Source organism: Acipenser ruthenus, chromosome 11, assembly GCF_902713425.1.
Source record: "Acipenser ruthenus chromosome 11, fAciRut3.2 maternal haplotype, whole genome shotgun sequence".
Lineage (NCBI taxonomy): Eukaryota > Metazoa > Chordata > Actinopteri > Acipenseriformes > Acipenseridae > Acipenser > Acipenser ruthenus.
The window spans coordinates 21,140,032-21,428,389 of record NC_081199.1 but is presented as its reverse complement, the minus strand read 5'-3'; the positions used below and the strand labels follow the sequence as shown (position 1 = coordinate 21,428,389).

At 43.1% G+C, this 288,358-nt stretch overlaps 4 protein-coding genes, 1 long non-coding RNA gene and 1 pseudogene across 13 annotated transcripts; 4 read left to right on the top strand and 2 right to left on the bottom strand.

Annotated features, from left to right (window-relative positions):
- The first annotated feature begins 11,838 nt into the window (after positions 1–11,838).
- LOC117426212 (zinc finger protein 692-like) lies at positions 11,839–26,012 on the top strand. 2 transcript variants are annotated; one of them, XM_059033441.1, is made up of 11 exons: positions 11,839–11,890; positions 13,572–13,681; positions 14,740–14,780; positions 15,132–15,623; positions 18,358–18,406; positions 19,568–19,795; positions 19,888–19,920; positions 21,800–21,869; positions 22,176–22,290; positions 23,629–23,728; positions 24,949–26,012. In XM_059033441.1, the coding sequence occupies exons 1-11, from the start codon at positions 11,843–11,845 to the stop codon at positions 25,130–25,132; spliced, it is 1,470 nt and encodes a 489-aa protein (XP_058889424.1). In that variant the 5' UTR covers positions 11,839–11,842; the 3' UTR covers positions 25,133–26,012. The 2 variants fall into 2 exon arrangements, with proteins under 2 accessions (XP_058889424.1, XP_033899484.1); XM_034043593.3 differs by lacking the exon at positions 11,839–11,890 and adding an exon at positions 12,158–12,763.
- Positions 26,013–49,998: 23,986 nt separating this feature from the next.
- LOC131739451 (uncharacterized) lies at positions 49,999–54,574 on the top strand. Its single transcript, XR_009330535.1, has 4 exons — positions 49,999–50,134; positions 53,423–53,488; positions 53,902–54,015; positions 54,442–54,574. It is a non-coding gene; the product is annotated as an uncharacterized LOC131739451 (long non-coding RNA).
- A 14,880-nt stretch (positions 54,575–69,454) lies between these two features.
- LOC117426838 (disco-interacting protein 2 homolog A-like) lies at positions 69,455–237,290 on the top strand. Of its 6 annotated transcripts, XM_059033434.1 has the most exons (40): positions 69,455–69,918; positions 145,162–145,233; positions 151,365–151,484; positions 153,327–153,446; positions 168,426–168,638; positions 170,468–170,602; positions 171,895–171,939; positions 174,903–175,022; positions 178,422–178,619; positions 179,081–179,172; positions 180,701–180,811; positions 182,318–182,441; positions 182,666–182,775; positions 185,051–185,153; positions 185,912–185,976; positions 186,349–186,442; positions 186,782–186,901; positions 187,338–187,452; positions 188,342–188,481; positions 189,904–190,040; positions 190,627–190,707; positions 191,856–191,983; positions 195,203–195,317; positions 195,589–195,790; positions 198,598–198,707; positions 199,356–199,436; positions 200,010–200,133; positions 204,818–204,939; positions 205,669–205,780; positions 206,088–206,197; positions 206,648–206,778; positions 207,389–207,557; positions 215,405–215,575; positions 220,137–220,166; positions 221,626–221,687; positions 223,754–223,811; positions 224,256–224,330; positions 225,229–225,403; positions 235,405–235,528; positions 235,865–237,290. In XM_059033434.1, the coding sequence occupies exons 1-40, from the start codon at positions 69,801–69,803 to the stop codon at positions 236,115–236,117; spliced, it is 4,785 nt and encodes a 1,594-aa protein (XP_058889417.1). In that variant the 5' UTR covers positions 69,455–69,800; the 3' UTR covers positions 236,118–237,290. The 6 variants fall into 6 exon arrangements, 5 of the variants coding, with proteins under 5 accessions (XP_058889417.1, XP_058889420.1, XP_058889419.1 ...); XM_059033437.1 differs by lacking the exon at positions 171,895–171,939; XM_059033436.1 differs by lacking the exon at positions 220,137–220,166.
- Positions 237,291–254,331: 17,041 nt separating this feature from the next.
- On the top strand, positions 254,332–261,191 carry LOC117426344 (zinc finger protein 239-like). Of its 3 annotated transcripts, XM_034043820.3 has the most exons (3): positions 254,332–254,772; positions 256,314–256,353; positions 256,873–261,191. In XM_034043820.3, exon 3 carries the CDS (start codon positions 257,120–257,122, stop codon positions 258,290–258,292), a length of 1,173 nt encoding a protein of 390 aa, XP_033899711.3. In that variant the 5' UTR covers positions 254,332–254,772; positions 256,314–256,353; positions 256,873–257,119; the 3' UTR covers positions 258,293–261,191. The 3 variants fall into 3 exon arrangements, with proteins under 3 accessions (XP_033899711.3, XP_033899710.3, XP_033899712.3); XM_034043819.3 differs by lacking the exon at positions 256,314–256,353; XM_034043821.3 differs by lacking the exons at positions 254,332–254,772; positions 256,314–256,353 and adding an exon at positions 254,780–255,955.
- A 287-nt stretch (positions 261,192–261,478) lies between these two features.
- On the bottom strand, positions 261,479–275,355 carry LOC117426343 (UDP-glucuronosyltransferase 1-6-like). Its single transcript, XM_034043818.3, has 5 exons — positions 274,318–275,355; positions 269,889–270,020; positions 267,524–267,611; positions 265,366–265,585; positions 261,479–264,733 (listed from the first exon to the last, which is right to left on the bottom strand). Exons 1-5 carry the CDS (start codon positions 275,185–275,187, stop codon positions 264,451–264,453), a joined length of 1,593 nt encoding a protein of 530 aa, XP_033899709.3. The 5' UTR covers positions 275,188–275,355; the 3' UTR covers positions 261,479–264,450.
- On the bottom strand, positions 270,034–273,280 carry LOC117426347 (UDP-glucuronosyltransferase 1-2-like; annotated as a pseudogene).
- Positions 275,356–288,358: the final 13,003 nt, after the last annotated feature.

Here is a 288,358-nt window from a genome sequence, read left to right as displayed (position 1 = left end):
ATGTTTTGTATTTTTATCCTTTTTTCATTAAGTATATGTAAAACTACAAAGCAGTATTTAATTCAATATGTTAACGTAACATTATTCAGCAGGTTTCAAATCGACTTTACGAAGCAAAATGTGTTAATTTTATGCCTCAAAGTATTTTTAAAGGGCACGTATTGATTGTTAACAACTTGCTTTCAAACAACGTAAAAATTATTGTGATGTTGTTTTTTAAGATGTACTGTACTTCCCTTTTCACTTCTCTTTTGTCATTTGTGCTTGGGAGGGGACTCTTTCTTAACGCCACTTTGCATTGGGTCGCTGTGGCAAAGTGGTTGATTGTGTACAGGTGCAGGAGTGATGCAGTGTGTAATTAAACAGACAGAGAGGTTTGTAATCCAGTTGGAAATGGTTTATTTTATATCCAGGTCTGGTGACCAAATAATAATCCCCGGCAATACACAGCAATGTGTAGTGCACGGAAGTAAATAATAATGGGGTTGCAGTCCCAAACAATAAACACAGGTATCCGTCCCACAATATACTAACACGGTCACCAGTCCTGGGTGCATGCAGTAGTGCTCATGGTGGGTGATACAGGTTTATAAGTGACAGTAGTGCAGTGCTGTTCTGGGTTTTGTGCTGGCCCTTAGCGACAGCTCCGGAACGTGTTAGCCATCTAATAATAACAAACAAGACACTCACAATACTTTTTATCACTGGTTCTCTCACAGGTCCTCTCAGGTTCAATCTCACAAACCAAAGTGAAGGAACAGATTGCGTCTCTCCGTCCCCTTTCTAGCTGGCCGACTTCCCTTGAACCCTGGGAAAGAACTGTCGAGCCAGCCCTTCCAAGGTACTTTGTTCTCGCTGCTTAGCGTCCTCACAGGTCGGAATGGAGATTTACTACCAAGAATCATTGTATTTACCAAACAGACATGACTGCAGTGCAAAACAAGAATCCACAGCTGTATGGATTTTAATACAGTAACACATTTACACAACCAACTCAGAGGAGGAGTAACACTAGACCTTTTAAAATGTGTTTAGAAAAATAAATAAATTAGGTCCCAAAGTGTCTCCCTTTGTAAAAGCACGAGGGGAACAAATAATTGGACATTCTAATTTTTTTAAACAAAAAAGAAATAAAGAAATACCACCCACCGTGTGCATGTGGAGAATGCAAGTTTAACAAACAGACCGATGCCTCTACAGCCCACTAGGCTATGAAACATTCAATAACTCATGAGTAAAGAATTTCCTCATCCTGTTTCCCTATTTCACAACTGAATTGGCACATACTGGTGAATGCAAGTGTGTCATTATGACAGGTATCCTCCCTCAGTCTCTGATACTCTCACTAAAGAATGCTCTTGACAAGTATCATCACAACTCAATAAGCTGTTCCATAGATATATGCACAACTCAAATGTGGGGTATAAAAAGGACACGCCATATGAGGATGCAATGCAAAAAACAGCCAAATTAAACAAGACACAACTGGGACTTAAAACCTGCTCACAGTAGTTTTCATGGATCAATTTAGTCATGAGGCAGAATTGTTAAAAAACACACACAGCACACAGACTTAAGACATCACAAAGCAGTCCTAGTCCATTGTTTTTCTATGGCTGGAAATACACAGGCAATTTTTATTGTCAGTATGCTGAGAAGATTTGCCTTATAATTTAAATCCAAACAAATTCAAATAATGAAACTGCACATTGTAACTTTTAAAGTATTTTTTAAAACGCTTACAGTATACATATTAAATGCTGAAGAATGGTAAAAACGTATACACCAATCAGCAACTACACTGACATCTGTTTCATCCAATGGAAGCACCGAAAGTTTTTTTGCTCTTGTTTGATTGGGTGATTCAGACGACTCTGTCCAACCCCTCACTCATAGGGACTGACTCGAGGAGGGGCCGACTTACTCAAGGAGGGGTGAGGATTGACTTGAGGAGAGGTGACGACTGAGGATGTCCTAAAATGGACACCGTACGGCGGACACTCATACGCCTTCAGAATGTCTGTGTTGTGTGGGTGACTAACTGCGGTGAGGAGAAAAAAGCATAATAGGACATTCAAATTGAGGGAAAATAAATACAAAATAATAATTGGTCGTTAATTTTTTTTTTTTTCAGCTATTTTCAATATTTCATATTTCATTTAAAACACACACACACACACACACACACACACACACACACACACACACCTGAAAATCTACGCAGGAAGCAATGAAAGCTGTCAGTACAGGCATTTTTTTTTTTTTTTTAATTTTTTAGTCGTTGCCAATTATTTTTATTATTTTCTCCCACTTTTGGAATGGCCAATTATGATTTGAAGCTCAGCTCACCGCTACCACCCCTGCTCTGACTCGGGAGGGCGAAGATGAACACACACTGTCCTCCGAAGCGTGTGCCATCAGCCGACCGCTTTTTTTTACACTGCGGACTCACCATTCAGCCACCCAAGAGCTACAGCGTCGGAGGACAACGCAGCTCTCGGGCAGCTTACAGGCAAGCCCGCAGGTGCCCGGCCAGACTACAGGGGTCACTGGTGTGCGGTGAGCCGAGGACACCCTTGCCGACCTAACCCTCCCTCCCCCCGGGCGACGCTTGGCCAATTTTGCGCCGCCTCCTAGGAGCTCCCGTCCACGGTCGGCTGTGGAATAGCCTGGACTCGAACTTGCGCCGTCCAGACAATAGAGCGCATCCTGCACTCCACGTGGAGCACCTTTACTGGATACGCCACTCGGGAGCCCCTCAGTACAGGCATTTGATAAGTCCTGCTTTACTGAAACCCAGAAAAAACACATTCAAAGCAGCTAGAAGGTTCTTGTTTTGACTAGTTACCATACAAGTGATTGTAGCTAAGAAAATAATTCCATACAGTTTACACGCCATGCAGGTGTGTTCAAGTGTGTCGTTTTGAAAGAAGTGTTTTAGCAGACGTTTATTTTCAATTTAAAACATGGTACCTGGAACTGATAAAAGGCATGTCGTATGCAGACAGGCTAAAATAATTGTATCTATTCAGTCTTGAACAAAGAAGACTACGCGGTGATCTGATTCAAGCATTCAAAATCCTAAAAGGTATAGACAATGTCGACCCAGGGGACTTTTTTGACCTGAAAAAGAAACAAGGACCAGGGGTCACAAATGGAGATTAGATAAAGGGGCATTCAGAACTGAAAATAGGAGGCTTTTTTTTACACAGAGAATTGTGAGGGTATGGAACCAACTCCCCAGTAATGTTGTTGAAGCTACACCCTGGGATCCTTCAAGAAGCTGCTTGATGAGATTCTGGGATCAATAAGCTACTAACAACCAAACGAGCAAGATGGGCTGAATGGCCTCCTCTCCTTTGTAAACTTTCTTATGTTCTTAAAGCTCATCAGGGACTGTGCCTGGACCCTGATGAAGGTATTACTGTACTTGTTCCCTGTGTCAGGACCCTTTCATCATAGAACTGACACTGACACCGACACTGAAACGCATAACCCACCTAACTATAAATATATTAATCTAAAGCTGCCCTCATTATATAAAAGAAGATCACCAGCTCCAGATGGGCAGACAGGTGCATCCAACTGCCCCTGGATAAGTTTTCCAAATCAGCATCCATCCCAAGTGTCATCCCAACTGGAGAAACTGGATGTGCACGCTTTCTGCAGTGTGACATACGTATGTACGGATGCCTCCACTGGCACGCTGGCTCATTAACCCCTTCCTTCCCGGGTTCAGCCTAACTCTGACATCTTCTGAATCCCTGGGGTCCATCGCTTTGTCTACATCTTCACCGCACTCCTCCTCTCCCTCTCAGGTCTCTTTCCCTTCTTCACAGCCCTCTCTCCTCCCTCACCCTACTCTCGTATAGCCACACTGTAGCGTGGTCCTCCCTACAGAGAGTGCCCAGCCCCGCAGGCTCAGCGAGTCACCTTCAGTGGGCGCTTTGCTGCTTTCTCTGCCCGAGAGGGGTTGTGGTGACTGTGAGTGTGAACCCACGAGAGGAGCTGTTAGAGGGCAGCCAGGGTGGTGCGCAGGAGGAGATCCTGGGGAGAATAGGTTAGGGGAGGGGAGACAGATAGATAGGGGATGAGATCCTGAAATAGTTCAATTTTACACTAAAATATAAAGGACTGCAATCTTAAGCGGTTGTAGCTTACAAAATAATTCCATAAACCCACAGGCCGTATATTTCCATTTGCTACATAGGTCCCAAATGTGCAGTTTTGAAAGAAATGTTGTAGCAAACATGGATTTTAATTTTAAAACAAGATGGGATAGTAAACTTAAAAAGACCCGCTGTATTTATTTATTTATTTAAACAATGCTGTGCTGCCATGCCACTTCACCTGGAGCAGCCGATGGTATTCGCCGTACTGTTTTCTTTTCTTCAGGATGTCATGTACCCACAACGATCTTACAACATACAGTTTTTTTTCTTTCTCCGCTAGCAATTGTTTTTTGTTTGTTTGCTGTGCATTCTTCGAAGTATTGTGTGTGTGTGTGTGTATACATACACACACACACACACACACATATATATATATAATGATTAATTAATTAATTAATTAATTAATTAATTAATTAATTAATTAAGTAAGTAATTAAGTAATTAATTAAGTAAGTAAGTAATTGCAACTAGGGGGGTGGGGTCGGGTCGTTCGGGGTGATTGTGGTGCTACATAACGTAAGCTTTTTTTTTTTTTTTTTTTGGCTAAATTAACTGCAGACAGACTTAAGGGATGGGGTAAAAGCCGGAAGGAGACGGAACGGTACTTTAATTAATTCAATTGCTTTGAAAAACAGCATAAAAAGAATTGTGGAAAATGTCGTTTTAAGACCTTGAAATATACCTTTGCTTCTATGCCTGATCCCACATTTCCCACAATTCTTTTCAACGTTCCGTCCCTGCCTAATTTGCCATGACAGCGGCACATTCAAATTCTAAACTACACAGACAGACACGGAGCATTTCGCTTATTTGTTTTTAAGTTACTAACTGTCTCTGTTGAACTGAATACTGTTTTGTTTTTAGCAGTATTTCTATTTTCATCGGCAGACGCGCTCTGGATGCAAGTACAGTGCTGACATGCCATTTCCTAAAATTATATTAAGCGAGGTTTCGGGTAAAAATATAAAGAAAAAAGGGAGTGTATATTTTAGCACTAGTACAACAAGAACATGTACAGAATTAAAACGAATGGACTATAGAATAGTCGTTTTTTTGGTAACAATTTAATTGGTTTAAAAGCAAACACGATTAACCATAAACTAATGTTAACAGAAAATAAATATAAAAAGATAATTTCGACAAAAGCTGCCGGGAAGCACTGTCGCTGCTGATTGGTTGTTTCTACACGCTTTGAAAAGGGAGTCTCGTCTACCAGAATATCACTTACAATGTGCGCCATCAAAAATAAAAATAAAGTTTCTAAAGAAGATGATTTCAGCAAGCTAAAACACCACACGAACAATTGTCATGTGACACTTTCTATATTAGCTTGCTAGCTTACAATTGGCTGCTGGTCCGCGGCGGTGCAGCACTGAGCGCTGGTTTAACATGTTACAGGTGTTATACACCAGCGCCAGTAGGCACTGAGCGCTTTTCACCTCCAGAAACAGTGTCACTGACGCTGGCATGAGTATCGGGTGCGGTATCAGACCTCGGTATCAGTGTAGATGTTAGGGTTTGTTTTTTTCTGAGCAAAGAAATTACTTCGTACAGCACAGATATACAGCTATCTTACATAATTTCCTTGACCAAATTTGGTCTTATTTCCCTAGCATGGTGTGAGACAAAGTACATTAATAGTTAACATCTGCATTCATTCTTCACTTCACCAATGTCAGCAGAAACCCAGATAACAAGAAGTTACATGTTAAATTCTCACAGGCAGCAAGGCGCTACATCCACGCATCACAAGGTCGAACGACAAGGCTGGTGATTGCAAACTCCTGATGTACACCAGCTATGTACAGCTTGATTTTAAGAGTTGATTAATCCTGTGTTGATTCAGAGCATATATTAAACACAAGAAGATCACACCATGTTTACAGACAGTTTCAATGATTTCTTTACCAATTAAAGGGGCAACATAAGTAAGGGGTTGTATAATGGAAAGGAACAAAGGCTGATGAAAGAATTAGAGCATGTGCAATTTAACTGGAAAAACCTAGTGTTCCATTTGTACAATGTGTTATTAGGCATTTCGTGACACTTTACCTAAAGTTATAGCGTGTCAGTTTTAACAAAAGTAAGTTGTTTTAGAACCAGTTTTAATTGGTTTGATTATCGTTTGTACATAGGCTCAAAACAGCTTTCTAAGCGGAAACTATCTGAAAACAAAGGTGTTATCATCCGCCCCGATGGTCACAACTGCACTCTGAATTATGAAAAGCGAGTCACTCCAACATGGGTGTATTTCAGGCCACGCGCCAAGCTACAGGACAATACATATGTAGGAGTTTCAAAATCCTTACATAATGTACTTTACTTTGTGTGACAATTTCTGTATTATTATTATTTCTCTTTAGAATAGAACAGAAGATCGCTGCTGTTTATAACTACTGCAAAAAAAAAACTAAGAATCAGAGGTCTAATTATTGTTTAGAATGTTAGGACATTTACTGTTTTATATTTTACGTGTTTAACTATTTTGTTTATATCTCTTATTACAGTTAACAGATTTTCAGAGTGAAACCCCAGGACATTTTTAGATAATCTATTATTAGATCACAAATTAGATGAGCTACCATTTAAACAGGTCATACACTGTATATAAAAAATAACAAAGGCTGTTTAAAGACACAATTGAGACTAACCTAAAAAGGTTAACTTGGCTGGTGGCACTAGCAAGATAAAAATGCTTTTAATCTAGACATGGTCCAGGAAGTTAAAGAGTAAGTAGTGGGGTTCCGAAAAATATAGTGTTATACGTCCCCACGTGTTGCTACAATTGTTTAAATAATGTAGCTGTAATTTCTCTTTTCATTGTTAACATCCTAACAACTTTTTACACTTATAACTTGAAAGTGTTTCAAAGCTATTTTCAAAGTGGACGATCTAGTGCACTGGGGTTTGAGATCTGTCCTCAAAATCAGTGGTTCCCAACCCTGGTCCTGGGGACCCCCTGTGTCTGCTGGTTTTCATTCCAACTGAGCTCTCAATTACTTAACTAAACTCTTAATTGAACTGATAATTTGCTTAATTAGACTTTTTTATTTTTTAGCTCTTAAACAGTTACAGATTTCAAGTTAGCTATACCATTTTATAAGTTGGGAACCACTAGTCTAAATCACTGAAGAAAAAAAAACAAGCGCTCTGGCTATTTATTCTTTAAACAAAATATTATTAAACACATCATCAGAATTATTAACCAAATAATCCAGAAGTTTGAATGGTGCTACCACAACTTTATACATTTATACATACAACTTTATGCTGAACCAACAGATACAGTTTTGTACTTTAAAGAAAATATGTGAATACAATAGAAACATCAGGACGATTTAACAATGTTACTGTTTCCGAGTGGGACAAAAAATGAACGCTGAAAACTGGGTCAATCCCAATTGTAAAGTACAAAAGATTCCTTAATTTTCTCTGTTTTGCAGGTTGAATAGTAAATACCACGCAGTCATATAAATACTGCCAGTTACAGCTTTAAACCTGAGTTTGACCTCAGTAGACCTCAGCTCTGGTTAGGACGCTGGTTCCACACTAATATTGCACTATCACAACTTTTTTTTTTTTTCTTGTAGAAAGCAAATTATACTATTACGCACAAGGTGTGAAGCAGGTGGTGGGAAGCCTTGGGATTATTCCACAAATTCCATGACTCTGTAAATGGAGTCCACAGTGGAATAACCAAAACTAGAAATGCTTTAACATTGCTGTTTTACTGGCTAGGAATGTCAAAGGACACTGAAGACTGGGTATGTTACCAACTAGTTTGTATTCTGATAGAAGAATAACAATCATTTATTGTAGCAAAGGCAAAAACATTGAGAAGGGAATGGGTATATAAAGGAGTGGAGGCACAGAGTAACAAGTTTTTAATATAGAAGTACCAGTTTGGCATACACATGTACACACGGGCATCTTCTCTATATGCACTCACTACATACGTTTAAGAAAATGAACATATTTGACATATAGACTGATGAATGGGCAGTCACACCCCCTGATTCTGATACTGCACTAGCAATTGTTACATATTTATGTTGATTTATTTAACTATAACATGTGCTGAACACTTTTTTTCATATTTGGACAAATGTTTCTCAAGATAGATGTTGAAAATATAGGTTGTTACCCTCTAATAAGATGGATTAGTGTCCTCAATGAATATGCACCTCATTATTAAAAAGTGTTCTCACATTTCCCAAATTAGACCAAGTGAGTGTTTTCTTAAATAACAAATACACAGCACTAAAAGTTTGTATGTAGTCATTGTTGAAGTGTCTCTAATGCAGGTTGGAAGGTGCAGTAAATGCCAGGAAGTGAGGAAGTTACTGCACGTTGCTCCCCAGTTGAAGAGCATCAAGGTAATGGGCACACGTGCATTATTACATCCACAAGTACAACTGTGACATATGATCTGATACTAGACATTCAGAATATATAGTCATTTGCATTTTAACTCTGCAGTTCCTACATTGTATGTTTATTGTTGGTAAACATCTTAAATATCTACCATTTTAAATATACAGTACAGTGCCTATAGAAAGTCTACACCCCCTTTCAAAATGTTCACCTTTGTCGCCTTATAGCCTGGAATTAAAATGAATTAAAATATATATATTTTTAAATTTATACACATCCTACCCCACAACTTTCAAGTGAAAAAAATATTCTAGAAATTTGTAGAAAATTAATTAAAAATAAAAACTGAAATAGCTTGGTTGGATAAGTGTCCGCCCCCCTTGTAATAGCAATCCTAAATTAGCTCAGGTGTAACCAATCGCCTTCAAAATCACACACCAAGTTAAGTGACCTCCACCTGGGTTAAATTGTAGTGATTAATATGATTTCAGGATAAATTCAGCCGTTCCTGTAGGTTCCCTCTGCTGGGTAGTGCATTTCAAAGCAAAGACTCAAGCATGAGCACCAAGGCGCTTTCAAAAGAACTCTGGGACAAAGTTGTTGAAAGGCACAGATCAGGGGATGGGTATAAAAAAATATCAAAGGTCTTGAATATCCCTTGGAGCACGGTCAAGATGATTATTAAGAAGTGGAAGGTGTATGGCACCACCAAGACCCTGCCTAGATCAGACCGTCCCTCCAAAGTAGATGACCGAGCAAGAAGGAGACTTTGCAACTTTGCAAGAGCTACAGGCTTTTATGGCCAAGACTGGTCAAAGTGTACATGTGACAACAATATCCCAAGCACTCCACATATCTGGCCTGTATGGTAGGGTGGCAAGAAGGAAGCCATTACTCAAGAAAGCCCACCTTGAATCCCGTTTGAACTATGCAAAACGTGGCAAAAAGTTTTGTGGTCTGACGATACTAAAAAGGAACTTTTTGGCCTAAATGCAAAGCGTTATGTTTGGCGCAAACCCAACACAGCGCATCACCCAAAGAACACCATCCCTACTGTGAAGCATGGTGGTGGCAGCATCATGTTATGGGGATGTTTCTCATCGGCAGGGACTCGGGCACTTGTCAGGATAGAAGGGAAAATGAATGGAGCAAAGTACAGAGAAGTCCTTGAGGAAAACCGGCTGCCCTCTGCAAGAAAGCTGAAACTGGGACAGAAGTTCACCTTTTTGACAACGACCCAAAGCACACAGCCAAAGCTACACTGGAGTGGCTAAGGAACAAAAAGGTAAATGTCCTTGAGTGGCCCAGTCAGAGCCCCAACCTAAATCCAATCGAAAATTTGTGGCATGACTTGAAGATTGCTGTCCATCAACGCTCCCCAAGGAACTTGACAGAGCTTGAACAGTTTTGTAAAGAAGAATGGTCAAATATTGCCAAATCTAGGTGCGCAAAGTTGGCAGAGACCTATCCCAACAGACTCACAGCTGTAATTGCTGCCAAAGGTGCTTCCACCAAGTATTAACTCAGGGAGGTGGAGACTTATCCAATTATGATCTTTCAGTTTTGTATTTTTAATATATAATTTTTTTCTCAATAAAAACTTTTTTCCCCTTAACAGTGTGGAGTATGGTGTGTAGATAAGTGGAAAAAATCCTAATTTTAAATGCATGAAACTCTGAGGCACTGACACAACAAAATGTGAAAAAAGTTTAAGGGGGTGTAGACTTTCTATAGGCACTTATATATGATGACAATTATGCTTACACGTACAACTTGTCAAAATGTACTTCCCACTTTTTCCTATACAATATACAAGGGAGGCATCTTCTAACACCACAATATGACTTGTCAGAATTTACTACCTGCTTTTTTCATATAGAATATACATGGCTGCCTGCTTCTGAACAAGGTAAAATCAGACTGCAGCAGAGGTCTGTGGCTGATCAGCTGGAGATGTGAGAGGACCAATGAAGAGGGGCCAGGAATATGCACAGAAGGTATCTAATTCTGTGCAATAAAAGAAACAAAACTAAAAATCTTACACAGAAACTATCATGCACCACAATCTCTACAAGCATTTTCAATCCCTACTTGCAAGAGGAATTGTGGTAAATTTGCTCCTTTCTTCACTAGGGGTGTAACATTTCACTGTGTATCGATGAATCGTGATACTTTCTCAACATTACAGTATATCCTATTGTCATAGAGGACTGTGTGATACGAGACCAAAAGCACAACATAGCTCATTGTACTGTAGTTCACAAGTGGTTCTTGACTATAGAATAAGAGTGTTTTATAGTTGGTATGAATGCATACACTCCCTATCCTATTTGATTTCTACCTTTTAACAAAGTGGTCCATAATTAAATGACCATTTGATCACATTATGCATCATACAAGCAGCTCATCAGGACCACTGCATGTGACTTGCATATTGTGATACATATAGTATTGTGACGTTAGTGTAGTGTTAAAACCTTATTCTTCACGATGGTCTTGCCCTGCTGCACAGGGATACTGCCTTAGGGTCAGGGAGTGTATTGGTAAAATTACTGGTTTTAAATCAGGCCCTTTGCTTTTTTTGTTTTTCTTTTTGGCAGTTTCAGATAACCAATTATGCAAAATCGACCTCTCACCGGCCACACCCAGGCTGATCAGCTCATTGCATAACTTCAGCTTGTTTTGGCTATATTTGATTCTCTTCCTATCTTGGAAATTGTGTCCCTTTTTCAGAACACTCTGGGGAACATTCTAAAGTATTTCAGAAACCATACACATTTTACACTTTTTTTTTTTAAACACAATATTTTTTTAATGTAACGTATTTATTATGTATTCTGCTTAGAGATACATGGATAAAAACGTGTTATTCTATAACCCGATGGACGTTAATACAATACTTCCTGAAAGTTTTGCTGAAAAATATTGATGTTTGGGCAAATTACATGACATTGTTTAACCTGAATGATTGCAATGACGTAACACACGTTTATTTACAGGGTCTTTATAAGCAATAATGGACACTACTCTCGATTATTTTCTCAAAATAAATATTTATAAATAAAATAATAGTTATTCATTCCATTGTTATCAGTAGTAAGAAACATTTACCTGGTAACTTCAGTTAATGAAATGTTTTCCTCCATGATTCACAAAAACTGTTTGAAAAAGTTGATAAATGTAATTCTCCGCGGGGGTGCGGGCAGGGGTTAAATATTGTCTTTGCACACAGTACAGTAGCTACGTTTTATTTCTATACCGAGATTAGTTTAAATCGTCTGATTTAGCGTCCTCCTATGAAGCTATACAGCCATAAGGTTTGTCGCAAAAACACAAAACAAATGGTAAGTTCATTATGTTTTTTTTTTTTGTTTTTTGGAAACTTGAACTGTAAACAGACAATACAACATGAGAAGTCCACCGCAAAGCTGCATTAGTAAAAAAAAAAAAAAAAAAACATGTAGACCTAATGTATTGCATATGATAAATATTAGCATACTATTTTCTTAATGGTGGAAAATGATAAATTAAATTTTAAAAAGACGAAAAAGACCGAAAACAGCATAACGTACCACATTATAACGGGCACGTCTGTTTTTAAAAGCGGAAATTGTTTGCGCGAGCAAGCGCAATGCGCTGCGTACCACTTAATCTGCCTACCTGAAAATAACACTACACATGCCTTTCCAATACCATAAATTGAGCATACGTTAGATTAATCAGCATACAATATTGCTGCAATAGACGCACGCTATTACTTGGTTGTCAGTACAATAGTAGTAATGTTATCAACGTTTCCTATTGGATGAATATAGGGTTTCTAAAGGTATTTAAACTTTTAACAACCGTCCTCTGTTCGGAGGTCCCGTTTTGTTGTACCGCTGCAGTTATTATTACTGTGCTTGCGCATTTGTTCCACTGTCCGTTCGGCTGAAGATGCCACCATCTGCAGACTTCTTGCTTCCCGACAAAAGAGGGGTCAGTGGACCCAGCCTCTTCCACTGCGTACCTCAGGGGCATGATATTTGAAGGAGACGTTCCTTGTTTGGGACCTGCATTGTTAATTCAATCCTTAATTGTTGGTCATTTTAAAATAAATAAATAAATAAACGTCTGGTGCTCTATTGAGTTAGTTTGTCCTTTTCAATACTCCGTAGTGTTTAAAATACAACCGCAGAGGGAGTTCTGAAGTAAACCACAGGAATCAGAATTTGCAAGTAAGGTGGAAAACAGGTCGGAAACGTGAAGTTAAGAGATATTGATTGTATTACTGTCAGGGTTGTTAATCCGAGCTCAGTGAAATGCGTAGCTGTGATGCGAGGGGGACACGAATTTGAGTTAAGCAAGGTTTAATTTTCTGTCACCTGAGGCACTGATGACAGCAACTCAGTACCGTAGGCCCTAAACATCGTCATTTATATGTGTTAAAGTGTCAGGATACACAGATACCATGTTAATATGTACAGTTATGTTTAAACATTATAAGTAACCATTATAATAATTAGAATATTGTGTAAGCACTGGACACGTCCAGCCTGGGTCTGTTTACATCCTGTCCACTGCTGTGACACCGCCTCTCGAGCTGCGTAGCTATTTATTATTATTACAGCCGCTTATTTGATTACAATAACAACATATCTGATATATATATATATATATATATATATATATATATATATATATATATATATTACTGTTTGTCGCTGAAAATCGCAGTGTTACTGTTTGTGCTCAAATGGAACGGTTTTTCAGGAAAGAGAATCGATGAGTGTAACGTTAGCCACATTCTTATTTTTCCCCAATGGTTTTGTTTGTTACTTGTCCTTTTCGGTAATGTATATCATTAATTTCACATCACTGGTACCGATCTTTCTATTATTTCTATTCTGACTTGTTTTTTTCTGTATGTGAAATGGTCAGATGTACAGTAACTTTCAATAAGTAACTAACCTAATAATTTAAAATGTAACTTGTGTGAAAGACGTGATTAAAATCTACACTTGACTAAATTACGTTGTACTTTAGTGGTTTAGCGGTTTAGTTGCAACCACCAGACAGACGCAACAATCTCACCAGTGTACCAGCCAGCTTCCACAGACAGCGAGGATGTGTGACAGCGACGACAGTTTGTGTGGGTGAGTATTCATCATCTGAGTCATTGTTACTGTAGGTGTACCCGGGTCGGGACAGGTATCTCAATCACTGCATCTCTGTGGTATATTTCAGTCAGATTTTCGTATAGCTCACAGTATTTCTGACACCATTTACACAGTCCCTCTTATCCTGTGTACAAGTATCCTTACATGCATAAAATAAAAAAATAAAAAACTGCAGCAGAATTCTATCACTTTTCCCTGGGTTACGCGGCATTGATGGCATTATTATTATTATTATTCTTAACCTCCTGCTGCTGCAGGTAGAAGCAGATTAAATGACAACGTTTTACACCTGCAGCTGAACCTACCTTTAGGGAATGTAAACAAGCTAGACAGCAATCCGTGTCTGGTTTATAATTACGTACAGTGCTCAGAAGGGTCAATTCCATTTTAAAAATCCATTCCCAGTTCCAATTCCCTTTTAATCAAACATGAATCCCCCAACCTTGCTCATATATATTCCAACAAATATAGCTTGAAGTTAGCGTGTGAGTTTTTATCACGGGTTTCAAACCAAATGTAAATACAGTAAACTACACAGTGCATTGGTTTTCCCCTAAACCCCATAACCCTCGCTGCCACCAGGATTTATCTGTAAAGTATTACCTGAGTATAATAAACACCCCCGGTTTACTGTGCAGAAGAGGGAAGAGTGTGTCTCTCTGTGTGCAGCTATGTCCAAACGTTTTGCATCACCCTATAGAATGAACTCATTTTGCTTCATAGTCGAATAAAACCTGCTGAATAATGTAACTTATGAAAATCTGACAATCATTTTAAAATGTGACATTTTGAAATCTAACAAGATACTTTACTACTGTTATGGTTTCCGGTAGACTTTTGCGATATCATTTTGTAGTTTCTTTCATTACATTATGTTAAATAAAATATCTAAATTATGTTAATTTTTTAATTCTAGGTGATGCAAAACTTTTGGCCATAGCTGTATATTTATTTACACTTCTATCAGATTTCAAAATTAAAATACTTGAATATTCCAGAGCTGTGATGTCACCTGTTTCTCTTTCTCTCTTCAGATACAACACCTCCAGGTTTCAGACTCGCCCTGCAGCTTCAGGTAGGTATTGCTGGTCTGTCTGTCTGTCTGTCTGTGATTAATATTCTGCCTGCTTTTTATGTCGTTAAAAATTGAATAATAGTGCTTGAAATGTGTTCATTTTTTTTTTACTCCTAATGTTTGTTTGTTTTTTATTACTGTAATGCGGTACGAAATATACTTTTTATTTTCAATTCAAAGTTTAATTAAAAAAGAACGAATATTGAAGTTTTGAAAGAATATTCAGACATGAAAAACCCTTGTTCGTCCAGCACTATGAAATACTGTAGCACAAAAATGTCTTAGACAAAAAACTTTAGACAGATTTTACAGTGTTGATTTGATGTTGTTGTGTCTGCCCCGCCCCCCCAGCCTGTTCTCTCCAGGGTCGCCCCCTGCGCACCACTCTGGCTGCCCTCCAGCAGCTCCTCTCGTGGGTTCACACTCACAGTCGCCACTGCCCCCTGCAGCCCTGCCACAACCCCTCCCGGGCAGAGAAAGCAGCAAAGCGACCCCCGAAGGTGACCCGCTGGGCCTGCGGAGCTGGGCACAGCTACTCCTGGGAGCTCAGCCTATTGGTGGATCCCGAGGAGCAGCCGAGGCCAGGGGGGCGCCCCCTGCTGGTCAATGGAGGGAGGGTGAATACCAGGAGGGAGGCACAGGGAGACAGTGAGAGGAGAGAGGCTGGCTCGAGTGTGGAGCAGACACAGCCTCACAGCGCCCCAGGAGCGCGGGGAGAGGAGAGGAGACGAGCTCCTGCTGTAAAGCAGGAGGAGGAAGAGGAAGAAGATGACGGGGAGGTTGTGACTCTGCTGCAGATGGACTGTGAGTCGGACCCAGACGAGCTCAGCCTCTCTGGAGAAGGTAAGATTGAGAACAAAGAGAAAGACTTTCAGCTGAAACGTTTGTTAGGAAACTGAAGTTTCTTTTAATATTTCTAAGATTAAGTCCTGTCACACGTTTTCTAAAGCTCCTTCCCCTCTGTAGGGTGTACAGTAAAGTAAAATTAGCAGCCAGTCCTGTTGACTCATGCTTCCCGAATACATAATAAAGAGGATACACAATGATTCTAAGACATAAACACAGAGGTGTGACGAAGTGCCCGCCCCTGTGTGTATTTTCTGTTATATGTTGCGTGTGGTGTGTTAAATGTTGGTGTATAGTCATTGGTACACGGGACATAAACGCGTCTAACACGAGTGTTTAAAATGTATATTTGTATTTAGGCACGAGGATGGCACAGCACTTCACGTGCAAGTAATATGTGAGCACGGGGAATTGCACTTTATTGATTCACGTGCAGTTGTACCGCGACTCCAATTGAATGATTGATTAGCAGTCGAGTCTCGGTACAACTGCATAAAAGCAGCATGTTTTCATTCACTCGGGGTTGTGTGTTCAGGGCGAAGGAACGGGAGAGAGTGAGGAGATAAAGTAAAAAGTAAGCGAATTGCTACGTGGTACGTGTTTGTTTAGTGTTCGTCCCTGTGTGTCAGTGTCTGTTCGTTTTGTTTATCTGTTTATTTTGGCGTAAGTGCCGTGTCCTGTTTTGTGTTCAAACCTTTTATTTTCTGTTCTGTCAATTATTTATTAAATTTTGAGCACGATCACGCGCTCAGCTTCACCAAAACCCCAAGTCTCTGTCATTTTATTTCCTGGCTCTGGTCTGACGCCACCCACTCCGGCCACCCACTCCGGCCGTCTTTGTGACAAGAGGTTATTTATGTTTGTGTGTTTCAAGTGTTTTCTGTTTATACCATGCATAATTAACCATCTACTCATAATGCTAGATTAAATGAAGTCATTCATTTTTGTTTTCCGGATTAAACATCGCCATTGCTGTGGAGAGCTCTGAAATTCAGCGCTTCACAAAGCTGCTATAGTGATGTCACACTGCTACAAGCTGGCCATTGAAATAGGAGAAATACAGTGCCTTGCATAAGTATTCACCCCCCTTGGACTTTTCCACATTTTGTAGTGTTACAACCTGGAATTAAAATAGATTTAATTAAGATTTTTTGTCACTGATCTACACAAAATAGTCCATAATGTCGAAGTGGGGAAAAAAATCTACGTATTTTTCAAAATTATTTACAAATAAAAAACTGAAAAGTCTTGATTGCATAAGTATTCACCCCCTTTGCTGTGACACCCCTAAATAAGCTCTGGTGCAACCAATTGCCTTCAGAAGTCACATAATTAGTTGAATGGAGTCCACCTGTGTGCAATTAAAGTGTTACATGATCTCAGATTAAATACACCTGTTTCCAGAGTTTGTTAGAGAGCATATCTAAACAAACAGCATCATGAAGACCAAGGAGCTATCAAAACAAGTCCGGGATAAAGTTCTGGAGAATCACCAATCAGGGTTGGGTTATAAAAAAAATATCCCAAACTTTGAACACCCCCCGGAGCACCGTTAAATCCATTATTAAAAAATGGAAAGAATATGGCACAACCGCGACTCTGCTTAGAGAAGGCCGTCCACCAAAACTCAGTGACCAGGTAAGGAGGGCATTAGTCAGAGAAGCAACCAAGAGGCCAATGGTAACTCTGAAGGAGCTGGAGAGATCCACAGCTGAGATGGGAGAAACCGTCCATGGGACAACTATAACCCGGACGCTCCACAAAGCTGGGCTTTATGGAAGAGTGGCGAGAAGAAAGCCATTGCTGAAAAAAACCCATTTCAAATCCCGTTTGGATTTTGCCAAAAGGCATGTGGGAGACACAGCAAACATGTAAAAAGGTTCTCTGGTGTGATAGGACCAAAATTGAACTTTTTGGCCTTAGCGCAAAATGCTATGTGTGGCGCAAAGCCAACACTGCTCATCACCCTGAGAACACCATCCCCACGGTGAAGCATGTTGGTGGCAGCATCATGTTATGGGGATGCTTTTCATCGGCAGGGACTGGGAAATTGGTCAGGATTGAGGGCAAGATGGATGGAGCCAAATACAGGGAAATTCTAGAGGAAAACCTGTTTCAGTCTGCAAGAGACCTGGGACTGGGGCGTAGGTTCACCTTCCAGCAGGACAATGACCCTAAACACACAGCCAAAGCTACACTGGAGTGGTTTAAAAACAAGAACCTGAATGTCTTAGAATGGCCCAGACAAAGCCCAGACCTCAATCCGATTGAGAATCTGTGGCAAGACTTGAAAATTGCTGTTCACCAACGGTCCCCGTCCAACTTGACAGAGCTTGAGCAATTTTGCCAAGAAGAATGGGCAAAAAATTGCAGGATCCAGATGTGCAAAGCTGGTAGAGACTTACCCAAAAAAACTCACAGCTGTAATTGCTGCCAAAGGTGCTTCTACCAAGTATTGACTCAGGGGGGGTGAATACTTATGCAACCAACAAATGTCTTCTTTTGTTTAATTAACTTTTGTGTCACAATAAAAAATATTTTGCACCTTCAAAGTGTTAAGTGTGTTGTGTAAATCAAATGGTAAAAATCCCAATTAAATCCATTTTAATTCCATGTTGTAACACTACAAAATGTGGAAAAGTCCAAGGGGGTGAATACTTATGCAAGGCACTGTAAATGTGTTTTGGAAAACCCACAACATCAGTTCAGTTTATTGTCTCTCTTCTTCCAGAGTTCCTGGATCACACAGAAATGAATGTGGAGCCAGAGGACTTGCAAAGGTAAGGGATGAAAAGAAGGAGACGAATTTCCTACCATTAGTGCAACATTGCTTAAAGGACACCTCGGTGCAAAGGCCACCCTGCAATTAAAGCCATATTTTTACAGTTCAGATTCCATTGATGTCAGTATTAACAGACCTTCAATATTAAGTCAGCCACACTATTAAGACCACATTGTGTTGGTCCCTTGACTTCTTTAATAGAAACATTTTCCTGTAGTCTTTTTCTAACCATTTGCACATAATGTATAGTAACGTTAGTCAGCGCCAATCTTGCTGAGTGATACCAACGAGTCCTAGAAAGATTGTGAATGGCATTTTTTACCTAAGCACATCAGCTCCCAAATAAAAAATTCGATCGCGTATTTGGGTGTCAATCGGGACATCTTACTGTGAGACTGGATATGATGTAAACGAAATGTTGAATTCACAACAAATAAAGCTGCTGTTTTATCTGCAAGTCTGGGAAACTGGCGCCAAACAATGCAGAACATTCCTTTTTTTTCACTGTTATAATGGAGCCAGATGAAGCCTCACTCTAGATGTTCATCTTCATTTTTTTTTTTTTCATAATGACTTTCTTTATGATTTATTGATTTTAGCGCTTTCCTTTTGGCTTATTGGTTGCTTAGTTGTAGAAAACCTGATTTTGTAAAAGATTTGCCATGTCGTGGGAACGAGTACCAACACAGCACTTCGGTACGTAGTCTCAGATTCTGACAGTACAACAAATATGACGTGCGGCGGGAAAATTAGGATTAGTTCGTAGTTATGTTTTTAAAAAATGGTTTGTAAATTAGTTTTCAGCTTTTTGGCACACTTTCCCATTTTCCTGGATTCATGAAACGGAAGCCATGTGCACTATATATATATTATACTAGTTAAATGTACCCGGCCCAGTCGGACCTGTGCTGCTTCATAACTACAGGCCAAACTGCAATCTCTACCGGTCCCGGGCCGCCGGGCCATGGTTAATGTCGAACCCTGGTCCACTGACCCAGAGAAAGGTGAAAAGCAGAAATGAAAAGCTGGTGAATTAGTCTGCTGTCTGTCTGCAACACCTTGTCCCCCAGATTGGAACCCAGGGCTCCAGAAAAATGTGAAAGGCAGGAAGGCTAGTCTGTTTACATCTTAATTTTATTCAATGCTTTGTCTCCCCCAGTGACCATGCCTATACACTGCCACACCACATAGTGAAGAGTGAGGCAGAGGAAGAGGAGGAGGGAGATGTGGGGAGAGAGGGAGAGGAGGAAGGTGTGGGCGGGAGAGGAGAGGAGTCTGGTGAAGATGCAGAGAGTGCGATTGACCCCAGGGATTCGGAGTACCAGCAGTCTTCAGAGGAGGGGGACAGGATGGACCCAAACGACTCTGACTACCGGCCCTCAGACAGGTAACTCAGAGAGATGGTTCAAGAGGATTGTGTCAGGGGTCATCACAGGATTAATGAATTGCATGTCTCTCTTTCTCTCCTTGCTCATGCAGCTCTGGCGAAGGAAAGCGTGTGCGTTCAGTGAGGTAGGTGATAGTGACAAAGCTCCAATCTGTCAGTTGCTGGCTCTCTTTCCATAGGAACCCTCACCCTCACAGACTGGGGGACAGCTGGTTCTCCCTGGATGATGGGCATGTAGTGGAGGCTCCTGTGCATTGCCATGTAGGTATGTAGATTTATGTAAAAGAAGCACTTATTCAATTGTAGCGAAACTTAGAAAATACATTATTTAGCTACATTTATTGAGATTATCAGAATATGGGGCTTTATGGCGACACCACCTTTATGAAAGATTCCCATAGTAAAAGCACAGCAAAGTGTAATAAAGCACAGTGAAAGTGTAATAAAGCACAAACTGCAGAATTACAGTGTTCATGGAAGTATGCCTTGATAAGGACTGTGTGTTTGTATATATGTTGTTACACTAACATTTTGACAATGTCGAGGGAATTGCTTATCAAATTGCCATGAAACTTGGTAAGAACATTCTTCTTTTAGCTGTTGCTTCCTCTGAAACCAGAGTGCAGCAAATACCAAAATCATCCAGATTTCCAGCCAAAAATCTACTAAGATAAATGGGTAAGAATACGCAAGTGGGACGTGAGTCGTGAGTCAGCGGACCCAAACATGACGTCCAAACTTACACATATTTAACTTGAAGTATAAAGCCCTTAATTCTACAAGGAAAGAAAATCAATTCAAATAACACAGCAATCTGAGTTTCAGCAAGTCTGCAATCTGTAGTGACACTGCTAGCAGTACAGGCCAGAAAAAAGACTCATCTATACAGAGAATATGATTAAAAAAGATAAAATATATTTTTAAAAACACATTTGTGTACATACTGTAAAGTGGGACCAAAACAAGCTCTTCCCGTGGTCCATGCACAAGCCTGCTTAGCCCTGTTTCCCAGTTTTACATGTTAAATGCTACTGTTTCCTTTTTAGTTAGCCTTTTAATTGGTGCAATAAATGAAGAGAGTTGCATGAGTCCAGCATTGTGGCTACAGTGCTTATGAGAGGAGGCTATTGTGTGTGCCTTATTGAAATTATAATCGATCATTTAATATACATTGATCCAGAAACAGTGAGCGAGACAATGATAGTAAAACAATTCTGAATCAAACAAACAAACATGTGCCTTTTCGAAAAGCCCATTAATTTCCAGTCCGAAGTTAGCTTTTTATTTGGTCTTAACTACAGAAGCCAGACCTCAGTATAGTCCACACAGTCAAAGTGTGTTTACTTTAAAAAGCACTGTATAAAACACAGAACAAGGGGAAACATGCTTTCAGCTGTATTTTTAAGAGGAATCACTTCAGAAATCTCTGCAGCAAAAAACACAAAGCCTGGTCTGAGGTATGGCTTCATTATTTTATACAATTTTAAGAATCCTTGTCGGTGCGTTTTCACATGGATGAATGCCTTGTTCTCTTGAATTGAAGCTCTGTGTGTAGTTGCACTTTATTATTATTATTATTATTATTATTATTATTATTATTATTATTATTATTATTATTATTATTTATTTCTTAGTATGAAAGGCAGCTTTGTATTTTAATAATACTGAAGATCATGATGGAGATTTGTCTTTCATGTGAATTTTACTCATTTTTGTGAGAGTTGTTTTTCTGATGAAAGGTCAAAGTTTACCACATTATTTTTGCAGTTTTCCCATGGCTATACTATTCATTTACCATAGTTTACCCTGGTTTGCCATGTTTATTAATGTGCTTTACCATCCATTGCTATTCCTTACAATGCTTGCCTATGCCTTATCATGCTGTCACTGTGCTGTTACTGTGGGTCACTTTTATAAGCCACGCCCTTGTACCGGTTGTGCCCGGCTCACAGTGTGTCATGGTCTGAGTTTGGAAAGTGACTCCCCTGTGACCTTTGCTTTCAGGCAAAAGGGGTGTGTCTCCTGCCCCTACAGGGATTGTGGGAAAATGATCATGTCCCAGAACGGTCTCCGGGTGAGTCTTGTTTCCTCTCCCCTTTCATCACAGTGGAATTGTGTTTGTGTGTGTGTGTCTGTGCACAACATTGTTCTGAGTTCATTGATGTTCTATTTTTCTGCAGGCATCTTTTTTTCTCCTCTTTGACTCGTGTGAAGCCCACTCTTCCTGTCTCTGTTAGTTTGAAGTTCTTACTATTTCACTCTCACTCAGAAAACACTAAAAGATCCCTCTTTCTCTCTCTCTCTCTCTCTCTCTCTCTCTCTCTCTCTCTCTCTCTCTCTCTCTCTCTCTCTCTCTCTCTCTCCTCTCCCCTCCTTGTAGCTCCACATCCTCTCCTATCACAAGCGAATCCGGAGGCTGACCTGCACCTTCCCTGGCTGCACGCAGAGATGCCTCAACAAGGCCCACCTGAAAGAGCACCTGACCAGACATAGCAGTGAGTGTGAGGAGGGGAGGGAGGACTGACCAGACACAGCAGTGAGTGTGAGGAGGGGAGGGGAGGGGAGGAGGGACTGACCAGACACAACAGTGAGTGTGAGGAGAGGAGGGAGGACTGAGCAGACACAGCAGTGAGTGTGAGGAGGGGAGGAGAGACTGACCAGACACAGCAGTGAGTGTGAGGAGGGGAGGGACTGACCAGACACAGCAATGAGTATGAGGAGGGGAGGGGAGGGGGGACTGACCAGACACAACAGTGAGTGTGAGGAGGGGAGGGGAGGGGGGACTGACCAGACACAGCAGTGAGTGTGAGGAGGGGAGGGAGGACTGACCAGACACAGCAGTGAGTGTGAGGAGGGGAGGGACTGACCAGACACAGCAATGAGTATGAGGAGGGGGGGAGGACTGACCAGACACAGCAGTGAGTGTGAGGAGGGGAGGGGAGGGGGGACTGACCAGACACAGCAGTGAGTGTGAGGAGGGGAGGGGGGACTGACCAGACACAGCAGTGAGTGTGAGGAGGGGGGGAGGACTGACCAGACACAGCAGTGAGTGTGAGGAGGGGAGGGGGGACTGACCAGACACAGCAATGAGTGTGAGGAGGGGAGGAGAGACTGACCAGACACAGCAGTGAGTGTGAGGAGGGGAGGAGAGACTGACCAGACACAGCAATGAGTGTGAGGAGGGGAGGGACTGACCAGACACAGCAGTGAGTGTGAGGAGGGGAGGGGAGGGGGGACTGACCAGACACAGCAGTGAGTGTGAGGAGGGGAGGAGAGGGGGGACTGACCAGACACAGCAGTGAGTGTGAGGAGGGGAGGAAAGACTGACCAGACACAGCAATGAGTATGAGGAGGGGAGGGGGGACTGACCAGACACAGCAGTGAGTGTGAGGAGGGGAGGGACTGACCAGACACAGCAATGAGTGTGAGGAGGGGAGGGGAGGGGGGACTGACCAGACACAGCAGTGAGTGTGAGGAGGGGAGGGGGGACTGACCAGACACAGCAGTGAGTGTGAGGAGGGGAGGAGAGACTGACCAGACACAGCAGTGAGTGTGAGGAGGGGAGGGGGGACTGACCAGACACAGCAGTGAGTGTGAGGAGGGGAGGGGGGACTGACCAGACACAGCAGTGAGTGTGTGAAGAGGGGAGGGAGGGGCGTGTGTGCACCCCAACACCACTCACACAGTGGTGAGAAGAACACTACATTATATATTATATAAGTTGTTCTTTTTCTTTGAAATCGTATACTATTGTAGAGCCCTGTGGTCTCCTTCAGCATACAGTGTGTCTGATTTGAGCTCCTCTCAGTTATCTGTATCTGCTCTTGTTTCAGATGAGAGGACATTTGTGTGTGAGGTGTGCAACAAGGGCTTCAAAACCAGCAAGAATCTGACTGTACACAAGCGCATTCACACTGGGGAGAAACCTCTGCAGTAAGTATCCACACACACACAGCTGTGCAGTATCCACACACACAGCTGTGCAGTATCCACACACGCAGCTGTGCAGTATCCACACACGCAGCTGTGCAGTATCCACACACACAGCTGTGCAGTGTCCACACACAGCTGTGCAGTGTCCACACACAGCTGTGCAGTGTCCACACACAGCTGTGCAGTGTCCACACACAGCTGTGCAGTATCCACACACGCAGCTGTGCAGTATCCACAGACACACAGAACTCTGCAGTATCCACAGACACACAGAACTCTGCAGTATCCACAGACACACAGAACTCTGCAGTATCCACAGACACACAGAACTCTGCAGTATCCAGACACACAGAGCTCTGCAGTATCCAGACACACACAAGCTCTGCAGTATCCAGACACACACAAGCTCTGCAGTATCCAGACACACAGCTCTGCAGGATCCAGACACACACAGCTCTGCAGTACCACAGACACACACAAGCTCTGCAGTATCCAGACACACACAAGCTCTGCAGTATCCAGACACACACAGCTCTGCAGTATCCAGACACACACAAGCTCTGCAGTATCCAGACACACACAAGCTCTGCAGTATCCATACACACACAAGCTCTGCATTATCCAGACACACACAAGCTCTGCAGTATCCAGACACACAGCTCTGCAGGATCCAGACACACACAGCTCTGCAGGATCCAGACACACACAAGCTCTGCAGTATCCAGACACACAGCTCTGCAGGATCCAGACACACAGCTCTGCAGGATCCAGACACACAGCTCTGCAGGATCCAGACACACACAGCACTGCAGGATCCAGACACACACAAGCTGTGCAGTATCCAGACACACACAAGCTGTGCAGTATCCAGACACACACAAGCTGTGCAGTATCCAGACACACACAAGCTGTGCAGTATCCACACACACACAAGCTGTGCAGTATCCACACACACACAAGCTGTGCAGTATCCACACACACACAAGCTGTGCAGTATCCACACACACAGCTGTGCAGTATCCACACACACAGCTGTGCAGTATCCACACACAGATTTCTAGTATATGCAATGTGGCCACTAATACAGGACATGTATTAAATAATCAGTGATAAAGTTAACTAATAATGTCCTGATGATCAGCTGTCATACCCTAACACAGACATGCTCTTCCGTCCTCCTCTCTCCCTCTCCACCCTGCTCGCTTCCCTCCCCCTTCCAGGTGTGAGTTCTGCGGGTACACCTGTCGACAGAAGGCCTCTCTGAACTGGCACATGAAGAAGCACAATGTGGAGTCGTCCTACAGCTTCTGTTGTGAGCTCTGCGGGAAGAGGTTTGAGAGCAAACTGAACCTGCACTTCCACAAGGGCAAGAGCCACCCTGAGGCCGTCTGCACCCCCGACTGAAGAGTCATCGATGGGACCATCGACAGAGAGACAGACAGACAGAGCGGAAACCCAGAGGCCGTCTCCACCCCGACTTCCACAAGGGCAAGAGCCACCCCGAGGCAGTCTCCACCCCCGACTGAAGACCTATCGATGGGGCCATCGACAGAGAGACAGAGAGAGAGGAAACCCCAAGGCCGTCTCCACCCCCGACTGAAGAGCTATCGAAGGGGCCATCGACAGAGAGACAGACAGGCAGACAGGCAGAGAGTCTGAACTGCGATTCTGTCAGTCCGTGACTCAGCTCTCAGAATCCGGTGGCCTTTCTGATGGAGGAAGTGAACTAACGAAGGTCCAAGGCAAAGGGACAGAAAGGGGGGCTGTCAATATATATATATATATATTATAATAATGTATTGGCCAGAATATAGTAGCACATAATAACTCGACCGGCACAGCCACGGGTACATTACCAGCCCAAATCCATACAGAGATGTATATTATTGTGTGGTAATATATTCTGACTGATGTTATTTACAGGGCCGGCGCAAGGATGTTTGCGTCGCTAGGCAAACGGAATTTTGCCACCCTCCCTTTTCACTCTTTTTTAAAATTATATATATATATATATATATATATATATATATATATATATTGTGATGACGTGACCCCAAGGACTAATAAACCACAGGTAGGAGACTCGAGTTGCCGTTCAACAACACTCTTGGTGTTCTTTATTTATTTATTTTAATTCACTCTTACCAAACAAACAAACAAAACAAAAGCCTAACTCCGGCAAGGAGTGCTAACTTAACCTTTATAAGGAGGCCCTGTCTAACCACGGGACAGCTATCTGTTACCCGTAACAAAAAACAAATATTAAACTTAATTTCTTTAACAACGTGTTTTGTGATCTTTTGTTTTTTCCTCTCCAGATCCACACACATGTGCCCTTCTTCCATCCACCTCTTTTAGACGGGTTGAACCTCTCCCTTTTTAAAGGGCTTGTCATTAAGTCCAGCTGCCAACAATAAATCAGTTAACTGGGCCATCAAGCCAAGACCTCTAGTGGTTGTACAGTGCATTCACAGGGCATAAAGCTCTTTCCATCCTCAAGCTTATATAGTGCCCTTGAATGACTTTATTACAATATATATATATATATATATATATATATATATATATACACAGACGTGCTCACATTTGTTGGTACCCCTCCACAAAAAACGAAGAATGCACAATTTTCTCTGAAATATTATTATTATTATTATTATTATTATTATTATTATTATTTATTTCTTAGCAGACGCCCTTATCCAGGGCGACTTACAATCGTAAGCAAATACATTTCAAGTGTTACAGTACAAGTAATACAATAAGAGCAAGAAATACAATAACTTTTGTTCAAGCAAAGTACAAGTGTGACAAACCACAATTCAATAATACAGCAGATAATAGTCATAGTTACATCAGGATATGATTAAATAGTGATAGTTACATCAGGATATGATTAAATACAAAGTACTACAGGTTAAACACTTGGCAGATTACAGTATTCTGAAGTACAGGATTAAATGCAGTAAAATAGGGGGCAGATGAGAGCAAAATAAAGCACATTTACATGAAGGGTGATAGTGTCCCAGGATACAAACAGAGGAGTTCTACAGATGCTCTTTGAAGAGGTGAGTCTTGAGGAGGCGCCGGAATGTGGTCAGGGACTGGGCAGTCCTGACATCTGTAGGAAGGTCATTCCACCACTGCGGAGCAAGGGTGGAGAAGGAGCGGGCTCTGGAGGCAGGGGAGCGTAGCGGTGGTAGAGCTAGTCTTCTAGTGCAGGCGGAGCGGAGAGGTCGAGTGGGGGTGTAGGGAGAGATGAGGGTCTGGAGGTAGCTGGGTGCAGTCTGGTCAAGGCATCTGTAGGCTAGTACAAGAGTCTTGAACTGGATGCGAGCGGTGATCGGGAGCCAGTGGAGCGAGCGGAGTAGTGGAGTAGCGTGGGCGAAGCGAGGCAGAGAGAACACCAGGCGGGCAGCAGAGTTCTGGATGAACTTGAAACTGACAAAAGTAATTGGCATCCACCATTGTTTATTCCATATTTAATAGAAATCAGACTTTGCTTTTGATTTTTTATTCAACATAATATTGTAAATAATAAAACAAATGAAAATGGCATGGACAAAAATGATGGGACCGCTAACCTAATATTTTGTTGCACAACCTTTAGAGGCAATCACTGCAATCAAACGTTTTCTGTAGCTCTCAATGAGACTTCTGCACCTGTTAACAGGTAGTTTGGCCCACTCTTCCTGAGCAAACTGCTACAGCTGTCTCAGGTTTGATGGGTGCCTTCTCCAGACTGCAAGTTTCAGCTCTTTCCATAGATGTTTGATAGTATTCAGATCAGGACTCATAGACTGCCACTTCAGAATAGTCCAATGTTTTGTTCTTATCCATTCTTGGGTGCTTTTAGCTGTGTGTTTTGGGTCATTATCCTGTTGGAGGACCCATGACCTGTGACTGAGACAGAGCTTTCTGACACTGGGCAGTACGTTTCGCTCCAGAATGCCTTGATAGTCTTGAGATTTCATTGTGCTCTGCACAGATTCAAGGCACCCTGTGCCAGGCGCAGCAAAGCAGCCCCAAAACATAACCGAGCCTCCTCCATGTTTCACTGTACGTATGGTGTTCTTTTCTTTGAAATCTTCATTTTTTCGTCTGTGAAAATAGAGCTGATGTGACTTGCCAAAAAGCTCCAGTTTTGACTCATCTGTCCAAAGGACATTCTCCCAGAAGGATTGTGGCTTGTCAATATGCATTTTAGCAAATTCCAGTCTGGCTTTTTTATGTTTTTCTTTCAAAAGTGGAGTCCTCCTGGGTCTTCTTCCATGGAGCCCACTTTCGCTCAAAAAGCGACAGATGGTGCGATCAGAAACTGACGTACCTTCACCTTGGAGTTCAGCTTGTATCTCTTTGGCAGTTATCCTTGGTTCTTTTTCTACCATTCGTACTATCCTTCTGTTCAATCTGGGGTCGATTTTCCTCTTGCAGCCGCGCCCAGGGAGGTTGGCTACAGTTCAGTGGACTTTACACTTCTTAATATTTGCAACTGTTGTCACAGGAACATCAAGCTGCTTGGAGATGGTCTTGTAGCCTTTACCTTTACCATGCTTGTCTATTTCTTTTTGATCTCCTCAGACAACTCTCTCCTTTGCTTTCTCTGGTCCATGTTCAGTGTGGTGCTCACAATGATACCAAACAGCACAGTGACTACTTTTCTCCATTTAAATAGGCTGAATGACTGATTACAAGATTGGAGACATGTGTGATACTAATTAAAGAAACTAATTAGTTTGAAATATCACTATAATCCAATTATTTATTATCTTTTCTAAGGGGTACCAACAAATGTGTCCAGGCCATTTTAGAATATCTTTGTAGAATAAGCAATAATCTCTTTTCACAGCTTCTTTGCTTTATTCTATGACATACCAAAGGCATGCAAGTATACATGATAAAATAGCTTTTAATTTCATCACTTTTCAGGAGGAATGAAGCATTATTTCAATGAGCTGTAAGGGTACCAACAAATTTGAGCACGTCTGTGTATATATATATATATATATATATATATATATATATATATATATATATATAATATACAGTGCCTTGCAAAAGTATTCAGACCCCTGACCAATTCTCTCATATTACTGAATTACAAATGGTACATTGAAATTTTGTTCTATTTGATATTTTATTTTAAAACACTGAAACTCAAAATCAATTATTGTAAGGTGACTGGTTTTATGTTGGGAAATATTTTTAAGAAAAATAAAAAACTGAAATATTTTGCTTGCATAAGTATTCAACCCCTGTGCTGTGGAAGCTCCCAGTTTACACCGATGAAAGAAATTGCCCTAACGAGGACACAATCACCTTACCATTGGCCTCCACCTGTGAACCATTAAAGTTGCTGTCACATTTTCTGGATAAAACCCCCACTGTTGAAGGATCATTGGACAGGCTGTGAATCTGAAGGAAAATGAAGACCAAAGAGCATTCTACAGAAGTTAGAGATAAAGTAATACAAATGCATAGATTAGGGAAAGGGTACAAAATAATATCCAAGTGTTTGGATACCCCAGTGAGCACAGTTGGATCAATAATCAGGAAGTGGAAGCTGCATCACACCACCCAGGCACTGCCAAGAAAAGGCGGTCCCTCAAAACTCAGCGCTCAAACAAGAAGGAGACTTGTGAGAGAAGCCACAGAGAGGGCAACAATCACTTTGAAGGAGCTACAGAGTTCAGTGGCTGGGAGTGGAGTAATGGTGCACCAGTCAACCATATCAAGAGCTCTGCATAACACTGGCCTATATGGGAGGGTGGCAAGAAAAAAGCTGTTACTCAAAAAGTACCATCTGAAAGCACATCTGGAGTTTGCTAGAAAGCATGAGAGTGACCCAGCTGCGATGTGGGAAAAGGTTTTGTGGTCAGATGAGACCAAGATAGAGCTTTTTGGCCAAAACTCAAAGCGTTATGTGTGGCGCAAACCTAACACTGCCCATGCCTCAAGACACCATCCCTACAGTGAAGTATGGTGGTGGCAGCATCATGCTGTGGGGATGCTTCTCATCAGCAGGGACTGGGCATCTTGTTAAAATTGAAGGAAGAATGGATGGAGCAAAATACAGGGAAATACTGCAAGAGAACCTGCTTCAGTCCGCTAAAAAACTGAAGCTTGGGAGGAAATTCACCTTTCAGCAGGACAATGATCCCAAGCACAAGGCCAAAGCAACATTGGACTGGCTCAAGAACAAACAGGTGAATGTCCTACAGTGGCCCAATCAAAGTCCTGATCCCAATCCAATTGAGAATCTGTGGCACTATTTGAAAATTGCGGTCCACAAGTGTTATCCAACCAACCTGAACAACCTGGAGCAAATCTGCCAAGAAGAATGGGCCAAAATCACTCCGACACTGTGTGCAAAGCTGGTACATACTTACCCCAAAAGACTTAAAGCTGTTATTGCAGCGAAAGGTGGCTCTACCAAATATTAATGTGTGGGGGTTGAATACTTATGCAAGCAAGATATTTCAGTTTTTTATTTTTCTTAAAAATATTTCCCAACATAAAACCAATGTCACTTTACAATAATTGATTTTGAGTTTCACTGTTTTAAAATAAAATATCAAACAGAACGAAATTTCAATGTACCATTTGTAATTCAGTAATATGAGAGAATTGGTCAGGGGTCTGAATACTTTTGCAAGGCACTGTATATATATATATATATATATATATATATATATATATATATATATATATATATATATATAAATTTAAGACTCTTAATTACTGCACTAAATAAAATAACAGTGAATCCGTTTGGGCCGGGGTTCACGCCAAATCAATAAATAAACTCCCTCGCTCTCTCTGCTCTTCCTCTCACTTTCCTTTTCTCTTTTTTCCGCCAATACTCTCACTCGCTCTCATTGTCGTTCTCTGTTCTCCTGACTCACTCTGGGCTCTTTCACCGCTTCACAGATAAGCACTCTCTTTCAGCCTTTAGCTCTGTCCCTCACAGCCTCACTCCAGTCGAATCGACACGCGTTCTCCCACTCGCAAACACAATATCCAGGACAATGCCATCGCCAGGGTTGTTACTATATACACTGAGTGTACAAAATAGTAGGAACCCCTGCTCTTTCCATGAAATAGACTGACGAGGTGAATCCAGGTGAAAGCTATGATCCCTTATTGATGTAACCTGTTAAATCCACTTCAATCAGTGTAGATGAAGGGGAGACAGGTTAAAGAAGGATTTTTAAGTCTTGACACAATTGAGACATGGATTGAGCTCTGTATGTGTGCCATTCAGAGGGTAAATGGGCAAGACAAAAGATTTAAGTGCCTTAAATGGGGCACTTGAATGGGGTATGGTAGTAGGTGCAAGGCGCGCCGTTTTGAGTGTGTCAAGAACTGCAACGCTGCTGGGCTTTTCATGCTCAACAGTTTCCTGTGTGTATCAAGGATGGTCTACCACCCAAAGAACATCCAGCCATGGCAGGCCAGTGGTCAAAAACAGCTCATTGATGAAAGAGGCCAAAGGAGGCTGACACGAATTGTGCAGAGCAACAGACGGGCTACAGTTAGTCAACTGACTGTCCAGTAAAACATTGGTGGCGAAAGATCCATAAAAGAATGCACAACTCGTCGTACCTGGACACGAATGGGGTATGGCAGCCGACGACCTAACAGAGTTCCACTTCTTTCAGCAAAACACAAGAAACTGCGGTTGCAGTGTGCTAAGGAACAAAAACACTGGACACTGGAGGATTGGAAAAACATTGGCTGGTCTGATGAATCCTGGTTCCTGCTGTTTCACGCTGATGGGAGGACTAGGTTATGGAGAAAACCACGAGTACATGCATCCATCATGCCGCGTGTCAACATTGCAGGCTGGTGGTGGTGGTGTGATGGTGTGGGGTGTGTTTTCATGGCACACATTGGGCCCTTTGATAAAAGTGGAGCAACGTTTGAATGCCACAGGATATCTGAACATCATTGCCTATCAGGTGCATCCCTTCATGGCAGCAGTGTATCCATCTGCTAATGGATTTTTTCAGCAGGATAATGCCCCATGCCACAAGGCTAGGATTGTCCAGGAATGGTTCCACGAACATGACAGTGAATTCAGCTTACTGCAGTGGCCTGCCCAGTCACCAGATCTCAATCCAATTGAGCATCTGTGGGATGAGATGGAACAAGCTATTCGGAGAAGAGATGCACTACCAGCCAACTTGACACAACTGTGGGCAGCATTGGAGTCAACATGGGCCAGCATCCCTGTGGAAGGCTTTCGACACCTTAGAGTCCATGCCCCGACGAATTGAGGCTGTTCTGAAGGCAAAAGGGGGTGCATCTCAATATTAGGAAGGTGTTCCTAATGTTTTGTACACTCAGTGTATGTATATACACACAGTGGTTTGCAGAAGTATTCACCACCTACCACTTACCAATAATCTCACATTTTGTTGAACAAATAATGTGTGCAGTTTTTCAAACAATTTTTTTTTTATTCAAAGCTGTAGTGGTTAAAGTGAACACCTTTATATGAGGAAGAGGTTAAATGTCAGCAAAACTTGCAAAGAAAATGTACAAAATGAAATTTACTGGTTGCATAAGTATTCAGCCCCTTAAGTCAGTACTTGGTAGAAGCACCTTTTGCAGCATTTACTTTTTGGATAGGTCTCTACTAGCTTTGCACAGTAGGATGGTGAAAACTTTGCCCATTCTTCACAGGAAAATTGCTCCAGTTCTGATAAGTTTGTTGGGGATCGTCAATGGACTATAATCTTCAAGTCTTGCCATAAATTTTCGATTGGATTCAAGTCAGGACATTGACTGGGCCACTCAAGAACATTAATTCTCTTGTTCAATCACTCCAGTGTGGCTTTGGCTTTGTGCTTCGGGTCATTGTCCTGCTGAAATGTGAATTTCCTCCCCAGTTTCAGACACAAACAGGTTTTCCTCAAGGATTCGTTCCATCCCCCCTTAAGTATTGGGACAAGTCAACTTAAAGTAAATATAAGAAGTATAAAAGCTAGTATTTAGTCGCAAATCCCTTGCATGCAATAACAGCAGTGAGTCTGCTACCCATTGACATCACCAAACTCTTGGTATCGCCCTTTGAGATGCTTTGCCAAGCCTTTGCTGCAGCCATTTTCAGCTGTTGCTTGTTTTGGGGAGTTTCTGACTTCAGTCTCCTCTTCAGCAAGTGAAATGCACGTTCAGTTGGATTTAAATCAGGAGATTGACTTGGCCAGTCTAAAACGTTCCACTTTTTTCACCTGATGAACCCCTTGGTTGCGTTGGCAGTGTGTTTTGGGTCATTGTCCTGTTGCATTGTGAAGCGCCGCCCAATGAGTCTGGTGGCATTTTCTTGTACATTGGTAGCCAAGATACTTCGGTACACTTCTGAAGTCATTCTGCTACTGCCGTCATTCGTTACATCATCAATAAAGATGAGTGAGTCTGTTCCAGAGGCAGCCATGCATGCCCATGCCATGACACTACCTCCACCATGCTTCACAGATGAGGTGGTATGCTTTGGATCATCTGCAGTTCCTTTTCCAGGACAGCCATAGGAGAATTTCAGAGATCTAAAATCATTAAAACATGTCGATTATCCTGTATTAGCAACGTCCTTTTATAAGAATCATTGTCAGGGTAATTAATTGAAATCCAATAATGTCCCGCCCCATTTGAATACGCAAGGAACGGCAATGCGTCCTTTGCTTAGCAACAGGCTCAACAACCTCAAGCCTGTTCCCAGTGGAGACCAGATTTCGTGTGACACCACACCAGCATGATCACCCTCACCCCCCCCCCCCCCCACCCCCAATGTTCCCGTACTTCCAGATTTAGGACTGCACCACTGCTTATGATACGGTTCCGTAACATCAGCAATAAGTTTTGCAGAACAAGACACAGTGATCTAAGATGTTGAACATTTTACAATTAAAGAAATGTGAAGTATAGAATGTAATTATGTACCGTTTTTGCCGCCCCTTTCAATTTGCCGCCCTAGAAAGCCTGTTTTGCCTATATGGTTACGCTGGCCCTGGTTATTTATATAGTATGTTTCTTAAAGCGTACAAAAGTGAATAAAAAGATTTCTATATTGTTTCACAGTTTTTCATGTTTAATTTCATGTTGCACAGGAAAGGTAGAATAAAGTGTTTTTTGTATTATTGCCACTGTTTCTATTGCTAAGCTGCTGAAATAATGTGTATTTTCAGTTTTCTTGCACATACCTACGTATGTACATAAAGATTACAAGGATATATTTTTTTCAGCGTTGTTTCCAAGGTGACACATAAGAATACGGCGCAAGGAAGGTGTCTCCTGTTTTGTTTTTTTAAAGATTGGGCATTCAGTTTGTGGGAAATTCTTCTGTTGGTTACCTGAGTTTTCTGTCAAAATGAAGTTCAGTTTCCAATCCTTTGTGACTCTGAAGTTGCTTTTGTTCCAAGATCTCTGGAGAAGTTCCAGGACGTTGCTGCACACAGAATTACGAGGCCCAGACCAGGCTGACCCGGCAGCGGGTGTCTAGCCCTTGTTTTGAGGATGCAAGGCAGGGTGCTGTACAATACAAGCCGCCCACACCGTGCCTGGGTTTCAGTGTGACTCTGCCTTACGATGGTGGTGCTGCAGTTTGGATTCAGCACTGTCTGCTTCCAGATTGCTAAATTCCAGTGTGTGTGTGCCTGCAATGCCTATTGTATTTTAAATTTAGAAGTTAAAAATAGTTGTTTAACATTGTGTCACATTCTTTTAATCAGTGTTTACATATAGAATATGGTAAAGGAATCTGTACAACACAAGCTGCTTGATATCCACTCCAGAAGAGCTTACTGGCCACTCTGAGCCTGAGTGGGTGAAAATCAGCTTGTATCTTACACATCACCCTGGACTAGATTATAGAATGTATAGTTAAATAACAATATACTTGTAACAACAAAAAGAGGGTGTGTGGCGGAGTGTCCCGCCCCTATTTATTATTATTTGTATTTTTGTTTGCGGCGCGGGTAAAAGCGCCGCGTCTTTTATTATTATTTAAAAACCCCGTGAGGATGCATGGCTGATCAGCTACTGATTACTTAAATAGCTGACAGTCATGCATCCTTACCAAACGCGTGCAGACTCTGGCCGGGGGATAATAAGATAATTACCAACTAGTTAATCCCTCGGCCAGAGTATATAAACCTGCAGCTCTCTGCACTTGATGTTGGGGTGTTGGAGTAGAGAGTACGGGGAGCGGAGAGAAGGAATAATATTTAAAAAACAATTGCTAATACGTGCTGGATAATCCAGCACGGCACTTACTTGTTTGTTTATTTATTCGTTTGGCCCTCGTGCCCTTTTGTTTGTATTTTGTTTAAATATTTTGTTTGTTTATTATTAAATACGCTGAGTGCTTTTGCACTCAGTTTCACCCGCCCATCCACTGTTTTGGAGTCAGTTACTTCCTGGTCCGTGACGTCATCCACCACACCACTGCGAGCCAGACTGTCACATATGGTGGCAGCGGTGGGATAAAACAAACGCCTCCAATAGCCGGACCAGGAAAGAAAAGCTCGTTTTTTTTTGTTCGTTTTTTTTTTCAAAGTGGTTTTGTGTGTTTTTTATGGGGGGAAAAAAAAAAAAAAAAAAATATGGGAAGAAGCGGACGGAGGAAGCAGCAGCTACAGCAGCGTGGGGCCGGTCGCAGGTCCCACTGTAGCTCAACCATGCTGGACGTCTGCCCCACCTGCTTGAAAGGTGAGGAGTGGTGCTTCGCTGTTGGGGAAGTGGGTCACATAGCACCCGACCAACCCCCTCCATGGCAGGAGAAAGAGGAGCCAGAGCGTCCAGTGAGGGAGGACCTGCATCCTCCAAAGAGGACGAATGCACTCTCCTCTGAGGGAGTCTGGGACTGGCTGGTGGAGCCGGGGAGGGATTATGAGGAAGCCCTCCCTGCAGTGATCAACCTCCTGTGGGCAAGAGATGGGGAGCGCTGGGAGGCCTGGGAACAGCAACACCACCCAGCTTCCCTCCCAGACATCGCAGCCATGGTGTTCAACTACCTGGCTGCGGATATGGGAGAGACCCTGCTGCTGCCATCTCCAGCACAAAAGGGAGAGGAGCCATCGCTACCGTCTCCACCAGCAGAGGGAGAGGAGCCATCGCTGCCGTCTCCAGCGCCAGAGGGAGAGGAGCCATCGCTGCCGTCTCCAGCGCCAGAGGGAGAGGAGCCATCGCTGCCGTCTCCAGCGCCAGAGGGAGAGGAGCCATCGCTGCCGTCTCCAGCGCCAGAGGGAGAGGAGCCATCGCTGCCGTCTCCAGCGCCAGAGGGAGAGGAGCCATCGCTGCCGTCTCCAGCGCCAGAGGGAGAGGAGCCATCGCTGCCGTCTCCAGCGCCAGAGGGAGAGGAGCCATCGCTGCCGTCTCCAGCGCCAGAGGGAGAGGAGCCATCGCTGCCGTCTCCAGCGCCAGAGGGAGAGGAGCCATCGCTGCCGTCTCCAGCGCCAGAGGGAGAGGAGCCATCGCTGCCGTCTCCAGCGCCAGAGGGAGAGGAGCCATCGCTGCCGTCTCCAGCGCCAGAGGGAGAGGAGCCATCGCTACCGTCTCCAGCATCAGAGGGAGAGGAGCCATCGCTACCGTCTCCAGCATCAGAGGGAGAGGAGCCATCGCTACCGTCTCCACCAGCAGAGGGAGAATGCCTGCTGGTTTCGCCTCCACAGCCTGGGGAGGAGCCCGAACGTCCTACGCCCGAGTGGGAGGAGCCCGAACGTCCTACGCCCGAGTGGGAGGAGCCCGAACGTCCTACGCCCGAGTGGGAGGAGCCCGAACGTCCTACGCCCGAGTGGGAGGAGCCCGAACGTCCTACGCCCGAGTGGGAGGAGCCCGAACGTCCTACGCCCGAGTGGGAGGAGCCCGAACGTCCTACGCCCGAGTGGGAGGAGCCCGAACGTCCTACGCCCGAGTGGGAGGAGCCCGAACGTCCTACGCCCAAGAGGGGGGAGTCGGTGCGTCCACAGCCCAAGAGGGAGGAGTCGGTGCGTCCACAGCCCAAGAGGGAGGAGTCGGCGCGTCCACAGCCCAAAGAGGGGGGAGTCGGTGCGTCCATAGCCCAAGAGGTGGAAGTCTGCGCTTCCACAGCCTTAGGACCCAAGCTGCAGTCCCAAGAGCCAGAAGGGGAGGAGTTACAGGCTCAACCCCCTGAATTTTTCTGGGGGGGAGAAGGGCAGGATGCTGGTGTTCCCCAGCAGCCTCTATTTATGCTGCTGAAGGGAGCACGGCACACACCAGCCCAGTCGCCACAGCAGAGGGAGCCAGCACCGCCACAGCCTCCCTCTGAGTGGCCAGCATCCGCCCCATCGCCTCTGCCTACACCACCACCAGGAGCAGAGCAGCAGGAGCTGCCTCTGTCTCCACCACCACCAGGAGCAGAGCAGCAGGAGCTGCTTCTGTCTCCACCATCACCAGGAGCAGAGCAGCAAGAGCTGCCTCTGCCTCCGCCACCTCCACCAGCAGAGGGTGAATGCCTGCTGGTTCCACATCCACCGTCGTGGGAGGACTGCTTGCCCCTCCCACCTCCACCAGCAGAGGGTGAATGCCTGCTGGTTCCGCCTCCACCGTCGTGGGAGGACTGCTTGCCCCTCCCACCTCCACCAGCAGAGGGTGAATGCCTGCTGGTTCTGCCTCAACCGTCGTGGGAGGACTGCTTGCCCCTCCCACCTCCACCAGCAGAGGGTGAATACCTGCTGGTTCCGCCTCAGCCGCCGTGGGAGGACTGCTTGCCACTCCCAGCTCCACCAGCAGAGGGTAAATACCTGCTGGTTCCGTCTCAGCCGCTGTGGGAGGACTGCTTTCCCCTCCCACCATCGCCATTGCCTGGGGATGGCTGTTCTGCATCGCCTGGGGCTGCCTTTTGTTCTCCACAGGACACAGGGTACGAGGGAGAAGTGGAGCTCCCGCTGCCGCCTCCATGGCCAGGGGCTCCCCTCCCGAGTTCGCCTTCCGGGGGTCCGCTGCTGCTGCCGTCGCCTTCCGAGGGTCCGCTGCTGCTGCCGTCGCCTTCCGAGGGTCCGCTGCTGCTGCCGTCGCCTTCCGAGGGTCCGCTGCTGCTGCCGTCGCCTTCCGAGGGTCCGCTGCTGCTGCCGTCGCCTGGGGTCGCCAGGGATCCTGCTTCGCCTGGGGTCGTCGAGGGTCCGGCTTCGCCTAGGGTCACCGGGGATCCTGCTTCGCCTGGGGTCGTCGAGGGTCCGGCTTTGCCTGGGGTCGCCAGGGATCCTGCTTCGCCTGGGGTCGTCGAGGGTCCGGCTTCACCTGGGGTCGCCAGGGATCCTGCTTCGCCTGGGGTCGCTACACGATGGCCGGAGCTCCATGAAAGGGAGCTGCCAGAAATGAAGAAAGGGGGGGAGGTCAGGAGACCAGCTCCCCCAGCCGCACTTTCGCGGCTGGAGATCATGTGGTCGGAGCCCCACGGAGGGGAACTGCCGGCCATGAGGAAGGGGGGAGAGGTCAGGAGACCAGCTCCCCCAGCCGCACTTTCGCGGCAGGATAGAGTGTGGCGGGAGCCCCGGAAGAGGGAGCTGCCGGCCACGAAGAATGGGGGGGTGCCAGAGATTCCACCATGGCCACCCCCCAGAAGTAACTTGCTTCCCCCTCTTCCGGGACTTTAAGACTGAGGGGGGAGGTGGCCGTTGGGGCCATGTGTGCTGCGCACAAGGGGGGGCATGTGTGGCGGAGTGTCCCGCCCCTATTTATTATTATTTGTATTTTTGTTTGCGGCGCGGGTAAAAGCGCCGCGTCTTTTATTATTATTTAAAAACCCCGTGAGGATGCATGGCTGATCAGCTACTGATTACTTAAATAGCTGACAGTCATGCATCCTTACCAAACGCGTGCAGACTCTGGCCGGGGGATAATAAGATAATTACCAACTAGTTAATCCCTCGGCCAGAGTATATAAACCTGCAGCTCTCTGCACTTGATGTTGGGGTGTTGGAGTAGAGAGTACGGGGAGCGGAGAGAAGGAATAATATTTAAAAAACAATTGCTAATACGTGCTGGATAATCCAGCACGGCACTTACTTGTTTGTTTATTTATTCGTTTGGCCCTCGTGCCCTTTTGTTTGTATTTTGTTTAAATATTTTGTTTGTTTATTATTAAATACGCTGAGTGCTTTTGCACTCAGTTTCACCCGCCCATCCACTGTTTTGGAGTCAGTTACTTCCTGGTCCGTGACGTCATCCACCACACCACTGCGAGCCAGACTGTCACAGGGTGCTTCCAGACTGCTCCAGATTCCTCTACACTGTAAGACCGAGTGTTTAACTTTAAAACACTTATTTTTCAAACACGTCACTGCGTTTATAATTCTAAATTTGCTTAGGATTTAAACACCTTGTGTTTATTTTGTAAACTCTTGGACGTGTTTATGATTTGTAACACTGTTTAAACATTTGTACGTGTTTATAACAGGGCTTGTGTTTAAAATCTAAACATTAAACTTAGCAAAAATGCATAGAATTTTTATAGTTATCTTCTTTACATTTAATTGAATTACCTGTATTTGGGGTATAAACGTAGTGTTGCTGCTCATATGATTTAGCACCGGATTTAGTCTAAAGAATTGCTGGACTAACTTTATACCTGTCTAGTTCATTGCAATTGGTTCTATCTTGCAGACTATTGTTAGCCCTGTCCTCTGTACTAACACGGAGATGATCTCCAGTTAGTACACAACTGTGAGTACATTGCAATTGACCCACAGAGTTTACCATACTGTGAAAATCGCTGAAGCACACACCAGACCCTGCTGGCTCTCCAGTTTGCATTTCCGCAGGTAGTTTAATCTGCAGACACACGCTTCCTCCATCCTGGGTCTTCTCATCGAAAGGACATGGTACAACGTGCAGCAGCGGGAGGTTATTGATGTCAGCTTACAGAAATAAAAACAAAATATAAACAAAATATAAACAAAAGTACCGTTCTGATATGTTCACCAAGAATTAACTGCATTTGTTAAAAGTATCTGTAATTTAAAACACTATAATTAGTTGGGATCATTTTTGGTTTGTGTTTAGTGTTGTCGCTTCAGACAACGAATTTCGATGTTAAAACACGCAGCCTGTTAATTTGTATTGAGTTTCTGTTCTCCTCTGGACCACAAGACGCCGCTGTTCTTTTTTCCCTGATTGGATGTGTCGGGTGGAGAGAAAGTTTTAGAATCGCTATGAAAGAAAAAAAACATCGTAACAGGGATAGTATAGTTAATTAATAAGTATAAGCATCTGTCGATATGATGAACGTTAATACAAATATAAGACATGCAAGATCAATAAGGAAATCTGTCCCTTTTTTCCGAAAACAATTGTCAAAATGACCCTGTTGACATGAGAAGAGCATGCAGTTTAAAATGAACTATGAAATGGGCATGTTGGTCAGCGCCCGACACTTCTGTTCTCACCATGTGTTACTGCATGAGATCCACAGCTCACACTGACTCCTTCCCAGGAACCCTATCTCCATCACATGAGGGTTCAGAAACGCCAGCTCAGCAGTGGAAACACTGTGTCTGTCCTTCAGGGGGCAGTGTGGTTTTGTACGCTGTTGTTCTGACAGTCCCCTCCCCCTTCCCTCATTTGGATGGAGTCTGGAGATGTGATTGGCTGTAGGGACGAAAAGGAAGAGCTAAGGGCGGAGCTATCGAAGCTGCAGACTTTCAAAGCCACTATGAAGTGAATTGTGCTTTCACCCGGGGCGCTGACAGTCTTACTGCTGGAAACTGACACAATATGCCCCAAATGCCACTGATTGATCACATAAATGTGATCTTTCCTTAGCTCTACCTTAATTGCAAATCACTCTGACTGAATTATCTACCACTGTGCACGCTGGGAGTTGTATTCCGAGCTCCTATCTTAACCAATACTACAATCCCAGAGTTCACTGCAGAGATTACACATTTGTGTGGAAACAAGCAAAGTGGAAATGAGGAAGTGAAATCAAAATTATTTTATATAACAAATAGAAGGAAGGAAAGACAAATAATCTCGGGTTAAGTAGGAATGGTTTTAGTTGGTTATTAGTACTCAATCATTAGGGTTTTTCACAATTGCGTGTTCGCCCACGGGGCCAGACTATAGAGCGCATCCTGCACTCCACGGGGAGCGCCTTTGCTGAATGCGCCACTCGGGAGCCCGGTGTTGACTTTTAATACATCCTGTTAGACTCTGAAAGCACAGTAGGTAATAAAAATTGCAATAAATACAGTTGAGTAAATCTTAATTCCAGATCTACCATCATTACATAGGTCTGAAAGATGCACACATGGTAAGACATAATTGATTTTCTAAGGGATTTTTTTTTTCTTAACCCTCTTGTCTGGGTCTGGCAAGTCTGAGAAATCTTTTTGGGAAGAAGGCTTCTCTTCTATTCTTATACAGTGCCTTGCATAAGTATTCACACCCCTTGGACTTTTCCACATTTTGTAGTGTTACAACCTGGAATTAAAATGGATGGATTTAATTAGGATTTTTTGTCACTGATCTACACAAAATAGTCCATAATGTCGAAGTGGGGAAAAAAATCTATGTATTTTTCAAAATTATTTACAAATAAAAAAACTGAAAAGTCTTGATTGCATAAGTATTCACCCCCTTTGCTGTGACACCCCTAAACAAGCTCTGGTGTAACCAATTGCCTTCAGAAGTCACATAATTAGTTGAATGATTGAGTACTAATAACCAACTAAAACCATTCCTACTTAACCCGAGATTATTTGTCTTTCCTTCCTTCTATTTGTTATATAAAATAATTTTGATTTCACTTCCTCATTTCCACTTTGCTTGTTTCCACACAAATGTGTAATCTCTGTGTGCAATTAAAGTGTCACATGAGCTCAGATTAAATACACCTGTTTCTGGAAGGCCCCAGAGTTTGTTAGAGAGCATATCTCAACAAACAGCATCATGAAGACCAAGGAGCTATCAAAACAAGTCCGGGATAAAGTTCTGGAGAAGCACCAATCAGGGTTGGGTTATAAAAAAATATCCCAAACTTTGAACATCCCCCGGAGCACCGTTAAATCCATGATTAAAAAATGGAAAGAATATGGCACAACCGCGACTCTGCCTAGAGAAGGCTGTCCACAAAATCTCAGTGACCAGGTAAGGATGGCATTAGTCAGAGAAGCAATCAAGAGGCCAATGGTAACTCTGAAGGAGCTGGAGAGATCCACAGCTGAGATGGGAGAAACCGTCCATGGGACAAATATAACCCGGACGCTCCACAAAGCTGGGCTTTATGGAAGAGTGGCGAGAAGAAAGTAATTGCTGAAAAAAACCCATATCAAATCCCGTTTGGATTTTGCCAAAAGGCATGTGGGAGACACAGCAAACGTGGAAAAAGGTTTTCTGGTCTGATGAGACCAAAATTGAACTTTTTGGCCTTAGCGCAAAACGCTATGTGTGGCGCAAAGCCAACACTGCTCATCACCCTGAGAACACCATCCCCACGGTGAAGCATGGTGGTGGCAGCATCATGTTATGGGGATGCTTTTCATCGGCAGGGACTGGGAAACTGGTCAGAATTGAGGGCAAGATGGATGGAGCCAAATACAGGAAAATTCTAGAGGACGGGGGTGGAGGTTCACCTTCCAGCAGGACAATGACCCTAAACACACAGCCAAAGCTACACTGGAGTGGTTTAAAAACAAGAACCTGAATGTCTTAGAATGGCCCAGTCAAAGCCCAGACCTCAATCCAATTGAGAATCTGTGGCAAGACTTGAAAATTGCTGTTCACCAATGGTCCCCATCCAACTTGACAGAGCTTGAGCAATTTTGCCAGAAGAATGGGCAAAAATTGCAGGATCCAGATGTGCAAAGCTGGTAGAGACTTACCCAAAAAGACTCACAGGTGTAATTACTGCCAAAGGTGCTTCTACCAAGTATTGACTCAGGGGGATGAATACTTATGCAACCAACAAATGTCTTTTTTTTTTGTTTAATTAACTTTTGTGTCACAATAAAAAATATTTTGCACCTTCAAAGTGTTAAGTATGTTGTGTAAATCAAATGGTAAAAATCCCAATTAAATCCATTTTAATTCCAGGTTGTAACACTACAAAATGTGGAAAAGTCCAAGGGGGGTGAGCTGACAGTGATCACACAGCCTGTCCTCTTTGGGCAGACATGTCTGCCTGTGTTGGTCGGTCTCAATGGCCAGGCTGTGCTCACTGAGCCTGTGCTTTGTTAAGGTCTGTCTTTGTTTACTGTTTTTCGCTCTGGTCAGGTATTCAGCCAGGGTGTAGTGTCTTTTTAGGGCCTGATAGCATTCCAGTTTGCTTTGTGTTTTAGTGTGTGTGTCCCAATGAATAAGGTATTCTTGTTTGTTTTGTGCTATAATTTGGTTGACTCTGATTGTATGTGTTAGAGTGGAGCTGTCCTGAAGCTGGTTGGTGTTAGTGTGTGTTAGTGCAGTGAGCTTCAGGACCAGCTGGCTGAGGGGACTCTTCTCTGGGCTCTGCTCTTGGTATTGCAGGGCTTTATGGTGGAGTGAGTCTGGGTCACTATTTTTTAGATGAATCCAGTATTTTAATGCTCTTTTTGGGATATTAATCAATAGTGGGTATTGGCCTAATTCAGCCCTGCATGCATTGTTTGGAGTTTTCCTTTGTATTTGCAGGATACATTTGCAAAACTCTGTATGCAGGGCTTCTGTTGGGTGTTTGTCCCATTTTGTAAAGTCCTGTTCTGTGGCAGACCCCATACTTCACTACCATATAGGGCAATGGATTGGATGACACTTTCAAAACTTTGTAGCCAAATTTTAATTGGGATCTTTATATGAATTTTTCTCTTAATAGCATAAAATGCCCTACGTGCTTTTTCTTTTAGTGCATTCACTGCCAGGTTGAATCTCCCTGACATGCTGATTTCTAGGCCTAGATAGGTGTAGTGTGTGCAGTGTTCCAAAGTGTTTTTGCCCAGGGTGAAGTGGTACTTATTTCCCTGAGATCTGGCTTTTTTCTGGAATATCATTAAGAAAACACACACATATATATATTGGTTTTTTTTTAAACGGGCAAATAACCGTGAGTGGTGCGATTCTGCCACCATATGTAATAGAATCGCACCACTCACGGTTCTTTGCCCCTTTAAAAATAGACCCAGGAGCTGTCCTGAAGCTGGTTGGTGTTAGTGTGTGTTAGTGCAGTGAGCTTCAGGACCAGTCTGGCTGAGGGGACTCTTTTCTGGGCTGAGCTCTTGGTATTGCAGGGCTTTATGATGGAGTGAGTTTGGGTCACTATTTTTTAGATGAATCCAGTATTTTAATGCTCTTTTTTGGATATTAATAATCAATGGATAAAGGCCTAATTCAGCCCTGCATGCATTGTTTGGTGTTTTTCTTTGTAATTTCATTATGTTTTTGCAGAACTCTGCATGCAGGGTTTCTGTGGGGTGTTTGTCCCATTTTGTGTAGTCCTGGTTGGTGATTGGACCCCACACTTCACTGCCATAGAGGGCAATTAGCTGAATCACACTTTCAAAAATTTTGAGCCAAATTTTGACGGTGGGGATTTATATTATAGAGCTTCCTCTTTGTGGCATAAAAAGCCCTGCATGCTTTCTTCTTTAGTGCATTCACTGCCAGGTTAAAGCTCCCTGATGCACTGATGGTCAGACCCAGGTATGTGTAGCTGGTGGTGTGCTCTAGGGTGGTGTTGTCCAGAGTGAAGTGGTACTTATTTCCCTGAGATCTGGCTTTCTTCTGGAATATCATGACTCTGGTCTTGTTCATGTTTACTGCCAGGGCCCAGGTCTGACTGTACTGCTCTAGCAGTGACAGGCTCTGCTGAAGACCTTGCTTTGTGGGTGACAGCAGGACCAGATCATCTGCGTAGAGCAGGAATTTTATTTCAGTGTCATGTAGAGTGAGGCCAGGTGCTGCAGACTGCTCCAGCACTGTGGCCAGCTCGTTGATACAGATGTTGAACAGTGTTGGACTCAGACTGCAGCCCTGTCTCACCCCATGCTCGTGTGAAGAATTCTGTTCTTTTGTTGCCAATTTTCACACCACATTTATTTTCTGAGTACATTTTATGATGTCGTATACTTTTCCCGCTACACCTCTTTGAAGAAGTTTAAGAAATAGTCCTTTATGCCAAATTGAATCAAATGCCTTTTTAAAGTCTATAAAGCAGGGGAATATTTTTCCTTTATTAGTTTGATGAACGTGTTTATTTATTAGGGTGTGTAGGGTGTAAACATGGTCAGAAGTGCGGTGTTTTGGTAGAAATCCAATCGGACTCTTACTCAAAACACTGTGTTCGGTAAGGAAGGCCAGTATCCGGGCGTTAATGATACTGCAGAACACCTTCCCCAGATTACTGCTCACACAGATGCCCCGGTAGTTATTGGAGTCGAATTTGTCTCCACTTTTATATATGGGTGTTATAAGCCCATGCTTCCAGGTCTCAGGGAAATACCCAGCTCTCAGTATGAGATTGAGGAGTTTGAGCAGGGCCTCCTGCAGGTTGGGGCTGCTGTGTTTCAGCATCTCAGCATTGATGCTGACGGGCCCATTTGCTTTTCTTGACTTGAGGGCCTTGAGTTTATCATTCAGCTCCTCTGCCGTGACTGTGGTGTCTAGGGGGTTCTGATTGTCCTTAATACAGGATTCTAAATTTTATAATTTTTCGCAAATGGCATTTGTTCTTTATTTTGTATTTCTTTGTAAAGGAATGCCTTGGTGTACCACAGGGATCAGTATTAGGTCCTCTGCTATTCCTAATCTACATTAATGATTTAGATTCTGGTATAGTAAGCAAACTTGTTAAATTTGCAGATGACACATATGTAGGAGGAGTGGCAAACACTGTTGCAGCAGCAAAAGTCATTCAAAATGATCTAGTCAGCATTCAGAACTGTGCAGACACAGGGGAAATGACATTTAATAGAGAAAAGTGTAAGGTACTGCACGCAGGCAATACAAATGTGCATTATAAATATCATATGAGAGATACTGAAATACTGAAAAAGACCTAGGAGTTTATGTTGACTCAGAAATGGAGGCACTTTTTTACACAGAGAATTGTGAGGGTCTGGAACCAACTCCCCAGTAATGTTGTTGAAGCTGACACCCTGGAATCCTTCAAGAAGCTGCTTGATGAGATTCTGGGATCAATAAGCTACTAACAACCAAACGAGCAAGATGGGCCGAATGGCCTCCTCTCGTTTGTAAACTTTCTTATGTTCGTATGTTCTTATAATGAGAAAGCGTCTCCTGACAATATGAAAGCTTCTCTGCGCATTTTGTATAGGCAACATTTTGTATTGCTTATATTAAAGATGATTAAATAGTATTTGTTTCGTAAGTAAAGAAGTGACAACATTTCATTTGATCAGAAAAGGAATACGATTTAATCATATTACACATCAATCTATATCTCAGCCTATACTGTTGACTCAAAAAAATGAACAGCCAAGATCAGCAGAGAAATTAGCCTTCATAAAATGCATAGTTATCTAATTTAGAATGGTCAGAAGACGCTTTCTCATGATCATTGATTAGTACCGAAAAATGGAATAGGCAGGACATTTCATCATGCAATTAACGCATTTTTACAGGTTCCTTTCTGTCGGCTTACAGCATGTTAAAGGGGGAATTTGGAAATACAACTATTGTGAGAAACTTAAAGGGTTTGCCTACGTGGATTACTATTTTCCATACTTAATAACTACTTCAGAAGGAAAATCCTGTTTCTGCAATCAGGGCAGCTTCTAAACAAAACTCCTGATTAGTTGGCTTCATCACCTTTTAATAGTAATAGTTTAATAGTAGAAAATAATTCCTAGAATCTATTAATCACAGCACACTAATGATCCAAGCATAAACTGCAATAGAAAAAAATATATACGGAACAAATACCATGTCATATTAAATGGTAAGAAATTAAAATAAATAAATAAATAATTCTGTGAAGTAACCATTTAATAAATAGAAATATTTAAGATATGTAATGTTTTCATACAGGAAGTTTGCAGATTGGACACTGGAGGAGAGCAAAGAGATAGAGCAAGATGGAAAAGTGGAAATCAATGAGAGAAGATGCAGTTTCTTGGGCAGAAAAAAGGGTTAGAGTAGAATCTCAGAATTTTGTATGCATTTTTTAAAAAAAATAAGGAATCCCATTAGATGTCACTAAATCGCGGTAAACATAATGAATAAGTTCACTTTGCACATTAAGCACGTTTCACATTGAGAAGTTCACATTACCAGGTTATTTTAGGGATTAACGTTATTATGTTAATGAAAGCCACGATTTATTTTAGGATAGTATTGGGAAGTGTTAAGCTTGATATTGGCAGAGTTTGTAAGCATTTGTTGTCCATTTATGCACATTAAGCCACAGTAAGCATTTTAGGATGTCCCCATAAACATGCACATAAATGGCTGGTTTCACAGACCCTGATTAGTACTAGTCCTGGACTACCCAATGTTAATTTAGGTAAGGTAAACCAAGATTAGTGCTAACCTGGGTCTGTGAAACCAGCCAATAAAATATAAATACAAACATGATAAAATCAAATCTAGAAAAAATGGATTTCAGAAACCAAAAAAGAAAAGGCAGCCGAAAAGATGTACGACTTGGGAATATATATAAAGGCATGTTATATTTATTGCACATATGGTGTTTAATTCTAGGTAAATTTTACTATGCGGCCACCACCAATGTCCCACCTGTTAAGTGGCCCTCCTTGAACAAAACTTTGGGAACCCCTGCTGTAGAACTTATGGATAAAACAAAATACATTTCGACAAGGAATTGCATAGTTCCATTACTTAGTTGTGCACAAAGTGGTTTCAATAAATACTTTGTGATTTAAATATAGGCCTACAATGTGATAGTTTGGGATATTCAGGCTATTTAAAACAGTAGGTAGGTGTCTCATGTAGGGACCGACCTGGGTAGAGCATGCCAGTGTGAAAGAAGAAGTAGCAAGGTTCCAAAAAATATAGCGTTATGCATCCCCACTTGTTGCTACAACTGTTTAAATAACGTACCTGTAATTTTTCTTTTCACTGTTAACAACTTTTTACACAGAACTTTAAAGCGTGTTTCAAAATGTCTGCTCTAGTGCACTGGAGTTTGAGATCTGTCCTCTAAATCAATGCAGGAAGAGCGATAAGTGCTCTGGCTTTTCTGTTCCGTGCCACATCATGGCTCGTTATTGCTGTGTTACCTGTTTGACAGTGTAGGAAATAATCCTTAAGCTATCAGTGCACTAGAGCAGTGTGACGGATGCGAGTGGTGTAATGAATAAATAAACGGTCCCGAAACAGTATTTCTCCCAAACGACTGTGTTTATTAAAATAAACCTCCCCTTTACCAGTGATGGTATCGGGGGAAACACAGCTGGCTGACAAGCCAAACAAAAACACAAAAAACAAACAAAAAGTGTCCACAATGAAATCCCGAGTGTCCTGTGCCTGAAAGTGCTCTGTAATCCACAAGGGGTGTGCTGATGTTGGTGAAGGTAAGGTAGTGCTCTGTGGTCTGGAACTGGCTCCGTGGCTGCAGTCCCTTGCTCCTACTCCGCATCTGAAAAAACACAATAAACAACACGTAATCCAAAAACACATAGAGCTCCGGCTGGTGGCTCAGTTTCTCAGCGCAAGAGTAGGTTTTGACGTAGCTGCTTCCCCTTTGTACCTACCAAACTCCTCCCTGCAATCAACGCGTCGCCATGGTTTCTCCAATGGAGGGCTGCCCCGTGGCTGATTGCAATGGATTTGTCCTCCTACGCGCCCCTCCTAATCTGGTTACCTTCCGGTTTCCACCTACCTCAAGGTGGTTCATCTAGGAGGCAGCATACCACCATCCTTGCACAGCGCCCTTTCTGGTTGGGAGGGAGATTTACAGAATTGATTCTTTCTCTATCACAAGCAGACATTTTCAAAAGAGCTTTGAAACAGACTTTTTAAAGTTTTATAAGTGTAAAAAGTTGTCGGGATGTTAACACATTTTTTGTTTTTTTAATTACGTACGTTATTTAAACAGTTGTAGCAACATGTGGGGACATGTAATGCTATATTTTGTTCGTAACCCTGCTACTTAGTCTTTCATACGCAGTGTTTTAACCTCTTCAGATGTAAAAACAAATGTGCACTCCAGGTACCAGATTTTGAAATTATTGTAATTAGTATTTTTACCCCTGAAATTGGTATAAAATAATAATATTTGGAAAAAAGGCAATATATTTATAACATTTTTATTAACCCTTTAGGCTGCTGTGTACTAGATAGTCATATTCAATAAAGCAAAACAGACAAGTTGTATTTTTTTTTACATTTTATGTTTGTATGAACAAAAACAAACTATATATATATATATATATATATATATATATATATATATATATATATATATATATATATATATATATATATATGTCAGCAAAATGTATACACAGTAAAATAACCGTTTTAAATGCATAACAGAAATATTCTTTTTTTTAATGTAAAGTATGTACAAAATTACTCACACAATATATAAAAGGAATAAAAAAAAGCTTTTTTTGGTAACATAAAATGAAATACTATGTATATACTTTAGATAGCTGATTGTTTCCTGCGGTATCTCCAAGTCTTCTCAATGTCTTCACAGATAGATAAGGATTTTTGCATGGAACACAATTAGATAATAAAGTCACATGATGATTTTGATCTCTCCTTCCCGAACATATATCACATTACAAACACTGCCTTAGGGCATGTATACAATCAGATAGATGAGAAAATAAAATAAAATAAATAATCTATAGAATAGATGGCAAACCTCAACGTACGCAGGTACTTCATGGCACTGCAAGTGCTCTTTCATTTGCGGTACATGCATACGTACTGGAGCTGAAATGGTTAAATTTACTCTCCCAAGATGGGTAACATTACTTCTGTATTAAGTGTAGCTGCCACTTGTCTTCTTCCTTCAGGGTACTATTTTTTATTGATACGGTTTGCTTTCTAAATAGTTAGATATATGTTTCAGTTATATAACATTTTACTATTTATTTGTAATATGTCATTTTTAATACTGGCCACATGACTAGCTTCAGTTCACCTCCTCTCCTGCTGTCTGACGCTCTCTCTCTCTCTTGCAGGGTTTTCTGAAGCTGCCAGTCTGGCTCTTTGTGTCTCTGAGAAACGGAGTTCACTCAGAGACAGGGAGAGACGGGGAGAGAAAGACAGAGAGAGAGCTGAACAACATCTATGAGCAGATCTGTGAGCACAGCATCTCCACTGTAGGTGAGACGGGGAGAGAGGGAGACAGGAAAGAGAGGGAGACAAGGGGGAGAGAGTGAGACTGAAACCGAGACAAAGCTGAACAACATCACTGAGCGGAGCATCTCCACTGCAGGTCAGACAAGGAGAGAGAGGGAGACAGAGGAATGCCAGGCTCAACAGGTACAGATGAAACTCTCTACAGTGTTAGCACTTTCTGTTTAAGTAATAAAATCTCACAAAGGAATCGTGACTTTAAAAAAAAGTGTGTGGCAGTGCAGAGTTCTGTTCCTCATCAATGATCTTTGTGTTTCTCTGCTGATTGAGGGAGCCCCTGTGTGTGTGGCAGTACGGAGTCCTGTTCCTCATCATTGCTCTTTGTGTTTCTCTGCTGATTGAGGGAGCCCCTGTGTGTGTGGCAGTGCGGAGTCCTGTTCCTCATCATTGCTCTTTGTGTTTCTCTGCTGATTGAGGGAGCCCCTGTGTGTGTGGCAATGCAGATTTCTGTTCCTCATTGCTGCTCTGTGTGTTTCTCTGCTGATTTAGGGAGCCCCAGTGTGTGTGTGTGGCAGTGCGTTCTGTTCCTCATCATTGCTCTGTGTGTTTCTCTGCTGATTGCGGGAGCTCCTGTGTGTGTGGCAGTGCGGAGTTCTGTTCCTCATCATTGCTCTGTGTGTTTCTCTGCTGATTGAGGGAGCCCCTGTGTGTGTCAGTGCGGAGTTCTGTTCCTCATTGCTGCTCTGTGTGTCTCTCTGCTGTTTGACTGCATGCTGATTGAGAGAGCCCGTGTGTGTGGCAGTGCGGAGTTCTGTTCCTCATCGCTGCTCTGTGTATGGAGACTGAACTGCTCCCTCCCTCACCACCTGAGAGAAAAGGGGCTCCCTCCAGTCTAGAGCAGGTTTTATGCATGGAGACTGAACTGCTCCATCCCTCACCACCTGAGAGAAAAGGGGCTCCCTCCAGTCTAGAGCAGGTTTTATGCATGGAGACTGAACTGCTCCCTCCCTCACCACCTGAGAGAAATGGGGCTCCCTCCAGTCTAGAGCAGGTTTGAGTCTGGTGATCAAGCTGCATGCTGTGGATTAAGAATAGCCCCTGGTGTCAGCAATTCTTGTTCACTGCCCCTCTCTCTCTGTGTCTGGGTGCTGGAGAGCAAGTGCCCCTGCAGGTATCCTGAGAGGAAACTAGCAGCCAGTTCTGCCTGCAGCACCTCAACAACACCTCTATTTGAATAGCTGGAACACTTAGGGCTTCATATAACAATAATTGGGCAGTTTACATACCAGGACCATCGGATATTTTTTGATCTACATTAAATTAAATAATAATATCAGTTAAGTACAGTCAACACTTGGATGTCCGTTACTCAGATAAACGTCAGTCGTGTTTTACCACCCTTGTATTAAGAATAAAATCAATCCCATTAACAAATTAAAACCCATCACATGCAATTTCCGACTCCGTCACCATTTTTCTGATACAAAGCATCATCTCTTCAGTGTTACAATGTACTTCTTTATCCATCACAGCACGTGTTTTTTTTTTTTTTTGCTCACATGCCAAATCAGTCTGTCTTTATTGTGCCGTTACACAGGCTTCCTCCAATTTCACATGATGAAAATGCAGCAAAAACAAAGCGAACGAGACAACACTATGTTTATTTAGCAGATGCCTTTATCCAAGGCGACTTACAGAGACTAGGGTGTGTGAACTATGCATCAGCTGCAGAGTCACTTACAATTACGTCTCACCCGAAAGACGGAGCACAAGGAGGTTAAGTGACTTGCTCAGGGTCACACAATGAGTTAGTGGTTGAGGTGGGATTTGAACCGGGGACCTCTTGGTTACAAGCCCTTTTCTTAAACCACTGGACCACACAGCCTCCTATGACAAGCTAGGTAATGTAAAAAGGTTAATCATTAAACAGTTTTAGATACTGTGGTGTATTTTTTTTGTTGCTTTTGTGCTTTTTCATTTGCAAGTAAACTGTGACATTAGGGCTTTATCGAGCACTATATTCTGCAATTTTGAATACTGACTTTGGATACTGTTTTAATTCTGGAAACTGCTGTTTTTTTAATCTTTTGCTAAATTGCATTGGCTTTTACGTTTTACACAGTTCTGGGTAACATTTTGATTTCATTTTGCTGTTGGGTTGTTAATGGGGAATTTTACATACTGCTACAATACGTACTGGATTTAAAGGTATTGTCGCATTGAGCTGCGGGGTTTCCAGGATATAATGAGACAGACAACAGTTCAAAGCAGTAGGAAACCGCTGTATTATATTTGTTAGCTTTTAGTGAACAATGGCTCTCTTTCCTCTCCTCTCACTCGCACACTCAACCTCTTCTCTCAACTCTCTCTCAATTCTCGCGCCATCAGGTCCCGCTTCTCTCGTTCAGACTGTCATCTCCACAACCCCCCCCCACCCCCACCCCCCCCCCAAGTCCCTCCCCCGTTCCTCACTCATTGGTCCCTGACTGGCCGTGTCAGACGGGCTCCCACCCCGCTCAGTGACACACAGGCAGTCTCAGCTCTGTCACACAAGCACCAAAACACACAGGGAATGCTAACAGATCTGAACAAGAATATCACAGTTTACAAACACATTATTTACAGAGTACTCCCATCCCCTTCCCCAGTCTATGATCAGTTCCATTCCCACATTGTCTTGCAATCAGCTGCCCCCTGCTACAGTATGTACTGTATTGCAGTCCACGTGTCGTCTCTTTTGGCAAGTGATATTTTCAGAATCATCGTTCTGAAATCAAATCCTACTTCTGTTGAAAATATAGTGATGTACCAACAAAACCAACTACAGTACATCTAAATGGAAACCTACTTATTTTAAAACACAGTCCTTTCAGCTTTGTATTTTTGATATTTTATCTTTTTTGTTTTCCCCGGAAAAACGGACAAGGGTTGGAACGGGCCAAAATGAAATAATCAGATATGCGTCACAGTCGTTTATCCGTCGCTGAAGTCAAAATGTTATAGGGTCAGATATGTGACTACTGACTAATAATAATTAAAATATTAATGTTCTTTTAGTGTGGCAGGAGTTTTTTTTTTTTTTTTCAGTCATGATCCATGTTCTAAAGTCTGCACTTGTTTGAATCCCTGCTTTCACCTCACTGCATGGTGGCCCAATACATAATAACCTGCTTAAGACACTAGTGATTTATTTTTTCAATGCCTGTGCATTCTGTTTCATTTTCATATGTTGTGGAATGAAGCCGTGTCCATGCCAACGGAGCGGCGCTGTCTCTAATGTTCACACGTGTGGAGATCTTCAATAGAGTCCTCTTCTGGGAGCCAAACTGCTTTTTAAAGTGTGCAACCCTTACTGTCTGCTGAGGCTCTAATCAGAATTACAAACATGATCTGGGATTTAAACTGCAGCTTTGTCTTCTTTCTCCCTCTATGCCTCTCTTCTCCTTTTCTCTCCTTCCCTTTCTCACTCTGCAGCAGTTTAAAGCTGGGCAGCGGGACTGAGATTGCCATCCAGCCCCTGGTGAAGGAGGAGAACTTGGGGTGAGTCTTTAACATTTAGCTGCTTAGCTGCTTTCACTGGTGTGTGCTAACTGAAAAGTTTCCTATAGCTTTAACTTAAAAGACTCACGCACTGTTAGATGTTGGTGTTTACACAATGCCCCCTTTTAACCATTTTTATAGTTGTGAACATTTGAATAGATCCCACTATCTCTTTTAAAGTTTGTTTTTGTAGTGAGCTCTTGTAAAGGTGTGTATGCACTGCTCTCTGCATGATCTCTGTAGACAGTTATACAAATAAGACTTGCATTGCAGAGCAGTTTGATCCATTCCTGGCTTTTCTAATAAGACACACTGAGCTTGCTACCTACATACTGTGGCTAATCAAGCTTGTAATAAAACCTGGGATGGGTGAAAATGCTATGCAATAGGAGTCCGATTTTCATCCCTAATAGAGATGTATTGCCCTGCGCCAGGCCGTCACCAGCCACTACTCCCTGCCCCCTGACAAGACTCTCATCGCCATGTACTGCCCAGACAAGAGCCATTGGATGCCCATCTCCAGCTGGGTGAGTGTGATAGGAACCAGCCTGTCAGGCTGCAGCCTCTACCCACTCAGATCAGAGACACAGGCTGGTTTTAAAAGCTTTTACCCTTTGGAGTGGAAAAAACAACCTGTTTCAAGTTACAAAATGAGAAATAAACAACCTAACTTACTTATAGAGACTCCTTTTCAAAAAATTGAGTAATTTACTCTAAAAGTAAAAGGCTTTGAAAGTCTGTCCCAATCTGTATTACACACTAGACAGAGTTCAGAATGTGCACATCAATGTTTATGGGTAAAAGTGAACCTTTGGTACCTGTTGGTTACAGAAATGGAAAGTCTTTCATATTTAGCTTCATGCTTTTTAAGCCCAGTAAGTTTTTTTTTTTTTCCTTTTTCATAACTTTGTAAGGGTGTGTTTTTTGACTTTCTGTGTTCATTTTTTCTGTAGAATATTTTGTTTAGAGCCAGCAAGTGTCGAGGAAAAAGAAGCAGCAGCCTGAGAGCCTGCAAGGGGTGCCCTTTCACCTGAGGGACAGAGACCTGATCGGAGCTGCTTGCTCAGTGCTTATCCAACAGGCTTACAGCTGTGGACACCTTACAAGCAGCCAGCAGCCAATTTCTTTTTTCGATTTCCAGCACTCTGAGTGGTTATCGGTTCTGTTGCTCCAGTGAGTTACTATAATTTTTCTTGAAGTTCTTTGAGCTGGTTTGAGCCTGTCTGGAGAATCCTAAGAGCTGGGTACAGAAGAGCCTTCCTCATTCCATTCCGATCCTAAGACAATCTGTCTGTATAAAATGTAGAACATCATTGGACATTTTAAATTGAGGAGAAAAACAGGAATAAAATAATTGGGCACTCAAATTTAAGAAAGAAAAGATGTATCCTGTTCAAACCCTGTTCCACTTTGTTTTATGTTTCTTGCACAAACCTAGAGATGTTAACATTGTCAGCCCTGATTTTCCTTGGTTACACATTGTCAGACCATGCTTGGTATACGGCACTGCAGCCACACCATGTTCAGCTCACACACACTGTCATTGTCAGAACTTGACAAGCAGTCATTGTTACACCAGGAATGGTCTGGTCTGTGTAACCTAGTTTACTGAGTGTGTCCCTTCTTTCTCCAGCAGGGGGCAGGGTGTGCGCTTTCAGAGCAAGGAAGCTGTTGCTGATAAAAAGCTTCCTGCACGTAACAGAAGACCGGAGGTCCTGCTCTCCATCAATGTGGGGGTCTTCAGATAACACCCACTGTAGTGCAACCCCCCTCAATAGAGAGAACTCTAAATAGAGAGATCTCAGATCTGCAGCTAGATTTCAGAAGCTGATCGCAGTATGACCAATCCACTCAGCCCCATACCTTCACAGCGCTTTGTGAGTCTTTGCTGCTGCTGCCTCTGCTGCAGGTATTGTACTTGACGAATATGATCATGTGAACCCGGATTTGAGCAAACGGCAAAACACTGAGCCACTTCACCGCAGCAGGAGCTGATTGGAATGCTACCTCTTCTGCTGTGCCACAGTGTGACAGAATTGACCGATGGTGTGGTGTAAAGAAATGACAACGAGTCAGGTTTTCCTTAAGAAGCCCCCGGTTTTATTGTACTTAAAACCAATGTCAGATGGGCACCAAAAGTCAAGGAGAATAAACAAAATAAAGGGGAGTCAGGGTACACAGCAATGTGTAACCTGACAAAATAACAATAACGAGGGGTTGCAGTCCCAAACGAGGAGAAACACAAAAATAAAGTCAATCCGTCCCTTTAATCCAGGAATGAAAACAACGGGGTAAAAATCCAGCACTTCCGGGTTCGCGCTCCTCCAACGTATTCCCGGAGCGTCCCGTTAGTGCTCTATAAAAATACACAAAAAGACACAGGGGTTAGCAAGTAATCACAACCACCTCCTTCGTTGCTCCCCGTCTCCCTCTTTAATTCCCTGTTTGTATCTCTGTATCTCTGTTTCTCTCTCTCCCTCTCACACACACTGTACCTTGCCAGAAGGACCAGAACCCCGGGCCACGCCCCCTTTTGTACGCCCCGTCCCATCCCCATTGGTCAGCGAGGGCAACCGCCGTCAGCCAATGCGTGATTGCCACTGCGCTTCCCGACCGGGTCTGTGACGTTGCACACCGCGGCTCTGCCTGCTCCTCCTCCCCAGTGCCCTCACCGGTCGGAAGGGATATCTAAAACAAGAATTCACTCTCTCTTTATCACACACAGTCACAACAGCAACTTTATATTGGTCTGTTTAAGATCTTTAAGCAATTCCCAACCACATAACGAAATTACTGATCCAATCCAGGAGAAACACAAGTAACAGCACCTATAAATAAGTACATAACAAAGATGATTTCTCAAATAGGAGTTTTTGTACATTGCTGAGGGTTATACTGCGATCAATGAATTCTGAAGCAGAGTGCTGAAAAAACAGATCAGGCACTGCAGTTCTGCTCCACATCCATACCCTCCTTCCTAACGAGATCGGAATGAGAAGGAGCGGTCGAGTTCTGCTCCACATCCGTACCCTCCTTCCTAACGAGATCGGAATGAGAAGGAGTGGTCGAGTTCTGCTCCACATCCGTACCCTCCTTCCTAACGAGATCGGAATGAGAAGGAGCGGGCGAGTTCTGCTCCACATCCGTACCCTCCATCCTAACGAGATCGGAATGAGAAGGAGCGGGCGAGTTCTGCTCCACATCCGTACCCTCCATCCTAACGAGATCGGAATGAGAAGGAGCGGGCGAGTTCTGCTCCACATCCATACCCTCCTTCCTAACGAGATCGGAATGAGAAGGAGCGGTCGAGTTCTGCTCCACATCCGTACCCTCCTTCCTAACGAGATCGGAATGAGAAGGAGCGGTCGAGTTCTGCTCCACATCCGTACCCTCCTTCCTAACGAGATCGGAATGAGAAGGAGCGGTCGAGTTCTGCTCCACATCCGTACCCTCCTTCCTAACGAGATCGGAATGAGAAGGAGCGGTCGAGTTCTGCTCCACATCCGTACCCTCCTTCTTAACGAGATCGGAATGAGAAGGAGCGGGCGAGTTCTGCTCCACATCCGTACCCTCCTTCCTAACGAGATCGGAATGAGAAGGAGCGGGCGAGTTCTGCTCCACATCCGTACCCTCCTTCCTAACGAGATCGGAATGAGAAGGAGCGGTCGAGTTCTGCTCCACATCCGTACCCTCCTTCCTAACGAGATCGGAATGAGAAGGAGCGGTCGAGTTCTGCTCCACATCCGTACCCTCCTTCCTAACGAGATCGGAATGAGAAGGAGCGGTCGAGTTCTGCTCCACATCCGTACCCTCCTTCCTAACGAGATCGGAATGAGAAGGAGCGGGCGAGTTCTGCTCCACATCCGTACCCTCCTTCCTAACGAGATCGGAATGAGAAGGAGCGGGCAAGTTCTGCTCCACATCCGTACCCTCCTTCCTAACGAGATCGGAATGAGAAGGAGCGGGCGAGTTCTGCTCCACATCCGTACCCTCCTTCCTAACGAGATCGGAATGAGAAGGAGCGGGCGAGTTCTGCTCCACATCCGTACCCTCCTTCCTAACGAGATCGGAATGAGAAGGAGCGGGCGAGTTCTGCTCCACATCCGTACCCTCCTTCCTAACGAGATCGGAATGAGAAGGAGCGGTCGAGTTCTGCTCCACATCCGTACCCTCCTTCCTAACGAGATCGGAATGAGAAGGAGCGGTCGAGTTCTGCTCCACATCCGTACCCTCCATCCTAACGAGATCGGAATGAAAAGGAGCGGGCGAGTTCTGCTCCACATCCGTACCCTCCTTCCTAACGAGATCGGAATGAGAAGGAGCGGTCGAGTTCTGCTCCACATCCGTACCCTCCATCCTAACGAGATCGGAATGAGAAGGAGCGGTCGAGTTCTGCTCCACATCCGTACCCTCCTTCCTAACGAGATCGGAATGAGAAGGAGCGGGCGAGTTCTGCTCCACATCCGTACCCTCCATCCTAACGAGATCGGAATGAGAAGGAGCGGGCGAGTTCTGCTCCACATCCGTACCCTCCTTCCTAACGAGATCGGAATGAGAAGGAGCGGGCGAGTTCTGCTCCACATCCGTACCCTCCTTCCTAACGAGATCGGAATGAGAAGGAGCGGGCGAGTTCTGCTCCACATCCGTACCCTCCTTCCTAAAGAGATCGGAATGAGAAGGAGCGGGCGAGTTCTGCTCCACATCCGTACCCTCCTTCCTAACGAGATCGGAATGAGAAGGAGCGGTTGTTTATTTCTAGGTTACAATGCACTGTTGCAGCCTTTTAACAGTATAAGGAAGCGGAGACCTGTGGTCGGTGAGGCCTGGATGGAACCGTTAAAAAACTAAACCGGCAGACCAGATTACATACTAAATTGATTGATTGATAGATGGCCACAATCTGTAAGGTGTGCCTCTGTGCAAACTGAAACAGGCAGAAACAAGTCAGCAGGGGGAAAGCATGTGCTTATATTTGCTTTAATATGGTACAAGGGAGTTCTTTCGTGAGCTTTCGTGAGCTGCCACTGCTGGTATCTGTGCACTTCCTCTATGAGCCTCACCCCCATGTCTACTGCAGACTAAAGACTCAGTTAGAACTTCAACATGATGGATCAATTAGTTTATGTACTTCAGGATTTGGTAACAGAAGTTAATGAACCAGCCAAAACTTTATCACATATACACACTGAAAGTTAAGTTGCTTGAGATTTTTGCACAACCAAATGGCATTACATATTGATTTAATCTAAATGAACGCACTACAATGAAGACGGTTTCTAGTTTGGCGATAATCGAGATGGAAGCGTAGTGTCTTTCCTTTCAGTTTGCATTAAATCTTCAGTTTCAGAAACAGAGCGTTCAAATCCTGATCACTTATAAATAAGTGTGTGTAACAGGGCGAGCAGCCCTGTACATTGTTTATTTATTTTTAGATCGGGGTCTCCCCCTCCGCCCCTGTGCAGTGTGTTTTTCTTTTGTATTTAGTTTTATTGTATTATATTTATGACGCCGTAGCGCCGTGTTTTGTTTATTTTTTAAAACGTGTCCTGGCAGAGGCGAGATCAGTGCTCGTCCTCTGCCAGGAGTAATTAATTAAAACTCGTGCAGAAGGTGGCCATCTCCCGAATGAATTAAGTGGTTTAATTTGTTGCTAATCGGGAGATGGTCACCTGTTATAAAAAGCCTGCAGCTCTTTAGATCGGGGTGGGTGTTGGAAGGAGAGTGAGCGAGAGGATTAAAACGAAACTAAAAGTAAACTCCAGGAACAGTGAAGGCAAATGCTCAGCCTGACCTGGGTTTTGTTTATTATTTTTGTGTTCGTGATTTTGTTTTGTTTAACTATTTATTTTGCTCTGTGAGCGAGTGTTTTCTGTTTGGATATTTTATTTATTTATTTTTGGTTGCTTTAAATAAAACGGCGCCCGCGCCACTGCACAATACCTTTTTGTTTTTGTTGTCCCTGCTTCTGCCGTGACGTCACCACTCAGCCATTCCTGTCACACGTGGTGTCAGAAGTGGGATTGCAGCGCCTCCAGGACGCAGGCAGAAGAGGGTACTGCATCTTTTTCGTTTTTTTTCCGTTTTTTTTGATTGTGTGGAGAAAAGGAGAGTGAAGAGGAGGATGGGAGGAAGAAAGATGAGAGGAGAGAGGAGGAAGAGCTGCAGAAGGCAGCAAAAGGAGCTGCAACAGCGGCCACCAGGGGTTGTTGTGGTGGAGGAGTGGTGCCCTGGTTGTGGGGAGTTTGGGCACACAGTGGCCATCTGCCCCACCCAATACCAGGGAGAGGAGTGGGCTGCCCAAGCGAGCCAGGACCAGATACCCCGGGGGAGACCCCAGAAGCGGGAGCTACCAGCCGCGGCCACCAAGCGGGAGAGCAGCTGGGATGCCATCCTCCGGGCGGTCATGCATGACTGCTGGTGCCCCATCTGCGGTGAGCAGGGACATTCTCCACTCAACTGCCCTCTCCTGTCAGAGGGGTGCCTGCTATGCCCATTCCCACCAGCAGAGGGAGAGTGCCTGCTGGTCCCACCACCACCTGAGAGAGGAGACCTGGAGAGGGAGACTGAATGTCCTGCGCCTGAGTGGGAGGAGCCCGAGCGTCCTGCGCCTAAAAGGGAGGAGCCCGAACGTCCTGCGCCTAAAAGGGAGGAGCCCGAACGTCCTGCGCCTAAAAGGGAGGAGCCCGAACGTCCTGCGCCCAAGAGGGGGGAGTCGGTGCGTCCACGGCCCAAGAGGGGGGAGTCGGTGCGTCCACGGCCCAAGAGGGGGGAGTCGGTGCGTCCACGGCCCAAGAAGGGGAAGGCCGAAGGTCCTCAGCCCAGGTACCTGCCAGCAGAGGGGGAATACCTGCTGGTGCCGCCTCCATCTCCATGGGAGGACTGTGAGTCGCTCCCACCTCCGCCAGCAGAGGGAGCATACCTGCTGGTTCCACCTCCACCGCCCTGGGAGGACTGTGAGTCGCTCCCACCTCCGCCAGCAGAGGGAGCATTCCTGCTGGTTCCACCTCCACCGTCGTGGGAGGACGACGTGTCGCTCCCACCACCAGCAGAGGGAGAATACCTGCTGGTGCCACCTCCGTCTCCATGGGAGGACGACATGTCGCTCCCACCACCACCGCCAGCAGAGGGAACATGCCTGCTGGTTTCCCTGTTGCAGCCAGAAGGGGAGGCGCCCCTGCCGCCTTCGATGCCAGAAGGGGAGGAGCCGCCTTCGCTGCCAGAAGGGGAGGAGCCGCCTTCGCTGCCAGAAGGGGAGGAAGCCCTGCCGCCTTCGCAGCCTGAAGGGGAGGAAGCCCTGCCGCCTTCGCAGCCTGACGGGGAGGAAGCCCTGCCGCCTTCGCAGCCTGAAGAGGAGGAGCCCCTGCCGCCTTCGCAGCCTGAAGGGGAGGAAGCCCTGCCGCCTTCGCAGCCTGACGGGGAGGAAGCCCTGCCGCCTTCGCCGCCTGAAGGGGAGGAAGCCCTGCCGCCTTCGCCGCCTGAAGGGGAGGAAGCCCTGCCGCCTTCGCCGGCTGAAGGGGAGGAAGCCCTGCCGCCTGAAGGGGAGGAAGCCCTGCCGCCTGAAGGGGAGGAAGCCCTGCCGCCTGAAGGGGAGGAAGCCCTGCCGCCTTGGCCGCCTGAAGGGGAGGAAGCCCTGCCGCCTTGGCCGCCTGAAGGGGAGGAGCCCCTACCACCTCGGCCAGAAGGGGAGAAGCCCCTGCCGCCTTGGCCGCCAGAAGAGGAGGAGCCCCTGCCGCCCTGGCCGCCAGAAGGGGAGAAGCCCCTGCCGCCTTGGCCGCCAGAAGAGGAGGAGCCCCTGCCGCCTTTACTGTCAAGAGGAGAGGAGCAGGAGCTACCTCAACCTCCTCCACCACCACCATTGGGAGAAGTGGAGCTCCTGCTGCCGCCTTCATGGCCAGGGGCTCCCCTCCCGCCGTCGGCATCGCCTAGGGTCGCCTGTATCTCCCTTGCATCTCCTAGGGTTGCTGCCGGTCCTGCGTCGCCTCCCGAGGGTCCGCTGCTGTCGCCTCCCGGGGGTCCGCTGCTGTCGCCTCCCGAGGGTCCGCTGCCGTCGCCTCCCGAGGGTCCGCTGCCGTCGCCTGGGGTCATGTGGTCGGAGCCCCACGGAGGGGAGCTGCCGGCCATCAAGAAAGGGGGGAAGGTCAGGAGACCAGCTCCCCCAGCCGCACTTTCGCGGCAGGAGTTTGGGTGGTCAGAGCCCCACGGAGGGGAACTGCTGGCCATGAAGAGGAGGGGGAAGGTCAGGAAACCAGTTCCCCCAGCCGCACTTTCGCGGCAGGAGAGAGTGTGGAGGGAGCCCCGGAAGAGGGAGCTGCCAGCCACGAAAAATTGGGGGGTGCCGGAGATTCCACCATGGCCACCCCCCGGAAACAACTTGCTTCCCCCTCTTCCGGGACATTGAGACTGAGGGGGGAGGTGGCCGTTGGGGCCATGTGTGCTTCGCACAAGGGGGGGGGGATATGTAACAGGGCGAGCAGCCCTGTACATTGTTTATTTATTTTTAGATCGGGGTCTCCCCCTCCGCCCCTGTGCAGTGTGTTTTTCTTTTGTATTTAGTTTTATTGTATTATATTTATGACGCCGTAGCGCCGTGTTTTGTTTATTTTTTAAAACGTGTCCTGGCAGAGGCGAGATCAGTGCTCGTCCTCTGCCAGGAGTAATTAATTAAAACTCGTGCAGAAGGTGGCCATCTCCCGAATGAATTAAGTGGTTTAATTTGTTGCTAATCGGGAGATGGTCACCTGTTATAAAAAGCCTGCAGCTCTTTAGATCGGGGTGGGTGTTGGAAGGAGAGTGAGCGAGAGGATTAAAACGAAACTAAAAGTAAACTCCAGGAACAGTGAAGGCAAATGCTCAGCCTGACCTGGGTTTTGTTTATTATTTTTGTGTTCGTGATTTTGTTTTGTTTAACTATTTATTTTGCTCTGTGAGCGAGTGTTTTCTGTTTGGATATTTTATTTATTTATTTTTGGTTGCTTTAAATAAAACGGCGCCCGCGCCACTGCACAATACCTTTTTGTTTTTGTTGTCCCTGCTTCTGCCGTGACGTCACCACTCAGCCATTCCTGTCACAGTGTGTAACAAATTATATTGTAAAAAAGATGGTTTATAAATTGTGTTTGCTACATTCTTTAATCACAAGCAACAAATCCCCCCAAGGCATCTCCATCGCTGTATCCACGGCCTCTGCATTTTAAACGTGCCTCCATCAAGCTGCAGAGCCTCTCGTGAGATTCAGCAGCAGGATGAAGACAGGAACTCAGTGACAGACTGGGAAAGCGTTTCTGAAGCTCTGCAGGACTGATCTGCGGTCCGTTTACAAGAAAAACAAAAATAATGAATGTTGGAAACTCCACGAACGTGCAGTCTTAGCAGTCGATTCTCAAGTACAGATTGAGGCATCTCTAAACAATACATTGAAGTAAATCTGCCAGCAGCCGAGTGCAAGTACACTGAGTTTCAGTACCTGCATAGAACTGGATCCTAGATAAGAAGCTGAACACAGCCACAGTGAATTGACCCCAGATCAGCCTTAGAAGAACAATCCATTCAGACCCTTCTGGTAGAGTGCCGTGCTTTATTAATGCAAGTGTGACAGGCACACAAACTCCATACACCCCCAGATTGTGATGCACCCAACAACGCATGCGTCATCACAATTGGAGAAGCCGTTCTCTAGAGAAGTGTTAAAATGTAAATATTACATACAGATAGACAGACGGTATCCAATTTGTAGTGAAGATTTTGTTTTCATGTTTCATCACAACTGGACAAGTGATTCCCTTGCTCTATAAATGAAAAGATAGAAATAAAATATAACATGAAAAAACATTAAATAACTAAAAACAGACATTTTAATATTTTTATCCAAACATGACCTTCTGGGCCAGCAAACCCATAAAGTAGGATCAAAAGTACTGTAGTGTAAAAAAAAAATGCAATACTGCAAAATGAAATTCCTGGAAAACTCCATCTGTATGTCAATTGACAGTTATCAGTATGAAATAATTATTTGACGCTTGTGTGCAACTTCCATGTGTCATCTTGCACTGTGTGACAGGAATCTTTTTTTTTTTTTAATCTATAGCTATTTTTGTTAAAGGTCCTCTCTCTCTCTCTCTCTCTCTCTCTCTCTCTCTCTCTCTCTCCGTCTCTCTCTATCTTGCTTGCAAAGCTGTGAGGGGAAGCTGTCAGTCTCCCTTATCTTTCATAGGAATTGAATTGACAAGCTGCAAAACAACTCTGTAAATTCAATAAATAAACCAAATAAATAAATAAAAAAAACTCTGATACCCCAAGCTAAATTCAAATCCTAATAGACAGTCAACTTACTTCTCCAAAAATAAATTGCCTAGATTTGCTCAGGCCTGTGAACGACGCACCCACTCTCATGTGCTGTGCTGTACAAACTGATCTTCTCCCTTCTCCCTCTGCTAATAGTTTGACCTACATTAGCCCATCCTTTCACTCTTGGGAGTTATTTCAGCAGCAGATTTAACTCTCGTCATACTGTCCCCCCCCCCCCCCCGACCGTCACTGGATAGTTCTAGCATTATCTAAGACGTTGTTGGATAATCTTAGAAGTATGCAGAATTATACAGGGTGGATGAAATGTGGGCGCTACAGCAATGGTGGAGAAAAGGTAAGATGGAGAGTACATATAAATGTGACAGCTAGAATTGCAACAGGATGTGCTCCCAGCAGCCCTTAGAGAGTGCTGTTTCCCATCATTCAGTGGTTTGAATCCATGTGCAGTTCAATAGGGTTTCCATTTGCTTCAATAATCCATTCCTGGCAGGATGTTATAAACAGCTGATCACTGCAAGGGCCTGGTGGAATTCTTGATTCCTGTTGAGAAGCTCTTAAAGCTGCAGCAGCATTGCTCTTGTTGGTACAGTAAAGGTGTATGAGGCTCATTCACTGATCAAAGGCAACTGTGTTAAGCCACAGAGCAGTTTTACGTTGTTATGCATTTATGTTGGCTGTAAGGCTTAAACCCATGGGGAGAGTATGTTGTAAGGGTTATCATCAGCATAGCTAAAACATATATTGGAGTTTTTCTTCCCTGAAATACACAGCAGTATTAAAAAGAAACTGGTGAATAAAGTCAGACAACTGTTTCATGTTTCCCCTAAACTACAGCAGAGTTCACAGATAACTTCCAGAACCTCCCTCTGCTGCAGGCTACAGCAGGAAAAGCTTCACCCTTTGTGTTTCTTCAGCTGCAGTAGATGCATCTGTGTAATACAGATGTCACAGGAAATATTAAAACATTAAAAAAAAACAAAAAAAAACATTTGAACATTCTACCTCTAGATTAGAGGCTTTACTTTTCTGCTCAGGGCAATTTGGAGGTAAGAAAAAGTGCAGAGTTTTTTAAAAAGGTACATTTTTAAGAGGATTTTCTAAAGGGTTTTTTTCTGTCTGAAAACATTTTTTCCCCTAAGATTTATTCACATTGTGCAAGTCCTTCCTTGACTAAGATGGCAGATGTGCTGTGACTGATTTTTGTAGAATTTCTCCAGACTTAAGATTTACTTTAATTACCACAACATTATAAGATAATTTCATGTGCATCTGGTATGAGGGCCCCTAGGCCCACAGAGTCTGTGCTGCATAGAATTTGAGTGAGGAGCACAGGTGGGGGCCCTAATACTTGTTGCAGAGGAAATGTATTTAGTTGTAAGAGCTGTGTTTAAGTGCTGTGCCAGTGAATATATATATATTCTGGAAGATGAAGAACAAACATTTACAGAATTGTAGTTTTACCTAAGTACAGTGTATTCCAATTCATTGCATACATGACAATTGCATCTTCCTGTTAAGGTTAAAAAGGAACATACATTTTCAAAAGAAATGTACTTCACAATTGTATGCAGTTACCAGATATACAATGAAATGTATTACACTGTATATGTTGCTGATAATCGCATACACTGGATAATTGCATGAATCTTTTAGGGACCTGGGCTATGCAATCAACAAGAATCTACTGTAATAGTGACTTAACATGATGCGCTTCGTATTATTTAAAGTTGAGTTTCAGTGCTACCCTCATGAACTGTCTCTTAATAAATTCAGTATGCATTGAACATTTCACCAGCAAGTGTGTTTGTTTCAATTAGATTCAATTAGAAAAACAGGAACTTGAGCCCTCATACTAAAAAATAAATAAATAAATAAATTGCCTCTTTTCGCTGTGAACATTTTTTCCCCCAGAGGTATTAGGGGCAATTCTAATTTCTAAAGGTTTTATTACATTCTCCTAGAGTTTTTTTTTTTTGGGGGGGGGGGGGGGGGGGGGGGGTCTGGGGGGTCTGGGGGGTCTGGCAACACTGACAGAATGGATCTTGGAGTACATAAGTCATGCTGGCTGTGGCCACCAGGTGGTGCTCACGGACTGTGTACTACAGGCTGCAAACCAGCACACCTGGGATTGGGAAATGCTAATTAAATGGAGGCACGGAAATATCTGCTTCACTAAGGGGAGGGAGAGGTGTGTAAACAAGCATAGCTTTGAGCATCTGTTAGATATGAGGCTGGTATGTGCAGACTAAATTAGGGTATTTAAAACAGAAACATGTTTGTGTTTTAGCTGTGATTATGCCAATGTGTAACCAAGGCTTTGCAATTCATTATCTAACCGCTTTTTCTAAACCAGGCTTAGTTTAAAATCTATTTTCTGGTCCCTCATTCCCTCTAGCGACAGTAAGAAATGATTATCAATGATTCAAAATCGAATGGAGGATTTGCATTTCAGATTATGTAAAGGCATGGGCGCTTTTTTTATATGCAGAGCCTGTTAACTCGAGGGATGCGCTATATAAAGCACTGTGATGATTGGGAACGGATGCATCCTACAGTCAGACACGCAGCCACAACATGACGCGCTCCTGTGAGTCTCTGGAGGTGTGCAGACAGAGGAGCCACATGCCTGTATTCCTGCAATGGGGTCTCGCTTGTCAGCTACTTACTATACGTGGCTCCGAGTACCACTGCACATGTGCATCAATGGTGATACACGCACACACACACTCCTCGAGTTACATGGATGAGAATAAACCTCGGCACATACTGAATACAGATGTGATACACGAACACACGTACACCTGTACTGCATATTATTTTTGAAACATTACGAGCACGTGCGGGCGTGCAGAACAAAACGCGTCACCCGGATTATCCAATAAGGGGATACCTGGCCGGATTTGGTGCGTTGTTGAAGCCAATCTGTGTTTTTGAAAGGCGTGTCCAAAGAGTTTCACTGGGCGCGTTCACAAGAAAGGCAAAAATGTCAATGTGATTTTTTTTTTTTTTTTTAACTAATACCTGTATTGGCTTTAGCATTCTATTCTAGTTGTTACCCTACCTAGCTGGTAAGAACATATTAGTTCAGGTGACCGTCAGTGCAGGTTTTATTCCAGCAATGATTTGTTGGTTTTTAGCTGCACGTAACTGTTACTGGTTCATGAGGTAGCTGGTTAAACTCATATACTGTGAACCCACCACGCATTTACTATAAGTTTTCGACTTCAATCGATTGTAGTCTAATCAAATTTCTGTAAACTCGTGCACATTTAAATATATACTAGTTGGTTATTAGAAGCTATTCCTATAGATTTTAAAACAAGACTAGATTACTGTAGATCCCAGATGTTGTTATAGATTTATATAATTTCCTGCAGATCTGCACATTATCATGCACTTTAAAATCGCGTTAAAACGAGGAGGATGTGCTCGATTAAAAGAGTGAGTATTAGACCTCGATTTGTGTCGATCAGAGATTTAACTGCGTGTATTACAAGAACCTTAGATGTAAGTCTACTTGCAATGCAGTCCAATTTGTTTTCACAAAACGATGACAGTATATGATTGTAATTGTATATGTGCGCTTGATTTATTGACAGGGCACACGTTCATAAAGGATTAAGAACATAAGAACATAAGAAAGTTTACAAACGAGAGGAGACCATTCAGCCCATCTTGCTCGTTTGGTTGTTAGTAGCTTATTGATCCCAGAATCTCATCAAGCAGCTTCTTGAAGGATCCCAGGGTGTCAGCTTCAACAACATTACTGGGGAGTTGGTTCCAGACCCTCACAATTCTCTGTGTAAAAAAGTGCCTCCTATTTTCTGTTCTGAATGCCCCTTTATCTAATCTCCATTTGTGACCCCTGGTCCTTGTTTCTTTTTTCAGGTCAAATAAGTCCCCTGGGTCGACATTGTCTATACCTTTTAGGATTCTGAATGTTTGACTCAGATCGCCGCGTAGTCTTCTTTGTTCAAGACTGAATAGATTCAATTCTTTTAGCCTGTCTGCATATGACATGCCTTTTAAACCCAGGATAATTCTGGTTGCTCTTCTTTGCACTCTTTCTAGAGCAGCAATATCCTTTTTGTAACGAGGTGACCAGAACTGAACACAATATTCTAGGTGAGGTCTTACTAATGCATTGTAAAGTTTTAACATTACTACCCTCGATTTAAATTCAACACTCCTCACAATATATCCGAGCATCTTGTTGGCCTTTTTTTTATAGCTTCCCCACATTGTCTCGAGGAAGACATTTCTGAGTCAACATAAACTCCTAGGTCTTTTTCATAGTTCCCTTCTTCAATTTCAGTATCTCCCATATGATATTTATAATGCACATTTTTATTGCCTGCATGCAATACTTTACACTTTTCTCTATTAAATTTCATTTGCCATGTGTCTGCCCAGTTCTGAATGCTGTCTAGATCATTTTGAATGACCTTTGCTGATGCAACAGTGTTTGCCACTCCTCCTATTTTTGTGTCGTCTGCAAATTTAACGAGTTTGCTTACTAGCAGAATCTAAATCATTAATGTAGATTAGGAATAGCAGAGGACCTAATATTGATCCCTGTGGTACACCACTGGTTACCTCGCTCCATTTTGAGGTTTCTCCTCTAATCAGTACTTTCTGTTTTCTACATGTTAACCACTCCCTAATCCATGTGCATGCATTTCCTTGAATCCCTACTGCGTTCAGTTTGAGAATTAATCTTTTATGCGGGACTTTGTCAAAAGCTTTCTGGAAATATTCATGTTATATTCATAAACCCTAAACCCTGCTAGGAGTGTTTGGAGGGTGTGGAATGTATAACCTATTACTCAACAACTAAGGTTCCTACATCAGTAACAATGGGACACCACATTGCATGCTTTTACAATACGAGTTCGCACATCAAGAGGCTATCTAACCCTATGAGGGTGTATGCAATATGTATTTTTAAAGGGTTACATGATTACATTGTTTTGTTGTTATACAAGATACAGTGTACCGGCAGGGCCATAACCAGAGCTGACATTTTACTGAGGTCTAACTCAGGTTTCAAGCTATAGCTGCAGTATTTTTATGACTGCTTGGTATTTACTATTCAACCTCCAAATCTATGTTACACAGCAAACCAACAGAGAAAATTAGGGAGTCTTTTGTACTTTACCAGAATTTTTATATGAGCATCAGCATTAGGGCAGCAGTGTGGAGTGGTGCCGTGGTTAGGGCTCTGGACTCTTGACCGGAGGGTCGTGGGTTCAATCCCAGGTGGTGGACACTGCTGCTGTACCCTTGAGCAAGGTACTTTACCTAGATTGCTCCAGTAAAAAGCCCAACTGTATAAAATGGGTAATTGTATGTGAAAAATAATGTTTTAAAAATAATATAATTGTATGTAAAAATAATGTGATATTTGTAACAATTGTCAGTCTGCTAAGAAATAAATAATAATGCAAATAAAACAACCGAGGACACGACGGTCTCCTCATAGCTAGTTACAGCGATGTGTACCGGTATCCATTTCTGAAAGTATAGGATACCTATAAGGATGTCATACGACTTGCAAAATGCTAAAGACAATGAACCGCATGGGCATTGTGATATTTAACAAAAAAACGTAACTATTCTTAAAACTTTGATGCCGCCGGTAGCATCACTGTACAGCGGGGGCCGGCGAGCTCTGTCTCGTGCACGCGCCGCGTTCTGGGCGCTGCTGCTGCAATGGCGGCGCTGTGACAGGGAAGACGGTGGAAGAAAGCGGCTAGACTTCAATTAGTTTGATTTTCTTTGCAAGAGCGAGTTAACCAAAGGGGAGTGGAAAAAAAGACAAAGCAAGCCGAGCAAGTCAGCAGGAAAAGGCGAGTCTCGGGGCTGAATGGTCGTTTATTTTTAGCAGAAACCCCGATTTGCATTGCATTCTACTAACAGCGGACTGTATCGGTGTGCATAAACCACCGCCACCCTCTGACCAGGATTGTAAAGACAGATACCCTGGAATCTGCCGGACCGGACCGGCATGGCTGAACGCTGTTTCGCCAGTTTCTTGCTGATGGAGCCGACAGTTGCGACGGCGATGACTCTCCCCGCGGAGGTGCGGGAGAAGCTGGCGGAGCTTGAACTGGAGCTGTCGGAAGGTAAGCATGATCTGGCAAACCAAGTATGGGGATGATGCGGTTGTGCCGGTTTATCACTTGGTTATTGTCAGTATATGTGTCTGCTGTTCGATTCCGTTATTCAGATATTGTTATTATCATTATCATTATAATTGCAGTTGTTTCCATAGTATCAAATGCATTGAGAATAAGTAAGCTTTTGCATAGCAAGCAGGTATCTTGTCCAGATTTTGTCTCCTGTGTGACTCGGTCAACGGCATATGCAGTGCATACCAATATGTAACGCATGTAGTACTGTATTCCTATTTTATTACAATATGAATCGCTTAGAACATTTAAATTATTTTGACTTGCATACTGATCTAACTGTATCTCCGATATACAGAATCATTGTAATACATGCCGGATGTATGTGTGGTACTCTAATCACCAGAGTTATAATTGTTGTATTTAGATTAGACCACACACACAGTCAGATTATTACAGTATGTGTCTAGTACCCTTTACTTAATTATTTTAAACAGTGTAGATTTTGATTTCTGGGTTTATAGTAGTGCAAAACCAAAATCTTAGTATTTTATTCGGTGTATTTGTTAAGTAGGAGATATGGTATGCAGGTTACTGTACATCGATATTTGGTTTATAAATTATCAAGCATTCTTTATGGGTTTTCAAAAGAGGAAGTCTGTTTAAAAATGCCAGGTATGTGCATTACCTAGCCTGTGCCGATCTTGTCAAATCAGTAACCCCGTCTTATTAACGACAGTGCGTGCATGTAACCGGTCTTCAAGAGTGTGATTATTATGTGCATAATTACTGTGACCGACCTTTTGACAATAAATAGCAGCCAATGCAATTAGTGTCACACCCTCGACTGGTGGTATACAAGTAGCTAGCGTATACTTATTTATCTACAGATCCCTTTTTACCCGTTACAGTACCGCATTCATTTCACAATGGTCAGATTAACACTTGCGCCGGCGTTTCAAACCTTGAGCGAGCACATTGGTTATTAAAAAAAGCTGTCAGATCGCTGACAAATTATTGACGGGAGCATGAATTAAGTAATTCAGCCAGCTAGGTAGTCTGGGCGAAATATCTTCTCTAATCTTGTTTTTACACCAGTCGCGGATGGTGTGGGCGTGTGAAGTGGAAGAGACGGTCTTTTGACTTCAAAAAAAGGATCTGGAGTCTGAGAGAAGCTATTAAAAGCCAGCTATCATAGACATGCTGTTAATATTGCTTCCCATTGTGTGTTGCACTCCAGTCATTCTGAGCATGTTTGCCTTTCAAGGCAGAGATTCCACTTGTTGTTCATGTGATTGTTTGTGAGAATGCGTGAATGAAGTTGACCGTTGGGGTAGTTCAATTCTAAATGATCGAGCACCATTAGTTTTGAACTTAAGGACTTGAATCATACAGGCAGTGCCACAGCCAGGAATTTTGGGGCCCGGGACAAGTCCCATCAGAAGGGCCCCCCTCTCAATTCAGCTAGCGCACATTGACACAATTTACCTTGGAAGCAACCTTCAAATTTCTTTTATGTATTTTCTTTGTATTTTAACAAAACCTCACTTGTCACCCATGAACAAATACATATATTATTGATTCAAATACAGTAAACCTTTGAATAATTAATTTTTAAACTATTTAGATATACACATTCATATATGTTTTTGTATGTTCTTATTCCCCTGCGATTAATAGCCCATGTCAAAGAAGCAAAAACAGCCCACGCGTTTCTTATACAGATACAGTACAAGTTTTACAGTTACAGACAGTAGCTTAACTGCTTGCTATTATACCCAGTAAAAAATCGAGAACAGTTGAAGTGTTCTTAGATGTGTATCAGTTAAAACACACTGTTTAAAAATAAAACTCGCTGTAATATGTTGTGTGTGCTTTACTTTGAGAAATAATAAAACATTTACTAATTTTAACATTTTGAAAGGCATTCCATTAACATGCGACATCATGCATATTTCAGTTAGGTTATTTGCTTTCTTAAATTCTTCTCTTAGGCTTATTGTAGTGTTTTTTTTTTTTTTTTTCTAGAACACCAATGCGTTGCTTTTAGATAATAAACGCTATAGCCATTAAGGTGTTCCAAAAGTGTTGAAGAAATGTGTTTGTTTTTACAGTGTAGCCAATACCTCATTATTCCAACAGAATACACAAACCTCGATGTCAATAAAAAAATATTTTGTGCATTATAATAATAATAATAATAATAATAATAATAATAATAATAATAATAATAATAAACTATTATGTATGTTTGAGAACATTTCTGATGATCGAAAGCTCTTTCTCCCTCAGTAACTCACAGGCAGTGTGCAAAAGATCCTAATGGCGATTTTCCCCAAAACAGTTTGCAGTTTAATTTTGTAGATTGCATTCAGTAGGTCGATGAAAGGGCGTTGTTTTTCTCTTTAATTTCATCACTTACAAAATACTTTTAAGATACGTGGTTCCTGCTGCTCAGCTCCGATTCGCTTTTCTCTCTCCTTTCTCTCTTTTGCTTTCACGAGCCGGATTTATGATGATATATATATATATATATATATATATATATATATATATATATATATATATATATATATATATATATATTAAAGTCATCAGCCTACAATCACACGTAACTTTTATGCACTGAGCGCGAGCATAATAAGAATCAGACTGTTGCGTACAAATACGGATTTTCAGTGATGTCGGATAAATTTTACATTTGGGGCCGGGCAAAAAACATGCAAGGCTTTATTTGTTTGTTTGACAACCAAATCAATACAAGTATCATATATAATCATCAATACAGGCAATTTTGCTTTACATTTACGTAAACATACTTGTTCATACTGCTTCTGGTGTACAGAGGTCAAGGTTGAACGAGGTACTCTGTCAGTGTCACATTCATGCTGAAACGTAGCTGCAGTTTACTTCAGTATCCAGTGCATTGTTACGACTGAACGAGCTGCTTGAACATGCAGACGATAACAATTACCTATAAGATCGGGTCAAGGAGTTTAGCATTAGCCATGCAGGTAACAAAGAGTAAGATAGATAAACTGGTATGAATACTATTTATGTATTATTATTATTATTATTATTATTATTATTATTATTATTATTATTATTATTACTACTACTACACATAATTATGTGTGATGTTTAAAGTAAAATGGTAGTACTGTTTGTTTATCTTATAATGTGACGATGGGGGCTCAATTTTAGCATTTTATTTTATTTGGAATAGTTTTTTTTTTATCGGAGAATTATTATTTTGCGGAAAACTAGGATCCCTGGTGATTGACGGTATGACGTGTGAGGTCTGTCGCGGGCTCACTAGCAAGCCCTTTCAAGCAAACCATGCTCAGCCAAGGAAAGGGGGTGGGGGAAACATTTAACGCTTATGGTATGTTTTGAATGCAAAAAATATTGGTGTAGAGTAAGAAAATATTTCCATGACTTATAAGGAAATGTGTTTTTGCAATACACTTAAAACAATAAATCCCTTGATCAAGGTATATGCTGCACACTGTGTTATATTGCAATAACGGACGCAAAACAGTGTTTGTAGTCTTAAACACGGTGCTGGTTTATTTTGGCTGTTTACAGTATGCTCTCTACCATCAGTCGCCCGTCACATCCGTTTTCCCAACCACTCTCACTTACCACATCCCTGCAAGCACGACACACATTCACAACATCCGGCAACACGTAACCTAGCAACCACACAGCACTGACTGACTTCCAAAACACAACAAAACAAAGCAGGAAACAGAACATCAAACAAACATAACATTTTCCCCCCTTTCCCACCAAGTTCAGGTGTGGAATGAAGTCTCAAAGTCCCGTAAATGCAGAGGACGTTGGCGGACTCTTGGAGGATGTTGCACTGGTCCTGCTGGTTCAGGACCTGCTATGACAGTATCATCGCTGACCCTGATGGGACAGAAGGAGGCTCCCAGCTGGCTGAATGACTGGGTCTCTGACTGGGTTTCAGGTGACAGTACTTTCCTCATCCTACTGGCGTGCCACCGGGAGCCATCCTGGAGCAGATAGGTTGCTGGTCCCAGCTGTCGGCTAACACAAAGTGGTGGAGACCAGAAGGATTGCAACTTGTTACCTCTGTGAGGCCGCTTAACTCGAACCCAATCACGAGGATGTATTGTAGGTGGCTTTGTCCTGTGCCTTTTGTCGAACCTCTGTTTCATTCGCTGTTGGCTCCGTTGGACGACAGTGCGTGCAGTAGATGAAGTAGGAACAGTCCCCGGGGGTCGTAGCCTGTCCAATGGAAGTTGCAATTCACGTCCTGTCATCAACCGTGCTGGTGAGACCCCTGTGGTTGAGTGCTGAGTGGCCCTGTAGTGCATAAGTGTCTGCAGTAAGGCTGTTTGAAAGGCACAGCCTTGAGCTAGATGTGCCCGGATACCATTTTTGAGTGTTTGATTAAATCGTTCCACCCCCCCATTAGATTGGGGGTGGTAGACTGCTGTACGAATGTGTTTGATGCCGTTGATGCTGAGGAAACTAGAGAATTCATCCGAGATGAACTGTGGACCATTATCTGTAGTGATGACCCGTGGCAAACCCCAGCGTGCAATCAGTGTGTCCAGTATGTGGACTATAGTCTGGGAGGTGACCGTCCCAGTGGGGACGACCTCAGGCCATTTAGAATGCAGGTCATAGACAACCACTAAATAACGCTGATGATGGGGAACACCATGTATTTCACCACAAATGTCCAGCTGCAGATGTTCCCAGGGGTGAGATGGCCAGGTAACTGGCTGCAATGGCGGTGGGGCAGGGAGTCCCGACTTGCCACTGACCACACAGGCCATACAGTCTTTGACCAGAATCTCGATATCATGGTCAATGCCGGGCCACCACACCAGGTCCCGGCAGCGTTGTTTAAACTTGACGATGCCCAGGTGACCCTCATGTGCCATATTCAGCACCCGTGCACGTAGAGCACTTGGCACCACTGTGCGGTGGCCTCGTGCCACACAGAAATCATTCCAGCAGGACAGCTCGTCTTTAATCCTGGAAAATTGTTGCAGTTCGCCAGATACCTGCCGTGGCCATCCGTCTGTAATATAGGAACGTAGAGTGCGGAGGGTATGGTCCTTCTGCGATGCCTGCTGGAGCTCTTGGAGGGACACCATGTCCTGCAGGGGTCCGTGAAGCATCTGAATCAGATCTTGCTCAGTGTCTTCTGATTGGGATCCCTGCTCAAGCGCTACAACTGATCTGGATAAGAGGTCAGCCACTGCATTATCTCGCCCCGGGGTGAACTGGAGCTGAAAATTGTACTGCTGTAGCCGATCTGACCATCTGTACAATCTGAGTGGTCTGCGTCCCGTGCCCGAAGTAGACATCAGAGCTGTGAGTGCTTGGTGATCTGTTCTGAGAGTAAACGCCCGACCATACAGGTACATGTGCCAGCGTTCACATGCCCAGACGCAAGCTAGCGCTTCTCTCTCTCCCACTGAGTATTTTTGTTCTGTGGGGTTCAAAGCACGGGAAGCAAAAGCTATAGGCTTCTCCACACCCTCTTGTATCTGGGATAAAACAGCCCCCACTGCCGTGGCCGATGCGTCACATGTGACCAAAGTGGTGCTAAGGAGATCAAAATGAGCCAGAATAGGGGCTGTGGTGAGCTGGTTTTTAAGCATGCGCACAGCTGCTTGGCAGGCCGGGGTCCAGTCCCAGGGGGCCTCCTTCTTCAGAAGCTGCCGTAGCGGTGAAGTGGTGGCAGAGTACTGTGGCAAGAACCGTAAATAATAAGCTGTCATTCCCAAGAATGAGGCAAGCTGAGAAGCAGATTTAGGCTCAGGAACGCGGTGAATGGCTTCCACATTGGACTGGAGGGGACAAATCCCATGGGCTGAGAGTCTAAAACCCACAAACTCAATCTCGGGCACAGCAAAAAGACATTTGTCACCATTCAGCGTTAGGTTGTTCTGGGTGAGTGTTTGGAACACTTGGAGCAAGCGCTGATCGTGAACTGCAGTGTTGGGACCATGCACCACAATGTCATCTAAGTACAAGGACACACCTGGAATGCCTGCAAAGATAGATGACATAATTTTTTGGAAACAGCTGGGTGCAGAGCTCAGTCCAAACGGCATGCGTGTGTAACGGAAAACCCCAGTGTGTGTGACAAATGCTGTGAGATCCCTGCTGGTTGGAGAAAGGGGAACCTGGAGGTAGCCTTGGCGTAAATCTAATTTACTGAAGACAGTGGAACCGTAGAATTGGGTAGTGAGCTCTTCGGCTGTAGGTAGCGGATATTTGTCAGGGATGATTGCTTTATTTACAGCGCGCAAGTCCACACAAACTCTGATTCCCCCTGATTTTTTTTTCGCTATGACAAGATTGGAGATCCAGGGGGATGCGTTAATTGGCTCTATAATCCCAGCGTCCAGCAGGAGTTGCAGTTCTGTTGAGACCTGGTCCCGCAAGGCAAGTGGGATGCGGCGCAGAGGCTGGATGACCGGTGTCACTGTGGGGTCCACTTTCGGCTGGTGGATGAAGGCAAAGAGAATGCCCAAACCGTCAAAAAGTGCTGGCCATTGTTGCTGCCAGGGAGTGGAGACTTGCAATATTTCTGTGCCACTGTAATCTGTCAGAGAAAATCCAAGGCTGGTAAACAAGTCAAGGCCCATTAAGTTGGCCCCAGTTCTTGTAATGTAGAATGTGAATGTAGGCACATGCCTGGTGCCATAGCGTACCGACAGCTCCAATGTACCCAGAACATCAATTTTGGCATGTCCGTATCCGCTGAGGGCAGTGGAGGAGTGTTGCCGGGGCAGGCTGGAAAAATACTGCCTGTATGTGTCAACATTTAAGAGAGAAACCTTAGCCCCAGTGTCCAAGAGCAGAGGAATGCACTTGTCATTGAGATATATATCACATGTTTTAAAACATGATGGGGTTAAGAGCACAGTATGAATGGTAGCCGGAGCTGAGAACGAGGTCTGGGACTGATCAGATGCTGAAACTGAGGTGGAGCGACACCACCTGGCAAAGTGATTCAATTTGCTGCAATTCCTGCACCGTTGGCCCCGGGCAGGGCAGTCAGTGGCTCTAGACTCGTGCCTGGTGGACCCACAGTTCCCACAACGTGGCCTGGAACGTGCAGGGCGGTGCTGCGCTTGTTGAACTGCGAGGGCTGAAGTGTCTAATGGGTTAAGAGGCTGCAGCATTTTCTGAACTGCACAGTCTGTAGCTGTAGTAGGTGAGGATGTCTCTGTCAGTTTCTGTGCAGTGATAAAAGCTGCTTCTACTTGGGTGGCAATTTTTTGTGCTTGAGTTAATGTTAAATCATCAGCCTCCAATAATAACCTCTCTCTCACTTGTGTACTGGAAGTCTTTTCAATAAGCTGGTCTCTAAGCATCTCATCGTGCAGTGCACCGAATTTACAAGGCAGCGCTAATTCTCTTAGTGCAGATATATACTGAAGTATGGACTCACCAGGCCGTTGGCTCCGTTGTCGGAATTTAAACCGGCGGATGAGGACGCTCTGAGCGGCTCCGAAATGTGCAGCGAGAACCCCGACTGCTTCATCAAAAGTCGAGGCAGGACCCAGTGTCAGGAAAACGCGTTGTCCCTCTGTGCCCAGACAGTGTATCAGTATAGCACGCTTACGCGGGTTGGCCACGTCTTCCAAGCCCATAGCAAGCAGGTATGTATTAAACGAGTCCAACCAGCGAGCCCACGGAACCGGCGGTTCGCCAGGCAGAGCCAAAAAAGGAGGCGGTGGAGTAAACGAAAATTCCGCCATCTTCGTCGCCAATGTTATATTGCAATAACGGACGCAAAACAGTGTTTGTAGTCTTAAACACGGTGCTGGTTTATTTTGGCTGTTTACAGTATGCTCTCTACCATCAGTCGCCCGTCACATCCGTTTTCCCAACCACTCTCACTTACCACATCCCTGCAAGCACGACACACATTCACAACATCCGGCAACACGTAACCTAGCAACCACACAGCACTGACTGACTTCCAAAACACAACAAAACAAAGCAGGAAACAGAACATCAAACAAACATAACACACTGTAACTGGTGTGGGTGAGAGTGCTATGGGGGTGTTTCTTTTGGTCTACTCTATGAATTGGCATCTCAGCCCATTGAATAGAAAGGCAAGGGCTGGACACCAACCAAACCACACTATTCAAAGATGAACGTCTTACCATTCAACACAAGAGCAAGCTCTGTAGTCAAGAGGGAAGTGTGTGTCTTAAGTTTAACAATTCAACCACTGGAAGGAGATTCATTACACTACCTGGGATGTAAGGAGTTGCACTTTTGTTGGTTTCTGTAAACCACTGGAGGGAATCAGACTTGTGGTCCACCATTTATGATCCACCATATCCAGGTCTTATTGATCCAGTGTTCTGGGATCAGCTGGCTACTAGGAACCAGGCGAGCATAACAGCCGGCTCTCATTTATACATTTTCTTATGCTTTTGTGTGAAATTGAATATTTCCATACAGAATGACCCCGCGGGTCCTGGCTAGGGATCAAAGAACTGCAGCCTTTCAGAGATTTCTGCCTGTCTGGTGCATGCCACTGAATATACACTTATACAGTCAAGTGTAAGAAGCAAACATAAGGGGTGTTATTTACTATGTATCAAGGAATTGGGCTGCTTTCCTTACATGGTGTATTCTATCGTACTAGAGGTCTGGATCCTGTGTATGCAAGACCGAAAGCACAACACAGCTCATTGTAGGTTACAAAATGGTTCTTAATGAAGAAGTGTGTTTTATAGCTGGTGTGGATACATTCTCCCCCTAACGCATTACATTTTGTATCTTTTAACAGAAAGGTCCATTATTAAATATTATGCATCATACAAGTAGCCAATCAGGGAAATCACATGTATTGTTATACATATCGTATCGCGACCTGCATATCGTGATATATATTGTATCATATCATGAGATTAGTGTATCATTACACACCTAGAAATGACTGCCACTGGAGATGAGAGTACCCCCCCCATTGTATTCAGCATCAAGTCATTCCCAATTCCTGAATTGTCAGTTTGCTGTAATGGCACAGTAATGGATACATGGAAGTAGTGCATCTATTTTCTAGGTAATTCTGATTATTTCTAAAATGGATTTGGAGTATATGTGGATTTCTCAAATACAACACCATAGGTTTAGAAAGGTGCTGCTTGTTGGTACCTACTCCCTTCCTGTGATGTAGGTCAGGTTCATGCTCTGGTCTCAAACTGGAAATCAATCTGTATATCCCACACCTATCGAGAAAGGGACAAGGGTGAATGTTGCTAATGCTAATTAAAACATAAGCATAAGAAAACTCATGAACAATAGGAGGCCGTTCAGCCCATCTATGCTCGTCCAGTTCCTAGTAGCTGTCATCTCAAAACTTTGTCAAGATGGTCTTAAAGGATCCAAGTGATTTAGCATCAACAGCATGACTAGGTAACTCATTCTATACTCTCACTACCCTGTGTCTCCTTCCTTAGTGTTAACTGTGTCCTCTGGTCCTGGTTTCTGTGCTGTGATGAAGTATTGGTTAGTGTTAACTGTGTCCTCTTCGTGACTCATGCCTCGTACTGACTAGGAGTTAGAGTTAGGGTTAGGGTTAGGGTTAGGTATTGGGTATCGCTTGTTAATGCTACTGATGCTTGTGATGAGCAGCTTTATGCACTAGTCCCTATCAGCACATTATTATTGCACATAGAATGATGACAGTAGAATTTTGCTATAAACATTGCCTGCTTTTAAATCTGAATCGATCCATCCTGTCAGAATTCATGCAAGCTTTAAAGAAGAAGTATTGAGTCTGTTCTGCTCTGTATCCCCCTGCAATGCCCAAGGTCTCTGACTTTGTGGTGCTGTATACAGGGGTTCGACAAAATAATAGAAACACCTTCCATAGCAGTGTCAATAGGATTTCGGGTTACCACAGGCAACCAGGATGGCACTGGTTCAAAAGGAGAGTTGAAATCAGAAGCCATGCCATGTCTGTTAAGCGCTGTACAGAGTGTCATCACTTTGGAGCCCGAACCCCTAGAAACAATGTATGTGTTGTCCTGGGAAACAGAAGCACCTGTCAACCGAACCCCTAATATTGCCACCCTCACCCACCTTCAAAGTCTGCTCCATAGCAATTGCTTCCGGGAGGTGGCGCTTTTATATATGTCAGGGGCTGCATTTGCATGCTATCAGTCATGAGCGCATACATGTAAGTGTGTGCTACATATTAAGTGTTTCTAATTCTGTTTCTTTGTTAATTTCACCCCTATAGTGCATTCAATTTACATTCAAGAGAAGCTGACTGCTAGGGTTTTGAGCCCAGAGGGCTTCATTCTCAACTAGAAAAGGACTTTGTTGAGGTTTTCCCCAAAGAAAGGAAACTGCATGAGAACATCGTTACTGTATAAGGGCAATGTTCAGTGAAGAGAGCGATGCAGCGGTGACAGTGTCTATTCTTAATGCACAGTGTGCAGCTCCCGCGCTAGACCGATTAAGCACTGTGTATGCACCGTGGGAATCTTAGAATAAACTTTTTAAACTCCTGCATGTGTTGCTTTTTATGTGTTGCTTTATAAATGACTTGCAATCCTCATGTTTGAAAGGGTGCAAAGCTCTACTGCCTTTTCAAGTATTTAATCAAAGACAACAAAAATAGTGCGGTTTAGTCTCCATGCCTCCAGCCTGCCCTGGACTGGAGGGAGCACCCTTTCTCTTAGGGGGTGAGGGAGGGAGCAATTCAGTCTCTGTGCCACTAGCCTGCCCTGGACTGGAGGGAGCACCCTTTTCAGTCTTAATTCCCATTATTGTCCCGTCTAAAGGCCTGGTCACACAGGCGACATTTGTCGACGGCAACAAGGAGGCGACAGATGTTGCCGGCTTGTCACCTCGTGTGACCACCCTGGGCAACACATAGGCAAAACCCCGGCGACATGTCTCTCGCTTCGGACGATGTTCTATTTTTCAGGCAGCACGAAGGCAACATTTTCAATACCAGCCAATCAAATTTAATAGTAGTGTCACATGATGATATGGCTAGACCATAATGTCTGACAGTCAGCGTAAGATAAATTCTGATTCCTGCATTTCATCCAATTATAGTCTATAGATCTGCACTACAGTGTGTATGTGGATAATGACTCATTGCGAGACTGCATGGACAAGGTGATCAAGTCCTCGGCCATTTCCCTTATAAGTGATGCAACTGGTTTTGCGCGGATAGGGATGTTTTTTGCAATCTGATGGATTTTGTCTGTTAGCTCGAGTTCTGACATGAATTTTCAATTGTCTCAAGCCTGTTTTTTGTTTCTGGTGACATTGTTTCAGTCGCTCGACTTCCACTTTGCGACTATCATGGCCAATCGGAAATTTATTGGAAAAGTCCCCATGAACATTTTTGAAATTTCTTGCAAATCACAAACTTGTTACACAGTAAGCACATTGATTTCCTCAAAACAAAAATCAATTTCCCAATTAGGTTGAAATGTGCAGTTTTCTGTGGAAATGTTTCTACTAGCCTGGACTTTTTGGGTTGTGGCTCTTCCGTTGATGCATCGTCGCCATTGGCACTAGTACTCGCAGTGACACTCAAATTGCTGTTGCCACTTGTGTCAGCAGTTGAAGTAGTTGATTTTTTTCAAAAGACAAATGTGTCCATTTTATTTAATTTGGCCAACTTCGCCTCTGTCATTCCGGTTACTGCATAAGCATTGATTACATACTTCCACGTGACGTTGATTACATACTTCCACGTGACGTTGATTACATACTTCCACATGACGTTGATTACGTGACGTTGATTACATACTTCCACATGACGTTGATTACGTGACGTTGATTACATACTTCCACGTGACGTTGATTACATACTTCCACATGACGTTGATTACATACTTCCACATGACGTTGATTACGTGACGTTGATTACATACTTCCACATGACGTTGATTACGTGACGTTGATTACATACTTCCACGTGACGTTGATTACATACTTCCACATGACGTTGATTACGTGACGTTGATTACATACTTCCACATGACGTTGATTACGTGACGTTGATTACGTACTTCCACGTGACGTTGGCTGCATGCCTTGGAACTGTTGCCTAGCAACCATTGACAGACTGCGTGCGGTGTGAGAATCACTCCAGCAACAACACAGAAGCTGGCTGCGCAAGTGCCGAGGTGTCATATCTAATACAGTATATATTTTTTTTAAAATGTAATACATTGATAAAGAAACTCAGAGGGGCTGCCATTGGCCCGCGGGCCGCCTCTTGTCGACCCCTGCTTTAGAGTAATAATAAAAACAACAGAGTTAGGAAATAGGTTTTATAATGCTTGACACATGGCCGGAGGGGGAGGGAGTACAGTACAGTACAAAGCTCCAGCACATTGATTCTCACTCCAGACTTGGACCCCTTATTTTCAGAACACCCTTTCTATTTTAGGAGTTGTTTTTACTGCAGTAGAGAGAGTTACTGTAGCTGCAGGGTTCAGTACCTGTTAACGAAAGAACTGCTTATTTGTAATTTTAAAATGTTGTTCCCTAAAGCTATGCTCAGTGTGAACTGTACACTTTGTATAGACTCTGTGCAAGTCTGTTCACCACCCTATGCTCAGATTGCTATTCCTGTGTATTCATGTGTATGTGTGTTCTGCATATACAGTACAGGATTGAGAGAACTGCTTGTGAAACTTGCTAAGGACTTTCTTCAGGAGAAGTTATTGATTGTATCATAGTCTTGGCTTAGATGAAGCTTGTTGGTCTGTCTGACTGTTTGTTAAACTTTTTTAAGTTTTTACATGTAGTGTATTTAGAATGCCGCTTGTCCAATTGAGATGACATTTACTAAGTGTCTTTAGCAAGCTGACTGTATCCTGTTTGCCTGTTTCTCAGTCTGTACGTGACAAAGTCATTGCAGTACATATTATATAAATGTAGAGAACTTTAATTCAGTTATGATAAAACCTGGTCTGTACGATTTGAGTATCAGAATCCAGGAGTACATGAAGTTGAATACAGTCAGTGCACAGGATAGGTTTTAGGTAGAGTTATAGTGCTCTATAATAATGAAAATAAGTCAGATCTATATTTAAGGCCTTTTTATATTTCTACTGATTTTTACCAAAATATTCCTGGCCCCAGAGACTGAGCGCAGCTCTGTTGTTAGCCCAGAGTTCCTGTGTGGTGGCTGGTAGATCTATATCTGTCCCCAGTAATTAGCTCTGGATTAGGGCTTGGGTGCCACAGAGGGGCAGTCCTAATTCAGCAGTCCCGGGTGCATTAAGAATTAAGAAGCAGTGATTGTGTCAGGCCTTGCCCACGTGCATCTCAACAGGTACCATTACAGGAATGGAAATAATACTCCTATTGCATAGCTGTTTAACCCATTCCAAGTTTTAGTATGAGCTTGATTAGCCACAGTGTATAGATAACAAGCTCATAGTAAAATCAGGAACTGCTGTACAATATTTCCATCCCTGCGTTACATACTGAGCCATGCAGTAGCTTTATAATACAACACATGATAAAAAAAGTGTTCATTATAGTTCAGTTACCCCAGTAAGTCCTTTTAACAGTGGTTTAGGCCATGCTGTCCAGTTAAAGCGCGGCCGCTGGGAGTGCAGGATGAGTCATACAGCTTGGACAGCGCCAGTTCACGTGCGGGCTGTGAAAAGAGGCCGGGCTTTGATGAGGACTCTGAAGGGGGCGTCACATTGGCTCTGACGCTCCCGGGGTGTGGGATGGGAAACCGGCAGGGACTAGTTCTCATTGCGCAACAGCGAACCCTACTGGCCAGACACCGAGCACATTCAGAGTGGATAAAAAGCAGGGCTGATCTCTGTTCTCCGAGATCAGTAGCCCGCCCGCCTCTGCTCTAGATTGCTCGGCATAGAAGCGATTCTTGCTTTAGAACGTCTGTGCTGTGTGCGGACCCACTGCTGTGAGGAGAAAAAACATAATTGGACATTTCAAATGGGGGAGGGGGGGGATAAATAATAATAATAATAATTGATCACTCTAAAATAATAATAATAATAATTAAAAGTTTACTTTCTCTAATCCATTTATAAGTTTCTGATACAGACAAAGTATTTTAGGTAATTGGTACAGTAAGTTTTGGTTCTTTCCTGTTTCTTCCCCCCCACACACACAATTGCACTGGGTGTGTGTTGTGTGCAGTAGCTCCTCTCCCCTGTGCTGGGAGCGTTCCAGGTGTCACATTTGAAGAACGATCTGAGGTTTCCAAGGCCCGTCTGCTGGGTGAGATGATGGTAAACGCAGGTATATATCCTTTGAAGTGCACATTCCTCACTTATCATTCCACGTTCAAAGTCCTGATGATTTGTGGAGGTGTGTTTAACAGCTTTGCGCATTGCAGCCTGGACTGAGCTCTGAACACGACTGTTTATGCAAGAAATAAACTCCTGCAACAATCAGCAAACTAGAAAGGTGCGCAAATATCCCCCGTCACCACCTGGTAAAGTTTGTTTTCTGGGAGTTAACCTGTACAATACTACGACGCAGTGAGCCCCACATTTCACTAAACTAATTATTATTTACATAAATGTATCTGTGGGATGTTAAAACATGCTTGACTATAGTTTTATAAAATTGTAGAACTTGAAGTTCGGGTAGAATTGGTTGGATCTGCTCTCTCTAGAACTGACTGGGCGGCTTGCTAACCATTAAAATGACATATTTGACAATAACAATTATTTACAAATAGTAAAAACCCCACAGCGACGCTGCCAGAACCTCAGCAGTGACAGGACTAAGTGTCTACCAGAGTGAACTTAGTGAACACACACTGCACTGCAATGCAACACTTAACCTTTTCAAGATGAAAGGGCATCCCATCCGTTTAACAAGGAAAAACAAATTGCTACAGAGCTTAAGGGCTCAGGAAGGTATGGAGGTTTCTGTGAATCCCCCGCAAAGATGAGAATTCAAAGTAATATTAAAAATGATCTTTTTCATAACTTTGATTCTCAGATTTGAATGATCTTAGCTGACATATTCACAAAGCTCTCACCCTTGAGTTATTTAAAGAATAAAATATAGCTTGGTAATTAATTGTTGTCAAAGAAGCAAGCAACCATCTAGAAATAAAAGCATACTTCAAAATCTGGGGAAAAAATATTGGTTACACTCTTATTGCATACCAGTTTCACCCATTCCGTGTTTTACCATGATTTGAATTGCTCCAGTGTATAGGTACAGTGACAAGTAGAGGTGTTTCTTATTAAACTCCTAGTAAAACCAGGAATAAGAACATAAGAAAGTTTACAAACGAGAGGAGGCCATTCAGCCCATCTTGCTTGTTTGGTTGTTAGTAGCTTATTGTTCCCAGAATCTCATCAAGCAGCTTCTTGAAGGATCCCAGGGTGTCAGCTTCAACAACATTACTGGGGAGTTGGTTCCAGAACCTCACAATTCTCTGTGTAAAAAAGTGCCTCCTATTTCCTGTTCTGAATGCCCCTTTATCTAATCTCCATTTGTGACCCCTGGTCCTTGTTTCTTTTTTCAGGTTGAAAAAGTCCCCTGGATCAACATTGTCAATACCTTTTAGAATTTTGAATGCTTGAATCAGATCACCGCATAGTCTTCTTTGTTCAAGATTCAGTTCTTTTAGCCTGTCTGCATATGACATGCCTTTTAAACCTGGGATAATTCTGGTCGCTCTTCTTTGCACTGTTTCTAGCGCAGCAATATCCTTTTTGTAGCAAGGTGACCAGAACTGAACACAATATTCTAGATGAGGTCTTACTAATGCATTGTAAAGTTTTACAATCAAACTGCTGTGCAATGGGAGTCTTATTTCCATCCCGACATATTAAACACATCTTGTTAATGTGTGAAGGTCCAACGTTGTGCTAAGTGCACATACAGTAGTTTATTAGAACACTTCAAGATTTGTCATTTATATCCTTTTATGTCCTTACCTGCATGAGAATTGCAATCTTCGGTCAGTAACCAGCGATATAGAAGCAATAGGTACATGTGTGAAAATGTAAATTAGACCACTTTGTGCTTTAAGTAGGCATCTTAAACAACTCCTAAAAAGTCTCATGCATTTTATCATTTGTGGCTAATATGTTTAATTTCTCTTACTATTTTAAATGAATTGCATCTGTGGCCTATTAAAGACCATCACTAATTTGCCTACCTTGACAATTTTCCAAGATTTCCAGGAACAGTGGTTTGATTTTATAGGCACAACAAATCAAAACTACAATGGGATGTTCTAGTAAATGTGCACACTACTGTAATAAATATCAGTAAGTGATAACTAATGTACAGTGTAACCAAGTGCAGTTAATGGGCCTGTATTTTAAAGTGTATCCAAAATGTTTCTGCTGTTCCTTATGCTAGTTTATTTTTTGGCTTTATCTGTAAGACACCAGTTTGTGGTTGCAGCACAGTTTGCTCTCTGCTGTAAGCTGGACAGGCAGCTACTGCACAGCACAGTGGAGGAAGGCTGTCTGAAGCACTGGGTTCTATCACTTTCATTTCAGGCAGTGACCCATTTCTACCACGCAGTGTTTCATTTGTTTTTTTCTAAAGATTGAATATATTGTATGTAAAGCACAATTGTTACTTGCTCTGCGGTATTCCTTAAACCGGGCACCAGTAGCAGTTTGTCAATGAGTCTGTTACGTTTCTTTTAGAATTTCTAAATATAAAATCTGGCTAATTGATTTGATTGGGACAGCAAAGGAATCTGTAATAGGATTGTGTATTTATTTGAAATTTAACTTATAGTAAAAGTTTGCTAGTATGTTTTCTTTAGAAATACTAAAATAATCTTACAGAGTAATGACACGTTTTAGACTAAAAGTCTTTCTCAATGTCTTCAGTACAAGCAGAATTTGGGTGTACAGTACCATATGAAGACATTATTTCTTTCTTGGCAGACGCTGTTATCCAAGGTGACTTAAAGTTATTACAAAATATCAATACAAAGTATCACCTTACAAAATATCACAGTAGGGTCATTCCATATGAAATCAATCACCAAAAACCTCTACCTTGATTTGGATAAAAATGTCCATGCATGTTTGCCTTTGGGAGTAGTAGTTCAAGTGTAAACTTTAGGCCTGAGTGACATCCCATTCATGAGATACAGTTCATCAAAGTTGACCGATTTTGGACCCTCCCACCCAACCTTTCCATGGTCATAACTTCTATAATTGACACATAAAGTTTTGGTGTTGTTTTAAAGCTCTCTAATAGCACTATCTTCTCATTCTATTGAAGTTCTGTGAACTGTAAGATAAAAAAGTTGTGTGATTCTGTGACCTTTGACCTCACCCAGGTCAAATCGCCTAACCTTGGATTTTTGTCAGTGTTTGTTAGATTGAAGCCTAGACCCTTATCTACATTTCCTGCAAGTTTCATTTGGTGCCTGCCATTGGTTGAAGCACAGCACAGAGTTGGATGCAGAGTGTCAGGTGAATCTTCTAAGTGAAGCTATTACACACCTAATACACTTAAACAAAAATATTTAGTTAGAATCGAGTATACGCGCCTGTTATATTGAAGCTGCAGTGAACTGGTGCTGCTGTAACAGATTCATGTTAATTAATTAACCAATTTGGCCTATAAACACATGCGACTAAAGTGTAGCATAGGTGAATTAAATATAGATCAATACTGGAATGTGCCCTTTATAAAGTGAAAAACAAGAAAACCCAACTATAACTCATCTAAGGTGTGTCCTTAAACCTGGTACTCTTCCAAAAAACATGTATATATTGTACTTATCAGTTTAACATTCTTGACATTAAATGTTTGTAGCTAAAATTCTTGCAGGTTTTCAGTCTATTTGATATTGAAGACAATTTGTTGCATAAATGGCAAGTACTTCCAATGACTTTCTTGGCGTTAAAGACATCAAAGCATCGTGGGGTGTGCCGCACTAAAGGTCGCACCTTAACAAAGAAGCAGATCAGGGACCACCAGAAGTTGAACTTTGTGTATGGCCAGAAGTTACGTTACCCTTGTATGAAGTTGCTAGCCCATCGTCCTCCTGACCAAGACCAAACATCACCTTCAACACAAAGTGACCCCAAGGAGTCTAGTTCAGAGAATCCAGCCCTCATGATGTTCAAGACAAACAACCTGAAAGCAACAACATTTTCAAAGCTGAAAAGGAACAAGAATCTCCACTGAAGAGAAGGAAATTGTCACAAAAGGTATATGCAGCTCAGAAGGTAAAGAAGGTCGGAGAAGCAATGAAGAGGAAGCTAAGAAAGATTTTCCCATAAACAGAAGCGGAAGACCATGAAACAATCAAGGAGCAGGCTCAGGCATATCAAGAGATGATGGCCCAGCTGAAGGAAAAATATAATTCAAATGTCAGTCAAAGTCAGTAAGTTTTATAGTTTGACAGCTGTCCCAATGTCTTGATCTATATGAAGGTCTGCTGCTGAGTTTAGTGCTACCTGCCACATGTCCAGGACAGCCAAGGCTTTACAGGAAGAGAAGGGATGCCTATCGGATCCAAATCCAAAAATTGTCAGGAGAACGCTAACAGAGGAGATTGCTCAAATGGTAAAATTGTTCTACAAGAGGGAAGATGGTAGTCGGCTCATGACTGAAAAGAAAGATTTTGTTTCCGTTTACAATAAAGAGTCGGGAAGGAGGGAGCACCAACAAAAACTTCTTGTTCTCTGCAATCTTTCAGAGGCCTGTCGTTTCTACAAATTACAGCATCCTGACATTAAGATTGGCTTCTCCAAATTTGCAGAGCTGAAACCAAAGGAGTGTATATTGTCAGGCAGTAGTGGTGCACATGCTGTGTGTGTCTGCACAACACACTGGAATGTAAAGCTGATGTTCATTTGTTCTAAGCTTCCACAACTGAGTGCCAGTACAGAAGTGCCTTTGAATCACTATCGGCATTGCTTATCTTATCTCGTGTTCCCCAGCTAACATCAATTGCCACTTATGAAAGGGTGAAAATTGACGATCATTTGAAGATTTCAAGAGTCATCTACAAATGCTCTTTCAAGATAGCCGGGTGGACAAAGTGGAGTATCGGAAGTGGACTACAACTGACAGGTCCACCCTTCAGACAATCAATGAACCTGTTGATCGGTTCATACAGACTTACACAAGCCATCTCCAACGTCTTCGTCGACATGATTTCATCGCAAAGATGCTGACTGCATATTATCAACAGCTGAGGGATGAACTCCTTCAAGAAAATTAATTCCTAGTTGTTGGTGATTTTGCAGAAAACTTCACTTTTGTCATTCAAGACGAAGAACAATCATACCAGTGGAACAACTCAGGCAACCATACATTCTTTTGTTTGCTATTGGCGAGACAAAGATTGGAATTCTCAGCACATCTCATATGTTGCAATATCAGAATGCGTGACTCATGACACAGTCGCTGTTTATCTCTTTCAAAAGCATCTTTTCAGGTTCTTGGAGAACAGATTTGGGAGGTGCCCGAGAAAAATCTATTACTTCTCTGATGGGTGTGCAGGGCAATATAAGAACTGTAAAAATGTCATCAACATTTGCCAGTACTTGGAAGTTTGTGGCGTGGAAGCAGAGTGGAACTTCTTTGCAACATCTCATGGCAAAGGACTGTGATGGTGTAGGAGGAACCATTAAACGAATAGCAACAAAAGCCAGTTTGCAGCATCCATTCCACGACCAGATCCAGACACCACACCAATTGTACAGGTTTGGAAAAGACAGCATTCCTGCTCTTGAAGTACAATACTTCACGATGGCAAGCTGAGTAAGATTTTCTGGAGCAATGATTCCTCAAGGTAAGAACTGTGTCTGGCACACGGCATCTCCACTTCTTTCAACCAGTTTCCGAAACAAAAGTCCTTGTACGAGAGTTCTCCCAGACAACAAAACAAAGAGAAGAATCAATCACAGTCGAAGAGGATGTCCTACCATTTGACCAAGTGAAAGGATATGTTACTGTTCAGTATGACAGTCACTGGTGGCTCGGGCTGGTGGTGTCTGCTGATGAAGAAACGGGAGACTGAAATTAACTTCCTGCACCCGAATGGACCAGCACGATCATTCTGTTTCCCACGACGGCCAGATCAATTTATTGTAGACATGGGGGATGTGCTGACATCAGTGGAGCCAACAAATGCAACAGGAAGGACATACACCCTGAGAGACAAGGAGATGCCAAAGCATCAAAAGCCTTGACAGAGTGGCTACGAAGGAAAAGGGCAACTTAAGCATAGGTGACTTAAGCATAGGTAAATTGTGTTGCATGCAGAAATATAAAGACAGAGACCTGGAAATGAAATATCTACATTTCCACCACTTCTAACAATAGGTTTTCTTTTCCAGGCTCAGTGATTCAGTGGATTTGAACAGTGGTAATTACAGCTCCTGGAGAAGCATCACTTAATACCAAACATGCGCTGACAGAAGTACCACTGGTGGGGACAAAATTAAGCGTGCACAATTCAGTATTGATTTATATTTAATTCACCTGTATTTGTTTGTTTTAGCCAATTGTGTAAATAGGGCACCTTGGTTAATTCATTAATATATTAATAGCTGTTACAGCTGCACCAGTACCATCACTGCAGCTTCAATTTAACAGGAGAGGTGAGTATACTCGATTCTAACTGAATATTTTTGTTTAAGTGAATTAGGTGTGTAATCGCTTCACTTAGAAGATTCACCTGACACTCTGTATTCAACTCTGTGCTGTGCCTCAACCTATGGCAGACACAAAATGAAACTTGCAGGAAATGTAGATAAGGTTCTAGGCTACAATCTAACAAACACTGACAAAAATCCAAGGTTAGGCGATTTGACCTGGGTGAGGTCAAAGGTCACATCACATCAATTATTATAATTTTTTTATTTTTTTTTTATTTAGTCATCGCCAAGGAGTTTACCCCAGTTTTCTCCCCAATTTGGAATCACCAATTGTATTTTATTAATCCCGGTTCACCGCTGCAACCTGCCATCCCCTGGGAACTCCCGGTCAGCAATGACATAGCCTGGATTTGAATCCACGATCTCCAGGCTATAGGGCGCAGCCTGCACTCCACGCAGATTGCCTTTCCTGGATGAACCACTCAGGAGCCCCGGATTTCACATCAATTTGGATATAAGGAATAGATAGTTCTATTTGAGAGCTTTAAAACGACATCAACAACCGCTTTCTATGTCAATTATGGAGGAAGTTGTGACCATGTAAAGGTAGGGTGGGTGTCCAAATCAGGTCAAGCTTTGATGACGTGTATGTCATGAATGGGAGGTCACTCAGGCCTACAATTTACAGTGTAACTATTTCTTCCAAAGACAATATGTGCAAAAGTTTATCAAAATCAGAGGAGATCAAGTGAAAAATTTTCTTTGATTGATTTCATATGGAATGACCCAGTACAGAAAATCACATTACAGTTAAGAGCAGTCATAAAGTACAATAAAATCAGTAGAAAATAAGGTCAAATTAAAATAAGAGATGCACAGACTGACAGCTGACGGCACTCGTTTCAGGGGACACGAGTGCTCGTCTTCGTCTCTCCCGAGTTAGTTTGGCGGTTGCAGCAGTGAGCCAGGTTGAATAATAATTGGACATGAAGGCATGTATCAGTTTCTCCTCATCAGACATTGACAAAGATGATCTAAGGCGAGCGATATTTTGTAGGTGAAAAAAAAGATTCTCTTCAGATATTTCTAACGTGGGCCTAAAGAGACCCAAAATTCAAATCACCTAGATTTTTAACTTCAGACTAATCTCAAGCCCATCGATGACCAAACTAAAACTACCAACTTTACACAGCTGATGCGGAGAACCCAATAGCATGACCTCTGTCTTGCTAAGACATCTGTTCACCTGTCAGTGTGTTATTTTCACACGCACATACAGTATAGTAGGACCAGATATCTAGGTGTAGGATTATGTACAGTACCTCTTCATAATCCTGAAAGCCCTAATTATTATGAGTACACAGTACTACACTAAAGATATTGAGAACGAATAGTCAAAACAGTAGGCCTGTGACAGGATGGCTGAGTGGTGATGTCAGGCCGGAATGCAGGAAGAAAAACAAACAAGTAAAATATTGCTGTGCAAAGAGGCGCTGCGGTGCAAAGGACACTGCGGTGCAAAGGACACTGCGGTGCAAAGAGGTGGTGCGGTGCAAAGAGGCGCTGCGGTGCAAAGAGGCGCTGCGGTGCAAAGGACACTGCGGTGCAAAGAGGTGCTGCGGTGCAAAGAGGCGCTGCGGTGCAAAGAGGCGCTGCGGTGCAAAGGACACTGCGGCGCAAAGAGGTGCTGCGGTGCAAAGGACACTGCGGTGCAAGGAGGTGCTGCGGTGCAAAGGACACTGCGGCGCAAAGAGGTGCTGCGGTGCAAAGGACACTGCGGTGCAAAGAGGTGCTGCGGTGCAAAGAGGTGCTGCGGTGCAAAGAGGCGCTGCGGTGCAAAGGACACTGCGGTGCAAAGAGGCGCTGCGGTGCAAAGAGGCGCTGCGGTGCAAAGAGGCGCTGCGGTGCAAAGGACACTGCGGTGCAAAGAGGCGCTGCGGTGCAAAGAGGTGCTGCGGTGTAAAGAGGCGCTGCGGTGCAAAGGACACTGCGGTGCAAAGAGGTGCTGCGGTGCAAAGAGGCGCTGCGGTGCAAAGAGGCGCTGCGGTGCAAAGGACACTGCGGTGCAAAGAGGCGCTGCGGTGCAAAGAGGCGCTGCGGTGCAAAGGACACTGCGGTGCAAAGAGGTGCTGCGGTGCAAAGAGGTGCTGCGGTGCAAAGAGGCGGGGCGGTGCGGTGCAAAGAGGCGGGGCGGTGCGGTGCAAAGAGGCGGTGCAGCGCTGTTTATTTTTAACAAACCAATAAATAAAAAGGTTTAACAAAAAAACACACTCACAGAGTGAAAATAAAAGTTCTAAACAAAATCTTGTACACAAAGACAGCCAATACAGGTCTGGCTGGGCAAACGCTGTCGCTGATCCTGTATATTTTTTAATTTTCTTTTCTCCGTTCTCCTCTCGCTCTCCCATACTCTCCTCTGTACACCACCCCCAGAGTACAGAGAGCTGCAGGCTTAGATACAGGTGACCATCTCCCGATTAGCAACAATTAAACAATTAATTAACTCGGGAGATGATCACCTTCTGCACAAGGTTTTTAATGTGGATGGGGCTTCCCATCCACACTGCGAAACAATACAAAACAATAACAAAACACGGCTCCGCCATCATATTTATAAATAAATAAACCATAACAGTAACGACAATAATAATAACAACAACAAAACAAATACAAAATAATAAATTGCACAGGGGCTGGGGGGTACCCCGTTCTAAAAATAAATAATACATTTATGGCAGGGCTTTGCCCCGCCCCCTTTTCATGTACAGGGCTCTGCCCCGCCCCCTTTTCATGTACAGGGCTCCTGGCCCTGTTACAAGGCCTATTTCTAAATGTAGCACTATAATACTGAGTCTGTTTCTTTTTTTCTTTCTTTCTGTTTCATGTTCATATATTGAAAATGACAGACTGGCTGCCCACACACTGGTAGAGACCTAATTGAGAAATGAGGTAAAAGGTAAAGTGCAGAAAAATATTTTCAGCAGCAGGAGTTAGAAAGATGGGTGATCTTGGTCGCAGATATTGAAATGCCATAACAAAACGACATATTGAAATCCCATAACAAAACGACATATTGAAATGCCATAACAAAACCACAGTGTTCACACATCAACAATAAGCCAGTCCCTACACAAAGCTTGCCTGTATGGACGGGTGGCAAGAAAGAAGCCATTACTCAAAAAAACTCATCTTAAAGCATGTATGGAGTTTGCAAAAAAGCATGTAGATGATACTAGAGACACGTGGAAAAAGGTTTTGTGGTCAGACGAGACAAAAATTGAACTTTTGGTCTAAATTCCAAGCGTTAAGTCTGGCGCAAGCCCAACACTGCACATCACCCAGTCAACACCATCCCAACTGTCAAGCATGGTGGTGGCAGCATAATGTTATGGGGATGCTTCTCTTCAGCAGGGACTGTGAAGCTTGTCAGGATAGAGGGGAGAATGGATGGTGCAAAGTACAGGCGAATCCTTGAGGAAAACCTGTTTGTGTCAGCCAAGTCTCTGAAACTGGGGAGGAAATTCACATTTCAGCAGGACAATGACCCAAAGCACAAAGCCAAAGCCAAAGCCACACTGGAGTGGTTGAACAAGAAGAGAATTAATGTTCTTGAGTGGTCCAGTCAAAGTCCTGACTTGAATCCAATCGAAAATTTATGGCGAGACTTGAAGATTGCAGTCCATTGATGATCCCCAACAAACCTATCAGAACTGGAGCAATTTATCACCATTCTACTGTGCAAAGCTAGTAGAGACCTATCCCAAAAGACTCATAGTAGTAATTGCTGCAAAAGGTGCTTCTACCAAGTACTGACTTAAGGGACTGAATACTTATGCAATCAGTAAATTTCATTTTGTACATTTTCTTTGCAAGTTTTGCTGACATTTAACCTCCTGTGCATACATTATTTGTAATTCAACAAAATGTGAAAACTTTGCAGAGGGGTGAATACTTCTGCAAACCCTTCTGCAGCAAGGGTGTGAGTGTCTTTTACTTTTCTAAACATTTGAACTTTAGCATTAACACGCTTAAACTTGAACATGTTGGGAATCTTTGCCATATTTCCTCCATGCTTGATTTTATCTCCTTTCAAAAAGAGTTAAATAATGGTAATGTTAAAGAATGAAGAACAAACACCTTGAGTGTGCTGAGGAGAACTTTGGTTGTGTTATTTAGCTGTTTGGGTCTAATTTTGTAAAGTAGGAGTTCATTAAAGACAGGAGTAAATGCTTTGAAAATCAGACCCTTTGTGTCCAATCAGAAAAGCCATCATTACATCTCTCCATTTTATATATATAATTACTGCAAAGTGTGTTTGTGTTTTAATAGTCATGTTTACAGCATTTAATTTTCTATGGAAAAGACTGAAGGACTACTGAAAATGAAATAAATTGGCTTACACTGTGCACATTTGACCTGCATACTTTTGACAACGGTTAAATGTTGAGGCACGTTAAATGTTTAGACTCTAAACTGTTGATACCCCAGTGGTGCAGTAAATAAAAAAATACATTTGGGCACAGTGTAATAAAGCACAGTGAAAGCATTGTTAATAAACATGGTAAACCAGGGTAAACTATGGTAAATGCATAGTATAACCATGGGGAAAAGCATGGGAAAACTGCAACAATACAGTGCAAAAATACTATGCTAATTTTTTAAAAGGATAGACTTGCTTGTTAAATATCTTTTCCCTGTGTTTTGAAGAGGGGTCGGTTCGCTGTATCTATTCAGGGATACCAAAACATTTCCAAAGAAGCAGTTAATGCAGACCAGCTCTGTCACACTTCCATTTTTGTCACACTGTGAGCATGGATGTAGTGCACAGGAGTGTCGGACACAGGGGTCTCATTCTTCATGATACTGAGATCTCAGATTGTCACAGTCGTGGTGGGGGTGTGAAGCTGAAGCTTCTTAAAGAATGCTGCAGTATTGGAAGGGAGGGCAGGGGAGCAGGGGTTTCAATCATTCATTAGAAGCACACTTTGCTATAATAGGACTTGGTGCAGCGTCTGCTTGTCGGTGGATGTTTGTGAGAGATAAGCAGGACAATATTAGCTTATGGCTACAGAGAGGAGACGTGGCATCTTCAGAGAGGAATGAGATCATCTTGTAGAAACAACTCAGAACAGCTTCACTCTGCTCCCCCATTGCCTGAGGTTTTGTTTCAGTCAGTTTTTGCTGTTGCATTGCAGTCTGGTGATGAACATTTCATTCCAGTTTGAATGGGCCTGGACCTGTGAGGGTTCAGTATTTGAGGAGCTGAACACTAAACATATTGGGTATTTTTGTAACCAATCAAAAAAGCCATCAGAAGAGGACCCACATTTGAGTGCTGTTACTTTTATTAGGTGCCCAACATTTAGATATTTAAAAGACTTTGAATAAATAACCTTACCCTGATATGGTTTTTCTTGTTTTGTTTTTTTTTGTTTGTTTTTTTCCTGTGCTTTTCATTATGGACTCTGGAAATGGTTTGAAATGTGTGCCATCTGCAACATATGCACTGTTGTCATGCAGTTTCAGTGATGGAAATAAGCATAGCAGTTTCCCCCATTCCAGGTTTTACTACGAGCGTGATTAGCCACAGTGTATCAATATATTATCGGTTCATTGCTACAATAAACAAATCACAAATATCAGGCAATGGCTACAGACAAGCTGTGATACCATCATTTTCACACAGGCACACTAAGCTGCCGAGTCATTCTGAATAAACAGGCCCGCTCCTGCTTCAGCCTGCAGCAGGGGGAGGTTATGAATATCAACTGCAAGCTCCACTCTAGCTCAGGCAGGAAAAACAAAAATGGAACAAAAGAAAAGGGATCTCTTTTAGTTCTGTTTTTTTGTTTTTGCCTTTTGGAATGGTATTTTGTTTTTATTACGATTAACATTGCGCAGGAAACAGGAAGTCTGAAGAATCAGTTTCCAGATAGAACTCGTGTTAAATAAACATGTTTCATTGTGTCTTGAGAACAGGTTGAAAATTGAGACATGATTCGTATCACAAGGCCAAACATTGTTTTGCAGATGCGTTTTGAAAGTTTTGGGCATGAAAGGGCTTATTTTTTGGGAGTCATTAGTGATCGATTTATCAGGTTTTAATGAACTATTTTGCAAGCTAGCATTTATTTTGCTCTTGGTTTAATTCAGTCTGTAGAAACAACTACTGTACAGTACAACAAGATAAAACAAAAATGCAGTTTTTGCCAGAAAATGAAGGGTTAATATTTGATTGAGGGCTCTTGTGGCTGAAAGGATTACCTCCAAATATTCCATTCATCAACTTTGTAGGTACTGTGCACAGGTTCTGGAATATTCACAGTGCAACAGTGAGCAAGGAGATTACAAAAACCTGCAGGGCAGTCTAAGAGTTAAATATGGAAAAATAATTTTAGAACCGTGTGCAAGTTCTTTCACAGTTGACTATTAGTTGTTCATGCAGCTACTGTATAAGGAACCCAGACTGGGTGCAGCAGCAGGGCTAGTGTGAGCTTCTAACCCTGTTAACATTTCATTAAAGCAAGAGGGACGAGCTCCAGTATGTGCCAGTGCAGAAGTATAGTATACTGTCCATGATGGGGGTGGAGTGAAGCTGGGATCTGAGCAGTGCACTTTACTGAGATTAATACAAAGTCTAATGGAAATGAAAGACTGAGAGTCATGTCCTGAGCCAGTAAAATACTGTTAAGTCTCTACTGTTTTGTTCAGCATCAGATCCTTAAATTCCTAATTCTGGCTCTGAGAAGAACATCCTCCTCACATGTGCTGTAGAGTTCACTCTGTATCCTCTCCAGCATTGCAGACTGTGTGCTACAAACCAACATGTCTTTTCAAAACAGAACACAATCCAGCATGTCCTTTCAAAACAGAACCAGATACTGTCTACATCTGGGGGGCTCAAAAACAGAAAGGGGAGGGGGGGCAGAAACGTTTTGGAGGGGGACTCAAAACAACCACATCAATAGAACTCTGTTCTTTATGGTTTTTACTGGGAAATTGCAGTGAATCTTTTGTCGAGTTGTGTTATGAAAGTCAGATTAAGAATAATACAGAATGTTGTAAATAATTCTGTGAAATTCCACTGGTAAATGATATCTATAATATATTAGTAATGTTTTTGGAGGGGGGTAGAGGTTGCGATAGACACAAGGCACTTCGAAGGGAGCTTGGCAAGGTTTCAGGACTGTTGCTCTACATAAATAAGTCTTTTATTTTCTTGATACATTGTACACCACTGTACTGAAACACTATGTGAAATTCAGTGGGCTTCCTTGACAGTCACTGTTGCACAAACCCAGGTCAGGGGTAAAACAAAGAACATCTACAGCATGTGTAGAAAAGACTTTGGATTAGTATTGAACAAAGGACCATACTCTTCACACATCCTGTTACAGCCTACCTATACTGTATATCCACGGATGGCAATACAGTAAGGCTTCCATTGCATAGCAGTTTGATCCATTCCTGGTTTCACTGTGAGTTTAATAAGACACACCTCAGCTTATTACCTACTGTATACACTGGGGCTAGTAAAACCTGGCCTGGAATGGGTGAAACTACTATGCAATAGGGGTCTTATTTCCATCCCTGATATTTGACATGCATAATTGACAACTGTTAAACGATGAGGAGAAGTTTAAAGATTGTAACATTCCTGGTGATTTTTATGGTGGCTAGCGTTACACAAGTAGAAGTGTGAGTTAGTTACGGCTAAAAGGGCTTGCAACAGAACCTCTTCATAAAACTCACCCCCCTGAATGTGAAAGAGTCCTGATACAGTTGTGTTTAATCCACACACTGCACAGTTCACTGCCTACAAGTGACTGAATGAGATGAAGGTGGAAACAAACTTAGCCCATGTTGAACAAATTCAATGGCTTTGTGATTAACTGCATCTAAATTTGAACGCATGAAAAGAACACTTGCGCTACAAATATGACCACTGTTTACACTGTCTAAAATAATACTGTATGTCACGCTTTGTGAATATAGCCCCTAGATTTATTTAAAGCATCCCCTTTAACGGAATAGAAACCTGCCGTGCAGCCCAATAGAGTTATTGTTTGTTTCTGATGCAGTCCGGCATCCTTGTATCTTCAGTTAGTTCACCTTTTAAATGTTTAATGTAACTCAGTATTTCATAGACTGCTGCCGCCGCCGCTGTGCGGTGAATAATACAGAATGCTGCACATGGGTCTCTTTTGTAAGGAAGCCTCTGCTAAAGTGCATTGTTAGCCCTTTGTACAGACTGCTTGACAGCAGGAGCAATGTCTTCAGTGTCCTGTTTCCCTTAGAAAAGTTTACCACAGTATTTTTGCATTTTTCTCGTCTTTAATTTCAGTGTTGCTACAGTGTTGCTGGATCCGAGTCATGAGTCAATCTAAAACACCACACGCCAGTCTGACAGCTATTGACAGCATTGGTTTGATTCTTTTGCTATTTCCCTGCAGGGTTGATTTAAAAGGGTTGGTTTGCCAAACGATACAGAATCACTTTGAGTCAATTGGTATATTTATAGCCCAGCAACACAGGAGTGCCCTGTAATCGAGACATTAGTAGTTACTTTACATTATAGGAATGCTAACCAAGAATTTCAAAGAGAATCCCTTACAAGCACAAGCAACATTATCACTGCTCCCCCTTAAAGGAGTGCTAACCAAGACTTTTTAAAATCAATTTTCTAACCTCTTATTAGCACAAGCAACATTAAGCGACTGTGGCAAAGTGGTGAGTGAATACAGGTGAGTGCAGTGCAGAGTGGATACAAAACAGACAGACAATGATTTCCAGGTGCAAGGGTGTCTATTGATTTAATTAACAATGTCCAGAGCCTTATGGCAAACACCTGTAAATAATAATATTGGAGTGATACAGCGGCGTGTATCACTCGGTATTTGTAATTCCCCGGGTTTGACCCATAACCAAAAGTCCAGTTTTACACACCAGGACCAAACACAAAACGCAAACACAGTTCTTAGTGATAGTGAATACGTGCAGTGGTGTAATACAGTTCTCTGTGAAATGCAGGGGTGAAAGTGATGTCCGGGTTTATGCTGGCTTTCGCTACAGCTCCGGATCGTGCAACTGGTAGTCTATTAAAAACAGACGACAGTTTACAAAATACTAACAAACACAAGACAAAACTCACGGTTCATGAAACAGCACACAGTCTCCTTGTAGGTTTTCAACACTAACCATTTACCAAGGAACCGATCACGTCAACTATGACCCTATTTATATCCTTGCTCAAGACCCCTAGGTTAACGAGCGCATCCGCTCCTCCAATCCTCGGATGCCACACCGTTTACCCGACTGGGTCATTGAGTTTGGATACCATAGCTGCGCCCCTTTCCTAAATGACCAACTTCCACCTACCCTACGCAATAAATTGTTGTGCCATTTAGTTAAGGGTACTCTGTTCCCGTTACACAGTGCCCTCACAGGTCGAGAGAGAGATCTAACACCAAGCACCATTCGATCTTTGTCACAACGACTTAAAACCAAGGTTTAATATCCATAATCGCTGCCCCCCACCACCTCTTTTCTTGGCACCTAATAATGTCCTGTGCTATAATCAGAGCATGTGATGTACAGCACAGGGTGTACAGTAATGGGTACCAGGAACTTTATCAATGCCTGGTGCTGTGTTTAAACAGTCTTGCTTTAATCACTCTTGTGTTTATTAGCCTGTGAAAGCTCTGCCTCTTGCAGTGCAAGGGAAGTCCTGCGAGTGTGCCTGGCTGGGACCCCCTGCACTGGGCTACTCTGTCTCATCACACTCGGGGACCCCTAACTGTGTGTATGCTGTGCCTGTGTGTGTGTCACTGTATACTGTGTCTGAATCAGTGTGTACAGTAAGGTTTAGTGCAGTAGGAAATCCACTCTGGATAGCCATGGTCTCGGTAATTTTCCTCCACTGACTTGTTCAAAGCAGAGCTGCAGTAATACTCTTTAGGTTTAGAGGGAATTACTCTGGGTCAAGGTTTACTGCTGAGAACAAGCAGGCTTTTTGTTTGTAAACCTGCCCAGTCCTTGAGAGCAGTCCTGCAGTACTGAGACTGCAGTTCTTGTTATAGCTCAGTGTGAGGATTTCAATGGGGCTTTATCATCTACAGTACAGAAGCACACCAGAGACAAACATGTCTTACAGTTTTCCCCCCATCTTTTCCCCTTGGTTATACTATGCATTTACTATAGTTTACCTTGGTTTGCCATGTTTTTTTAATATGTTTTACCATATAGTAATATACTACTCTGGGCTTTACAATGCTTACCGATGCTCTACCATGCTTGCACTGTGCTTTATATTGCACTTTTTATAATTGTAAACTTTTCTAAGGGCACACACAGCACCCCAGAGCCACAGGGCTGGCAGCAGTGGTATATCCACATGTGTTGTGGCTTGTGTAGCCAATGTAGAGTGCTGAATACTGATACTGGCACAGAACAAACCATGGATCATGATGACGCAATAAAATGGTGGTCTTCCATTTCAACGTGACATTGAACTTACTAAGTTTCTTTTAGTATTTCTAAGCAACAGAACTGAACTACTGTAAGAAAATGTTTTTATGAAAAACAACATACAGTATAACATGACTTTCCAACATGGGGAAAAAAAACAATCGGCAGTTTTCCAGGATTTTCTCGTCCTGTATTTTTGGGAAGTCATTTCCAGGTTTTGTAGCCCCCGGATGACCCCTTTGTCTCTTTGCACTGATTCCCTCATCATTACCTCTGCTTTGTTCTAGCCTGCCTGCACCTCTGGATTCTGTTTCCTTTCCGCAGGTTTGCTTTAAAATGTGACAGGGAGCTGCAGGGAGTTCACAGCTGGCTCTGATCCAGGAGTGAGGGCGGGAATACTGGCTTCTCCCTGAGATCTACCTCCTTCTCCAGTTTCGCTCTCAGGGAAACCTCTCTGAGAGGTGCACAGCCCTGCGCAGCTGCCTGCCTCCTCTTTTACATACCCACCTACTTTAGTATCCACAGCATCCGATGCACTCAGACACATGTCACACTTCAAATGATGTTATTAGATCATGGCTCCCAGCAGATCATAGTGTAAGTCTGTGCCTGTCTGTGTTGTAAAATGGATCTATAAAGTTTTAGGAAACTAAGTCAAGTAGATGATCGTTTTGGCTAATTCCTTCATCATTGTGGAAGACTTAATTTCTGTGTTTCCCATTACGAGTGCAGTTTAGCATTTTTTTAATTGTTATTATAGAAAAATGTAAAAATAGCTTTTTTTCTCAAATTAAGCAATGAGTCCTTACCAAGTTTATCACAGTTAGGTAATGGGTTCTTAAGTATAAAGAAACTTGCACAGGTCCTGAGCTGGATTTTTTTATATAATTTTACAGCACTGAGAAATCAGTGTGGATTGCATCAATCAGTGGTCAATTTTCTGATGGGATAGAGATTAATTAGTTCAGCCCCATAGTAATACATTACACATACATTTTCTTCTTGAGAGTATCTGGGGTTACTATGGATAAAGTTGTCTAACACTCTGTACCTCTGGTGACGCAGTGGCTTGTTAATCAAGTTTATACCATTGGAATCAACTCACAAACCACAAGTGCTCTCTGGACCACTGGTTCACAACCTTAAGTAACACTGAAGAGAATATAACCCCCCTGACCTGTCTCAGCCAATCAGATTCCCAATAGAGTTCTCATTGTCCTGTTTAACAATTCTGAAGCTACAGTACAGTCAGCACTCCTTTACCCAACACCTCCCGTCACAGGTTCCCCTGATGGATAAACGAGAGGGATGGGTTTGAAACGTCCACTAGATTATGATGCTGAACCAGAACAACAAAACCAAAATATCTAACGCCATTATACCAGAAATCATCACTAAAAGCACATACTGTACATTAACATTACTACTGTAAGTGTTAACTTTGTTCAGTTAGTAAACAAAAACAAACAAAAACATTATACCACAAGATACACTCTTAAGTTTTCTTGAGCCAGGGCCGACATCTTTTCAAGGTGATCCCTCATCTTCAGAACATAGGAGGCAATATTCATGCTATTGTCTTGGGGGGGGGGGGGGGGACTCACATTCCTCTCTCAATACGTCCACAGGACCCCTCACCTGCCTGCCAAACAGCAACTCAAAAGGTGAGAAACTGGTGGATGCCTGTGGGACTTCACGTTAAGCAAAAAGTAAGTATGGTAACCATTGATCCCAGTCGGAACCAGTATCCCTCACACATTTTCCTATCATGCTCTTCAATGTTCAGTTAAAACTTTCCACCAGGCCGTCGGTCTGGGGGTGATAAGGGGTGGTCTTAATTGCTTTAATTCCCAGCAGCTGGTAAACTTGTTTTAACAAATTTAGATCTAAAATTAGTGCCGTAATCTGTAAGTACTTCTCAGGGTATACTTCACATTCTTTTAAGGAAAAGCCTCAGGATAATGTGTAGAATCACGTCACTAAAATGAACCTGTTGCCTGACCGACTCCTTTCTAATGGGCCGACCACATCCATAGCCACCCTTTCAAAAGGCACCTCAATTACAGGTAGGGATATGAGAGGAGCTTTACTTGCTTTTCCCCCACCACATGTTACCTGACATTCTGGGCAACACCGTATATGCTCTCCCATCTCATTATACAAGCCTGGCTAAAAGAATCATGTGCAATTTGAGCTAATGTCTTGTTTACCCAAATGTCCTGCCTAGGGAATGGTATGTCCTAATGACAAAATATTGCTTCTCAGCCCCTGAGGTATCATTAACTATACAACAAACCCTCTTCTAGAACATATCGTTCTCCATCCAAACACACTTTTCTGTTCCTCACTGCTCTCCACCCTGTCAAACAGAGTCTGTAATGTATTATCTGCTCTCTGTAACTCTCCCAGATTAGTTTGTACTTCAAAATTATCCACTGCCTATGGCTACTTAGGTAACTCAAACTGCCTGTTTTTATGGTACCTTTTAACTTTTCAGTTCTACGCTGTCTCTTGCTCTTACATGACTGCCCCACTCCAACTCTTCACCAAAGAATGGTATGTTCTGCAATGACTCACTCCCTTGTCCTGGCTGACTGCTTTTAGACTGTGTAACACCTACATTACAGGGCTTGACCTGCTGCAACAACTCCCCAAGAATAGAAATATCCTGGCCTTAAAGGTCTGAATATGGCAGTTCCTTCACTATCCCCACTATGACTTAAAAAGTTTGCCCCGCTACCTAGACATCTGCTGTAGTGTAGCCTCTCACCTCTCCATGCACACACCTAATTCCTAGGGCAGCCCCATCATTGAAACAGTACCTACAAACGAACCCCTCCTTCACCAGTGTCTGGGAGCTTCCTGTATCCACAAGTGCATGTACCTTCCTTCCATTCAGAGCTATCTCCGTTAGCTGTTCCAACCCCTTCTCTTCTCTCCCTCCTTACTAGGTCTGGGCACATGGCTAACATTCGAAGGGTTTGTTTTTCTTAAGGGACAACTCAGCTTAATATGGCCTTTTTGTCCACAGTTATATTACTTTCTTTTCAACTTTACCAGTTTGCATGGAATATGTATTAACTTTACAAAATTGACCTACACCCTTTCCCAGCCCCTCAGACTTACCTGGTCCTGTTGTGCTCGACCCTCGAGTGTATGAGTAGGTCTTGTATCCTCTCTGTGCTTATATGAACACCTCCACCAGCTGTGCTTCCTCCAGAGCTGCTGGTGGATTATATTATTTTATCCAGACCCTCACTTCTGCATTGATCATGTGTAGAAACTGTTCTGATAATTAACTCTCCTATTTCCTCCTTGGTGTGTTTCTCCGGCTGTATCCACTTCTTGTACTGCTCTTCCAATCGCACATAAAGCTCTTTTGTTGTCTCTCCTTGCAATATTTCTGTGGACCGGAACCCCTGTCTGTAAGAGTCAGAGATAATCTCATATTTTTATAAGAGTGCCTCTTTCACTTTGTCATTGTCAGTGGTATCTTCAGTACTTATAGCTACAAAAGCTTTACAAGCCTTTCCAGTGAATAGGGCAACTAGCCATATGGTCCAGTTCCCTTTATCCTACAAGCAAGCTGTAGCTACTCTTTCAAAAGTTGTCAGAAACTGCTCAATGTCATCTATCTTCCAGATGACTATGGCTCTGCTATCTGTTCAGTATCCTTGGAAGTGTTAACTCCACTTCCTGTTTCATCATCACACTCCCTTTGAAGGCCTCTCTTCACCTCCTCTTGCAGCTGCATGGTCTTCCATCTTTGTTCTTGTTTTACTCCTTCACTTTCCAGCCACTCCTCTCTCCTCTCTTGGGTTTGGAGGTATGCCTTAAACATGGCTCTCTGCTGGTAGATGAAGCTTGCATTGGGTCTTCATGCTCTGTGGTCACCTGGGCTGTCGCCATCTCCGCCTCTTCACTCTCCTCACTCTCTTCTGGTGGGCGACGTTTTGCTGGCATGCCGTGTGCAGCAAACAGACAACTCAAGCAAATGTATATGTATATCTATCTATCTATATATATATATATTGTGAAAGATCCGTAGCTCACACGGGTCCGTGCCCCTTTAAAAATACGACACAGCACAACAGAAATGGATTTTTAAGCGCGGTTGCGCTAATTTTTTTAATCAACACACAAATAAACAAAACATAAAACAAAACCTAACTCCGTTTTGGAGCACTTAATACACAGGTTAATCCCTAACTAACTTTCAGGACGGCTAAGCCGTTTACCTGACACCACATACCAAAACAAACCACGCAGGTCTCCAGTACTTACTTTTGTATGACTGCTCGGAAGCAGAGCACCTCTTTTCTGCTTCCTTCTACTCAGCAGCCTTGAGCAGATTGACTGCTCCCCTTAAATACTTTAATTAATAATAAAACAATAAAATTAAACAATAAAACAATTAAACAAAACAAAAGGTGCATTTATTTTTTCATTTTACTCTTCAGGGAGGTTTTAACCCCTTCCCTGCTGTCTCACTCAACCTGCTGCCTTACAATATATACAGACGTGCTCAAGTTTGTTGGTACCCCTCCACAAAAAACGAAGAATGCACAATTTTCTCTGAAATAACTTGAAACTGACAAAAGTAATTGGCATCCCCCATTGTTTATTCCATATTTAATAGAAATCAGACTTTGCTTTTGATTTTTTATTCAAAATAATATTGTAAATAAGAAAACAAATGAAAATGGCATGGACAAAAATGATGGGACCGCTAACCTAATATTTTGTTGCACAACCTTTAGAGGCAATCACTGCAATCAAACGTTTTCTGTAGCTCTCAATGAGACTTCTGCACCTGTTAACAGGTAGTTTGGCCCACTCTTCCTGAGCAAACTGCTACAGCTGTCTCAGGTTTGATGGGTGCCTTTTAAAGACTGCAAGTTTCAGCTCTTTCCATAGATGTTTGATAGGATTCAGATCAGGACTCATAGAAGGCCACTTCAGAATAGTCCAATGTTTTGTTCTAATCCATTCTTGGGTGCTTTTAGCTGTGTGTTTTGGGTCATTATCCTGTTGGAGGACCCATGACCTGCGACTGAGACAGAGCTTTCTGACACTGGGCAGTACGTTTCGCTCCAGAATGCCTTGATAGTCTTGAGATTTCATTGTGCCCTGCACAGATTCAAGGCACCCTGTGCCAGGCGCAGCAAAGCAGCCCCAAAACATAACCGAGCCTCCTCCATGCTTCACTGTAGGTATGGTGTTCTTTTCTTTGAAAGCTTCATTTTTTCGTCTGTGAACATAGAGCTGATGTGACTTGCCAAAAAGCTCCAGTTCTGACTCATCTGTCCAAAGGACATTCTCCCAGGAGGATTGTGGCTTGTCAATATGCATTTTAGCAAATTCCAGTCTGGCTTTTTTATGTTTTTCTTTCAAAAGTGGAGTCTTCTTCCATGGAGCCCACTTTCGCTCAAAAAGCGACGGATGGTGCGATCAGAAACTGACGTACCTTCACCTTGGAGTTCAGCTTGTATCTCTTTGGCAGTTATCCTTGGTTCTTTTTCTACCATTCGCACTATCCTTCTGTTCAATCTGGGGTCGATTTTCCTCTTGCGGACGCGCCCAGGGAGATTGGCTACAGTTCCATGGACCTTAAACTTCTTAATAATATTTGCAGCTGTTGTCACAAGAAAATCAAGCTGCTTGGAGATGTAGCCTTTACCTTTACCATGCTTGTCTATTATTTTCTTTCTGATCCCCTCGGACGACTCTCTCCTTTGCTTTCTCTGGTCCATGTTCAGTGTGGTGCACACAATGATACCAAACAGCACAGTGACTACTTTTCTCCATTTAAATAGGCTGAATGACTGATTACAAGATTGGAGACGTGTGATACTAATTAAAGAAACAAATTAGTTTGAAATATCACTATAATCCAATTATTTATTATCTTTTCTAAGGGCTACCAACAAATGTGTCCAGGCCATTTTAGAATATCTTTGTAGAATAAGCAATAATTCATCTCTTTCCACAGCTTCTTTGCTTTATTCTATGATGTACCAAAGGCATGCAAGTATACATGATAAAATAGCTTTTCATTTCATCACTTTTCAGGAGGAATGAAGCATTATTTCAATGAGCTGTAAGGGTACCAACAAATTTGAGCACGTCTGTGTATATATATATATATATATATATATATATATATATATATATATATATATATATATATATATATTGTGAGACAGCAGGGAGGGGGTTAAAACCTCTCTGCAGTAAAAACATGTGCGGAATGTTTTCTGTTAATTGTTTTATTGTTAATTATCACCTGCACCTGGCTATGATTGTAAATTAGAGCCAGGTGCAGGGTTTATAAGGAGAGCAGTCAGTCTGCTCTAGGCTGTTGTATAGAAGGAGGCAGATAGTGTGCTCTGTCTCCAAGCAGTCAGACAGAAGTAAGTGCTGTGTCAAACCTGTGTGGTTTAATTAAGTTTTGGGGCAGGGAAACAGCTTAGCTGTCCCGTGTTAGGAAGGGTGTTCCTGGAAGTTGAGTTAGTGCTCCAAGAGGAGCTAGGTGTTTATTTTGCTTTTGTATTTTGTGTGTTTTGTTTACTTTTGTGTTTATTAAAAATAGCGCACCAGCGCTTAAAAATCCATTTCATTGTTCTGGGTTGTATTTTTAAAGGGGCAACGAACCCGAGTGAGTTGTGCTTTGTCACATATGGTGGAGAATGCGGGCAGAGTGTGTGGGCATCCCTACGACCCAGAAAATGGATTTTAAAGAATTAATTGCAATGATCAATCGCAACACCGCTGCTCAGAAAGAGCAGACAAAGAAGTGGAGACAGGAGTGGGGGCTACCGGATCCGGAGCCGACAGAGCTAGACCTGCTACTCCAAAAATGGGAGCAAGCAAGAGGTACCCCGCTGACTCCAGCTCCAGAGCCCAGAGGGGAGGAGCCGCCGCTTCCAGAGCCCAGAGGGGAGGAGCCGCCGCTTCCAGAGCCCAGAGGGGAGGAGCCGCCGCTTCCGGAGCCCAGAGGGGAGGAGCCGCCGCTTCCGGAGCCCAGAGGGGAGGAGCCGCCGCTTCCGGAGCCCAGAGGGGAGGAGCCGCCGCTTCCGGAGCCCAGAGGGGAGGAGCCGCCGCTTCCGGAGCCCAGAGGGGAGGAGCCGCCGCTTCCGGAGCCCAGAGGGGAGGAGCCGCCGCTTCCGGAGCCCAGAGGGGTGGAGCCGCCGCTTCCGGAGCCCAGAGGGGAGGAGCCGCCGCTTCCGGAGCCCAGAGGGGAGGAGGTGAAAAGCATACCTCCACCACAGCCCCGACCACCACCCCTACAGTCCAGTTCGGCGCCGCTGCGTCCAGTCCCTCACCCCTTGCTCCTGGACACCCTGCCGGTCTTCCTGGACCTCCCTGTGCTGGACCTGGAGCCCAGGAGTCTGCAGCACTGGCCACAGCTCTGCCCCTGGTTACCTGCTCCACTCTCCCCGAGCACCCAGACGTCGCTGGGCTGCTGCCAGACGTCGCTGTTGCTCCCCCTGTTAGCTGCTTCGCTCCCCCTGGGTGATCGGACATCACTGCGCCAGTTCCCAGGGGAAGACCTGTGTCCACTGCGGCATCCTCCAGTGCCCCGGCCTACGCTTCGGTCGGCCCTGTTAGCCCGGTGGGGTCCCGTGTCGCCGGTTTGCTGTCCCTTCCTGGCAGCGCCGGAAGGACCGACCCATCCTCAAGCCCGCCCGTGGAAGAGGGCGGCAATGGACATTGCTGGACTTGAGGCTGGGTGGTCTTTTAAGGGTGGAGGGAGGTGGCCGTGGTATGGCCGGTGTCTTGAAAAGACATGGGGGGGGGGGATGTGTGAGACAGCAGGGAGGGGGTTAAAACCTCTCTGCAGTAAAAACATGTGCGGAATGTTTTCTGTTAATTGTTTTATTGTTAATTATCACCTGCACCTGGCTATGATTGTAAATTAGAGCCAGGTGCAGGGTTTATAAGGAGAGCAGTCAGTCTGCTCTAGGCTGTTGTATAGAAGGAGGCAGATAGTGTGCTCTGTCTCCAAGCAGTCAGACAGAAGTAAGTGCTGTGTCAAACCTGTGTGGTTTAATTAAGTTTTGGGGCAGGGAAACAGCTTAGCTGTCCCGTGTTAGGAAGGGTGTTCCTGGAAGTTGAGTTAGTGCTCCAAGAGGAGCTAGGTGTTTATTTTGCTTTTGTATTTTGTGTGTTTTGTTTACTTTTGTGTTTATTAAAAATAGCGCACCAGCGCTTAAAAATCCATTTCATTGTTCTGGGTTGTATTTTTAAACACGAACCCGAGTGAGTTGTGCTTTGTCACAATATATATATATATATATATATATATATATATATATATATATATATATATATATATATATATATATATATATACATATATATATATATATATATATATATATATATATATATATATATATATATATATATATATATATATATAATTTTTCTTAACAAAAAAGAAAACCTTCCGTTTTGCAGGATGAAATTTATATTAATACCTCCAGCATTATAAGCTGTACCTGACACCACCTATCCCTCCTCCTCTGTTCCTAGACTGAACCCCTTTATAGAGCCAGCCATTAGGAAAACTCCTCCCCTGGGAATCAACCAACATTATTAAATCCCATTAGTGGTTTATCATACAGAATATACTTTATTTTTCATATCAATAAATAGTACAAACATTAAACATTGAGGTCATATGAAAATTATTGCATCATACCATCACTAGAATTAAAATGTTATTTTATTTAATTTATACCTCCCCTACCACTGTTGGATGCATCCAAGGGTCCCGCTATTTGAAACTGTACCGTAGGTTGAAATTCATCAGTGCTCTCATTTCATCATTTGGGGTAAACCTGAGGTTATGTTAGTCTCCACCCACAAAATGGCACCAACCTTACCCAACACTGTGCCGAATGGGAAGTATTTATAAAGTTATTTATTTATTTTACTTTTACTAATAAACACTCAAGGTGAATTTTACAACCCACAATAATCCCCTAAACAACTAAAGGCAAATTAAGTTGTGCACAATATTCATTTGTTTATTCTTTTAGTGTGCTAATGCTGATCACATATCAAACTGAAAAATGTGCACCTCCTTCAGTTTGCCATGTGATTAACCACATTCAGCTGCACCCTTTTAAAATTAACATTTTTCTTTTTCATTTCCACTCGTTTCAACCACCATTTTAAACACAGTACAGTGCAGCAGTACTGAGACAATGCAGTCCGCGTCTCAACAACTGTGTTTTTTTCCTTGCATTGTTGTTTTTGTTAACAGTCCAGGTGCTTCATTTTTAAAATAGTTATTTCAGAGTCCCAATATGATGTAGTACACAGTTCATATGGGATGGGTTGTGGCACCATCACACCAGGGTTTGCCATTGTTTTTTTAATATACTTTACAATGCTTGCCTATGTTTTACCACACTTTCATTGTGTTTTATTGTACTTTGCTTTAACAAGAGACACACACACACACACATGGCTGGCCTGTGCTGTGAGGGGTATGTCTCTGTGTTTGTAATTCTCAAACCCTTAGGATGAAGCTCCATTCCAACCCCATCGCCCCCCCGCCTCCAGGACTCTCGATCCATTGCCTCATGATCTCATACTGTCTGTGTGTGAGCTTGTGTGCATGTCTGTGTGTCTCTCCCTATGTTAGTGTGTGTCAGGTTTTAAAGGGAAATTTAAGTATCCTTTAAAATCCTCAATGGCTGCTCTCTTTTAGTACCGCAGGCTCCTGTTTCTGCACCTCGTGTTTCACTGTTGTCTCGATTCCAGCCACCGTACCTCTGTCTGGTAGTTCAAAGCAAGTTGCCATTCATTGACAGACTTAGATGAGAATTGGGACTCAGTCAACTCAGTTAATGGTCCCTCCAACTAGCTTCTAAGGGAGGAAGTGACTGAGAGTCATGCATGCGAGAGGTGGCTTGTGCTGAACTGTGTCCAGGACCAGAGGACACAGTTGAAAATGAAGTAGAGATAGACTTAGTACAGAGAGGAGGAGACACTTTTTTACAGAGTGGTGAGGGTATGGAATGGGAATGCCGTCTCTTTACAGTAAGGATACAAGCTGCTATTGCCGGGATTGCCCCCCAGAGGAGAGAGCACGGTTTGCTTTTTGTACTGTAGCCAATATGGAGTCTAAAACATGTGGAAAATAAGAGACAAGTATTCAAATTATATTTAAAAAAAACAAACACAAATTCTATACATTGTACTAAAGAGTATTTCTCTTGCTTTCCATTTCTCCCTCTCTCTGCCTTTTTTCCATTTCCCTTCCTCTCTCTCTCTCTCTCTCTCTCTCTCTCTCTCTCTCTCTCTCTCTCTCTCCCCCTTGCACTCTCTCAAGTTCAAATACTTTATTGGCATGACAAGTTGAACACGTTTTGCCTAAGATACAATGCATTAGAGAACAAAAGAACAGACAAAATCTCTCTCTCTCTCTCTCTCCTCTTCTCTTTATTGGCATGACAAGATAATTACATTCAACACAATTAATCAAGAAAGTGCTTGGCTCATGGTAAACATGGATGTTATGTAGTAGCAGTAATAAGTACAGAACGTCTCTCCAGCTTTGACAGGGTGTGACATATTCAGCAGCAAGTTCTGCTGTTTTTCTTTACAGTACCTCTCAAAAAATATTTGCAATGCTTTTTTATCCCTCCTCTCTTCTTTTCTCTCTTTTTCCCTTTCCCACTGCTTTTCTCCTCCCCCTTGTCTCTCTCCTCCCCCTCCCCCCACTCTGCCCCCCCCCCGCCCCCCTCTCTCAGGACAGGGTGTTGCTGGAATGTGTGTGTGTGTGTGGATAGCTGAGTTTGTGTACTGCGGTATGGAATGGTATTGTTACTGCTGAATATAAGTTGCACCCCCTTAAATACCAAAATAAGACTGCGGATGCAAGTTGCCTTCATCTCTTTATAAAAAAAAAACATTTATCACTCTAAGCATGAAATAGATGTTATAATTACCGGAGAAAAGAACCGTGCTACCAAACTGGAAAAGGTCAACCTAACTACTTTTTATGAGTGGTATGACCGCAGTTGGAGTTGGTTAATCCGACACTTAGTGAAAGTTAAGACCCACATTGCAAATGGCGAAATCAAGGTCACTCCCCTCAAATTGTGCCCAGGTCTGCACCCACAGTAGCAACTTTAAAAACTGTCCGTGTAGAAAAACACATCTCCGGGTTGCCGTTTGTGTAGCTGCAGAAGTTGGTTTTGTTGTATTTTATTTCAGTTTTCAGTGTGAATCTTGTGGATGGAGTGAGTGAGCAAGAAAGTCAAGTGTTTCCATGGTAACCCCTTTGGAATCTTGCCTGTCCCGATGCTCTGTCGGCAGTCTTTGACATTCGCGATTTCAGGAGTGGACCAGCGGGAATATGCAGCATGAGGTGTAACAATTTTACAAACGTGACTGAGAGAGAGGCCTGTACTGGAGGTGTTGAGTTCCAGGATTCAGCAGGAGGGGAAACAAGACAGTCCAGCACCTTTTAAAATAAATAACAAAGTGAAAAAAGGAAAGGTTGCATTCCATTTAAATGTTTACACTTTACATTCTGTGAGCTTAATAATTAGACTCTGTAACAGAGGAGATCTGTACTGACTGTCTGGCGTACAGTGCCTTGCATAAGTATTCACCCCCCTTGGACTTTTCCACATTTTGTAGTGTTACAACCTGGAATTAAAATTGATTTAATTGGGATTTTTACCATTTGATTTACACAACGTACTTAACACTTTGAAAGTGCAAAATATTTTTTATTGTGACAAAAGTTAATTAAACAAAAAGAAAAGACGTTGGTTGCATAAGTATTCACCCCCCTGAGTCAATACTTGGTAGAAGCACCTTTGGCAGCAATTACACCTGTGAGTCTTTTTGGGTAAGTCTCTACCAGCTTTGCACATCTGGATCCTGCAATTTTTTGCCCATTCTTCTTGGCAAAATTGCTCAAGCTCTGTCAAGTTGGGTGGGGACCGTTGGTGAACAGCAATTTTCAAGTCTTGCCACAGATTCTCAATCGGATTGAGGTCTGGGCTTTGACTGGGCCATTCTAAGACATTCAGGTTCTTGTTTTTAAACCACTCCAGTGTAGCTTTGGCTGTGTGTTTAGGGTCATTGTCCTGCTGGAAGGTGAACCTCCGCCCCAGTCCCAGGTCTCTTGCAGACTGAAACAGGTTTTCCTCTAGAATCTCCCTGTATTTAGCTCCATCCATCTTGTCCTCAATCCTGACCAGTTTCCTAGTCCCTGCCAATGAAAAGCATCTCCATAACATGATGCTGCCACCACCATGCTTCACCGTGGGGATGGTGTTCTCAGGGTGATGAGCAGTGTTGGTCTCATCAGACCAGAGAACCTTTTTCCCCATGTTTGCTGTGTCTCTCACATGCCTTTTGGCAAAATCCAAACGGGATTTGATATGGGTTTTTTTCAGCAATGGCTTTCTTCTCGCCACTCTTCCATAAAGCCCAGCTTTGTGGAGCGTCCGGGTTATAGTTGTCCCATGGACTGTTTCTCCCATCTCGGCTGTGGATCTCTCCAGCTCCTTCAGTGTTAACATTGGCCTCTTGGTTGCTTCTCTGACTAATGCGCTCCTTACCTGGTCACTGAGTTTTGGTGGACGGCCTTCTCTAGGCAGAGTCGCGGTTGTGCCATATTCTTTCCATTTTTTAATAATGGATTTAACGGTGCTCCGGGGGATGTTCAAAGTTTGGGATATTTTTTTATAACCCAACCGTGATTGGTGCTTCTCCAGAACTTTATCCCGAACTTGTTTTGATAGCTCCTTGGTCTTCATGATGCTGTTTGTTTAGATATGCTCTCTAACAAACTCTGGGGCCTTCCAGAAACAGGTGTATTTAATCTGAGATCATGTGACACTTTAATTGCACACAGGTGGACTCCATTCAACTAATTATGTGACTTCTGAAGGCAATTGGTTGCACCAGAGCTTATTTAGGGGTGTCACAGCAAAGGGGGTGAATACTTATGCAATCAAGACTTTTCAGTTTTTTATTTTTTTTCCCCACTTCGACATTATGGACTATTTTGTGTAGATCCGTGACAAAAAATCCTAATTTAAATCCATTTTAATTCCACGTTGTAACACTACAAAATGTGGAAAAGTCCAAGGAGGGTGAATACTTATGCAAGGTACTGTATGTATGGTGCTGCAGGAAGAGGGCAGCAGCCTCGTAAGATCCCCCTGTTAGTCATGACAATGACACGGAGAGGTGGGGAGAGGTGTGTTGGATTTCCCTCTCTCTGAGTGGCTGAGAGGTGGACCTTGGGGGATTGCTGAACCTTTAAATAACACTCTGTTCTTCCCTTAGATCTATCCCTCTAAGACGAGATACGAGCCAGCAGAAGCGCTGTTGCTGGACCTAGCACAGCCGGAGAGAACCTAAAAAAATAAAATAAAAAAATATTATTTTTAGTAGCGGGTAAAAGACTTGTGCAGAACCCCGGAGAGTATCCGCCTAGTTACTGAGGGAACCAATGAGCGTAGGACGGAGACCCGGGCCGTGCGGGTAGCGACGGTCGGGGTGAAGCTGCAGAGTGCAGCACCTTTATTTTGTAGTTTTATTACTGTGTTTTATTTTCCCTTTTTCTTTCACCTTTTGTCATTCATTATTATTATTTTCAGAGCACATGTGAGTGCAACAGCATTTGTGAACTGTTTACCTGTGTTGGTATTACCATGGACCTGATTACCGTTGTCGGTATTCAGGCCACGGACAACAGCGCCCTCTGCAGGCTAAAATAAAATAGTGCACCTGAGCGGCGTTACAAATAAAATTCTATCTCCTGTGTACCAGTGAATTGTCCACCACCCTTCCACAGATTCCTATTGCAGAACAGTTTGAGCCAGTCCAGGTTTTGCATTCATTCTGTGAGCTTGATAAGACTCCCATTGCTGGGCAGTTTGATTCATTCTGTGTTAACCATTTGACCTATATTGCAGAAGTTAAATAAATAATTCAATATAATTTGTACATATTAACTAATTGTGATTCCAACCTAATCTAGTGCACAGATGTGTAATGCCAGCAGCACTAACATAAACATGATCCTTAGTACCTGTGCACTAGATGGCACTGTCGCCTCGGTCGAACTAGCCTGGGTCCCGTATAGCCTATCTATGGCAGGCAACTAAAACAGAAGAGCAGCTCCAGGACTCTGCTCAAAACGACTTAACACGATATTTGAGTAATTGCAATGAGAACGACTCGGAATGATTCAAACACCATGAAGTTACTGTGACAGTAAAACCCTTTGTATCGGCTCACTGCTGTGTCTTTCCATCTTCCAGGTGATCAAGCACTGTTGTCTTCGCGTCTTCTCCATCTGTTTCCCCTCTCCGTGGCCGCGCGTTGTACCTCATACCACTTCTTCCTGCACAGCTCTGTGACTGAGTTGCTGCAGAAGGCATTAGGAACACTGCTTGTTTCCTGTCCTCCTGCTCTGCTCTGCTCTACACTGCACTACTCTGTGTGACCGAGTTGCTGCAGAAGGCATTAGGAACACTTTGCTTGTTTCCTGTCCTCCTGCTCTGCTCTGCTCTGTGTGACCGAGTTGCTGCAGAAGGCATTAGGAACGCTTTGCTTGTTTCCCGGTACGGCTCTGGAGCTTTGCTAGTAAGGAGCTGCACAGGCTTGGAATTGCCTTGGTTTGCATTCATTACAATATCTGCCTCTGGGTTTCAGAGAGAAGGCACTATCTCCCTGTACGTGTCTTCAGAACTCTTTTTCCAGTCATTAACAGAGCTCTTAAATGCTCTTAAGCAGTTGGGTTTGCCTGCCGGTGACAGTTAATTCATTTGGCAGGCTAATCTTGCTAATTTGCTTCCCAAGCAAGTTAGTCCATTATATTCCTCTCCACAGCCAGGGCTGTAAATTCAATACCAGAGTCATCAGTGTCATGAAAAAGTAGATTTTCACTGAATGTACCCACCAGATTCTGATCCCTATAACTAAAGAATGTCTAGCAAGTTTCCTCACAATCGGACAAGCGGTTCTCTAGATGTAGCCTAGATATGTGACGTGGCAGGGGGATAGTAAACAGGTGACAGGTCTTCTACTGGGCTGGTTCAGAATCAAAATGATTTTATACAATATTGATTTCCCAATGATACTTAAATAATTATTTAATCAAAATATACTATTCCTTAAAGATTTAAAGATTTTCAGTCTTCAGTCAGACTTATCGTCAGAATTGTACCACATGAAGTAGGGTCACACTGCAGAGTTCTGCATATCTAGGGAACAGCTCGTCACAAAATTGTCACAAAACTTTTAGGAACTTTCTTTAGCACAAGGTATTTAACATTCCAATCTCACAGTATACAGAGTAATGGCTGTTTGTTTGGCTGTCCATCCGACTGTTTTTCTGGAGTTTTGCACATATATAGAGGCGCTTGTCTAATTGTGATGAAGCTTTAGCTCAGATTAGTGAGTGTATGTTTATCTTGGGGTATATGATGGAGGCTGTATGTCTTTCTGACCCACTGTAGCAGTATATGCAGCACTTACGTTTCAACTTATAGCTAGAGAACTGCTTGACCAATTTGGTGAGGCTGTTCTTTAACACGATGGAGTTTGCAGCTGTGACAAGTGGTAATGTCAGTGATAAAGCAGACCACAGGCTTGTTTCATTCCGGGCTATTAAAGAATTGAATTGACCTTGATCCGTCGTGGGATGTACAGTACAGCAGAAGCACAAGATCAGACACAATACTGCCTGACTCCACCAGCTTGAGTTAAACAGCAAGTCAGTTAGTATCATTCTTATTGTAACCCTAAAATAAACTATGCCAATTATTTGACAAACATTTAGACTAGAAGGGTCTCTCATTGTCTTCAATCAGAAAGACTTGTAGTTAAAGACTTATACCACTGTTAGTACCATATATACTGTTCTGTCATTGAATGTTTTTATAGGTATGGATGTACAGTATCGTTCCTAGTCTAAGTTTGTTTGTACCTGTCAGTGTTATGAACAGGACTGCATAGATTTCAATTTTGTAGGGAATTGCATGACTGCCAGAAACCTGATATAATGCACATGGGTATTTCTTCATCAGTATAACTTGCAGATACAATTAAAGTGATCCAGTGCAAGTCTGGGCAGACTCTGCCTGCAGGATGCAGATTGTATTGCTGTGCAGTACAGCAGTGGCAGCAAGGTAGTTTAAATCGAGTTATTAATGGAACAGGCTATTAATTACCAGGGCTGGAGGGAGGCTGCCTGCCGTCCACCCTGTTCTAATGCCAAGAGCAGTTTCCACACCCTCCTGATGCAAACTCCTGCACTGTACCGCAGTATAGCACAGAGGAGGGCTGCCAGGGACAAGCCTGCTGCACAGCTCTGTGTGTGAGCGTCTGTGTGCCTGTCTGTCTGTCTGTGTAACCATGAGCTCATCACCACGCCCACACAATCAGGGATTGTTTTCCATGTCTGTCTGCGCTCTTTGCACTAGCTCGCTCACTGCCTTTCTTTTGCATGTCTACTTTTCTTTATTTCTTGTCTGAATGTGACAGCATGAGAGAGCCAGTCGACGCAGGCAGTAGGTGAAGGACAAACACTTCCTCACCAACTATGCTACCCAGCTCCTGGTCCAGGCCCTGGTACTCTCCCGCCTAGACTACTGCAACTCCCTCCTGGCTGGCCTCCCTGCGTCCGCCACCCGTCCGCTCCAGCTCATCCAGAACTCTGCTGCCCGCCTGGTGTTCTCTCTGCCTCGCTTCGCCCACGCTACTCCACTACTCCGCTCGCTCCACTGGCTCCCGATCACCGCTCGCATCCAGTTCAAGACTCTTGTACTAGCCTACAGATGCCTTGACCAGACTGCACCCAGCTACCTCCAGACCCTCATCTCTCCCTACACCCCCACTCGACCTCTCCGCTCCGCCTGCACTAGAAGACTAGCTCTACCACCGCTACGCTCCCCTGCCTCCAAAGCCCGCTCCTTCTCCACCCTTGCTCCACAGTGGTGGAATGACCTTCCTACAGATGTCAGGACTGTCCAGTCCCTGACCACATTGCGGCGCCTCCTTAAGACTCACCTCTTCAAAGAGCACCTGTAGAACTCCTCTGTTTGTATCCTGGGACACTATCACCCTTCATGTAAATGTGCTTTATTTTGCTCTTATCAGCCCCCTATTTTACTGCATTTAATCCTGTACTTCAGAATACTGTAATCTGCCAAGTTTTTAACCTGTAGTACTTTGTATTTAATCACATCCTGATGTAACTATCACTATTTAATCATATCCTGATGTAACTATCACTATTACCTGCTGTATCATTGAATTGTGTTATGTCACACTTGTACTTTGCTTGAACAAAAGTTATTGTATTTCTTGCTCTTATTGTATTACTTGTATTGTAACGCTTGAAATGTTTTTGCTTACGATTGTAAGTCGCCCTGGATAAGGGCGTCTGCTAAGAAATAAATAATAATAATAATAATAAACACTTGCGGGGTCGGGTTGAGTTGGGTCGGGTCACGGGTAAGAAAACGGTGTTGAAGCGGGTTGCGGGTTCGGATCAGGTTGGGTCCTGTAGTAGTGGGTCCGGGTAGTAAAAATCGGACTGCACAGGACTCTATCGCAGATCACAGTGCTGCCTCACTGACATGCAGTACAGCGCGGACACCGGAAATCATTGAGAACTCATTCAGAAAGCAGCAGGATGATCAAACTGGCATCTGGGGATATATAGTCCAAAGGTGCCTGTCTGTCTTCATGTTTGTATCTCATTCACAAACGGAGACCCTTATGCACTGATCCTGAACGTCGCACTACTTGGTGAACATGGTAACATGGTAAAAAATGATTTTGCACCAATCTTCACCAAACTTATCACACACTCCTCGCCTCCTATAGAAGTTTTGGATCCGATAAACTTGATTTTATGCAAATATAACCTTCCAGGTACTGTGAGATTATCATGCCATGATGAGGACCTTCTGTATGTGTGTGTGTGCACTGATTACAATTGAGACAAGACTTTCATCAGTTATTGAGAGTATACAGTATGTGCACTTTTAGATACTGTTTTATTTTAATATATAATCCATTATAATTTGGTATGTGTGTATCGCAGCAATGGGAAAGGTCACTGACATGTCTCATTTATTTAAAAACAAGACAGTCATATTATCCAGTACTGCAGAATAGGGAAGTCAATAATATATATTTTAACTGTTTAAACATGATCCAAATACTGTAGTTTTGAATTTTATCTAAACATCAGAAATAGGCATCTGAATTATAGCCTTAGCCATACAGTAGTGACAAAATAACTTATAAATAAATAGATAAATTAACCTTGGTGTATCTTTTGATTTATAGAAACCGATGTTTGTTTTAAAAAAATAAAAAATAAATAAAAAATAACTGTGTGTCAAATACAGTTACAGCCAATAGGAGCAGACTCTATAATGCAAGTCAATAAGAGTCCAATCCACTCAATTGTAACAGCAGCCAATAGAGGTGGGATTACATCACTGTGAGAAAGCTCGTCCTGTCTCTCCGATTTTGGCACAGTAAGTGCCCGGTCCATAAATAAATGTGGAATTTATCATGATCATTTCAGTGGAATTCAAAGTGAATGTTTCATTTGATACTATATGTAACTGAGAAAGAATTCCTTGCTGGGTAATACATGTTTGATAGGGAGTCCTTTGTGAGATTGTAGATCACTGATCCACAGTGTGTTGGTTAATGTGAAGAAATGAGTCAGACACATCAGTGCTCGTCCGGTTCCTAGCAGCTGATTGGTCTTAAAGGATCCCAGTGAATTTGCCTCAACAACATGGCTAGGAAACCCATTCCATTCCCTCGCCACGCTCTCCGTGAAAAAGCATCCCCTTCCCTGTGTCTTAAGTCTCCACTTAATTTCCTGCTGTGTCCTCTGGTCCTGGTTAATGTACTGCACTTAAAGTATTCAGAGTTAACTTCCTTTTAAGTTTTTAATCAATATGTCAATCAAGTCACCCACTGCTGTAATTTCTCTTTGTTCTAGGCTAAATCAATTCAGATTTATAAGTCACTGTGGTTGAGTTAAGAGTACACATCCTACCATACTGCAATCTTCAACTTTGAATAAACATGTTTTTATAGCAAGTCTGGCTGAATCGCCATTCAAATAAATACTATCTGGAATAATTTCCCACACTTAGACTTTGTTACTGGAACTGACCATGGTCCAGTGTTCGGAGGGCCAGGGTATTTAAAAAAAAAAACAGAAAAACACAAGAAAAGGCTCTTCGCTCCTACAGCGGCCAAGGCTGTCTCTGAAATGTTTAGTCTGTTTGAAAGCAAGAGATTGAGACAAGGGCCTTGAAATGTGAGCAACACTGTTTCCTGTTCATGGGAAACAAACACAGAGCACTTCCTACTGCTGTCATGGCAACAGAGTGCTGCCCAGGATGAGATTGGAAGGGGAAAGGGATTATGAAGAACTACCCCCTCTGATTGTGTGGCTCATACAGTCTACAAAAAAAATGGCTACGGTTTTACAAGTGGAACAAAAAGTGACACGAGATGCAGAATTTAAATTCTCAAAGTAGTAAGAGAATGTATCTGATTTGTGTTGACAACTTCAGATGATTGGTGTTGCCTTCTTGCTGCCACTGATTGCTTACAAAGCCATGGCGAGCTTCCTGTTCGTTTTGTATGTATAAAATCAATATAAACACTATTCCAGTGGAATTTTTACCTTCAAAACTTCAAGCACTTTGTACTTACTCCAGACTATTGTAGGCTCTTGCTCTCAGTTACAATGTCACAGCCAGAGGTTTGTATTCCTCATGAGGGTGAGAGCACAGTGATCGTTCACACTCAACATTTAACAAACTGCAGTATTCCAAAAACCAGAAATGACATCCAAATACAGATTAATCAAAAAATGTTTCAGAGGTTTTCAAAGTGAATGCTTGTTTTATTTGATACTGTAAGTAATTGAGAGAGAATTCCTTGCTGGGTATTGAATATCTGCTTGGTAACTATGTAGGCTAACTACGGAATATTTCAAAATGTTAAAATAAAATCAAAGTAGAAATGTATCAAATTAATTAAGATCATTTCAGGCACATACTGTAAGAGAGTGATGGCAGTAGTCGGTTGTAACTGTAATAGCTTTAGATATCAGCACATCAGTGTTGCAGTGATCCAGTTTGCAGAGCTCTACGCTAACTTTTAAAAAAAAAATGTAGTTGTCGCCAATTAGTTTTTTATTTTCTCCCCAATTTAGTAGTGTCCAATTATTTGGTTTAGCTCAGCTCACCACTACCACCACTGTGCTCACTCGGGAGGGGCGAAGACGAACACACGCTGTCCTCCGAAGCGTGTGCCATTAGCCGCCCGCTTTTTTTCACACTGCAGACTCACCATGCAGCCACTCAGAGTTACAGCGTCAGAGGACAATACAACTCTGGACACCCTGGCCGACCTAACCCCCGGGCGGCGCTCGGCCAATTGTGCGCCGCCCCCTGGGAGCTCCCATCCACGGTCGGCAGTGGAATAGCCTGGACTCGAACTGGCAACGTCCAGACTATAGGGCGCATCCTGCACTCTACGCAAGTACTTTTACTGGATGCGCCACTCGGGAGCCCTTACGCTAACTTTTTGTTGGTTCTTAACACCCTTATAAATTCCTGTTACTGTATTTTACAGTTGGTACTCTTCCTATCTCATGTATTTTCTTTTAAAACAAAGTAGTTACTCCTCAGTAATCATTTGATGCTATTACACCTCATTGTAATAGCATCGTTACATATTGTATCATTACTGTATCGTTTCACCCTTGCGTACACTGCTGCAAGGAGACAAGAAGCAGGAACTCTTAATGCAGAACTTTGTTTCTTACACACTTGTTTTTTATTATAACATATAAGGGACGTCCACATTGGAACCTATTTACAGCAACTGCAGTTGATATCGCAACATGATATCGCTGAGAGTGTAAATCTGTCACTCAGAATGTCATTGACAAAGAATATGAAATGGTTAAACCACAACTATAAAACCAGATTAAGCGAGTTAATAAACTGTGAAAAATACCATCTGAACACTTAGAAACACCCATTAAAGCTCTTGAGTCCCTGAGTCAGTGCGGTGCTGGAGTGACACACTGAAGACCAGTGTGCTGAAGTCTTGACATTGCAGTGTGATCTGAAGGGGCCATGCTTGACCTCCTGCTCCGAGCCGGCTGTGTGTTCTCACAGGGAGTCCAGGCAGGGCTGGCGGGGGTGCAGAGAAGTGTGTGGGGTGCAGGTTTCTCTGCTTCAGGGATCCAGGGACAGGTTTAGAATAGAGGCTTCAAACCAGAGCGCCAACCTACAGGAAGAGAAAGAGACAGATCTTTCTCTGTTAAAAATATTTCCAATGGGTTCAAAGGCACTCTTACATCACTTGTCTTATTAAACTCCTAGTAAAACCAGGAATGGATCAAACTGCTATGCAACAGGAGCCTTATTTCCATCCCTGCAAAATTATATGAATATACTGAGGGGAGTTCTGAAACACAGCAGGGCTAATGTGAGTTTCTAGCCCTGCTCAAACTCCTGGCTTCTGATCATTTCAATAATAGATTTCATTGAGTTGAGTTCTGAAACCCAGGACTGGGTGCAGCAGGGTTAGTGTGAGTTTGTAACCCTGTGAGCAGCACTGCAGATGCAGGGAGGATTCAGGTGATGGGTTTGGGGGGAGTTCACACTGTGATTTGATTCCCGCTCACACTGGATTGAAGGTTTCGTCTGGGGTCCCCAGAGGGAGCACTGCAATGGTCTGTGTACCCCAGCAGGGTTAGGGATAGTGGGGATAGTTCACCTCATCAGCGACCCCTGCTGGCCAGGCACCCACAAGGGAGTCCAGGAGGAGACCTCCCAAGCTGGCACTCGCCTCCATGGTTCATTATCTTGATGACGGCCATACATGAGTTGCTTTGGCTTCAAAGAGGCAATTGCACTGACAGCGAGAACGAAAGGCCACCCATTGATCCTCAGTCATTCTGATCAATAAGTGAGGTGACGCTTTGGGCTTGTATAAGATAGTGCTAAATTACAAAATTCTAAAAGAAACTACAGGAGAAAGATAAATTCATTGACAAACGTTTTGACTAAGAAGTATTTTTCATTGTCTTTCAGCATTATAGACTTCCTAGTCAAAATGTCTATCACTCAATTTTATGTTTCTTTTAGAATTTCTTATAGTTATAGGGTAGTATTTTGATCTACCTCCATTTACAGCAGCTCATTAAAATTGTCCAGTTCACACCTGACCTGGTTATCATTGAGATCATTGTGTTTGAAGGTGCTGCCGAGCCCTGTGATTCCCACCCTGCCTTTCCTGTGGGCTTCAGTAACTCAGTAACATCAGTTGTTCAGGTAAATAGAGGCGATTGGCTAGACAGCAGGATATGGGGTCACCCATTTGGAGTGCAGGACCCTTTCTGTTATTAAGAGCTGTGTGTTTGTGAGGGCAGATCCCAGGCTTTCTCCCAGCTCCCCCAGCTCTCCTTGGCTTGTGGTCCCACCTGAGAGTCCAGTGTTTGTCTTGCCAGCCGGCTGCAGCTCACACCGGCTTCCTCTGAACCTACAGAGCACTCTGACACTAGGAATCCTTCCAAAATCCCTCTGGAATCCTCTTGCAATCCCTCTGGAATCCTACCAGAATCCCTCTGGAATCCCTGGGCTGCTGGTGTGAAACCCTGTGGTACCAGGATTCGGAGTCCAGGCTGGAGAAACAGCTGTGTGATGGCGCTGACAATCCTATGTGTATTATTTCTTGCCGTTGGTTTTGAAAGCTGGGCAGGGCTGTGTTTGTGTGTTGGAGATGGCACAGATTACTGCATCAGGAATGCGCCTGGGCCCCTGGGAACAGATGATCTGTTTTAAGCAATCGCCTGATTCACACCCAAGACTAATTTTCGGTAAATGAGGCTGCAAACATCTGAGCTCTCTTTCACAGTCTCTTGCTAAGCAGTCAGATGAGAGGACTATTAGCTATCGTATTAAGGGCTGGTGTGAAAATGGTAGAGGACTATTTTTAAAGCTAGTACATTACCTTCATTTTGATCACATGCAGTAAAGCAACAGATTTCAATGAAGCGGTGAGTCAAGTAGACAGTTAACTACTTTCAAAATATACATATGACACGAGCTTTTCTTCTTTTGACATGTCTGTGATTGCTGAGCTTTAGCATGGAGAGAATCAGGGGGTATAAGGTCCTTCCGACCAATTACCTTTAAGCACTGAAGATTTCTAATTGAAACGCTTGTCATTGAATTCATTACGTTTCTTTTAGTGTCCTTCTGACCATAATGTTAAACGCAATGATTATACAGTGCTGACATAAAGTTGCCTGTCCTGTGGTGGGCTATATCTTGGACTTGGCTTAGACAAGCCCCAGGGAACAAAATAAGCAATACAAATAAAAAATCTATTCAAGAAACTCAGTAACACGTAACAATAAAGTGAACATACTTATACCATGTTTCCATGAACCACATAACCCGGGTACATGCTTGAGTTCCCCCCCCACACCTTCGTTTCCATGTTTTTAAATTACTCGAGTTGGCTCCCAATTCGGATGGGAGCCCAAATTCTCTGGTCCAATTTCACTCCTCAGGCTGGCCTGAATTCTAAAGTCTGAATATGGGCTGGGAGGAAATTGCATCACTAAATGTCAATCAAAAATGCTGTAGGTGGCGGGAACATATCGTATAACGGGACATTTTGGCTGGTATTAAATTCGGTAGAAAAATGCAACAAGGTTTTGCATTTATACTTTTAATTCCAAAAAGATTCAAATAAATGTTTACTAATGAAATCTGTCTACTAAAACAGCATCTCATTTACAGTAACTCATTATACTAACATCTACAATGTCACTGCAGCAACTTGGAGAACAACAAAAAGGCCTTCTAATCAGGTAGAGCAGCAAGCACTGGTAAAATAAGCTCCATTATACAGTGCAGAACTAATGTATTTTAATGGTTTGTTTTGTTTATGGACTTTGCAATACCTGCGCAGTGGGTTTAATATCTACAATGTATCGACAATAACAATCAGCCATTTTGTTACAGACTTTCTAACAAGTCTGACACAAACAATTTTGGCTGTTACTGAATTAAACCTTTGTAAAAAGAAAAACACAAAAATGCTTAACATAAAACAGGACAGTCCTACTACAGTAGCAGGTGCAGTTCACACTGCCTCTGGGTTTCTAATCGCATCAGATCAATTCCAGATTTTTTAAATCCTTTGATGGAAATGTCCGGTCTACTTTTAATGTTTTCTTTTTTTTTTTTTTTTTTTTCTTTTAATTTAGTCGTCGCCAATTATTTTTACCCCGGTTTTCACCCCAATTTAGCATGCCCAATTATTATCTGTATCCCCGGCTCACCGCTCGCAACCCCCCCGCCGACTCAGGAAACGGAGGCTGAAACACGCGTCCTCCGAAACGTGCTCCTTCCAAGCCGTAATTTTTCGCACTGCAGATCCACAGCAATGTTACCAGACCTATAGTGCCGGAGGACAACACAGATCTGGCGGCTCCGCTGCAGAGCCACAGGCGCCCTATCGGCCACAGGGGTCGCTGATGCGCGGTGAGCCGTGGATTCCCCTGCCGACCTAAGCCCTCCCTACCCGGGCAGCGCTCAGCCAATTGTGCACCGCCCCCTAGGAACTCTTGGTCACGGTCAGCTGTGACATAGCCTGGATTCGAACCAGCGATCTCCAGGCTATAGGGCACATCCTGCGAGGAGCGCCTTTACTGGATGCGCCACTCGGGAGCCCACTTTTAATGTTTTCAAGCAAATTGGCTTCATCACTGCCATTCTCATATCCACTTTGACACCTGACACATAATTTCCCTTGTCCAGCACTTCTTTAATCTGTTCTGCATACAAGTCTGCCAGAGGTACTGTATATGTAATGCATCAAACAAATGCGAAAGGATATCTAGATGGATTTATCTTTTAAATCATTGACAATTTGCAATACCATCTGCAATGAATGCACGTCTTGACCTTTAACGCGTAAGTATTTCCTGCCTAACTCACGTGATAACCCCAGTAACTCGGAAAAGCATGGAAACGCCACCTTTTTCACCAACTCAAGTTGTCCTTCAGCTCAAGTTCTGGGAGAATTCAGACCAGTTCGAGCGCACTTGAGTCAGCTCGAATTGGCTGTCCATGGAAACGAGGTATTCGACTTTAGTACTGCAGGAACCGATTATTCAGATTGAGCTCTCCACAGAAATCAGGTGCTGACAATCAGATGAGGGCCATTGATGTTGATTGGGCTAATTTACCATTCCTAGTGAAACAGGTGAAGAAACAGCTGCTTGGGCTTGTGATGATTGCTTTTGTCTTGGACTCTGTGGAGAACAGCAAGCCACGCAAATATAAGCAGCTTTTTCTTTGTTTTTTTCACCCTGAATGCTAAGTTAGCCCAATCAACACCAATGACCCTCACCTCTAAAGAGCGTGATCTGAATACTCGGTTTATTCATCTCTGTTAGTCCTCCATCTGCAGTTATATCTTGAAAGCTGCTCTTCATTTGTAATGGAACTTTGGTACTGACATTCCTTGAGTCTAGCTCACGGTTACCAAGCAGTCTGACCTCCCGAAGGCTATATCTTGTAAAGGGGTTCTCTGTACACACTGCAGATGCACAAGAGGTCATGGGGATCTCCTTTTCCTTCACCCTGTCGTCTCACCTCCTGTTCTAGGGTTTACCAGCTGGTAAGGCAAGGTGAATAAATCTCTCAAGTTCTGTTACAGACTGTAAACTCCTAGGCTACAGAAGGAAGCACTGCAACTGTGGGGTTTGGGAGCGAGCCAAGATTTTTCAAGCATGATTGAAAATATACATAATCTTAATTGAAATGATTGAGAACAGTTAAGCTGTCGCTTTGGAAGGTGTTTGTTTTTGGCACGTACAGTACAGTACAGGAGTCCTGCGCGTGTGGTTTGAGCAGAGAAGTGGATTTACTGAGGGGGATCATTAAAGTTTTGAGAGTTGGCTGAAAGCAGATTTACTACCCACAGTTTCTGATTCATGTATTAAGATCTGTAAAGTGAATGGGAGAAACTGCTTGAATTTCAAAGTATGCAGTATTATTATTATTATTATTTATTTATTAGCAGACGCCCTTACCCAGGGCGACTTACAATCGTAAGCAAATACATTTCAAGTATCACAGTACAAGTAATAATACAATTAAGAGCAAGATAAATACAATGACTTTGGTTCAAGCAAGTACAAGTGTGACAAAATACAATTCAATAATACAGCAAATAACAGTGTCAGTGATAGTTACATCAGGATATGATTAAATACAAAATACTACAGATTAAACACTTGGCAGATTACAATACTCTAAAGTACAGGATTAAATGCAGTAAAATAGGGGGCAGATAAAAGCAAGTAAAGCACATTTAAGGAAGGGTGATAAGTGTCCCAGGGGAAAAACAGAGGAGTTCTACAGGTGCTGTCTGAAGAGGTGAGTCTTAAGGAGGCACCGGAATGTGGTCAGGGACTGGGCAGTCCTGACATCTGTAGGAAGGTCATTCCACCACTGCAGAGCGAGGGTGGAGAAGGAGCGGGCTCTGGAGGCAGGGGAGCGTAGAGGAGGTAGAGCCAGTCTTCTAGTGCATGCGGAGCGGAGAGGTCGAGTGGGAGTGTAGGGAGAGATGAGGGTCTGGAGGTAGCTGGGTGCAGTCTGGTCAAGGCATCTGTAAATAAGAACAGTACATCGCCTGGGATGTACTGTTCTGGCTATTACAATTGATAGGAATGTTTCATTTGCAGTAGGCCGCTGATAAAACAATCTAGCTAATAAAGTCTAAGCTAATGTTAACACACATTTTAAAGAGAAACACTGAAAATGTTTATTATTGATTCATAAATCCTTTGAAAACTTAAGTTGTGATGGTTGTGTTTCTGAGCAGTAAGCCTGTGACAGGTTTCGTTTCTTGAATGGGGAGAGTCATGCGTTTGGGCATGACTGCAGAGCATGCTGCCAATCCTGAAAAACCAGCTACATTTTTTATAGAGCTCTGAACCTGCAGGCTTTCAAGATCGTCCAGAAAACGTCATCTGATTGGGGGGCTAGGTGGCACAGACAGACAGACAGCAGGCTAATTCACTAGCCTCTCATTCCTAACTTTGACCTCTAGAGGTCAGGGTTGAGAATGCTCCAATCTAAAACGGAATATGGTCGGTGGTCTTCATGTGACTGTGATTGAGTGTGTGTGATGCCTGTCTGTATTTTCTGGGACACCATTGAAAAATGAGCTGGTTATCAAATTGAAAATAAAAATGTAATGCTGTGAAGGTGTACACCCTACCCTTGTGTGTATATGTATTTTGTATTTGTGTTGTATTATTATTTAAAATGTATTGTTTAGTTTATAAACCACAGTGTTTGTTATTGTTATTTTCCATGGATGTGGTTAAAATTTGTGTAGAATGTGACCGTCTCCAGATTAATTAATTTATTGCTAATTTGGAGACGGTCACATATAAAAACCCGCAGCTGTGACTGAGCGAGGTTGGAGTGTTCAGAAGTGGAGAACGGGAGTAGAGAAAGAAGGTAAAAGACAAAATCTAAAGAAACAAGCACAATGCTTGTTTTAGTTATTTTTTTGTCTATTTGTTTTGGCCAACCTGCCTTTTCGTTTTATAAAGTGTTTCTATTTAATTAAAACATTTTGTTTATTTATTATTAAAATCTGCTTGCCAGCGCATTTGTGTCCCAGTGCTGTCTTTGTCTGTGTCTGTCAACATCCGGGTCTGTGACATCACACCACGAAGCCAACCTGCCACAAACGCACATCGCAAAACTAACACACCATTTAGGAATTGGGAGTACATCTTCTCTTACACATGCTTACTTAAATAGTGCTTAATTTCTCCTGGCCTGAAGATGGGAAGGAGGCGTGGAAATACACAACATCTCTGTGTCTGAGTGAGAGTGTGTGTGTGTGTCTCTGTGTGAGTGATTCAGACCTCGTTCTTGCACATGCAGAGTTGGCTGTGTGCTCCAGTGTCTCTGTCTTTCTCTAGTCCTCCCTGCTGGTGTAGGCTCAATGACAGGCTGCTTCATCCCAGGGTTGCAGCTCGGCACGCGAGACCTCATGGCATTTCGAAGGCTGTTTTGCTGATACAAACAGTGCAGTCTTACAGTAGATCGAGTCTTACATCCCATTGTTGGTTTCCTACAAAGTTGCAGCAGCTGAATATACATGTCGCCTCTTACTATAGCTTCTCGCTACCGTCAGGAGAGAAAGCCTCTGTTTAGTGTGCCTGTCCACCGGAAATGCATCAAACCATGGCTTATTATTTGGAAGTAAAAGTGCTGTATACTAGTGGCACTTATTTGAAGGTGTTTTAGTCTTTTTTATAAGACAGGGATGAAAATAAAGACTCCCATTGCTTAGCAGTTTGATCCATTCCTGGTTTTACTGTGTGTTTAGTCACACACTTGAGCTTGTTATTATTATTATTTATTTCTTAGCAGACGCCCTTATCCAGGGCGACTTACAATTGTTACAAGATATCACATTATACATTATTTCACATTATACAGATATCACATTATTTTTACATACAATTACCCATTTATACAGTTATACGGTTTTTACTGGAGCAATCTAGGTAAAGTTGCTCAAGGGTACAACAGCAGTGTCTCCCACTGGGGATTGAACCCACAACCCTCCGGTCAAGAGTCCAGAGCCCTAACCACTACTCCACTTGAGCTTGTTACCTATAGACTGGGGCTAATCAAGCATGTAGTAGTCTGGAATGTGGGAAAATGACTTCTATAATTAAATATAATTAAATAGTTACAGTATGGAAGTAAGTCAGTGACGGGCATACCCAAGACCTGTATTGGTTAAATGGTTTGCTGTTGAGGTATTTTTCCTATAGAGCTGCAGCAGTGTCTGCCATTCTGAGTGGAGATGTTCTTCCTGTGTCTCGTCACAGCTCTGCAGTGCTGGAGGATTTTGAATGTGGTTCCTGATTCACAGAGTCCTCTAGGGGGCGATGAGAAAACCTAGAGCCCAGGAGACTCTGATACAGACTTTATTTGACATTCCCTTCAAAAGCCAAGGAAACCCTGTATGTTGCAATCAACATGACATAGCAGTTATGAAGACAGCTTGATGAAACGTTTCTTTCCAGTACCACTGACTTAAGAAGAGAGCGCTCCAGTTCCCTGGTTTCTCCCAGTGAAGGCACTGTCGCTCACGGTGCAGAATGTGTCCCACAGGTGCTGGAGCTTTCAATGTGGGTTTGGGGTGCTGTGACCTGGGGCTAGGTCACCTTATCGTTGCTCTTCAGAAATTCTTCCTGGTTAGGTGTGCTACAAGGCTGGGCCCTCACCCCAATAGGGGAATAAAATAAGATTAAGGATTTGTGTCCTCAACTTTTTAGTGCTACTGCATGCTGGTATTGTCTGGCAACTTCTATTTGTGTGTGTATGTCTGTGGGTGGGAGCTGTAGCTTCACTCCTTCCCTGTCACTGTGTGTGTGTGTCTGGGCAGTGCTGTGCTGTATCCTCACTCCCTCCCTGTCACTGTGGGGTGTGTGTCTGGGCAGTGCTGTGCTGTAGCCTCACTCCCTCCCTGTCACTATGGGTTGTTAGTCCCTCTCCTCTGACCTCCTGCCACTCTCTCTATCCCGCAGAGTGCTCTGCCTCCCTGCTCTTTGAGAAGCTCTGTTGCTTTTTTCTGTGGCTGCACTTTCTCATTTCCATGTTTTGAACTGGCAGTTCCACAGTGTACGTGACAGACCAGTCGAGTTAGTAAAGTGTAGCGCACTAGCCCAGACTAGCTCTATTCAAACAACTGCTTCCTTTGGTGCTGGGATCAGGGCAGCTCATTACTGCCAATTAGCTTCCGGAAGACTTCAGTAATGCACTTACAAGAAGTTCGACCAGGATTGTGCTTTTTCTTTCCTGTCCATAGTTACACCCACAACAGATTTGCATTCAACGCCACAGCTTGTAAAACGCGGGCCCAATGGAGCAGAAATATGACATTTGGAGTTAATAAAACAAAAACCCAGATTAAGAGTAATGGATACAGAACCACCTTGGACCCATTAGGCATTTGCCACTGGTAGCAAATTGATAATATTTGCCATACAATTTTTGTGATAGCTTACACATTAGAATCTTTAGTGTGTACATAATATTGTTCTTCATTTTACCAGTATTACTATTCACCATTGCAGTAGGTATCATATTGGCTCATAACCAGCTTGCTTTGTATCTCCTCTCTCTCTCTCTCTTCTCCTCTATCCTCACTCTTTCTCCCCTCCTCTCCTCTCTGCCCTGTCTCTCCTCTATCCTCACCCTTTCCCCTTCTTCTCTCTCCCCTCTATCCTCACTCTTTCCTCCCCTTTATTATTATTATTATTATTATTATTATTATTATTATTATTATTATTATTATTATTATTATTATTTATTTCTTAGCAGACGCCCTTATCCAGGACGACTTTCCTCCCTCTCCTCTCCACTCTCCTCTCTGCCCTCTCTCTTTCCTCTGTCCTCCCCCTTTCCCCCTCTTCCCTCTGTCCTCTCCTCTCTGCCCTCTCTGTAGCCTCACTCTTCCCTCCCCTTTCCCCCCTCTCTCTCTCCTCTGCTTCGGGCTCTTGTTTCTCCTCACTGATATTCAGCACACACTGCAAAGTCACAGCTTTTCATTCAGGTGGATTTGTGAATGGACTGCAGGGGAGGAGGAGAGGAGGAATGCTGCTACCGCACAGGCAGTGTGAGGCTCTACTGCCCCCTGCAGGTGGCCTGCTGTGTTAAGCCTGCAGTGTCACACTGTCCTTCCACCAGTCCTACAGCTTCACACCAAAACAGTTTATTAATGCAGTGTTTAGTCATTTCTGCTTCACTGTGTACTGAATTATAAAGAAAGAGAAAGTGCAGTGAAGGAAGAAAGATGTGGCGGTTTCTATCTCCTAGAGCTTTTTTGAAACCTGTTTGCCTCTAGGTTCACAGCGATCCATACAACATGCTGCTACTCTACTAATGAACTTGCAGCAATAAAAGATAAGTGATGTCCCCTAGTTCAGGAAGCTAAACAGAAATGAGTAGGATCCGAGCACAATCACACACAGGAATATACTGGAGCAGGTGTCCTGTTAGTGTTGCCACCTATCCCTGTTTTCCCTGGATCGTCCCGGTTTTAAGAAAGGTATCCTGGGTTTTCAATATGTGTTCCCGGGACACTAAATGATTACAGTTTTGAATCTTATGCTTATACACCCATGTAGATCACTACAACAACACCACTTTACATTGAGCCCAGGTTACATAAAGATACAAGATTACTGCAATAGAACCATAATTGGGTTGTCAATACTATAGTGGTAACATTATCAGTGTTTTCTGTTCAATGAATATAGGATTTCTAAAAAGAGTTTAAACTTTTAACAACCCTGTGTCCCAAGGGAGAAGATAGAAGTGACGGGCCGTCATTATGTGAAAACAAACAAGTCTGTTTCTTGTGTGTTTTTTTCTCTCTTTTTCCAGCTGTTTGAGCGTTTTTAACCTATAAAATGCATGCTTGTGTGAAGTGACTACACACTTGAATTTGTAGAAGATGAATATTGGGGGCCAGCTGTCAGGAGTGTTGCTTTATGTCAATCTGCGTTTCTTACTCAGCTGAATTAACATAGATACAGAATTCGGAGTATCTGAACCTCGTCTGTGTTTGATGTGCGAGACTCTGCTAGCTTCATTGATGCGGCTCAGAGCATGTTTTCACGCTGCCTCTTGCCTGTGCAGTGTAAAGTTATCCAGGCTCCTGCTACATTACATTATAAGCTAGTATGTCATGTGTAGGGTCTCTTATTGTATGAGAAATGTTATTTCGATAATATTTCCGTACTACCAGGCATGAATTTGTTTGTTAACTGTGGTGTTCTATGCATGGGATGGCATCTGTACACAGGAGAAGGTACTGGGATTTTGGCAAATACTTCACTGTGAGTGTCTGATTTATAATAGAAGTTCATCCATGGTGTGTAGGGTGTCTCGTGTATAAATGTATAAGTGCCATCTTGTGCAGTTTGGGCGAGAGAACCATGAAGCGAAGCTATCTGGCTCTCTGATCTGACCGCATTATTAGTGCCTGCTCTAAAAAATGTAATATTTTAAAAAATGATACCACACAGAATGCTCAATGCTGCATATCAGAATTCCCAGACAATGTACCCTTCACCCCTGAAGAATTCGGTGATCACTTCTCGATTGTCTCCAGGTTCTCCGGTCTTCTCTGGGGATTTCGAAAGGAGTGTCGAATTGGCTCTGGCGCTCCTGCGGGTTAAGGAGACAAAACCGTCAGGGACTGTTTCTCCTTATCGCGGTACAGAGGACACTACTGGCCAGTCGCATGGTGAGCTCAGGCAGACATCTGCCTGAGCAGCTCGCTAACATCTGCTCTTGAGTTCCTAGGAAATTGGTTTGGTCGTAGGATTGGAGGACACCTTCCTTCAGTGTCTAGTTTGCAGGCAAATTATAGCTGTAAATTGAACTGTGAAGCCTGGTGCACGTTGGCTCATCTGCACACTGCAAAAACAAAACCTAGAAGAAACTGTAGGGAAAACATATCTGGTTGTGTTTCTTTAACAATTCTGTGAGCGATGAGCTGCATTATTGAAATGGTTTAATTACATTGATTTAACTCAGCATGGAGCCCAGAGTTGGAAGCAAAATGTTTCCCTAATGGGATTTTCACATAGTGCACTACATGAATAAATCATTGACTGCACTGTGACCAACGAGACTGTTTTGAAAAGCAAACAAATGACCTGCCTTAATTCACACCCTACCCCTTTTCAGTCCATCCATAAGTCTCAGTGTGGCACTCAGCTTGTAATGTCTATACTCTTTCCAGGATATTCATTCATAGGAAGCTGGTCATGGCGGCGCCATCATTTGCAAGGCACAGTTTAGATGCCATAATGATGCTGCCTCTGCAGATCCCAGAATGCAGAATTCTAGTTTTAATTTGACATGTCCAGTCGACTGTGTCTCTATAAGTTTAGATGTATTGGTGACCCCGTCTCTAATGGTGTGAGAGTGTCTACTCGTGAGCAGTTTGGGCGTGCAAGTGGACTGCAAGGCAAGGCTGAATGGATCTATCACCCAGATCTCGTACCAGAAGAGAATGGGTCAGCTGTACATATGAACTCATTATAAATCATGAACATAACACAATAATAGGCCAACATAGTGAATGTCGTGGTCCATGTCTTTTAAATTTTGTCAATGGCAGTCTACCGTGCACAAGATGTAATCTGGCGTTTTAAATTGTCAGAGAATTGCTCAACATACATACATATAAATAGCTCATGGTGATCCTTGTACTGTATCATTGCGATCTGTATCGTGACACCCCTGGCTGTTCCGGCTCTGTTACAGTTCACATGTCTACGTGTCTGCTAACAGGCTGGTGTATTGTCTGGTTCAGCAGGCAGGCAGGTGGGAGAGGGCTGGCAGTCTAGGCAGGCAGGCAGGCAGGCAGACAGGTGGGAGAGGGCTGGCAGGCAGGCAGGCAGACAGACAGACAGACAGGTGGGAGAGGGCTGGCAGTCTAGGCAGGCAGGCAGGCAGGCAGGCAGCAATCAGGCTGATAAGCTCCTGTAAGTGGATCAGCTACCTTTGCTAAAGAGTTTGTTTCATCCGTCACGGCGCTCACAGCCGATGAGTTGAGCAGCCCCAGGTGTGGAGAAGGGAATTGGAAAGCAGTGAGTGAAGAGGAAGCAGACTGGCTCCTTGATTCCACAGTTCAGGATGCACAGAATGGCGGAAGCTGCCTGTTTGTTTCCTGACTGATTTAATGCAGTGCTGTAAGGGTGAGCCTCCCTCTCTGTTGTATTGCATTGCCCACTCATTTTAGTTCCTCCAGGTCCTGTCAAAATTGTTTACTAATTTTATTTCAATATTGCCTGAAAACCAGTTTTTTAAACCACAGTGTATTCAGAAGGTTAACCTGTTTCAGTATCCCGATCTGTAGTTTAAAAAATATAGTTTTCTGTAGTAGTGTGTTGTAAAAGAGGAATTTAACTAAATAATGAACTAGAGTTTACACATTCAAGATGTATTTAACTAACAAGGATTCTGACTTCCCTAAACCGCTTTCATTGCGCTATCACTAATAATAAACTAATGACTGTGAATTGAGTAATCTGTTGCACTGTTTATAAGGCAAGTTGCAGGGCTGCATTCGCAAAGGCCAGCAACTAGAATAATCAGAGCACACACACAGTGAGGCTTCTCTCAATCGCGCTCTTAGAAAGGGAAAACATACATTTGTGTAAAACATAATATGTAGATTGCAAATGATGGGCAAAGCATAATTTCATTTTTTGCAATTATTAGGTTTCTTTCTGTTTTAATTCATACTCGCCTGCTTAAAACAGGTTGAAGGAAATTACATTTTATAAGTTTCTTTAATTACTAAATAAGGGAGAATGTAGTCCAACATGCAGCAATGAATTCTGTTGTATTGTAAAATGGATTGTAGGGAGCTGTCTACAGCCTTAGTGGAAATAAGCAAACTGTGGAAGAATGTTGTAGTAAACAGACCAACAAGGAGTTCTGTTTGAGTGTAAAACACGATTGAGCGGTATTTTATCTAACTGAACATTATTGCAGAACCGGCAGATCTCATTGTGTGTCTGGCACAGTTCAATGTGTGCACTGGCGCTCAAAAGTGGCCCCCATGCTGCACAAACCTGCATGATGGGATTAGCTGAATGGACTGCCAGGTCCTGTGTGTGAGTGTTGAGTGAGTGTGTGTCTGTGAGACCGTGTGAGTGAGAGTCTGTGTCTGTGAGTGAGTGTGTGTCTGTGAGAGCGTGTGAGTGAGAGTGTGTGTCTGTGAGAGCGTGTGAGTGAGAGTCTGTGTCTGTGAGTGAGTGTGTGTCTGTGAGAGCGTGTGAGTGAGAGTCTGTATGAGTGTGTCTGTGAGAGCATGTGAGTGAGACTCTGTGTGTGTGAGAGTCTGTGAGAGCATGTGAGAGTCTGTGTCTTTGAGTGAGTGTGTGTCTGTGAGAGCGTGTGAGTGAGAGTCTGTGTCTGTGAATGAGTGTGTATGTGTGTGATCACTTGGGGGTGGAAGAGGCACTCCCGAGCACTGCAATCAGCATCTCTCCACATTGCAGGTGCACCCCTTTGGTTGGCCTGTAAAAAAGCTGTTTCCCATGTTGGCTCGATATCGGACATGAATCCCCACACTCGAGAAGGAGATGAGTGTTGTTATATTACTGTTTATGCTTTGTTGTGTTTTATTTCTCCCCTCAAGGACTGGCTATCAGAGATCTGCATTCCTCGTAGTTTTGACACATTGCTTTGTTGCAGATCTCTGTGGGGAACGTGGGAGACTCCAGTGCTGGCAAACGCTTTGCTGCCATCTATGTTACAGACTCTCAGGAATGTGCGTTTTCTTGCCCTGTCAACTGCAGATATACAGTTGCATTGATACATGTACAGTACAATAGAGCGTCATTGTGGCAGATAATACTAATAATGATATCTTTATTTTTATATAGTGCCTATCATAGTGGACCACCATCACAAAGCGATTTACAGAGGTAGGCTGTGAACTGTGCATTATATGCAGAGTCACAATAGCACATTTATTTATCATCTCATCCGCAGGATGGAGCACAAAGAGGTTAAGTGACTTGCTCAGGGTCACTCAGTGAGTCAGTCAGCAGCAGAGGTGGGATTTGAACCCGGGACCTTCTGGTTACAAGCCCTAGATTTTAACCACTGGACCACACTGCCTCCTACAAAATTCCAGTGTTTCTTTAGATAGATGAAATGGTAGCAGTATCAGTCCAGAGGTGATAGACAAAGAGAAGGCGATGTGATACCTTTTATAGGACTAACTGTACAATAATTAATCATAAGCCTTCAAGACCTCAAAGGTCTCATCTTCAGGTGAAAAGAATGTAAACATCAATCTCTCTTTCCTACTTTCACCTCCTTCTCTTTGTCTAGTTTTGCTTTTGAAATCTTAACTGTTTATTGTTTTGTTTTTGTAATGAATTCCTGGTCGAGCGTTCATTCTCTGCATTAGAAGCCCTCAAAGGGATACTTTATAACACACGTGTCTTCTGTATGTCTCCATTGCTGCTGCTTAGACCAACAGCACTGTATGTTCTCTCTGTATCTTCCAGCATCCCAGTCAGGGGAGATTATAATGGTATCGTTAAGCCATCACCTCTACTTCAACTGCTAATATCTCGTAAACAAGGGATTCCCAATTTTTTGTACCTGAGGCCCACCTGTTCAGCTGCATTCAGGCCCACCGAGAGGACGGGGAGGATGGGGAAATTGGGGAAATTTTTTTTTTTTTTTTTTTTTTAAATATATATAAAATATTTTAAAACAACTATGCTTCTGTTGTGTAATGATTGTGTATCCAGGCGCTGTCAAACACGTCCTTGCACACAATGATTTGAACTTTCGCATTTCATATTTTACTACACCAAAAAACTGAAAAAAAAGGCATAGCAATTCTGTGTATTTTTTTTTTTAAAGACTTTTAAAAACTTTAAAAGAACCCTAAAGTTCTCAGTCCTTCCCCGGGGCCCATGACAGCTCTCGGCGGCCCTGGCTGCATTGGACATTACGGCCCACTATTAGCACGCACTGTAAATAAACTTTATTTATTCTGAATCATATTTTTTTCTTCATTTTGTATTTTATTGTTGCTTTTCTTTATTATATAAGAACATACATAGAATGCCGTTGCTGCCACGGCCCACAGTTTGGGAACCCCTGTCATAAACCATTTCATATGCCAAAGTCATATTTTCAGTGTTATGGGAACTGTAAGAGAGCCCTTGTATTTGACCCGTGACTTAATTAGGCTGCCTTATCAGGCTCCTGCTTTGTAGATGAAACTATTCTGTGATTCTTTAGGTCAGGTTTGATCGTGGGTATTGTACAAGAAAAAAAAAAAAAAAAACACTTTAAAAAGCTTTCACTTTAAATGGGCAGATGATGAAGGGGACTGTGGATAATGCAATTCTTTTATGCGGTCTGTAGCATTGCAGAACATTGGTTGTATCTAATTAAAAACCAAAGGGAACCCAGTGTGGTTATTTATATGTTCATGTGGTGTTCGGCAGGGTGACATTTCAAAGGAAAATGTCAAAGTGGATACTCCTTTATAGGAAATTATTTGCTTAGCAATATTTGGTTGTTTTTAAATTTATTCTCTATACTCTTAACCAATTCAATTGCTGTTTTATTGTATCAATTTTATCGGATCATGTGCAAGTGCAACCCAAAACATCTGTAAGGTGCGAGGAGTGTGTGATGAGTTTGGTGATGATTGGTGCAAAATCATGGCAGTTATCGTGTTCAGCATCTCGAGTGTGACAGACAGCCAATAGCAGTGCATTAGGGTCCCCATTTTTGAATGATTACTCTAAAAACTAAAAAGCATCTTTTGTACTAATGTTTTGAAAACGTGCTGAATAAATTGCCACTACTTCTTTTCATATAAGTGTTCGGACACTAGCTGTTCCTGTCTTCTGTTTCCGTGTTCAAACAGCCCCAGTCCTCTGATCAGATCATCCCTGTCCTGCATTGACTGCAGAGCCCCATTCAACTTCTCTACAGATTGCAATCCTCTTACACTAACCCTGGAGTTCCTATCCTCATACTGTACATCTGCAACCTGCTGGCACTGTAGTTTGTGAAGTTTTTAGCATTTTCTTTTTCAGGGATGTTTTTAATTCTGTTTCAGCTGGAGCTGTGTAGTTACTTGAGTTTGCTCTGTGTAGCACTTTGGGATGGGGTGGGGGAGGATGAGGGAGGAGGAGGGGGAGGGTTTGCAAGCTTTTATAAAAGGGAACAAAGAAATCTGCGAAGCACCACTGCCTGATTTTTAATTCAGCTCTCCCACACTGACAGACAGACTGAGCTAGAGTAGTCAGCCTGCCAGCCAGCCAGCCAGCCACCCAGCATCCTTCTGGTTCCTTCACAACTCCAAGGATTTCAGCATTTGAGCAAGGGAGAGAAGAAAATGTTCTTTATGTCCTTTTGAACTGTATAGGTGCTGTCAGCATGCCTCTGTGACTGTGCTTCAAGCCCCCTGTTGTGAGTCTCATCTGATCTGGGTAATTACAGCCCGGAGTGATTGTGTCTTCATGCTGGACTAGCAGCTCTGCAATACCAGGCTTGGAGGAACCTGAGAAAGGTCTGGGCAGGAATGTAAGGTAGTGTACGGGGACAAACCTTTCCTTCTTAGACTACGCTGTAGGGAGAGCCCTCAGACTGCACATCATGAGTTAAGATGAGACAGCAACTGGAAAGATAGCTTAAGTACTGCTAATAACCAGAGCTGGAGCAAAAGTGTTACAGTAAATATGTGCTTTTGCATTGTGTCATGTGTCTTGTGCTGAAACTGCCTTGTCAGATACAAATATTTGCGTTTTAAATGGCAATATATTGTATAGTCCAGTTTTTCATCTGCAAATACTGTAAGGCACCAGATCTTGGTAAGATTTTCTTTCTATTGTTTAACAAGGTAGGATATTTTAAGCAAGTCAAATTGAAAAGAACAAGAGTGTTTTGAAAAAAAATGTTAATAATTGGGAATGGGGTTGATATTTTTATTGTGCATTTGTAAAACTATTAAAAAAAAGAATTAGACAACCTCTCATGTTCCCTGCAAATGTTACTCCACAGTAACTTCAAACACTCAATCCTAAACAGATGTTTGAGATATGCTTCGTCAGTCTTTATGATAAATATATAGAATACATTTCCTTGTTTTTAAAATTGAGCATACAGTATGTCACTTTCCTATAAAGAAAGAGAGCTGTGTTTTGAATAAGAATGACTGCATAAAAGATCCAGCTCTCTTCATCTGGAGAGTTGCTGTGAGTTTGTCTTCCCTAATGAGGAATGTGAAATATCTTCTAGTTACAAATGTGCTGGCACTGTACAGTAGCTTTAAGACACGGTCTTCTAGTGATGGAAAGCAGAGAGAAACGCAGGCAGGCCCAGTCTCTTCTGATATGCACAATGTTGAGGATTCAAAATGTTTGATTGCAGAATTCAAGCTAGCCAGACGAAAAAGCATGTATTCAAAACTATATCACATGTATTCATGTCAAGTACTGTACCACTGGTGGATTACAGTACAAGTAGCTACAGTGTTCAGTGCTTAATGTATCATGATGACGCACACACACACACACACACACACACACACACACACTCACCACACAGTCCTTGAACTAGACCCCAATTTTGGGCAGGGTTACAGTTTCTTATTGTTGTCTCTGTTGAGAGCTCTGCCTTCGCCTTGACTGACAGCTGTATCTACTGCAGTGTTGACAGACTGTATTCCAGTCTGAGGCTTGTGTTAAATTATACAGACACCCTGAGGTGCTAGTCTGGCTCTCTGCTTCCCAGTACAGGGCTGTGTTCTCTCCATGAGACGCTGATTAGAACTGTATGAACCATGGCTTTAAAATCCATTTTCTTACTAGCACTTGCAACATTATCACTGGTCCCCTTTATAGGACATTTCCTTAGCTCTTCAAGCAACCACATCACTGCTCTCCCCCTCCCTTTAAAAGAAGCAGTAATCAAGGTTATTTCCTTACCTTTTGTATCAGCATTATCACTGCCCCCCTTTCTTGTGTTGAAAATCTATTTTGTTTATATGCTTTTTTTTAAATACTTTTTATATGTCGAGATTTCAGATACAACACTAGAGATTAAAAGTTGCTGCCATTTCCTGGAACCTAATCATTTCTTGTGCTCTCGTCAATTCCATGTTCTCGCTGCAATCAGGACATTTTCTCACAGCACACAAAGGGATTAGGTACAGTACCACAAAGCAGCAGCTTTTTTTACTAAATCTGTAGTGTTCAAAAATCTCCATCCTTTATTAAAGTAAAAAAACAAAGCACCCCCAGATGAATGTCTGCCCAGCCTTGATAACCATTCCGCCCCAGTGTGAGCTTCATTCCTGTAACTGCTCCAGGCTCCTTTGCATTTGCTGCTGTTTGTGTCCTCGCAGTAACCTGATTTTCTGCTGAAGAATGGAGCAGTGTTTAGCTCTGGAATACAGTAATGCAGACACAGAGACAGAGACAGAGAGAGAGGGGGAGCACGAACTTCCACCCCAGACTCTCTTTTATCTGCTCGGGTCCCTCCTGCCTGCCCTACTCTGCTCTGCACGTGGGAATGCCAGCCACAGTCTCTCAGATATCACAAGAGCAAACGCTGCTCCAGATTGAGGGCTGAGAAAAAGCTACTGAAATACCATCTACTGTAGCAGACACTGGCCTATGTAGAAACTTGGGATATAGGGAGAAACCTGTAGTACTGTATATGTTATTGAAACTGTTATTGAAACTAGAAGACACAGAGTCAAGCAGACACGCGTTTTGGCAAGAGCCTTTACCAGTGTTATTGAGCTGAAACTACAGTCGAAGAAATGAAGAGTTAAGCGGTCAAGTGGCTTTGTACAGTAGAGGCCGGAGAAAGTTCAAGGGGTTCCCAAGTTTAGAAGCACACTGTACCTGTAAGGAGCCAGAATCCTTGTTGTGTAGTCATGCTAATGCCTGAACAGCACAGCCCCCGTGCCTTCCACTTGCACTCCTCTTCAGTCTTGCTTTACAGGAGCCTTACAGTTGCTATTGGACTTTTACCGACTCATAAGTCAGTATCACAGGTAATATCATGTACTGTATTCTGCCAATTAGGATGTTCTCTGTTAAATCTGTTGACTACAGTAACTGCACCACACATCAATATTATGTTAATGTATTTCACATCTGAAAGAAACAGAGAGGCATTCGATTATTAACATTGATGCCCATGATGCCTGACTCATAGCAGACAACCTGAATGTAGATGTTTTTTTTTTTTTTAAGTTGGTTGTTATAATGCATTTGGAAAGGTAAGCATTACAACTGTACTGGTGAAGTGTACTGTATCATTTCAGTAATGCTGGATTCCGTCTCAGTAAGTTGTTGTGATTTGAATTGTATTCTGTTGTCTCATGCATTACTGTGAACACTCAATAGACAAAGAAAGCATCAGACACCCTGACTGGGTCTCATAGGAAATAGGGGTGTAATGATTCATCATGTGTCCAGGAATCAGGATGCTTTCTTTTCATGATCTGTCGTCTCGTAATAGAGGTATTTATCGGATGTGGTGTGATACCACAAGCACAACATAGCTCATTTGGAGCTCACAAAATGGTTCTTGAGTTAATAATAAGTGTGTTTTATAGTTGGTATCCATACTCTCATTTAATTCTTTGCCTTTCAACAAAAATGGTCCATCATTTGATCTTATTATGCATAATCCAAGTAGCCAATTGGGACCATCACATGCATTGTGATACACACAGCTCTCTCTGCGTGGCTTGCCCTGCTCCCCTGAGACTCGCATCCTAACCTGATTGGGTATTGATTGAGAGGGGGTGGGGCCTGCCAACACTTTGACAAATGGATTCCTGGCTGAAGGTTGCTGAACTTGCACCTTTTTTTGCAAAATCATAAGAACCTGCATTCTTGCGTGTAAGGATGCCTGCCAATTCCAGGCTCCTAAATGGTCGAGTCGATTTTTATCAGTCTTGCAGTTTGGAGTCCTGTCCTCTCATCTCTCATCTCTCATCTCCTCTCCTCTCCTGCTTTGTTCCCTGTGGACAGAAGAACTTTAAAATTAATTTATATCACTAAACGATTCTCCAGCTGTTTTCTGCAAGACCATCTATTCTAAACTATAAAATATACTGTTTTCTTTAGAAAACGAACAGATAAAGAGAATACTGAATTAAAAATGTAATGCATTTCAAAGTCTCTTCTCTCTCATTTGCATACATTAGTAGCATTTTCTGTTTTCTGTGCTACTTTTATTTTGACCCCTAACCTAAGCTTGGAGTGCTGCATGTAGGAGTTTACAGTATGTGGTAGTGGTGCAGGCCTATTGTCTCTTACAAAGCACGTTGATGTGAGTACGGTACTTTGTTTATTTAGTAGATGCCTTTATCCAAGACGACTTACAGAGACTAGGGTGTGTGAACTATACATCAGCTGCAGAGTCACTTACAACAACGTCTCACCCGATAGACGGAGCACAAGGAGGTTAAGTGACTTGCTCAAGGTCACACAGTGAGTCAGTGAGTGAGCTGGGATTTGAACCGGGGACCTCCTGGTTACAAGCCCTTTTCTTTAACCACCGGACCACGCAGCCTACTTAGTTTCTTCTCCCCTCTTCACTCCCTTCCTGTGTTACAGGTAAAAAGGACACCACAGTTTCCAATGAGCAGCAATACAACAGTGAGTGTAGGGCAGGTGGGAACCTAATTCCTGTCAAACAGGAAGGAAATTATATTGTGGCAGAAAAAATTAAAAGTGAAAATGAAATCAAAATGTGATGTTTGAAAAAGCTGTTTTTATTTTATTTTTTGAAGGCCTTGGTTGTTCTGCATTACAGAATGTGCATCATTGCTGGGTCATTGGTTCATTTTTGGTGAATGATAAAAATTGAGAAGCTGCTGTGGGGTGCAGTGGCGGGTACAGTACACAGAGACTAAGACTTGTCAGAATCCTCACAAATCAAAACCTTCCTGTGAGTTCAAATCCGCAGTCTGTCTCCTGGTTTTTGTGTGACAAGTTTATTGAACTCTGTGTGAACTTTCACCTCCATTTCCTACTCCCTTAGTATTAGCTGAGTCTAACTTCTAGAGTCCTGAGTTAGTTCTCTTTTAAAGTTACTACTGATGTATAATATCTGTATGTCTATCTGCATGTACTGTACCTATCTCTCTGTCTGTCTTGAATTGAACATTTCCCGTTCGCTCTTCAACATTGGGCAAGGTCCAATCATCAGATTAGCCTGAAGTAGATGTCATGCACGAGACGATGCTGTCTGCTTAATAAACAAACACAAAAACTAAAACCTATCCATCAGCGCTTTGTACTGTATAATTCTCCTGGCAGCAATTACCAGGCGCTGGGAAGTAAATCACTTACACTAATCCATAATTGCTGCCATTGCAATGCACAGTATTAATGAACAGGATTATCATTACAGCTTGGGCAGGTATTGCTGTGTGAGAGGAAGGAGAGGAGTACATGCCTTGGATTTAGATATGCTTTACAGTGGATTTGCAGGAATAATCATTTGTTAATACAGTACAGTATATATATGTTTAAATCTCTGTATAAAAAGAATCTACTGGAAAATGCATTAAAACTCTTTGGATCTGGACTCTGAGTATGTCACCGAATACCACAGGACATGAACCAAATGATTCAGAGCAATATCACACCATGTCTGTATTTGTTGTATTTCATTCATCGCACGATACTATTTAACAGTATTGACAGCTATATTTTGTTTCTTTTTGAAAAAAAATGCTTACATGCATTAAACTAGCAAGAAGCCACTCTTCCAATACATACTTGAACTTCTACTTCCTGCACCCGCAGTTTGTTTCTTGATAAATTGCTTTATTTCTCTCAGAAAAGCTGCCTGCACTACAGCAGCCTCCAAACAGCTCAGGGCTCTCAGACTTGTGGGTAAAATTCTCAGACCTCAGCGTTGTTGGCACATGGTTCTTTATCTGCAAGCCCCTACATTAAATGCCTGAACTGTTCACTTCTCATGTGGTTCTAATACCTGCTGCACTGGAAGTGGACCCTTAGTGTGGTGGCAGTGAAAATAATGAAGGCTGACACACAAATCTCATTTTTATAGGCTGTATAGCAGTTGCTGTTTTTGCTCCTCTTGTGGGTTATGGGAAGAGTTTCCCTGTGACTGTGCAGGTAGGAGCCGCTGCTGCTGTTTTGATGGTAGAGGTCTGGTCACTCTGGGAAGCGAGGAGCAGAGAGGAGCCAGTCAGTCAGTGACAGGGCCACTCTGTCTGCTGTCACCAATGGTCTGATCTCTGTCTCGCTGTGCTAATTGGTTTGTTGTGAACACTGGAGCCCCTGTCTGTGCCGCTGCCTGGAACAGAAGTGCTATGCAGTGCAGTCCTGTGAGCAGACCTCGCACAGCCTGGCCCCCACTGTCTCCTGTCTGCCTGCCTGCCTGCCTGCCTGCACTGCGCACAGTGAATAAGCAGTGTCTCTGCTTCCTTTCAGGGGACATCACACAGAAGGGCTACGAGAAGAAAAGAGCCAAGCTGCTGGCGCCCTACATCCCCCAGATTCAAGGTAAGGCAGCCTTCACGCTGCAGTCTCTCTTGTTGATAGGTTGATTGCTAAAGAACACATTGTTTGTTGCTATATGTATAGCAGGGCACTCCTGGTCTTTGTTCCAATCCTGTTCTAAATTGTTTAATTTAACTAATTAAACCTCGATCCAGACCCTACTGTAAGTACTGTAGTTTATAATATAATTTTACCTGTTGAACCTGGAGTGGAATGGCCATCCAGGACTGTGATTGGACACCCCTTAGATGTAGGAATATGGAATTATAAATGTCGGAAGTGTGATGTTACTGCTACTTCATGGACGCTGGTCCTTACCTGCAAAATCAGTACATGAACCTTATTCTATACCGATAAACATTTCACAGTGCACCTCAGTCAACGTGAATATGAAGGATCAACCCCAAATAAGAGACTTGTGAGTAAGTGTAACTGGTGTAAGACTCATGAGATGCTCATGAACAGGGAGACAAGGAAAGCTTGTGCTGCTTCAACGAGTCTGCAGGGTGTTTTAAATTAGAGCTGGGACAAATATATGAATATTCAAACAAACGGCCCAGCACTAGTTTAAACTGATGGACAAATGACCATTCCTCCATGATTACAGCCTCTGATTCCTCCAGGGAAGAGGTATTGCATTGAGACTTCTTCAAACAGCAGGAATATGATCAGTGGAAACAAAGCAGGTGTCCACTGAGCTAACAGCCCTGTACTGTCACGTCTCACTGAAGCTGCTGTCTGGCAGGGAGATGCAGCCTTCTTTTATATATTCAAACATACAGTAGCACAAAAAACTATTCTGACAAACTAAATCTCAGTATCTGTCATTCCACACAGCACATCCCAATATTGAAGAAGTTAAATATAATAAATACAGAGAATTTGAGAATTATTGCAACTGAAAAAAGATTCTCCTGTCCCTAAATCAGTGACAGATGATGCTAATTATACTAAGCAGTTCTGTCACCCCGTGCATGAAACTAGAAGACAGTCTTATACCATGAGAGACAGGGTCATCTGTACATCTCTGCTTATTATAAATCATGTTTTAATTAAATGAATAGCTAATATCATTATCCAAAATAACATGTGGTGTAATGTTCTGAAACCTGTCATTTTCACTGGCTGCGAGTGAAAATGTACAGTGAATAAAACTCTATAATATTAAAAGTGAAAACTGATTCCATCAGCATTTGTAATAATTATCCATGTTAAGGGACAGCCTGTCTGTAAAGTATGTGCTACATATAGCATGTGCTTCTAGTTTTATGTCCAGCTGTTTTCTGGTGTTGCAGCCAGTCCCTTACTGCTGGTACTGTGTGCTATATTACTCCAGTGCTCCATCTTGAAACAGGCCCCAGGGGACTGCCCGTTTGTTGAGCTTGCTTTAGGAAGTATAAATGTTTCACGTCTTGCGGTGCACACCGTAGCAAGAAAAGAAAAAAAGCAAGGGAAGGCACATTGCTGTGAGAACATTTCCAACAGGACAGCCAAACCACTCCCGGGAGAGCAGTTCAGTTATAGTTGTGAGTTGATTCTTGTGTTTAAAATGGGTTTGTTCCTCTTAGAAAATCTTTCAAATATAGCCCGTAGTGATGGTGAACCTCCTCGAGATTGCTTACAAACTACTTTTACTTTGACACCAGATTGGAGCCCAGGCCTCCACTCAAGACATAAGAGAATCTAGTGAATGTCAGCTATTGCTATGTTTATCAGCCTTTGTATGGCCCTCATTTCTACAGCATTACTAGACCATTCTTGGCACCACAGCCAGACCCTATTCCAGTCACACACAATGTCACTGTCAGACCACCGAGCTCACAAGCAGTCATTGTTACACCAGGGGTGACCAGGAAACAATCAGCAACGGCCCGTGGTTTATTGAATGTCTGGACACAGAGATAAGGAAATGGATTTGCAAGCCTACAGGGTGAACAGTGACTGGACAGTAGCTCCTGTTCATCACGGGGAGCATTAATAATAAAGCCTGCAACACTAATTCGAGGTGTATCAATTCATCGCATATTGATGCATCAGGATACTTTCTTACATGCTATATCATATTGTACTAAAGATATGTGTGGTTTGTTTTGTGATACAAGACCAACAGCACAACATAAGAGTAGCTCATTGCAGTTCATCACATGGTTCTTGAATGATGGGTTTTCACTTCATACTTCACACTGCATCGCCCTCCGCATGCGTTCCTGTGAATCCTGGACCAACGCTTCTCTGTAAATTAAAGGTGTGAATCTTCACCCTCAAAGGGAAGGGAATACAGCTCAGGACATTTTAATTGATGAGACACCTGAGAGCAGCGCGCTCCTTAAACATCAAGAGAAATGAACCAGGAATGTCTCGGGAGATCTTTAATGAGGCTGTATATGGTTATTAGCTGGCTAGGAGTATATCACACGTCAGTGCTGTGGTCCACGGGACTGATGTAGACACTTTAGGAACTGAAGCACTGCAGAAGCTTGAACAATTAAGTCTCATGGTATGCTACTGATCATTCAGCCGTTTCAGCGCCCAGAAGCAGACTCTCAAAATGTACATCACTAGAAACAAAGGATGTAGCTGTGTAAGCAACACAGCACAAACATGAGGTACCAGTACAGGCAGAAGTAGCAATAGCATTGTGTTTTAAGCAGGTGTTTGTTTATTTATTTATTTATTTTTAGCTTTTACTGACTTAAAGGAGTGTTAGCTAAGTTTTTTTTACTGTTTTTATACAATCATTTTAAATAAAACGCTAAAGATGAAAGTTTCTTAATTATATACCACCACTAGCCTGTGCCTTTTCAGAATAGGGATCTGTGTAATACATGTAGGTAACACCATAATTTGACTGGTAATAATCTACAATAATCAATACATTGCGAGCACTTTATTATTCTAAGGCAAGAAGCGATAAAACTATATGGACTCTTCACAAAAGCCTTCAAATAAAACCCAAAACATACACATGCTTATTACACAGTAATATAACACATGCATGGGCTTATTACACAATATAGTAACACATGGATGTGCTTATTACACGATAATATAACACATACATGGAGAAAACAAGAGGCAATAAATGCCTTTGAGAAAATTCAAATATGGCTGAAAACTGCAGCTGCTAGTAATAGACAAATAGGGCACCTGGGTAATTTAATTGATCGATGAGTGTTCAATTGAAGCCATGGCGATCAATAATCAATTTAACAGTTACATGTCTATGCTAACCCTTTCAGTAACCCTGTAAACTGACACCGTGCTCCAGCTCAAATCAAACTGTTTAGGGGATGCTTTCCTCATGAATCTAACAATCAGAAAGAACCCTATCCAGAGCTGCTGAAAGTGCCCTTTACTGGCTCCTAGTGCTGTGAGTTGGTAGACCTGGAGGAGGCTCAGCCTCATACACAGCCTTTCCATTGCACAAACCTGTTTGTCATGGTAAACTGCAGAACAGTCATTCTGCATTGGTAGTAAATGGATAACATTTGGGGAGCCATTGCACTGGTGGGACATGCTTATCAAATCGTTTTGCCTATTTTAGAAGAACGGTTTATTAACTGTTCAGGGATTCCCCTCCCAGTCGTTCTTCAATCCTAGTAAATTGATAGAATTAGGGTACTTTTTCTGTGAGACTCTTTGTTACTAAAAGATTTTGCCTAGTTGTTGTGGGCCAGTTTATTTCATATTCCCTATTTCTTTATGCTGTACACACTCAGTCTAGCACACACATACATGTTGCAGTAATTTATGTAATGGAGGCATCCTTATAAAAGTTTCCCATAATAAAAGCATAGCAAGGTAAAGCCTGGGTAAGCATTGGAAAGAACAGCGAGGTATGGTAAAGTGTATTAATAAACATGACAAACTACGGTAAATGAAAAGCGTGATAAAACTACAAACATACAGCGGTAAGCTTTTATAAGGGGCTTATTTTCTGATTGAAAACCCCTGTTCTCTACAGTATTGATCCTCCTGCATTGGGAAGACGGCTTGCTTATTAAAATCATCTGCGTGTGACTCATTGTACTGTGGATTTGGGTCATGGTGATGCTGTAGCCCTGATTTGCTGATGGCCCGGTTGCTGGGACTTGCTGGTGGTGCCCTGGTCTCCCTACAGAGCAGTGGCTTTGTGAATGCGTGAGTGATTGTGCTGAAGCAGAAGTTTCTCGGCTGCATTAGAAGCATGGCTCTATTCCACAGGGGCTGAGAGCCAACACGTGATGGACCAGGTGTTAATGTTAATTAGAGGGCGGACAGACGGACAGTGTGTTGTATTGATGAATGGTGATGCAGAGGTTCATACCCGACCTTTCTAGTTCAATTTTCTCAAATTGGTCTATTGCCTTGTTACTGTTTACAATGCATTTTAAATAAAAGCTTTGACACAATTTTGTTTTTATCAGCAATGATTCTGTATGGTGATACATATCTATTCAAAGTATGCCATGAGTGCAGGTATCACATTTTAAATCTATTGATTTATTATTGATTTGTTCAGATAAGTTTGTCCTGTAAGTCTGAATGCAGCCTCTAACTGGTAATAAGTCACTCCCTTCAGAATCCAGATCAGGTCTTTCACCGCTAAGGTCCAGAAACTGTGCCTGTTTGCACTGCATTGAGCTGCTGTGGAAGGCAATGCAGGTTAGCGTTGTCTGTGATGTGAGAGGTTATAGTGTATCAAGGTGCTAGATTTGCTATGAGGGCAGCACTGCCTCATTCCCTGCCTCTTGACAGTGTGAGTCTGGGCAGCGGTCTGCCAGGCTCAGCTGACACTGCTGGCCTCACGCAGGGGATAAACCAGGCTGGCGTCTGGATCGGGATCTTTACAGGGTGGAACACTGCAGTAGGTTCAGGGACAGCGTGGCTGTATTGAGGGCTGGATTAGCTCACCCTGCTGTGAAATACTATAGCGGGCTGCCAGTTATCTGGATTTACTGCTAATCCTCTTCAATATTAACTGGTAGTAATTAAAACTGAGACAAGCACTGGTAATTGCAAAACGAGAGTCTGCAGCCTTCCCTACAAATGTGACGATAGTGTTCACAGACAGGGTAGGCGTTGTCGCTATCGAGTTGAGATTCTTTCTCCATACTTGACACTGTGTATCATCTGCTGTACATTTTCTCAATATTGAATTTCATACCTGTTTCATATTCTATTATGTGTGTGTTCTGCATGATTGTCTATTATTGGTTCTGCTCAGATCAATATTTCCTTGGCTTACTAACTATTCCTGCAAAAAATGGCTTCTGAAATGGCTCCTAAAAGCTAAGTGTAGGGGAAGCATATTAGTGTTGCGCTGTACGCTGAAGCCCCCAAGTGATGCACTTTGCGACACTGATATGCCACATATTGTGTTTTTTTTTTACACATACACTTTATTGCTGGTTTAATTTGCTTTTGCCAGAATGTCAGGTGATTGGCATGGCTCAGCAGTGTGGGTGAAACCCTGTGCTATTCGAATTAGCCATGTGTTTCTCTGGGTTGTATCTGAATTAGGTTTTTGTCTCTGCTGGTCTCCAGTGCTAAACAAGCTTGCTTTCACACACAATCTAGTTCATGCGATGTTATGTACTTTAGGTAGGCACAGCGTGAGAATGTGGAGCATGTAGCAACATCGCCAACTAGATTCCAGTGCTCTATCCATCTCTCCCTCCTTCTATCCCTGCCTCCCCCTCTCTCTCTCTCTCTCTCTCTATATATATATATGTGTATGTATCTTTCTCTCTTTCTCTCTTTCTCTCACCCTCTCCCTCTCTCTCTTCTCCACCGTGACTGTTCTGAGAAGTCAGTGAATTCATTACCTCTCAGTATACATGGGAAGGAGTGAAGGAGAGAATCCTCTTATTAAATTTTCATTTATGTGTGTGATTCATTACCTGTCATTCAATCCCTCCTGCCTCACCCCAGCAGCAGTCCGGTCGTGTACAGTAATGTGTTTCACTTTCTCTCCAGTTTGAAGCTGCTGCCGTGGGGATTGTGAAGCGAATTGATACTGTACACTTTGTTTAAAGTGTTTGGCCTAAACTTTATTAAAACATGCAAGTAATAAACACCCTCCTTTCCCTGATGGTGCGTTGGTTCCACTGTGGCGTGTGCTGTCCCGATTGAAGCTGTCTCTGTGTTTACAGGTGTAGACCCCTCTCTGCAGATTGAGAACAGGATCCAAGGCTCATCCCAGCCCGCCCCGGCTGTAAGCAAGCAGCAGAAGTCCCGCTCGTCCAATTCACGGGATGAGCGCTTTCGATCTGGTAAGGAAACAAAAACCCGGCCCTGCGTCGGAGACTCACAGCAGGGGAGCCTTCGGGGTTCTGATTTCTGGGGGTGTCACAATGCACTAATGTCACGAGACGTGTGATTGTCCTGACTGGCTACTTGTATAATGCATAATAAGATCAAATCATCATTTAATGATGGGCCTTTTTGTTAAAAGACAAAAATTTAATTACATAAGGAGAGTATGTTTCCATACCAACTATAAAACACACTTATTCTTCATTCACAACCCCCTTGGTGACCTACAATGAGCAAAGTTGTGCTTTTGGGCTTCACAATGTAAATGATACATACCTCTAGTACAATATGATATATAATCATGTAACGAAGCCATCAGGATTCATGGATACACAGTGAATCGTTACACCCCTATTGATTTCTCGGGATTTACTTGGTTTTTCAGTTAAATAATCAAACTTGTTTAATCAGGCTTAATTCTTGTGTTGGGTCAGATATTCAAATATTGGAACAAACACTGCTTGAAACGCATCACTATAATGACCATGTTGGTATGCGTTGATATAACAAATTTATAAACATGCGTGAATGAGGACTGAAATCAGTGATACACATTCTGCTGTACAGAAGAGGTCCAATCATTTTTTTTCTTTATTTTTTACTCCAGAGAGATTTGTTTTTTTTTACTGTAACAGGGTACGATTATACTCTTGTTTTCCAGCTAATTCACAATTCAAGAATATTTGAATATTCATTTACATATGTTTGTTTGTGTCCAGTTATGCATGGTATGTGTATATCTGTGTATATGTATATATACATATCTATGTGTATCTGTATATTTCTGTGTATGTGTGTACACATATGTTCATTGTTTATAGTTTTTTTTTTTTTTTCTAATAATAATAATAATAATAATAATAATAATAATAATAATAATAATAATATTACTATGAACTCAACTACCTGTGGTAAAGTTACCTGTGGAGCAGGTGGGTTTGTTGTTTTGTTCATCTTGTTTTGTGTTTAATAATGCTAGTAATAAAATTAATTTAAAAAAAATGAATAAAAACATTTGCACATGAAAAGCCCATGATCTTCTCAACACTGTTTTATTCCTTGTTCGTACTGCACACACAGAGTCAGGGTGAAATACGGTTCTACATTTTAATGCAGGGATGGAAATAAGACCTCTATTGCACAGCAGTTTCACCCATTGCAGGTTTTGATACAAGCTTGATTAGCCACAGTGTGTGTAGGTAACAAGCTCAGATGTGTTTTAGTAAATGCCTAGTGAAACCTGGAATGGATTTCCACCTCTGTAATATACTCGTGTTCATACCATATACAGCTGTTCGTTGGGTAGAACAAGGCTTGAACAAGGTTTAGCTCTAAAATCACATCCCTAGATATTATTGTCCAACCGGAGTGTATAGGTGGTATAGAATAGAATAAAGTATCACACTTCCATTCAACATCTAGAGAACTATTCATCTCATAGTGATGAAACCTAATAAGGACATTATGCACAAGCAATTGAGAGTATCGGAGTCTGGGGGTGTCCTGTATGTGGGTGACTGTCTGTCTGTCTGTCCGTCTGTCCATCTGTCAGTCTGTACCAGTGCTGCATGCATCAGTTATTCAGATTGAGCTCTCCACATAAACCAGGCACTGACAATCAGGTGAGGATCACTGGTGCTGACTGGGTGAATTTACCATTCCATGTGAAACATATGAAGATACAGCTGCTTGGATTGCTGTTCTCTGTTTGTTGGCCTCTGGAGAGGGGGCGGGCGTGATGTACTGAAGCTTGCTAAGGCAGCATATGAAATCTTCTGCAAACATGTGTCTCTTCACAGATGTGCACACTGAAGCAGTTCAAGCAGCCCTGGCCAAATACAAAGAGAGGAAAATGCCGATGCCCTCCAAGAGACGCTCTGTTCTAGTGCAGTCCTCTGTGGAAGCATGCACCCCCCCAGGTAAGAAATGCAGGAGAGCCCCAGATTAAAGCACATTCTTACTAGCATCTGTGTGAACCAGCCATGATGGAACTTGGTGAGGACATTCTGTAGTACAGATGTCAGACTCTGGAGGTGTACAGTATGGAGGTGCCAGTCCGCCAGTCCATCCCTGTGTCATACATTTTTTCATATATCTTGAGAGCCACCTATCCACTTGTGGTGACATTTAAGAATATTCTTTACAATCTGCAGATATAAAGAGGACCTTGTCTGTCTGTCTGTCTGTATCTATGTCAAACTTCAGCACAACAGAAGCATCAGTAATACTGTTGCCAATATAAGAGGTAACACAATGGATATTAAACCCTTGCTGTGCACTCCTTTATGAGACAATGTCCCTTTACAAAGGCGTGCTGAATTGTGTGGTGGGGGTGGTTGTGAGGTGGATTACACTGTGAATGACGGTGGGGGTTGTTGTGAGGTGCATTACACTGTGAATGACGATGGGGGTGGTTGTGAGGTGCATTACACTGTGAATGACAGTGGGAGTGGTTGTGAGGTGGATTGCACTGTGAATGACGGTGGGGGTGGTTGTAAGGTGGATTACACTGTGAATGACGGTGGGGATGGTTGTGAAGTGGATTACACTGTGAATGACGATGGGGGTGGTTGTGAGGTGGATTACACTGTGAATGACGGTGGGGGTGGTTGTGAGGTGCATTACACTGTGAATGACGGTGGGGGTGGTTGTGAGGTGGATTACACTGTGAATGACGGTGGGGGTGGTTGTGAGGTGCATTACACTGTGAATGACGGTGGGGGTGGTTGTGAGGTGCATTACACTGTGAATGACGGTGGGGGTGGTTGTGAGGTGCATTACACTGTGAATGACGGTGGGGGTGGTTGTGAGGTGGACTACTCTGTGAATGACGGTGGGGGTGGTTGTGAGGTGCATTACACTGTGAATGACGGTGGGGGTGGTTGTGAGGTGGACTACTCTGTGAATGACGGTGGGGGTGGTTGTGAGGTGCATTACACTGTGAATGACGGTGGGGGTGGTTGTGAGGTGGACTACTCTGTGAATGACGATGGGGGTAGTTGTGAATGACTGTAGTACCGCTGGAAGTGTGGCAGATCATTGTAAAAACATGGTAAAGCACAGGAAACACACAAACTCCAAAAATGCTGTGCAAATGTGCCATGGTAAACTTCTAGGCTAAAAATGGAATGATAGCACTTTAGCCTGTCTCCCAGTAAGATGGCTGCTATATTATTATTATTATTAGTTTATTTAGCAGACGCCTTTATCCACGGCGACTTACAGAGACTAGTGTGTATGAACTATGCACCAGCTGCAGAGTCGCTTACAACTACGTCTCACCCGAAAGACGGAGCACAAGGAGGTTAAGTGACTTGTTCAGGGTCACACAGTGAGTCAGTAGCTGAAGTGGGATTTGAACCGGGGACCTCCTGGTTACAAGCCCTTTTCTTTAACCACCGGACCACACAGCCACACAGCCACCTTATGGTCATGGTTTTGGCTTTGAGATAGTGTCTTCACACTCGGCCCACAGCTGTATTCTGATCTCGGTCTTACAAGAACAATAAACCCTTTTTATGTCAGTAATTTTGCAAAGCTGCTGATGCCACAGTGTCAAAACCCCACATCTCACAGACCATTTGAATTAGCAACTTTGTATTTTCAGCTTTACATTAACACTGCAAGCTGAATTCACTGGTGATCATGACAGTGCCCACAGACCTCATGTGACTTGATCACAAGGTGGCTTGAGCGGTGACGTCAGACCCGGAACAAACACACACAGCACTGCGAGTGAAATGAAAGAAAGCGCTGCTTGCGCTGTTTAATAAATGAACAAATAACAGGTTTGAACAACACAAACACAAAACAAAACGGCGTGGTGGCCAAAACAGACAGACAAACACAGTGGATGAACACTAAACAAGTATGAAAACAATAGCAAATGCTACTCGTCTGAGAGGACTCGCATAAGTAGCATTTCTTATTGTTTTTATCTTATTTTTAATCTTATTTTCTCTCCTCTCCCGTTCTCCACTCACGAACACACAACCCTGAGTGAGTGACTTGTGCAATTATTTATACAGAAGAGATTGTGCAATTCCTGTGCCTAAATACTATATATATATATATATATATATATATATATATATATATATATATATATATATATATATATATATATATATATATATTTTAAATCACTCGTGCTACACATACCCGTTTATATCCCGTGCACCACTATATTCACATATAAGTGACAACATAAAACACAAATTACACACAGGGGCGGGGCACACTGCCACAGACTCTAAGGCCCAGATATTCGAAAGGTTTGCGCATCGCAAATGGCCATTATGCGTGAATGCACAAAATGTACCAAATTATTTTTGTGTGCAACAATATAATGTATGCATAGCGCAATTTGGCGGGAGTGGCTGACAAAAAACTATAAAAACTATTCGCCAAGCACAAAACCAGTTTTGCGAGGCACAAAATAATGCTTTTAAAAAGCAAGCCTTAACTCCACGCACATCACTTCAGCACTCACTCACCCAATCACTGAAGTGAAATGCAGGCGCTTTCCAAGGTACTACAGCAATAGAAAACACCAAACGAAGGTTCCGTCCACATCAATATAATGATTATATTCACAATAACGATTGTGATAGCAGCCTCACTAGTGTTAATACATGTTTAAAAAATAAACGGGCAAGCTGCAATCATGATCGTTCTTTCGGACCGAAAGAAAACTAATCACTTTCCCAAGCACGCTTTCTTGGTGCTGGAAGAATAACTCCCAAAACAGAATGAAGAGTACAGCACGGTATCATAGTACATACCATTGGTATGTAACATAGACCGAGCCGGCAGATACTAAACAACTACCTGTATAATGCAGGAACGCTTTACTTTAATAGACACATACATCAGTATATCGATCCTAGATCGATCAAGCAATAGTTTGCACCTCCTTACCTTGAATTCACATAGATTTCAATATCAAAGACACTGCTTATACAGTAGTAGGCTAGGCTACTGATTACTGTATTGGTAAATTTTGTCAGCATTTTGAATGTAAAATGAACGAAAGGTGCTCCTGTCTTATTCCACTGTCCGTTCAGCCTGTTTTATTTAAGTTGAATTAATTGCCCCCCAGGTTTGTCAAGCAAGTTTTATATAGCAGGATCACGACTAATACTGAGAAAGAAAAGAAAAAAAAGGATGGTACTGTAACAGAAAACAAGAAAGTCCAAAAATGTAAATGAATTAGAATAGGTAACATGTACTCATATTTGTGTGACACCTGTCAAAATTATGACGACAGAAGTAGAGAAATCATAAACTCACTTCCCAGCAAACAGCACAGCATAGATACATCTGTTTGAATTCAGTAGAATGTGATGGCCCTTTAAATATTTAGCTTATTAGCCATGCCAATGCCAGTGATAATGATAAATATTAGATTCAAATGTGTGAAAGTGCGCAAATTTCATATGCTTAAGCACACAAATATTTGAATTGCGCCAAAGGCTTTAGTTACTAATACAATAAACTCTACTGCACATGTACAACACATTGAACTTGATAAACACCACGACGCTGTAATCGCAGACACTGCGGAGTTCTGTACTTTACAGTATGTAGTGTGCAAGGTATATTTGTTTTTGGACTAGTTTGAATTCAAAATCATGTAGGACCAACCTATATTGAAATAATCAGACTGGACACCGCTTCTAGTGAGTATAAAGGAACAGTTTTATTTGAAATAAAACAAAATAATTAAATAATTAAAGGTGCAACAACTAAACTAAAGTAAACAGAAAGGAAGAATTAACTAAACTAAACAATACAGAAAGGAAAATATAAGCAACGACACCCCACTCCCGATAGCTCATTTAGCGATCCAGAGCAATCTATGGCAGATTCCTACGTTACAACCACATTCCTGACAGTTACTTATGACAAATGTTAGTCTTAACAGGGGTATCGTTAGTAAAACAAATATTTACTTTCCTTAATATTTGATAATCAAAGCAGCATTAAATCAGTCTCATATAGATGTTTTGGTTCAGAAGGCAATTCTCACTACACCAGGGGACAAAATAAATGTTTTTGCAAAAACAAGAGTCATTAACTATTTAGGTATTCCACTGACACAGCAAATCCTCCACTAATATGTGCACTCTTCATCCGAGTATGTCTGGGATATTCCATCGCAGACTCCGACACTGCTAGTTTAATAAAAGACAGAATGAATTTCAATCTTTGTCGACTTCAAATTATATGTCCAACTATTCCTCCAGTGATCAACTGGTGCTAAATTAGAGTTTTGATACCAAGTACTTTTACGATTCTAGACGTCTTACAATGCGGACTACCACACCAAGGCAAACACTAGGGTTGTTGTCCCGTGTCAGAGTTTCTGAAACCGGTATCTCTGTTCAAGCCGATCGCAGGCTGCAGGTTTTCAGATTGCCAAAGTTCAGAGCCTTGTTCTGCGTGTCAGGCGCCCCGATTGAAAGTCGCGTTCGTTCTTTTTGAATAGTTTGTTTGTGTCCAAGTCCACGTGGAGTGTTTTCCAATTGGCTGTTCTCGTTTCGAGACTGCCCGGTGTTCTCAATTGGTCCGTTGCTTTGCCCCTGTCATCTGTATTTTATGAGGTGGGCTGTTTTCGATCCGAGGTGTCAAAACCATTCAAAACCGTCTGGTTATACTCTCTTGGAAGAGGATTTATTCAGTGACGGTGAAGGTAAACCACTTGTCCAGTATATTAGTTTACGACTCTTTTTAAAAGTATTCTTTGTCAGTGGGGGAGTTTGTGACAAGAAACCAAGCACAGAGAATGACTTAGGAACCACCCTCTGTATATTTAGGGCTTCTGATTTTCGGTTTTAACCGATAAAACACCCCCGATACAAAAAAAAAATGGTGGATAGCCAATAAACACCAGAAAAACTGTGGAAATAGTTAATCAATTCACATCGACTTTACCCTTTAACCATTAAAAAATAAAACCTACTACAAAAATAATAATAAATACATTTCCCAGTGCTGCTATCGATTCGTTCTGAATACTTTAAACCCGCCCCAACTACTGAGTGACAGCACATTCCTACGTTTCTATTGGAGAAACTCCTCTTGCGAGATTTAAAACGAGATTACAATCGGGAATGGAGGTTTGTTAGCGGAATGGCAAACTGTATTACAGTTAAAATACGGAGGTCTTAAAATAGAATTGTGGCGAAATGTACAAAAATGCCTACACACAAAACCCCCAGAAGAATGTGCCCGTGACCATAGGGATTTCGTTGTGGAAGACAGCAAAGGAAAGAAGGTACAATTTAAGTGTGCAAGTACTGTCGAGTTACTACTATACATATTTTGACAGAAAAAAAAACGCTCAAGCATTTTGAAAATTAAACGAAAACACTAATTTCATAGAGTATATAAAAAATGAAAGCCCCGAAAAAAAACTATTTACATAAAACTCGAAAATAGCTCAAAATAAGCACCGAAAAATACAATTAATAAAACCTGAAAAATAGAAGCCCTATGTATATTCCAGTTCTGTTAATTTCATAAACAGAATGGTATTATGATCCAATCTGACGCTACAAGTATAAATCAGAACAATCCAGTGATGTTCAAGAACTCTAAACAGCAGTGGAACTGCAAAGCTGTCTGTGCTTTTCAATGTGGCTATATGATGCACAGGGAGCATCTTGGTTATCTTAACTACTTAACTAATGCATTCTTTAGATTTGTAGATCATTTTCTGTTTTTCGTCAGAACATCTTGGTGACATTTTTAAAACTCATAAATAGAACTCACCCCAGTGGCTTCAAACAGGCTCTAAAACCTGTCTTCTAAGTTCAGGTGGTACACCAGAGTGTAACCATTAACCTGTCCCCCTACAATACGCTGCCCTTATTGGATGTAAAAAATAGCACATTTGTTCTACGTGGTATTTCTTACTGGTGTTTCAGGGGACAGGTTATTGGTTACACTGTGGTGTACCAGATGTATGTAGAGGTCAGACATGATTCTGAGAGCTCTTTTGGGAATCAGAAAGGTATAGTGCCTGCTAAGCCAATGAGAAAGCTCACAGAATAAATGTAAACCTGATCTGCAATGAGAGTCTTCTTCTTCTTCTTCTTCTTCTTCTTCTTCTTCTTCTTCTTCTTCTTCTTCTTCTTCTTCTTCATAAACTCACAGACGGATGTACTGTAAAACCTGTACTGGCTCATACTGCTCTGCAATGGGAGTTTTATTGAGCTAACAGAATGAATGTAAAACCTAGACTGGCTCCTAGTGCTCTGCAATGGGAGTGTTATCAAGCTCACCTGGAATCTGGAATTTGTTAACTCTGCCACCAGACTCCATGTTCTTCAGCAGATGTTGCACCATATTAACTTTTGAAACTCATGTGCACAATACTGTTAAGGCATCATTTTTCCACCTTAGAAACATCACTAGGGTGCGACCTATGCTTTGTGCTTCTGTAGCTGAAAAGCCAGTTCATGCATTTGTTTTTCCGAGGATTGATTATTGTAACACTCTGCTTGCAGGCGTCTCCAAAAGCACACTGTCCAAATTACAAAATGTTCACAACTCAGCAGCTCGTATCCTGACAAGGTCACATGCAAGGGATCATATCGCTCCTGTTCTAGAGTCCCTGCACTGGTTGCCTGTCAGGTTTTGTGTTGATTTTAAAATTTTACTTCTTACTTTTAAGGCTTTACATGGTTTGGCTCCACAGTATTTATCTGATCTCTTATCAGTCTACACCCCTTCACACACTCTTCGCTCAGCTGATCTTGGATTGTTATGTGTTCCCTCTGTTCACCTACGTTTTTTGTGGGCGACAGGGCTTTTTGTTGTTATGCCCCAAAACTTTAGAACACCATTCCTAAAGAGATCAGGGATTCTGCCACTCTTAATGCTTTTAAATCTAGCTTAAAGACCTACTTTTATAGAAAGGCATTTTTATGACTGTTTTTCTTTTCTTTTTTTTTTGGTTTGTAAAGCGCTTTGAGATGTTGATTTTAAAGGCGCTATATAAAATAAAGTTTATTATTATTATTATTATTATTATTATTATTATTATTATTATTATTATTATTATTATTATTATATGGCTGTTTCCTGCCTCTTCGTGAATGTTTAGATTAAATGCACTGTAACAGTACAAGCAGACACAGAAGTAATGCATCCTGGTATTAGTAGTAGTATTTGTATTATGACATTAGTAACCCTTTCATACTACATGTAAGGTTTACTCACTGTTTTTAACTTTAAAGAAGTGCTAACCAAGGCTTTACAAATCCAGGAAAATATCTTGGGACCCCTGAATAACTAATAATGCCAAAACAGGCAGAAGATTGTATTTCAATAAGCAAGCCCTCTCCCCAATTCAGCAGTGGCACCCCAGATTCCTACCGGTGCAGAATGACTGAGTAGGAAATCTCTTCTTCATTTTACCACACAGGTGACAGGTCCGACATGGAGCTCTGTCACTATACCTCAGTGTGAATGTGTGTGAGATTCCTACCTAGTGTCTAACAGTGCATCTCGTCTGCTGTATCGCTGAATAGGCTGCTTTTAATGTTAATCCAGGCAGTATAGAGATTCCAGACACGGAATGCGGGTACAAGCACAGAGCACATTTATTTCAGTAGTGAAATGCTTCAGACCATACATAGCCTAATTCCACAGTTCCATTGTATAACATACATGTGACAGAGTCGGGTACTTCTGTTCAACCCGCTAGTTAACCCACGTCACTCTGGATACATCCAAGGCACGTCTACATAGCTGTCCACCTTCCTTCCTCACAACTGAGAAACACTCCACAGAGTACAACCAAGTAGGTGGCACTAAAGAACTGTGTAACTTACTTAAAGGTAAAGGAACCAATTAGTAAATTATCCTTCCACTGATTATATTGATTTGAAGAATAAGTGTGATTGAGACTGTATCACACTGCTATTGAGGGTCATTTCAGAGTGCACAGCATATGCAGGATGGATGTCTGTCTGTCTGTCTGATGTGCATGCTCTGCAGCAGAGCCGCTGCCTCCAAACCCACCACTGCGAGGGGTCAGGAAATAGCTGGAGAACTTGACATTCCATAGCTGCGGGAGGCACAGGCAGACTGACAGAGACTGACAGTGTGTGAGAGCTGGGGTTGATTAGGTGATAAACAAGCGCTCCTCTGACAGGCTGCAAGGCTCCTTGCTGCAGTGTACAGTACTCTTCTTGGTTGTTACTAATGCACCCCGGGAATGACAACATTGTACTTTATATAGAGCCTTTCAAGACCAGGTTCTCTCAAAGCACTGAACACATTTTAGCAAATATGATTCAAAACTAATGGTTTAAAATGAATAAAAAACATTTTTAGTGTTTTAAATTGTATTCACAATCTTAAGGCACTGTATCAGGAATGCCTTTTCAAAGAGATTTAAAAACAGGGGCTGCTTGTTTGACCAAAGGTGGTGAGGAATTCCTAAGGCTTGGGGCGTGGTAAGAGAATGTCCTTTCACACCTGGTATGCATTGTGAACAGTGGAAGTCACAGCAAACTGGCATCCTGTGAGCGCAATGTACAGCCAGGGATGTATGGAGATGATAATTCAGTGAGAAAAAACAGAGCAAAAACATGCAGTGCCTAATAGGTAAGTAGTAGGATCTGAAATTCAGCTCTAAATCATACCGGAAGCCAGTGTAACAAGGTCAGAACCAGGGTGATGTGATCATATTTCCTAACACTACTGCCCTCAATAACATTTGACTTATGTAATGCCTTTCACAACCAGGGCCGTCCCAAAGCGATTGACCAGTATTTGTTTTTACTAAATTCTGTAAAAGCAGATACGTGGAGGGGGTAAGGTTTCAAAACAGCCACAGTCTCAGAGCTCCTTATATAATTTACCCAATACAACAGTATGGCTTAGCAGATTATTCACTTAGTTGAATTAGCACAAGGTGTCCATTCACATCAGACACCTAAACTACAGAGATGATTTCTAAATTTAAAACGACTTTCAGTTTCTCCCAGGCCGGCGTTATGGGCGGGCCTTAGTGTGCCTGGCCCGTCCAGTTTAGGTCCAGTGCCCCCCCCCCAGTTTCAGATTTTAAATTGATTCAGTACCGTCAGCTTCCAGTTCTAGTGGTAGATGCCCGATGGAATGTCTCAGCACCAACTGTGAATCAAATTTAAAATCAATCCGCGCAAGTGCCGGCTTTTTCTTATTGACTTGCTGTATTTTTAAGCGTAGTTCACTATTGGACAGTAAATACTAAACAAAGACACAATAGGTCCAAATTAATTTTATTATCCACCAAAACCAGTCAATCAATACTTTGCATCAAATAAAGCAACCAATCCTGTACCTGCAACTTCCGAGAGCCAATCACAGACACAGCATCTTTCAACAACAACAAATCGAGACGCGGACAGTTCAGTTATATTGCTCCATTCATATGTAGATTCAGGAGAGAAAGGTTTTGGCTGAACGTAGAAACATGGTGAGTTAGGAGGCATTTTAGAGTGGTATTTAATGAGAGATTGTATTGGTAGTTCAGGCTCCATCGTACACAAACTGTCCAGTAATTGCTCAATGTCCAGATTATAAATAGGGGTTTTAAACCCTAACAAGTTAATAAAACATTTAAATCGATTTACTAATTTAAAATGCATTGTTTTTCTCTGTATATGTTTGTCATCCTTGTTTTTTATTTTAAAAAATGCTGGGGACTATTTTCTTTGAACGTCTTTACTCAGCGGAAAGGTACCTAAGATTGTAAGGTTTTTATTTTTTTTTTAAAAAGAAAATAATGGTAAAATAATATGATGGCTCTACCGTGTGATAAAGATAGTTGAACTTGACTTTCGTTAGCGAACTCGCTTTCGGCTCGGGACAATAACTCCAGTCACGGTCAACTATCACACGTAGAGCCATCATCGACGGGTACTATCGCTTAAATCAGCGGTTTTCAAACTGGGGTACGCGTACCCCTGGGGGTACTCGAGCGCTCCTCAGAGTACGCGAGAAAATTCCTTTAATGGCGGACAACGGATTTTTTTTTTTTTTTTTACCACATTGTAGTACGTTGCGATTTAGCAAACGAATTAACAATGTTAAATCTCCTTTCAAATAAAACCACAACCGTACTGGTGTAGCCTACGTTCTCTTTCTGTTAGGCGAGGTTAAAACACCCAACCGGCCGCTGACACTAGCGAGTGAGCTTTGAGCGCACATGGCTAAATTACATATTTAAATAGCAGGGCGGTGGTTCTGCAGTCTGTAGGCTAAAAAAAAATCATTGTATGATGTTGCTTCTTTTAAAAATGTGTAGTGTTTACTAGGTACGTTTACTTTCTGGAGTTTACATGTTAGATAGTGAAATCACTGCGCTAGAGCTAGAGCGTACACGACTGTGTTATATCTTGCAACAATTTATGTGTTTTTTCACTGACTAATTCGTTGAAGAACTCCTTTGTCGAGTGATTGCATTAGCCTAGGCATGCATGCCGCTAACTATTAGGCTAATAAAAGCAAAAGCACGGTATTATTAAAAATAAACATAAATAAATAAATAAATCTCTAACTCCTGGGATTGGGAAGTGTCTAGAATTGGATTCCGTCCAGATCTATTGAGCGTGTTGTTGAAGCTGACACCCTGGGATCCTTCAAGAAGCTGCTTGATGAGATTCTGGGATCAATAAGCTACTAACAACCAAACGAGCAAGATGGGCTGAATGGCCTCCTCTCGTTTGTAAACTTTCTTATGTTCTTATGTTCTTATGTTCTTATATCATACAGCGAGTGCCCATCAACAAGCTGTCTGGCAGCAGATTCACATGAACAGACCACTGCACTAAACACTAACATGGAAGCATTTTGCTAAAAGTCATTTTTGACTGCATGATATAAATGTCACCTTTCTACTTTCATCAAATTAGCTTTTAGAAATATTCACTTCAAAACAATGTGCTTATTCTGGCTGGATTCGATACTGCACAAGACACACATAGCATTTGAAATGTCCAGCTCAAAGTGCTAAATGATAACATTCGCGTTAAATAAATAAAAAAAAAACACACATTCAATGTGTTATACAGTTCCGCATGCTATTTTTTTTTAAATGTCTGTATTTGTACATTTTAAATTGTTTTTATGCAAAATGCCCCGTCTGTTTTCTCTTTACGCTTCAGCATTTCTTGGAAGAAATGCGAGACTTTTGTTGAGAATTGCTTTCTGATTTTGTTTTAAATTAGAACCCTAGGTTTTGTTTTTCAAAAGCATAACCTGTTTCTGGACTCGTTTTGGCATACTTATTGGTCTGGATTTTGAAATAGTTTTACATAGCATTTTCAAAATGTAATAATTATATTAAATGTCCATAATTATATTAAATGACATTTAAAATGAAATACGTGATAAAAAAGGGCACATCCATCACATTGGTAGGTAAGCATTTTAAAAAATATATATTTTCAGTTAACATCAACAAGTACTTAAGCCTAGTTATTAGAAAATACCATTTGTTCTTCTGTTTTCATAGGTATATTATGACCCTATCTCAGATGGGGGTACGCGGTAGACTAGATTTTTTGGAAAGGGGTACAGGGCCTAAAGTGTTTGAAAACCACTGGCTTAAATAATAAAAAGAAAAATCTATGAGAAATCATTAATTAAATCAAATTAAAGTAAATCAAAGCACAATAATAATAATAATAATAATAATAATAAAACGTCTAGTTGCTTCTGGTGTTCGTATGTTCAGTATTGAATAGTCAGTTGAAAGTAGCATTATATGTACATTTGTTACTTTACAGTAATTTGGTGGGTGTGAGAATCTGTTTATTGCAATCTCTGTAGAGGGCCTGCTCACTGATTGTATTCGTTTCAAGTATTGTTTCTCTTAAATTATTATTGCGGTAATAATAATAATTTAAAAGAAAAAGAAAAAAAAAAACTTTTCCGGAAAGAGCTGTGGTAATTCGTGCTGTGTGGATAGTTCATAATATTGCGCTATCATATGATTTATTTATTTAATTATGTGTTTATTGTCATCACAGTGAAGTAAAATAGTAGAGAGTAAGAGCTAATTGATTTGTCTTTTCCAAAATGAGCCCACCCTAAATAAGTGGATACCCCCCCACAGCGTTCATGCAGCCGCTGGTCCTGGTTTCTCCAAGCATGGCCTCTATAAACTGTATTTTTTTATTTTTTTTATTTGACCAATGTGTTGTTTTTTTTTTTTTTTTTCTTTTTGTGGCTGAAGTTACTTAATCATTAATGAGCTTTTAGAGAGTGTGGGATAATTGAAATGATCCTGGGAGCCTTCGTAAACACTTGAATTGTCAAAATATCACTAAACCTTGTTTTTTAAGTCTCAGTTTTATTCATACAGAAAACACACTGAAAACAAGAGAGACTGGGATGGTATAATCAAGCAAACATTGTGTCATGCTGGCTGTAGTCATGACCTGCATTAGAACTGCATTGGAACTCCTGTGGCAGTGCTGAAGCTCTGACCAGATCTTTCTAACACTCTGCCAGCACTGGAAAGTAACTGAAGCAAATTAAATCCTATTGAACAGCATGTGGATTGAAACTTCTGAATGAGTTAACAAGTTGTTACCAGCTTATTTCCATTGAGTCCCTGTAGCACAGTAATACAGATACTATAGCTCTCAGGCGTGAACAGAATATACTAAGCAATGTTACACAAGCTGTATGATTGTCGTGTTTTTAGCAAAAGGGGCTTTCAGCCCATTGTCCATGTGCCCACATGAAATACTGTAGAGATTAGGATATCGTACAAAAAGACAAGAAAAATGTCATATCAATAATTAGGAATAGTATTTTTACATGCATACATGCATGCATGCATATACATACATGGAATTGTTCACAAATGCGTACATACACACACTTAGGATTCATACATATATGCATACACAAACACATACATAATGAATCGCAGTGGTGCAAAAGACCTCTCCCCACTGATACCTCTTCTTCACTGAAGCGCTCTGATCTGCACACTTACTGTGAGCAGCTGTCAGTCCTGTATCCCAGTTGATTACTGTATTGCAATGAGTGCCACTCGGGTCCATTACAACATTGCCCTGTACACAACCTCTCTACACTACATCCCCAGCATTGCCTTGTACAGAGCCTCTCTACACTTTGCATCCCCAGCATTACCCTGTACACAGCCTCTACACTCTGCATCCCCAGCATTGCCCTGTACACAGCCTCTACACTCTGCATCCCCAGCATTGCCCTGTACACAGCATCTACACTCTGCATCCCCAGCATTGCCCTGTACACAGCCTCTACACTCTGCATCCCCAGCATTGCCCTGTACACAGCCTCTACACTCTGCATCCCCAGCACTGACTTGTACACAGCGTCTACACTCTGAATCCCCAGCATTGCCCTGTACACAGCCTCTACACTCTGCATCCCCAGCATTGCCCTGTACACAGCCTCTACACTCTGCATTACATTGCAGTTATGGCATACCATTTTGACATTTAATGGACAGTTGCATTTCCGATACTGGGAATTAGCTCTCCAGTTTCTGATATTGGTAATTTAAATGCTGATATCAAGAACTTTTTTATTTTTAATATAAAAAACAAAAATATATGACTTTCCTTTACATCAGGAATTATTTATTATTATTTGTTTATTTTAACAGACGCCTTTATCCAAGGCAACTTATAGAGACTAGGGTGTGTGAACTATGCATCAGCTGCAGAGTCACTTACAACAACATCTCACCTGAAAGACAGAGCACAAGGAGGTTAAGTGACTTGTTCAAGGTCACACAGTGAGTCAGTGAGTGAGCCGGGGACCTCCTGGTTACAATCCCTTTTCTTTAACCACCAGACCACACAGCATATTATTGTATTATTGAAATCGATAAATTAATGTACAGATATTTGAAATATTACAAAATTATACATTTTTTATATAGTCTTTTTTTAAAACAAATTGAAATTGCTATTGATATTAAAGATGACTGATCTCAACCGGGTTTACTCTGTTATCTATTCCTGCACACTGATTTAAAAAATAACCCACTAGTTCTGATTTCAGAAATATGTAGGAAGTCTATATATTCTTGATATCAGGAATCTGAAATATTGATAACATAACTTCTGGCCCCCGATCTCCTGTTATGACCCTGCTTTCCTGACCCTGACCTAGCCTCTGGCCCTCTGCTTTCATTCAAGCAACTATTCTGTCTCCCCACCCTAGCCTAATAAACTTACATTCTTTTCATCCATTTTCCTGATTGTATCGCTTTGTTTAAACTTGTAAAGCGCCTTGGCTAAAGGCACTATAAAAATGTAACTAAATAAAATTAATTAATTAATTTAACTCATTTAAAGTCCGCATTGATGAATCAAAATTGTTATATTTAGAAAACTTCTGGTGTGCGTGTTATGTTTCTTTGACAGCAGTCCAAAAAACAAAACTGCAATTATACAAATCTTTAAAGAGTAAGCAGCTTCAAATGAATTGCAAACATCATAGAGTTTAGGGGACAGTTAAAAAAAAAAAACATGTATATATATATATATATATATATATATATATATATATATATATATATATATACAACAGGGATGGAACTAAGACTGCCATTGCTTAGCAGTTTGGTCCATTCCTGGTTTCACTATAAGTTTAATAAAATACACCTGAGCTTGTTCTTGTACACTGTGGCTAATCAAGCTCGTACTAGAACCTGGAGTGGGTGAAACTGCTATGCAACAGGAGTCCTATTTCCATCCTTGTATAAATGAAGGTTGATGTGGCTTGCTCTTTAGCTGAGTTAAGTCCTGCCAGTAAGACTTGGTGTCCGTGCTGAGGTTCTCGCGCCTGCCTGCCTCCCATCCACTCGCTGTGTTTGTTATTTTGGCACACAGACACTTCGTCGGCCTCGGAGGACGAGGGCTCCCTGCGCCGGCCCGGCCCCCCCAGCGTGGAGCGCTGGTTTAACAGAGTGATCCAGGGCTCCTCCACCTCCTCCTCTGCCTCCTCCACCTCATCACACCCGGGAGGGTGGCCCCTCGGCCCGGCCAGCGCTGCTACTACTGCCGCCACCGTGCTGGCAGACCTCATGGCTCAGTCCCAGATAGGTCAGTACACCACAGCACAGGACACCCAGTACAGGGTACCCAGTACAGCACGCCCAGTACACCACAGCACAGGGTACCCAGTACAGCACGCCCAGTACACCACAGCACAGGACACCCAGTACAGGGTACCCAGTACAGCACGCCCAGTACACCACAGCACAGGACACCCAGCACAGGGTACCCAGTACAGCACGCCCAGTACACCACAGCACAGGACACCCAGTACAGGGTACCCAGTACAGCACGCCCAGTACACCACAGCACAGGACACCCAGCACAGGGTACCCAGTACAGCACACACAGTACACCACAGCACACCCAGTACACCACAGCACAGGACACCCAGTACAGGGTACCCAGTACAGAACAGTACAGCACAGGGTACCCAGTACAGCACGCCCAGTACACCACAGCACAGGACACCCAGCACAGGGTACCCAGTACAGCACGCCCAGTACACCACAGCACAGGACACCCAGTACAGGGTACCCAGTACAGCACGCCCAGTACACCACAGCACAGGACACCCAGTACAGGGTACCCATTAAAGAACAGCACAGCACAGGGTACCCAGTACAGAACAGCACAGCACTGGACACCCAGCACAGGGTACCCAGTACAGAACAGCACAGCACAGGACACCCAGCACAGGGTACCCAGTACAGAACAGTACAGCACAGGGTACCCAGTACAGAACAGCACAGCACAGGACACCCAGCACAGGGTACCCAGTACAGTACGCCCAGTACACCACAGCACAGGGTACCCAGTACAGAACAGTACAGCACAGGGTACCCAGTACAGTACAGAACAGCACAGCACAGGACACCCAGCACAGGGTACCCAGTACAGCACGCCCAGTACACCACAGCACAGGGTACCCAGTACAGCACAGGGTACCCAGTACAGTACAGAACAGCACAGCACAGGACACCCAGCACAGGGTACCCAGTACAGCACGCCCAGTACACCACAGCACAGGGTACCCAGCACAGCACAGCGCACCAAGCACAGCACACCCAGTACAGTACAGCATGACCACTGCATTTCTCAGTCAGTACAGTACATTCTCTGCTATTCTCTGTCACTGCGAATCCAAATCCAGTCAGCCTGTAATAACATCACACTGGTTTCAATCAATAAACGTCATGAAGGCTCCCATTGACAGCATAGTGACAGCACCCTGTCGCTGAGTCGAATTCAGGTGAAGTCAGACCCTAAGCAGCACATATACTAACTTGGTCACAGCTACTTGATACTGCGTGTAGTTATTGCTTAAGCAACAATACAATGACACAATATGTGACTTTTGCTGAAGGCCAGCCACTGTGATGTCATGGTGTGGTGAAAACAGTTCTGGTTACTACGCCAGGAGCAGTTACATGGATTTCAGCTTTTTCTTTAGCTTTTAACTCCTAATTATTATTGGAATAATTGAAAGAAAGAAAAAAAAAATTCAGTTACATTTCTAAAATTAATAAGAAACAACTTCAGTCTAATGACCGGCTCATAAATGTGTGTTTATTTGTGGTTGACATGCCAGTTCAGAGTGAAGAAGTTTGAGAACCACTGAAATGTGTTTCTGCCTCAAAGTTCTTGCTGGTGCCAGGCTCTAAATGAAGAAAATCTACATGGTAGTATATATGGTATACTATTGTAAGATATGGTGCTTGGTCACTTTAATAATAAGAATGATAATAAGTATGTAATAAACTCAGTGAATCCTCTTTTGGTATAAGCTTGCATGGGGTTCTGGGTAATTCTTAGATTGTTGTTGTTGTTGTTGTTGTTGTTGTTGTTTGACAGACCTCTTCCTTCTCCTCCCACAGATAACCACTGTGCCCCCCCAGACGTGACCACCGGCCTGTCCCAGCGCGCCGTGCACACTGAGCGGCCCCAGCTGGCGTCGGTGCGGGGGGTCCCGAGGGGCCTCCATAACACCACCATCCTGGAGACTGCGGATGGTGAGTGACCGACACAGTCGTTTTTCTGATCAATAGGTTTTAATACTAAATTGTTTTAACAAAGAACTCTGTTCATATTGTCATCTCATGAATTTATGAAAAGTTACACAAAAGCTATAAAATGTGTAAAGTCATCATTGTTTAAAACAGCATTATATCCTATTGGTCCTTCTGCAAGCCAGCTGTTTCTGCAGAGGTTTCAATTCTGACAGTTTCATTGCCTGAGATGATCTGCAGTAACAACAAAGCAGCTCATCTGAGCCTGTAATTGAACTAATTTAAAAAAAAAAAAAAAATGACATTGAGATGCTTTAAATAGTGAAGACTTGGATCCTTCCACAGGTCTGGGGGCTGTGGCACAGACTCTCTTCATATATTGAGTCAGCACCAATCTATCTGCTTATTTGCTGCTCACTGATCTAAGGTATTTTGGTACCAGATTGCTTAAATGACATTCAATTAGTGCACCAATTTCTAAAAATCAGATTCCACATCGATAGTTAAGCAGCTTTAAAACAAAAGCTCCTCTTTGCAAGTCATTAGTCAATATGTTCTCTATGGACCTGTACACATTAAACCACCAAGCAAAGAGCCTTAAGCGTCATCAAAAGATATTATTGTTAGAGGGTCATTTTAAAAAGAAGCTTGGCACAGCTCTGGAATATTACAGTTACCCTAATGAATGTATTCTTGTTCTTTTAGAACCACTTTAGAAGTTTAAGCTAAGCAACCCTGTGGCCTCTATAGAGCTCTCAAAAGTCTTCTTTCTAAGTGCATCTGGTACACCAGATTGTAACTATTAACCTGCCCCCCTGCAACACTCTGCCCCTGGTGGATGTAAAAAAAAATACACCAGTAAGAAATATCACAAAGAACAAATGTGGGGCAGAGAGATTGTTTTTAAATATCTGAGTTATATAAAGTCACCAGAATGTGAGCAATGCAAATGATACGAAGTGAATCTAAACAAGAAGAGGAGTACATTAGTTAAGAGAGCTGATATTTTATACCTGCAGCAAGTGAATATGTTAAATTCACTCCGGCATGCCATTTCAAAGACCTTGCCTGAAAGAGTCATTTTTCCCTTGCATCTGCTCTATAAATAATCTTTCTAATGGATCTGTTCCTTTGTGGTAGTTATAGAGCTTTTATTGCAATTCCTATGCTCACCTACCAAGGTCAGTGTGTCTGCTATAGCCTCATAACAGATATGAAATTGGAATAAATCAGTGGTACCCTTGTATTTTATAGTGCCTGGAATGACCAATTCTTTCAATGGTCTTCTTTCATAGGCTTCCCTCCTCCAATACAAGGGACTTCCTCTCTGCTGCAAGACGGTATATATGAACCCATCCTACAGTATGCCTCTGCAGCGCTCACTGTGTGCTATGTTATATACATGTAGAGCATACTGTATCTGATCGTTCTGTATGTGCACCGCAATAATAGTGACCCGACGGGTGCAAACTGTGTGCTGGCTAGTGTTGTGTTTGTATTCTTACAAACTGTTCAGCTCTCACACATACCATTGAAGCAACACCAGTCTAAAAACCCTCTTGTGACAGGATAGTGTCACAGCCCAAGCTGGTTACCGTCAGGAAAGAGACCCACAGACAGAAAGCTGCAGGTTAAGTGCTGGTGCGCATGCTTATTAACAAAAATACACCAATCAAACTGGGCACGAGGGCCAAAATAAAAGGTTTAAACAAGAGAATACCTACATGTAGGCTGGGCATTAGTCTTCACTACAACATTACAAAACAGCACAAAGAATCACAGCACAAACGCTCACCCCAACTCTTCCAACAAACAAAGGATTTTGCTCCTTTTTTATACATGTGGCCACTCCCTAATTACCATCAATTACCTAAATAGAGAATCGCCACACCTGTTATTGGTGGCAGGGACAGATATAATTCCTGCCAACCTTACATTCCCCCACACACACTATTTACAGTAGCAGGGCTTCTGCCCTGCCACGCCTCTGCTTCTGACCTCCTTCAACCAGCTCAATGAAGCGTCTAGTCAATACAAGTTCTCTGTTTACTGCTGCAGTACCCATTTTAAACTGGGTGACAGTGAGATTAATTACTACAGTCTATTGTATTGCCAGGACATCAGGGATAAGAACAACTCTTCTGCTTTGAACAATTAGAACTACAAACCTGGAGCCTGCATGCTAGGGCTTCTATGGAGGCCATCATTTTGAGTGTAGTTTTTCAGTACTCGACAGAATGTGCTAGTCAGAACACCAGGGCTAATACCTCTACATCTAAGAGTGCCATGAGATATGTGCACTACACCATATAATATCTATATTATACCAAACATGAAACTGGAAGTCATTTAAATGTAGACCTAAATCATAAATGGTTTAGTTTTATATAATAGCACAAGTGTGAACCACTTGGTACCATTGCTGGTTACAGTTCAGGTGCACTGTGGGCTGTCCGAGCTGTGTACCTGCAGACTGCATGGAATTGAGAGAGCTTTCATTGAGCGCTCCTTCATCCTGCTACTCAGACTGTGTCCTTCAGATTACCTGCTGCTGTGCCTGGATCTCACAGAGAGGCCTTTTAGAAGCTGCACGGGTGTAATGAGCCGAGGGATTGCTGTCTGTCTGTCTGATCAGCTAGCTCTTAATATTCCAGGCACTGAATCATACAGTGCAAAATCTCTCAAAAAGTCAGAAAGGTTGCAAAGGTAATAATTGTGATGAGAAACGATAGGCGGCACTGAAGACATAGACATCTACAGGGTGGTTTTTAAGCAATGATACAAACACATCCATTAAAGGCTCTCTGCGTGGAGTGCAGGATGCGCCTTATTGCCTGGAGATCACAGGTTCGAATCCACGCTATGTCATTGCTGACCGTGACCTGGGGTTCCTAAGGGACGGCACACAATTGGTCGAGCGCCGCCCGAGTAGGGAGGGCTTAGGTCGGCAGGGCAATCCACGGTTCACCGTGCACCAGCGACCCCTGTGGCTGCAGTGGAGCCATTCAGATCTGTGTTGTCCTCCTCTGTAGGTCTGGTGGCTTCGCTGTGTATCCACAGCGTGAAAAATGATGGATTGGCAGGAACACGTTTCGGAGGACGCGTGTTTCAGCCCCCGTTTCCCGTGTCGCCAGTGGGTTGCAGTGGTGAACCTGGATAAAAAATAATAATTGGGCATTCCAAAGTGGGGAGAAAACTGGGGTAAAAAAACATTGGCGACAACTAAATTAAAAAAAAAAAAAATTGATACAAACAGTTCCAATTGAGCTGCTCCATTGAACAGTATAACAGAATGGGTTCCAATTGAGCTGCTTCATTGGCCTTAAGACTCTAAAGTTTAATGTATTAAACGCTTAAAACTTTCATGTAAACGGTCATTACTGTTTAAACTGTCAGACACATATTAAATGTAAAAGGCGATTGGATTTAGTGGTTATAGTCATCTTCATGTCAAATTGTACATTAATTTCCCGATATAATATTTAATCAATGCATGAAGATACTATATACTAGTGATGAAATGTTTTGACTCTCATTAAATGGGACATTTCCGGTTAAACGTTTAGTAAAATACTACTCATTTAAAGTTTAAACAGGCTTTTCAGCCGTAATTGGCCTTGCACACAGGAATTGGAAACTTGTGTTTTAATGCAAGTCAGCACATTCATCAGCACTCGACCATCCACATGTAAAACCTGAAACAAAGCAATAGCGTTGTTGTAGCTCCAGTACAGTGCGTCTCTGTGGATTACTAGTGCTTCATGTTAGTACTGTGTGCAGTGTTTGCTTCCTTTTAACAGTCAGTGCGTTCCACTGCATGTGTGCGTGAAGATGTGTGTACTGTATATACAGGCTCCTTTACAAGGGCTGCTCCCAGCAATTCAGTATCTGCCCTGGCCATCGCTACGTAGTCTGTAATCTAGAAATATCCACCAAACGCAGTTTGATTTTACAATGAAACACCTAACGCACAATGTGCCGTAACGGTAAGTAAGAAGTTTATTATAGAAGCGCAATGCTGAAATTATAAGCAGTGGAACAGAGGATTAGCTGGAGTCCCACGATGACACAACAAGATTGTTCAAGTTTTGTCACTAAACAACAATACTTCATATCACATCTGTGATAACAGTACAGTAAATAATAATAAAACATTGCATTAAACTGTGTCTCTCAGTCTGTGATTTTGATGTAGTTGAAATGAAATGAATTGAGCTGAAACGAACTGAATTGAAATTGAATTAAATGCTGTTGAGTTGAACTGATTAGTGCTCTTCCTCCTCTTCCTCCTCCTTGTTTGCAGGTGTCCCAGTGAATAGCCGGGTCTCCTCCAAGATCCAGCAGCTGCTCAACACCCTGAAGAGACCCAAGCGACCCCCGCTGAGAGAGTTCTTCCTGGACGACTTCGAGGAGCTGCTGGACGGTAGGGCTCTGTACAATACAACCCAATACAGATCAGTCTGTACTGCATTCACAGGGCTCTGTACAATACACCCCAATACAGATCAGTGTGCATGCACAGGGCTCTGTACAATACACCCCAATGCAGATCAGTGTGCATGCACAGGGCTGTGTACAATACACCCCAATACAGATCAGTGTGCATGCACAAGGCTCTGTACAATACAACCCAATACAGATCAGTGTGCATGCACAGGGCTGTGTACAATACAACCCAATACAGATCAGTGTGCATGCACAGGGCTCTGTACAATACAACCCAATACAGATCAGTGTGCATGCACAGGGCTCTGTACAATACACCCTAAAACAGATCAGTGTTCATGTACAGGGCTCTGTACAATACACCCTAAAACAGATCAGTGTTCATGAACAGGGCTCTGTACAATACACCCTAAAACATATCAGTGTGCATGCACAGGGCTCTTTACAATACACCCCAATACAGAGCACTGTGAATGCAGAGAGCTCTGTACAACACAATCCTATAGAAATCGATCTACATGCAGAGGACTTAGCAAAGTGTAATGAAGCCAAGTGAAAGTATGGCAAAGCGTAGGTAAGTAAAGCACCAAGAAATTAGGGTACTTTTATACTTGACATGGCTTTCAAATCAATTGTAATTACCACAAGGAGCCAGTGCAAACGCTGCTCCCTCACCCCAGTCAAGCACAGTGGAAACCCTACCTCCTCACCCCAGTCAAGCAAACAAACTGTGGAGCATGCCTCAGCTGAAAAGCTGGTTACCTCACCTGGTTTCTATATTTTCATCAAAAACTTCTCAAACTTTCCAAAGATATTATTATTTGTTTATTTAGCTGACGCCTTTATCCAAGGCGACTTACAGAGACTAGGGTGTGTGAACTATGCAACTATGCTGCAGAGTCACTTACAACTACATCTCACCCAAAAGACGGAGCACAAGGAGGTTGAGTGACTTGCTCAGGGTCACACAATGAGTCAGTGGCTGAGGTGGGATTTGAACCGAGGACCTCTTGGTTACAAGCCCATTTCTTTAACCAATGGTGGGGGAGGAGCTATGGTGGTTGTTTATCCCGACTATGTAACCCTTTTCACTGGTATTTTGTAATTTCTTCTATATTGTAAATAAACAGCGAGATGGTAAATAAGAGAGATCCACCACCCTATGTGTTGTCACGGATTGCACATTTCAACAAAATCTTTACAAAGTCATGTATGAGACACTTAGAGGTAAAACTACAAAATCAAACGGCCAAACCTATCAGCTAATGGCTACATCAGTGTCGACTGAGGTTCCAACTTTAACTACCCTGGTTGTCAGGAAGTGGCTGGGTTTTGTAAATAAATAAATTACAAAAATACGTTAATGCTCAAATACATAAATACATAAACACATGCATGAGGCTGACGTCAGGGCTGTGTGGGAAACAAGACCAAATCACCTCTTAAAACATCTGTTTCCTTTTCCTGTCTTCCAGTGCAGTAATCGGCACATGTAGCTATTTTAAAGCAATGATACAATTGCTTTACATACAGTATCATTCGGTACGGTCACTGCAGTCAAGGAAATAACAGATGCAGCCTGATGATAAAACATCCTTTCAGGAAGCCGATCTGTTTTGAGTCTGTATTTAAAGCTTCATGTGTCTTGTTTTGTGATACGCTGCCGTTCCGGATTCTGACCCCTGTCAGAGAGACAAGGTTTAAAGCTCTGTAACCACTAATGCAATTGAACCCGGCTCTTTTGCATTGCAATGTGCAGGGTCGTCTGTTCGCGCCCAGCCCCTCACCCTGTTGTGCTGGGTGGTCTTCTTTATTAAGGGGAGGCAGTTATCATACCATCTGTGACAGGGTGGTTGGGTGGTGACGTCAAGGCAGAAGCAGGAAGAACACACACAGGTAACTGCAGTTGCAGAAGAAAGACGCGGCTGGGCGCCGTTTATTTATATACAAAAATAAATAAAATATTTAAACAAAAACACTGTGCTCACAGAGCAAAATAAAACAGTCAAACAAAACAAAATCACGAACACAAAATAGTAATAAATGATCCAGATCAGGCTGGGCAGTAGCCTTCACTGATCCTGAATTTTCTTTTTCTTTTAGTTTCGTTTTCTCTCGCTCGCTCTCTCCTCTCTAACACTCACTTGGAACATGGAGAGCTGCAGGCTTTTTATACCGTGGCCGAGGGGTTTAACTAGCTGGCAATTATTCTATTACCCCTCGGCCACAATCTGCACGAGTTTAATTTTTTCTGGCAGAGGACGAGCACCAATCTCGCCTCTGCCTGAACACGTTTTAAAATAAAAAACTACAACAAACACATGGCGCTCACCGTCATTTACACAACGATAATATACAAATAAATCATACACCAAAAAGACATGGCTTTCGCCGTCATTTAAATATAATAACTAAATAAATAAATACAAAAACAATACCGATGGCGCTTCGCCATCATATATTTTTAAATAACAAAACCATAATACAAAACAATAAATTGCACAGGGGCGGAGGGGAAGACCCTGTTCTAAAAATAAATAAACAAAACACTGTACAGGGCTCCTCGCCCTGTTACACCATCTAACTAACATTATTCCCTCTTCAGATCTGCTCCATTGAGTATATATTTGCCTGGTCAGCTTACCCTGTTCCCAATAGGTTTTGACCAGTTTAGAGGTGGTGCAGAAACACATGCGCATATCTGATTTGAGGTAGTTGTAGAAGGTTGAATTTCAATCAGCATATTGCTGAAACAATATGTATGGTACAGTACAGAGCATTGAGCCTTGAGCCTTTAGCATTGAGCCCCGCTGTCCATGTCTATGTTATTGCCCTGTGTTGATTTTGATTGGGCTGTAAACAGAAAGGTTTGTGGTCCATTTGTCCAGACTGTCTCCATCTCTGAATCCTGTCAAGCGTCGCTGGACTGAGCTGGAGAAGATGGGGACAAGAAGACAGTCTTCAAGTAATCAACAGTTAAGATAGCTCTGTTGACAAAAGATGTTCCCCAGATATTTGTTGCTGTATATTCAATTGATCTGAACTTTGGTGGATCTAAACCCAGCTGTTGTTTGAATTGTTAATATAAGGGGGGCTTTGCGAACAAAGTCTCTCTAGTGCATCGTCACTGACTTGGTCCTAATTTAATATTTAAATGGTGTTGCTGCTGCATTTAGGTCTGTTTAGTTCAAATAGAGAACAGGTTATCCAATTGCAATGAAACTATGTCTGGAAATCTGGGGCTTTAAGTAGGGCTCTGTAACTAAGCACTGTATCTGGGTTGAAGTGGCCTAATTTATTTTTCATGGTACGGTAATCCTGATATGTGTGTTTCTGGAAAAAGGGTTCACGTTCTGTGTGTCTGTCTGTGTTGCAGTCCAGCAGCCAGACCCTAACCAGCCCAAGCCTGAGGGGCCGGCCATGTCCCCACTGGCAGGAGAGCCCCCCGGGGTCGTGACGAACTGGCCCCCCTCCCTCCTGGCTGCCATGCAGCGTTGGGGAACCACTCAGCCCAAAACCCCCTGTCTCACCGCGCTGGACAACTCCGGGAAACCAGTCTACACCCTCACATATGGTGAGCAGACCACAGCAGAGCTGTCATTGTGTGGTAGAACTGCAGTGAACACAGAGCTGTCACTGTAAACACAGAGGCTTAGAGAAATACAGCAGCACTAATAGAAACTTATCAAGAGAATTTGAGAAATGTCTCCACAAGAAATCTTGATCTTTTATTAATTTAAAAAAAAAAAAAATTGAAGGATTTTTTCTTTATTTTTTTCTGTTTGAACGGAGATGACTTATATAATATGAGCTAAAATGCCTGCAGCGCTTGATTGGCATTTTTGATTTTATAATCAACATTAGAAGCATCCCTTGTAATCCCCTCTCTCTCTCTCTCTCTCTCTCTCTCTCTCTCTCTCTCTCTCTCTCTCTCTCTCTCTCTCTCTCTCTCTCTCTCTCTATGTCTCTGTCCCTGTATCTCACGCTCTCTCTGTGTCTCTCTCTGTCTCTCTCTCTCTCTCTGTCTCTGCACAGGTAAGCTGTGGAGCCGCAGTGTGAAGCTGGCGTACACTCTGTTGAACAAGCTGAGCACCAAGAACGAGCCCCTGCTGAGGCCAGGAGACCGGGTACGTACAGGGCCGCTCTGCCACCTCTCCCAGTATATATAGTATTGAGGTGTGTATCGTGATACAGGACGAGATCGTCTACCTAGAAAATACATTGGGGTCTATTACCCATTGTGGCAAAATGGTTTGCAGTGCGCAGGTGTAGAGGTGATGTGGTTATGAAACAGAAGACAGACAGCAAAGTTCACGTTCCAAACGGTGGTTAATTTTTGTAATCCTAGTCTGCCAATCCGCAGTTGCCACATCACTTTCCTTCTGGGGCGATATCTTGGTGTATCGTAGCTCCGCCCCCTTTCTAGATGGCCGACTTCCACCTTTCCCTGGTATGAATTGTCAGACCATCCAGTCCGGGGCACTCTAATCCCTTTAGATTTATAGCCATGATTCATTCTCTCCGTCACACCCTTATAACAGCATAGCAAAGTGTAATAACGAATAGTAAAAGCATGGTAAAAAAAAAAACAAGGTATGGTAAAACATATTAATAAACTTGGTAAACTGGTAAATGTCTAGAATAATAATGGGAAAATCATGGGAAAACTGCAAAAATACATTAAAAAATACTGCTGTAAACCTTTATAAGGGTAAAACAGTGATTAATCTACAATAACTGTTTCAAAAACAGACATCAAACAGTACACATTAGTCGCTTTATTTCTGTCTGTAAAATGTCAAATAAAAAACTCGGGAAGATTTAGTAATTTGAATGACAGTACTAGTTAGATCCTCCGCACTTTAGATCAATTGAATAGACCACATTAACTCCAATCATCCAAATGATTGCACACTTCATAAACAGGGAGGGAAACAGACAAAATAAAAAGCCTGTTGAAGTATCATTTGAAGCCATTAGCCCAAAATCTGTAATCGGAAAACAGAGCAAATCTGCATTCTCCACTTGACAACTGATTCACACCATCTCACAGGAGGAAGAAGAGGGCAAGCGCAAGCGAGACAGTGATGCAGTTAGGCTATCATTCACAGGCTGCTTGTTTAGGACAAACTTTTAAAAATCAATTTGCTCACCTTGCAGTTCTGTATTTATTTTTAAGATGGGTTTTCAACTCAAACAGTGGTGCAATTCAAAGAAAATCTCATTCAGCTATCTCCCAAAATCTCTTCAAAGGCTAGCAAGTCACACACATGACAAAAATGAATTTGAAAAGCATTTGATTGGAATACAGATATTGGGGCAGTGTATTATTTAGGCTATATTCAAACCGAAGCACAGTATTTGTATTGATGAAAGAATTCAGAGCCACTGTTTTAGAAAAGAGTTGAAGAGAACTGAGAGTGAAAATCTATTAGAAATCCAATTACCAGACTTTGTGTCTTTTATCAGTGTTCCTTTCACTGGCTACCATTCTGGTGTACAGTAATGTAAATTTGCACTCAAGGTTCAACCAGAGGGATGCTTATACTTAAGATGGGTGCACAGGCTTCTATATGAAGAGCAGTAACAGCGAGCACACAAGTGGAGCCCATGGGTCGGTCTGCCTGATTGTACTATATGTGTTTCTCTCTCCAGGTTGCGCTCGTGTTCCCGAATAATGACCCGGTCATGTTCATGGTTGCGTTCTATGGCTGTCTGCTGGTGGAGCTGGTCCCAGTTCCCATTGAAGTGCCGCTGACTCGGAAGGTAATCCGCATTTCTTAACATGTTCTACACTGTTTTGTACACAGTTTGGCAGGGCAGAGAGAGAGTTTGAATTGATTACCTTTTTTTAATTGAATACATTATTAGTAGTCCACAATTTCAATCACAATTTTTCCAAGCTGTAAAAAGCTGTCTGAAAGTGGCAGTAACAGCCCTGGTATGACTTCACCTCCCTTACAACCTAAACATTTTGAGTGAGACTTAGGGAGTTCTATACGACTCCCCAAAAAAACCTTTCATCTCGAAATTCAAAAGTTCTGTAAGTTCACTACCTGTGCTCCACATAGGAGGTGGGATCCTGACCTGCTGCACTGGAAGGAAGTGATCTGACACGTGTGCATCAGTGTTGTGCTCTTGCTCTGTTTCCAGTGTCCTTGTCACAATTCCGCAATGTCCGTGCTCTGTGCTGTACTGCGCTAGTGTGTGTATAGTATTGTGTTACAGCAGAGCTGAGCAGTGCGGAACGTGCTCCAGCTATCGGCCCTGCAGCAGGGAGCGCTCTGAGAAGTCGCAGCAAAAGCCTCTGCAATGTGCTGTCGATGCACACTAGCTGCAGGCTGGCTGCACACCATTAATCAAAGCAGACCTCTCCTTGTCCTCCACTGCAGCTCAGCCCAGATACAGTCACCTTCCAGAATTACTGTCAGGCTGTGTATGTTTGTAGGTTCATAGCAGAAATGCTTCCGTGATGTATCAAGCTTGAGCTGTGCATCTGATTGAAAAATAATTCAGAAGAAACCAAAAAAAGAGTGTTTTGAAGCTCGCACTAACCCTGCTGCACCCAGTCCTGGGTTTCAGAACTCCCCCTTCAATGAAGTACATTATTGAAATGATCAGGAGTCAGGAGTTTGAGAAGGGTTAGAAACTAGCCCTAGCTCTGCTGCATGTTTTACAGGGGTAAATGAAATACAGTACCATGATAAATCAGACACCTTTTAGCTGTCCTTTATTGAAACATCATGAAACCTGTTAACCTGAAAACCTGATAATTGTGAAACAAGTTGTTGCAGGGTCTTTACTCAATATGATAATTTTCAATTCATTCTTTGCTTCTGACCAGCAACTAACAAAGTGTGGCTGGGGTGGAGATACTGTACCCAAGCTAAGGAAAATCCAATCAAATGGGTGTTAATCATACCTGGTGATTTGTTGATTTTGGATATCTCCGCCCCACTCAATCACAGCATGTCCTCTGTCCGGCTGGTCAGAAACAGAAAGTGGCAAAACCTGTTGTATAATTAACAGGTTTCATGGTGCACCAATGAAGACCCCCAGTCAAATACGTACTCTAAAAGGTGAGTGATTTATTACAGTATGTTGTGAGCCCCTGAAAAATAAATGTTGAAAAAGAAGAAAGCCTAATAATAAGTTAGGTAACACGTTTTCATGCCGTTCACAAGTTCCTCTGTGAAAAGGAAGGGTACAGACTGTCGACAGACTCGTTCCTGAGCTGTTTCGCAAGCGTTACCTGCAGTGTTTTGCTTGCAGGACGCAGGGAGCCAGCAGATCGGATTCCTGCTAGGCAGCTGCGGGGTCACCCTGGCTCTCACCACTGACGCCTGCCAGAAGGGCCTGCCCAAAGCACAGACCGGGGAGGTGGTGACATTCAAAGGTGAGAGAATCACTGTGTAAAAGGGAGACTGGAGAGAGGTAAGAGAACCACAGACTAACAGGCAGTGTACAGGTAACAAGCTCAGAGGTGTCTTATTAAACTCCTACTAAAACCAGGAATGGTTCATACAGCTATGGGAGTCTCATTTCCACTCCTGAATTAGGAATGCGAGTGGAGCAGTGAGAGGGGGGTCCCTCACTCTGCTCCTGCTTGTTTGTTTCCAGGTTGGCCTCGTCTGCTGTGGTTCGTGACAGACGGCAAGCACTTAGCGAAGCCCCCGAAAGACTGGCACCCCCTAGTTCGAGACGCCAGCAACGACATTGCTTACATAGAGGTAGGTCTGGGACCAGCATCACTACAGAGAGGTAGAGCTGGGACCAGCATCACTACAGAGAGGTAGAGCTGGGACCGGCATCACTACAGAGAGGTAGAGCTGGGACCGGCATCACTACAGAGAGGTAGAGCTGGGACCGACATCACTACAGAGAGGTAGAGCTGGGACCGACATCACTACAGAGAGGCAGAGCTGGGACCGGCATCACTACAGAGAGGTAGAGCTGGGACCGGCATCACTACAGAGAGGTAGAGCTGGGACCGGCATCACTACAGAGAGGTAGAGCTGGGACCGGCATCACTACAGAGAGGCAGAGCTGGGACCGGCATCACTACAGAGAGGTAGAGCTGGGACCGGCATCACTACAGAGAGGTAGAGCTGGGACCGGCATCACTACAGAGAGGTAGAGCTGGGACCGGCATCACTACAGAGAGGTAGAGCTGGGACCGACATCACTACAGAGAGGTAGAGCTGGGACCGGCATCACTACAGAGAGGTAGAGCTGGGACCGACATCACTACAGAGAGGTAGAGCTGGGACCGGCATCACTACAGAGAGGTAGAGCTGGGACCGACATCACTACAGAGAGGTAGAGCTGGGACCGGCATCACTACAGAGAGGTAGAGCTGGGACTGACATCACTACAGAGAGGTAGAGCTGGGACCGACATCACTACAGAGAGGTAGAGCTGGGACCGGCATCACTACAGAGAGGTAGAGCTGGGACCGACATCACTACAGAGAGGTAGAGCTGGGACCGACATCACTACAGAGAGGTAGAGCTGGGACCGGCATCACTACAGAGAGGTAGAGCTGGGACCGGCATCACTACAGAGAGGTAGAGCTGGGACCGACATCACTACAGAGAGGTAGAGCTGGGACCGGCATCACTACAGAGAGGTAGAGCTGGGACCGACATCACTACAGAGAGGTAGAGCTGGGACCGGCATCACTACAGAGAGGTAGAGCTGGGACCGACATCACTACAGAGAGGTAGAGCTGGGACCGACATCACTACAGAGAGGTAGAGCTGGGACCGACATCACTACAGAGAGGTAGGTCTGGGACCGGCATCACTACAGAGAGGTAGGGCTGGGACCGGCATCACTACAGAGAGGTAGAGCTGGGACCGACATCACTACAGAGAGGTAGAGCTGGGACCGGCATCACTACAGAGAGGTAGAGCTGGGACCAACATCACTACAGAGAGGTAGAGCTGGGACCCGGCTGCTTGGCTCAGTTGAGCGTGCGAGGCGGGGGGTCCGTTTTCCAACATGTCTGTAACCCAGAACAGCTCAGAAGGATTGCAAACACCATCAAATAATAAGTGGAGGAATGTGAAAAAACAGTTAAAATGGTGCTCTTTGATATTACAAAACAGAGACAAGAGTGCCAGCGAGCCCTTGGGATATATCACTTAATTGTTTGGTTTTGCCAAATTACAAAGTGTTTATTTTTATTTTATTTTTTCAAAAGAATAGTTAATTAAAGACTGGGGTGAACGTCCCCTGGGTCAGTGTTTGGGGTTGTGGATAATGATGAACTGCATTGCTCTGGCAGATGTGCTGGGGAGTCTGCAGCAGCAGCTGGGCAGGTGCCGGGTTTGCTGAGGAAGTCTTTATTCAGAGCACACCTTCCGAACAGCAGTAAAACCAACACAGCCTGTTACTAAAGTACAGTGGAGAGAGACGCCTGAATGTCACTCGAACATTGTCACACACAGAGTATCTGCAGAACCAATAAATAATTCAGGAGGGATTTTATAACTGTTACTGACCTATAAAACTGGCAGTGGTTCAGCTCCACTGTATCTGAGTGATCTGTTTTGTTGTAGGTCATTGTGATCTCATGTATGCTTCGAAGTGTTTGGTGGCTGCCTCTAATCAAGTTCAGAGTGTATTTCACACGCATTCTTTGATGTGTCAGGGGTGTGTCATACAAAGATATGCTCTTGATTTGATTAGTGGTAGCCACCGAACACTTAGACACATATTAAGTCATTAAATCGAATTAGAAAACAGACAAAACCCAGATATTAGCGTACCTAATCAGTTTTTATAGAACTGTTGTGGTTTGAACATTTCAAATGCTTTTTCATTTACATTATGAGTGTGAGATCTACTCTTTCAGTGGAATTCGAAGTGTAGTTGTTGCCAGTAGGTTCCGATGGGGACGTGACTCTCAATGAATGCCGGTGGCTGTAGTTGTGGGTTTGGAGGTGGTGTGGAAGAGGGGTGAATGTTCCTAACAGCGTGGTTTTGTTTTTGCTCATTTAGTACAAGACCAGCAAGGAGGACAGTACCATGGGCATCGCCGTGTCTCACACCGCCATGCTGGCACATTGCCATGCCCTGACGCAGGCCTGCGGCTATGCAGAGGGTGAGTCACTCGCAAACGAGACCATGCCATTCACCTGTCACCTGACATGGCCGAGGTCACGTGACTTTAAGTTTGTTCTGCATAGAGACTGTACACTTTGACAAATTAATGTTTGGTACACAAGCCATGCTATCTGATATGATGAAGTACACCTTAGCTGCCAGGGCGGCTTTTGTTTTTGTTTCTAGTTCTCTGTTGCTGTTTAGGATTGGATCCTGTTTACTGGTCTTACTCTATGATGTCCCTTTTCAGGAAGAGGGGAAAAGATGAATTTCTGAGGTTTGATTTGGGGGGAAAAAAATACCAGGGCTGTGAATTTCTGCCCTCTCTGAAACAGTTTTTTTATAAAGAGATTTTCCATTTGCTAACTCAGATTTGCCACAGTTGCACACCCCCTAGTGGTCACTTATAAAACCACCGCCTCACTCGAGAATTTAGCTTTTTAAAAAGGACATTAGTCAGTAAGCCTGGTAAAGAATTATCCTATTAAACAGGTGAGAAATTAAATATTAAGTAAAAATATAGATTGTATACAGCTGCCCTGAATGCTTGAAATAGAACTGCACAAACCGATAATTCGATTATTCAGATGGAGCTCCAAATGAAACAAGTGAAGAAACAGGTGCTTGGGTTTGTGTGAATCCTCACCTGATTTCTGTGGAGAGCTCAATCTGAGGAGTCCAGTAATCGCTTGGTGCAGCACTAATTTGAGCACGCACTGCCTCTGTAACCAGAGTCTCTTGTTTCCCCGATTGCAGCTGAAACCATCACCAACGTGCTGGACTTCAAGAGGGATGCGGGTCTGTGGCACGGGGTTTTGACGGTGAGCAGGGGGGCTTCACTGGGGATACGCAGGGACCCGTAGAACTCCAGCTGTGGGAATGGGTTTGGATTTGATAAGGGTCTGAGCTAATGCAGCGGTTCCATTATTCTTCTATTCACTCTATACTGTTGTTCTCAAACGTGTAGTTTTGAAAGAAGCACATGTTAAAGCATTTTCATTTTCAAAATCTGGCTTGCATATTTCTATTTTTAAATAAATTCTCAAATTTCATTTTAGTTTTTAGGGTCTTTATTCAATAAATGGGGGATTCACCTAAGTTCATTAGAGAGCTCAATCTGAATAATCAGCCTGTGCAGCACTGGTTGATAGTACAAGGTGTCTCAGTCTCTTGTCGTTCTCTCGCTATGACAGAGTGTTATGAACAGGATGCATGTGATCAGTATCCCCTACTCCCTGATGAAGGTCAATCCCTTGTCCTGGATACAGAAAGTGCACTCCTACAAAGGTAAGCCTCCTCACAGGAGATCACATTTAGCCCTCCTCACCTCGGCATCACCAAGCAGGCACTACTTACCTTAGAAAAGTTCACCACAGTCATTTTGCAGTTTTACCATCCTTGTCCCATGGTTATACTATGCATTTACCACAGTTTGCCACAGTTTGCCATGTTTTTTTTAATATGCTTTACCATACCTATCTGTGCAATGGGAAATGTTTATAAGGGTCTCAAATGTGCAGTTTTGAAAGACACACATGCTCTAGCACACATGTATTTTTTAAAAACTGCGAAATGACAGTGTGAGCTGTGAGAGTGTGCCCCTTGCTGACTGTGTTTCTCCCGCAGCGCGAGTGGCAGTTGTGAAGTCACGGGACATGCACTGGTCCCTCCTGTCGCAGAGAGACCAGCGGGACGTCAACCTCAGCTCCCTGCGCATGCTGATCGTAGCCGATGGGGCCAACCCCTGTGAGTGCCACTCCGACTGAGTCTCCACTCGCACTCATTCAGAGACTGCAATGTTGAGATGCTTACTATATAAAACCACACGCATTGGGGTCAGCAGCTCACTATGTACTTTAAAACTTTTCTTCATTTAGAAAAGTTAGCTATCAGCACCAGTAAGGCATGATTGCATGGAACATTGACGACAGTCCTTTAATGGAATGCTGACCAAGGCTGGGTCCCTTCAGGTTAAAAGTGACTTGCTTCTTGGCAATCAGTCACACGATTTTTTTTTTAACTCTATACATTGTGGGTCTTTTATACCCCAAATTCATATTGAAAAAGAACTACATGAAAGGGTTAAACAAGCAGGAGTTTTTGTCCTTTCAGAAGAAAATAAAAGAACTTGTTTCGTGACTCATGTCTAACTCCTCCCTGTCTTGTGCCCTCTTGTCCGCAGGGTCGATCTCATCTTGTGACGCCTTCCTGAACGTGTTCCAGGCGCGCGGGCTGCGCCCCGAGGTCATCTGCCCCTGCGCCAGCTCCTCGGAGGCCCTCACTGTGGCCATCCGCCGGTACGGTGCCGCACTGCAGGCTCCAACGTTACCAGGGCCACACTGGAGATGCAGGCCAGCAGAGACACATTGTAGTTCCACAGGGAGTGGGGCTCTATTCAGTCTAGAGCCATGGTTCCCAACCCTGGTTCTTGGGACCCCCTGTGTCTGCTGGTTTTCATTCCAACTGAGCCCTCAATTACTTAACCAGACCCTTAATTGAACTGATAATTTGCTTAATTAGACCTTTTTAATTGTTTTCAGCTCATAAGCAGTTGCAGAGTTCAAGTTATGTATACCCAGTTATAGCTAACTTGAAATCTGCAACTGTTTAAGAGGTGAAAACAAATAAAAAGGTCTAATTAAGCAAATTATCAGTTCAATTAAGGGTCTGGTTAAGTAATTGAGAGCTCAGTTGGAATGAAAACCAGCAGACACAGGGGGTCCCAAGAACCAGGGTTGGGAACCACTGGTCTAAAGGACCAGGACAGGAAAGGTGCACCTGAGCAGTTTATTACTGTACTTGGGCAGCTTTCCAAGATACATCATTTATGACAACAAAAACAAAATTCTGGATATGCAAATAAATATAATTTCTAAACCATTTCTCATCGTATTTTCGTCCACATGGTTATGTAATTCTTTCTTTTTTTATGTTAAGGGTCGTGCTGCGCAAACCGATTTATTCAGATCAAGCTCTCTACAGGTTAGTCTAATCAACACCACCTGATTGTCAGCACCTGACTTCTGTGGAGAGCTGACCTGAATAATCGGTTTGTGCAGCACTAGTTAAGGGTCAGATTTATCTTTATTCCACAGCGTTTGCGTTTCTGTGAAAGAAAAATAAAGTAAAGATGTGCTTCAGTTGCTGGTTGCTAGTTTTGTAACATTGACTCCCTGTTTCATGCAGACCCCCGGAGATGGGCGTGCCCCCCCCTGGAAAGGCAGTGCTCTCAATGACCGGACTGAGTCACAGCGTGATCCGCGTGGACAGCGAGGAGAAGCTCTCCGTGCTGACGGTGCAGGACGTGGGCCAGGTCATGCCAGGGGGTCAGTGAGCCAATCTTCGCGCAACACTAATCTAACGATACGACACCTGTCACGATAAGATGTGTATCCTGAGACGTATGATTGTCCTTACTGAAACGACATGATGTGTATCACGAGACAGTATTCTCTTTCAGTGCATTCCAAACCAGGACCTTATTCCAAACAGACTGTTTAAACACCTACAGTGGATTTAATTAAAAAGACATGCTAGCAGGAGGGCTCTGGACTGTTTTTAATTGTACAGTGAGCTGAATTGGCTGGATCAGGGTCCTGGAGCCACAAGCGAGGAGTGCTGTTGTAGAATAACACATCGGACAACACTACTGGAACACTGCTGTAGCTGTACTCTATTGATTGGGTACAGCTCATTATGAAGCTATATAAGGCCAGATGGATTTACTTCAGTCTTCAATTAAGATGTAAATGACATCTCACGAGTGTAAGATGACATCTCACGAGTGCTTAATCTTGATTCAATTAATCATGCATTCATGGATTAGTGTACCTGGCCGTGTAAGGAGCTTCACAGAGCTAGCTACACAGTAGCAGGTGTTATCCTTGATAATTGCTAGCAGACCAGGGCTGAATTACAATTACAGGAGAATTGTTTGCTGCAGTAATTACAATTATAATTACAATTACACTAAAAAGTAACAGAAACAACTAGACACATTTAACATGTTTACGCTATTTATTCTGAACAACCCAGCAATAATCACAGGTACAAATACAGAAACCTACTAGAACTTTTATTATTTTCAAATAAATGGGATCACTAAAAACATTTGAAAATACAAGACTAATGATCATACGACAAATACATGCGTATTTCAACTGTAATCGATCAATTATATATTGTAATTTAATTATGAATTGCACAATTACAGTTGTAATTGACCCCAAGTCTAGTTGCAAGATTAAAGCACTACCATTTGTTTTTGTTTTGTGAGGAGAATGACTCTAATGATAAACACATATGTCTTCTTTTAATCCTATAATTGATAGCCATCACAGGTTGTTTTTTGCAGTACATATAGCATTATGTATAATAATGCACAGGAATCCTTTGTTGTATTTGAAGGCTGTTACACAGGTGGAAATAAGACTCCTTGCATAGCAGATTCACCCATAACAAATTTTGCTACGAGCTTGATTAGCCACAGTGTGCAGGTAACAAGCTTGGATGTGTCTTATTAGACATAGTAAAACCAGAAATGGATCAAACTGCTGTGCAATGAGAGTATTATTTCCATCCCTGTTGTTTGTTGTGAGGCGTCCAGATGTTTGTTTGTTTTTGGGCTCCTTGCTTGAATAACAAAAGTGTTGCCAGTGCTCCGTTAGGGGGGTGGTTTCTCACTGTCCCCCTGTGCTCCATTAGGGGAGTGGTTTCTCACTGCCCCCCTGTGCCTCGTTGCCCCCTAGCTCTTGTGTGCGTGGTGAGGGTGGAGGGCACCCCATACCTGTGCAAGACGGACGAGGTGGGAGAGATCTGTGTCGGCTCCAACACCACCGGCATCGCCTACTATGGGCTGCCGGGCATCACCAAGAACGTCTTCGAGGTGAGAGCAGAAACCCCGGGGCGGGGGGAAATGCAGGGATGGAAATAAGACTCCGATTCCATAGTAGTTTCACCCATTTTTACTACGTTACTAGGTTTTACTACGAGCTTGATTTAGTCACAGTGTATTGGTAACAGGCTCGGGTGAGTCTTATTAAACTCCCTTAAAACCAGAAAGGGATCAAACTGCTATGCAATGGGAATCTTATTCCCACCCTGTAAGGATTGGCTTGGTCATGGGATTGTGGGAAGTTTCAGCAATGAGGGAGGGAACGGAATTTGACACTCGAAACTGGGAATTTGACACTATAAATGTGTTAAATAAATAAATAAATAAATAAATAAATAAATAGCAATTGTGCTTAATTAGCACTAATCTTGTTTAATGTTGCCTTAGTTGTCCAAGAGTAGTGAAATCAGCCCCGGACATTCTAGCACTGCGCAGTTAAGCACTTCAGTTCGCAGATTGAAGAGGATAATAAAAAACCCATTGAGCAGGTGCTGCAGTTCACAGATTTGCCCCCCAGCCTCCTTGCATTGTGAATCTGCTGTGCTTTTGGGTGACCTGCTTTTTATTTTCTCCCCAGACCATTCCTCTGACCGCCGCAGGGGTTCCCCTCGCTGACCGGCACTTCACCAGGACTGGCCTGCTAGGCTTCGTGGGACCGGTGAGTGAGTGACCAGAGTGACCACAGAGTCAAGGGACATTAATAAAACGTACCCCAAGTTTAAATGTGTTTTTAATGCAAGAGCTTCTACTGTACGTGGGCCTTAGTTACATCTTGCTATTTCTGTTCTCTTAGCAAAACAATGTAGTAATACTCTGTAAAAGGGTTCTGCTCGTGGGTGCGTGCATTCGCTGCTGAGTGACAGGCAGGAGATCAAGACAGAGGTTGAAGTTGACACGCCCCGCAGGCGCGCAGGATTTATTTACACAGACACACACACAGTGTGAACAGCTCACGTGACACTACCAACCATGATAGCTCAATGAGTACATACGGCCAGCGTACAAAAAAACAAAATAAAACACAATACAAAAAACTATAAAATAAAAGGTGCCGTAAAAACGGCGTGCGCTACTCCCTAATGCATGGAGGTCCCGCTTGCTCACCTTGCTATACTTTATGGGGATCTACAATCCCCGAACTAATCTTTATATATCAACACAAACCCAGACTCTAGCCGTCGGTGGTTTTGGCAGCTTCTTTTGGCTCCGATCCCGGTTCACCATCACGGCGATTGGAGGATTTCAGCAACATATTTCGGTCTCTATGCTCGGGTAGCGTGGACGATCTTCAGCCTGTTGTCCGTGGCTTTGCAGCAGCCCCGAACAGGACCTCTTTATACCTGACGCCGTGCTGGAACACACCTACCTGCTGATTATCTACAGCTGGCAATCACACACAGCAGGCAGGTTTCTCCCAGGAACGTCAGGTACTGCATTAAATTAACCACAACAATTACACACATTTACACAATACTATTTACATCTATACACAAAAACCCACTCCTTCCCTGCTACATACTGAAAGAAAATAAATTAAAAGAAAATTCTTGGACAAATGTATTGACAAATTATTTTTCAGTTCAATTCAAATAAGCTTTGTTGGCATGACAGAGATACTCCTGTCTTAAAATCTGTCTCCCTCCCACTCTTTCTCCCCGCTCCTTCTTTACTCCCCTTTCTTTTTGTCTCTCCCTTTCTTTCTCCCTCCTTCTCTGTCCCTCTCTCCCTCCCCTTCTCTTTCTCTCCCTCCCTTTCTTTCTCTCACTCTTTCTCACTCTTTCTTTCTCTCTCTTTCTCTCTCTGAAGGATAAGCTGGTTTTTGTGGTGGGGAAGATGGATGGTTTGATGGTGGTTAGTGGGAGGAGACACAACGCTGATGACATCGTCGCCACAGCGCTGGCAGTGGAGCCAATGAAATTTGTTTACAGAGGAAGGTGAGCAACGGTTTTATTAATCCAACCTGGTCATCAGTTTTCTTGTTCACTCTGTCTCTCTCTCTCAGGATCGCAGTACTCTTGTTCACAGTCTCTCTTTCTCTCTCAGGATTGCAGTTTTCTTGTTCACACTCTGTCTCTTTCTCTTTCAGAATCGCAGTGCTGCTGTTCACACTCTGTCTCTTTCTCTTTCAGAATCGCAGTGCTGTTCACACTCAGTCTCTCAGGATCACAGGGCTGTTGTTCACACTCTCTCTCAGGATCGCACTGTCTTGTTCACTCTCTTTCTCTCAGGATCGCAGTACTCTTGTTCACAGTCTCTCTCTCTCTCTCTCTCTCTCTCTCTCTCTCTCTCTCTTTCTTTCTCTCAGGATCGCAGTGTTCTTGTTCACTCTCTCTCAGGATCGCAGTACTCTTGTTCACAGTCTCTCTCTCTCTCTCTCTCTCTCTCTCTCTTTCTTTCTCTCAGGATCGCAGTGTTCTTGTTCACTCTCTCTCAGGATCGCAGTACTCTTGTTCACAGTCTCTCTCTCTCTCTCTCTCTCTCTCTCTCTTTCTTTCTCTCAGGATCGCAGTGTTCTTGTTCACTCTCTCTCAGGATCGCAGTACTCTTGTTCACAGTCTCTCTCTCTCTCTCTCTTTCTTTCTCTCAGGATCGCAGTGTTCTTGTTCACTCTCTCTCAGGATCGCAGTACTCTTGTTCACAGTCTCTCTCTCTCTCTCTCTCTCTCTCTCTCTCTCTCTTTCTTTCTCTCAGGATCGCACTGTTCTTGTTCACTCTCTTTCTCTCAGGATCGCAGTACTCTTGTTCACAGTCTCTCTCTCTCTCTCTCTCTCTCTCTCTCTCTTTCTTTCTCTCAGGATCGCAGTGTTCTTGTTCACTCTCTCTCAGGATCGCAGTACTCTTGTTCACAGTCTCTCTCTCTCTCTCTCTCTCTCTCTCTCTCTCTCTCTCTCTTTCTTTCTCTCAGGATCGCAGTGTTCTTGTTCACTCTCTCTCAGGATCGCAGTACTGTTGTTCACAGTCAATTCAATTGAATTGTGCTTTATTGGCATGATTTACAATAGCAGGTGTTGCCAAAGCAATTATACAATACAATACATACATGTATATATACAATGCATCATAAATACATATATATATATATGTATATTTATATATATATATATATATGTATATATATATAAACAAACTGATTTATAAAGTACAGTAAAAAAAAAAGTGAAAATAATACTGTTAATGATTAAATAAATAAATAATAATCAAAGAAAATAATTAAAATAAATAATACAGTGGCTACAAGTAATGCATCTCTCCTCCTCATGCAGAGGAGTGTCACTGCGTGTCCCTTTGGTTGTGGCAGACGGCTACGTATTGGGCAGTCAAGGGGGCTGTATGTCCCTCCCCTAGGAGTACAGACAGTTTTTCTGGGTCTGCCATGTTTGGAAAAAGTGGATGGGCATTTACTATTTTATTAAAGAATCCTTACCTTGTTTGGGAGTATTTCTCACAGTGTAGGAGAAAGTGCATCTCTGTCTCGACCTGTCCTGTCTCACAGTGACCACAGAGCCTGTTCTCTCTGGGCAGCCAGGTCTGCCTGTGTCGGCCTTTTTCAATGGACAGGTTGTGGTCACTGAGCCTGTACTTGGTCAGGATCTGTCTCTGCTTTGTATCTCTGACAGTGGAGAGATACTCTGCTAGGGCATAGTTTCTTTTTAGGGCCCGATAACAATCAAGTTTATTTTGGGATTTTGTTTCTATGTCCCAATGTTTCAGATAGGAGTTTTTGGTTTGTTTTATAATTTGGTTTACTCTGATTGGGGGCTGGTAAGCAGTGTTGACCTGAAGCTGGTTTGTGTTAGCATTAGTGGGGGTCAGTGCAGTGAGCTTCAAGGCCAGCAGACTTAGGGGACTCTTTTCAGGGCTGAGCTCTTGGGTTTGGAGGGCCTTATATTGGAGTGAGTCTGGCTAACTTTTCTTTAGATGCATCCAAAATTTGAGTGCTCTTTTCTTAATATTTAAGTGTGAAGTTGTATCTGTTTCCCTGAGATCTGGCCTTTTTTTGAAAAATCATTATATTGGTCTTTTTAAGGTTTACTGCCAAGGCCCAGGACTGACAGTACTGCTCCAGCAGTGCCAGGCTCTGCTGCAGCCCTTGCTCTGTGGGCGACAGCAGGACAAGATCATCTGCATAGAGCAAGAATTTGACTTCTTTGTCATGCAGAGTGAGGCCAGGGGCTGCAGACTGTTCCAGCATCATTGCTAACTGATGTAAATATTGAACAGTGTTGGACTCAGACTGTAGCCCTGTATCACCCCACGCCCCTGAGTGAAGAATTCTGTTCTTTTGTTGCCAATTTTAACTGTGCACTTGTTTTCTGTGTACATTGATTTTATTATATCATAGACTTTACCCACTACACCACTTTGAAGAATTCTATAATATAAACCCTCATGCCAAATGGAATCAAATGCTTTTTTAAAGTCAAAGATTTTGACTTTACTTTTTTGGGTACATGTTTATCTATTAGGGTGTAAATATGATCAGAGGTGCAGTGATTTGGTAGGAAGCCAATTTGACTCTTACTCAAGACACTGTGTTCGGTAAGGAAGGCTATTATGCAGGCATTGATTATACTACAGAATACCTTCCCCAGATTACTGCTCACACAGATGCCTCGGTAGTTATTGGGGTCGAATTTGTCTCCACTCTTGTGAATTGGGGATATAAGCCCTTGGTTCCAGATGTCAGGGAAGTAACCAGTACTTAGTACCATGTTGAATAATTTAAGCATTACCTCTTGTAACTTAGAGCTGCTGTGTTTGAGCACCTCAGTACTGATGCTGTCAGGGCCGCAGGCTTTTCTGGGTTTAAGTGCCTGGAGCTTCTCAGTTAACTCTTGTAGGGTGATTGGAGCATCAATTGTATTTTGGTTATCTTTAATTGATTGTTCTAGTAATTTCAGTTTTTCTCTAGTTAAATTTTGTTTATTTGTTAGATCTTTTTGTTGTATATCTTTATAAAGGGTTTCAAAATGTTTTTTCCAAATTGTTCCATTTTGTATTGTTAATTCTTGTTGTTCACTCTCTTTCTCTCTCAGGATCGCAGTGTTCTTGTTCACTCTCTCAGGATCGCAGTACTCTTGTTCACAGTCTGTCTCTCTCTCTCTCTCTCTATGGATTACACTGTTCTTATTCACTGTGTCTCTCTCTCTCAGGATCGCAGTGTTCTCGCTGATGGTGCTCCATGATGAGAGGGTTGTGGTGGTTGCAGAGCAGCGTCCTGACGCCTCGGAGGAGGACAGCTTCCAGTGGATGAGCCGAATCTTGCAGGTACAGCTATCCTGAACACGAGGCCGGAGAAGGAACTCGCTGTTAGTTTTGTAGCAGTTTTGTCCTGTTATACCGTGTCTGTCTGTGTGCGCGTTCATTGTGTTTCAGGGGCTGCACATTGTCTTTCTGTCTGTCATGTCCCTGTGTTTCAGGCTATCGATAGTGTCCACCATGCAGGGATGTAATGTTTGTTCTGAGTTGTACCCTGTTTGTCTGTGTGTGTGCTGTGATCACTGTGTTCTGACCTGTGCCCTGTTTCTCTCTATTTCAGGCCATCGACAGTATACACCAGGTGGGGGTATACTGCCTGGCCCTGGTTCCTGCCAACACACTGCCCAAAGCCCCGCTGGGGGGGATCCACATCTCGGAGACCAAGCAGCGCTTCCTGGAGGGGGCGCTGCACCCCTGCAACGTGCTCATGTGCCCCCACACCTGCGTCACAAACCTGCCCAAGCCCCGGCAGAAACAGCCCGGTACGAGAGCACAGGTCATCGGCAGACTTCATAGTGACTTTACTCAAGACAGTACAATACAATAGGGATTTATAAAACACCTTTCTTGAAGCACCTCAAAGTGCTGTACATACAATAAATAAAATAAAAAATCTGAAATGCCTTGTTAAACAAATAGATTTTTAACCCTTTGCGGTCCATTTATTCAGCGCGTGTCAGGCGCGTCAGGTCCGATTTATTTTCACGCACGCAGTTTATTTTAGACGCGCTGTTTAAAAGTATTTTTTTTCACAGTAAAACAGGTTTAAAAGGCACTGCATATCAACAGGACACTCAGTACTGCATCTCCAGCAACGCCCCACCCCTCGTTCCCTATATTTTTCAAATAACTCGTAATAATAGTACATACCGATAAATCATCTCTTGATCACTAGTTTTATCACCAAACTCCTCAATAATGCGATCCAAGTTGTTATTTTATTACTATAACATCTCAAAAAGCTCTGCAAATGTCTGTGATATTCTTTGAGCGCTGGATGTGGAAGTAGCTATCTTGTTTGTGTATGTCCGTGTTATCTATGTGGTGTCGGGTCTATCAGTATTCATGAGATCCACCCCCCCCCCCCCCCTTTTTTTATTTTTTTCTTTCGGCTTCTCTCGGCTCCTATCGGTCTCACTCGGCCATTGAATGGTTTTCTCGGCTTTTTCCAGAGAAAAAACGACTAGAGACCAGTTTTTTGTGTCTTTTTGATGATGTGTGATGGGGTACACTCCGCCCCTGTATTATTTGAATGTTTTGTAGGATTATTATTATTATTATTAGGCTTCCAAGCCGTAGGCTGGGGAAGCCTATTGTTTTTGTTAGGATTATTATTATCATTTTTTTTCTGCCAAAACATGCTCAAAAACTCACGAAATTCGGTACACTGGTAGATGCCTATGGATGATAGTCGGTGATATTCAGCAAATTTGCGCAAGTCACATGGTTCGGCAGCCATATTGGATTTTGCGGAATTTATTAAAACGCCTATGTGTCGGAAACCGCTTACTGCAGAGTTCTGAAAATTGCTATACATGTTGAGGGATAGTCCATGATTAACTGTTGTTAATATGAAGCTGATTGGTTATGTGGTTTGGCAACCACATTGATTAATGACATAAAATTACCATAAAAATATAAAATCATCAAAATTCAAACATCTTCTTCTCTGAAACCGCTTATCCAATTGAAACAAAAATTGGAATAAAACATCTCAGTATGGTCATCTGTTACGCTTGTTCAAGAGAAGTTGATACTGTGAAAATCATGGAGTCCACGCTGCATGACATCATCAACATACGCAACTGGCTATAAAACTGCGTATAACTTCTGATCGGCTGCACCAAAACGCCATCGAAATTTAAGCGCATTGGTTATTATAGATGAAACGTTATCATCACAACTGTAACGTATACCCAAGATTCACATCAATCGGCCTAAGGGTTCATGAGGAGTTGTCGTTTAAGCGTTTTACGCAAAATCCAACATAGCTGCCACACCATGTGACCAATCCATTTTTCCTGAGGTGGAATCAATCGTGGACATGAGCGCACAATGTACAAACGTTTTCACAGCTGTACTATTTACTGTTCATGAGAAGAAGACTTTTGAATACTGTCCAAAATTGTCATTAAATCCAAGATGGCCAAAATAAACTAACAAACAAATACCGTGCGGTACAGCGGTAGCAGTTGCTTCGGGTGTATTCTCTCGCTCTATAGTACTCCCGTCTCTGGCTCAAAGGAAAATGCCCCGATTAGCCTGGAGCGGGTTCTTTTAAGCTGTGGCTGGAGCCTTAATTAATTATCAAGAAAACAATTACCTTGTTGAGGCTCCAGCCACATTCTCACAGGTTTTTAAATTAAAAACAAACAGTAAAAACATGGCTTTCCCACCGTCCCAAATATTGTAATAATAATAATAATAATAATAATAATAATAATAATAATAATAATAATCCTACAAAAAATTCAAATAATACAGGGGCGGGGTGTACCCCGTCACAGTCCGACATAGGACCGCAAAGGGTTAATCTTGATTTAAAAATTGTTACCGATGCTAAGTCCATGGTATGTTTCGACTTCCATAAATAGAGAGCACGGTACCTATATATAGGAGTTAATATAGTTAAGAAAGCAAGAACACATGACAAGATGGTCAAATATGGTCCAATAGCCGCACGCCTAAAGGGATGTTGTTGGGCACAGAGTTAAACAGCCCAGGTCTTTGAACACCCTGGAGTGTGTTATTACACTTGGAGAATGTCTGCCCTCCTACCCCCCCCCCCCCCCCCAAAGTGAATCGTTTGCCAGGTGAATCAGGCAGAGTGGTTCTGAAAGTTCCAAGCTGTGCTGCAATGGTGACATATCTGCACAGGCTGGAACACTTGTTAGCCAATGAGATTGCTCCCTCTATTCTTGCTATTTTGTAATATATTATATTTTTGGTGCCACAGCACTTGTGGGAAGGCTTGCTTATTAAACCCTTTTGACTACTCTTCTGGAGCAGACAATTATCTATCCAGGGATTCTAAAAGACAGTAAGCTGGTGTTTGAGTAGTGAGGTGAAACAGACATCATATGTCCCAGCAGGGTGATTGAATACTTTTCTGATTCTCTGTAGTAGGAGTTTTTATTGCCATTTTATGTCTGTGAAAACATTGAATATGCAGACACTTTTTTCCCACCTAAAAGTGAATTGAATTGGGCTTTTAGTTTCCCTTCAGCTCTCATCCTGTATGTCTGTCTGTGTGTGTGTCTGTGTCCGTTTGTGTATTTTGTCTCTGCAGAAGTGGGCCCTGCGTCAGTGGTGGTGGGGAACCTGGTGGCTGGGAAGAGGATCGCTCAGGCCTGTGGGAGGGATGTGGCCGCGCTGGAGGACAATGACCAGGCGCGCAAGGTACTGAACTGGACTGACTGTACTGTAACTGCACTGCAGCACTGTGCCTGCACTCCAGCTCTGTACCTACTCCACTGCACTCCACTAACTACTGTACCTGCACTGTACTCTCACAGCACTGCACTACACTCACTGCACTGATCTGTACTCTCACAGCACTGCACTACACTCACTACACTGATCTGTACTCTCACAGCACTACCCAGTTTTTCCATGGAGATTTTGTTGTCATGGAAATTGTCCTGTTTTGAAGCAAATGCAAAGGCAGCATTTCCAAGAGGGATAACAATATTTTAACAGAATCACACCAACAGCGATATCTGAACTGCAGCGTCCTGCATCGAAGTTCTTGCTAGTTGTACAAGGTTGTTTTTCTCCTCTTAGAACATGTGCCTTTCTTGTGTGTTTTTAAAAGGACAGGAAACCGCAGTTTAGAATTCCCAAATCTGTTGTATTTGAAAAATAAAAAAATAAAAAAACAAGCAAAGACCCAGGAAATGCCCAGCTTGTCAGTGGGAGCCGTGATCGTGTTGCTAGTTCTAATCAGGAGGCAGTAAGATGTTTAGAGCCTTGGTGAGCACTCTCTGGAGTTCTTCCATAGCATGCAGACTGCGGTATGGTGACAGGTTTCTTTTCTCTTGTCCTCAGTTCCTGTACATGCAGGACGTGCTGCAGTGGAGGGCCCAGTCCACGCCGGACCACCCTCTCTTCCTCCTGCTCAATGCCAAGGTAACCAAGAGCACCGCCCTGTCAGCTTCAAACAGCACTGCAATAAAGAACCAGAGCCATGTGCATGAGTAGCTAATAGCACTTCCAGGGTCAGGGCCAAGACTTCTCTCTCATCAGAGGAATCCATCATTGTGATGTAGATGTTCAGTTCTCTCAGCCCCCACACTATAGATCCTTCCTTTCTGTGCAGCAGGTATATGGATCCCTGCCTGCACTGCACTCAAGGCTGGAGAACTTACTCTCTGACTTAATTTAATGTGTCACAATGAGTAATTGGTAAGTTACACCTGGTATAAACAGAAAACACAATGGTTCTTCTAAGTGGGTAACAAAAAAATAGTCCATTCATGAGTAAAGAGATAAACTCCTCTGGCTCCGTCCCTCACTCAGTGATCATGTCCCCTCTCTATTTCAGAAATCCTAAAAGAAACTTAATTTGTTTATTTCTCAATGGCTTCTGTTGAGTCATTGAGCTTGTTACGTTTCTTTTGGCATTTCTTAACCAGTTTTGGATGATGTGTTTCGGTCCTTTTGAAAAGCCCTGTCCTGTGTCTTGTCTCGTGTTCGGTACAGGGCACAGTCGCCAGCACAGCCACCTGTTTGCAGCTTCACAAGCGAGCAGAGAGGGTAGCCTTGGGGCTGATGGAGAAGGGCCGTCTCAACGCAGGGGATCACGTGGCTCTAGTGTACCCGCCAGGTGAGCAGCAGCACAGCCTGCCTCCCCGCTCACCAAGACAAATGGACACTGGCACAGCCCTGCTGTACTGAACCAGGGACACTGCCACACTGCTGTGCTGAACCAGGGACACTGACACAGCCCTGCTGTACTGAACCAGGGACACTGACACAGCCCTGCTGTACTGAACCAGGAACACTGACACACACTGCTGTACTGAACCAGGGACACTGACACACACTGCTGTGCTGAACCAGGGACACTGACACACACTGCTGTGCTGAACCAGGGACACTGACACAGCCCTGCTGTACTGAACCAGGGACACTGACACAGCCCTGCTGTACTGAACCAGGAACACTGACACACACTGCTGTACTGAACCAGGGACACTGACACATCCCTGCTGTACTGAACCAGGGACACTGACACATCCCTGCTGTACTGAACCAGGGACACTGACACAGCCCTGCTGTACTGAACCAGGGACACTGACACAGCCCTGCTGTACTGAACCAGGGACACTGACACACACTACTGTACTGAACCAGGGACACTGACACAGCCCTGCTGTACTGAACCAGGAACACTGACACAGCCCTGCTGTACTGAACCAGGGACACTGACACACACTGCTGTACTGAACCAGGGACACTGACACACACTACTGTACTGAACCAGGGACACTGACACAGCCCTGCTGTACTGAACCAGGGACACTGACACACACTACTGTACTGAACCAGGGACACTGACACAGCCCTGCTGTACTGAACCAGGAACACTGACACAGCCCTGCTGTACTGAACCAGGGACACTGACACACACTGCTGTACTGAACCAGGGACACTGACACACACTGCTGTACTGAACCAGGGACACTGACACATCCCTGCTGTACTGAACCAGGGACACTGACACAGCCCTGCTGTACTGAACCAGGGACACTGACACAGCCCTGCTGTACTGAACCAGGGACACTGACACAGCCCTGCTGTACTGAACCAGGGACACTGACACATCCCTGCTGTGCTGAACCAGGAACACTGACACAGCCCTGCTGTACTGAACCAGGGACACTGACACACACTACTGTACTGAACCAGGGACACTGACACACACTGCTGTACTGAACCAGGAACACTGACACAGCCCTGCTGTACTGAACCAGGGACACTGACACACACTGCTGTACTGAACCAGGGACACTGACACACACTACTGTACTGAACCAGGGACACTGACACAGCCCTGCTGTACTGAACCAGGGACACTGACACACACTACTGTACTGAACCAGGGACACTGACACAGCCCTGCTGTACTGAACCAGGAACACTGACACAGCCCTGCTGTACTGAACCAGGGACACTGACACACACTGCTGTACTGAACCAGGGACACTGACACACACTGCTGTACTGAACCAGGGACACTGACACATCCCTGCTGTACTGAACCAGGGACACTGACACAGCCCTGCTGTACTGAACCAGGGACACTGACACAGCCCTGCTGTACTGAACCAGGGACACTGACACAGCCCTGCTGTACTGAACCAGGGACACTGACACATCCCTGCTGTGCTGAACCAGGAACACTGACACAGCCCTGCTGTACTGAACCAGGGACACTGACACACACTACTGTACTGAACCAGGGACACTGACACACACTGCTGTACTGAACCAGGGACACTGACACACACTACTGTACTGAACCAGGGACACTGACACAGCCCTGCTGTACTGAACCAGGGACACTGACACACACTGCTGTACTGAACCAGGGACACTGACACAGCCCTGCTGTACTGAACCAGGGACACTGACACACACTGCTGTACTGAACCAGGGACACTGACACATCCCTGCTGTACTGAACCAGGGACACTGACACACACTGCTGTACTGAACCAGGGACACTGACACAGCCCTGCTGTACTGAACCAGGGACACTGACACATCCCTGCTGTACTGAACCAGGGACACTGACACAGCCCTGCTGTACTCAACCAGGAACACTGACACACACTGCTGTACTGAACCAGGGACACTGACACAGCCCTGCTGTACTGAACCAGGAACACTGACACACACTGCTGTACTGAACCAGGGACACTGACACATCCCTGCTGTACTGAACCAGGAACACTGACACAGCCCTGCTGTACTGAACCAGGAACACTGACACACACTGCTGTACTGAACCAGGGACACTGACACAGCCCTGCTGTACTGAACCAGGGACACTGACACATCCCTGCTGTACTGAACCAGGAACACTGACACAGCCCTGCTGTACTGAACCAGGAACACTGACACAGCCCTGCTGTACTGAACCAGGGACACTGACACACACTACTGTACTGAACCAGGGACACTGACACAGCCCTGCTGTACTGAACCAGGGACACTGACACATCCCTGCTGTACTGAACCAGGAACACTGACACAGCCCTGCTGTACTGAACCAGGAACACTGACACACACTGCTGTACTGAACCAGGGACACTGACACACACTGCTGTGCTGAACCAGGGACACTGACACAGCCCTGCTGTACTGAACCAGGGACACTGACACACACTACTGTACTGAACCAGGGACACTGACACAGCCCTGCTGTACTGAACCAGGAACACTGACACAGCCCTGCTGTACTGAACCAGGGACACTGACACACACTGCTGTACTGAACCAGGGACACTGACACACACTGCTGTACTGAACCAGGGACACTGACACAGCCCTGCTGTACTGAACCAGGGACACTGACACACACTACTGTACTGAACCAGGGACACTGACACAGCCCTGCTGTACTGAACCAGGAACACTGACACAGCCCTGCTGTACTGAACCAGGGACACTGACACACACTGCTGTACTGAACCAGGGACACTGACACACACTGCTGTACTGAACCAGGGACACTGACACATCCCTGCTGTACTGAACCAGGGACACTGACACACACTGCTGTACTGAACCAGGGACACTGACACAGCCCTGCTGTACTGAACCAGGGACACTGACACACACTGCTGTACTGAACCAGGGACACTGACACAGCCCTGCTGTACTGAACCAGGGACACTGACACAGCCCTGCTGTACTGAACCAGGGACACTGACACAGCCCTGCTGTACTGAACCAGGGACACTGACACACACTGCTGTACTGAACCAGGGACACTGACACACACTGCTGTACTGAACCAGGGACACTGACACACACTGCTGTACTGAACCAGGGACACTGACACATCCCTGCTGTACTGAACCAGGAACACTGACACAGCCCTGCTGTACTGAACCAGGGACACTGACACACACTACTGTACTGAACCAGGGACACTGACACAGCCCTGCTGTACTGAACCAGGGACACTGACACAGCCCTGCTGTACTGAACCAGGGACACTGACACAGCCCTGCTGTACTGAACCAGGGACACTGACACACACTGCTGTACTGAACCAGGGACACTGACACATCCCTGCTGTACTGAACCAGGGACACTTACACACACTGCTGTACTGAACCAGGGACACTGACACAGCCCTGCTGTACTGAACCAGGGACACTGACACACACTGCTGTACTGAACCAGGGACACTGACACAGCCCTGCTGTACTGAACCAGGGACACTTACACACACTGCTGTACTGAACCAGGGACACTGACACACACTGCTGTACTGAACCAGGGACACTGACACATCCCTGCTGTACTGAACCAGGGACACTTACACACACTGCTGTACTGAACCAGGGACACTGACACAGCCCTGCTGTACTGAACCAGGGACACTGACACACACTGCTGTACTGAACCAGGGACACTGACACACACTACTGTACTGAAACAGGGACACTGACACAGCCCTGATGTACTGAACCAGGGACACTGACACACACTGCTGTACTGAACCAGGGACACTGACACACACTACTGTACTGAACCAGGGACACTGACACAGCCCTGCTGTACTGAACCAGGGACACTGACACACACTACTGTACTGAACCAGGGACACTGACACAGCCCTGCTGTACTGAACCAGGAACACTGACACAGCCCTGCTGTACTGAACCAGGGACACTGACACACACTGCTGTACTGAACCAGGGACACTGACACACACTGCTGTACTGAACCAGGGACACTGACACATCCCTGCTGTACTGAACCAGGGACACTGACACAGCCCTGCTGTACTGAACCAGGGACACTGACACACACTGCTGTACTGAACCAGGGACACTGACACAGCCCTGCTGTACTGAACCAGGGACACTGACACAGCCCTGCTGTACTGAACCAGGGACACTGACACAGCCCTGCTGTACTGAACCAGGGACTCTCACTGAACACTGTTCTGTTGGAGCCTGTTGTAATATATAAACTGACTCTGACTGTCCCTCAAAAATGCTATTCAAATGCCTCCCTCAACTTGCATGCTGTAATGTATGAAAGCTGCATCTCTCTGTTGCAGGTTATTTTAGTCCGGGCTAGTTTTCACTTTGATAGAGGCCGGCAGCTGCTGCTGTATCCGAGACTGCACGAAGAAAATTGATTTGAAAGCCTTGGTTACTGCTTAATTCAGCCCCCTGATTTCTCTCTCTTCCTTCTCTCCCTCTCCTGCCTTTTTTCTCTCTCCCCTCTGTTCTCCCTTTCTGTCCCCCTCTGTCCCTCTCTAGGTGTGGACCTGATAGCCACCTTCTACGGGTGTCTGTATGCGGGCTGTGTGCCGGTCACTGTACGCCCCCCCCACCCTCAGAACCTGGCCACCACCCTGCCCACTGTCAGGATGATTGTAGAGGTGGGTGCATTCAGAGCGCCATCACTGAGCGATGCAGGGATTGTGCCAGAGACCCATATCCATAACACTGCCATAGGCAGGGATGGAAATGATACTTCTATTGCATAGCAGTGTCAACTATTCCAGGTTTTACTACAAGCTTGATTAGCCACAGTGTATAGGTAACAAGCTCAGGTGTGTCTTGTTAACTCATAGTAAAACCAGTAATATTTCAAACTGCTATGCAATGGGAGTCTTATTTCTATCCCTGTACAGGTGGACTGAACAAAGCTGAGGTCCACCTTTTCCAGTAATTATTTTATCCCAAACTAAAAAAAAAAAATGATTCAAGAGATATTGTGTAACTCTAAACATAAACTCGGTTCTAAAATTAGAAGAAGTTTTGTTAGTGGAAGTTTCTTCCTCCCTAGATTCACACAAACCATGCACCCAGTGTTGGGTTTCTGAACTTCCCTTGTTCAGGTATATTATTGAAATCAACAGGTTTCAGGAGTTTGAACAGTCAGGCCCCTGCTAAATCTGCTCTGAACAGATCACACTTGAATAAGGCTTGCCTGCCTCTGTATGTTGACTGTTAGGAGTTAATGCAGCGATAAGGGAAGGAACAACATGTTTTTAACGGGTCGCTCAAACTATGACTTTGAAGAAAGTTTGTTTCCACTTTTTTTATGTGCAGAGGGCTTGCCTTGTGGATCAGTACACCCATCTTGCCTCCCCTGTCCCTCTCAGGTCAGCAAGTCCGTGTGCATCCTCACCACACAAGCAATAATGAAGCTGCTGAAATCCAAAGAGGCATCTGCAGCCGTCGATGTGAAGAGCTGGCCGATTATACTGGACACAGGTGACATGCCGCTCACTGAGGGAGGGGTGGGGGGTGTTGTATTGTCATCTGGGTTACGCTGACACCACTGTCTGTCTCATTTCACGTGGGATCTGAGCAGCCAATGTGGAGCCCAGGCCTCAAGAGAAATGTGGAAGGCTGGTCTAATCATTAACATTAACCCTCTGCACCACCTAGCCCCCCAGATTGGAACCCAGGCCTCCAGAGATGAAAGGCAGACGAAATGCTAGTGAGGTCATCTGCTGCTTGCCTGCACTTTTTTGTCAATGTTTGTCATGCGTTTTTTTTTGGTTTTTTTAATGTTCAGATGACTTACCCAGAAAGAAGCCCCTTCAGATTTACAAGCCACCAACTCCGGAGATGCTGGCGTACCTGGACTTCAGTGTCTCCACCACAGGGATCCTGGCAGGAGTGAAGGTACGGAGGGAGAGAGAGTGAGGAACCCTGTCTGCAGTATCCATTTAAACCCGCAGGTGGCAGTAGTGAGGGCTCTAATGCAAACTGAAACCATACAAAGTGGATTCTTTGTTTATTCAGCTTCAATCTGTAACAAAATTACTAAATAGCTGAATAGCTTTCAAAATGATATGTAACATAGCTTCACTGAGTTTTAAAAAGCTCCTACTCACAATGAGGTAGTGGACGCTTTCTTACACCATACAGTAGTTTCTGGTTTTATTCTTATACAGAGATGAACTTGGTTTGGTGGGGTGAATGTGTGTTATTGACATTGCCTTGTAGACTGTGGATATGGACACAGTGATCTCCTGTGCTCATGATTATTTATAATATCAGTGGACTGACGCTGTCCCCCTCTTCCTCTCCCCCCCCCCCCCCCAACTCATCCTCACCCTCTCTCTTCTCTAGATGTCCCACGCTGCCACCAGTGCCTTGTGTCGCTCCATCAAGCTGCAGTGTGAACTGTACCCCTCTCGACAGATCGCTATCTGCCTGGACCCCTACTGCGGCCTGGGCTTTGCTCTCTGGTGCCTCTGCAGGTACGGTGCGGTGCAGCAGCTGCCTGCACTACAGTGTGTGTGTGTGTGTGTGTTATCAGCAAATCTGAATCTTTGGTACCCTCTGATGAAAGCTCTGTGTTTATTTAGTTTGCTCTGGAGTAAATGTGTCTCTGGTTGTGTTTCTTTTGCAGTGTGTACTCTTTGATAATATCTCTCAATCTCTCCCTTTCTCTTATTCTGTGTACTCTACACTGAATGTGTGTGTGTCTCAGAGTTGGGGTCAGTTCCATTTTTTCAATTCCAATTCCATTTCCAATCCCAGTTCCCTTTTATACAATTCCAATTCCTATTCCGTTTTACGGCATAGTCTTTACTGAGGTTTATGCCATAGGCTTTATCCGGTTACCTGACAAGTTCATTAAGTTGTATACAGTATTTGTTTGCTCAGTAAAGCCTTTGTTGTAAAATGATTGGAATAGGAATTTGAATTGATTAAAAGGGAATTGGAATTGAAAAGATGGAATTGACCCCAACTCTGGTGACTCTCTCTCTCTCTCTCTCTCCCTCTCCCCCTCAGCATATTCTATTCACTGACTGTCTCTCTGTCTCTCTCTCACTCTCTCTCTGTCTCTCCCCCTCTCTCTCACAGCGTGTACTCTGGTCACCAGTCTATCCTGGTGCCTCCTCTTGAGTTGGAGAGTAACGTGTCTCTGTGGCTGTCTGCAGTCAGTCAGTTCAAGGTGCGCGTCACATTCTGCTCCTACTCTGTCATGGAGATGTGCACCAAGGGGCTGGGCACGCAGACCGATGCGCTGCGGGTGAGTCACACTTACTGGTCTGCTTTCTTTTTTACCGCTACTTCATTTCAGGAAAGCTTATATTATCAGGAATTCATTGTTTTGTTTATTGTTGAAGTCAGTGTTTTATTGATTGCATGTGTCTCTGTCTCCAGATGAAGGGGCTGACCCTGCCCTGTGTGCAGTACTGACCCCCCTCCTCCTCTCTCTCTCTCTCTCTCTCTCTCTCTCTCTCTCTCTCTCTCTCTCTCTATCTCTCTCTCTCTCTCTCTCTCTCTCTCCCTCGCTTGCTCTCTCAAATTCAAATTCAAAAAATGCTTTATTGGCATGACGAGAGCACTCAGGTATTGCCAAAGCTTTTATAATACAAAACAGAAATAATAAAACAGAAATACAATTACAGAACATAACAAACACAAAAGCCATTGTCCCCTTCCCTTTGAACAATATAACTACCTACCTCCCTCCCTCTTTCCATTCCACCCTCCCTCCCTCCCCCCCTCATCACCAGTAACCCATGGTCGTGTATGCAGGGTGTCACACACTGTCCCTCAGGTTGTGGCAGGCAGACACATACTGTGCTGCTAGATTTGCAGTTCACTCCTCCTCTCCTAGAAGGATAGGGATTTTACTCGAATTGGAGAGGAGGTTAAAATCTGCCATTTGGTTTTTGAATTGGGGGATATATCTCTCCCGTATCTCTGTGTATTTTGAGCAGGACAACAGGAAGTGAAGCTCTGTCTCTACCTCTCCCAGATCACAGTGACAGCACAGCCTTTTTTCTTTGGCAATCCAGGTTTTTTTGTGCCGGCCAGTTTCGATGGCCAGGCAGTGGTCACTGAGTCTACTTGGTCAGGATCTGTCTATGTTTTGTGTTTTTGACCCTGACCAGATATTCTGCCAGGGTAAATTCTTTTTTTAGGGCCAGATAACATTGTAATTTATTATGTGATTGAATTTCGTTATTCCAATGTACTTTATAATTGTTTTTTTTGTTTTTTGTTTCATTTTTTGTGCTGGGAGTTTTTTGTTGGTGGTGTTCTGAAGCTCACTGGTGTTCATTTGGCTCAGTTGGCTGAGCTTCAGTACCATTCTACTGAGGGGATTCTCTTGTGGGGGCTGTGTGCAGCTCCGCAGTGCAGTGTGGTGGTAGGACTGTGGATCAGCCTGCTGTAGATGGACCCAGTAGTTGAGCGCTCGTTTCTGTATGGAGTGGAGTAAGGAGAACCGGCCCAATTTAGCCCTGCAAGCGCTGTTGGCTGAACCTGCAGGAGGTGTTTACAGAATTCCAGATGGAAATTCTCTATGGGGCTTTGATCCCATTTTTTATAATCGGGGTTCATAAGGGGACCCCAGACTTCACTACCATACAGAAGGACTGGCTTTATTATGCTGTCGAACATTTTTAGCCAAATTTTTATTGGTGGTTTAATTTTGTATAGCCGATTCTTTATTGCATAAAAAGCCCTGCACGCTTTATCTCTTAATGCATTTATAGCCAGGTTGAAGTTCCCAGACGCACTGATTTTTAGACCCAGGTAATTGTAGCTGGTGCTGTGCTCCAGTGTGTTGTTTCCCAGGGTGAAGCGGTACCTGTTTCCCTGAGGTCTGGCTTTCTTCTGGAATACCATAAGTCTGGTCTTGTCCAGGTTTACTGTCCCCATTTATGACAGTACTGCTCTAGCAGTGCCAGGCTCTGCTGCAGCCCCCTGCTCTGTGGGTGACAGCAGGACCAGGTCATCTGCATAGAGCAGGAATCTGATTTCTTTGTCGTGTAGAGTGAGGCCAGGGGCTGCAGACTGCTCCAACACTGTAGCCAACACGTTGATGTAGATGTTGAACAGTGTTGGACTCAGACTGCAACCCTGTCTCACTCTACGCCCTTGGGTGAAAAACCCTGTTCTTTGGTTTCCAATTTTCACACCACACTTCTTCTCTGTATACATTGACTTAATGATGTCATAAACTTTACCCCCTAAACCGATTTCAAGAATTCTAAGGAATAGACCTGGATGCCAAATTGAATCGAATGCTTTTTTGAAGTCTATAAAATAGATTTTCCCTTTATTTTTTTGGTGGACATGTTTGTTGATTAGGGTGTGTAGGGTGTAAACATGGTCAGAGGTACGGTAATCTGGTAAAAATCCAATTTGACTCTGTAACAGGGGAGATCTGGACTGACTGTCTGGCACATCCGTATTACTGCAGGTAGAGGGCAGCAGTCTCGTGGGATCCGCCTGTCGGCCATGGCGATGACACGGAGAGGTGGGGAAGAATGTGTGTGTGCTTTCCCTCTCTCTGAGTGGCTGAGGGGAGGGCCTTGGGAGACTGCTCGGCCCATAAGAACTGGCTTGGTTATGTGCTCGGGTGGCCGTGTTGGGGGAAGTACAGTGTCGCTGGCAGAAGAGGCCGGCGTGAAATAAGGAGCAGGCGAGCCCGACTGAGGGGACAGCCTTCTGTAAAAATAATTTACAAAATAAAATAAATAATTACCTACCTGAGGGGACGTGTATAGATATACGGGGAACCCTGGCCAACCCCAGTGTATAAGCATAGCGGAGTGTAGGACGGAGACCCGTGCTGACCGGCTTAGCGGCAGTGGGGACACTGCATAAGCAGCACTTTTGTTTGTAGTTTTATTACTGTGTTTTATTTTCCCTTTTTCTTTCGCCTTCTGTTTTCATTGTTACTTTTGAGCACTTGAAGGTGCACGGAGTTAGATACCTGTGTTGGTAACCCCGTGGTTCTGGTTTACTGTCAGCAGTATCCAGACCACGGACAACAGCGCCCTCTGCGGGCTAAAGTAAATAAAACAATTAATAAGAAAAATATATAAATCTGGGCACCTGTGTGGTGTTTCCAAATAAAATCTTCTGTCTCCCGTGTCAGTGAATACCCTCACCCTTCCACAGACACAAGACATTGTGTTTGGTAAGGAAGGCCAGTATCCAGGCGTTAATGATACTGCAGAACACCTTCCCCAGATTACTGCTCACACAGATGCCTCTGTAATTATTGGGGTCGAATTTGTCTCCACTTTTGTGAATTGGTGTTATTAGCCCTTGGTTCCAGATGTCAGGGAAACAGCCCGCAGCCAGGATGAGGTTGAATACTTTGAGCAGGGCCTCCTGCATCCTGGGGCTGCTGTGTTTCAGCATCTCGTTGATGATGCTGTCGGGCCTGCAGGCTTTCCTGGATTTGAGGGCTTGGAGCTTTTCTTTCAGCTCTGGTCCTGTTATTGGGAAGTCCAGTGGGTTTTGATTGTCCTTGATTTTGGTTTCCAATTTGTTTAGTTTTTTTAATATTGAATTTAGGTCCAGATTTAATTCATTTTTGTCCAATTCTTGGTAAAGTTTGTTAAAATAATTTTTCCAAGTGTGTGGCAAAGTGCCCCCCCCTGTGTATGTTATATGTTACGTGTTGTGTGTAAATGTTGGTGTATAGGCATTGGTACACGGGATATAAGCGTGTTTCACGTGTGTGTAAATTGTATATTTGTAGTTAGGCACGGGGATGGCACATCACATCACGTGCAAGTAAAAAGTAATATGTGAGCACGGGGAATTGCACTTTAATTAATTCACGTGCAGTTGTACCGAGATTCCAATTGAATGATTGACTAGCAATCGAATCTCGGTACAACTGCATAAAAGCTGCATGTTTTCACTCACTGGGGGTTGGTGTTCGGTGAGTGGAGAACGGGTTAGGAGACGGAGGGTATTGTAATAAGTAGTAAAAGAAGCTCACCGTGTTTGTCTGTGTAATCCGTTTTGTTTGTCTGTTTATTTTGGCTCAAGTGCCGTGTCCTGTGTTTTGTTTTTGTACTGTTAAACCTTTTTATTTTGTTAATAAACGCTGAGTGCAGCCATTGCACTCAGCTCATCATCACCACCGTCTCTGTCTGTGTGTTTCTCTCTCTGGTCTGAGTTCCTCCCTGCAGCCGTCTTTGTCACACGTGGTGTCAGAAGTGGCTCAGGCCAGAGCGGGAACTGCAGTTTTTTTTTTGGGGAAAAAAAAAAAAAAAAAAAAAAAAAAACCCAAAGGAGAAGAAATGGGGAGAAGAGGCTGGACAAGAGCACAGGAGGGCAAAGGGAGAAAGGTGGAAGCAGGGCTGTGGTGTTTCGACTGTGGCCAAACTAGCCACACCACCATACCCTGCTCCGTCCACAGGACCCTACAGGCAATGGCCCAAAGACTGGGATGGGGGGAGTGGTGCCCTGGCTGTGGGGCATATGGGCACACGTTGGCCCTATGCCCCATGCAGGATGAAGAAGAGGAGCCCTTGCTGCCACGTCCTATGCCTGAGCGGGAGGAGCCCGAACGTCCACAGCCCGAGTGGGAGGAGCCCGAACGTCCACAGCCCGAGTGGGAGGAACCCGAACGTCCACAGCCCGAGTGGGAGGAGCCCGAACGTCCACGGCCCGAGAGGGAGGAGTCGGTGCGTCCACGGCCCGAGAGGGAGGAGTCGGTGCGTCCACGGCCCGAGAGGGAGGAGTCGGTGCGTCCACGGCCCGAGAGGGAGGAGTCGGTGCGTCCACGGCCCGAGAGGGAGGAGTCGGTGCGTCCACGGCCCGGAGGGGAGGAGCCGGTGCGTCCTGTGTCCGGAGGGGAGGAGCTGAAGGCCCAAACCCCTATTTTTTTTTGGGAGGGACGAGGGTGTGAAGCTCAGGCTCCACAGCAGCCGCTGTTTTTGCTGCTGAAGGGAGCCCAGCGGAGACGCCCGCCACCAGCTCTACCCCCGCTGTCGGAGGAGCCGGCAGCGCCACCAGCCCTACCCCCGCTGTCGGAGGAGCCGGCAGCGCCACCACCACCACCCGAGGGAGAGGAGCAGGAGCTGCCTCTGCCTCCACCACCTGAGGGAGAGGAGCAGGAGCTGCCTCTGCCTCCACCACCACCCGAGGGAGAGGAGCAGGAGCTGCCTCTGCCTCCACCACCCGAGGGAGAGGAGCAGGAGCTGCCTCTGCCTCCACCACCCGAGGGAGAGGAGCAGCAGCTGCCTCTGCCTCCACCACCACCACCCGAGGGAGAGGAGCAGGAGCTGCCTCTGCCTCCACCACCACCCGAGGGAGAGGAGCAGGAGCTGCCTCTGCCTCCACCACCCGAGGGAGAGGAGCAGGAGCTGCCTCTGCCTCCACCACCCGAGGGAGAGGAGCAGGAGCTGCCTCTGCCTCCACCACCACCCGAAGGAGAGGAGCAGGAGCTGCCTCTTCCTCCACCACCACCCGAGGGAGAGGAGCAGGAGCTGCCTCTGTCTCCACCACCACCCGAGGGAGAGGAGCAGGAGCTGCCTCTGCCTCCACCACCACCCGAGGGAGAGGAGCAGGAGCTGCCTCTGCCTCCACCACCACCCGAGGGAGAGGAGCAGGAGCTGCCTCTGCCTCCACCACCCGAGGGAGAGGAGCAGGAGCTGCCTCTGCCTCCACCACCCGAGGGAGAGGAGCAGGAGCTGCCTCTGCCTCCACCACCACCCGAAGGAGAGGAGCAGGAGCTGCCTCTGCCTCCACCACCACCCGAGGGAGAGGAGCAGGAGCTGCCTCTGCCTCCACCACCACCCGAGGGAGAGGAGCAGGAGCTGCCTCTGCCTCCACCACCACCCGAGGGAGAGGAGCAGGAGCTGCCTCTGCCTCCACCACCACCTGAGGGAGAGGAGCAGGAGCTGCCTCTGCCTCCACCACCCGAGGGAGAGGAGCAGGAGCTGCCTCTGCCTCCACCTCCCGAGGGTCCGCTGCTGCTGCCGTCGCCTGAGGTCATCGAGGGTCCTGCTTCGCCTGGGGTCGCCGGGGCCTCTGCTTTGCCTCGGGTCGCTACACTGTGGCCGGAGCTCCATGAAGGGGAGCTGCCGGCCATAAAGAAAGAGGGGGAGGTCAGGAGACCAGATCCCCCAGCTGCACTTTCGCGGCAGCAGATAGTGTGGCTGAAGCCCCGGAAGAGGGAGCTGCCAGCCACGAAGAATTGGGGGGTGCCAGACATTCCACCATGGCCACCCCCAGAAACAACTTGCTTCCCCCTCTTCCGGGACTTTGGGACTGAGGGGGGAGGTGGCCATTGAGGCCATGTGTGCGTTGCACAAGGGGGGGTATATGTGGCAAAGTGCCCCCCCTGTGTATGTTATATGTTACGTGTTGTGTGTAAATGTTGGTGTATAGGCATTGGTACACGGGATATAAGCGGTCTGTGTTTCACGTGTGTGTAAATTGTATATTTGTAGTTAGGCACGGGGATGGCACATCACATCACGTGCAAGTAAAAAGTAATATGTGAGCACGGGGAATTGCACTTTAATTAATTCACGTGCAGTTGTACCGAGATTCCAATTGAATGATTGACTAGCAATCGAATCTCAGTACAACTGCATAAAAGCTGCATGTTTTCACTCACTGGGGGTTGGTGTTCGGTGAGTGGAGAACGGGTTAGGAGACGGAGGGTATTGTAATAAGTAGTAAAAGAAGCTCACCGTGTTTGTCTGTGTAATCCGTTTTGTTTGTCTGTTTATTTTGGCTCAAGTGCCGTGTCCTGTGTTTTGTTTTTGTACTGTTAAACCTTTTTATTTTGTTAATAAACGCTGAGTGCAGCCATTGCACTCAGCTCATCATCACCACCGTCTCTGTCTGTGTGTTTCTCTCTCTGGTCTGAGTTCCTCCCTGCAGCCGTCTTTGTCACAAAGTGTTACAATTTTGATTGCCAATTCATGATTCGTTTTGGATGTGTTTAATTTGTTCCATAGTTCCCAAAAGGGATTTTGCTCAATGGATTCTTCTATTTTGTTTAATTGTTTGGACACGTGTTCTTCTCTTTTTTTGTTGAGAAGATATTTGTAATCTTTTAGAGCCTTGCAGTAGCTGAGTCTTAGTTCTGTATTGTTTGGCTCTCCTGTGTTTCTGGTTTGACAGTTTTCTTAATTCTTTTCTGGTTGTTTTACATTCTGTGTCAAACCATTTTTAATGTGATTTCTTTTTAGAATTTGTTATTTTGTTGTTTGTTTTCTTGAGTTTTGATTTTGTCGCTGTTGTTTCAAATATAAAATTGATTTGTTTGATGGCCGAATTGATTCCATGTTTGTCTGTTTGAAAACTTTTGGTTAGAAAGCTGTTTAGCATACTTTCTATTTCTGCACTATGAATTGTATTTTTGAATTCCTTAGCACTGCTTTGTGTCCATTTATAAGATGGTTTGAGACTGTATAATTTGGCGGGGGGGGGGGGGGTCGGATTAGAATTGTTTTGTTTGATGTTAGTTTTCAGATACAGGACTGTTTGGCAGTGGTCTGATAGGGGGGTTTGTTGCCGGACTATAAATGCATTAATAGATTCTGGTTCCACATCTGTGATAGCGTAGTCTACTACACTATTTCCTAAAGCAGAGCTGTATGTATATCTGCCCTGAGAATCGACCTCTGATCCTGCGGTTAACGATGTACAGACCCAGGCCTTTACAGAGCTGCAGGACCTGCTTCCCGCTCTTATTTACCACACTGTCGAAACTGTTTTAGAACATTTTAATGTGCAAACATTGAGAAAGTTAAGATATTTTTAGGAGCTCATCTCACTGCTTGCATGCGCTCTCTCTCTCTCTCTCTCTCTCTCTCTCCCTCTCTCTCTTTCCAGGTGAAAGCGGTGAGCCTCTCCTGTGTTCAGTACTGCCCCCCCCCCTCTCTGTCTCTCTCTCTCTGTCTGTCTCTTTCCAGGTGAAGGGGGTGAGCCTCTCCTGTGTTCAGTACTGCCCCCCTCCTCTCTGTCTCTCTCTCTCTCTCTCTCACTCTCTCTCTCTCTCTCTCTCTCTGTCTCTCTGTCTCTTTCCAGGTGAAGGGGGTGAGCCTCTCCTGTGTTCAGTACTGACCCCCCCCTCTCTCTCTCTGTCTGTCTCTCCAGGTGAAGGGGGTGAACCTCTCCTGTGTGCGCACCTGCATGGTGGTAGCAGAGGAGAGGCCCCGCATCGCTCTCACTCAGTCCTTCTCCAAGCTGTTCAAAGACCTGGGCCTGTCCGCCCGAGCGGTCAGCACCACCTTCGGCTGCCGGGTCAACGTGGCTGTGTGTCTGCAGGTGAGCGGGCCAGCGAACCAGTCTCATATTCAAATACACATACAGGACAAGGTCATAACACTGCTCCCTTCAAGCATACAGTATAGTCAAAAATTTACATACCCCAATGGAAATGTATAATTTCTAGAAATTTCTCAAAAACAAAGAATTTTAGGAATTTTTTTTGCAGCAAAAGTTTTTCTTTTGTGGATGAGGAAAAAAAAGTTAAAAGATGTCTACAATTATTTATTTCAGCAGTTTTTTTGCAAAACTCCAAAATTGCTAATTCAAAAGTATTCATACCCTTTGATGCTATGATACTATTGTTTACAAGGTGCTAGAAATTTCAATACGATAATGCAGAACCTAATTCTAGAAACATCTAGAAAATGCTGAATAGTAGGTGAACATTCTTAGAGAGTACCGTATAAAAGAGTTAGGCATACAATGATTGCTGTCATTACCAATAAGTCAGTAGGGGGAAAAAGTAAAGAACTATCTGAAGACCTTAGGCAGAACATTATTTATTGTCATAAAGCTGGAGAAGAAAGAAAGTTCTTTCACCAAGAACAAGTAGAAGAATTGTGAGGAAGGTTAATAACAATCTCAGATTGACTGCCAAAGATATTCAAAGTGAATTGGCTGCAAGTGGGACTGGGGTTTCCATTTCAACCATAGGTTGAGTATTGCATGGTGAAGGTCTGAATGGTCGCAGGCCAAGGAAAAAGTCACTCTTAGGAAAACGTCACAAGGATGATCGCTTAAAGTTTGCAAAACGGCATGTGAATGATGAATATGAGTTCTGCTCAAAGGTTTTGTGGAGTGATGAAACAAAAATTAAGCTATTTGGTCATGCTCATAGTCGTTATGTTTGGAGAAAGTTTGGTGAGGCATACAAAGAAAAGAACACCATACCTACTGTCAAGCATCGAGGTGGTAATGCCCTTCTATGGGGCTGTTTTTCCTCCAGTGGCTCAGGAAATGTAGTTCCAATACATGGTAAAATGGATTATATAGCATACTAAAAGATATTGGCCAATCATCTGAAACTCTCCTCTACAAAACTTGATTTAAAGTGCAACTGGACGTTCCAACACAACAACGATCCATAACACACATCAAAATATACTTCAGAATGGTTCTAGAAAAAGAAAACCAAGGTTCTGAAATGGCCTAGTCAAAGTCCTGATCTAAATCCGATTGAGAATCTTTGGTATGAGTTGAAGAAAGCTGTGCACAAGATAAGTCCACTGAATTTGAATGAACTGGAACAATTTTGCATTGAAGAATGAATCATACCAAAAGCTCATTGACAAATATCCTAATTGTTTGAAAGAGGTTATTATTTCTAAAGGTGCCTCAACTACCTATTTGTCAGAATTAGCATTTTTGGAGTTTTGCAAAAAAAATACTGAAATAAATAATTGTTTTGCTACAACAGATTTTTCTTGTAATTTGTAAGTTTCTAAAAATTATAAATTTCCATTAGGGTATATATAGTTAATATGGGACTGTATAAGATAATATTGAACAATCCATGGTGACTATTTTTTTAATAACACGTTAAAGGAGTGCTAACCAGGGTTTTAAAACCCATGTCCCATTCCTCTTGCTCTCTTTTTTCATTATGACTGGCCCCATTTCTATTTGCTTCTTCACTTTTAGACTGCCATTCAGGATATGCAGATCTCTCCCTTTGAACTGCTGGTGCTGTAGGTCACATGATCTGATTGCAGCTAGACTACTGAAGAGAACCTGAACACATGAGGTGCCAGGAAGCAGCGCTGACTTTAGTGTCATGTTTCAAGCATTAAAATACAAGCAAAAGAGCAGCTGTAAATGGAGGCCAGTGTTACTATAGCTGGTGTTAAAAAGATGGAAGAAAATAGATTTTAAGGCCTTAGTTCATACTCCTTTAACGTGATCATTGAATTGAACTCTCAGTGTAGTACAAGAGAATTCTACGTGAGCGTTTCAGGGTTTGTAAGGAGGTGATTTCAGACAAAACTTTGCAGTAAAATAACTAACTTGAATACAAAACCGAACTGTCTTCTGCACCTTTAAATCTGAGAGTACTTGCAAGAGCTCTTCAACAGGCCCAGCTCCCATCCCTGGATCCTGCTTCCCTATTCTCACCTCCCTCCCCTGGATCCTGCTTCCCTATTCTCACCTCCCTCCCCTGGATCCTGCTTCCCTATTCTCACCTCCCTCCCCTGGATCCTGCTTCCCTATTCTCACCTCCCTCCCCTGGATCCTGCTTCCCTATTCTCACCTCCCTCCCATGGATCCTGCTGCTGTATTCTCACATCCCATCCCTGGATTCTGCTTCCCTATTCTCACTTCCCTCCCCTGGATCCTGCTTCCCTATTCTCACCTCCCTCCCCTGGATCCTGCTTCCCTATTCTCACCTCCCTCCCCTGGATTCTGCTTCCCTATTCTCACCTCCCTCCCCTGGATCCTGCTTCCCTATTCTCACCTCCCTCCCGTGGATCCTGCTGCTGTATTCTCACCTCCCTCCCGTGGATCCTGCTGCTGTATTCTCACCTCACTCCACTTCCACTTGGCTCTTTATACCTCATGCACTAAACAGCAGTAACCAGTTTACCACGCAGTAAGCCTGTTACTGCATGCTTTGTAAAAAGATACAGCGTGCAAGTCATTTACATACAATTAATAATGGTAATCTATGAAAATGTATTCAAATTCTCTCCCCTAATACAGCGAGGAAGGGACTAAACCATATTTACTTAAAGGTGCTAACTTTCCTAAGTTCCTCAGCACGTGTTAAGTTTACGGCTTATTGGAACCAGGCGGTGTCTGTCTAAATCACAATTTAAATAGAGCAGACCACAAGTAGTGCTGTGTGGGAAACATGATAAGGTACTGTATTTATTTTTTTCCAGGATAAACGATTGCCCGTGTTCCACAGAACACTACAAATAAAATGCCAAGTATAGGCTACATAGGATGTATTTCGTTGGTTTTGTGGATTATAGGCAATATTTTAACATACGGTGTTGTAATACTGTACACAATGATATGATTCTGAAAATGCAACTTACCAAAAGACGACTGCACGTGAACTGTATTCCATAATCATTTCCTTTATTCTGATTCCTAACGTGTTGCTTTCTCAATGCAAGATGCTTTGTAGGAATAGACAGTGCTGTATAAAATCCCATGATGTACTGTATTTTTTTCCATTATGACGTTGTACTGCCAAAACGGCCAAGAGACAGTTGTGCTCTTTTAACACATGTACTTAAACTCTTTTTTACACTGAATTATTTTGGCCCTGAAAACATTAGCATTTCTGTCATGGAAAAGACAACAGCGAGTACTGCACACATTGTGACTAGCCTGTGCAGCACGTCGAAATCGCCGGATAAGCAGCTGCAAGGTTAAAGTTTCTTAAAAGAAAAAAAGAAATAAACCGCACACTTGCAATCCCTTTAAAAGAAACACATTTATATTTAGCCAACGTTTCGGTACTGGAGTACCTTCAAAATAAACCAGAGGGGGATAAAGGTGAACAAACAAATATTTGTTTTCAGTTAATTATTTTCTGTTTCTCCGCTTTGACCATCTCAAAGCAAGACATTCCCGGTGTTATGCAGAATTCTGTATCCCTGCATGATTTCATGCCTGTGCAGATGCAGTTTTTCAAAGATGGACGTGGATGCGCGATATTCCTGTGCCCGAGTCCCGCTGTGTTCTCAAGCACTGCCATTGAGTTCTGCTGCAGTTTGCAACAAATACTGAAAACTAGACCAAACTAATTCTATAGCAAAATAAAACAGCACATTTAACACCACTGATTTTCTACAGTACGCTCAGCCTCCTGTGTTGCTCAAACACACGAAACCCTTGATTAAAAGTAACCTTATAAAACTGTATTTTTTTAAAACACATTTTAATTTTATTACATGCAAATACTGTTCAGAAACATCAAGTGTTCACGTATAGCGATCTTGATCTACACAGACGTCAAATCTAAGGGGATACAGAATTCTATGGGGCTACAGAGATCTGCGTAACAACGGGCCGCCTCCCCTCATCCTACAAAGACCCACTGAAGATGTAGCTGATGCCGGCTGCTGCCTCCTTGGTCGCTGTCATTCTGACTACCTGTACTTTGGAGTGCCCAGATACTAAAATAAATGACGTGTAACGTGTGCAGCATTTCGCGTGCAGTGATGACTGGCAAATGAATCATTTAGCTTGACTTATTTGTGCATATTATTATATTAGTGAATAGAGCGGTCACACCTTATTTATGTGAATGTGGTAATGTGTCTGGATGAGAAGGCAATGTAGTAACTGTTCTGTTTCTCTCCTCCTGTTGGTTTCCCCTCTCACACTCCTTTCTTTTATTGTACTTTTTTCTCTTTCTGTGTCCTCCTGTCTCTGTGTCTCCATTTGTCTCTCCCTGCCTCCTCCCCCCTCCATCTCTCTCTGCCTCCTCTCTCTCTCCCCCTCTTCCTCCACCCCCTCTTTTTCCCGGCCCCCCCTCTTCCTCTTCCTCTTCCTCCCTCTCTCTCACGGCTGGCCTACCTCACCTCGGGGTCTGCTCCTTTGTCAGCCGAACAGGCTGGGCAAGCTGGCAGAGCAGGTAGAGTGCTGCATGTGTGACTGCGTCTGCGGTTTTGAAGTACAGCGCTCCCTCGAGACTTCATGGGTTTGGCCATGTGGATGGTGAATTGCACAAGCACCACATTGTACTGTATAAGGGCCCCTTTATTAACTCACTGTTAATCACGGGTTATTTGTGAAGTCAGATAGTGAAACACAGAGGGAGCCCTGTACTGTACTGCTCTGCTCTGATACGCACAGCTTCCATCTCCTTGTTCCCCCTTTCACTGCCGCAGTCAATCAGCCCGCACGCTCTTTCAGTGATTCGCGACTGAACGGGCAACCAGTTAAACTGGAGTATTATGTAGAATACAGTAAACTGCGTCACTAGCAGCTATTTTAAAATCCCTGTTCCTTATTGTGAGGTGCATTTCACAGCGGACACCTTAACAGTACGTTCATCTTCTTTCCTTAATCCCGCATGATCGTCTTCGTTGAATTCATCTCTTCTCCGGTTTGGGTGGCTAGCACCCCTGGGATTTTTGCGTCACGAGAAACAAGTGAATTCTGAAAAGCAAGAAAACATGCAAAACATCCACTGCTAAAGTACTGCTGTTAACTTTCTGAACATCTAGAAGTTTGCAAATTATCCAAAAACATAAGTACAATGTCAGGAACAGGGATATTGCAGAATTAGATAAACCGAACATCACTCGAATACAAGGGGGTTTACAGTGCCTTCCAGGTCACCCCAAGGTGGAATTATTTTCTTGTAGTTTTGCAGCCTGTCTGCTATTTTTTTTAATATAATACATGAATGTTACAAAGTAGAACAACAAGTGTTGAGTTGAACAGTGACAGATTGGTTTGAGATGATGTACAGTAGAGCAGAACTAGGATTGACTGGGAAAGGAATCCATCAAAAGAAAGCAGCTTAATTATCACCAACACACTGGACCCTGGTCATTAATCAGGTCTGGCACGAAACCGAACGCGAGGTTCTAGAAACTCACTCAAACCAGAGCATTCAGACAACCCTCCTATCTATCCTGTTTGTTTTAATACGCCTCAAAGACCCAAGGTTCAGCTTAAGAGTTCTGATTTTTAAAATGCCTTTCAACCGGTCCCAGTGGCAGATAGAGACAGTGTGTTATATGAGGTCTCATCCAGGAAATCCTATTATATATTCTATAATCCCTCTATGTTATATCTATTAGACGGTTTAGATATTTTATTTGCTGTCGGTAAGGAGCATTCAGTTTGACTGCAGTCCCATTTGGTCTTTGGGTGGTACCTTTTCGGTTAGGTTCCCTATTCTAGATCGCTTTGGAAAAGGGGGTCAAGCTCCTAATTGTGAGTGCTGAGAGTTTGCCTCCTTAGCCCACTAATGCTGCCCCTGCATCTCATTCAGCACTAACCCAGCCAGGCTCTACATGTGTGAATCGAGACGCCCTGGCTGCATGTCTCTGAGCAGTTTGTCTTCTCTGTGTGTTTTCCAGGGTACAGCGGGTCCGGACCCCACCACAGTATACCTGGACATGAGAGCTCTGCGCCACGACAGGTATGGCGCCCCACCTGAAGTTCCGACACAGGCATCGCTTTAATAGCTGATGGAAAACAGGTTCTAGAAGTCTAAACATTTGAAAAACGTCTCTGATATTTCTCGAAAACAAATAATTATAGGAAAAATCTTTTGTAGCAAAAGTTTTGCTTTTGTGGGTGAGGAAGAAAAGTTACAAGAAATAGATGTCTACAATTATTTATTTCAGCATTTTTTTTTGCAAAACTCCAAAAATGCAAATTCAAAAATATTCATACCCTGACAAGGAAAATTAAATTAATAACTAGTTGAGACACCTTTAGCAATGATAACATCTTTTAAATATTTGACAATGAGTTTTTGGCTTGATTCTTTAGTGATTATTGACCATTCTTCAATGCAAAATTGTTCCAGTTCATTCAAATTCCGAGGACTTCTCTTGTGCACAGCCTTCTTCAACTCATATCAAAGATTCTCAACCAGATTTAGATCTGGACGTTGACTAGGCCATTCCATAACCTTGATTTTATTCTTTTTAACCATTCTGAAGTAGATTTTGATGTGTGCTTTGGATCGTTGTCGTGTTGAAACGTCCAGTTGAGCTTTAAACCAAGTTTTGTAGCGGTGGATTTCAGATGATTGGCCAGTATCTTTTGGTATGCTATGAAATCCATTTTACCATGTATTGGAACTAAATTTCCTGTACCATTTGAGAAAAAAACAGCCCCATAGTAGGATATTACCACCTCCATGCTTGACAGTAGGTATGGTGTTCTTTTCTTTGTATGCCTCACCAAACTTTCTCCAAACGTAACGACAATCAGTGTGACCAATTAACTCGATTTTTGTTTCATCACTCCATAAAACCTTTGACCAGAAGTCATATCCATCATTCAGATGCCGTTTTGCAAACTTTAAGCTATAGTCCTTGTGATGTTTTCCTAAGAGTGGCTTTTTCCTTGGCCTGCGACCGCTGATTCCTTCACCATGCAATACTCGACCTATGGTTGAAATGGAAACCCCAGTCCCAATTGCAGCCAATTCACTTTGAATATCTTTGGCAGTCAATCTGAGATTGTTATTAACCTTCCTCACAATTATTCTACTTGTTCTTGGTGAAAGAACTTTCTTTCTTCTAGACCGAGGGGGCATTGTGAGAGTCTTGTCCTTCTTAATAAAATAAACAATAGTTGAAATTGGGATACTCAAACGTTAGGAAATCTTCTTGTTTCCTTCTCCAGCTTTATGACAATAAATAATGTTCTGCCTAAGGTCTTCTTTACTTTTTCCCCCTATTGACTTATTGGTAATGACAGCAATCATCCTATGCCTAACCCTAAGAAAGTTCACCTACAATCCAATGTTTTCTAGACTTTTCTAGAATTAGGCTCTGCATTATTATATTGGGATTTCTAGCACCTTGTAGACAATACTATCTGAGCATCAAAGGATGAATACTTTTGAATTTTTTGAGTTTTGCAAAAAAATTCTTGTAACTTTTTCTCCTCGTCCACAAAAGCAAAACTTTTGCTGCAAAAGATTTTTCCTAGAATTCTTTGTTTGAAAAATTTCTAGAACTTATAAATTGCCGTTGAGGTATGTAAACTGTTATAAAGCACAGAGAGGTATGATAAAGCATATTAATTCACATGTCAAACCAAGGTGAATTATAGTAAATGCATAGTGTAACCATGGGAGAAGCATGGGGGGGGGTAATTATAGTAATTACGTCATCATGTTTAATTGGTAAAGCACTGAAAAAAAAAATAAAAAAACTAAGTTTTCTATAAGGAATCATCCTTGTTGATTTTAATGCTAAAAAAACCCTAAGCACCTTGATTTTTCATTGGCTGGACTCTCCCGAAGTCTTATGCTATAGCACTGCTCCATCCCAGGTGGTGTTCATATGTGTAACTCATTGCTGTATAAAGCTGATTTATGAGGTGGCTGGGCAAGTGAAATCGAATTGAATAATATTATATGCAGTTATCCAGCATCCGGCCTCTTGTGTGCACTGTTACTCTGCACTGTATTCATTTATTCTGCAGATAGAGTAATATCAGTGTGTGTGTTTTTGTGTTGTTCAGGGTTCGATTGGTTGAGAGAGGCTCCCCGCACAGCCTGCCACTGATGGAGTCAGGAAAGGTAAGCACAGCGACAGCACCTTCCTATTACAGACCTGTACCTACGTCACACTGAGCGTTACACTTCTATCTAAAGAACCACTCATCTTATTGGTAGAACTTGATCAGGACATTCTTTTATTTAGTAATCTGGTGTCTGTCTGCAAGGATTGAAATAAGACTCCTAGTGCATTACAGTTTCACCCATTAGCCACAGTGGGTTATTAAACTCGCAGTGAAACCAAGAATGGATCAAACTGCTATGCAATGGGAGCCTTATTTCCATCCCTGTGTCTGTATGGAAGTCACATTGTAATGGAACTTGGTGAGGACATTCCTTAGCAGAGATCTGTGTGTGTCTGTCTGTGTCACACACCTGTGTGCACGGTGATCCGCTTTGTTTTCTCCTGACTCTTACATTGTGATGTTGTTAATGAAGCCTGTCTTTTCCACCCCTGTAATGCAGATCCTGCCCGGTGTGAGGGTTATCATTGCAAACACTGAGACTAAAGGACCGCTGGGAGACTCGCACTTAGGAGAGGTAAGAGCAAGCCTGCAGGCTGCGTGACTGAGCCGTATGTACCACATCGTGCTTATCCTGACTTCATCTCCCTGTGGGCCTCATTTACTAAAGGTTCTTAAAAGTAGCCATAAGAAGCGTGTTAACACAATCCCATGACACGCATCTTAAAACTATAAATAAGTTGGTATTTACTAATGTGAATGCCACTTATTAAGACATGTGCTATGGAAATCATTAGTATATTAAGATGTGCCTTATCACAGAAGATATAAAGGAATGAGCAGAGATTGAGATACGCAATTGTCAGTTCTTGACTTTTACTAAATATATGTATTAAATACTCTATAACAGTGTTTGAAAGGCAGGATCTAAAAATAAATAAATAAAAAGTTATAAACAATCCTACCTAGACACCATCATTTTTTTTATCCATCACTGATTAGATCAGTCTGCAGCCCTTGGGGAGGGGGGCGGGCGTATTAACACACAGATTCAATGTATTTTTATAGTGCAGTCAAACAGTAAACACAAATACATTTTTACAGCCCTATTCACAAACTATTGCACTGATTCTGTGCAGTCTGCTGTACTGTGCCATGCATGAGAAACACATTGTAGTAATATACTATTGATGAAAACTGCAAACATGCACCTTGCAGGGCTCTGCCTGCTGCAGGGATAGAAATAAGACTCCCATTGCATTGCAGTTTCACCAATTCCAGGCTTTACTATGAACTTGATTAGTCACAGTGTATAGGTAACAAGTTCAGGTGTCTCTTATTAAACTCACAGTAATGGATCAAACTGCTCTGCAGCGGGAGTCTGTATTGTGTTTCTTTTGAATGTCAAAACAATAGTGAGCAGCTTCAGTACTCTGCAGGTGTTGTGCTCCTTATGCTGTCTCCTCTGTGTGTAGATCTGGGTGAGCAGTCCTCACAACGCCACCGGCTACTACACCGTGTATGGGGAGGAGGCTCTGCACGCCGATCACTTCAGCACCAAGCTGAGCTTCGGAGACACGGCCACAGTGTGGGCGCGCAGTGGCTACCTGGGCTTCCTGCGCCGCACCGACCTCACTGACGCCAACGGAGGTAAGAACGCCCGCTGGAAACAAGGCCGGCACAGTGAGGGTTCCTGTGCAGCAGAGCACACTTCTCAGTGTTGATAGTGATGAACAAAAGAGACATTCTGTAATAGAGTAAGACAAAATGAACCAGTTTACGAAGAAGTGTTAGTAAATGTTATCCAACTTTTGTATGTATTGCTTGTCAAATACAGGCATTAGTTAATTATTAAGGTATGTGTTTAGTTCAAGACAGCTGTCCTGAATAGCAATACTAAAAAATCAATAGAATCTAAAACAAATTTAATAAATAAGCCCAATGGGAATTTGGTCTTTTTAAAAGCATTTTTATTAAAAGCATTTAAGTATTTTTATTTTAGTAAATGTAACGCATTTTCATAAAACAGCCGTTCTTTCGGGCCACTGTCAATTACATACTGAAAACAAAGGCCCACATGGAACTCACCACAGACCACCTTCATCAGTTGTGCGTGTTGGTGAATTGTGCAAAGAGCCAGCTCAACCCTCGCAGACAGCCTCCTATTTAGGAGTACGTCTGGACTCTAAGTCCATGCTGTACACTGTGTCGGACGACAGGGTGCAAAGAATGGCCGCTTGTCTGAAGCTTTTTCAGCGCCCTCTCCATGCCTCGTGGCTGTGCTGATCCCTGAATCTGCTGGCACAGGGATAAAAACCCAGGCATATGCAATAGCAAGTAATGTACAGTAAAAATGTACTGTTGCTGCCTCAGCTGCTAAAGATAGTAACATGACTGTCAATAAGGCCAGACGGAACGACGGAACCAGACGGAACGGAGCAAACTTTGTCCCCATCAGGCATGCGTGCGTGTGAGAAACTGCTGCCCAGAGCTTGTGTATTCCTGGGCGCGTGGCTCTCCCTTGGCACAAAGCCATGGGGTGAGGATGCAGCCACCTCTCTATGCTCTCTGTGAGAGGATGATGGGGAAGAACGCTGTACAGGTGAGGGACGCAGAGCGCTCTGTAGAGCTGCAGGAGAAACATTTCTCCAACGTCCGCTTGGAAAATGCACACAAAATAGGACTGGACTGTCAACGAGGCCTGTTTGATGCCAGATTGGGGATTGTAAAAGCCCGGTCTGTAGCAGGTCAGAACCGGGACTGCATCAGAATGGTACGGAGTCGGTTTGGTGCCTGTAGCATCAGGTTGGTACAGTAGTGTACAGTACTGTTGCTGCCGTCAAAGGGGCGTCTACTCAAGCAGCACTACCGCTGTACAGACTGCAGTGACCCTTTTAATCAATGGCATAAGCTCTGCCGTTACAGGGAGAGCTTAACCGCAGGGGATGCGCTGTCTGACTCCACGTCCTCAGACAGGAAAGCCAGCTCCTAGAGACGCAGAGCGCCTTGGAGAAATGCGCACAAAGTTTGCAAAAAAGCAGTTTGATAAAGCCAGCAACTGGGCTGGCAACAAGGCCAGCTTGGTACCAGTCATGCAAGCTGGCCTTGCATGCGTCACAGGCATGTTGGAAAAAGCAAGCAATGTACAGTAAGAATGTACAGTTGCTGCCTCAGCTTGTGTTTGGTACAGATTCAGTGCCTGTAGCACCGGGTAGGTACATTAGTGCTCAATGAGGGTTCCCCTGCGCCCCCATTGCCATTCTAGACCACGCCCCAGCCGAGGCTGAATTCATAAGAGCATAAGAACATAAGAAAGTTTACAAATGAGAGGAGGCCATTCAGCCCATCTTGCTCATTTGGTTGTTAGTAGCTTATTGATCCCAGAATCTCATCAAGCAGCTTCTTGAAGGATCCCAGGGTGTCAGCTTCATCAACATTACTGGGGAGTTGGTTCCATACCCTCACAATTCTCTGTGTAAGAAAGTGCCTCCTATTTTCTGTTCTGAATGCCCCTTTATCTAATCTCCATTTGTGACCCCTGGTCCTTGTTTCTTTTTTCTGCTCAAGCAGCAATGCTGCTGTGTAGCAGGGTGGGAGCTGCAGCTCCTGTATAAAGTATGTACTGTAACAGGGCTGGTGCAGTATACAGTACATGTAACAAAAAGGGCAGCAGTGTGGAGTAGTGGTTAGGGCTCTGGACTCTTGACCGGAAGGTCGTGGGTTCAATCCCAGGTGGGGGATGCTGCTGCTGTATCCTTGAGCAAGGTACTTTACCTAGATTGCTCCAGTAAAAACCCAACTGTATAAATGGGTAATTGTATGTAAAAAATAATGTGATATCTTGTAACAATTGTAAGTTGCCTTGGATAAGGACGTCTGCTAAGAAATAAATAATAATAATAACCTGCTGTCTCAGACAAAAAAAGCTGCAACAGTATGTTACAGGCAAAGTACTGCAAAAACAGATAACGGCGCGAGACTCAAACCGGTCCGCTGGTCCTGGACCAGGGATGGTATCACTGTTTTGTACCACAATATCACGTTTGAACCGAGACTGAACAATGATGAACCGAGGTTGAACCCAGCAGACAGTAAAATGAACCCAGATTAACCGATCGGTTTCCAGCCACATGGTGCCTGAGCACTAATGCTGTACTGTACAGTACCTTGCAAGATTGGGGAAAGCCTGCTGTCAGAGCCGTGACAGCCTTCGCAATGGTACTACACGCAGAGACCAGGGCGGCAACGAAACACTACAGACAGCCAGACCCGAAGCAGAGCTGAGCCCAGCAACTGCTAGTGAATCGGAATGGTAACCTCATCCAATGTACAGTGTACCGGCAGGAACAGGAGCAGGTCTGGACCCACAGTTACCACGGGAGCGATCTATAGGGATGCCCACCTACAGCAAGCCTATTATTAGAGCCCTAACAGTCTTCACAATAATTCTGTAAGCAGAGTTAATGTGGCAACAAGACACTGAGGGAGAAAACTGAAAGCAGTTTTAACGTGAAGCACACGTCTCGGTCCAACAGGTGCGCTAGTATTTCTGTGAAAATAAACAGAAAAATACACGACCATTTTTTTCTCACACAAAACAGTAAACACTCAATTACCGTTAATCACAACTCACTGAAGCCCATCTATTATATATATACAGTGGTTTGCAGTATTCACCCCCTACTAATAATGTCACATTTTGTTGAATTACAAATAATGTATGCACAGTTTTTCAAACAAACTTTTTTTACTCAAAGCTGTAGTGGTTAAACAGAACACTGTTATATGAGGAGGAGGTTAAATGTCAGCAAAGATACACTTGCGTCCTTGTCACAAAGACGGCCGGAGTGGGTGGCGTCAGACCAGAGCCAGGAAATAAACAGACAGAGATTTGTGGTTTGGTGAAGCTGGGCGCGTGATCGCGCTCAGCATTTAATAATTAAACAGAAAATAAAAGGTTTTAAACACAAAACAGGACACGGCACTTGCGCCAAAATAAATAGACAAACAAAACGTACTAAACACTTAACAAACGGTGCACGGAGAGACAAACAAACACGGTGAGTACAAACACTTCTAGATATTATTTTACTTTACTACTTTCCTCCTTCTCCTCACCCGTTCTCCACTCTCGAACACCCAACCCCGAGTGGAAGAAATGTGCATCTATATATACTATTGTGCTGGGATTCAATTACGAATTAATTATTCACTTGAATCCCAACACGTGAATTAATTCTGTGCAACCCCGTGCTCACATATTACATTTAACCAGCACGTGAAGTGATTTGTGCCCTCCTCGTGCCTAAATACAAATCTACATTTTTAAATACACGTGAAACACAGACCCGTTTATATCCCGTGTACCAATCTCTATACACCAACATTAACACACGCACGCAACATACAACACATAACACACAATTGCACACAGGGGCGGGGCACATTGCCACATATACCCCCCCTTGTGCGCAGCACACATGGCCTCAACGGCCACCTCCCCCCTTAAAAATCCAGCAGTCCAGGACAAAGTCTCGGGCTGGAAAGGGAGGCTTCAGTGGGCCCATGGCTGGCCATGCTGTCAGCACCCCTGCCGGTAGTGGCACGGCTGACAGCCTGCTAGTCCACGCTTGCAGCGAACTTGCTGCGGGGGATGCTGGTCTCCTGACCTCTCCCCCTTCCTTCGTAGCCGGTAGCTCCCCTTGGTGGGGCTTCGACCACAGTACTGCCGGCAGCAAAACTGCTGCAGTGGGAGCCGGTCTCCGGACCTCCCCCACGATCTCCAGCAGCGAAACTGCTGCAGTGGGAGCAAGTCTCCGGACCTCCCCCACGATCTCCGGCAGCGAAACTGCTGCAGTGGGAGCAAGTCTCCTGACCTCCCCCACGATCTCCGGCAGCGAAACTGCTGCAGTGGGAGCAGGTCTCCTGACCTCCCCCACCTTCTTCGTGGCCGGCAGCTCCCCTTGGTGGGGTTCCGGCCACAGTACTTCCTGCTGCGATGCGGAGCAACTGGCAGCCCCAGGCGATGCGGAGCGGCTGGCAACCCCAGGCGATGCGGCGCGGCAGGCAACCCCAGGTGATGCAGCGCGGCAGGCAGCCCTAGGTGATGCCAGACAGGCATCCTTGGGTGAAGCGTGGCAGGGAGTCAGGACCAGCCGGGGTGCGGGTGTTGGCCCTCTTCTCGGCCTCTGCGGCCGGGCGGTTCTTCCCCATGCTTCCCTCAGCAGCCTATGCAAGGGCTGCTGAGGGCCGCCAGCTTCACGTCCTGGTCTTTCTGGTGAAGGGAGAGGCAGCTCCTGCTTCTCTCCCCCTGATGGTGATGGAGGCAGAGGCAGCTCCCGCTCCTCTCCTCGTGATGGTGGGGAAAGTGATACCAGCAGGCATTCATCCTCTGCTGGTGGGGGAAGTGATACCAGCAGGTATTCATCCTCTGCTGGTGGGGGAAGTGATACCAGCAGGCATTCATCCTCTGCTGGTGGGGGAAGTGATACCAGCAGGCATTCATCCTCTGCTGGTGGGGGAAGTGATACCAGCAGGCATTCACCCTCTGCTGGTGGACAGGGACCCAGCAGGCATTCACCCTCTGCTGGTGGACATGGCGGAGGCAGAGGCAGCTCCTGCTCCTCTGCTCCTGGCGGTGGTGGAGGCAGAGGCAGCTCCTGCTCCTCTGCTCCTGGCGGTGGTGGAGGCAGAGGCAGCTCCTGCTGCTCTGCTCCTAGTGGAGGAAGTGGTGGAGGTGGCGGAGACAGAGGCAGCTCCTGCTGCTCTGCTCCTGCCGGTGAAGGTGGGAGCAGCGTGTAGTCTCCTGGCGACGGAGGTGGGAGCAGCGTGTAGTCTCCCCCTTTTGCAGGGGACTGGTGCTGCTCTGCCTCTCTTGCAGGGGACTGGTGCGGCTCTGCCTCGGAAGGGGAAACCAGCAGGCATTCTTCCTCTGCTGGTGGAGATGGGGACAGCAGGCATTTTTCCTCTGCTGGTGGAGGTGGGACCAGCAGGCATTCTCCCTCTGCTGGCAGCTTGGTTCCTAGGGTTATGGAAGCCCCGACTTTCCTCTCTTTGGGCTGTGGACGCACCGACTCCTCCCTTTTGGGCTGTGGACGCACCGACTCCTCCCTTTTGGGCTGTGGACGCACCGACTCCTCCCTTTTGGGCTGTGGACGCACCGACTCCCCCCTCTTGGGCTGTGGACGTTCGGGCTCCCCCCTCTTGGGTTGTGGACGTTCGGGCTCCCCCCACTCAGGCGTAGGACGTTCGGGCTCCTCCCACTCAGGCGTAGGACGTTCGGGCTCCTCCCGCTTGGGCTGTGGACGCTCAGGCTCCTCCCACTTGGGCTGTGGACGCTCAGGCTCCTCCCCTTCAGGCATAGGACGTGGCAACAAGGGCTCCTCTTCTTCATCCTGCATGGGGCATAGGGCCAACGTGTGCCCATATGCCCCACAGCCAGGGCACCACTCCCCCCATCCCAGTCTTTGGGCCATTGCCTGAAGGGTCCTGTGGACGGAGCAGGGTATGGTGGTGTGGCTAGTTTGGACACAGTCGAAACACCACAGCCCTGCTTCCGCCTTTCTCCCTTTGCCCTCCTGTGCTCCTCTCCAGCCTCTTCTCCCCATTTCTTTTCCTTTTGTTTTTTTTATTTTTATTTTTTCCCCCCAAAAAAACTGCGGTTCCCGCTCTGGCCTGAACCCTGGAGGCGCTGTCGTCCCGGTTCTGACACCACGTGTCACAAAGACGGCCGGAGTGGGTGGCGTCAGACCAGAAGCAGGAAATAAACAGACAGAGATGTGGTTTGGTGAAGCTGAGCGAATGCTGTCGCTCAGCATTTAATAAACAGAACAGAAAATAAAAGGTTTGAACACAAAACAGGACACGGCACTTGCGCCAAAATATATAGACAAACAAAACGTACTAAACACTTAACAAACGGTGCACGGAGAGACAAACAAACACGGTGAGTACAAACACTTCTAGATATTATTTTACTTTACTACTTTCCTTCTTCTCCTCACCCGTTCTCCACTCTCGAACACCCAACCCCGAGTGGAAGAAATTGTGCATCTATATATACTATTGTGCTGGGATTCAATTACGAATTAATTATTCACTTGAATCCCAGCACGTGAATTAATTCTGTGCAACCCCGTGCTCACATATTACATTTAACCAGCACGTGAAGTGATTTGTGCCCTCCTCGTGCCTAAATACAAATCTATATTTTTAAATACACGTGAAACACAGACCTGTTTATATCCCGTGTACCAATCTCTATACACCAACATTAACACACGCACGCAACATACAACACATAACACACAATTGCACACAGGGGCGGGGCACATTGCCACAGTCCTCTACCAGGCAAGTTTACCACTGTTCCAGTGGTTTTGAACTTCTTAATTATTGCCCTAATAGTGGTAAGTGGTATGTTTAGTTTTTAGCTATTGTTTTGTACCCATTGCCTGATTTATGAAGGTCAACAACCATTTGTCTCTTTTCATTTGTGAGTTCTTTGCCTTTCCCCATGGTGGTGGATGACAAATGGATTTCATATGCGTGGTCAGATGAGACCAAGATAGAGCTTTTTGGCCAAAACTCAAAGAGCTATGTGTGGCGCAAACCTAACACTGTCCATGCCTCAAGACACACCATCCCTATAGTGAAGTATGGTGGTGGCAGTATCATGCTGTGGGGATGCTTCTCATCAGCAGGGACTGGGCATCTTGTTAAAATTGAAGGAAGAATGGATGGAGCAAAATACAGGGAAATACTGCAAGAGAACCTGCTTTAGTCCGCTAAAAAACTGAAGCTTGGAAGGAAATTCACCTTTCAGCAGGACAATGATCCCAAGCACAAGGCCAAAGCAACATTGGAGTGATGAAATTAAAAAAAAAGTGATGAAATTAAAAAGTGATGAAATTAAAAGCTATTTTATCATGTTTACTTGCATGCCTTTGATATGTCATAGAATAAAGCAAAGAAGCTGTGAAAAGAGATGAATTATTGCTTATTCTACAAAGATATTCTAAAATGGCCTGGACACATTTGTTGGTACCCCTTAGAAAAGATAATAAATAATTGGATTATAGTGATATTTCAAACTAATTTGTTTCTTTAATTAGTATCACACATGTCTCCAATCTTGTAATCAGTCATTCAGCTTGTTTAAATGGAGAAAAGTAGTCACTGTGCTTTTGGTATCATTGTGTGCATCACACTGAACATGGACCAGAGAAAGCAAAGGAGAGAGTTGTCTGAGGAGATCAGAAAGAAAATAATAGACAAGCATGGTAAAGGTAAAGGCTACAAGACCATCTCCAAGCAGCTTGAAGTTCCTGTGACAACAGTTGCAAATATTATTAAGAAGTTTAAGGTCCATGGAACTGTAGCCAACCTCCCCGGCCGCAAGAGGAAAATCGACCCCAGATTGAACAGAAGGATAGTGCGAATGGTAGAAAAAGAACCAAGGATAACTGCCAAAGAGATACAAGCTGAACTCCAAGGTGAAGGTACGTCAGTTTCTGATCGCACCATCCGTCGCTTTTTGAGGGTAAGTGGGCTCCTTGGAAGAAGACCCAGGAGGACTCCACTTTTGAAAGAAAAACATAAAAAAAGCCAGACTGGAATTTGCTAAAATGCATATTGACAAGCCACAATCCTTCTGGGGGAATGTCCTTTGGACAGATGATTCAAAACTGGAGCTTTTTGGCAAGTCACATCAGCTCTATGTTCACAGACGAAAAAATGAAGCTTTCAAAGAAAAGAACACCATACCTACAGTGAAACATGGAGGAGGCTCGGTTATGTTTTGGGGCTGCTTTGCTGCGCCTGGCACAGGGCGCCTTGAATCTGTGCAGGGCACAATGAAATCTCAAGACTATCAAGGCATTCTGGAGCGAAACGTACTGCCCAGTGCCAGAAAGCTCTGTCTCAGTCGCAAATCATGGGTTCTCTAACAGGATAATGACCCAAAACACACAGCTAAAAGCACCCAAGAATGGATAAGAACAAAACATTGGACTATTCTGAAGTGGCCTTCTATGAGTCCTGATCTGAATCCTATCGAACATCTATGAAAAGAGCTGAAACTTGCAGTCTGGAGAAGGCACCCATCAAACCTGAGACAGCTGGAGCAGTTTGCTCAGGAAGAGTGGGCCAAACTACCTGTTAACAGGTGCAGAAGTCTCATTGAGAGCTACAGAAAACGTTTGATTGCAGTGACTGCCTCTAAAGGTTGTGCAACAAAATATTAGGTTAGCGGTCCCATCATTTTTGTCCATGCCATTTTCATTTGTTTTCTTATTTACAATATTATGTTGAATAAAAAATCAAAAGCAAAGTCTGATTTCTATTAAATATGGAATAAACAATGGTGGATGCCAATTACTTTTGTCAGTTTCAAGTTATTTCAGAGAAAATTGTGCATTCTTCATTTTTTGTGGAGGGGTACCAACACATTTGAGCACGTCTGTATATATATATATATATATATATATATATATATATATATATATATATATATATATATATATACAGTGTGACTGAGATATAAGGTATAAACAGGCTGGAGACAGGGTATGCAGTTGAAACATAGGTATTTATTCTATTTATTTCCCACACAGGGATAACTTGCAATTGCAAACATAAAACAAAAATAAACAAAATAAACCTAGCTTGTACTCGAGCGCTAACTACACAATATCTTCTTGTCCCTGACTAAGGTCAGGATGGCTAAGCCGTTTCCCTGATAACTGTAATAGATGTTTAATTCCACACAGGAAATACATGCACAGGTAAGTGTCGTGGCACACACAGTAACTGCTACAGATGGAACAACACACAATAGATAATGTTTTTTAGAACAGATGGTACAGGTTTGCTGTTGTAATTTGATAACTCACAGTTGGCTTCAGCAATGAATAAACACGCTTCCGCTTCTCCTCTACACCTCAATGAACCACACAGACAAACTTCCTTTTTGAAAGATAACAAGGTTCAATCAACACATGATCAGTACCTATTAACACCTTAACCACCCATTCACTTATCAGTTAAACAATTACATACTCCATACACACAGATCTATGGAAGAAGGTGGCACCTAGTGGAGAAACCGGAGATTACATAAATCCAGGAAACAAAGCTCTTTTTTAATAAAACATTTTTATTTTTAACAACTTTGCCACAATACATATATACATACGCAGTATTTAATTGATTTTTTTATTATTTTTTTTTAATGCATATGAACAGGTGGGATATTTGTTCTTCATTGTACCCACTACAGATTTCTGCAACACCCACTGCCAACACAGTTACATTTGTTTTCTGTGGAATGGATGGGTGCTGGTGTTGTGTTGCTGTGGTGCCTGGGTGCTGGTGCTGTGTTGCTGTGGTGCCTGGGTGCTAGTGCTGTGTTGCTGTGACACCTAGGTGCTGGTGCTGTGTTGGTGTGGTGCCTGGGTGCTAGTGCTGTGTTGCTGTGACACCTAGGTGCTGGTGCTGTGTTGCTGTGGTGCCTGGGTGCTAGTGCTGTGTTGCTGTGACACCTAGGTGCTGGTGCTGTGTTGGTGTGGTGCTTGGGTGCTGGTGCTGTGTTGTTGTGTTGCTATGGCGCTGGGTACTGATGCTGATGCGGCTGGTTCTTTTTTGTTCTGCAGAGAGGCATGATGCCCTGTACGTGGTGGGCTCTCTGAATGAGACGCTGGAGTTGCGGGGGATGAGGTACCACCCCATCGACATAGAGACCTCTGTGATCAGAGCACACAAGAGCATCGCAGAGTGGTAAGGGCTGCAGACCGGCACACATGCCAAGAAAGTTAAACTCAAAGGTTTCAACACTGTGGTGTCATTAAAACATACTGCCTCCATCTGGCTGCATGGGATCCTGCATTGATCTAATTGAGGTCTTGTAGCCAACTGGGTTTAATGGAAGTGGGTTTAAAATATGGATGTACAGAATACAGATGTTGCATGCTTAAAAATGCTTTCACCAAAAAAAAAAACATTTGAAAGTACCTTTTTTGGGACTGCAGGAACAATCATTTCTAGAGGTAAATACAGATAGGAATGAGTGCTCTAAGCGTTTTTTTTTTCTGTGCATCTCTCTCCCCCTCTCAGCGCGGTGTTCACCTGGACAAACCTGCTCGTGGTGGTGGTGGAGCTGGATGGCTCGGAGCAGGAGGCTCTGGACCTGGTGCCGCTAGTCACCAACGTGGTCCTGGAGGAGCACTACCTCATCGTGGGCGTGGTGGTGGTGGTGGACCCCGGCGTGATCCCCATCAACTCGCGGGGGGAGAAGCAGCGCATGCACCTGCGGGACGGCTTCCTGGCGGACCAGCTCGACCCCATCTATGTGGCTTACAACATGTGAGGGAGCAGGGAGCAGCAGCGAGACACACACCAGGACTACTGACAGCAAATTAGTCTCCCTGCTTCTTCACTCACACCTTAGGATGTGCAGCTTTTGCTTTGGTGTACAGAATTTCCATTTTAGATTGGCAAACCTTTTTTTTTTTTTTTACATTTAATTTTGAATGTCAGTGTTGTTTCCCAGATGCACTGCCCTCCAGTGGGAGCGCAGTGGAGTCAGACTCCAGACTAAGTCACTTCCCCGCTTCGCTCCCTTTACGTTCCATGTGTTGTTTTTCCAGGCGAGGGGACAAGACACGCTGCTTTAATTCTTTAATTCTTTAATACTTTTCTCCCCTCAACACGCATGGGTGTATTTTGGCACAATTTCAATATATATATTGAAAACAAGCTCTTAACAAGTATTTGGGTTGATATGCGGTGCCGCCTTTAAAACAACAGTATACACAGACATTGTCAGACAATGGGACCGTTGCTGACCAGGATTGTTTCAAGATTGGTACCAAGATCAACCACGGTGAATGACAGCCAAATCAGGACTTTGTTTTAAAAAGCTTGCAACAATATGAAGAATGTGAATTGTATTCTTACTTTGCACAAAAAAGTTTTTGCTTTTTATGAACAAGAATAGTTTATCCATGTTGCATTTTATTTAACATGACCCATCTCCCACGAGATGCTTTAGTTTATATTTAATGAATTTACTGCTGTTTTTAGTTTTTGAATATTAGGCTAAGCCAGAAGAAACGATAAAAAGATTTAAAAAAACTTTGTTCGAGTTTTCAAGATGGACTGTGGAAGCAACACACACAGTACAACCCGCTGCCTCCGACTCCATGCTGCAGCTGTGCGCTTAGCTTGTGTGCATTGTAGACCAGTTTTGGACTTGTCTTGTAATTATGTACAGACCTTGCGTAACTTATGATTGTGATTCTGGAAGTGGGCGTGGCAGCCGCTGGACTGACAGACATTCCGTTAGCAGCGCACCTGCAGGGGGCCCCGCTGGACGACCTGACTCACCTACAGTTTAAATGTTGTAGTTTTTGTTTTATAGCTGAAAACAAACAAAGAGAGACAAAAAGCCTTGTAAGATTTTGTATTAAGAAATTGGTGACAGTGAGACTGGACTGGTTGCCTTGTAAAGCAGAAAGCACATTAAAACATTTTAAAATCCTCTTGGTTTCCTGTAAACCGTATTTCCTGAAAATAGCTGATTCCTGTTGTAGTAAACAAACACTGCTTTCTTTCTATTTTCTGGACATTTCATAATGGTCATTGTCCAGTAAAAAATCCTTACCTACTGCCAGTTTACCTGAACTGAATGCTGCTGGAAAATGAACCCTGCTATCAAAATTGTCTTTATAAGCCACCGTATTTCAGCTGCACACTGAGCCCCCGTCATGTGGTGTCCACACTGCATGGAAATCAGAATCAGGGATTTTTTTTAGAAGGTCCGAATGGTGATTTTCAATACTGAGGAGTGTGGATTTTACTGTAGGCACTGTGTCAATGCTGCTACTGGTGACCGTATTTTGACACAGCCACTATGTTAACTGGTAAGGTTGCTTCCATACATGCTGTTATTGTAAATATGTAGATCACTGTTTAACTTTAACATCATGATCCACACAATGGTGTGTCTTACTGCATGCCAGAGCAGGAAGTCCTGGAGACACTGTCACTTGGGCCCGAGGATTCACACTGAGCGTCTGAACAGAAGCATCAAAGTATAAGAACTGTTAGACCCATCATTGCTCTTTGCACAGTTGGAAGCCTCAACCAGCTCTTCACCGTAGAACTGATTTTTATTAGTATTATAAAAACAGTGTTTTGTGAAAATAAAAATGCTAGTGTTTACATGAGCATTTTATAACAAATATAAACTGATGATTTTTTAATGTATTTATTTTTTATATTGATTTACACAGTCTACTTTGTAATCCAAAGTCTGATGACACAACGGTAAATAATAATGAATGGTAGTACACAAGGCTGTGTACTACACAGTTTAACCCAGGGGTTCAGTACAGAAACAATAAACACAGTCTTTAATACACCCACAATATACAAACACGGTCACCAGTCCAAAGTGAGTGCTGTAGTGGTCGTTGTGCAAATACAATTTATCGTGAAACAAAGCGCAGTGTTGTTCGGGTTTTGTGCTGGCCGGTAGCGACAGCTCTGGATCATATCAGCCATCTAATAACAACAAACAAGTAAGATTAGACACAACAAAACAAACAAAACACTCATGATAACAACACGGTTCTCCTTCCGGTTCAGCATTAACCGTAACAAAGGAACAGATCACTTCGCTACATCCCCTTTTATACCATCAATCATGACCCCTTGGTTAACGATTGCAACCAGTACTCCAATCCGCGGCTGCCACATTGTTTGCCTTCTGGGTCGATTTAGTCTAGCTCCACCCCCTTTATAGATGGCCAACTTCTGCCTAACCCTGGGAATGAATTGTGCGGCCATCCAGTCCAGGGCACTCTGTTCCCTTTACACAGCGCCCTCACAGGTTGGGAGGGAGATTTATCACCAAGAATCATTCTGTCTCTGTCTAATATTCCACGGCTCAGAGTAAAGCCGAAGGAACACTCGGCTGAATCTGAAAGGTTTCCCATTACTTCCCCCTCCCGGGAAAAATAATCCGCATTTTGGTGTTCTTTCCCTGCACGGTGAATCATATGATACATGAAGGGCTGCAATGCCAGATACCACCAAGTTATCCGGGCATTGCTGTCCTTCATTGTGCTTAACCACTTGAGTGGGGTGTGGTCTGTGACAAGATCGAATGAATGTCCCAGCAGGTAGTATCGTAAAGAGTGTGATGCCCATTTAATGGCCAAACACTCCTTTTCGACCATGGAGTAGTTGCGCTCCTGAGGGAGCATCTTTTTGCTGAGATATAGTATCGGGTGTTCTACTCCGTATACCTTTTGGGACAAAACCGCACTCAAACCAACATCCGACGCATCGGTATGGAGGATGAATCTCTTGGTGAAATTTGGTGTGATGAGAGTGGGAGCCTGGCAGAGTCTCTGCTTAATAGTATCAAATATCCCCTGACATTCTACTGACCAAAAGCGCTCTTTTTGGTGAGGTCAACTAAGGGATTGACCACTGTGGCATACTCAGGGATGAATCTACTGTAATAACTGGCTAATCCCAGTAGAGACCTCACCTGAGCCTTGGTTTTGGGGACTTTGGTGACAACGGGTTACACCCTACCATTATAAATCCCAAATATTGCAACTGTTTTGGCAAATGCACATTTTCTCAAGTTGGCTGTGAGCCTGGCTACCCTTAGAGACTGAAGAATGGCTGTAACCCTAGCCAAATGCTCTCGCCAGGTGGAGATGTAAATAACCACATATTCACGATGTGGGTGTAAAACCTGGTCCTTCAGTATCTGAAAGGCAGCGGGCATACCACGAAGCCCAAACGCCATGGTTATGAAATGGAACAGCCCTTCTGGTGTTGAAAATGCGGTTTTCTCTCTAGAACTGCGAGTTAATGAGATCTGCCAGTATCCCTTTGTCGGGACGGGAGTGGAGATAAACCTAACCGTTCCGAGTCTATCGAGAAGCTCGTCAACCCGAGGCATGGGGTAAGCATCGAACTTGGCAATAGTGTTTACCTTACGGAAATCAAGGCAAAAGCGGTTGGTGCCGTCCTTTTTGGCCACTAACAATTGGACTGCACCACTCGCTCCTTGAAGGCTCAATCACCCTAAGTTCAAGCATTGCCCATATCTCTTTGCTAACGCCACTTCATCGACTTTCTGGGATCCGGTAAGGTATCTCTCGAACCATGACACCTGGGGGAGAGATAATGGCATATTCAACAAGGTTAGTTCTACTTGGCAATTCAGAAAAAAACATCATTGAACTCCTCAATTAACTTACGCAGCTCTCGTTGCTGATCTGGAAGTAACTTTTCCCCCATCGAAATACCTTTAGCACTCGGGAGTCTTTAGACAGGGGCCTAAACCATCCTCTATTTCGTCTGGGGCTATAAATAAGGCCTCCCTTGCCTTCCAGGGCTTTAATAAATTTACGTGATAAATTTCCCATTCATTATGGCAATCGGGCTGTCTAATTTCATAATTCACCTTTCCTATATTCCAAATCACCCTGCCATTTAGCACATAGTTTCGATTCCGACGAGGGAAGTAGCAGCATTACTTTGTCTCCTGGTCGAAAGGTTTGAATTCTTGCATTTTGATTGTAATGCTGCTGTTGCCGGTGCTGAGCCGATTTGAGATTGTCCTGGGCCAAACGACCAACCAAATCCAGACGATCTCTAAGTAGGAGCACATGCTACACTACATTTTTGGATGCGCCTTTGTGCTCTTCCCACCCCTCTCTCAACAGATTGAGGATGCCACGAGGCTGTCTGCCATACAAGAGCTTGAAGAGGGAGAACCCTGTCGAACTCTACGACACCTCTCTCACTGCAAAAAGGAGGTAGGGGAGAAGCAATGCCCAATGTTTTTGCTCTTGGTCGACAAATCATCTCAGTATCTGCTTTAAGGTCTGATTAACACATTCCACCAAACCATCTGTCGGTGGATGATAAACAGATGTCCTGATGGAACGTATTTTTAAAATTTTATAAACTTGCTGTAACTTGTTAGAAAGTTAGTTCCATGATCAGTCAAGATTTCCTTGGGGATCCCAACTCTAGCCATAATCTGCACTAGTTCTTTGACTATTGCAGCTGCACTAGTGGACCTCAATGGAACTGCCTCCAGGTACCGCGTTGCATAATCTACCACCACTAATATATGTGTATACCAGGAATCAGGAGGTAGCAAAGGGCCCACTATATCTATTACAATGCGTTCAAAGGTAGTGGAAATAATTGGCAGTGGGACCAAAGGGGTGGGGCGCACTGGACCCGATGCTACTTGCTGGCAGTCTGGGCATGTGGCTACATATTTCGACACATCTTTATGAAGTCCTACCCAATAAAATCGAGCCAATATTCGCACCCTTGTCTTGTCAGTTCCGAGGTGCCCCGCAAAAGGGATATCATGTGCCAGCATCATGACCTCGAGCCGACCAGACGGGGGAACCATCAATTGTGTTACAGACTGTCCTGTGCCCGTGGCAAGGTTTATCCTATATAACAATTGTCCCTTGATAATGAAGTTTGGAAATACTAGCGCCCCAGCGTCGTCAACATCCTTACCTTCAATAGACCGGACCTGTTCCCGAGCGTGCACCATTGTGGGATTGTTCCTTTGGTCTGCGCTCGAGGCCCACTGGTCCGGTATATTGAGAGGGGCTGGAGTAGCTTCTGCCCTGGATGGTCCAGTAACCTCGCCCTCTCGGTCACACTGCGTACCAACTCCCTTTGATTGGCATTTGGTACTTTCAGAGCATTCTCCCACCAGACCCCAGCCTTGTCTCATTGATGCCCCCCTTCATTTTTCAGTCCTTCTCTATTTGTTTTTCTAGGACAGAAAATAGGGGAAAACATTTCAGCATGTAAGGGGAAAATATATCACCAATCATTTCCCCTATTTCTTTTTCTGCCAGATTTGCGTATGTAGCTGAGACTGACATTAATTTTATCAATTCTTTAAAGTTTGGCCAGTCTCGGCCCAGAATAACCAGGTGTGGTAGCCTTTCCGCCACCCCACTACTAGGTAACATTTTATCGGTCCTACTGATGAGTATACTTTTAATGTGGGGTATGCTGCTGTGTCCCCATGGATACAGGAGATAGCCACCTGGCCTCGTGGCGGCCATGACGCACCACTCTAGAGAGCTGTCCGAATTAAGGTCTGCTCACACCCTGTGTCCACTAATGCATGGGTTTTCACATTCCCTAAAACCACATCAACAATACAAGGCCCCTCCTGACCATTTTCCCCTCGCTTACCCACTTCTGATGCCCAATTGCAAGCTGCCCCATCACACTCCTTCGCAGATGGGCATGACCTGGCCTGGTGTCCCGGCTGGTGGCATCTAAAACAGGTAGGGGGAAGGAGGGAGCAGAGGTTAAATATCTGTCCGGTTGCTGGTATGGCAACGGGGCAGGGGCAGCAACTCTACCCCAGCTGGGGGCCAACTGGGGTCGACGGTCTAAAAGGTCTCGGACCCGGTCCCGGTGATGGTGGAGTGGAGAGAGGAGTTGGTGCTCGGCTGTTCCTCGGCTAGTTGCACAGCATCTTCCAAGTTGTCGGGTTGTGGCGCTGTATCCGGCGCCGACCACATAGCAAAACTGTTCTACCACGATAGCCTCGCCCATCTCCAAACTCGTTTTCCGGGAGGGGTTGAGCCAGTGCACCATGTGGTCACATAACTTCTGCGCAACAACCCTGGGGTGAGTATCCAGGGACCTCTTCTACTCCCGGAGCCGTACTGGGTGTGTTTCCCCCGTGATGTGCAGACAGTGCAGAATGGCTTGCTTTACCAGGTTGTACTGGGCGGCTTCGGCATCCGTCATAGCCTGGTAGGCTACCTGAGCCTCCCCGATCAGGCAGGGTCCCATTTGGCTTGCCCAGAATTCCTTGGGCCATGACGCTGTGGTAGCCAGCTGCTCAAAGGCGACTAGTAAGCTTCCGGGTCATCCTCCACCATCATCTTTTGTGCTCTTTGGTACATTGGACGGTATTGCCAGCCCGACCCTCTCAATCAGCGCCGTGTACCGTTCCTCTCTCCATCTTTCCTCAACCTCCTGTCTGCTGTCCAGCACTGCTAGTGAAGCGTGATCCATCCCACTGCTAACACACCCTGTGTCCACTAATGCATGGGTGGCAGTGTGCAGGTGCAGGAGTGATGTGGTGATTAATAACAGACAGACAACAATAATCCAGGTGCAAGGGTATTTTATTTGTAATCCAAAGTCTGATGACAAACAGTAATGAATGGTAGTACACAGTTTAACCAAGGGGTTCAGTCCCAAAACAATAAACACAGTCTTGATACACCCACAATATACAAACACAGTCACCAGTCCAAAGTGAGTGCTGTGATGCTCGTGGTGCAAATACAATTTATCATGAAAGTGCAGTGTTGTCCAGGTTTTGTGCTGGCCGACAGTTCCGGATCATGTTAACTGTCTAATAACAACAAACAAGTAAAATTAGACACAATAAAACAAACAAAAACACTCACGATAGACAATACGGTTCTCCTTCCAGTTCAGCGTTAACCATAACAAAGGAACAGATCACCTCGCTATGTCCCCTTATATACCATCAATCATGACCCCTTTTGCAACCACTCCTCCAATCTGCGGCTGCCACATCGTTTCCCTTCCGGGTCAATGATTTAGTGTATCGTAGCTCCGACCCCTTTCTTGATGGCCAATTTCCGCCTAACCCTGGGAATTAATTGACTGGCTATCCAGTCGCGCCCTCACAGGTCAGGAGGGAGATTTATCACCAAGAGTCTCTTTCACACATCCTTACAACTTTTACACTTATAACTTTAAAGTCTGTTTCAAAGCTATTTTCAAATTTACCGCTCCGGTTTGAGATCTGTCCTCTAAATCACTGCAGGAAGAGAGATTCTCTGGCTTTTCCGTTCCGTACCACATCACGGATCATTATTGCTGTTGTCTGTTTGACAATGTGGGCAATAATCCTTACACTATCGGTGCACAAGAGCAGCCATTTTGAAAATAGCTTTGAAACAGACTTTAAAGTGTAAAAAGTTGTCAGGATGTTAACAATGAAAATAACAATTACAGGTATGTTATTTAAACAGCTGTTACAACACGTGGAGTATAACGCTATATTTTTCGGATACATTGTTATTGGCCTCAGCCAAAAAGAGCCCCCCCATATTTCCCCTCTCAGGTGCTGTTCACGTGTGAACAGTCACACAGACCGATGGTGCGCTTCACTGAACAGTTCTGTGAGCATCCTTTCACAGGCCAGGATGAAGGCTACTACACCCTGCAGGTCCAGTGTGCCTAACAACAGAACATTAACAGAAAATAAGCAAACCAATCACAAAACACTCACACACACACAGAACACGCAGTCCAATGGCCACGCCCCCCTGCTTGCGCCACAGTCCTGACTGACTGGCTCTCAGCTGTCAAGCTTGCGTGCAGCAACACAACACAGATGCTCACCGTTACAATATCTTGTCTTTAACCCAGGATATGCATATCACAGGAGAGTAGAAATGAGTAAACTCTGTATCCCTTATATGAGAAGTGGGTAAATGCTATATTGCTAAGGTGACCATATGGCTCTGTGTTCAGCGGGACATTTTCTGCCACTTCAGGCTTTTCAACTCTCGTTTTACCTGTCTCAGGTACCATTCTTACCTTAAGAGAAGCAGGACTATGCTTACCAGAATGCATTGAGTTGTGAGTTGAAAAGCCTGAACTATCCCAAACTGTCCCACTGAACACGGAGCCATATGGTCACCTTACATATTGCCAAAATTAAAAGTGTAATAAATAAATAAATAAATAATAAGTCGAGGAGAAGTGATGCCTGACTACTGACTCGAGGAGGACTGATGCCTGACGCCTGACTCGAGGAGGACTGATGTCTGATGCCTGACGACTGACTCGAGGAGGACTGATGCCTGATGCCTGACAACTGACTCGAGGAGGACTGATGCCTGATGCTTGACGACTGACTCGAGGAGGACTGATGCCTGATGCCTGACGACTGACTCGAGGAGGACTGATGCCTGATGACTCTCTTGAGGAGGACTGATGCCTGATGACTCTCTTGAGGAGGACTGATGCCTGATGCCTGATGCCTGACGATTGACTCGAGGAGGGGTGATTCCTGACACGGGAAGGAGTGATGTCTGAGGATGTCCTAAAATGGATATCGTACTCATATATTCACAACGTTTAACTTGCGCGTTATCACAATCTTTGAGTCAATGTTCTAACTTTCCACCAATCAGATTCCGGAGTTGTTCTAAAATTGCGCCAAAGTTAGAACACTCGATCAATCAAATCACTGGGTTGTTCTAAAATGACACCATAGTTAGAACACTTGACCAATCAAATCATGGGGTTTGTATAAAATGGTGTTCAATGTTAGAACACATTGTTGTTATTATTATTATTATTTGTTTATTTAGCAGACGCTTTTATCCAAGGCGACTTACAGAGACTAGGGTGTGTGAACTATACAGACTACACAGTCTCCAACATTAACCAATCAAAGCACGGGATTGTTAGAATGTTAGCACACTCAACCAATAAAATAACGGGATTGTTCTAAAATTGCGGTCAATGGTAGAACACATCGACCAATCAAAGCACGGGATTGTTGGAATGTTAGAACTGCTAAAAATGCTAGAAATGCTCATTGGAAGGGGCGCTGTGGAGTGGCTTGCCACGAAGGCGTGTACATACTGTTCCACATTTTTTATTTAAAAAAAAATAATTCCGGGAGTTTATTTTACATATATTAAAATAGGGATAAATCGGTAATAAATCGTTTTTAATTGAAACATCGGTAAAAATCGGGGGGAAAAAATCTCAGTATACACACTTTACATGTGGAATATGATGCGTAGCAGTTGTGGTTTCTGATTAAGTGTAATGTCACTGGCATGTATGTTGAAGCAGAATCTGTGCAAGCAGGGCCAGATTAACTTTTGTGGGCCTGGCGCTAAACAGATTTGTGGGCCCCCATTTTTTTCCCTTGTAATAGGCGGTTTGGGGAAGCTCTGTAAAAAACTGGAGATCAAGACAGAAGTTGTCTTTGACATGCACACAGGCGTGCACGTTTTATTTACAATATTTACAAGTTTGAGTTGCAGATGCAGGTGGCTGCCATAGGGTACCAGCAATGATAGTCCTAGTGCAGAACGACATACACACAAATGTAGATAAAATACATTATTAACACAAAAATACAAAACAAAACACTGTGGGTAACAACAGCTAACAAAAGCCAAAGTGAGCCAACAGGCCTGCTACATGCAACACTAGCTGGTCCAGATCAAAGAGGCCATAGAGAACAACTCATTCTGACAAATCTGGAACAAACAGAGCCCCAACAAACTGAAAAGCCTCCTAACAATCCAGAATAGTCAAATAACCACCCCCATCTATAAGAGTGGAGACGCTCTCAAACCGCACAACGACAGAGGGATCTGTGTGGGGAGTAACCTCTGCAAACTATTCTGTAGCATCCTAAATCACAGAATATCCCAATTCATATAATAAGAAGATATAAATAAGAGCCAGATTGGATTCCTTCCAAAACGCTGCACTACTGACCACATCTTTACTCTAAACACACTGATCAACAAACACGTGCACCAACACAGGCAAGATATCTGCCTGTTTGACAGCATAATACAGTCAGTTCTGCTCTATGGGAGTGAAGTCTGAGGTACAACCATGAGCACAGATTACGCAAAGTGGGATCAGACTCCCACAAAAATCACACACCTTCTGTTCTGTGTGCAAAATGGCTTGGTAAGGGTCCCTCTGCTAATCCCTGTGTCCTTTTACCATTTGTGAAACATTGCTAAAATTAGCTTATTTCTCTCTTTGTCTGATGCTGAGACTCAAAATCCTGGTTTTGTGTCTTCCCAACTTGACTATTGCAATGCTTTAGTCGCTGGGCTTCCGGGTCACGCCATAAATTCTCTGCAGCTTATACAGAATACGCTGAATTTTAAACTGTGCTTCTCTTTTTTTATATAAATGTAGTCGTTGCCAATTATTTTTATTATTTTCTCCCAATTGGGAATTGCCAATTATTATAATTATTCTTTTTAAGCTCAGCTTACCACTACCACCTCTATGCTGACTTGGGAGGGTGAAGACAAACACACGCTGTCCTCTGAAACGTGTGCCGTCAGCCGACCCAAGAGCTACAGCGTCGGAGGACAACGCAGCTCTCGGGCAGCTTACAGGCAAGCCCGCAGGCGCCTGGGCCAGACTACAGGGGTCGCTGGTGCGCGGTGAGCCGAGGACACCCTGGCCGACCTAACCCTCCGTCCCCCCAGGCGATGCTCGGCCAATTGTGCACCGCCCCCTGGGAGCTCCCGTCCACGGTCGGCTATGGAATAGCCTGGACTCGAACCGGCGACGTCCAGGCTATAGAGCGCATCCTGCACTCCACGCGGAGCACCTTTACTGGATTCGCCACTCGGGAGCCCCTAACTGTGCTTCTCTTTAATCTCTATAGAAATGTATTATACTGATATTTCCTCCTGTTTTTTATATTAGCTTTTTAAATCTGAATTCTAAACTCTGTGTTTTGTTAATTTCTATACATATGAATTGTATTTTGATTTTCTTCTGTTTTGTCCTGTACAGCGCTTTGATATACTTTTTGTATGAAAGGCACTATATAAATAAAGTATTGATTGCTTGATTGATTGAGACTGAGACCCACTTCATCCTACATTTTGAGAGATACAGAGAGCTGAGAGAGTGGTACTCCTTCAGGCTGACAGACAGCAAGCTTTCTGCTCAAGAGTCAAGATGAGAAACTGCAGGTCTTTCTGGGGGAGAGAGGGAGCAGTAATAGCTGCAGAGTTTGTAGGGTCCTGCTACAGTCCAGAGACGCACAGTAGATGAGCCTGACACAAATATAATTTTGTTTATTTCATGTCTGTTCTTTTGTGTTGATAGATTGTATATTTGAATATATTTGTCTAACTTGTCATGCCAATAAATTGTTTGAACTTGAACTTGAGAAGACAGGCGTAGGCAGAAAGAATAGAGGACGGGGATAGAAGATTAAAGGAAAACAAATGGTTAAATAGATTCAATACCATGATGTCTGAAGGTTTAAATAGAAAGGAATAGTGGCTCCTTACATCGTTAACTATGTAGTAAATTATATCATTTGTAAATTGAAATAGGAATAAATGATTGTAGTTATCAAATCCTACAAGTGCCTCCACTGCTTGTTTTCAAACATACTTTCCCTTGACAAAGGTATGTTAAACATTCCAAAACATTGAGAAGTTGGCTGTTTTGAGCAGTATTTTGTGATGATGAGCCGTCACTGTCATTATGGATAATTTTCTTATCCTTAGGAATCTGACAATATTGTACACAAAAGCTGATCGTCTTGGGCTTCTGCACCTCACACAACTGCACCAACCATCAAAAGAGGCTGGCATTGGTCCCAATATCACATAACCCCTGGATGAAATATTTTCTCGTTAAGGACTGCAGCCCATATATTATTCTATATAATACAGGCCATGGGTGAGGCCATGGCCAAAGTGGATCAACCCACAGGGATGAGAGTTCATACAAACACTCAGGCGTGCTTCCGACACCACCGGGTGAAGACAGTTTTGACCAGGCCACCCAAATGGTCAATGAATGTGGTTGTTCGGACAGGGAAAAACGGAAACGCATAGGGAAAGTCATTAAAGGCCCTGCCCTGGAGATTAAACAGGCAGTGCAGGAAGTAGTTTTAGAGGCTTCGCAGCTGGATTATTTATGCCCATTAGACGTTCCCATTCGAGTTGTACATCCCGCTCAGACAGTTCACACCAGCTTGACTTCTGGTGAGTTGCAGATGCTTTGCTGCATGCTACCATAGGTTAATCAAGGGCTAGTCAAGATTGGCAGCACCACCATTCCAGCTAACTGGGGGATTTCCAAAAAGGGGGCAGGGAGTGAAGAAGGCTGTTGTGAAACCACCACCTTTCACAAGGACACATGAGAGTGTAATCAGGCTTTTAACACCTTAAAAGGAAAATTGACCACAGCACTTGTGCTGGGATATGCCAATTTATAGCTTACCATTTCTCCTACAGACTGACACTTCCACTGAGGGTTTGGAGGCAGTTCTGGCTCAGGTTCAATCCGGAGTGGAACGGGTAATAGCAGGTGCCAGTCATGGTCTGTCTCTAGCCGAGAAAAGATACCCTACGCACAAGCTTGAGTTTCAGGCTTTCAAGTGGGCAATGGCAGACAAGTTTTGGGACTACCTTGTGAAACACCACTTCACGGTACTAACAGACAACAGCCCATTAGTATATGTCCAAAGTACAGCCCAATTAAATGCGACAAGGCGACTGGAATTAGCATGTCTGTGCTGGTGGTAGCAGATCACTATACCAGATATGCCCAATCCTACCCAACAGCAGATCAGAAGGCATCTATTATGACCACGGTGACATGGAAGAGATATGGGATCCCCCAGAGAATCCATACTGACCAGGGGAGGAACTTCGATAGTAACTGATTTGCAGCAGATTTTGAAGTTAGAACCATGATGAACATGCTCGGAACCAATGACCCACACATGCAACTGCACCAGGCACGAGTCAATAGGGTTTTCTCCATTCCTACTTATGTTTGGCAGAAATCCTATGGCACCAGTGGATCTGGCATTGGGTCTATCCCACATGGAAGAAGGTGAGTCAGACTTGGTGCAATACTTGTGGAGAAATTGATACATGACTTCATTTCATCGAGAATTGACTACAGTATGACTTGTTTGCAGGTGTTTCCACTAATGTTCTTAATAGGTTACAATACATTCAAAATTCTGCTGCTCGAGCTTTAACAAGAAAAAGAAAGCATGACCATATAACACCAATTTTAGCATCTCTCCACTGGTTATGAGTTAAATATAGATCAAGACCTTAAGATCTCGCTGCTGACCTTCAAGGTCTTGAATAGCCTGGGTCCATCTTACATTAAGGATCTGCTTTGATTCTACCTTCCCCAACGCAACTTGCGGTCAGCTATAAATGACCTCCTTTCTGTGCCAAGAACAAAATTACAAACTATGGGAGATCATGCCTTTTGCTCTTTGGCCACTCGTCTCGTTAACTCCCTTCCAAGGTCTATCAGGGACTCAGAGTCAGTGTCTATGTTTAACTCACGCCTCAAAACTAATTTTTATACATTGGCTTACTGCACTGCATAGTTTTTATTGTATTGTTTTATGTATATTTATGTATTTTTAACGTAAAGCACTTTGGGATTTATTTTATTTTTATTATTATTATTATTATTATTATTATTATTATTATTATTATTATTATTATTATTATTATTATTTCTAGCAGACACCCTTACCAAGTGCGACTTACAGTTTTATACAAAAAAAACATATCAAGAATTACAGTACAATTGAGAGCAAGATACAAAATACAATGACTTCAGTTCTAATAAGAGCAAATACAAAATACAGTACGATTTGATATCGGGGCAGTTCAAGAGCAGATAAGAGTGTTGATAGTTACATCAGGGTTAGATATGAGTGCAAGTGAAATACAAACTACTACAGTTTGGGTTAAGTCCAGGATTAAATACAGTAAAATAGGGAGCAGATAATTGCAAGTTAAAGTGCATTAAAGGCAGAGTGCTTATAGTCCAGAAGGGAAGAGTTGAGTTTTACAGGTGTTGTCTGAAGAGGTGTGTCTTGAGAAGGCACACAAATAGGCTAGCTGTCTATTATACTATACGCTGTGTGGAAACCAATCAAATTGCAAATCAACCTCTATTCAATTTAACCACACTCACCTGGTACTAATCGCAAACAGTAGATCACCTAATTAAAACAACACCACCTTTTTAATGTTACTTAAATACAGCTAATGTTAAGAGTTGGAATGAGGCCTCTAGTAGCCACTGGGAGAGATTTGGAAAAGGGCCTCGCTCTACCTGTCCTGTCGCTATGGCTGCCACAACTCAGACTGCCCTTGAACGTGTGGCCCTTAAACTGCCACAGCTCAGACTGCCCTTGGACACGTGGCCCTTTGACGGGTGGCACTTAGAATGGCTGGTGTTCTAAGACACTGTTTGCTCATTTATACTGTTCTGCAGGTCTAGAGCTGGTCCAGTTTACATACTATCTAAATTCACTTCAATCAACCACAGCTCTGAACACTTTAGAAATGAATTCCTTCAACCAGCTAACGTAGTTACATCAGCAACAAATATTCAATTGTACTTACCAAATGTGCTAGTTTCTTCCTTCTGAGTGCAAACAGCAAAACACAAACCAAGCAGGTCGGTCGCTAGAACAACTGATTAACCATGGGAAAAAAAACGTTAATTTTAACACTACAGCCAGCTAAGAGACACGCCCAAACAGCTGACTTGAAAGGGAGGCCACACGGCACTTCTGGGACACAAGCACTTCAGTAGCTCGGGACTCAGGACTCCAAAGATTCCAATTCTTACTCCAACATTTTTTTTTGAAAAAACGGAAAATGTATAACAAAGGATAGCAGATTTAATTTATGAAGTAACCAGTATAATACTAAGGAAATTAAGTAAACAAGGTGAGCATTTACCTGGAAACATTCTGAAGTTCACTTACTTTTACTCCCTTGCAGTACTTCCTATTTGCTTCTGAATCCCATTTGTTTTAAAGATGAAGAACTGCTCCCCAGATTTAAAGGTTTAGGTTGACCAGTTCTGGTTTTACCGGGACAGTCCCCCCTTTCCATCACCTCTCCCAGTGTCCCAGTATTTTCCCCCAAACCTTAAAAAAGTACCTCAGACAGCATATTATGTTGGTTTATGGTTGGCTAACCTGAAGATGATGGTTGGCCAACATTCTGCCAACCAGCCAGTCTTGTGTTGGCTGCTGAGCTGTAGCCCAACAACGGCTCAACCAAGGAGATATTCTGACTTTTCACCCTTTATAGTTGAATACATCTCTAAATGTATATAAGGAAAACAATTAACACATCTTCTGATACAAAAAGAAAAAAAAATAACAGCTATGGAGAATATTTTAAAATTGTTTTTGTAATTTAATATTGCCAAGCGTTTGTGTTGGCTAACTCATCAGCAGCTTGACAGGCATGAGTCTTACCCCTCAGAGAGACAGTTGAAGTAAGCTGTTTTACTCAAATTTATTTGTTTTACTTAAATTACTTAAATTTATTTCTAACACAAAATTCAGCCTGTAATGGGCTGAAGGGGGTCCGGTCTGTATTCGGTCTCCTGATACGAAGAGGCGCTGAACCAGCAGTGAGTTCTCCTTCACTGGAATCTGCAGGACTGTGATGTCTTTCACATTTATAGGCCACCATCAAGACCATCTGCACCACCAGCAGCATACGTGCTCAGTAAGTTTATTTATTTATATAGCGCCTTTCATACAATAGTATCTCAAAGAGTTTTACAAGTCAATAAAAACAAAAAATGACAATAAAGTTATTTTATTGTAACTCTAGTGAGCCGTTATTAAACCGCTATTAAAACCACCTGTCCTACACGGGATTGGCTGATTACAGGGGCGGAGCTCTGGGTACGAAAGAGGGTGTGCTGTCTCACAACAGTGGGTGAAAAAAGAGATAAACGACAGTAAATGGGAGATGGTAAAAAAGTGCTGTAATTACCGTGAACTGTGTGTGCAAACAAACTTGTGTTTTACAGACTGAAAGAAAAAATCTGTTGGACACTAAAGGACTGTTTTAAGCCTGCTCTGAGCCCCACATAACTGCTTATGCCATACAGCTCTCCGGAGTTATTTCTGAAAGAGGTATAAAATTGTCGTAGAACTGTATTAAGGTTGTCTATTGTGACAGTTTTCAAGTCTATATTTGTGTTACTCTCACTCACCCAGTCATAAAAAACTGACTGCCCAGTTGGTTTGTCGTTTCGTGGATGCATCCTGTCAGATTCTATTTTGTCTAGTCCCCCAGAATCGATCGCCAGGTGTCTTTTTTTATGTTTTTTTTCTCTCGTTGAGAGGTCCTGTCTGGTCTCCTGGCTGCTCTGTGTTTGAATGCTCTTTGCCAAACGAGGTTTCCACAGTTGTCATGTTGTTTAAGGTAAAATTCACTTCAGAAATTGTGCAATTTATTCTGTGTTATTGACAGTTGTGGTAGATTGATATGTTTGTCTAGGTTTTCAGTGAGGAGGTTGCCGGTACTAGATCCATGATGTTATGCTGGGATAACATCACAGGTCTAGTGCAAGGCTGACCAATCAGAACTTAGGAATTGTTCTTGCCATTGTATAATGTAGTATATATAACAGTATATATTAGTAAAACAGTTATACTATTGTTTATAAATGTTCACACTGTTCTATTATTAAAGTAATATTTATTCATATGGTAAAATGTGTAAGTCTTGTTCAATATACTAACATGATGTTTATAATATTTATTATATTGCTTAAAAATGTGCAGAGTAAAATACTTCTGGCCCAACTACTCCTAACTTTTTTCCAATTTGGCCCCCTTCAAAAACGAGTTGAAGAGCTCTGTATAAACCCTGATATTTATGTGATAGAATCTGACATTTCTTTATAATATGTAGTACACCCTGAAAAAGTGTACATAAAATACATTTATAAAGCATATGAGAAATGATAGTAATTAATTTTAAATATGTAATCTTATTTTTTATTAGAATCAATAACATGTTAATTAAAAAAAGATAAACTATGTGCCAACGTTGGTCTAGTTTCCTGATGACAATAATCAACGTTGCACTGACATGACCGACAGCCTGTTTATATAACATCTGCTTAGGGCTGTATAATGACTAAACACCAACGTTTTATTTTTGTAGGATATTATTTCAAATGAAATATCCCTCCACCAAATGACATTCACAGCTTGCAAAGGTATTTTTTTTCATATAAAGTTAGCATATATAATAGATCCTGATATTGATGTGATACAGCCATCCGACATTTCTTTATAATATACAGTATAGTGTATTGTGATATTGATGTGAAGTTTCTTTTTCTCAGTTTGTATCAGATAGGTGACATCCTAATAAAATGAGCTTTTCTGTTCAATTATTCTTATTTAACAATATATTGTAATATGGTCCAGGGTGCTGTGTGAGATACTCAAGGTCAGAGTGGCCAGTAAGCCCACTCGCTGGCTGGTAGCTGCTCTGGCCTGTCATGGAGTGTATATCAGCTTGTATCGTACTGTACCATATGCGATAATCTATAATAATAGTTTACAAATGTCAGCCTGATAGATTTATGTTATACAAACTCTGTACATATGCGTGCAATGCCAGCAGTCTAACAACAATAAAATAAAATTTAAAAAAAAAAAAACATCATATGGAATAAAACACAATCTGCCATGATTTCCATTTTAATTTCCTGGGCAACTAAGATTGCACTGGCCATTTATAACATCCTACCTATTTGGAGGGTCATGGGTGTATGTAAACACACAAACTGGACTATCAACAAGTACAGAGCACAGTGAAACAGTGAACACATTTAGGAAACAAACATCAAAGGATTATTTATTTGAGTGCAAAACGAATGGTGGGACAGTGCAAGGCAAACGCATGGCATGCAAGCCCGCAGTACAGTATAATAAACACACCTAGTGCAACGTTGTCGCAAACCTGCTTTTCATGTTGAATGTGTTGCTCCGGAGATTTAGACGGGTTAGAGGCGGAGACGGTGCCGTGATCTATGCAAATATAAACTAAATAAACTGAGATAAATTGTTAAATATGCGACTCCGGAAGAACATGGTGGTGATTTAGGGCCGTCACAAAATGAAAATGAAACCTTTACCGAGAAGAGAATAACCGCGCCGGTACCTGTGGTTCTGGAGTGTGAGGCAAGCTAGGGTTTGCTGCTGCAGCCATTTCATTGCCATCTCCCATTAATATAGAGAACACCTTGTCCGCTTTTGCCTCAGTCTCCCGTACGATCTAATCAAAAATCCTGGTTACTTTCTGCATTTGTTAAAACGAAAACGCATCAAAGTAAGTGGCTCTTTCAGTGTTCACAAGGTGTTTTAACAAGTTTAAACGCTGTATGGCCGAAACGCCTTTCTCATAAAGGAGTTTTTTTTTTTTTTAGAAAGGGAACAGGGCAGCCATTTCATAAACTGCCGTCTCTCCTTACAGTTATAATATTACAAACCATCTTATCTAGACTCATAATCCCGGCTCGTAATACAGTCGGAAACATGGTATTCTTGTTCTTTCTAGATTGCATTTTGACATGCACCTTTTTAACAGTTGTTGTGATTAAGGAATCGGTTGTTAGAAGTATCCCTGGTCGGGAGTAATAATATTAATCCGAAAAAGGGAATGCGGCAATGGCTACCATCTTCCATCAAGACAGCTCATACTGTACAGTGTGCATCACATACGCACCATTTATTTAAGTATCGTACTGTAATAAGAAAATACACGGGCTAACTATTTTATTTTGCTTGGTAGCCACTGAAGTTTAGTTATTAAACGGCGTATTGTGTTGTTTGTGTACTTTGGAAGACGTTTGTTGTTTTAGTTTTAACCTAGCGGCGGCAGCAGCCGCACTTCACTGCACAGCTGACATTCATGCCACGTTTTCTTTCTACAACAATCCCAAGTGCTTTGCACGTCCATACCATACAGTTATAACAAGTTACTTGTTTGCATTATGACAAATCTAAATGCATTTTTAAACCGCAGGGTTTTATTTGAACTTTTGTTTAACTTTTTGGAGATTGTGGGCTCACTTATCTGTTTGTTGCTTGTTGACAAAACTAATATTTGCTGTAATATGTGAGTATTCTTATTTGGCTCGCGATGGCGTTGTCGTGTTTCTTTTATGGGTGTTCCTTCCCTTACAGTTAAAACTACTTTTGTGCATTAAGTGGTCTGTCAACACCTTGTCTGATAAAGTAGAGTGTGCAGAAGCCACAGCTGGAGCACTGTTAACTCTTGTATATTTAGCTGAACTGAAAGTAGAGCTAAGTTTAGTTGTTATATAGTACTGGATATAATTATTAGGAAACGTAGACTTGGGAAATTAGGTGCATTCGTGTAAATTGCCCACAAAAAAAAGAAGTGTCATTCATCCCCTATTGCCACAACTGTATATGAAAAAATTGAGCCATAAGTAACATGAAAAAGTAGATCACCACATCCTGCATTCACTGTGAGCACTTGGCAAAATGTAAGTGTGACATACAGGCAGATAAACAGGACTTTCCCATGCTTTCACTAGCTTGGGTGCTAAAGTCCAGATTGTGACACTTTTGTATGATGCACTAAAACATTAAAGTGGATGAGACTACTTGTGTTTAACACATGTATTTGGAAAAGACTGAATAAATATAGAGTAAATAACCTCACATTGCACACAATACAGCTGAAACATTTCAAATTTTTAACAGAAAGCATTTCAATGTTTACACTCTAAACTATTAACCCTTCACTTTTCCAATCTGAGCACATTTTTACTATACATAAATTATTGTGTTTTTTTGGGGGTGTGTGTGAGTAAATTCACTCTACTTTGTGTCTTATTACAGAGAACATCACACATTAATTGGTGTTGCAGAATGGTCACAGGTCTGTATTAAAGAAGCAGGTCCTTAATGGGATGTTCTGCTACCTAGGTGTGAAATCTTAGGAAAATTGCATAGGAAAGACCAAATTTCAAACTCTTACTCTGAGTAGCTTGTTTGAAAATAATGCCCTGTGTTTTTGTAATAAAAAATAAATAAAAAAAAACCCATTTTATTTCTCAATGCCTGTATATCACAGTGGGCAGTGACAATAACCTTCACCTGGCCTTGCAAGAATGATTTTACATTGGATTTTCATTGTAGAAGACAAACACATAAACTGTTATGTTAGCTATAAAGCACAAACTGTTATGTACTTTATTGTTAAATTGAAATGCACACAAACATGTCCACGTAGGGGTTCACTTGTGTTCCACGGTGTACACACAACAGTCTTTAAAGGGTTGACAGTCTAGAGAGAGCAGCTCTGTGTTGTGGCTGCATTAATGCACACTACACCATTACCACTTGTAACCCTCCTTTTGTCTGCAGGTTCCTAAATTCTTCATTTGATTTCTTGCAGATACAGAAAAATAAGTTCGGGATGGAGAGGAAACCTAAGGGTTAAAAAAAGAATCAAAACCCTTTAAAATAAGAGCTGCATACACTTGTGTTGAAGATTCTCTTGAGAAAGTTTTGTGACAATTGGACAAGCAGTTCTCATGATTATATGCTAAAATCCCACAGCGGATAAAACTGAAACTGGATGGCTGGATGACTTCAAACACCCAGCAGCACTCACTTATATTAGCTCTTTAGACACAATTAAAATGAACAGCAGCAGCAGCAGCTACTCCCTTCCCACGATGGTGCACAACAGCTCATTGCTGGACAGCATGTCGCTGTCTCACAGTGCAGCGGGGAGCAGCAGTGGAAGTGACGGGAAGGTGCTGCTGATCAGCAAGCCCTTCAAGTGCTCTGAGTGTGGCCGCTCCTTCGCCCAGCTGACCGGGCTGGAGCTGCACGAGATGTCACACGCGGCGGAGCGGCCGTACCCTTGCGAGCTGTGCGGCAAGACCTTCGCCCAGACCTCGGCGCTCACCAAGCACCAGCGCGTGCACACCGGCGAGAAGCCCTACCATTGCCCCGTGTGCGGCAAGTGCTTTGCACTCTCCTCCGGGCTGGTGCTGCACAAGAGGATCCACACGGGCGAGCGGCCCCACACCTGCCCCGTCTGCAGCAAGACCTTCATCTCCTCCTCCCACCTGGCCCTGCACCTGCGCTCCCACACCGGCGAGCGCAAGTACAAGTGCAGCGTGTGCGGCAAGCTCTTCCTGCAGTCCTCCCACCTGGTGCGGCACCGGGCCATCCACACGGGGGAGAAGCCCTTCCGGTGCCCGGAGTGCGGGAAGAGCTTTGGCCGGTCGTCCCACCTCAAGACTCACCGGCGCCTGCACACGGGCGAGAAGCCCTTCCGGTGCACACAGTGCGTCAAGGCCTTCACGCAGAAGGCAGGTCTCATCATGCACCAGCGTCTGCACACGGGCGAGAGGCCCTTCAAGTGCGACAGGTGTGGCAAGACCTTCCGCTCGTCCGCCCACCTGCTTTCCCACAAGGCCCTGGAGTCCGGTGAGCGCAACTTCAAGTGCGCCCAGTGCGAGAAGGCCTTCAAGTCGGCCTCCTCCCTCAAGCAGCACCTGAAGACCCATGAGAGCCGCGAAATGTTCCGCTGCGGGGTGTGCCAGCGCTCCTTCGCTCGCTCCTCCTACCTGCAGCTCCACATGCGCACCCACAGTGGCGAGCGGCCCTACCACTGCATGGTCTGTAACAAGACTTACACCAAGATGGCCACCTTCGAGCGCCACTGCAAGAGGCACCAGCAGCAGGACCAAGAAAAGGATGAGGAGGAGGAGGAGGAGAAGGACGTGAAGCCCCCACCACTGCCCTCACCACCTCAGTCTGTCAAGACCAGGGCCAAGGGGAAAGCCAAGAAGGGCAAGTGAACACGACTGCAAATCCTGACAGTGCAGCAGGGACGATATCCTTAATACAAAACCATTGTATACCAGATAGAGAACATCAGTCTCATCTTTATTAGAGTTGTGGACACCACAAGAGAGGAATCGCGGCAGGAATGGAGTACTTTCCCATTTAACGACAGCTGCTACAGCACAGCTACAGTGGTATCCAGGGGGACAGAAAGTGTTCAGGTACACATAACCTGTGCAGAGACTGAAATTAAACTGATCTCCTTTGAGTTTCACATTCTGTACATGACTGATCTGAGCTGAAAGATGATCTTCAAAGGACTCCTTTAAAAATACATATATATGTAATACACAGAGCTCGTCATTTCAGAATTTTCCCAAGTTTCCAAAGGTTTCAGCACTAAGTAACTTAGGATAACAACCCTAGGATAACTAACATGTTTTAGCTTCCTGTACAATAACTTCTATTTCCTATACTACAATAATGGCCTGGGGTGGAGTGCACCAAGCAGGCGTAAGACTTATTCAGGTTGTAAATGGGTCGTAATTGTACGCCACAAAAGAATCATATGGCACAGACTTAATCCGTTGGATATGTTTGAGCTCTATCAGCGCTATCGATTACCAAGACAGAACACTTTCGTCTTATAAATGAAATACGGGATGACCTTCAATATGTGAACCAAAGGAATGCCGCCAAATGCTTTTTTTTATATATAACAAAAATAGATTATTATGTTACCACTTCATATTGGAACACGTAAAAATGCACAACGCTAAATCGATTGCTTTATGGAATTAGTGACCTTGAATGACTAAATGGTACTAAAGGCCTTTGCTGTGACTGTACAAGCAAAAAAAAAAAAAAAGGATGAATAATACACACTGTTTTTTTAAGTTTATACAATTATTGTTGGACCAGAAAGCAACGATGGAGAGTCAGTTCAGCTCCTGTGAATCCCAGTTCAATACACAGGCCGGTATGGTGCTTTCTTTCTCATAGGTCTTCTTTCACTGTACTGGGAACTAGGAGCCGCCCACAGCACAAAAAACAAACCGCCTTGCATAACCTTAGGCAAGTCTGATCCTGCTTCAGTATCAGAAGCCACTAATCAACTCGCAGATTTCAATTGTGGGATCTGTATATATACAGTTGTAGTCAAAAGTTTACATACCCCAATGGAAATTTATAATTTCTAGAATTTTTTTTTTAGCAAAAGTTTTGCTTTTGTGTCTGAGGAAAAAAGTTACAAGAAATAAATACAATTATTTATTTCAGCAATTTTTTTTTTTTTTTCTACAAAACTCCAAAAATGCTAATTCAAAAAAATTCATCCTTCGATGCTATGATAGTATTGTCTACAAGGTGCTAGAAATTTCAGTATGAAAATGCTGGATTGTAGGTGAACATTCTTAGAGTATAAAAGGGTTGGGCATAGGATGATGTCCTGTCATTACCAGTAAGTCAATATGGGAAAAAGTAAAGAGCTATTTGAAGACCTAGGGAATTATTTATTTTCATAAAGCTGAAGAAGGATACAAGAAGATTCCAAGCGTTTGAGTATCCGAAATTCAACTATTGTTTCTATTATCAAGAAGTACAAGACTCATGGTACTGTCACAACGCTCCCTAGGTCTGGAAGAAAGAAGGTTCTTTCACCAAGAACATGTAGAAGAATTGTGAGGACGGTTAATAACAATCCAAGATTGACTGCCAAAGATATTCCAAGTGAATTGGCTGCAAGTGGGACTGGGGTTTCCATTTCAACCATAGGTCGAGTATTGCATGATGAAGGAATCAGTGGTCGCAGGCCAAGGAAAAAGCCACTCTTAGGAAAACGTCACAAGGACAATCGCTTAAAGTTTGCAAAACGGCATGTGAATGATGAATATGAGTTCTACTCAATGGTTTTGTGGAGTGATGAAACAGAAATCAAGCTATTTGGTCGAGCTGATAATCGTTCCATTTAGAAAAAGTCTGGTGAGGCGTACAAAGAAAAGAACACCATACCTGTCAAGCATGGAGGTGGTAATATCCATCTATGGGGCTGTTTTTCCTCTAATGGCACAGGAAATTTAGTTCCAATACATGGTAAAATGGATTCCATAGCATACCAAAAGATATTGGCCAATCATCTGAAACCCTCCGCTTCAAAACTTAGTTTAAATCGCAACTGGACGTTGCAACACAACAATGATCCAAAGCACACATCAAAATCTACTTCAGAATGGTTAAAGAAGAATAGAATTAAGGTTCTGGAATGGCCTAGTCAAAGTCCTGATCTAAATCCGATTGAGAATCTTTGGTATGAGTTAAAGAAGTCTGTGCACAAGAGAAGTCCTCGGAATTTGAATGAACTGGAACAATTGTGTGTTGAAGAATGGTCAAAAATCACTAAAGAATCATGCCAAAAGCTCATTGACAAATATCCTAATCATTTAAAAGAGGTTATTATTGCTAAAGGTGCCTCAACTAGCTAGTCATTTCATTTTCCTTGTCAGGGTATGAATACTTTTGAATTAGCATTTTTGGAGTTTTGAAAAAAAAAAATTGCTGAAATAAATAATTGTAGACATCTATTTCTTGTAACTTTTTTTCCTCATCCACAAAAGATTTTATATATATATTTAATTATTGTAAAAATAGCTGTATGAAATGGGTTTGATTATTGTAAAAATAGCTGTATGAAATGGGGATCAATGTTCTGATTGTAAACATTGTACTGTATGTGTTTGTGTGTATATATATGTTACCTCGTACGCCTACAATCTTGTCACATACTTGAGAGATTCGTTTTTTTCTGTATAAAAAACAATAAATTCTCAAAGCTTTTTACTCCAATTCATCATTAGGACATTTTTCCTTTTCAGAAAGGAGAAACACACCCAATAAACTAACCAAACCAGAAATAAACTATTAATACTTTTAATTCAGACTTTTAATACTTAAGTATTAAGTTGTTTCTTACTCATTTAAGATGTTTAATTCATGTTTTTTCCATTTAAAAAAATTGCACTGATAACGATTTGGAGTAAGTACTGTAGCTTTGAGATTCTAACCCAATGTGACGGGTTTGCAAAGAAGAGTCACCAAATCAACCAATCACAACACTTATCTCAACATGAAACACTAACTGAAAAAGTGACATCACAATTAAAGCATGAACACAGAATATTCCATAAACAGATACAAACTGGAGGTTGTTTTCTGTAATCCCGTTATTATTTGTTTATTTAGCAGACACCTTTATCCAAGGCAACTTACAGAGACAGGGGTGTGTGAACTATGCATCAGCTGTAGAGTCACTTACAATTACATTTCACCCGAAAGACGGAGCACAAGGAGGTTAAGTGACTTGCTCAGGGTCACACCATGAGTCAGTGGCTGAGGTGGGATTTGAACCAGGGACCTTCTGGTTACAAGCTCTTGTCTTTAACCACTTGACCACACAGCCTCCAGAACAACAAGGATACACCTCATGTATACACTTGAATATTACCATGTTGAGTTTATGACATGAAAAGCAATCTGTAGAGTTTGAACTCAAATCTACTGTATGTTAAACCTGGGGCTCAATTAATGAATTGTTTTCAGCACAATTGTAAGGGAGGATGCTGAAAGAGTAAAATCACTTATTTTAAACAGGCGGTCGTAAGGGTTGACCTCAGTCATGTAAAAATCAAGTTCAGCTATATGTGAACTATAAAACCTGAGGTGAACCTCCACAGACAACTGACAAAACATGGACAATGACTCCATGGAGAAACTTGTAAAGGATTGTAAATTACATTTCGCCCCCAGAGTCCTTGAGAAACAGGTTCCAGGTAGGAGAGTGCACATGCTGAGGAAGATTGGGGAGCTTGTGCCCCATGTGGTGAAAACATGTCATAGAAAGAATGTGATTGTGATTATTGTTGTTTTCTATTTTAAGGGGTTTTCAACAACAGCAACAAAAACTTTTTTTTTATCCATCGCTATGTTGTAAAATGATAAGCCATTGATCACCTTGTTATATCAATGTCTGACACAACATGTCATCTCACGACCACAGTGTGACCGGAGGTATCACTAGAACCTTGAGGACTTCACAATGAAAGTTAATCTATGGAGTTGTTATCTAATAGCAATATATAAGAAAGAATATTTTTTTACAGGCACGGCCAGTAAAAACTGTACCCCTTTTCTGCAACAAAAAATTGCTACTTTACATTCTATTCAAATAACATTCAATTATCAATATCATATATTGGTCCAAGGAGAAATACAGATCTCGACAAATGTATAATAAATGCTATGATGATAAAGGATTACTGTATAGTGTACATTCTTTAAGGGTATTGCTTACTGTCAGCACTCTTCCCAAGTCTCATATCGCTGAAACCAAACACAGCTGCATTGTAATCTTGTATATTGTTCAACTGAAATCTCACAGGATAGCAGTTACTAACCAGACCAAAACTGGACCCGATGTTACTCAATAATTTGTTGCCTGTTTTAGCATACTGCACAGACTGGTAAATCCATCTCAGTTACATATGTGAGCAGGAGGATGATGGGAAATGTAGTTCTGAGAGGTCCATGCAAGTACATGGGAAGCCATCTTGAGGCAGGGAATGCAATTTAAAGTTTTAAAAAAGTGGTCAAAATGTAAAAATAAAGCAATACACACACCTGACGTAAACAGCTGTAGCAACACATGGGAATATGTAACAATAAAATAAAAAGGTCCTTATGTGCCCTTTAATGTTAATGGAATTCTGATATTAGCAACTGCACACCGCTTATTGACAACTTTATTACTAGTTGCCAGTGCTACAGGCACACTTACATGATTTATGCACATACTTGGACTGAGGCAGAATCGTGGCTATGAAACTGACTATGAAGCTGCACACAAAATTGAGATGGAATTGAGGTGGTACATTGTAAAAAGCAGACAACGTTGGACAATTTCTTATTTTAAAATTGTGTTCTTTAGAATTGATTGTAAGTACAACACATTTTTTATGTTTACTCATTGTAAGGACAATTGTAGTACATCGTTGTGTAGTACTATTTAAGCCTACTCCCTTTCACACGCATGAAGTAAACAGTTCTATGTTTGGGTATTTTGTTTCTCATGTAAATTTTTTAACACTAACATTTAAAACACATGTATTTCAAACCTCCTAGGCCTATATATTGTTGTTCCATATAAATACACTTGAAAACTGGCTTTTCACTTATGGGCAACTTTTGGATAATGACAACTTTCTGCTGGGAACAGAGAGGTTGTTAATAAGTGGCATCTACTGTATATGGAAAACTACAAAACTGTATGTAATCCAACATGCTAACATAATAAGTCAGGTGGCATATACAAAACCCTGAGTGATAATCTAATATCTTACATTATGGCAGAATTAAAGAGTGTGTTTGTAACAGGCATGAGAGTACTGTATGTGCCCCAGTGTCTGACTGCAACTGGAACTACAGTATCCTTTCTGGCAAACCTCCTAAAAGACAACATTCCGCAATGATTTCTAGCTGAAATATAAAGACAAACCCCTCTTATTTTGTGTTGTAGATTTTAACAATAGCCTGACCCCAGCGCATATACTATTTGACATTTATAAACTTCAGAGCCAAATATATATATATATATATATATATATATATATATATATATATATATATATATATTTTTTTTTTACCTTTCTACATCGGGACTTGGTTCAAATTGATCAATTCCTCATCATCAAATGTAACAAACTGATTGGCTTTGCAATGCTAGGAGTACTAAACTTATCACTCTATAACTGCTAAAGGGACTGTGCATTTCAAACTATAAAAACAGCTCGTTTTTATAGTTTTTTTTTTGCTCACAGTTGTATTTAGTTGTCTCAATTATTGTATGCTCCAGTTTTAATTTCCTGGATCCTATATGATTTGGATGTTGCGCTAGAAAGATGAAAATTAATTGTCAAAATTTCTTTTTAAAAAGAACAACTTTCGCAATACAATTGAGGCCCATTTGCACATTGAGAAAATCACATAAAACTATGCTTTGGATTTAAAATATTGATTAAAACCAGCAACTCCAGGGGTGTGACTAAGATGAGATCATTACACCCTGAATACCTTTGGGGGTGTGATTATCTCATGTTAATCACCCCTTGTCCTGTATTATTACTTAGTCAGACTTCTTCTTCTTCCCGGATCTTCTGCAACATTTCCTAAAGCAAAACACGCAACTTTTAACCGTAACTAAGGTAACAGCAATCACTATGACAACCAAAAGACCAATCACGTCCAGGCAGTGGTACTGGATCCAGTTGAGGTCATGAGCCGCCGGTCTGAGATGCTCCGCCCCCTTGTGTCTCATCACAAACTCTGTCCAATGAACTGCCAGGTCCAGGGGTTCTATGGGGCGGTCCTTGTGCAATGTAGACAGTCTCATCATGTTCTCTTTGTAGCTACAAAAGGAGAAAAGCATGGATCACTTTGTAGCAATAAATGCGTAAAAAAGATGCAAAGTAACAAAGGAAGGGAGGAAGGAAGGCATACAGACTACTGTTTTAGTCTTGACTTGGCCCTCATGTACAGTACCATGGTTACCCATCAGACCATGTATGTTTCACATAGAATCAGTGGGATCCTTTAAGACCAAACTTGACAAAGTATTGAGATCAAGCTACTAGGACGAGCTTAGATGGGCCAAAAGGTCTGGGCTTGTTTGTAATTGTTTGAATGTTTATGATCGGACATCACATTCAGTCATTGTTACACCAGGAAAACAAGTTTGGAAAACAATATCAGCAGCAAAACAGAATATCTGTATACAAACGAGAGGGGAGAACCTGTTCTTTCAAAGCCGTGTTAATCACACCTTTATCTACCAAAAATACTATTCTGCAAAAAGTCATGAACCTTCATGTTTTATGGTATTTCATATATTGCAACAATATATTTTCCATTAATGACTAGGAGAAATCAGTAAAATTCATGTATTCATGAAAGCAAATGGGAGTCTTCAAGACTTCTATTTTGTCACTGAATGTAGTACTAAGCTTATTTTTTTAGAACTAATTTTCCATAGGTGTCTTACCTCTTGTCGTTGATGACGGTGTTGAGCGCGTCCAGCAGGCTCTGTGATGTCATGTCATAGATGCTGAGGACCACGCCCACTCCACGGGATGCCACGCGCTGCACGTTATCAGCCTGGTCTCCAAACAGAGGCAGCATCACCATGGGAACGCCGTTGCAGATTCCTTCGTAGAGTCCGTGTGTCCCGCCGTGCGTCATGAAGACACGGGCTTTGGGGTGCGCTGGAGAGGGGTGAGCACAGGGAGGGGCGTGAGGATACCGGAGAGAAGGGCCAGGGCTAAGATTTTCAACTTCTTCCTTTTGAAGTGGTTGCAGCTAACCAAATCATTCCATCAATATTACCTGTCCTGCACTTCCATTAGATATGCATGTCTCAAATGTGGACTCTTATTGTGAACATGCATTTTCTGATACTACACTGTGTTAAATAAATCTGTTAACAAGCCATGCTTTCAGATAGTTTTGCACTTCCTTGGTTATTTCACCCTGCAGAGTGAAATTGTCCCCACCCCTACAATGCCTACTTTCCTTTCATTAACCATCCATCTGCTGCCCCTATTGACTGCCATTCTTTTGGCCAAGAAAATGACCCAGAAGACACTGCTATTTGCTATGGTGAGCTGACCTATGAAGTGAAACAGTACCAGGCTTCCTGAGAAGAAGGCGTGGAAACTGAGAACTTTCTTTAAGTTAATAAAACATCTGTTACTGTTTTAGCAGAAATGTAAAAATAAATAATCCATTACACAAACCAAATGGGGCAAGGTCTGCTTTATTCATATAATAAATACTAAATGCTGTTATTGATTCAAGCCTGAATTCCATAGTTTGATATATTGTAATAAGGTCATACAGTCATTATGTTAGCCAGCACCTGTCAAACTATCTTTTCCCTGTGTAGCATTATCAGAGCCACTAGAGGGTGCTCTCAACATTATAGGATGAGGTAATGCTTATTGGATTGAATTATTGTTGACACCTGCTGGTAGTTTGATAGTTGTGAGCCCTATAACAGGTTTTACCCAGCTGGGAGAGGAAGACTGGCTGTGGTACTGTGAGGAGTGAGATTGTTGGAAATCAAAAGAGAAGGGAACTCTGTGAAGTTGGGTTGTTTTTGTTGGTTGTTTAACAGCACTGGGTAAACAGCTTAGCTGTCCCAGGTGGTAGGTAGGGCCTCTGGCCTATAAAGTATAGTTAGCATCTTCTTATGAAGATAAGCTTTTTGTTTGTTTTCTTCTGTTTGTGTTTTCTTTATTTTGCAACCTGCCTTCAAAATAAAGGGCATCACGAGTGTCCAGTCTGTTTCCAGTCTGTGTTTACTGCACCAACATACTGCACCACAGACTCAACATGTTACAATATAAATGATTAAAGCAGTACAACCAAACACTGCTGGACTTTATCCAGCGTCTCAGTCGGGTATTAGTGGAGAAGAGCAGTCAGTCATTGTCAAAATGAGAAGTATAACATTAACCTACCTTTGTTGTCATTAAGTGGGATTGAGGCACCATGGTTAAACTACTTGTATTAAAAGTTTGCTTCTAATGTTGAATGATTGTCATATTTTACTTAAAAATGTGTATTTTACACTTGGATTCAATAGTAATATTAACTACAACTGAAGCTGTCTTGAAGTGGGCAGCAATTTTCTAGAAAGGCAGAGGCAGAAATTCCCTTATAAATTTAGAGTGCCCAATTTAGAATGTCCAGTGATGTTCCCTCACTGCAGCAATTCCCCACACAGCTCTGGAGAACTCAAGGTTCAACAGGCTTCCTCCAATCCCACGACCAAGCTAATTTCCTCTTTTAGACTCAGGAATTCGAGAGTGGATGTCAGCTTCTGGCCTCTAGAGGACATTGACCAGCCCTGCAGGTGAGCTTACTGGCTGGCAGGGTCTGCTGTAGCGTGATGAGGAGAAAGTCCCTGACAGTTTTGCCTCCCTAACCCGCAAGAACACCAGACCCAGTGTGTAAATGTTATAGTATAACCATGAAAAAACCGTGGGAAAACTACAAAAATACTGTGGTAAACTTTTATAAGGGCCATCTCAAACCTCAAAGAGTACACATAGCTAGCAAAATAATTTGAGTATGTCTTCCCTGATCTGCATCTCTTTCAGCGCTGTGTTACCGAGTGGGAAGGCTGATGGGACACTTACCCAGAAGATCATTCTGTGGCAGCCACTTCATGAGCTTGATGTTCGCAGAGAGGTTTCCAGGTGTGGGTCCAGTGAGGCGCCATATAACCTGCAGGAACAAACAGGCAGGCAGGCAGGCATCCGGATTACAGGTTGGAAATCCAGTCCCTCTTTATTGCCCCCTGAAGAGACGTGTTAACCAAGCTCCTGACCCGGTCGATTGAGCTGCACCTCAGAATGTGCAGATCAGAGGGGTCCATGAGTAAAAATAAAAAAAAAAAGCAGTGACCCCTTTGGTCCCTGCCTTCATAACTGTATCAGACACCAGCGCATCTTCTGAAACCCCATAGAGTGCACACAAACTGCTTAAAAAAATGACATTAAAAAATTGTGACAGAAGGGGCTATAAAACTAACAAGTTTACCATGGTACATTTGCATTTTAGTTTTGCAGTTTTCCGGCATGCTTTTCCCCATATGGTTTCTTGCCATGGCATGTTTTTAAAGGTTATTAAAATGTGTCATTGTCATTCTAAGATTATGTTCTGATAAACACAATTATTGTTAATGGCAATACTTAATTTACATCAACAGACACTGAAATCAGAAAAAAAGTAGTATGAAAACAGGCAAAATAAGGCTATATATTTTCATAGATATCATCAATCAATATTTATTTTTAAAAAGCACCCTTTTCAGATTGGTAGCTCTGGGAACAAATTATTTATAAAGGTAGGGAACCAAAGTGCATTGTGGCATGCTTTAAAATAGTGAATGAAAGGTTCTTGGGGTGATTAATATATTTATATATAGTTGTAATAAAGTAATCTTATAAAACATACAATAACCTACATAATAGGATACTTATAATATATGTAATTAACACGTCTTATAAGATACTTTATAATAGCTTTATAAATTGACCTTGACATTCTCACAAGATATTGTTATTAGTGGGCAAATGACATGTGTTATATTACATTATAAATCCTGTTATAATCTATATTATAATCTTTTTATAAAAACACAAATGGCAAAGGTGTACTATAACAGTCTTATTTCTAATCATACTGTATAATGGTTAATAGCATAGCTAATAGCATGTTTATATATTATAACTAGGCTTGCTACTATTCGATTTTTATTTTTTTGCCAAATCGACGATTAATATCTACGTTTATTTTTTAAAGAATTTACAGTTTTTTTTAATCTTTATTTTTCAATTCAGGCAGAGCATGGGTGAAATCGACCTTTATGTTTTAAAAAAAACAACAGACTTTTTAGGCCATTGAGAAACGTCTCATTTAGAGAAACCCCTTTATCATATTCTACATGCAACAAAACTAACTTGCACTTATTCCGAGCTCTGCCCCTCTCCTTAAGCACAGCTGGACTCACTGGAGGCAAGGCAGACTGGCCCTCTTCGTCCTGCCGCAGAGACTTCAGCCGTCGATCAGGGTATTGTGCACAATACTCATTAAGTGTTTTCCTCTTGCACCCCATTTTCAAATCAAACTAGTAACTGTCACCATATAGCAAAAGCTTACCGACACCTTAACCCGCTAATTTCAAAGTAGGCACTTTGAATGACAGGCTATAGCTGGCAAATGAAAGTGCACAGTCGGTCTGATGATTGACAGTCATTTAAACAAATGAGAGGATTCTAGCGCTGCTTCAGCCAATGAGATTTGTCAGGAGATCTGTCCAAAATATCTCCTCACCAATTTCAGGCATCGTAACAAAATCTTTGTTAATCACCTTAATTGTGACACCGGTGAGATTACAGGCGAAAGTTTATTTTAGTATTTCAAAATCTAGCACTATTGCACTTTGCATCAATGGCCCCAAGGCAAATAATTTTATTTGAATTATTTCAACACTGCAGACTTGTGTCCAGGTCTAGGAAAAATAACTATAGTATTAAAAACAACATAGCAGTAAACTGATCTCATACACTAATATGTATATCTATGTTTTTTTTCAATATGGAAACTGTTTATTTCATTATCCTAGGGTTGAGTAACTCCTCAGTGCTTAAGTTGTTGGCAGTATTAGTGGACATTTACTGCAGTATGATACATGTTCTGAAAACTGATCATTAGTATGGATGTGATGTATAATGGTTTTACTCAAAGCTTATTAATTGTTCTGTAGGGTCTACACCCAATTGTTTTTAAATTAAGTCTTGTCACTCAACACTCAAAGTTTGTAGGCCCCCCCCGCCCCCCCCGCCCCCGCCCACCTCCCATAATTAGTTCTGAAGACCAGGGAGGTTGGACAAAGCATAAAAACAAACATGGCAAACCAGATAAATTATGGTAAATGCATAGTATAACAATGGGAAAAGCGTGGCACTAGTACAAAAATAGTACACTGAACTTTCCTACCTTCTGTGGGATCTTGCCCAGGGCCTCTGCAAACTGGTCGATCTTCTTAAGCGGCATCTCTGAAATTAAGGAGCCCAGAGTGAAGACCACAAAGCCGTGCTCTCCGGAGCTGTTCACAAACTCCTCCAGCTCCTGTGGACCGGAACACAAGCCAGATTAGCGATGCAGCGTTTCCATTTGCCATTGGCACCTGAAATCAGCCCTGTTCGTCTCCATCGGCAGACCAAGATCAATCTGGTTCAAATTGGGTTTCTTGTCAGTCAGCCCCAGTTAGGATCTTGGCTCGCTGGGAGAAATCGTTCTTTCCAACTCATCTATCTGATGGAAGAAGTCACCTAAGAGAGTGTTCGTGTTTAGGGGTTGGTGTTAAATACTATACTGCAAACGAGAAAACATATAGGCAGAACAAAGGGAGGGCTGACAATTCTTGAACTGCCAGGCTAATACTGGAGGGAAGTGAATACAGTGGGAAATATACAGCAATGCGATGTAGGTGATGTTTGGTCTCTGTGTAATTGTAGATGGAACCAGTGGTACATAGGAATACCGTGTTTAACAAGAACAAGATGAGATTGAGTTTTACCCAAACTGGTTTCATTGCTTCAGATGGTGCACATGTCTAAAACATAGTGAACCTCGATAAAGGGCTATTAGTCACGTTTGTCTTTTCTGTGAGTAGAAGCACAAGAACACCTGCGCTAGCATACACTGGAGCAAGGGGGGCAGCTAGTTCTTCTTCATGCTGCTGTATGTGACACTAAAAAAACTGCAGCCGAAAGCAGACAGCTCAGCTAGCTTGAGGGAACTAGAAACACCAAAGAAGAAATAGAAACTGATATGAACTCCACTGGAGACAGTCAACCACTTTCACAGTATCAGCAAATGCCTCAATCAGAGTAATACCATTATTTCAGTGGAGTATAGGTTGATCAAATCCACCCTGACTGACATGTTCATAAAGGTCCTTCATGTCTTGTTAATGGTTAGCTAACATTAACTCCAGGTTGATCACTGAAATTAGTTTCAAGTTGTTTAAAAGCAATTGAAATATGAGCTCAGGTTCAGGTTTTTTTATAGTTAATAAACATTAACTAAACCATTATAAAACAGGATCTGTGAATTTAACAATAAACACTATAATTAGTAAGATTAGATGTGAGGAGCCAGGAATTACAGAGAAGAATACAAAACAGGCGTCCGGTTTACTACTCATGCTAAATAATGTGGATAGTTAGAAATGTATACAATTATAAATGCCTGCCCTAACACAGTATCAATAAGGTACAAGGAGACCATTCCTCAAAGACTTTCCTTGATTCCCAAATCATCTGTAACAATGTTCAGCCTTGCAAAGTGGGTTTATCTTTTCGTTCATTAAAAAATAGAAGTCATTAAACAATACCCTCAATTGCTTGTGATAAAGATTGTTCAAGTTAAGGACAGACAGACAGGCAGAGCGCTTCCATTTACCCCCAGATTACGATACTATCAATAACCTATGTTAGAGAATGTCCTTAGTAAATTAGTAAAAATTGGACAAGTGCTTTGTAATACATGAAAGTGTGGCATTTAAAGAGGCGGTCAGACAGACACACACCTATATTCCGATACTATCAATAGATTGTGCTAAAGAATTTTTCATCACAATTGGCCAAGTGGTTCATTAAATAAATGCATTACTCTAAAGAGTGGTACACCTCTTCTATAGGATTTGCACATTACTAAATACAATGCCAAATGGGACCAGCAAACTAGAGATTATCCCCTCTATTTAGGATGGCTGTTGGTCTCCACTGGCACTGCAAAGACTCACCACAGGTAAGCCCTTCTTGACTTTACAGTTGTTGCCTCTGATGAGCAGCCTGGGGTACTCAAAGTCATATCTCAGCAGCCAGACCACCCCGTGGCTCATGAGCTCCTGGAAGGAGACGTCTCTCTGCAGGTAGTGGCTGGCCAGCTCGTCGAAGCTGGAGTAGATCATTCTGCACAGCAGCGGCTGCCACATGGATGAGAGGAGGTTCTGCACCCTCTGGGGAAACGTCATGTGGTCCGTGTTATCGGTGAAGTCTCTGGGTACGAACAAGGGGGGAGAGGGGCACTGAACTGCCATGCTGTCCATCCCGCATGGCACCCCTCACAGGAAGACAGCCAGCTTCTCTGCGATGATCACCCCACAAGGAAGCAAGGGGTCCGTCAGTAAGGCATTGAACTGCTCCCGCTCCAGCTGTGCCATCAGCTTCAAGTTACACAGGAGACTCTTGCAGCCCCTGGCCTGGAAGGCCTGGAACATTTGAATCCTCTCCATGTTAATCAGGAGCCCTTCCTGGTGTGATCCATTGTGAACGACGCTGCCCTTCAGGCCTCCGAACATGCCCGCTACCTCTTCCTTGCTATACGCCACTACAAACATCACAGTCTTGTACAAATCTGAGCCCTTGATCAGCATCTTCATGCTGAGCCAGTGACTGCCATCCATGGGCATTACTACAAGCTTGCCTCCTTTGGCAGACCCCAGCACAGTTAGTAACAGAAGCAACCCCTGTGCTGGAAAGCAGACTGCTCGCCCCATGTTGCAGGGGAATGTGCTGAAGGATATGAAACCTCTTGGAGATATTTGCATGAAAACACAGGAAAATCAGAGCTGTGTGTGTGTCTGTGTGCGAGTACTGCCTTTTCCACCACTGCTTGTCTGATATATGTATGTGTGTAACTGAGCTAGATGGTAATCTCGCCAGAGTACAAAGGCTGTGCACTGTAATAAAGGGGTAACCTTTTACCAAGATTAAAGGAAATTGTATAAAAAGGCCTCATGATGACGAAGGTACTGCATTGCGGCAGCACTAACTGCAGCGGACAATTTAACAGTCACTGTTCCAAGCATCAGTCACAGTCACATTTTACTACTACTACAGTTCTGGCTGCATTTTTCTCCAACCCTCCTCATTTTCTGGCACCCTGTTCGTGGCTCCAGCAGGAAGAGAGACCTCCTTGTGAATCTGCTCCTGGATTTTGCTAAACTGGCAGTTTAGAAGACAGGAAGCGCAAGATGATCAGGGAGGGTCTCTTTGACTGTGGGGCCATGTTCAGGGCCCTTGTCTGTTCACGGATTAAGTTAGAGCGCGCCCACGCGGAGTCCGCTGGCGACATGACCTCTTTTGTCGACCAGTGGGCTCTAGGGGGCGTGCTCTGTACCACCACCCCTTTGGTTTTGAATATTTAATTTACAGACTTTTTGACCGGCTTTTCATTTAAATTAGTTAAGGTTCGTCTTTTTTAGCACCCTCAAGGGTGCTAATTAGTATTTTTGTGTAGTTTTTAAAATGTTCCTTAAATAGGACTACTACTACTACGACTACTACTACTACTACTACTACTACTAATAATAATAATAATAATAATAATAATAATAATAATAATAATATGAACTTACGATTGTAACGTGACCCCAGAAATTGGATGTGCCTCCATGATACATCAACAGTCGCTCGCACAGTTTGCATTCAACTTTTTTTTTTTTTTTTGGTCGTCTGGGCATTTAACAAAACAAATCCCAAACAGCAGTGGGGTTTCGAGGCATTTCTTTCAATACAGCTTATACAGCGCTTTGCTGTCGAGATGGCGAATGAAGAAACGTGCCTCTGGTTAACACGATGTGGAGGGACGGAGGGCCGGACGGTACTCAGTTTTTTCGAAATTAAAATTATTAGTGTTGGCGTATATTTTGTATGTTTCAAACATATTCTACCATATCACTTCTCTTACACTGTCTTATACACTAGGGATTCAGTACATATTTTACTGAAGCACTACAACCGCTATAGGTACCGCCAGTGCTTTGTCTAATAATATACCCTGCTCCATACATGATAGCGGCGCCATATAGAGTTGCTATGTATAACGATTTGGTAGTAGATTTTAATACAACAACTTTTGTTTAAGTAATGTGCATTATACAAATCAAAAGATCGAATTTTGCATGCGAATACATTTAATGTGTGATTTATAGTATTCACACATTGTCAAACGATTTCTGTTAACAGAAAAAAAAAAAAAAAAAACACACACACACACAGTGCGTGAGGAAAGGCGTCTGCCGAACCTTTGAAGGTTTAAAACAATCTTCGAATTCCTGGCTAGCTAGCGAATGAACCTTCGAACCTTAAGACATCCCTAGTTTGAGTACTCTCCCTAAACATCAACCCCCTCTCTAAAGGCAAAGGTCGTTTAGAACTTAAACCCACAAGCTGTGTACAGAATAAGCTTCTTATTCTGATTCCCTTTTCATTTTGCACAAGGGATTAGGTTGAAGAACTGTTCAACTCACCACAGGTAGAGAATTATTGTATTCCTGTATTCCTGCTCATTGTTAGTTTGCAATATGGATCACACTCCATATTGCAAATGAACCACGGTAATGTGTTCAACTCACCACAGGTAGAGAATTCTTCACCCTGCAGTTGATTCCTCCGATCAGAACCATATTAGGCATCAGTGGCCTTGGAAACTCCAGAGTGAAATCCAATCTCAGTAACCACACAGAGGCGCGGCTCATCATTTCCACCACTGTGATGTCCCTCTGAAGAAATCTAGATGCAATATCATCAAAATTATAATAAACAAGCTTACAAAATAAAGGCTCCAACAGACTGACGAGGAAGTTCATCCCTCTCTGTGCAAACGTCATCCGATCTGTATTCCGCGTGAAAAATCTTGGGACGTAGGATGGCGGACTTGGACACTGGGTAGCTGTGAATTCCATGCCGCAAGGAATCCCACGTAACATGTAGACTGAGGGAAGGGAGAGATACTCGGCCACAATGACTCCAGTTGGAATTACAGGGTCTGTGAAAACAGCATCAAACTCCTGGTCTTTCAGGTACTGCATCAGTTCTGTGTTGTACAGCAGGCTTTCGCTGGTAGACCTTGTGAAATTGGATATAGTTTGAAGCCACGTAATAAAGGTGCTTATTTTTTCAAGAAAAGGTTTCTGCTCGAACATGGTCTCTCTCTGGCTTCGCTGTAGCATCTTCACATACTCTTCAGTGTAAGGCACAGCAAAGGTCTTGGTGGTGCAATGGTTTGAAGGCCCCAACAGCAAGCTGACCTCTGGAATAACAACCACCACTTGGTGTCCTTTTCGTCCCAGTTCCTCCACCACCACCTTCATACTGATCCAGTGACTGCCATCCATTGGCACAACCAGCAGCTTCCCTCCCTGCACTGAATCCAGGGAGCTCAGGAAGAGGAGAGCCAGCAATCGCCCAGCCAGGCACTGTCCCGATCCTCCAGGAAGGCCCATTCTGTACAGAAAGAAACGCTCTGTCAGCCTGTGTGTAGAAATGGAGCAGTGTGCACTGCTGTCTTATCTGAACAACCTTAGTATCCAAAAGACTTTGTTTTCATAGACCAACAGGTTAATTATTAACCTGCATTTTGATAAGGATCAACATACACAAGTCAGAAGCCCTCTGTTTAAAGCGTTCACACCAGACGCGGCGCGCATGCAGCCTGCAGTTTAAAGTCAGTGAGCGGTCCGTTATTACGTCATGGTTGCAGGTACAGTGGCTTTTGGTTACAAACAGTAAATGCCAGCGGGAATAAATAAAACTCTTTTGACAGAACTGAAGACACTGACAAAAGACAAAACTGAGGAGTGAAACATTATAAATATTTTTTTATAGGCCTAAAACCTAATTGTAACCCCCCCCCTCCTTTTTTTTTTTATTAATTTTGTTAAAAACTGTTAAAATATAACACATGTACACCAAATAAAACGTTTTGCTTTATCTTTTAAAAGTTTGTCTGCAGTTAATTTATCCAAAAAAAAGCTTACTAGTAGCAGGTGCATAATTATTTTCAATGTGGAGTTTCGCACAAAAAATATATATTACCTCATTTACGTAATTATGTATATTTAATATTCACTCGGTAATCCCATTTGTACACCCATAGACCTCCACGCTGCAGCTTTTTTTATTAATATCTCGGTAACTAATCGAATACATATAGCCAAAAGCTTTGCATCACAAAGTATAATATTTAGAGCTGTATTGGAAGGTTCGAAGGTTTGATCGCTAGCCAGGAATTCAAAGACTGTTTTAAACCTTCGAAGGTTCGGCAGACGCCTTTCATGCACTGCATGTTTTTTCTTCTTTTTTCTGTTAACAGAAATCGTTTTACAATGTGTGAATACTATAAATAACACATTAAGTGAGTGTGTGTGTGCGTTTTTCACTTGCACTAAACCCTGTTTTTAACATTTTGTTTTTCAAAGTCAGCATAACGCTGTACAACACAGTCCGTTTAATTACTGTATACAAGTTTCAAATGTTTAGAAAACTCGACAATGTTGCAGAATTTGTCATTCAAACTTGTTTTGTTTTAATCAGTTTTGTCTGCTTGTTACTTTTTTTCAGCCCACACATTTAAATGACCCTTGTTTGTTACATTTTAAAAGATTGATTCAAACGTTATAATGTAAATGCTGACTCAGTAGCTACCATTAAATGTTTCAACCTCGGCGACTTTCTTTGATGCGCTATTAATTTTAGGCAACTTGCAATATATACTTTTTATATAGGTATATAAATGTCAATTGCTGTGGATAAACGCATCAGCCAAATCAATTAATATGACATGTAGTTTTCTAGCTTGCTATTTATTATTTTATTTATACATTTATAATATAAACGTGTATTCATTTCTACATTTATGTATTTAAAAATATTTATTTATAAATGTATTTATTCCTCTATGCATTTGTTTAAATCATTTATTTATTTCTACCAAATAAATAATTCCTTTATTTATTTTTAATTAAACGAGGTACTACAATTTATCAGAGATCAGAGATTAGACAAGGAAGCTACATGCCACTCTTGTGTGCAATTCCATTCTATGGTATCTACCCTAACAGAAAACTAGAAATTTTGAGACAGGAAATCGAAACTGGTCAGGCTTGGATTTAAGGTTAAAAAATGAATGCATTTCAACAACGGCGCAGTGGGTTAAGGTCGTGTGCTCTTCAAAACCGTCATGTTGTAAATTCAAACCACGGTATTTTCTTATATTTTTTTTTTTCCTGCGACATGTGCTATTTTAAAACATAAATAATTTGTTTAATATAAATGGTGTGGATATCAAACTGCTTGCATAACGGAGACTCGGTAGTTTCAAACAAGTTTTTCTAACTTGTACGAGGAACTACCATTCCTCTCAATTGCAAAGCACTGGGAGGGTACCTATAGCGGTTGTAGTGCTTCAGTAAAATATGTACTGAATCCCTAGCGTACAAGACAGTGTAAGAGAAGTGCTATGCTAGAATATGTTTTAAACATACAGAATATACGCTAACACTAATAATTTTAATTTTGAAAAAAACTGAGCAGCGTCCGTCCCTCCCACCTCCAGCTCGTGTTTACTAGAGGCACATTTCTTAATTTGCCATCTCGACAGCAAAGCGCTGTATAGCTTAAGCTGTATTGAAGGAAATGTCCTTCAATAAAAACATGACTACGGTTCTATATAACATATTTTAAACTACACGTGAATGTTTTATTCCATATGGATTACCTGTAAAATAATGGGATTGTCAATGAAATATAAACAAGTAAAGGGCTTGTAACCAGGAGGTCCCAGGTTCAAATCCCACCTCAGCCACTGACTCACTGTGTGACCCTGAGCAAGTCACTTAACCTCCTTGTGCTCTGTCTTTCGGGTGAGATGTAATTGTAAGTGACTCTGCAGCTAATGCATAGTTCACACACCCTAGTCTCTGTAAGTCTGCTAAATAAACTAATAATAATAATAATAATAATAATAATAATAATAATAATAATAATAAAAGTAGCTATGATGACATCATCGCTACATTATGCAAATTAATACCAGTCGAAGATTCGAACCTTCCTTCGGTATTGTGTTCCGAACCTTGGTAGGTCAAAACGTACCCTTCGTTGCAGCCCAAATAATATTAGGATGCAAACATAATTTAAAAAAAAAAAAAAAAATCAAAATTTCACATTTTTCAATTTTTGGAAAACTATAAAGCGATATATAATTTCGATATGTCAACGTAACATTATTAATTCTATAGGGTGTAATGCAAAACTTTTGGCCATAGCTGTAATGCCCCCCTGTCACAAAGACGGCCAGAGTGGGTGGCGTCAGACCAGAAAAGGAATACACAGAGACGGTGGTTGTGATGATGAGCCGAGTGCAATGGCTGCACTCAGCGTTTAATAACAAATAAAAGGGTTGTAAACAGCACAAAACAGGACACGGCACTTGCGCCAAAATAAACAGACATACAAAACGACTAAACACTAAACAGACGGTGCAGGACAGACGACCAAACACGGTGAGTACAAACAAAACACTTATATTTACGATCTTATTTTACTCCTTCTCTCTCACCCGTTCTCCACTCTCTGAACACCTAACCCCCAAGTGACAGAAACGTGCATCTATATATACTGTTGTGCTGGGATTCAATTACTAATTAATTACTCACTTGAATCCCAGCACGTGAATTCATTACGTGAAACCCCGTGTTCACATATTATATTTTAAATGCACGTGCGTGATGTGCAATCCCGTGCCTAAATACAAATATACAATTTAAACACACGTGAAACACAGACCCGTTTATATCCCGTGTACCAATCTATACACCAACATTAACATACGCACGCAACATACATACACAGAACACACAAATGCACACAGGGGCGGGGCACTTTGCCACACCCCCATATAATCTACTAAATAAAAACACGTGTTTGTTTTTCAACGTTGTTTTTCTGTCATCTATATGCAGGTGTATCAAATGAAACATACAGTACGTTGCTGACAGTAAGTAGCCAACTACTAAAGTGTTAGAAAATATAGTGTTTTTTTTTAAATCCACCAACAGTACCGTGCAGCAGCCAGAAAAAAATCGCACTGGATACGATTTGAGCGGTACCGCTCAGTGGCATCGCGGGACTAGTGGTATCGTCCCACGCTGATCAGTCCAGCACCACATGAAAGCAACGGTAGAGATACAGGCGGCAAAATGCCTCGCGCCTGTCCCAGGCTTTGCACTACTACAAGAACTCTGCTTTCAAAATGTCTCCTGGAAACTGTCTGGAAGGCAGTGGTGGGAGGCTGGTATTATGAAAGAGGTGTGTGCTGGAAGAGGTGTATTCATGGAAAAAGACAAATGATTAAATAGCTAGTGGCTAAATGAAGTTCTTGAACTAGTTTTCAACCCAGATTAACCACTGCCAGACAATGCTTGGTATACAGTACCACAGCCAACCCACACATTGTCAGACCATGGAATTTCAGAACATGTGCTTCACAACCAGTCATTACCATGTGACCATGAACTAATCATAGTCAACAATACTAGAGGGTTTAATAATGTCTTGTGAGTGACCCAGAAAAGTTCAGTGATGTATGTTTTACAGACAGCGTTTGCTCTTACAGGTCTGACCTGATCCGGCTTAAAGTCAATTTGTTCTAAAGATTCTTATCAGTTGGGCAACCTGTTTACGCTTGTTCTGGACTGTAAGAAGCCTCAGGTGGTGTATGCACACACATAGCCCCTGAACTAAAGTGCATTGACCTCAGACCTCATATCTCCATGGTAACTTCACTACACACAGGATGAAAAATTCATAAATTAGCATTGCGGTTCTCTGAGTTTACAAAGGATTGAAACATACTTTCTTCATTTTATGATTAACATGACCCCGGTTCCATCACTAACTTGTTTCTCTGACCCTGGTAATACACACAGTGGTTATACACACTCACCTTCGCCTCCCAGCTACTAGAGAACAACATAACTGGCTTTCCAGTTTCATCTTTCATAGCATGTGGCCAGGGTAATTGATAATCAACAAATCAATTACTTGGACACATTCCACATATGTTTTTATCAGGGAGGGGATTCTAACCCCAGCCCTGCCATATGTAGTACATACTTTTAAACACACTATTTACAAAAAATAAGAAACAAAACACAAACACACTCCTTACATGTGCAGGGCCTGAGCCCTGCCACACACTGGTCCTTATTTTGCCACTAACCAAACAAATATTACATAATTGCATTACACACAATTGCTGATGGCGAGATACCTTGCAGTGTAAGTAATTCAAAAAGGTGTCTAGGACTCAATTCTGGAAGAGCTCTGTAGGTCAACAGAAGAACTTCATATTGGGGTAATTTATGGAACTTTATTTTTGCTTTTGAAGAATTTTATGATGATGCTATACAACATCTCTCTCATGTGTCTCTTTAAAGAGAATGTATTCCTGATCATTGATAGTTGGCAATATGGATCACACTCCATATTGTAAATGAACCAGGGTAATGTGTTCAACTCACCACAGGTAGAGAGTTCTTCACCCCGCAGTTGATTCCTCCGATCAGAACCATATTAGGCCTCAGTGGCCTTGGAAACTCCAGAGTGAAATCCAATCTCAGTAACCACACAGAGGCGCGGCTCATCATTTCCACCACTGTGATGTCCCTCTGAAGAAATCTAGATGCAACATCATCAAATTACACCCCCGGAAATTACGCAATTACGCGCCCGCGTAATTTTATGCATAAAACGTATCACCATGCATAGGCGCATAATATTAAATAATATTGCCGCTAACAGAGAAGGATAGATCAAATGTTGGATCACACTGAAGATAAAGGGAATATTGATCGAAGGTCCCACGTTGCAAATATATCAGCAAAAGAGAGAGTAAAAGATTTTCTTTGTTTTGCTTTGTACACTGTGAAGGTGGCACCCGATGTGATCCAGAGCGCTCTACCAGAGGAAATGAACATCGACTTGTTTTAGTCAGACAACTGACCGTCTTCCTAATTTGAAAACATTAGCTTTCAGATACATAAATGCAGTAACAAATATAGCTGATGCTGAGCGCAGCAACTCACTGTATAATCTTGTCCTGTCCGATCGGAGGCGTTCGCTTTCAGAAGACATACTGAAAAAGCTTTTGTTCCTTTATTTCAATCTTGTTAAAAAAATGCCATTGTTTTCTACTTAGTTTTTTTATTACTTATGCTAGTATTTTGATATCCAGTGTGAGAGAAGAACCCAATACAACTGCACAATACTTTTGTTAATTTGCGCATACTTGTACAGAGATAAAACATAATATTGCAAAGGCTCCAACAGACTGACAAGGAAGTTCATCCCTCTCTGCAAACGTCATCCGATCTGTGTTCTGCGTCAAATCTTGGGATGTAGGGTGGCGAACTCGGACACTGGTAGCCGTGAATTCCAAGACAATTGTCATCATTTTTTTTTGTTCTACACCTATAAATCAAACGGAACATGCAAACATACAGCACTGTACATTTTCACAGCAATGGTATCATTATATCTATCTGTTAGGTATACCAGTAGTGAGTCCTATCTTGAACTTGAACTGGTTGGAGTCGTACAAGAAAATAAGTACCTAGTAATCTAACCTATACCACTTCTAGGGTCTGTGTGTGGTTTCTGTACCCTGTGCAACCCGACTAAAAAGGGATCCCACACCTCTTCAAGGACCTGCATTCTGTTTTGTATATCAATATTTCATAGGATGCTGTCTCAGCTAAGATATTGTACCATTCCTCATATGGGATTGGGTTTTTACTTCTAACCATCGTTTGGAATAATGTGTTGTTTATGCTATGAAAAATGGATAAGACACCCAATGCGCACAGCTGTCTCCTAGCAAGTGAAGGCACCACTGTATTCTGGACGCTGTATTTTATTCTAGGTCATCTGGGCACGTGAGATATCATGTCCCAAGCCTCCTCTTTCATTTGGTATATTGACTGTGTTCCTAGGTCTTTCCCTTTTTGAGTTACAGGCACTTGAACACACATACCGATTTGCTGCTTGTCAGAGCACTGTAGCACTGAATGAGGACGGGGTAGAAAGTACGCATACGGGCATGCCTGGCATCAATGGAAAACACAAAGCCTGCTCTTTTAAATGACATTGAAACCGAAACGCTATCTGTTGAAGTGACCGAGTAATAGGCAACAAACGAAACTTAGGAACTAACTGACTCGTATCACATGATTCAAGCCTCAGTTTTGGTTTGCTGTAGTTTCGCTTAGGAACATGTGTTCAGGACATACGGTACATCATTGGAAAGCTCCAAATCTGTAATTTCAAACAAACCTTGAACCAGAAAGCTACAGATATTCACGTGAGAAGTTCGGGCCGGCGATACACTACGCCTGGGGTCCATACTGACCCCAAACCTAAAACAATCTGGAAAATTCAACCAGGCTACCTGGACTAGAATTATCCTTTGCATAGTGTAAGATGATGGGTGCCTGACAACTACCTTAAAGGAAACAAAAAACAAGTCACTAGATCCACATAATAACTGATACTGAAGCACTGTGAGGTCCGAATGGTTACCTTATGAGGGTTAAACTGTATTATGGGTCTATTCATATTAGCAAGGAGATTCACCCAGTCCTCCTGACTCAGTGTAATACCCAGGTCCCGCTCTGACACTATTTTGACTCCAGTCAGGTTGGGGGTTGTATTATCTACTAAAAAGTAATATACAGTGTTCCCTCGCTATAACGTGGGTCTCGGGGGACACACAAAATGAGCGTTTAACCGAAGAGTGTTATAAATGGGGGAGGGGGTGGGGGAGGCGTGTGGGACACATAACAACACACATCTGACTAAAATACAAAATAAAATAACTCCCTCTCTATAATGCACGTATAGTGAAGCAAAAATGTAACTTTCCGTGAATAAACCATGTATAAAGCACCATGTAATCAACGCTATATTCTTTTACAAAAAAAATAAAATAAATAACATTCCCACTCGTGGATCATTTTAATTAGCAGTTTTTAAACTATAAATAGCCTGGCTAAATGGCGGTTGGGAGTTCAGTTCAAAGTGACAGACAAGCAAACCAAGTGTGAGAAGGAGAGCGGGTCAGGCAAGGGGAAGAGGGAATGGGCTCGCCCCAGGTTCAGCTGCTGGAGCAGGGCTGAAGCGAAGCTGAAGATTCTCGTCTCCCAGAGAAAGCTGCAGCTCCTCTCGCAGCAAAAATGTAAATACATTAGGAAAGAGAACCACGTAATAGGCCTAATATTTATTTCGTTATAAAATGAATGCTGAATAAGATGTCTGCTATAAAGTGTCAGCACAGCTTTTCTTCAGTTCAGATACTGTATCAAAAGGGAGAGACAGACAGAAATGGAAGTTAGACTGAGAAGTTGTTTACAGTTTGAACAACACCAGTACTGTATTTACTGTAGAAATAAACTAAAGGTATGAGGCGCCGTTAGGGACATAATTCAAACTGACACCTCATACACTACACACTGAAATTGCATGCGGTACACACTGAAATCTCATACACTACATAGTGAAATCGCATACACTACACAGTGAAATCGCATGCACTACATACTGAAATCTTGAAATCGCATACACTACATGGTGAAATCGCATACACTACATGGTGAAATCGCATACACTACATGGTGAAATCGCATGCACTTCATGGTGAAATCGCATACACTACATACTGAAATCTCATACACTACATACTGAAAATTCAAACAAGGTCAGTGACGTCACATCATAAAATAGTCCCGCGTCAGGCAAAGGAGTTCATTTCAGTTGCACAGGTTGTCAGAATGGAGGGATTGAGGTGTACAGCGGCAGAGCTAATAGAACAAATTTTAACTAGACCTGGAATCATAAATACTCCTTCAGATGGGGTTGTAGCAATCTGTGGCCCGTGGTCCAGACCACTCAGCGCTGTGACGTCACAGTGGTCTGGACCACTCCAGCTGTCCCTGTTATGTTATGATTTCACAGTTTCCTTTTCATTTTCTTTATTGGCAGTTATGTTATTTTACAAATACGTATCTTTCAGTAATTCATACCAGTGTTTAAGTTTATAATAATGAGCTTGGGACCCGTTACCATTATCATGTGTATTTAGAAAATTGATTTTACACTTCCAGAAACGTTATCTTTTATATTAAGGTAAATATTTTCTTGTTTTAAAACTTGCCGATATAATATATAGCCTACATATGCATTATGATAGCCTTAACTACAAAATACACAATGACAATAATAAAACAAACATGGTGTAGCAGGTTCATATAGATGTAGTTGTTGTAGATATATTGTTTTTAAATGTCTTACAATGTTTTTCTATGTGTTGTTTAAAGTTATGTTGACATTGAATAGTACTTTTGCATTTTTGACAATGCCAGTGGCTTCTGTTTACTGTTGAAGAATTTTTCATTTCAGCACAATAACAGGGAATGAGGCACCTGTCTGTGGAAATAAACAATAATAATATATACTACTAATTATAATAATCTTGTTACTTGTACTTGCTAGAACTGAAGTCATTGTATTTTATCTTGCTCTTAATTGTATTAATACTTGTACTGTGATTCTTAATGTATTTTTGTTTACGACTGTAAGTCGCCCTGGATAAGGGCATCTGCTAAGAAATAATAATAATAATAATAATAATAATAATAATAATAATAATAATAATAATAATATAGCGCCTTTCATAACCAAATATCTCAAAGCGCTTCACAAATAAGGGGAAAACAGATAAAATAACACTAAAACAACCATGACATATACAAAGTGATCTACAAAATACTATCACAATTGGAAATAAAGAATATAATAACAGCAGAAAAAAAAGGCAATTTAAATAAGTGGCTTTTTAGGCGAGATTCAAAAACAGACAACAACTCATAATCTCTGATCTCAATAGGAAGTGTTTCTGTTTCTACACCTAGGTGCGTAGAACAATGTTACATGAGAAAAAAGTTTGCGAATTCGAAAGGATTGTATAATGGTTATTAATTCTCAGTCTTGGGTCCTCCTGTTCTCTCTCTACACCCGCTCCCTGGGCCCCCTCATCGCATCCTATGGTTTCTCATACCATTTCTATGCTGATGATGCTCAGATTTTCCTCTCCTTCCCCACCTCTGACTCCACCATCTCCTCCCGTATCTCTACCTGTCTGTCTGCTATTTCCTCCTGGATGCACTCGCATCACCTCAAACTCAACCTCTCTAAATCTGACCTCCTTTTCTTTCCCTCCTCCTCCTCCCCCTCCTCTGATCTCTGTTCCTCTGGAATCTACCACACTCTCTCCCTCTTCCTCAGCTAAGAACCTTGGAGTCACCCTGGACCCCTGCCTCTCTTATTCCCAGCACATCTCCACTCTGGCACGCACTTGCAGATTCTTCCTGAGCAACATCCGAAGAATCCGACCCTTCCTCACCAACTATGCTACCCAGCTCCTGGTCCAGGCCCTGGTACTCTCCCGCCTAGACTACTGCAACTCCCTCCTGGCTGGCCTCCCTGCGTCCGCCACCCGTCCGCTCCAGCTCATCCAGAACTCTGCTGCTCGCCTGGTGTTCTCTCTACCTCGCTTCGCCCACGCTACTCCACTACTCCGCTCGCTCCACTGGCTCCCGATCACCGCTCGCATCCAGTTCAAGACTCTTGTACTAGCCTACAGATGCCTTGATCAGACTGCACCCAGCTACCTCCAGACCCTCATCTCTCCCTACACCCCCACTCGACCTCTCCGCTCCGCCTGCACTAGAAGACTGGCTCTACCTCCGCTACGCTCCCCTGCCTCCCGAGCCCGCTCCTTCTCCACCCTTGCTCCGCAGTGGTGGAACGACCTTCCTACAGATGTCAGGACTGCCCAGTCCCTGACCACATTCCGGCGCCTCCTTAAGACTCACCTCTTCAAACAACACCTGTAGAACTCCTCTGTTGTATCCTGGGACACTATCACCCTTCATTTAAATATGCTTTATTTTGCTCTTATCTGCCCCCTATTTTACTGCATTTAATCCTGTACCTCAGAATATTGTAATCTGCCAAGTGTTTAATCTGTAGTATTTTGTACTTAATCATATCCTGATGTAACCATCACTATTATCTGCTGTATTATTGAATTGTGGTTTGTCACACTTGAGAATTATTGTATTTCTTGTTCTTATTGTATGACTTATATTGTAACACTTGAATGTATTTGTATTTGCTTGCGATTGTAAGTCGCCCTGGATAAGGGCGTCTGCTAAGAAATAAATAATAATAATAATAATAATACTTCAGGGTTGCTGTCCTCCTCCTCCTCCTCTCTCTCTTTATCCTGTTCCTCTGCGGACATGCTGTTGGTTGTGGGCCTTGCCTGGATAAATGGTGTCAGGAAAGACACCATCTGGCTGTATTTCCAGCACCGCTGACTGCCTCCTGCAGCTGCACTTTTTTTCTCTTGTTCAGTCTTTTTTTCTTTTATAAACCTGTCCCTCAGATTCTTCCATTTTTTGTGGCACTGCTCCTCTGAAAAAGAAATGAAAGGAATGTTTTAATTCTGATAACAATATCATTATTATTATTTTAATTAGGCTGAAATATAAATATTTTTGTATCTCATTGCAGGTTTTTGGCATCAGACGACTCTTATAAAACAATTGCTTTTAGTTACCGTGTCGGCGTTTCAACAGTAGCTGGCACAGTATGCAAGGCCATATGGGGCTCTCTTGTGTCAGAGTACATGAGAGTACCCAATAAAGAGGACTGGAAAACAATTGCAAGGCAATATGAACTTCGCTGGAACTTCCCAAACTGTCTAGGAGCAATTGATGGTAAGCATGTTGTAATCCAACCACCAGCTTCCGGTACCATATGTAATTGTGGGAGACGAAGCCTTTCCAATGCGGAAAAATCTAATGAGACCTTACCCTGGAAGAAACCTGCCAAATGACAAGCACATTTTTAACTACAGCCTCTCTCATGCTAGAAGAGTAGTTGAAAATGCGTTTGGCATTTTATCAGCTGCATGGCGCATTTACAGGCGTGTTATTGGTGTGAGCCCCAATAATGCAGAGATAATTGTGAAAGCAACGTATGTCCTGCACAATTTCATGAAGAGACAACATGGGGAGTCTGTTCTGCAAAGCTCTGCTACCACCGCTGAACAACCAACAATGCAGGACATCTCCCGAGTGAGCAGCAACAATGCCACAAAGGAAGCGCTTGAAGTGCGAGAGGCTTTTAAAACATACTTCAATTCTGCTTCTTCTTCATTGTTTAAATAAATAAAATACATTTTTTACATTTTTACTTATGGGGCATTCCGTGTCAATACATCATTGTCACCCATACGTCTCAGATTTGGATGAAAATCTGTACAAAGTTAGTAAAAACGTTTTTACAAAATCTGAAATCTGAACACTCAACTAGTAGTTTCTTTGATATGACTGTTTACGACTGGTTGCATTGACACGGGATGACAGATAAGTAAAAAAAAAAAAAACTGGAAGGTAAACTTAAAACGCCCTGCTATACACTGTACTGTCTGTTTTGTTTGCCTGCTGTTTGGTATGTTTGAAAATGTAAATCATTGGGTAGGTTTCATTAGATTTTTCCAGAGATGTTTAGCTTCCTGTTCTGAAGTGAGTTTGCCAGCAGTGTACTCCATATTCCCTTGCAGTTGCTTCCCAATCCCCCAATATGGCCTTGCATACTGTACTTTATTAAAACTGTGCCAGCTACTGTTGAAAATCTCGTCGCCAAAAACGTCATATGAGGTACAATAAAATGAATTTCCTCCAAATTAATTAATTTAGAATTATAATAATCCCATGGTTTCCCTAAATTAAAAATATAATGTACATTTATTAATTTTGTTAAACTGTTAAAATATGTACACATGTACACCAAATAAAACGTTTTGCTTTATCTTTTAAAAGTTTGTCTGCAGTTAAAAAATGCTTACGTTATAGTAGCAGGTGCATAATTATTTTCAAAGTGGAGTTTTATTAATATCCCTGTAACTATTAATTGTTGTATTATACAATGCCGGGAAATCTGAAATTACAGCGAACAGCTTTTCCTCCATTTTATTTTTTTATTTCTTCCCAGCAAAGGAACCTCCTACTTTTCCCTGATTGGCTGTTGGTAGGTTACGTCACGACGTGGCGCGGCAAAAGTTGAAAATATTTTATCTCTTGCGCGGAGCTCTGTGGTGCCGCGTCCGTCTGCCGCTGCGCGTAACCGCCTTCATTGAAAACCATTGCTTTTGCCGCGCAGCAATGCCGCGCCACGTCCGGTGTGAACGCCCCTTAATACAGAAAAAAATTGATAAACTTAGAGGTGCAGCGAAATTAAAAAAACAAAAACAAAAGGTAAAGCAATCTAGTGAAAAATATTCAGAGACTATCAAAATTCTATTTTAAATCCAGACTTGTGGAATAACATTCTGGAGAGATTCGACAAAACTAGTAAATCCATTCAAGCACACAACAGCAAACTGTCAGTGGTAGTTTAATTACTTGAATCTCCTGAAAACATTTCTGAATGATATTCGTAATCATTTTGATGATTTTGAAAACCGTGCAATGGGAACTGCAGTGCTGAAGA

Coding starts and splice junctions, on each gene's coding strand:
- LOC117426344 (XM_034043819.3), top strand. CDS start 257,120: ATGAACAGCAGCAGCAGCAGCTACTCCCTTCCCACGATGGTGCACAAC.
- LOC117426343 (XM_034043818.3), bottom strand. CDS start 275,187: ATGGGCCTTCCTGGAGGATCGGGACAGTGCCTGGCTGGGCGATTGCTG. Junction 267,612..269,888: donor TGGGCAAGATCCCACAGAAG/GTAGGAAAGTTC, acceptor TTGTTCCTGCAG/GTTATATGGCGCCTCACTGG. Junction 265,586..267,523: donor GCCACAGAATGATCTTCTGG/GTAAGTGTCCCA, acceptor ACCCCTCTCCAG/CGCACCCCAAAGCCCGTGTC.
- LOC117426838 (XM_059033434.1), top strand. CDS start 69,801: ATGGCTGAACGCTGTTTCGCCAGTTTCTTGCTGATGGAGCCGACAGTT. Junction 178,620..179,080: donor AGTCTACACCCTCACATATG/GTGAGCAGACCA, acceptor GTCTCTGCACAG/GTAAGCTGTGGAGCCGCAGT. Junction 195,791..198,597: donor GCCCCGGCAGAAACAGCCCG/GTACGAGAGCAC, acceptor TTGTCTCTGCAG/AAGTGGGCCCTGCGTCAGTG.
- LOC117426212 (XM_059033441.1), top strand. CDS start 11,843: ATGAAGCTATACAGCCATAAGGTTTGTCGCAAAAACACAAAACAAATG. Junction 19,921..21,799: donor AAGCGTGTGCGTTCAGTGAG/GTAGGTGATAGT, acceptor CTTTGCTTTCAG/GCAAAAGGGGTGTGTCTCCT. Junction 23,729..24,948: donor ACTGGGGAGAAACCTCTGCA/GTAAGTATCCAC, acceptor TCCCCCTTCCAG/GTGTGAGTTCTGCGGGTACA.